This window comes from Tenrec ecaudatus, chromosome 10 (assembly GCF_050624435.1).
Source record: "Tenrec ecaudatus isolate mTenEca1 chromosome 10, mTenEca1.hap1, whole genome shotgun sequence".
NCBI lineage: Eukaryota > Metazoa > Chordata > Mammalia > Afrosoricida > Tenrecidae > Tenrec > Tenrec ecaudatus.
Window position 1 is genome coordinate 120,656,750 of NC_134539.1, and position 226,250 is coordinate 120,882,999.

The 226,250-nt window shown below is 39.5% G+C and overlaps 1 protein-coding gene, 1 non-coding gene and 4 pseudogenes across 4 annotated transcripts; 3 read left to right on the forward strand and 3 right to left on the reverse strand.

The window, feature by feature from the left end:
- Window positions 1–20,452: 20,452 nt before the first annotated feature.
- On the reverse strand, window positions 20,453–222,270 carry USP32 (ubiquitin specific peptidase 32). Of its 3 annotated transcripts, none has more exons than XM_075561475.1 (34): window positions 222,084–222,270; window positions 158,817–158,944; window positions 129,613–129,718; window positions 129,176–129,294; window positions 127,901–128,060; window positions 111,472–111,603; window positions 108,640–108,747; window positions 107,119–107,234; window positions 106,550–106,612; window positions 100,449–100,532; window positions 97,597–97,658; window positions 92,552–92,654; window positions 87,789–87,984; window positions 85,979–86,154; window positions 85,035–85,175; window positions 80,259–80,418; window positions 77,032–77,186; window positions 75,843–75,924; window positions 74,379–74,453; window positions 73,716–73,854; window positions 73,365–73,470; window positions 71,907–72,080; window positions 70,415–70,589; window positions 68,171–68,322; window positions 67,210–67,321; window positions 65,701–65,912; window positions 48,849–49,033; window positions 43,817–43,903; window positions 42,887–43,007; window positions 27,596–27,787; window positions 26,156–26,447; window positions 25,345–25,769; window positions 23,156–23,248; window positions 20,453–22,510 (listed from the first exon to the last, which is right to left on the reverse strand). In XM_075561475.1, exons 1-34 carry the CDS (start codon window positions 222,139–222,141, stop codon window positions 22,394–22,396), a joined length of 4,806 nt encoding a protein of 1,601 aa, XP_075417590.1. In that variant the 5' UTR covers window positions 222,142–222,270; the 3' UTR covers window positions 20,453–22,393. The 3 variants fall into 3 exon arrangements, with proteins under 3 accessions (XP_075417590.1, XP_075417587.1, XP_075417588.1); XM_075561472.1 differs by having other exon boundaries at window positions 20,453–22,567; XM_075561473.1 differs by having other exon boundaries at window positions 20,454–22,567; window positions 80,301–80,418; window positions 222,084–222,269.
- On the reverse strand, window positions 37,599–42,090 carry LOC142460218 (chromobox protein homolog 1 pseudogene; annotated as a pseudogene).
- LOC142460219 (small ribosomal subunit protein mS33 pseudogene) lies at window positions 92,817–95,588 on the forward strand (annotated as a pseudogene).
- On the forward strand, window positions 96,116–96,222 carry LOC142460368 (U6 spliceosomal RNA). The gene has a single exon (XR_012786580.1). It is a non-coding gene; the product is annotated as a U6 spliceosomal RNA (small nuclear RNA).
- LOC142458233 (cytochrome c oxidase subunit 7C, mitochondrial pseudogene) lies at window positions 101,514–101,704 on the reverse strand (annotated as a pseudogene).
- LOC142460220 (small ribosomal subunit protein eS8 pseudogene) lies at window positions 178,830–220,573 on the forward strand (annotated as a pseudogene).
- Window positions 222,271–226,250: the final 3,980 nt, after the last annotated feature.

Below are 226,250 nucleotides of genomic sequence, written 5' to 3' on the forward strand. Positions count from 1 at the left end.
CCCTGTTTAGATTTGGCATCCGGGTGGGAGCGGGGATTAACAATGCTCCCCGTGTGTTTAGATGAGCCTTGGAAAATAAACTTCCCCGTCTTGGCTCTAAGCTTGTACACTCACTGGCCCAGGGTCCGTCCGGTGGTGGCTCAGTGTGCACTGCGGGGGGAGGGGGGTGCGGAAGGAGAGGGCTAGACAGGGGCCAGAGTGGGGGGAGTGGGCCTGGCCAAGGAGCAGGGAGCGAGGGGGCCAGTGGGGTGTGTATAGACTGCGGGGCCCACAGAACTTCAGGGTGCGCCTGGCCAGAAGCCCCTGTGAATGGGGCTCAGGTGGGGTGCTACCAGGTGGGGTGTGTAGAAGGGGGGAGCCAGGGAACGCTGGAATCCGGGTCTGCTTATGCTCTTCAGCAGCAGGGGCTCCGCTCCCCTGTCCTGGGCCTGTAAGGGGGGTGGCGTGGCCCTCTGGCTGAGTGAAGCAGGCTCCTGCAGTGGCCCAGGGAGGAAGGAAGAGGAGCCATCTCTGTGGGTGCTGTCCTGCACCACACCCACGTGCGCACGTGTGCACGGCTCTGTTTGCTTATCTGAGTGGGGACAAAAGCAGGACCTCCTCTAGGGACCAGGACGCTGTCACAGACCCAGGCGGCCCTGGGGAGGGGCTTCCTCTGCAGAAGGACTCAGGCACAGAGGAGTCACTGGCAGGCAGTTCCTTCCTCAGAGGCCTGGCTTTGGCCCCGCTGGAAGTTAGGAGTGCTCTTGACTGCTGCCAGGAGGCCTGCAAGGGTTGGGCGCAGGGAAGGGCCACGGCCCCAGATTGAGGACCGAGATTTGGACTTTCAATCAACATGATTATTTTATCTGTGTCAGGGACAAAGGCTTCCTGAAAGAAAAGCCCAGTCTGGCCCTGAAAGACGTCCCACTGAAGGGCGCAGCCGCTGGACACAGAGCACAAGGTTCAGAAGGACAGGCAGCGAGGGCCCAGAGTGCCGCGGGCCTGGGTGTCAGGCCTCTGCCCGTGCACTTGGCAAGCTGCCCTTGGCTATTTAGTCCGCCCTCCCGAGCCTCAGTTTCTTCATCTGTAAGGTGGAGAGGAGGCCGGCAGTTAGCTCATAGGCTGCTGTAAAGATCAAACAACCCTTTGACCCATTTTAAAGTTGTTTTTGTTTAAAAAAACAAGTGAAGGGGAAGTGCATGTTGGACTGAGCCCCTGCCGATGGCCCTCTGACCATGGCCAGGGCTGGGAACAGCCCTGCTAGCCTGCAGAAAGCATGGGAAAGTGGGGCTGGCAGAAAGGCAGTCAGGTTGTAAGTTGATCTCCCTTATGACCCATTTACATTGTTCTCGATTGAGTATTTTCTGCTTTCTTTAAACTGAGGTTTTCATGTTTTACTTTGTTATTGCTGCTAGTTGTTTTTTTGTTTTACTGTTATTCTGTCTGTGAAATCCAGGATATAGGTATATCTATAGGGACAGTCACTGGAGTAATGGGTCCTCGGGGGTGTGGCAGGGGAGGCTGGAGGGAAACGGGCAGCTAATAACAATGAGTATAAGAAGGAAGAAAATGTTCTAAAACTGATTATGATAATGATTTTACAATTGTTTTTTTAAACAATTGCTCTCCATGTGCTTCATCTATTGAATTGTATGATATGTAAACTATATGCTGATAACACTGTTTAAAAAAGATAAAAACATCAAATAAGAGCCTGGGGCAAGAGGACAAGCTTCTAGAGTTTGTAGCTATTATGGTTCTTGATGGTTTTTCTCTTTAACTTTTATTTCCTTTTGTTGTGGTTGAGAATATACATGGACCACCTGTGGCAGTGACATCACCTCCTGTCAACTTGCGAAGGGGTGGAGTCTAGCCTGCCAATCAGGTCACAGCTTGATGACCTCCTTTTGGAGGTGCAAGGATATGAATAGCTCACTGGGGCCAGACCCACACTCAGTCTTTGCTCCTCTCCCTGTGAGACATTCCTGTTGACAAGTCTGATGGAGGTGAGCCCTGGAGCTGGAGGAGCCACATGGAGATCCACGCCAGCGCTCAGATGCTTCCACCACCTCTGGAGCCACAACTTCCCATGCACTGTCCTGCGATCTTCCTGCACTCGGCGTCATTGCATGCGTTTTGTGAGTCTGAAGAGGACTTTACAGATTGGTATCAGACATATGGGCTAATATTGGACTTGTGGACTTGATCTGGACTGGGCTGGGATGTTTTCTTGATATACAATTACTCTTTGATATAAAGTTCTCTCTTATACACATATGAGTGTCTCTGGGTTTGTTTCTCTAGTTAACCCGACTAACACACAACCCAATAGTTTCTACACGGACAATTTGCTATGGCACAGTCAAGAATGGGGAGGGCTTACAGGTTAGGGGAAGCTGGCTCCTGGCAGGGATATGGGCAGAGGACGTCGGGTGGGAGTTGGGATTTCAGAGCACGGGGCTTGCCCCTTCCCAAGCAGCAGCTGCGTCTTGCTCGGGTGGCATCCTGCTCCTGTCCAGAGGAAGAGTGGGGCGAGCCTGGGTGGAGCCCACTTCTCCCCTCTGAACACCCGGGACTCTGCCGCGTACACACACAGCAGCCCCTGGAGGCCGGCCTTCCAGACCCTCAGGGGCAGCACAAGGACCCTGTTGGGGGTGGTCAGGCTTGGGGCAGGCGCACCCCCTCCTGCTTCCTTGCTGTGAGAGGCGTCGGTTTCCTGTGTCACTTCTCTCTAGCCCTGGGCTCTGCTCCCCTTCCACAGAGCCACGGGACCAACCAACGTGGCCCACCCTAAGCTGTTAGCTGCTGCCAGCCAGCAGGCTAGTCCAGTCTATCTGCACCCACCTAGGGATGGCAGCGAACATACAGGATGCTCTGTTATATTTACATTTCAGAGAAACAACGCTTTTTCCGTTTACCTGGTACTTACAGTATGAAGAAAATCCTTGCTTATTTGAAACATTGGAATTGGCCCCTTGTACTTTTATTGATGAGATCTGGTGGCCCTCTCTTCTCACACCTACCTGAGGGCCACCGAGGCTCAGAGAGGAGCACAGACAAGAGCAGGAGACAGGGGCTGAGACGGCCACGGCGTCCTCTGCCATCGGCCACACCTTCCAGGAACTGCTAGTGGCTGGGTCAAGGGGCAGTGGTCCAGGGGTTTTCCCCGGGTGATCCTGGACTGGGCTTCCTCCAGGTGCCCTCAGAGGTTGCTCAGCAGGGCCTTCCACCTGGGGACCTTTTCCCACGGTCGTCCTGGGAAATCTCTGATTCCTGCTCCCTTGGCCTCAGCCTGGCTCTGGCCTCACTGAGTGGGAGGCTGTAGCCCCGCTCCCATCCCATGTCCCAGCCACTTTGCGGAAGGGGACTCTTGGTAGTGGCTGGCTGCCATTCCAGGATGGAGTTAGGAGGGCCTAAGGCCAGGGTTTTATTTACAAACTGAGGTGAGAGTCAAGAGGCTCAGTGGGCGGAGCGCTCTGTTCACGCCATAGCTGGGAGTGCAGGAAGGGTGTGATCCAGCCACTGGCGGGGAGCCATGCCTTATCTGTCCAGAGGAGACATCCTTCAGCCTGTCTCTTTTCCCTCCTCTCTCCCTGAGCTGTGTAACTCCTGCGTAACTCCTGTGGCTACTATTATTCAGTTATTTACCGGGCTGTGCCAGGCACTTGACAACTTGACAGTCCTGTGGCACCTCATCCTGACGGCACTCCTCAGAACCTAAGCCCCACTAGAGGACAGCAGGGGCTTCTCCAGCTTTGGACCCCAGATGCTCAGCTTGGACCCCCTGCAGGAGCCGCCTGCCCCTGATGCTTCAAGTGTTTTGGCGTGAGATGTCATCAGCCTGGGCCGCCCTAGAAAGACGGAGCCCCCCCTGGAGGCCACGCTCCTTTCTGGGGCTCCCCACAGGCAGCCTGTGAGGGATCAATGTGCCCTTCGGAATGGCAACTCTGAAGGCCCTTCCAGACTCAGCCCATCGCTGGACCTGTGTGGAATGAATTTGACTTTTCTTTCTTGTCCGTTCCGCTTCCTTCTCCACCTTTCACGGTGTTGGTCCTCAGGGCACTCCCGCCACACCCCGTGTCTGCTTCCTGGGGGCCCAGCCTGCGAGCCAGTGTGCAGCCCTGGCGGGAGGGGGGGGGCGCACTGAGGGCCTCTGTGGGTGTGGTTGAGGGGGGAGAGCGGGGGAGGGGCAGACATTGGCTCTCCAGGTGTAATAGTCCCTCATGATGACTCAGGCAGAGCCATCTGAAGTGCCTTTGGGTTCATTTAATCCTTAGAACAAACTTCTGGGAGAGGCGTTTTCCTCTGTGCTGGAAGAGGAAGCAAGCAGGAGAACCAGGGTTTGAACACAGCTTACACACGTTTATGGACTGTGGTTTAGGGGACTGTTTATAGAGCACATTCGGTTTCCATTCAACAGTTTATACACAGTTGGTTTTGCGACATAAGTTGCAATCCCCTCAGTGCGACTGCTCTCCTGCCAGCCTCTCCGTGGGTTCCCGGGTCACTTGGCCTGCGCTGTTTCTGGGCACACACTGCCCTGTTGGTGTCCAGTGGGCTGTCCTGGGAGCCTGTTCCTCACGCACGTGCCTGTTCACGTCACGGCTTGGCTGAAAGTTGATCTCTGGGCATGAGTCTCGTTCCAGGTTCAAAGGGTCTCTAAGGGTCGTCGTCCCGGGGATGCTTCTAGCAGACCCATTTTTTTTTAATCTTTAATTTTGTTCTACATTTGACCCCCTTGTCTAGGACCCTCCGTTGTGGTCCTGATCAGAGTGGTGAGAAATGATAGCCAGGCACCAGCTAGTTCCTCTGGTCTCAGGGAAATACACTTGCCCTCCAGTGAGGGAGCGACCCACCTGAGAACTAAACCCAGCTCTACCCACCTGACCAGTCTCACGAGCCCAGTGCTGCCGCCTGAGAGCATCTCTTGGGAGTCACCACTTAGAGACGCTTGGATGAAGAGAGCACCAAGCCAGCCCAGAGACACTGAGGACACACGTGGCCCAGGCGGCACACTCTCTCCAACACTCAGCTGTGACTCCCCTTGTCATGTCCACACACCAGCCAGACGCAGCGTAAACATGACCTCTTCTGGAAGGCTTTTCTGATTGATGCTCCCTGTTAACCATAACGCCCCTCCACCCCCTGAGGGACTGAAGGAACAGATCTTAGCCTGTAGGGCACAGAAGTCCCTACGCACAAGGGGACAGGCAGTAAATGTTTGCAGGATGAGTGAATCAAAAGAAGAACAATAGCGAAGGCTGACGTTTCCAGGCCTGGGACTAAATATTTACCTTACTCATTGGGCAAGCCCGAGAGCTAAGCCTGGCCTTCCAAGCCTTATTTATGCCGTTTGCCTCCGTTTGCCTCCAGTGACTGACACGGTCCTCCTGGTTTTGTTACAGATGAACAGCTGTTTCCACATGGGGGGCCTGGGTGTGTGAGGCGGCTGATCCTCTGTTTCCGCTGCTCGGCAGGCTCCAGAAGTCCTCTTCAAGGAAGCTGCTGCCAGACCCTGGGTGCCACTGTTGCCTCTCGAGCTCTGGGCCCGGCCAGGCCACACTTTCTGAGGCAGATCAAACTGGGCAGGCTGGCCCTATTGGGTTTGGAAGGGGCCGCGAGAACTTCCAGGTCAGTGGCTCCCCAGGAGCTGTGAGGTTTCTCAAGTGAGTCACATGCCAGGTCTTGACTTCGCATGATGAGCGAATTCACGCTGCAGCCCGTTTGTCATCCATGTGTTTTTATGAAAGACAGGACAAGTTTCAGGCTTTACGGTCTCAAAGGGTTCACAACTAGGCCTGAGCAACCTCGTGGAATAAAGCACTCACCTGTGCAGAACTGGGGGGCGGGGGGGAGGGATCCCAGGAGGCCAGAGAGCGCAGGGGCAAGAATGGCTGAGGTAAGAGTGTCTGAGCATACCCCATGCCTTGAGTGTAGCCCGGCCCCTGGCTGGGGGAAGCTGTGGTTGATGGCATTGTTGATCTCATTGGCTGAGTGAGGCCCACCTGGGTGAGGTCATGAGCCTGGGCCTAGTTTGGACCTTCCAGGTGTACCTTCCACTTGGCTTCAGGCTTGAACAGGAGCATGCTCAGTTTAGGGTCTTCACAGTAATCTAATGGTTGCCTGATTTTCTTCCAACCTCCTTTATGGGGGCCTTTGTAGGCATGGGAAGGACAACCCCCCTGCCCCTGAATCTAGCTACCTAGCAGAGTCTCCTCTCTTGGGCATGACCACTGGGTCCAAGCGAAGCTTCAGAACTGTAGGGGAGGGCCTCTGCAGCCAGAGTGGCATCTGTCATGGCCTCTGGGATTCACCTCTGGTCATGTGAATGGGCACAGAATGTGAACATGGGGAGAGCTGTGTCCCAGAAGATGTATGTGCCAGGGACAAACAGCTCGTTCTGGCCACCTTCTGGTGGAGCGCGCCAACTCTGCACCCTGGTGCCCAGCTGGTGGAGAGTCCGTTTCAGCCACCCTGAGGAGGCTGCCGTCAGCACTGAGAGGGAGAGGAAGGCTCAGCCACTGCTTGGAGTCCGCTGGGGCCAGTAGAGCTGGGAGTCGCTACTTGGGATTCAATGGCGGCTCTGGCCCTGCAAGGTTTTGTTGGTTCCTCTAGTGGGGAATACCTCGGCTCTGGCTTTGCAGGAGAGAGAATTCACACCGAAGCCTGGTTTGTGATCCCAGTGGGTTTTTATAAAGGACACGGCCAGTGGAAGGCAGAGGAGCAGTGGGGAAAGAGGGCGAAGGACCCCAGGTTCCTGTTTTCTGGGGCCTTCTGCTGGAAGGCATGGTCGATGGTGCTGGTTGACCCATTGGTTGAATTAAGCCCACCTAGCCTAGATTGGGCCAATCCAGGTGTACCACCCACCTAGGTGTATACATCCCCACTTGGGGCATGAATTATTGGCGCATGCCCTTTAGCCTTTATTGGCTTCCAACTTCCTGTAGGGGTCCCTAGGCTTGGAGAGGAACAGCCTCCTATCCGACAACCTAACATTTCCCCACTGTAGGAGTATGGACCCAAATCTTTGGGACACTGGGCAACAATATCTCTAGCTGCTTCCTGCTGGCAAAAGTGGCACGATGTGGGGCTTTGGTTCCACCCTCTTCCTGCTCTGTGGGTAGGGGCTGCCCACTCAAGGCCCATGATGGTGAGGTTGGGGTGGTCCCGGAACTGGTGGTCCTGGAGCTGGCACACTGGGCTCAGCGACCTTGGTGACCTGAGGACTTTGGAGGAAACAGAAAAGGTGGACAGTTTAGGTGAGACAGGGGTAAGGCTGTGAGACGGCAGTGCCATGTAGGTGGGGGTAAGTGTCACAGGAAGTTTAGAAAAGAGAAAATCTTAAGACTTTCAGGCACAGGTGCTAGTTCACTTTAAACTGGAATAATTTAAAAGCATTTACGGCTTAAGGACTGTTGTGGGTCTGAGGCAGGGTTTTCTGTGGAGTACTCTGTCCTGGGGTGGCAGTGAAACACCCCCCAACAGCTCTCAGGGGTGCTTGTCAGTTAGCTCTGCTTCTGAGGGATCTGGGTGCAACGTCTCCCATGTTTCACCCGTGAATGGTGCCCAGGGTCGGGAAAGAAGGTGAGGACAGGATAGGCAGCCCCAGTATCTAGGACATCCACTGACCTTGCTGACACATTGATTGTTCACCGGAGGTTCCAGACCCGCTACAGCTCTCTCCTGCTGCTTCCCTGGCTGGACGGGACCAATTCAGTGAGCAGCTGCCCCTGGCCTCGGGTACCTTCCCTCCTGGTTGTTGGCCATAGGAGGACGAAGGACAGCCTGGTGGCCAGACCCTCAGGGAGGCCTATTCCGGTTAGGGCAGCTCTGTGTCCAGTGGCCTGGTCACTGACACATGTAGCACACTTTGGTCATGCATCTGGGAGACCTGGAAGGCGGTTGATGGGCAGTTAGCAAGTGTGGCCAGTACCTGGGCAGCCTGGCGTCCTTCCTTCTCACCTTCTCCTGAGCCTGCCCCTCCCCCTCCCGTTCCCTATTGTAAAAGGCAGCATTAGCCTCAGCATCCATCTCTTCTTGGGTAGCCCCGTAAGCTTCAGCACTCACTGTTGGGGTGCAGCCTTCCGGGGGTGGGGGGAAAACTTGTCCCTGAGCAAGACTTGCCCTTGGTAGGAATCACTATCTATGGCAGTGTCATTCCTCAGGACCGCCTTTAGTTGCTCTGAGAAGCCCCTGGGGCTTTCCTCAGGCTCCTGGTGAATCGCAGTCACTTTGGCATAATTAATGGCCTCCTGCCTTCCTGACTTCCGTCCACTTGTGATACACACCAGAAAATGTTCCCTGCCCACCTGTCCTTGGGGTCATTGTGATCCCAAGCAGGGCCAGTAAAAGGCACATCTGTTTCCCCTGCTGGGTACTTCTCAGTCATCACAGGGAACTCCTCTGAACACTTCCTAGGGCCTCTGAGCACTCGAGCCTTCTCAAAGTCCATCCCAGTCTGTCCCAGTATGACCGTCACATCCTTCCAGGTGAAACCATAGGCTAGGGGGAGGTGCTGGAAGCTCTCTATGTACTGTTTGGGTTTGTCAGAGTAACTGCCCAGGTCGCTTTTAATCTGCTTGGGTTCAATCAGGGTGAAAGGCCTGTGGACTGCCTGGGGACCAAACTCCCCCACTGTCTCTGCTAAGGGTAGGTAGAAGGTTGGCAAGTTTGGCAAGTTCAGAGCTGGATGAATAGTAGCCTCTAGCTTCAGTGTCCCTTAGGGGGTACTGGGTGCACTGGAAACGAAGGTCTTTTCTGCTCCTCAAAAGGAAAAATGCTCTAACCTAAGGGAACTCCTTCCACAGAAATGTTCTAGCTGAACCAGCGTTGGAAGGGAAAGGGCGCCATTCTTTGGCCAGGATTCTCTTCCCCACCAGAATGTACTTTGACCAGATGGGATTGCAGAGAGAAACCAGCTTCTGTGGCTCCAGCCTCTCAGGGTCAAATCCATCCCAATTAGATAGAATACACCTGTGCCACCGAACTGCCGATCCCCATCTAGAAAAAACAGAAAAATTGCTGAGAGCTCAATGCCACAAGGTCAGGAGCTGCAGTTTCAGCTCACACCACTAGGGTGCAGTGAAACTGGGACCCAAGCAGGTACCCCTGTTCGAGGGAGTGCCAGGCACCCAGTCTTTTGCCTGCAGGCTAGGTTTCGACCGTGTTCTAGACAGCAAGCACTGGCCACCGGCTTGGGTGACCGTACAGGGCCTAGGGAGGGAGCTACTGGCACGAGTTGTCCATCGGACCTCCAAAGGCGAGACCCCTGCTTGGTGGGGGGGGGAGTGGCTTTCCCATAGCTTCAAAGGCGGCCACTGGCATGAGTGGCCTCCCAAGCCTATGGAGGGGAGGAGCGACCAACCAATTAGCTCAGGGAAATTTTTAGGGCAGTGGTTCTCAACCTTTCAAGTGCTGTGCCCCTTTAATACAGCTCCTCATGTGGTGGTGACCCCCCCCCCAAACCATAACATTATTTTTGTTGCTACTTCAACACTGTCATTTTGCTACTGCTATGAATTGGGTGACCCCTGTGAAAGAGCAATTGGGATCCTTAGCTGGACACAGACTTTCACAGTGCAGCTGTACCAGGCCGTTGGAGACGAAAGTCAGCAGTGACTTAGGGGCTTGGCTCCGGAATGCCTCTGGCCCAGGCTGCGGCAACGGAAAACCAGCTGGGGGGCGGGGGAAGAAACAACCCCCAGACTAACACACTGGTGGAACGCTAAACCAGCTGGCTTGTAGAAAAAACAGGAGAAAACCAAGGAAGGAGAGGGAGACAGCATGGCTCAAAGGCTTCTGGGCAGGGCTAGTCCTGGGTGGGTGGCAGCCCACTACGCCCCATTCCCCACCCCCTCCCACGCAGGGTTTGGCATCGTGGGCACATCTTGGCCAGCATTGCTTGCTCAGTTGTCCCACCACAAAGACGGCAGTGCACCACCTTGCCAGGAGCAGGGAGTGGTGTGGTCGGGAAAGTGGCGGCCACTTCATGCAACCACGTCGACCAGCCGGGCCAGGTGTGGGACCCAGAGTCATGCAGAGACCCACAGGGTTTGCGTGTGCATGTCTAGCTGGCCGGGACACAAAGCAGACCATGGAAATTCAAACCGGCTTTTAGGACTGAAATTGCCCAACACGCAGGCTGCAGTGTTTCACTCCCATCCCGGGAAGCAAGGCTGGGGCGAACCTGTAAGCCCCTGGAAGCACAGAGAGGCAGACCCTCGGCAGGGTGTACAAATAGGAAGACATGAGGGATGGGACTCCCCCGATTCATTCCGCGTGGCCCCAAAGGGCAGGTACTGGGGACATCACAGGCCTGTCTTAGCGGGAAAGGTCCAGGCTGGCGTCCTCTCTGCCAGTCCCGCTGAGCCACTGTTTCCTCAGCCTTGTGTATCCGAGTCACATGCACCAGAATGTGTTCAGTTCCTCTAGTGGGAAATGCCAGGAGAAAGAATTCACACTGAAGCCTGGTTTGTCATCCAAGTGGGTTTTTATAAAGGACAGAAGAAGTTTTCAGGTTTTACAGTCACGAACACAGGCAACCTCATGGAACCCTGAGACAAGAGAAAGAGAGAAAGAGAGAGAGAGAGAGAACCACAGCATGGCCAGTGGAAGGCAGAGAAGCAGGGGGAAAAGAGAGTGGTGGTCTCCAGGTTTCTGTTTTTTGGAGCCTTCCACTGGGAGGCATGGTCGATGGTACTGGCTGACCCCATTGGCTGAATTAAGCCCATCTGGCCTAGATTGGGCCAATCCAGGTGTACTACCCACCTAGATGTGTCCCCTCCGCCTCTGGGCTTGAATTGGCACATGCCCTTTATCCTTTATCTGCTTCCAACATCCTGTAGGGGTCACTTGGCATGGAGAACAGCCCCTATCCTGCTACCTCACAGTTTCTCCCCCGATGGCATGTGATTACACAGGAAATGTGGGGGTCTCCCAGCCTTTGTCCGCAGTGCTGGCCAGGCCACCACTTTCAGAAGTACTGTCTGGGCCTCATGGTCCACTCTTACATGTGAATGTTTTTGCTCAAATCAGCGAAGACTGGATTTTCCTCTTGAGTCTCACATTTTCCTCCTTCCTTCCTCTTCTCTTGGTGTTCTTGGCCGACTGGGATATCCATCCATTTTTCATGGAAACCTTGCATCTCCATGACCATTAGCCAAGCAAGGTAAGAAAACCAGAGGTGGGCTCTGCTCTGAAGCAGAGAGCAGAGGCAATGGACTGCCTCTTTGGGGCTCCCAGCAGTCAGGATGGACTGGGAGAAATGGGAGGGAAGCAGGCAGCTGGGGTCTGCCTGCCCGATCATGCTCTAGTCCCTGCGGCCGGATGGACATGTGGGATTTGGTTTAGCGCCCAGGCTGCTGAGCGCAAACACCTGGGACACAGTGGTCAGACTCAATTGTTCTCCCTCCCTTCCCAGGAAAGGCCAGGAAGGAAAAGGCTCAGGGAGCAGGCATTGTCCTTGGTGGATTAAACATCATCAGGTAGCCCGGGCTGGCAGGGGGCCTGCTGGGAGCATAGGAATCTCAGGGCTGCTGGGCCCAGTGGCTGCCTTCCAAGGACAGCTTGGAAGCCTTGCCTTTCAGATCCCACCTCCGGAACTGTCCGAGCTGGGCTTCCGGGACATCCCCTGAGAAGTTATTGTTAGGCACTCCACGTTCCATTTTGGAGCTACAGACTTTGACCTGTCCCAGAATCTTCTCTTTCTCCCTCTAAAGCCCCTCTTCCCTTCTGTTCCCCACTTCTTCCCTCTTTCTAGCACCTAAGATCCTTGGGCCACTGGAAGTGAGAACAAAGCAGGGGTATTGGTCTCCTCCATGCGTCTCCATCTTCCAGGAAGAGGAAGCCCGCCTCCTCTCCCCTGTGACAGTCATCATTTGCATGTACACACTTGTTACGGGTCGCTACGGGTCTCATTCTGCGCTTAGCTCAGCACTCTGAGTCAAGGCCAATCAGTCCCTCGTCAAAGGCAGACAATTCAGGGTGACGGCCTTGCCCCGAGTTGCTATGGGATGGACCACAGACTGCAGGCAGGCCGAGGGGAAAATGGAATATACTTGAGACATCAGACTAACTTGGGTTTGACATCCAGGACAAGTGCTTAACCTCCTGGAGGCTGGGGGCCATTAAGAAAAGAGAAGAGAACTCATCCCCCACAGAGCGGGGGGCAGACGAAATGATGAAGGGACATGCTGTCAGGTGGGCTCCATCGAACGATGGATGTCCTCTCCAACAACTTTCTGCTTCCAAGCTCAGGAACCCTTTACACCAAGTCGTAGGTGCTCAATGGACATCTGTTGAATGAGTAGCTGGCGCAACCCTTGCCTGTTTGCCACCTCTCCCAGAGGTCACCAGACAAAGCCAACAGACTCCTTCCGACTCACCGGGACCCTGTAGGACAGAGCAGGTTTCCAAGACTGCGACCCTTTGTGGAAGTAGCAAGCCTCCTCTCTAAGGAACTGATCTTGCGGTTAGCAGCCCCATGAGTAACCCACTACCTTCCCAGGGTTCTTCTCCCCACACTCTGGGGTGTGTTTGCAGCTCCAAGCCACGGAGCGCTCGGTAAACAAGGAGGGGCAGCACAAGGGCTTCCAGCTGGTGAAACAATAAAGTGCACTGGGAGGGAGCAGGCGGCCTGGCTGCTGGCTGCAGTCTCTTCCAGGGAAGGAGGGTGACCGGCCTTCACCTTGGTTGATTGCCTTTCCCTCCTGGCCCAGATAAATAAGAGGAGGAAAATGGCCTTTGGAAAGGCCCACCTGGCTGCCGCTCGCTGTGATTTCGGCAGACCAAACAGGCTCACCTGAAGCGCTGCTCGGTCCCTGAGCCAGCCCTACATGACTGACTTTCTGAAGGCTTCAAGGGGAAAGATGTCATAGAGGATCTCTGACCCCGAGCCCACAGAGGTTGCCCTGGCTGCAGCCTGCCTGCTACATCCCTTCAACCTGCGCAACTGCAGCCTCCTCATCTGCTTCAGCTGCTGTGTCCACTGGGGGGCCAGGATGCTCAGTAGTTAGGCAGTTCAGACAGTAATCCTCCGTGAGGTGATGTCTTTGGCGTGTGGCCTGCTTCTAATATAAGTGGACCTCGTGGAAAAGCTTGCTCGCGCTTTGCTGTCTCTGGATCCCGCATCTGTAAGGTTTCTGGGGGTGGTGGTGGTTCCTCAGTTCTTGCTTCTCAACGCTGAAAGAATTCACATGGCAGAAGCACTGTTGTAAATCCAAGTAACTTTTATGAGGGAAAGGGAAGTTTTGGAAAAAATATGTGAGAGAGACCTGAGAACGAGAGCTTGAGCCCAGAAGAGGGGTGGGTATGGGCGTGCACCCCCACCCTCCAAGAGAGCACCCGAACAAGAGGGCAAGCCTGCCCTCAGGCTGGTACTTAGCTCCTCTTATTCCCACTTGGGGGTGTGGGTGTGGCTGAGGATACTGGCTGACTTTATTGGCTGAGTTAGCATGGACCTGTGTGATATCATGTCACTGGTGCCTAGTCTGTGCACCCAGATGGCCCTCCCACCAGGGCCTAGGTGACCTGGGCCTCTGCATGCCCAGTTCTAGATTGTCCCCATAGGTGTCTAAGTATTGTCCTGACCTTTCCAACAACCCTTTTGTTGTGGCAGGGCCAGCTGGTCTTCATTTAGCATAGGCATTCGGTGGATCAACCCTCTTTATCCCTAATCTAGGGACCTGCCACAACTGGCAGGTTCTTTGGACTTGGCCCAACAGCCTGCTGTGTTGCCTGCTAATCTTGGGAATCATTTGCTGCTTGCAACCTTACCTGCAGACTGTGGAGTCCTAAGGCTCTGCAGCAAGAAGCCTGTTGTCTGACCGGCTGATCTTGACCTCAGGAGCCCCTGCAGGTCCGTGACTCAGAGAAGCCCTCAAGCCAGCTTCTTGGAACTCGCTCCTCTCTACAACGATGTGAGCAATTCCCTGGAAAGGAACCTCTCTGTGGATGTGTACATAGAGAAGCTGCTCTGGGTTTGCTTCTCGAGAGAACCTGGTCTAAGACAACCACTGACCTACTCACAAGGGAACTGCCCCTCAGAGCAGGCAAGTGACGGGCCCGGGATCACACAAGTCTGCAAAATGTAACACAAGCACTGCAGATGAGATCCCTGTCCCATGGTTTCAACTAAGATGACTACTCTGAGTTTGGGGTGATCGCATAATGTGAGAATGTCATAGGCATCTCCTACTTCATTCTGGGAGGCTCCCCATTGAATCCCCAAATGGGCGTCTCTCTCCCACCGTCCAGTCTATAACTCTACCTATGTTGGGATTAAACCAGCAGCCGCAGAGGGACCTGCTATGGAGAACTAAGGGGTGGGCCTAAAGACCCATCACAAGGACAGAGAAATTCCTCTGCTGGCTTTACATGCCACCACCAGTCAGGCTCTGTCCTCCCCTCCATTCCCTTGGCACCCCCCTCCGTGGTTGGGCTTCTCCCTCCAGCATGCGTCCCCCTTTTTCAGAGCCCTTGTCTCTTCCTTCACCTCTAGTGTGGCTGTTTTCTTTCTCGTTGCATGAAGATCTTTGATCTCCCATGAGCACAGTAAGCCTAGATTCAACTGTGAGTTCCCTTTGGGCTCCTGGTAATGCTCAGAGCTCAGTCCGGCAAATGTAGATGCTTGTGAAAATGGGCAAGTGAAATGGCAGATACGAAAGTTCACTTTGCAATAAAAATAAAATGTCTAACAAATGTGTGGACGTCTGCAAGCCATATGAAACTATCCTGCCACCATAACCAATGCGCCCTACGTCCTGTACCTGGGGCTGACCTTCAAATGCCTATAGCACATGGCTCCTGCCTGCTTATCATCCAGGATGCTCCCAGGCACCGGTCCACCTCAGCCCAAACAGATTCACCCCACCTGGAACCCTGTTTGTGCACCTGCCGGCCGGCTAGCTGTACTTCTGACAATGTGAGCCTGATCCTGCTTCCTGGTCCGACTCACTTCTCTCCTCCATCCATCTTTCCCAACAAGTCCTCGTCAGCAGCCCGCAGTTCAGGTCCTCAGGAGACAATTACGTTTGAGAGCTTTTGGATAATTATCCTTGCTCCTCCTCCTGTGCGTGCTTATGCATATCATCTTCCCCTAATTACTCTGGAAGTCGCACTGTCTCCTTGTATTCCTTGCCTGGAGCAGCCTTTTCCATAAGTGACCAATCTGCAGACCGGTGCAATCTGGCTGCTGCACAAGAATCCCAGAGAGGACTTATTAAAATGCATATTCTTGGACGCACAGGAGAGGGAAGCCCCTAGTTCTGGGTGACAATAAGCACTGGGCCAGGTACATTACAGGGACAAATAATAACATCCTTCCCCTATGTAGGAAAACCACACACAAGTAGAATGTGACAATGGTAGGTGGGACTCCTGGTTGGATGTGATGATGCTGATGAATTGCTGTGTTGGACACCACTGTCCCCAAGGAATCACGTCCAGGGATCTGGACACAGGGATCTCTTGCTGTCAAGCGGATTCTGACTCGAAGCGACGCTGTAGGATAGGGAACTGCTCCACAGGGTTTCCAAGGCTGTCCGTTACTTTCTAGAAGCAGATTGCAATGGTTCTCTCCCACGAGTAACTGGGGGTTGAACCATTAACCTTTTAGTTCTCAGTCGGTGTTTAACCACTGTACCAGCAGGACTACTTTTTCACAAAGTAGGTGCGCACCAAGTGTTAGCTGGATGGCTCTGGATTGGTGACGATCATGGCATGGTTGTTATCCTGTTTCTGCTTTTTAATTTCCCTAAATGGAATAAAGCGCCCTGATGGTGCAGCGGGTTACGAGTTGGGCTGCTAACCGCAAGGCCAGCAGTTCGAAATCACCGGCCACTCTCTGGAAAAAGATGGAACTTTCTACTCCTGTAAAGAGTGACAGCTTCGGAAACTCACAGGGGCAGTTCTACCCTGTCCCCTAGGGTCGCTGTGTGTCAGCACTGACTTAATGGCAGTGAGTTGAAGCAGGAACTGATTTTATTTTAAAAGTTTTTATTGTGAACCGATCACCAGTTTTACATTCGACTCAGTTGGTCTCAGCTTTTCTATCGCAATTCCCCCATGTGTCGCTCAGCTCACCTCCCCCCAGGTTTTCCATCCCAGGCCTCCTCCATCTTTCCTAGCCCTCTGGACTTTCTTTGGTAAATGCTGTCCTTTTGATCTTGAATGGTTGATTGACTCTTCTCATGGGAGAGAGTTCAGGTCCAGAGCTGCAGGTTAACTACAGGCCATTGTCTGGGCCTATCATAAGGAACTGATTTTAGTTACTGGCTGTCATAACAGCAGCACTAGAATCTGACCTCTGGTTTAATGGGTTCAGCGCCCATGACCTTTCTCTAAGCAGAGGGCATATTTAGTGAGTCATTTATAGAATTCAGTGGGGCCAGTGTAATGTGTAATTAAAAAAACATCACCCACATTTCAAAATTGGGTATTATGCATGCATATCTGAATTTTTGGCTTCTCTTGATGGAAAAGAAAAAGCAACCTCTGGTTAGCGCCGGAGTTCACAATCTAGTACGGCAGTGGTCGGGTGCGGCTGTTAGATGGGAGAGGGGCCCCTCCATTCCCCATTCATGCCTACCCCAGATTTGACTTGGGCTTCCAAACTAGGCCCTGAAAACCTTGGACTTTCTGGGTCCTGCCCCCTCACCTCCTTGGGCAGGAAGTCTGGCTGCTTTTTGCTGCCGCCCCCTGGACGTGTACACATTTCTGACCTTGTGAGTCTGTTCCAAGGAGCCTGCTGTACATTACCAAATGGCATCGCTACTTCCCAAGCTCTACCTGTCCTGGCCAAGTTGATTCTGACTCCTAGTCATCCTGCAGGACAGGACGGAAGTGCCCCACCGGCTTTCTGAGACCACAGATCTTTACGGCATCGGGTGGCCGGGTCTTTCTCAGCAGCTGCTGGGTTCAGAGTGCTTGCGGCCTTTTGGTTAGCAGCTGAGCATTCTAGTAACGTGCTAGGTCCAACTTTTAAACAGCAGGGAAAAAAATGGGACAAATGAGCTCCTCGCTCCATTTCCCCCTTTGGTGGTCTCTCCAAGTAATGAAGGTGTTGTCAGTGAGCAATGCCACCAAGTGGTGGAGAAACTCCAAAGGGAATCACCCCGCTAAGGTGTCAGAGGAAACCAGCCTCTAACAATATCGCAGGTCTGTAGGTCCAATTGTATGGTGATCATATATAAAGATTATAGTAAAGTCATAGAGAATAGGAGAGGTAGAAAATAAAATAAAGGAGTCACGTTTTATGGTAGCATGCTCACCTCAGGCCCTCTTGGTGGTCCATGTGGAGGTGGGAGACGAGAGGAGAAAGAATTTATTTCTACCCAAGGCTTATATATACTTAGGGGTGTGTGCAAGCCCCTCTGATGGCAACAACATGTTACAGGAAGGGGTTGTACTGTAGGCAATACAAGCAATGGGAGGGGGACAACCTGGGGGTGTACACCCAATAGGAAGGGGAGGGACTAGGTACACGACAAGATGGGCGAAAATCCTAGACTCAAGAGGGCAGCCTCACCTTGGCCTTCCTTGAGTGGGCTTGGCCTTTTCTCTGGACTCTCCAGGAAAACAATCACTATCCTTATCAGTAGAGTGTGAGCCCCACCTATGGTGGGGACAGACAGTATAGTCTGATTGCTCTAGATGGCTGAATGCCTTCCCGCAGCCGACTACACAATGAGCCTAGCAAGCAGGTGACAACCTGGGGAAAAACCTTCCTGCACCCCACACTAAGGGGCCTCTCGATTCACAGGGCCCTCAGAAAGGAAGCAAAGGCAAAGCACTGGCCACCTCTCCAAGCCGGTGGTTCTTTACAAAGTGCACGTAAAAAGGCAGGAGCACAGCCTGGAGTTTTATGATCGGCAACTTGGATGACTTACTGCTTTTTAAACAGAGTAACACCGCTGCTGTCTCTGCACATTTTATCCCCGAGTAGTCCTTGGTGGAAAATGGAAGCATACTCACAACGGAAAGCTTGATTGATTCAGACTCGTGACTCTACAGGGCATAGTAGGGCTGCCCTTCATCTTTACGAAGCAGACGCCCCATCTTTCTCCTTTAAAAGCAGCAGTGGGGGTCAAACTGCCACCCACATGGTTAGTAGCTGTGCCACCAAACAAGGAACAAATGGCACTGCCCCAAACCCTACCCATCTCAGCCTGAGTCGATTCTGACTCACAGCAAGCCTACAGAACAGGGTACAACTGCCCGTGTGGGGGTGTGTGAAAGAAATTCTTTACATGAGTAGAAAGTCTTCTTTCTCTAGCAGAGAAGTTGGTGGTTTCAAACTGCTGCCCTTAGTTAGCAGCCCAATACGGAAGCCACGATGCTGCCAGGGTGCCTCACAGTGCCACTAGGACTTCTGATCTTTAAGAACAGAATTTAAACATTCTCGTAGTGTATTTCAAGGAATTAAAAACACCACCACCCACAACAAACCTGTGTATGAAACAAGGCTGAAGCTCACTCACGGGCAGGATTGCTCTGCCTTGAACAGGTTGCAAAGGAGCAGGGCCAGGTCCCAGTAAACTTCACTGACTCCTGGTTCCAGCAAACCTGCTTAGCAGCTGAGCCAGGAAAAAAATGTGTCCTGACCTTTGTTCTAAGATCTATATGGGATCAGACTGTTAGCTCAGAAATATAGGGGGCAGTGAGTTTATGGTAATTGGACAATAACCCAGAAAAGCCTAGGGCTCAGACGTATAAGCTAAGAGGTGGGGATTACAACTTTGTAGACACACCAACAGGGGCTGAGGGTGAAGGACCTACCCCCCTAAACCCTAGTCTCTTTACAACACCCCAGTTGCCTCCTTGGCGGCTCTTGTAGAGAAAACTGGTGACACCCAGGTTTCTCATTAGGTACCCAGGGTCATCTCAAAGCATGATACCAAGGAAGGTCTTTTAAACTCTCTCTCAATCCGAGTAAAATATTGTAGGGCAGTTAGTTGTGATATACTTACAAGGACTCCCATTCTGCCCCCCACCCCCCCGCCACGGGATTTCCCTTGGAGGTTTAGGTCATGGTTTGGTTTCATCCCAACTGATCTATTGTTTGTTTAGTACCTCTGCTGCATGTTGCCTGTTGAAGGGCCATCCAAGCTACACAACTAGTCTCTTTGGAGCAACTGAGGAAGACAATTCAGGAACAGGAGGAGGATCTCGAGTCTCTGAGAGCTGGAACTGAATAGATGGAAGTTAGTGTGCTTTGGCAGTTAGTGCCTCCGTGAGTGGCCTCCCTTGCCAGAACAGCAGAGCTGGATGGTGGCCAGTGACCATTCGGATCAGCAATTCTATAGAAGTGTCCTGATCAAAAAAGCAGAACAGAATTTCAAATTCTCATGGAATCCAGGAACAGGAATGGGAGTAGCAATACCACCAGGAGGTAGGCAGGGGGAAGGTGGAGAGAGTCAGGGCAAACAGATGGAAATGATTGGCACATGCTTCCACCCTGCCTCCCAGGGGGATGAACAACAGAAACCATAGGGGAAGGGACAGAGCAGTCGGTGTAAGATATTAAGATAATAATTTATAATTTACCAAGGGATCATAAGGGTTGGAGGGAGGGAAACAAGAGGAGCTGATACCAAGGGCTCAAATAGAAAATAATGATGGTAACATATGCACAAATATGCTCGATACAATTGATGTATGGATTATTTTAAGAGGTGTAAGAGCCCCCAATAGAATGATCTTTGAATAAAAAACAAACGATAGTTTGACTAGCAAAACGCATGTGTCCTGACCTTTGTGCTCTTACAGTGTCTGTGTGGTGGGAAGAAACAGACAATCGCAAGTTGAATGCTGGCTAGGAAATGTAGGGCAGTGAGTTGATGGGACTTGGGGAAGGGAGAATAACTGACAAGGATAGGGAGAATGGCTTACACCTCAAAAGAACGCAACCAGTGTCATGACTTTCAGATGTAGAACAAGCTGCTTTGCTGTTTTTTGCTGTTTATATTCTCAACAACAAAAATTAAATAAATGAAAAACAAAAAAACAAAAAACAATTGTAGGATCTCTTCTCTAAGTCTTCATGTACCACCACCTCCCTTCTCCCCCTTCCTCTACCTGAATGCTTTCCAAACCATTCCCTTACAGCAGTGGTTCTCAGCCTGTGGGTAGCGACCCCTTTGGGGGTCCAACAATCCTTTCACAGGGGTTGCTCGATTCACAACAGTAGCAAAATGACAGTGATGAAGTAGCAATGAAAGTAATTTTATGACTGGGGGTCCCCACAGCACGAGGAACTGGATGAAGGGATCGTGGCATTGGGAAGGTGGAGACCCACTGCCTTACAGGGATCTGAGTCGGGCTTCAATCAGATCAGTATGTGCCACCCTCAGGGACGGAGTGCGCACTCTGAGAGGCAGACAGGCATTGTTCAGGTTGGAGGATGAGCCCGGGATCCACAGAGAAAGGCAGATGAGTTTGACTTTTGTGTTTACTTGTGGAGGGAGAAGACAAAGGACAAAGCATCCACAGTATTTAATTTGTTTGGATAATAGTTACAGATAAACAGGTACACTCCATATACAATTACCAATACTTTTTTTTATACAGTTCATATTTCGGTACATCAACACTATTTTATTTACACTCTATTTATGTACATTAACATCTTTCTAAAGTCAGTGCATTGTCAACAAGTTTTATACAGTAATTTACAAGGTGAATGTAGCTAATAGTTAATAGTTAATTTAATAAACTTTCTGCTAATTCATGAATAAAAAAATTACAACCAATATTACACAGATCAAACAACATTAGTAGATTGTGCTACCTGCTTAAATAAAACATATGATATGTAGGGATCATTTAGAATCTTTCGCTTTTTCTTGGGACTTAACCATGTAAGAATGGACAGATTTTGTATACTGAAAATCTCCCAAACACCGAAGTCTTGATTTTGTTGACTTGGTCACATTAAACTATCCTTCCTCTGAAAAAGGTTTTGACCTTAAGTAGCCATTTCAGACAATCTTCCCATCTGCTCTGAGAGCAGTAGAGCCACTGATGTCAGATATCAGAACGCAAATGCTTAATGATACTGGTACCGACTACCTCTGAACACAGAAGATTAGTGCAATCTAGCAATTAATGAGAATCAACTTCCAGGGTCCCAATGAATAAAAAAAGACCAACAAAACAAAACACAAAATGGTACGCTACACTATTTAAAATATATGTTAACAAAAGTTAAACCAAAAAAATGCCTTAAATAAATAACATTTTTATCTTTGTTCCAGTCTTGAATAATGAAAGGAAAATAAAAGCAAGCAATTAACTGGGAAATTAACAAAACAAAAAAAAGGGCACTTAAGCAAAATAGAACTAAAGTTTTTTCCTATATCCACCAATTTCATCAAAAATATCTATGAATAGTCAATGTTTGGGATGTGTTTTGTTTTTAAATGTAATGAGAGGGGAAAATACTCCGAGTTAGAGTTAATTTAGAGCCATCAAATTAGAACAAGTTTTTAAGAGTTCATTTGCATGTATTCTCTCCTTTTTTATAAAGTGCAAAAAAACCTCAATGAACAAAAAGCCACCGCTGACTGTGAACTGGAACCTGGCTCTGTGGCAGGTTTTCTGCTCAGCTCCTTGTGCAACACGTGCATGTGAATGAAGATGATGAAGATGGGACAAATGATGCCACCCTGAGGGGTTGGGGAAACACATTTGAGGACAAGCTAAGTATCCTGCTTGAAAGGATTTCCCAGGATGCTTTTCCTTTCTATAGGGTCTCCCAAACAAGGCGGCTGGAAGGGGGACCCAGCTCTAGAAGAGTCCTGCCCTTCCCGACTTTATAGGGTGTGTCTCAAACACAACATCACAAACAAAAAGCAAGACAAAGAGTGGGAAAAAAGGTCTGGAGAGTAAGTCTAAAAATCTGTGTCCACACCGTAAGAATTGTCGCACATCTTCATGGTCTTGCTTTCCTTGTCTTGTTAATAGAATGGAATAAAACTTCGGGAAAAAGGAGGTAGCATGTCATGTCGTCCCCAGACAACACTACAATTTTGTTTTTCTTTGACTCCAAGGAAATCCTTAGTATTCCATTATGATTACTGGCAAACGCTGTACTCGCTACATGTTTGTTCGAATCCGGACAAGCACAGTTAAGTTCTTATTTGGTCCCAGGTGGCTGCTGCCAAACCCTTTTGCTTACAGGCTAATGGTGGGCTCTGCCTGAGAGTTCTCTACCAGAGAGCTTGTGGGAGACAGCTCAGAAGAAGGGTATGACTATTGTTATGTGAAATGCTATTGTAAGTAGGATTTTTATTTTGTGCTTCAGGGTCACAGGATAAAATAACTACGTTTAGTTTGCGTCTCGGCGACACCTCTGCCAAAGGTCAGCTGCAGGAGCCCGTTCCCTTCGCCAGCAGCCCGCCGAGCAGCCGGCAGGGCCTTACTGCAGGACACAGTACTTTTTGTAGTCGGACTCGAAGTCTTCGTCCATGCTGCTGGTGTCTGCCATCTTTTTGCCATCGATCCTTGGCAGAAATTGTGCATAGTCTGTCCTCTGCTGCTCATAGAAAAGAATGTAGGCAGAGTCGGTGTCAATTTCATCGGGGTGAAGTTCCTGAAGGGCAAGAACAGTCTTGAACATGTGGGTTGTTAATCCTAGCCAGGGGACGGAGGGCCATCCTTGCTAGTTATGGAAGGTGGATGCTTCAATCCACACACCATTTTAGTGCTTCCCTCCACGACTCACTGCCACTGAGTTGAGGCCAACACTCACAGGCAGAGTGGAACTGCCTATTTGGGTCTGAGACAGTACAGTAACTCAGACTGTACTGTACGGGAGTAGAAAGGCTTGTCTTTCCCCACAGACATATCAAACAAATGACCAAAAAAAAACCCCCAACCACCCAAGCACTCTTATTAAATCCCTAAAGTTCAAAAGATGGCAACTTTTCCTCATTAATAAATTCCTTTTCCTCATAATTCATTAGTTTCATCTCCTACTGCACATATATGGTTGTTCCTTTAATATTAAAGTCATCTATAGCTTGATAGTAACAACAATGACAACAAAAAAATCAATTTCCTATTCAGGAAAAAGTCCTTTATTTCAAGCAATACCCCATTGGGCCCTCCTACCACCATCCCCCCTAGGTCTGCTGACATGACGGCTCCTAAATTGCATTCCATGATTGAGAAGACGTACCTTACAACTGCTGTCGTTGTAGCAGTACCACTTGCTGTTGGGGTTTTTGGCATACGTGACATAATGGCCTCCACCCAGAATTCCTGAATGGCACTACAAGAGAGGAGAAAGGGCAGGATGTCAGCAATACCCCACACCATGACCCGGCCACAGCACAAGCATCTTAGCAGAAGGATACAGATCACTGAAGTGGTAAAGAAAAAATGTTTGGAACCATCTATAAACAAACAAAATTCAACAGCCAGAAACTCCAAATCTTATGTAGGTAAGTAACCATTTTAAAATAATAATTAGCATATATATACACACACACACCATAGTGAATGAAGGGGGAAGTGCAGAGTGGAGACCCAAGGCCCAAATGTCGACCACTGGAGATCCCCTCATAGAGGGGTTTAGGAGAGGAGATGGGTCAGTCAGGGTACGATGTAGTACCGATGAAGAACACAGCTTTCCCCCAGATCCTGGATGCTTCCTCCCCCCAACTACCATGATCCGAATTCTACCTTGCAGGACTGTATAGGGCAGAGGTTGTACACTGGTGCATATGGGAGCTGGAGGCACAGGGAATCCAGGGTGGATGATACCTTCAGGACCAGGGGTGTGAGGGGCGATGCTGGGAGAGTAGAGGGTGAGTGGGTTGGAAAGGGGGAACTGATTACAAGGATCCACATGTGACCTCCTCCCTGGGAGATGGACGGCAGAGAAGGGGGAGGAAGGGAGACTCCCGATAGGGCATGATACGACAAAATAACAATCTATAAATTATCAAGGGCTCATGAGGGAGGAGGAAGCGGGGAGGGAGGGGGGAAAAAAAAAGAGGACCTGATACAGAGGGCTTAAGTGGAAAGCAAATGCTTTGAGAGTGATTAGGGCAAAGAATGTACGGATGTGCTTTATACAACTGATGTATGTATATGTGTGGATTGTGATAAGAGTTGTATGAGCCCCTAATAAAATGTATAAAAAGAAAAAAAATGATTAGGGCAAAGAATGTACAGATGTGCTTTATACAATTGATGTATGTATAAGCATGGATTGTGATAAGAGTTGTATGAGTCCCTAATAAAATGTTTAAAAAAATAAAAATAATAATTACTTTTTAGAAATAAAAAAACTCCTTAAAAAAGTTACTGTTGGGACAACAGAAAAGTGGGTGAAGAGAGATGTCAGACAGTGTAAGACATGACAAAATAATAATAATTAATAAATTATCAAGGGTTCTGACCTGATGCAAAAATTATCAAGGGTTCATGGGTGGGGAATGAGGAGCTCACACCAAGGGCTCAAGTAGAAAGCAAATGTTTTGAGAATGATGATGGCAACATATGTACTCATGTGCTTAACACGATATATGTTTGGATTGTGATAAGAGTTGTACAGGCCTCCAATAAAATGATTAAAAAAAAAAAGATCCTGTTATAAAAAAAAAGTTACTGTTGCTTCCAACATATGTGTCACCTGGGTTGGTTTTTTTTCCCCTCTCCCATGCCCCCGCCCCCCTCCACCTGGGGTTTTTAAAGGATGATTTTCCAGACATAGATCATCAGGCCTTTCCTTCCTAGGCACCTCTGGGAGGGCTCGAAGCCTCATGAATCTGCTTAGCAGAAGTGAGCATGTTAGCCTTTGTGTCCCCCAAGAACACACCAGTATGAGGTGGCTCAAGAAGTTTGGGGCAAAAGGAAATTTAAAAGATAATGGAATTTTGCTATGAACTTTTTGGAAGCTCCCTCATGTGAGTGACTTGAACTTGTGACTCCAGTTACAAAGAACTTAGGGTCTCTGCTTGAAATTGTTGTGCATTTTTGTACTTCCAGAAAAACCATGCTGTTATCTCTGGGCCCGTGTACCTTTCTCATCCCTTCGCTGACTGATTCCTTCAGAACGGAGCTTTGGGGTCTCCTCCTCTAGATTCATGTGCTCCTCTGGCTCCACATGAGACCGTGTCCTTCCTATGACCATGGCTCCAATCCAAGTGAACTCTGCCTGCTCACGTGACCATTCCCTCACCACTCTCCTTGGAGTCTACCCAGGCAACTAAGCTATCTCCTGCTAACATTATCTAGCACCAAGTTCACTGTCTAGAAATGACAGAGACCCTGAATAAATGCTTGCTGAATGAATGATGGAAAATGAACAAGCTACTGAAAAGCACAAACCACTTGGAAAGCCATCAATAAACCACTTACCGAAATTGCATATAGATTATAAATAGGTTTAACACGAATAGCTTCTCTTTGGTCATCAGTGCTGCCTTCCTCACTGTGGTTGTCAAGCTGACCATTGCTGTAGCCATTGCCACAAGCCTCGTGCTCATAAAGGAATCCATTGGCCAACGCTACCTCCTGGTCCTGAGGGGTGGCCAGTTCGGGCTGGCTGCCCCCCAGCATGTGCCCTCGGCTCAAGGTATCGGTCAGCTCACAAACCTGCCCGGCCCCATTTTCCTTGCTGGTGTCCAAGTTCTCTTTGCTGCTCGACAGTTTGTTTTTACTGCCAATCTGGGGTAGCCGGAGCCTCCCTTTGCTCCTCCCCAAAGTCCGGGGGCTGCTGTTAGGGCTGCTCGTTTTGCTGGAGGGGCAGCTGGTTCCACTTTTTCGTGATGAAGAAGGTGAACCTGTAAAAGGGAGAGAAGATTCATAAGACTAAAGGTCACAAGACAAACAAGGATTGAGAAATACAGATAGGCTGCTCCTTAGTTCTCACTTGGTAGCCAGTAAGTTACATTCCTGTGTCCCTCACGGCCAAGCCCCTACAGACTGCAGTGCCCTACAGATACAAAAGTACCTCAGACATAAGCAGAAGGCTAATTCATGGCAGAGTCTATTAGAAACATTATTATTAACACACTATGGAGCTTTATTAATAAACCTGCTTTTAGGGGGTCAAATTATTAGACTAAACTATAACCATAATTTATTAAGCACTGTCAAACTCCACTAAGCAAGAGCCAAAGACAGAGAAAATATACTCCCCCTGCCCCACAGCATACTCCCTCCTCACCTTTCGGGCTCCTGACGATGTTTGCGCTGAGCGAGGACGGGCTCTTGCTCAGGGACATCTCTTCATCCCCAGCTGAGGAGTTCTGGCCTTCACCTTTCTTCATCTCTCCCACTGGGGCCCGTGGGTCAGAGAGGCCATCCCCCTGGGGTGTGAGTGGTTTCCAGTGACAGAGAGTCGGGTCCCTTGGTACCAAAAAAGCACTAGGGTCAAAACATTCACGAGGAAATTTAACAATTTTCTGGGATTTTATCCACCGGCCATTCACAAATTGAAATCGTTTGAGGTGAATAATCTGGAGAAAAAGTAAAAAAAAAAAAATCTGTGTTAAAGGGTTGCCAGATATGAAGGGGCTTTAAAAAGTATATGGAAATGGAAATGAAAGAAAGTGGAATTCTCCATAAGCTTTGTAAAGCCCCTCCTACATTCATATTTTAAAAAATAGGCTTAATTTATTTGAATGTTCAACAATGTATAACATTTCCTCATTATTCTTTAAAACATGACTTTTATAAATGACTACGTTTTATGTTTTGAGTGGTAGGTATATGTTCAGTATTCATCAAATTGATCATTTAAAATCTATGCATTTTAACTGTATGCTAATTATATCTTACACTTATAGTAGTATTACATCTGATATGATACCCTCACACCTAACTGAATAAAGTGAAGGAGCTGTCTGAATGAAGGGACAGCTCAAGTATGCCTCCTTGTAAATGACTAGTATGAGGGCAGAATTCATATGTGGGCATGAAGGAAATCCCTAGGAACCTGTGTCAGGAATGAAAAGTGTACATTCACAGTCTCACTCACAGTCCAGTAGGATGAAGACATGCTCAAGTGTCAGTAAGCTGTGAGGATGAAGGGGAGGAGAACAGAATGGAACACGTGAAGGCGAATGATAGGGTTGAATGACCAAATTTCATATCTAGGCCTCTCAGAACAGGAAGATTAACACAAACTCTCTTGATAAGCAGAAGACAGAAGTGAAGTGAGTTGCACTTGTGTGCATGTGCACACACTTCACTCCTGAGTGTGCCAAGGGCCATGGGACCAAGTGGAATAGAAGTTCAGTTGCTGCCTATCAAAAGCACCTATCAAAAGCACCTACTGGTGTGGGTGAGAGGGTAAAGGGGTGCAGAGAAGGCCTTTCAATCTCTCCTGAAACGGAAATTCACCAGACTATGCCACTTCTCACATATTGTGCTGAATTAATTATTTGGTCTACAGGATTTCTCTCTTCTGGGATATAATCTCTTTAGAAACAGGAACTATCAAATGTCTGTAGAACAATTCATCTCTGTGTCCAACACAATTTTGTACAGAAAAATTGTCTTAAACAGTCCTGCCAGGTGGTGGGTCTTATTCTAAAAATAACAAAAGCTCCCATTGGTTGGATGCTTCATGGCTTTGTGCCAGAGTCAGTGGGCTATACCATACCAGAATAGGGGGAAGTCTCCAGAGATCCAGTTTCTTGGTTGCCAAGCAGTGGGTCTTACACTTGGAGCAGTAGTACATCTCGTTCTCCCCCAGCTCCTCCTCACTGGTGAAGGCACGGAGACAGCTGTCCAGGTTGATGGGTTCAGCTTGGGCTCGCCGACTCTGCTCCACACTCTCATGCTCATCCATGACCTGTAGGAGGCACAGGGACACACTTGAAATGGGCACCTGGCTAAGCTTCAACCTCTTACTCACCTTTATCATACTCTTCACTAGAAGAAGGGAGCCCTGGCAGTATAGTTGTTACACACCAGCTGCTAAACAGAAGGGTGGCAGCAGCCACTTCCAGGAGAAAGATGAGGCTTTCGACTTTCATAAAGAGCGACAGTCTCAGAAACCTAGAGGGGAAGGTCTGCTCGGTCCTGTCATTATGTGTAGAAATCGATTCAAGGGCACTGAATTTTTTTCTCTTCTCTCTCTCTCTCTCACACACACACACACAGTCTTTGAGTATGAATAGCATCCACACATTTATTCACAAATATTAAATAAATAACATCCTGGATGAAATGTTTATTTATATGACCAGTTTTTCTTTTTTTTTCCCCAGATGTAAAAGATTTATTTGTGTTAGTTATGCTAAAATCTTATTCCATGGGTATCCAGCCATCCAGCTATGACCAGTTTTTCTTAAAGAAAAACAAAACCCTCACTGACCCATAGCCCTACAGATGACAACATTGGAGACACAGTGTGGTAATTGCACCCGATCTGACCCTACCACACCGAGGCAAAACACTAAGGGAGTTTAACAGAAGAGCAAGGGGAACAGAGTAAGGAAGTCCTGAGGGAATACCAAAAATAGACTTTTGGGCCAGGGCATGGCACCCACCAGACTGGACCGGAAAACACTCCTAAAGGTTAACAAACAGACCTTGAACTATTTACAGGCTTTTCTTTTTTGGCTCATTGTTTTCTTTTCTTTTGTTGCTTTGTTTTGCTCTGTCTTGGTTTTGTGCATATTATTATCTCTGCAGGTCTAAGTAGATAAGACAGGTTGGATAAACAATCTGGAGGAGAAAACAATGGGACCTATGGTTCCAGGGGTACATGGGAGAAGAGAAGGCGGGGGAAAGGAAGTGGTGTTAATAAACCCAGGGGCAAGGGAACAACAAGTGACCCAAAATCGATAGTGAGGAGGGTGTAGGAGGCCTGGTAGGGCTTGATCAAAGGCAATGTAACCAAGAGAAATTACTGAAACCCAAATGAAGGCTGAGCATGATAGTGAGACAAGAGGAAAGTAAAAGGAAATAGAACGAAAGAACCAGGAGGCAAAGGGCATTTAAAGGGGTCTAAATATAGGCAAGCATATTATGAAAATATATGTATATATGATGATGGGGAAATAGATCTATGTGCATATATTTATAGGTTTAGTATTATGGTAGCAGATGGACATTGGGTCTCCACTCAAGTACTCCCTCAATGCAAGAACACTTTGTTCTATTAAACTGGCATTCCATGATGCTCACCTTCCTGACAGGATCGCTGAAGACAAATGGGTGCATAAGCAAATGTGGTGAAGAAAGCTGATCGTGCTTGGCTATCAAAAGATATAGCATCTGGGGTCTTAAAGGCTTGAAGGTAAACAAGTGGCCATCTAGCTCAGAAGCAACAAAGCCCACATGGAAGAACACACCAGCCTGTGTGATCACCAGGTGTCTTAAGGGATCAGGTATCAAAGAACAAAAATCATATCATTGTGAATGAGGGGGGAAGTGTGGAGTGGAGACCATCTGGAGGCAAATGGACATCCCCTACAGAAGGGTCATGGGGAGATGAGCCAGTCAAGGTGCAGTGTAGTAATGATGAAACATACAACTTTCCTGTTTTTTCTTCTTAATAAATCATTTTATTGGGGGCTTGTACAACTCTTACCACAATCCACACATACATACATTGGGTCAAGCACTTTTGTACATTTGTTTCCTTCATCATTCTCAAAACATTTGTTTTCTACTTGAGCCCTTGTTATCAGCTCATTTTCCCCATCCCTCCCTATTCCCCCCTCCCCTATGAACTCTTGATAATTTATAAATTATTATTGTTTTCCTCTAGTTCTTAAATGCTTCCCCTCCCGCCCCCACTATTATGATCCCAATTCTACCTTACAAATCTGGCTAGACCAGAGGATGTACACTGGTACAGATAGGAACTGGGAGCACAGGGAATCCAGGACAGATAAACCCTTAAGACCAGTGGTGAGAGTGGTGATACTGGGAGGGTGGAGGGAAGGTGGGGTAGAAAGGGGGAACCAATCACAAGAATCTACATATAACCCCCTCCCTGGCGGACGGACAACAGATAGGTGGGTGAAGGGAGAAGTCGGACAGTGTTAAGACATGATGAAATAATAATAATTTATAAGTTACCAAGGGTTCATGAGGAAGGGGGGCCAGGGAGGGAAGGGAAAAATGAGGAGCTGATACCAAGGGCTCAAGAGAATGATGATGGCAACAAATGTGCTTGACACAATGTATGTATGTATTGTGATAAGAGTTGTATGCTCCCCGCCAATTAAAATGATTAAAAAAAAACCCCTCTGAATGCATCCACATGACGAAAGTCAAGAAGAAAGAATTGCCTATCTCTTTTGAAATCCTGAAAACGTATGCCAGCTAATACGTGACCTGTAACCAGTGAGCCAGAGCATCATTACAATGCTGCAGACTCTACAGAGGCTCAGAGAAGTAATGTCACCGAGACACTGATGTTAGATCTGGACTAAAGAAGACAGGGAAGAGAAGAGCTCCTGAGAGGACAACGCACTAGAGCATCAATCCTTACAGAATACAACTCATTTGCACAAGGGCTCAACATAACAGTTATCAAATCACCATGTACATCACTGTCAGCCTCCTGCCTAATGGGCCCTTTTCATCTGAGATGACAATAGAGTGAGGTTTGGGAGCCAGAGGATGTAAGTGTAAAGGAGAGACAGCAGAAGGGAGCAACATTGGGGGCTGGGGGGTGGGGGAGGCTGTGTGTTAGGGCTGGCGGTGATGGGGAGAGCAAGAGGAGCAGGGACCTAGAATAAAAACGAACAGGGACAATTCCACCCTCCCCCAGTTGTGGCTGCCACCTAACAATAACAGGCCAGAGCCTGGCAGCTGGGACTCTTCTGCTTCATCACATGAGACAGAGGCACAGGATCAGGACGATGCATACCATCAGGTGACTAGGCAGGAGACTTCACTCCAGGGTGGAGTTTGGACTGTATAAGGCTTTAAAAAGTTCTTAGAAATATGGACTTAGAAGATTTTTCTATGAACTTTTTAAATTGTTGTTGCCAATTCAACAATAATTGGCAGTGCAACTCCACCCATAATCAATGTGATTTTCCCATCATTTTTAACTCCTTCAACCCACCTTGTGACACCGTTTTTGATGATGATGTTAATTACAATTTCTTTTTAAAAATATTTTCTTAGTTAAAAATTTATTTTTCTTTGGGATTTAATACATGTATCATATTCCATAGTTTTTTCTGCATGTATCATATTCCATAGACAGTTTTTTTCTGCATGGACTCCTTGCCCATCATCTCCCTTTTACACGGCCCCTCCCACTGTAACCCCCCCTGAAATCTTTATTCTACTTGCTGTTACTATAGGTTCAACTATCCTAGGTTTCATATACCAAGAAACAGAAAAACATATACTGTATATATTGGTATATAAGCCGAGTGTTTAAGCACATTTTTTAAAGCACATTTTTAATGTAGTTATTGTGATAAAATAAGTGCCTTGGCTGATATTCGGGTCGACTTATACTCGAGTATACACGGTACTACAACTTCAAGAGGGTGACCTCCGATGACATGACACCTCTGAGATATACCCCAATATGAACAAACACTAAACCAAACAACACAAACCAAAAATACAGAAACTTTTGGAAACCAGATCAGGTCCAGCCTGCATCATAGCAAAGATCTGTGGACAAAGTTTTAACTGATCAATTTAGATTTATGCCTTTGATCTTCTCTAGTCATCTCGCCCAAGCACACCCAAGCAACATATTCCTCCCATCCCTCAATTGTCGAGAGGAGAATTCCCTGGAGGCTTATTTCCCATGCAGTTCTACCAAGGAGCCTTGGGTTCCCACTGCCATCTATCGTCGTCTGCACACTGGATTCTCACAATTTAGGCTCTGATACTGATCCCTCCTTTGACTTCGGATTATATGGATTCCAATCCTTAGGTGCCTGATGATGGTGTGCTTCTTCCATGCGGACTCAGTCGACATCTCACTTAGATGGCTGCTTGTTTGGAGACAAGCCTTTTAGACAGACACCTGATGCTATTTTATCTGATAGCTGAGCATCATCTAAATTCTTCACCACATTTTGCTCTAGAACCTGTTTCTTCTGTGTTCCCTATGTAAGAACTAATAGTTTCTTAAATTGGAACTAGGATTTAGTGTGAGCCCAAACCCATTCTGGATCTAAGCTTTTAAAAAAATTTATTATTACTTGATAGTTAATATTTATGTCATATCATTTCATAGTTCAATCATGTCAAACAGAATTGTAAAATTGTACAATTGCTTCCATATTCAATCTCCAAACATTTCCTTTCCAGACTCCCGAACATTGTCTCCCTTTTATCTCCCATCCCTGTCTCCCCCCCTTTCCGTAGCTCACCCCCCATGCCCTTGTTCTATTTGCTGTCCCTATAGGCCCATCAATCATGGGTTCAATTTACGCTCAAACAGAAAAATAACACAACTTCAAGAGGGTGACCTCCAATGGCATAGCACCGCGGAGATACACCCTTAATATGAACAAACATAAACTAAACAAAAGAAAACAGAATGTCCCTCACAGGATTGCCGGAATATGAACCTTTTGAAGCCTCTTAAGTCCAACAATTGACTGACCTCTGTCTGGCAAAGGTCACAGACACCCTGTCCTCCCTTCCAGAAGAGCACCGTGGATCTTTGCGAGAGACCATTTCTTCATTTCCTTTACCAAACTGGTCAAAGGACAATCCATTTGGAATAAGCTTTTCTGGTGAGATTAACCCCACCCCCGGCCCCAAACACATAAGGATGCTGAGTCACGGGCGGTCGAGTGCTTCTGAAAGCGATCAGGCTTGCGGTGGATCATGCAAGCAGGTCCTAGGGTTGCATCACAGCCACTCTGAAGAATGTCTTAAAAGGGGGAACTTAGAGGAAAGCTTTAGAAAAGGAAGTTGGCTTGACCTTATGCTCTTTTTTCCTGAACATAAATTCTTCAGTTACAAGATACTAACTCCCATTCATCTTTGGTGAGCTAGACACCCAAGGGAAAAAACCCGACACACTCCTAGAGAAAACATGCCATAACAATCACTGGAATAGCTTTTTTTTTTTTTTTTAGTGGATACTTAAAAAAAAAAAAAGATGCCGCAAATAAGGCAGTGTCTCTTTTCTCACAGCCAGTTAAACATTATCTCCATTATCTCTCCTAGGTAGGTTTTATAGTCACCCACAAATTATAGTAAACTAGTAAAGAATGTTGGTTTTATTGACTATATTTTCTGTGGACACAGCTTATAGAGTTAGAGGGAGACAGGAAGGATGGAAGACAGATAAAACCTGTTTGTGAATTAACAATAATTTCTATGTATTAAAAAAATAAAATATATGATACAGATTTGCTTTACCTCTAGGGTCCACAGCCAGATTCTCCATTACTGTTCTAACAGTCTATATTATGTTTTAATTAAAAAAATCATTTTATAGGGGCTTGTATAACTCTTTGTTTTTAATCGTTTTATTAGGGGCTCATAAAACTCATAATCCAGACACACATCAATGGTGTAAAGCACATTTGTACATTCATCGCCCTCATCATTCTCAAAACATTTCCTCTCCACTTAAGTCTCTGGCATCATATCCTCATTTTTTCCCCATTCTCCCCGCTCCCCCCACCCTCAGTGTGGCGGGATCAGATCGGGTGCAATTCCCACACTGTGTCTCTGGTATTGTCCCCTATGTGTCAGTGAAGGGCGTCATGTCTCATAGTGGGGCCAGCAATGTGGTCCTCTCTATGGAGTGGCTGCTGTAATTGGGAACATCGTCCTCATCCATCCATTGTGTCAAGCACATTTGTAAGTTTGTTGCCATCATCATTCTCAAAACATTTTCTTTCTACTTGAGCCCTTAGTTTCAGTTCATTTTTGTCCCTTACCTCCTTCCCTCATGAACCCTTGGTAATTTATAAATTATTATTATTTTTTCATGTCTTACACTATCCGAAGTCTCCCTTCACCCACTTCTCTGTTGTCTGTCGCCCAAGGATTGAGTTATATGTAGATCATTGTGATCGGTTTCCCCTTTCTGCCCCCACCTTCCCTCAACTCTCCTGGTACTGCTACTCTCATTATTGGTCCTGAGGAGTTTATCTGTCCTGAATTTCCTGTGTCTCCAGCTCTGATCTGTACAGTGTACATTTTCTGGTGTAGCCAGATTTGTAAAGCAGAATTGGGATCATGATAGTGTGCGGGAGAAAGCATTAAAGAACTAGAGGACAGGAGAACAACAAGTCAAATAAAATCAATGGAGAGAGGGTTTAGGATGCCTTGTGGGGTTTAATCAAGTGCAATGTAGCATTGAGGAATTACTAAATTGGAATGAAGGCTGAACACGATGGTGAGATTAGAGGAAAGTAAAAGGAAACAGAGGAAAGAACCAGGAGGCAAAGGACATTTATAGAGGTCTAAATACAGGCATGTATATATGTATGTATGTGTGTGTGTATATATATATGAGGAGAACAGAACTATGTACTCTTATCTATATGTTAAGAATTAAGGTTGCAGATTGGACATTGGTCCTCTACTTAAGTACTCCCTGAACACAAGAACATTTTTCTAACAATATGGCATTTTGTGATACTCTCCTTCCTCACACAATCGCTAATCACAAAATGGGTGCATAAGCAAAATGTGGTAAACAAAGCTGATGGTGCCTGGCTATCAAAAGATATAGTATCTTTCGTCTTAAAGGTTTGACGATAAACAGCGGCCATCTGGCTAAGAAGCAACAAAGTCCACATGGAAGAAATACACTAGCCTGTGGGATCATGAGGTGTCAATGGGATCGGGTCTCAGGCAACTAAGACCCAGAACAAAATCATACCCAATGTGAAAGAGGAGGTGGTGGGGCATGGAGTGGAGACCCAGTGCCCATCTGTAGACAATTGGACATGCCCTCACAGAAGGGTCACAGGGAAGAGATGAGTCAGTCAGGGTGCAGTATATCACCAATGAAACACAACTTTCCTCTAGCTCTTTGGTGCTTCCTTCCCCCCACTATCATGACCTTAATTCTACCTCACACATTGGATTAGACCAGAACACGCACACTGCTACAGATAAGAGCCTGCAACACAGGCAATCCAGGATAGAGAAACCCCTCAGGGCCAACAAGGAGAGTAGAGATACCAGGAGGGTTAGGGGAGGGTGTGGGGAGAGAGGGGGAATTGATCACAAGGAGCAACCTATAACTCGCTCCCAGGGAGGGTAAACAAGGGAAAAGTGGGTGAGGGGCGATGAAAGACAATGTAAGATATGAAAATAATAATCTATAACTTATCAAGGGCTCTTGAGGGAGGGTGGATGGGGAAGAGAGGGGGAAAATGGGGAGCTGGTATCAGGGGCACAAGTGGGAAGAGAATGCTTTGTAAATGATGATGGCAGAATATGTGCAAATGTGCTTGACACACTGGATGAATGTATGGATTGTGGTGAGAGATGTAAGAGCTCCCAATAAAAGTATTTACCGTCTATACTTGTGTATAAGATGCGTTTTTCCAGCACATTTTTTGTCTATTTTAAAAAAATCATTTTATTGGGGGTCAGCTTTAGCCCAGTGGTTACTTCGCGATTTGAACGAATCATTTCCTGATTCTGCTCAACTAGCCCTTCGGGGATCGAGGCCCGCGGGCACTCCCTGACCCTTTAAAAAAAAATAAAAAGAAAAAAAAATCATTTTATTGGGAGATCATACAACTCATCACAATCCATACATACATCCATTGTGTCAAGCATATTTGTACATTTGTTGCCCTCATCATTCTCAAAATGTTTGTTTTCTACTTGAGCCCTTGGTATCAGCTCATTTTCCCATTCCTCCCTGCCCACTTCACGAACCCTGGATAATTTATAAATTATTATTTTTCATGTCTTACACTGTCTGATGTCTCCTTTGACCCAATTTTCTGTTGTCCATCCCCCAGGGAGGGGGTTATATGTAGATCTTTGTGATCGGTTCTCCGTTGTATCCCACCTTTCCTCCACCCTCCCCGTATCACCACTCTCACCACTGGTCCTAAAGGGATCATCCGTTCTGGATTCCCTGTATTTCCAGTTCCTATCTGTAAAAGTGTACATCCTCTGGTCTAGTTGGATTTGTAAGGTAGAATTGGGATCATGATAGTTGGGGGGAGGAAGCATTAAAGAATTAAAGGAAAGTTGTATGCTTCATCGGTGCTACACTGTACCCTGACTGGCTTGTCTCCTCCTTGTGACCCTTCTGTAAGGGGATGTCCAGTTACCTACAGATGGGCTTTGGGTCCCCAATCTATACTCCTCATTCAAAATGATATGATATTTTGCTTTTTGATGGCTGATACCTGATCCCATCGATACTTTGTGATCACACAGGCTTGTGTGCTTCCTTCCATGTGGGCTTTGTTGTTTCTCAGCTAGATGGCCACTTGTTTATCTTCAAGACTTTAAGACCCCAGATGCTTTATCTTTTGATAGGCGGGTACCATTAGCTTTCTTCATCACATTTGCTTATGTCCCCACTTTGTCTTCAGCGATCAAGTTGGGAAGGTGAGCATTATGGAATGCCAGCTTAATAGAACAAAATGTTCTTGTGTTGAGGTAGTACTTGCGTAGAGGCCCAATGTCCATATGGTACCTTAATACTAAGCCTATAAATATATGTACCATATATACTCGAGTATAAGCCAAGTTTGCCAGCACATTTAAATAAAAAGAAATCTATAGTTTTATTAAGACAAAAACTGACAGGGTAGTATGAAGTTTACATTTAAACAAAGTTTTCCCAGAAACCTAACACATACCTGAATGCAGCTCTAGATGCCAAAAACTGATGAATCTCATGATTCAAGACAAAGCATTTTGGGTATCAGTTAATTCTTAGGATTAAAAAACTTATTTTTTAAATTTAAAGTGAACCACTGCCCCAGTGTGAAAATTTACTCCTGGGACTAGGGCTTTCAAAATCTTTCAACCCGTGAGTTAATTCAGTGAAATATGTGCTGTTAGTGATTGAGCCTCTTTGACACGAGGGGTTTCAGAGTTCAAAAGCAGTGGCTCCCAGAGTGTTCTCCCTCCGAGCATGCACGAGCCCTTGCTCTCCCTCTTTGCCTCCTCTGCCTCCCCCAAAGAGCTCCCAGCCAGAAGCTTGGATGGAACAAGCTGTTATCTAGCACTTACTGGAACAGAAAAGGTCTTCTCGTCCATTTTAAGAATGAGCAGAACAATCTGCGTGTACAGACTTTCTGATGAAAAGTGTCCCTTCCCCACTCAGTCTGCACTCCGACAGTGTGGCTTTGGGCACATACCAGTCAAGTCCTTTGCAGGGGCGGCAGTAAGCTCAGCCAGGGAACACCTTGGTTTCTAGGTCCCAGTGCTTTCAACAAGTTTCGGGCCTCATTTATGTTGCCAATGACTTAAAAAAACTAACTTTTAAAGGGTATAACATTCTGGACAAAAAAAAAAAAAAATAAAAAATAAAAATAAAAAAACATTCTGGACATAAAACCAAATCAGTAGATGTTTGTTCTTTCTATTGTTTTCCCATTTCCCCAATCAGGCCCCAACTTTTAACAAAATTGATCCTACCCTTCTCCCTCTTCCCCATCCACCCTCCCAGCCCCAAATAACACAAATAGCCAAAAATTACACACATGCTACGCTGTAAAAATGGGAAGAAGGCTGTGGGTTGTGGAGATGCTCTTTGAAGATCTGCAGTTATTTCTTTGCTCCCCACACATACCCACTCTGCAAGATTTGTCCTTCATAGAAGGCCCTTTGCATTTCTCAGCAAAGTGCAGAATGGGCTGCCTTGAAACACTATCTGCCTCCCTGCACGGGGATGGGTGTGCCACCTCCACAGCACGGGGCAGCGGGAAAGCACTGGCTCTTCTAAGGACATTTTCTCAAGCCACTTCTATGGTGTCAAGACAAGTAGAGCTCCTCCCCTCCCCTCCCCTCTTTAAGCCCAGTCATCTGAGTTAGTTCTTGTCATCATCCTCTGAGGGGTAGGAATGCCACGTCAGCCTTTCCTCATAGAAGGACATGACAACCTGTGGGTACTTGACATTGGCTTCCTTGGCGGGGACTAGGTCGGCCTCATCAGAATTCTTCCATTTCATCAGGAGCATGAGTTCTCCACTGGAGTCTGTAGCTCCAATAATCCGCTCTGGCTCCAAACCCCGGGCAAAGCCTCGTGGCTTTTCTGACTTTTCTTTCTTCTTCGTTGGTTTACTCTCCTCTCCCTTATCTTCCGAGTCAGAGTCAGCTTTGCACTTGCCTCCCTCTGATTTATCTGTCTCATGAGCAGTTTTCTGTGACTGCAGAAACTCAGCAATAAGGTCGGGACAAATCCAGGTTCTCTTCGGGCTCCCATGTGTTGTCTTCATCTGAGAAGCCCTTCCACTTTAGAAGGTATTCTACTTTGCCCTTTACTACTTGGCGGTCGAGAACTCTTTCAACCACATATTCCTCTTCCTCTTCTTCTAGCACCTCCTCCACTTTCTTCTTGTTTTGTTTTTCCCCATAGTGACCGCCAGCTTTCTGGTGTGTAGGTGACGCTGCTCAGAACAGCTCCCAGGAGCTCGAGGGGAATCGATGCCACGACCGTGTCGTGTCAGGCCAGCCAGGGGGGAGTGGCACCCACAAAAGCAACGAGCCAAGTGGCCTCAAGCAAGCCCCTCACTCTCCAGCACATTTTTAATGCAGTTTTGTGGTAAAATTAGGTGCCTCATCGGATATTTGAGTTGGCTTATACTCAAGTATATATGGTACATAGATCTATTTTCCCATTGTCATATATAAATATATTTACATATGTACTTGCCTATATTTAGACTTTTATAAATGCCCCTTGCCTCCTAGTGCTTTCCTCTATTTCCTTTTATTTTCCTCTTGTCCCACTATCATACTCAGCCTTCATTTGGGTTTCAGTAATTCCTCTTGGTTACACTGCCCTTGATCAAATGCTACCAGGCCTCCTACACTCTTCTCACTATCGATTTTAGATCACTTGTTGTTCCCTTGTCCCCGGGTTTGTTAACTCCCACTTCCTTTCCCCTGCCTCCTCCTCTCATATGTCCCCCTGGAACTGTTGGTTCTGTTGATTTTTCCTCCAGATTATTTATCCTGTTTATCTTATCTAGACAGACCTGCAGAGATAATAATATACACAAAGAACAAGACAGCAAAACAAAGCAACAGAAAACAGCAACAAAAACCCAACAACTCCCCAAAAGAAAAGCTTATAAATACTTCAAGGTCTGTTCGTTGACCTTTAGGAGTGTTTCCTGGTCGAGTTTGATGGGGTGCCACATCCTGGCCCCAAAGTCTATTTTTGGTGTTCCCTGGGACTTGGTTGCTCTGTTCCCCTTGCTGTTCTGTTGCACGCCCATTAGTGTTTTGCCTTGGTGTGGTGGGGTCAGATCAGGTGCAGTTCCCACACTGTCTCTCCAGTATTGTCCCTCGTGTGGCTATGGGTCAGTGAGGGGTGTTGTGTCTCATAGTGGGGCCAGCCTTATGGTCCTCTTTATACATTGGCTGCTCTGAGCAGGAATATCATCCTCTGGCCTTGGTGGGCCAGGATGTGTGCCACTCTCTCTTCCTCCCTCTTCATTTGCTCCTGTGTGCTCTGATCAGACATGTCCCTCTCCCTCAGCTGTAGCTTCAGTGCTGTCCTCTGCAGTGAAGTCTTCTGCCAGGAGGAGGGGCGTCCATGTAGTTTGAGATTGGGGCTGGCAATTATTCACTTTTCTGTTGTTTTAATAGCCTTTTGTTTCACTCTCAATGGACAATTTTGGTGCATTTAGAAACCATGGTGTACTTCTTGATACCATTTTCTTTAAAAAAAATTTTTTTAAATAACATTTTCAAAAGAAGACTAATCACAGATAAGGTTACAACAGCTTCAACCCTCTAGGGACGGGAGACTGGATGTACCTGCCCTGAGTTGAAGTACATGCTGTTGTAAAGCACACTTTTTAGATAGATAGTACAGCACAGCAGATGTTTATCATGCATATCAAGGCATATATACTATAGGTTATAGATGTACAATGGGTTTCTATATGTTCATGGAAAAATGAAGTTAAAAGATAATAGAATTTCCCCGAGACCTTTTTGAGCTCCCTTTGTACTGAATTCCTGGGATGTCGATCACTCTGTAGAGAAGAGATAATGAGATAACACGGTATAGCACATGGGAAGCTGTTTTGTTTGCTTTGTCTTATTTATTTATTTTTCTTTGAGTGAGTGAATGAAAGTGAGTAAGATAGTGAGTGGTGAGAGAGTTAGTGAGAGTGACTTAGTGAGTGAGTGAGAGTGAGTCATTGAGAGAGTGAGTGAGAGTGAGAGTGAGTTAGTGAGTCAGTGAGAGAGTGAGTGAGTGAATGAGAGTGAGTGAGTGAGTGAGTGGTGAGAGTTACTAAGTGAGAGAGTGAGTGAGTGAGTTAGTGAGAGAGTGAGTGAGTAAGTAAATAAGAGAGAGTGGGTGAGAGTGAGAGAGTGAGTTAGTAAGAGAGTGAGAGAGTCAGTGAGAGAGTGAGTGAGTGAATGAGTGAGAGAGTAAGAGTGAATGAAGTGAGTCAGTGCGTGCGCTTTGTCTTATTTTCCCACCAGGATTTTCGAACTCTATTATAATCTTATGCAACTGAGGATGCAAGTGTGATTGATGTTGCCTGAATGGACATTCTATGGTGCATGACTGTGTATGTAATTTTCTATCTTGCTTTTTAAAAAACATAATGGAATGATCTTCTCTACGTCAGTAGAAGCACCATCATTTTCAATGATTATAATATTTTAGCCAATACATATATCAAGCTTTATTAAACCATTTCTCTAATATGGGGCAAACAAAATGTTTTTAATGTTTCACGAGCCTAGAAATGTTATGATGGAGATTGTCTGCACATTAAGTATTTTCCTAGGATGAATTCCTAGGAGGGGACTCTCTGGGGATTAATTCTCACTTGAATCCCAGTGTGTCTCCTTTGTATACGTGACTCACCAAGCACAAGCAAAAGCCACAAGGAGGGAGAGAACAAATTAGTCATGTGGCCTGCTCCCCAGGAAGGCAGGGTATCTCAGTAGTGCTTGGTTTCCATGGTATCTTAAGTGCATCACAGAAACTGAAGTGGGGCAAGATTGAATTGGTCACGTAGCAACTTCTGTCCTCAGACTGAACATAGGTCTTGTTGAAAAGGAAGAGTGAGTTACAGAGACAAATGATTTTTATATTTGACAGGCGTGTCTGGTCAGATTGTGTGCTGCCTGAGATCAGCTGATAAAAATTTATCCTATTCCCAAAGGAGGCATGGTAGATGTTACTGAATCACCTTGCTACAACAACTCACTGCCATCAAGTTAATTCCAACTCATAGTGGTCCTATAGAAAAGAGTTGAGGGCAAAGAGAGACATCAGGCAGGGTAAGAGATGAAAAAAAAAATTTATAAATTATCAAGGGTTTATGAGGGAGGGAGGGAGGGGAAAATGAGGAGCTGATACCAAGGGCTCACATAGAAAGCAAATGTTTTGATGATGGCAACAAATGTACAAATGTGCTTGACACGATGGATGTATGCATGGATTGTGATAAGAGTTGTACGAGCCTCCAATAAAATGATTATATAAAAAAAGAAAAGAGTTGAACTGACCCTTTGTGTTTCTCAGACTATATATCTACATGCACTAGCTAGTCTCGTCTTTTTCCAGAGGAAGGGCTGGTAAGGTTTGAAGCGCTGACCTTGCTGTTAGCATAATCCACCATGCTACTCACAAAGTGATCTTTTTGGCATCTATCCACAATTAATCTCATCCTTAGCTAGTGAAAGCTGCCAGGAGCCTCAAGGTGAGGGGGTCATATTTAGGGAGTGCAAGGTAATTCAGGGTCTTATTCCCTGTATTACTTCTTATTGGAGCAAGGATAGGTTAAAAAAAAGTTGGAAAAGGAACAAAGCTATTTTGACACAGTCACCGGCAGTTCAAGGAAGTTACTCCCACATGGATGGTGTAGTTTACAGCACTGAGTAGGTAAGGCAGGGAAGTTGGTAGTTTCCTCACCCCTAAACCGCACAGAAAGTCAACTGCTATCACTATGTCAGTTAAAAATTAAACAAAAAGCAGACCCACTGCTCACTGCGTTGATTCTGACCCACAGCCATCCTCATGGTTAGCAGCTCAGTGTTTAACAAATTGTGCAACCAGAGACGCTTAACTCAGCTGACGGGAATGCTTGAAGAAATAGTGAGGGTCATTCCCAACAACCAAAGCCCTAACAAACCCAAACCACTACAATTCCTCACGTAACTAAATCGCTTTGATTCCACTGAATTTATTAGTCCATCTCTACCCACTCTTCATACAGTATTTGGTTGATTTAACAACTGTTAGAGGCAAACATTTTTATATGGAGTTACTATTCTTTTTGAGGTAATATTTTCAAGATCAAAATTAACCTGGCCAGAGAATAGCAGAACGACAAGTTTAAAGAGCAGCCATTGAAACCCTAGTCTTTCACAGAGAGACTTGAAACATGTCAGTCTTTTGTCTCATTTCTCTGGATCACGAAACCCACTAGGAGTAGCACTACAGCTCTGCGGTGCCTTTGAACAAAGAAGCTGTGGTCACCAAATGCGGCTGCTTCACTGGCAGGCTTCCTCCTTGACGCGGCAGAGCCAGAGAACTGTATTAACTTTTTAATCACACATATGATTTTGTTTCTCGATTCACTTCAAGGCCTAATACAAGGAACCCTTGCAGTGGGAAAACTAAAATCCAAGCAGTTATGTCAATATATTAATTTAAGTGAAACAGATAATGCTAACGTAGATTTTCCTGGGTTGGGTATATTTAAATTGCTTAAAACAGAAATAGCATGACACATTTAAACTGGAGATTTTCATATAAAAAGTTTTTCATCTATAAAACCCCCATCTTACAGTGGCCCTGCATACTCACCCTCTCCTGTGACGTCTGATAGCGGAGGTGAAGAGCAGTGGGATCCCAGTCTACAGCAATGTAGGCATTGCCGATGAAAGCTCTGTCTTCCCCGCAGTCAATTTTACAGCCTCTGCAAAATCTAAAGGGGGACCAAAAAAGTTTCATTGGAAAAACAATTGTGAAAGGTTCCAGATTTTCTTTATCAAAACATAGTCCTTTCTTGGTTTTAAGTCTGAAAGATGCCCAACATTAACATTATTAATATTCCAGGGAACTATGTTTATCATTAATCAATTTTTTCACAGCACTCGTCAGCCATTTGTTAATTCACATGACGGCATGAGCGCTTATGGCCACACCATGATAAAGGGTCTTAGATGTTTAAGACAATGCAGTGCTAAGGAAGCCCTGACTTCAGTGGTTAATGCGCTAAGGCAGGTAATTTATCTGGTGTCATCAACGCTTATTTTCCTTGTTTAAAAGTGCAAAACAAATGAATGTACATAAAAATGTGTGGAGCTGAGGAGGTAGCTGGAATCCACGATAAAGCCTTGTTTCCAGTGCATATTTTAGACTAGGTTTCTAAGTCTCTTCTTACATTTCTCTAAAGGCTGGCTTTTGTAATGTCAGGCATTTTCCTGATTTGAACAGACTTACAGCAAGGTCTGTATATTTTACAGATTATATTCTACTGGGCTAGAATGGCCAGATTCATTTACAAGGAGTCAAAGGTATAGAATAATAATTATTGATCATAACTATGAATTTAGTGTGAACAGTCGGGTTTATAAACCAGCTAAGTCTCAAGTAAAATCTAGCTACTGACCTCACAAGGAAGAACTCACACTGCCTAAAATTTATTTCAAGCATCTTAGGATTCATATGCCTCAATTAAAAGGTACTTTATCTGAAGCTTCAATTTTTCCTTTTGCAAGAAGGTCACCTTACCTATACCATGGGCACCAAGCACAGGAATTTCCATCTTTCTGCACGACTCGTAGAGTGAATGGATACTGATAGCCCATACTGTCATCACTGAAACAGAGAGAACAGACGCCAAATAGAAGAGGTGCTTCTGGCTTGAGGCCTTTTACCTTGCTTTTCAGTCATTCTAGAAAGGGACTTCTGTCATGGCAGTATGCTACGGATGACTGTTCAAGGTGGCTTGTCCTAACCCATCAGCTGAAGTCCTGTAACAACCATACTTTGGACACTCATGTTATATATCCCTGTTCATAGCAGGGTAAACATACGAGGCTGCCAGATATCCCTAAAATGAGTCCAGGTGGTTCATGGAAAATTTCTAAGACAAGCAAATCATGTAGTCATTCATTATTTATTTCTTAAGAAATCAGGAGATTTAACTTACATCAAATGATAACAATCAGACTTTTCCTGGACAAGAACATTGATCTTCCACAGAAGGCTGAAAGGTCATGATGGTCTTTTTAAAAAAAATCGTTTTATTGGGGGTTCGTACAATTCCTATCACAATCCATACACATATCCATTGTGTCAAGAACAGATGTACATTTGTTGCCATCATCATTCTCAAAACATTTGCCTTCTACTTGAGCCCTTACTATCTGCTGCTCATTTTCCCTCTCCCTCCCCACTCCCTCCTACTTCATGAACCCTTCAACCCTTCATCATTCATAAATTATTATTATTTTGTCATATGTTACACTGTCCGACGTCTCCCCCTGCCTGCTTCTCTGCTGTCCATCCTCCAGGGAGGAGGCTATACATCGATTCTTGTAATCGGTTCCCCCTTTCTACCCCACATTCTCTCCACCCTCCAGGCATCGCCACTCTCACCACTGGTCCTGAAGGAGTCATCTGTCCTGGACTCCTTGTGTTTCCAGTTGCTATCTGTACCTATAAACAGCCTCTGGTTCTAGCCAGATTTGTAAGGTAGAATTGGGATCATGATAGTGGGGGGTGGGGGAGGAAGCATTTAAGAACTAGAGGAAAGTTATATGATTCATCACTGCTACCCTGCAACCCTGGCTGGCTCATCTCCACCCCACAACCCTTCAGTAAAGGGGTGTCCGGTTGGCTACCAATGTGCTTTGAGTCTCTACTCTGCACTCACCCACATTTTCAATGATAGGATTTTTTGTTCCTTGATGTTTGATACCTGATCCCTTCGACAGCTCTTAGTCACACAGGCTGGTGTGTTTCTTCCATGTGGGCTTTGTTGCTTCTGAACTAGTTGGCCACTTGTTTATCTTTGAGCCTTTAGGACCCAAGATGCTATATCTTTTGATAGCCAGGCAACATTAGCTTTCTTTACCACATTTGCTTATGCACACGTTTGCTTCAGTGGTCATGTCAGGAAGGTGGGCACCCACTGATATGGTTTTTAGTTCTTGCTGTCTGATAACTGGTCTCTTCTACACCTCGTGGTCAGCCAGGCTGGTGTGTGCTTCTTCCATGTGGACTTTGATGCTTCTCAGTTAGATGGCCGCTTATTTATCTTCAAGCCTTTAAGACCCCAGACGCTATATCTTTTGATAGTTGGGCACCGTCAGCTTTCTTCACCACATTTGCTTATGCATACATTTTTCTTTAGCAATTGTGTCGGGAAGGTGTGCATCCTGGAATGCCAATTTAATAGAATAACGTGTTCTTGCATTGAGTAAGTGCTTGAGTGGAGGCCCAATGTCCATCTGCTGCCTTAATACTAAATCTATAAATATATGAACATAGATCTATTTCCCTACAGTCATATAAATATATATGTACATTCCAGTCTTTGAACCTCTATAAATACCCTTTGTCACCTAGTTCTTTCCTCTATTTCCATTTATTTTCCTCTTGTCTCACTATCATGCTCAGCCTTCATTTGGGTTTCAGTAATTTCTTTTAGTTACCTTTCCCTTGTTGAATCCCTACCAGGCCACTCACACCCTCCTTGCTACTGATTTTGGATCACTTATTGCTCCCCTGTCCCTGGGTTGGTCAGCACCACCTCGTTACCCCCATCTCCCCCTCTCCCATGCCCCCCTGGAACCATTGGTCCCGTTGTTTTCTCCTCCAGACTATTCATCCAGTCTATCTTATCTAGATAGAGCTGTAGAGATAACAATATGCACCAAAAATCAAGTCATAGCAAGATAGGCGATGATTGAGAACATAGCTATGACAACAGAAAAGGAAACAATTACCCATAGAATAAATTAATTAAAAGAAAAAAATTTTTTTTAAAGAAAGAAAAACCTGTAAATAGATCAAAGTCTGATTTTTGATCTCTAGGTGTACCCTTCAATCAGGTCCAATGGGGTACCATGCTTTGGCCCCAGAGTCTGTCCTTTGTACTCCCTCAGGGACTCCCTGCTCTGCACACACAGTTGCTCTGTCGCACGCTTTTAGTGGTTTGCCTCAGCGTCACAGGGTCAGTTCGGGCCAGTCCCAGCCCAGAGTCTCCAGTGTTGTCCCCTTAGGGCCCTGGCCCATCAAGGGACGGTGTGTCTCGTAGTGGAATCAGCCATATTGTCCACTCTGTCCACTGGCTGTTCAGAGCGGGGATATCGTCCTCCAGGCCTGATGGGCCAGGATGTGCTCCACTCTCTCTTCTTCCCCCTTCTTTGCTCCCAGTCATGATGGTCTTTTAACAAGCTGGTGTGCTGTGTATATAGACGGCTTCCATCATCAGAATCCCTGATGTGGTACTTGATGGGTATATTTCTTTCCCATGACTTAACTACTGAAAGCTACATGTAACCTACATGCCATTCTGGGAATGATTTCCTTTAATTTCCAGAGATTGTTATTAAGACAGCCTTGACAATAACTCAACAACTTCCCCAACTTATTTTTATTGGTTTATGTAAACACTAAACTTTGTCCCAATAGAAGCAATGCAAGGAGTAGGGTGTAAGAGCAGTACACGTTAGTACTCATTTGGGGCCCAGCAGTGGCAATTCTATGGCTGCTGAAGGTAGTGACACCATGATTAAGGACTCACTGTAAAGGCCAAAAGTAACTACCAGAGTGAAACAGGAGTTCCCCTGTTTCGGTGCAGCTCACAGAGTAAATGGATCTTGAGAGTCCGTACTGCCCAGTGTCAGCCCCACAGCAGACACTGATAAGAGGAGAATCCAGATGAAAACAAAAGGGACAAAATGAATTGGTGGGACCCCTGCAGGGACGTTCTCTTCTAAACACATCCCTTTACTTTTTGATCTAACTAAGGCCTAGCTTTCCTGAAGACCTTTCTTCCCTCACAGCTTCTCTTTGTTGCTGTTGTTGGGTGGTGCCATCAAGTCAGTATTGACTCAGCAACTCTCTATATCACAGGAGGAAATAATGCTTGGTTCTGTATCATCCTTACAATCATTGGCATATCTGAATCTAATAAGTGATACTTATCCTCATCCTTCCATCCATCCCAGATCCTGGAAGTGACAAGGGCCACTTTCTTTGGCATGTAAAGGTGATTTTGACTTCTTTCATCCTAAAACCCATCGAGTTGTTTGTAGCATGACGTACCTGCTATTCCTTCATGGGAAAAAGATGAGATTTTCTACTCCTGTAAAGAGTCAGTTTTGGAAATTGATAGAAGCAGTTCTATTCTGTCCTATAGGGTGGCTATAAGCTGGCATTGACTCGAGGGCAGTGAGTTTGGTTTTCATGATTATTCTTTCTTTTTTGGAAGTGTATATTTTCCTTATTCGTGATCTTAAAGACTTTTCGGTACCTGGTTCATTATTTTCTGTGACTACTGTGTTTCCATCTCCTGAATTTTATCCTCGGGCAAATGATGCCCTTTTGATATCAAATGGCTGATGATTCTAAGGCAGCTGTTTCCATCACACATCTATCGTACAGTTGAAAATTGAGCAATGGAGGTGAGTTCAGTGCCTGACATGAAGGGTGCAAAGGGACATAGTCTCAGGGGTCCACCAGTCTCTGACTGTCAACTCTGGTCTCTCAGAATTTGGAGCTTCCCCTCACACTTACCTCCCTCTCTACAGGATCTTCTAATGAGATCCCTTTCAGAGCAGGTGGTGGTGGTACCCTGGTAGCACCATCTACTTTTTCTAGCCAGTGGCATGGAGGCCAACACTCCTGGGTCTGTAAGTCTTTCTTCCTCTTGTCCCTCAATTACTCCTTTGTACAGATTCTTAATTCAGCTGATCGCTCCTTCCTGGAAATACTCCTCTTCTTTAGTTTTCTGGAATAATATTCATTCCCGGTATTCTTTTTCATCACTGGCTGCTCCTACTCAGATTTTTTGCCTAGTCCTGTTTTGCCTCCACCTCCTCTTTCAACCTCTAAATGTTGGAACGCCACAGGAACTAGATCTTGGGCATCTTCTCTAATTCTGACTTTAAGTGACATCATCCGGTTTAATGGCTTTAAACATCAACTATTTATTGATGACAAGAATACTACATCTCCAGCAGAGAACACTCAAGTGTAAGAATGTCCTTCTCAAAATTTGTGGAAAATGGAATTAAAACATGTAGAAAAATTTCCATGAACTTTTAAAAGCCGCTTGTACAATCAATCTCCAAAACCAAACTCACCACCACTGAGTTGAGGCTGGCTCACAGTGACCTTACACGACAGGGTGATTTGGGTCCTGTGATTTTCTGAAACTGTAACTCTTTACAGGAGTAGAAAGCCCACCTTTCTTTCATGGAGAGGTTGGTAGTTTCGAACAGCTGACTTTGTGGATTGCAGCTCAACTCATAACCACTCATAACCTGCTCCTTCTTCAGGTTCCCTCATTTCATCAAATGGTACTACTTGAAGCATTAACAGGAGAGACTTAGGCAAGAAATTAAATAAAAAGACTGTTAGACTAGAGGATTGGGTGACTAATGGAGACAGTCTAGTCCCTCCTACTCAAATTAGCAAATCAAATGGGTTTTCTACTCAAAGAGTAATTAACTTGACCTAGAGTCACACAGAGTATTACAATTCTAAAACTTTGGACAACACAGGTCTAGGATGATACCCTTCAACTCACCAATCCTGAGCATGGTTACTAGCTTCCTGAGGTGGGAGTGGGCTGGCTAATCGAGACACCTGAATCCAAACAGCATCATAAAGATCTTTCTTCCGAGTATGCACAGTACATGGGACAATCAGTGGCATTCCAAAGAGGCTGGGGCGGTTCTTCTGAGATGACAGGAAATAAAGTTCTGTCCTCATCTAAATATACAAACAAAGAATAAATTGCTTAGGAGATTGGCAGTCTTAGAAACAAAGGAATCAGAAGCCTATCACATGCATCACTACCATTTTAAATTGATCAAAACTACATTATTTCTGACATCTTTATTAGCATGAAGAGAATAACTGAGTAGAATTATTGAAAGACTAAGCTATTGTCAATTTTAAAGTAGTTACCTATTAACAACCTTGGTTTTTGATTTAAAACATTTAGGATTTTCAAATTGTAGTTTTCTCTGATAAACATTTCATATAAATACTAAATCCCATATAAAAGGTTTTATAAATGAAGGCTCTTAAGTAACAAAAACCATTTCTCTAGAGAATATGCCAGTGTCATGAATTAAACTGTCTCCCCAAATCTGTCTTACATATCCTGACCTCTGTGCCTGTGGCTATAATCCCATTTGGGAATGGGATGTCTTCGTGATGTTTATAAGGTAGGAACAGTGTAGGGTGTATCTTGAGTTAATCTATTTTGAGATTAACACTAAAGTAGAAAGATGGTGTACGAGAGATTCCAAGACACAAAGAGTTTTCCAAGACATAAAGAGTTCCCTAAGGAGTCAGGAAGCAGAAGCTGAAGAGAGAAGGACATTCCTTCAGAGCTGACACAGATAGAAAAACCTTCCAAACCTTTCCCTACAGCTGACACTCAGAAGTCAGAATTTCAGTCAACTAAACTGTGAGGAAATAAATGTGTTTGTTAAATCTAACTACTTTGAGTGTTTTATATAACCCAAAAAGCAAAACAAAACAGCTCATTGCCATAGAGGCAATTCTGACTCATGGCGACGCTATAAGGTAAGGTAGTAGAACTGCCCTTGTAGGTTTCTGAGGGTGCAAATATCTATGGGAGCAGAAAATTTCATTTTTGTTCCACAGAATGGTTGGTAGGTTCAAACTGCTGACCTCACGGATACCAGTCCAATTCATAACCCACTATGCTACCAGGGCTCCTTTTTGATCTATTAGCAGTAGATAAAGGAGATTTTGGTATTGACAGAGTGGGGTGCTACTTTAATAGATACCTCAAATGTGGAAAGAGTTTTGAAATTGGGTCATAGGTAGAGGCTGGAAGAATTTTAAGATGTCTAATTGAAACAGCGTTGTAATTGAAACTTCTCTGCTCATATGGAACATGTACATGGTCTAAGAGGCAGTCGTTCGAACAAAACAAGGGTATACAATAATGGTTTAAAATAAAGAAAGTTGTGCAGCAGGGTTGTATATGAAAAAAAAAATGGAGGGGCACAGATATTGGTGTGAGGCTCATTAACAACCCGTGATATGTAGATAACACAACTTTGCTTGATGAAAGTAAGCAGGACTTTAAGCACTTGTAACTCAATGTGAAAACCCAAATCCTCACAACTGAACCAATAGAAAAGAGTGAAATTATAAGGATTTTGTTTTGCTTGGATCCACAATCCATACTCACAGAAATAGTAGCCAAGCCCGACAGGATCGCTGAAGACAAAGCAGGTACATAAGCAAATGTGGTGAAGAAAGCTGATGATGCCCAGCTATCAAAAGATAGAGCATCTGGGGTCTTAAAGGCTTGAAGGTAAACAAGTGGCCATCAAGCTCAGAAGCAACAAAGTCTGCAATGGAAGGACACCAGCCTGTGTGGTCACAAGGTGTCGATGGGATCAGATATCAGGCATCAAAAAACAAAAAATCATATAATTGTGAATGAGGGAGAGTGCAAATTGGGGACCCAAAGCCCATCTGTAGGCAACTGGAAATCCCCTTACAGAAGGGTCATGGGGAGGACACGAGCCAGTCAGGATACAATGTAGCACTGTTGAAACATACGACTTTCCTCTAGTCATTTAATGCTCCCCTTCCCCCACTATCATGATCCCAATTCTACCTTACAAATCTGGCTACACCAGAGGATGTACACTGATACAGATAAGAGCTGAAAACACAGGGAATCCAGGGCAGATGACCCACTCAGGACCAGTGGTGAGAGTGGCGATACCAGGAGGGTGGAGGGAAGGTGGGGTGGAAAGGGGGGAACCCATTCCAAGGATCTACATATAACTTCCTCCCTGGGGGACAGACAAGAGAAAAGTGGGTGAAGGGAGAAGTTGGACAGAGTAAGACATGACAAAATTATGATAATTTAAAAATTACCAAGGGTTCGTGAGGGAGGAGAAGTGGGGAGGGAGGGAAAAAAATGAGGAACTGATACCGAGGGCTCAAGTAGAAAGCAAATGTTTTGAGAATGTGCTTGACACAATGGATGGATGGATGGATTGTAATAAGAGTTGTATGAGCCCCCAATAAAATGATGAAGAAAAAAAATAGTAGCCAAGAAATCAAACAAAATATTGCATTGGGAAAATCTGCTGCACAAGACCTCTTTCAAGTGTTGGGGTAAAAGGACTAAGGTAAGCCTAGCCTAAACTACGGTATTTTCAATCAGCTCATATGTATGTGAAAGTTAGACAATGAGTAAGGAAGACCGAAGAACTGATGCATTTGAATAATGGTGAAGAATATTGACAGTACCAGATACTGCCAGAAAAAAATAAGTCTGTCTTGGAAGAAATACAGCCTGAAGAGAGGTAAATGGAAGATCAACATAAAAGAGAAAGGCCCTCAACAAGATGGACTGTCAGTGGTGGCAACAATGGGCTAAAACACAGCAACACTTGGAAGGATGGCATAGCAATGAGTAGAGTTTCATTCTATTGTACATAAGGTCACTATGAGACGGCCGTGGGGAAGAGATGAGCCAGTCAGGGTGCAGTGTAGCAACAATGAAACATCCTATTTCCTAAATGCTTCCTCCCCCCTCACTCTCATGATCCCAATTACAAATCCGGCTGGACCAGAGGATGTATACTGGTACAGAAAGGAACTGGAAACATAGGGAATCCAGGAGATAGATGATCCTTTCAGGACCAGTGGTGAGAGTGGTGATATCAGGAGGGTGGGGTGGAAAGGGGGAACTGATTATAAGGATCTACATATAATCTCCTCCCTGGGGGATGGACAACAGAAAAGTGGGTGAAGGGAGACGTAGGGCAGTGTAAGATATGACAAAATAATAATTTATAAATTATCAAGGGTTCATGAGGGGGGAGAATGGGAAGAGAGGGTAAAAAATGAGGAGCGGATACCAAGGGCTCAAATAGAAAGCAAATGTTTTGAGAATGATGATGGCAACAAATATACAAATGTGCTTGACACAATGGATGGAAGTATGGATTGTGACAAGAGTTGTACGAGCCCCCAATAAAATGGTTTAAAAAGAAAGTCTCATCTATACTTGATTTATAAGGTTAGATTTAGGACTTGCAGTTGTTTTTTGGGGTGATGTAACAAGGTGACTGTGTTTTCCATATGGGAAGGAAATTTTTTGGGGGGCATGGGGAGATGAGGAAAAAGATAGAATATATAGATTAAATTATGTGCCCTCAAAATAAGCATTGCAAATCTGAACCTCTTTGCCTGTGGTTATTATGTCATTTAAGAATGAGTTGTCAATGGGTGCATAAGCAGATGTGGTGAAGACAGTGAGCGGATGGTGCTCGGCTGTTAAAAGATATAATAGCGTCTGGGGTCTAAAAGGCTTGAAGTCAAACAAGCGGTCATCCAACAGTGAAACAACAAGCCCACATGGAAGAAGCATACCAGCCAGTGTGATCATGAGATGTTATTGGGACTGGGTTACAGGTATCAGAAGATTTATAACAAACAAACAAATACGGGTTGGTGGGAATGAGGACGGTCAGAGAAGAGAACCAAAACCCATCTGTAGACAATGGAACACCCCCCACAGAGGAGTTTCAGGGAAGGGATGAGTTAATCAGGGTGTAGTGGAGTACCGGTAGATCATGCAATATATCTCTGGTTCCTTTAGGCTTGCTCACCCCCAATTTATCATGACCCCAGTGTTGCTTCCCACTGTGGACTGGAGCATGTACATAGATATAGATAGGCAAGAGATAAAGCTCACGACGCACGGAACCCAGGAACAGGGGAAAGGGGGGGGAGAAGAGGAGAGGAATGTACAATGAATGGCACATAACCACACACCCCCTCCAGGGGAAAAACAACAGAAACCAGAGGGGAAGGGAGACAGCGGTCAGTGCAAGATATGAACATAATAACAATCTATAATCTATCAAAGGGCCATGAGAGTGGGGAGGGGAGGGAAAAAAAGAAGAGCTGATCCCAAGGGCTCAATAGAAAGTAAATGTCTAGAAAAGAATGATGGAAATTGTCTGATACAATTGATATATGGATTGTAACAAAAGTTGTAAGAGTCCCCAATAAAATGATCTTTAAAAAAAGAAAAAAGAAAAAAAAAAGAATGGGGTGTCTTTGACCTATTAATCTTGTCTTAGGTCAATCTCTTCTGAGATATAAAAAGATATTAAATACAAGCTAGAAAGAAGATATGAGCAATGAATGAACAAATGTGCCTTACACAACTGATATATGTATGATAAGAGTTGCATGAGGCCCTAATAAAACGATTAAAAAAAAGATGTGGGATAAGATCGGGGTCAAGACACATACTGGTCTCTAAGGACCAAAAAGCAGATGCTGAAGGGGCAAGGACTTCCCTCCAGAAACTAGAGAGAAAGCCTTCCTTTAGAACCAATACGATTAATTGGACTTCTAGTCTCCTAGAAAGAGTCCTTGTGGCAACACCAAGGTTAGTGCCTGCTTCTAACTGAATGGGTGGCAGTTTAAACCCACCAGCTGTTCTGCAGAAGAAAGACGTGGCAGTCTGTTTCCTTGAAGAATTATGGCCTTGGACACTCTATGGAGCAATTCTTCTCTGTACCACGAGTTCATTAAGAGTCAGGATTGTTGGTTTGATGGCAGAGGGTTTGGTTTAACTTCCTAAACTGAGAAAATAAGCTTGTATGTTAAAGCCACCTACTTGTGGTATTTCTGATGTAGCAGCACTACATAACTATGATAGCAAATAAAAAAACTTCCTCAAAATCCAATTTTCTCAGAATAAGCAGTTGACAGCTCTTGTTCTTCAAACTTGCCAAACTTTTGGGGACTTGTGAAATTCAGTTATTTTCATAACAAGTTAACTAAATTCCTAAAAGCAGCTAAGTGATTTTAGTATTTTAAAATTATATTTAGTAAAATGGTTAAAATATATTGTAGAAAATAAAAATTGAACTAATGGCAACTAAAAAATGATTGCAGCAGTATATTGGCAATGAACTGCCAGAAACTCAACTGGATTCAGAAGAGGATAGGAAGCCAGGAATAGCATTGCTGATATTAGATGGATGTTGGCTGAAAATAAAACACCAAAGGATGTATAGTTGTGTTTTATTGACTACGCAAAGGCTTCATTATGTGCATCATAGCAAATTATGGCTGACACTGGAAAGAATGGGAATTTCAGGATATTTAATTGTGCTCATGTGGAACCTGTATATACACCAAGAGGCAGCTGCTTGGATGAAACAAGGGGAAAATGTGTGGGTTAAAATCAGGAAAAATGTGCATCAGGGTTGTGTGTCCTTTCATCATTACCTATTCAGTCAGTATGCTGAGCAAATAATCTGAGGAGTGGACTGTATGAAGAAGAACTGGACTGCAACATCAGAACTGGAGGCAGGGTCACTAACCACCTTTAACATGTGGAGGACACAATCTTGCTGGCTCCAAGTGAAGAGGACTCGAAGCACTTACTGATGAAGATCAAAGACTACAGCCTTTGGTATGGATTTCCTCTCCAATAAAAAGAAAACCAAATTTCTACCCACTGAATCAGTAAGCTAGATCATGACAAATGGAGAAGACTGAAGTTGTTGAGCATGTCCACAGTCAGTATTCAAGGAAGAAGCAATAACAGAATATAAACAACAAGCACACTAGGCAAAACTGGGGCACCAGACCTCTTTAATGTGGTAAGAAGCAAAGACATTGTTTAGAGGACTAAGGTATGTCTGACTCGATCTGTAGTATTTTTAATTGGTTCATATATATCCAAAAGGTGGACAATGAATAAGTAAGACCAAAAAAGAATCAATGCCTTTGAATTACGGTGCTGGTGAAGAATACGGGACATAGCAGGGCCTACCAGAACAACAAATCCATTTTGGAAGAAGTACAGCCAGAATCATCCTTAAATGAGGACTTCAAGACTTCATCTCATGTACGTATGAGGGACCAGTCTTTGGAGAACGTTACGGTTGGTAAAGTTGAGGGTCAGCAAAAGAGATGATTTGCCACCATGGGGTCAACAATGGACTCAATCAGCGCAACAATTGAGGATGTTACAGAACTAGGCAATGTTTTGTTTTGTTGTTTATGTGTCAGAACTGATATGACAACACCTAATCACAACAACAAAAAATTTAACTATTACGGGGAGCAGCTGATGCCAGGGGCTTGAGTGGAAAGCAGATGTTTGAGAATGATGATGGCAACAAATGTGCAAGACATAATGGATGTATGTATGGATAGATGTACAAGCCCTCAATAAAATGATTAAAATTAAAAAATATATTTGCTTGGGAAAAATGGCTCTGAATGTTAAGGAGATTTTTCTGTTATTCTTTAATATAAAGACATTCTAATATAAAGATATTACAAAAAACTAGCTAGGAAATAGATGCTTCACAAAATGAAAGTTTAGAATAATAGAAAAGTTGGTGAGAGTCAGGACTCTGCAAAAAGTTCCTAAATACTTGGACATTTCTGTAAAAAGTTTGGTCTTATGTATTAGTTAGAAATGTAAAATAAAACTTGCATAAACACCCCCAAGGGATGGTTGATTTCTATGTTAAAAGATCCTTTATTGTTTCAGATGTTCTCAACCATTTTGAGTTTGCTATTACCCATCTATGAGCTCCAGAGGAACAATTGTGAGGCGGGCACAGGACCGAGCAGTGTTTCAGTTTGTTGTGTCTCCATGACACTAACCTACTAGGTGGCACATAACAACACACGATTTTAAAACCCCATTTCAGCACAACTTCAATGTCAGGTGGACCATACCTACTCAAAGGAGGATGCTTTCAAGTCTACCTCATCAGGGATTTTCTTTTCTCACACCCGAGAAAACGACCTAAATATACCAAATTTGTGTGCTATTTCTTTACTTGACGACAATGTCAAAGTTAATCAGTTTTCATTTTTTTCAATTTCTCTGACCCATGTAATCATTGTTTTTCTTTCTTGAAACTGACTTGTCATTTAACTGTTGTATGAATACACTGTTTCTCTCTTTACCTCTCTGAACATTTTACCCATATTGCCTTGCTTTTACTTTGCAGAAATAAGAGGAAGGAAAATAAAATGCTCTCAAAGTAACGGAAACAGAGGTTTGACGGGTCTGATGATGATGGAGGTGGGGCAAGACATTGGGAGATTTGCAAGAATTAAAGGCAATAGAGGCCTTTACATAAATCATAATCCTGCAATAATGGTGATCTGAGTAGACACTTAGACATGCAGGAAGAACAGGCAATAGGGAGGTTGAAGTAAGCTCACAAATATATGTAGATTTGACAGAGGATATATGCATATATATATATATTTAAATTTTGCTGCAAATATAACCATGAACGTGGTGGAGCACACAGAGTCAAAGTTTTGATAACATAGAAACCAAATTCCTTGAAGGAATGTGTTGCTGGGCCAGGGGAATCAGGGTCACAGTCTTATATGCTACTTAGTAAGTAATGACTGGGAACTTAAAATCTTGTGAGCAGCCATCTAAAATGCACTCATTGGTCTTACCCCTTCTAGAGGAAAGGAGAATGAATGAAATGGAAAGCCACAGGGAAACAATTCAATGGACTAATGAAGCATGCAAACATCAATCTTCACAGTCCTGACACCAGAACTAGATGATGTCCAGTGACCACCACCAAGTGCCCTGAAAAGGATCACATTGGAAGGTCCTGGAGAAAATGGGAGAAAAATGGGGGGGAATCATAAAAGAGACAAACTTATTGGTTGAGTAGATAGGTGCCCCCTGAAACTATGGTCCTTGGTGTCAGGTCTGGAATGGAGCCTACCATTGTAATGGAATAATCTATTTAAGATCTAAAGGCAGCTTTACCCAGTCACAAAGTTAAGAGTTACTAAGATAGGTAGGAAAGGAGGACGACTAGAAACAGGAACCACAGGGAGAGAGTTGACTAAGTGATGGTGTACTGAGGGAATGCAACGGACAAGTTGAAACTAAATGTGCATGAATTGGTGAATGTGAAACATAATCTATTCTGTAAACTTGCACATAATTCAAAATAAAAAGTTAAAAACAAAAAGGTAACAATGAAAATGAAGAAATTAGGAATTCAAGCAGTATTTTGAAAGAAGAAATTAAAGAGTATAGTGATATACTGAATATACTGGGTTTTTTAAGAAAAGGGAAAAAAATTAAGAACATTCTGTGTTTAGTCTTTGGCATAGAATGATGTTGCCTTTCACAGAAAATAATGGGGAAAGGAAGTTGGGTTGTGTAAAAATGGTGTGGGCGTAGCGTCTGGCCTCTTCTGACTTCACAGCAGGAAGGAGACTCAAATTTAACCAGCCCATAATTGATTCCTATGAAGTGGAGGTCAGCCCTGCCTCCTCCCTCCTCGAACCGTCAACAATCTGAAACCAATTGTCTCTCGATGGCTCGCTTTACTTCTCTGCTGGGCTTGATAATTCATTGCAATGGCCACAGAGAATTCACAGGCCACATTCAGGATTGTGCAGTTTATTCAGTAAGTTTAAAGGTTACAATTGAAAAGAGAAAAAAATGATTAGGGCAAAGACTGTACAGATGTGCTTTATACAATTGATGTATGTATATATATGAACTGTGAAAAGAATTGTATGAGCCCCAATAAATTGTTAAAATTAAAAAAAAAAGAAAAAAGGTTACAATTTAGGGTCAGATAGGCTCAAAATGCAGTTATTCAGTCAGGACAACACTTTCTCAGCTATGCCCACAAGCACCTATCTCTCTGTTCCAAGGTCTCTCAGCCATATGGTTTCCTGGCCACTGCTCCGCTGGGGCAATGTTACAAAGCTCCTTTAGTGTTGATGATAAATGCCCAAATGACACTCCACTCCATTCCACCATAAGCCTCAGCTCAAAGAGAATGAGCTCCAGCTCCATGGGTTACCACTCCACTCGAAATTAGCCTCCGGCCTCAAGGCATTCAGTTCTAGTTATTCCACAGGCCAAGAAGGCTACCACTGGGTCTTGTACTCTGGCTCTTCGTTCTGCTGTTGCGACTACTCCCTCTACTGTTCCTTTCGAGTCACAGCTTTCTGGTTCCAAAAGACTTGCTCCATTTCCGCTCTTCTTTCTTGATGGTGTGAGACCCACTCATTCCTGTTCCATGGATTAAACCCCCACCGCCATCAGATTATCAAACACCTTTCTTTGTATGATCCCACACCATTCTTTTGTGGAAGTTACAAAGACTACAGCTAGAAGAGCCATATCAAATAATTCACTACACTACAACTTGGGACAGATGGCAAAATAAATTTTATGCATTCTCAAATGCAACTGGCTAGATTATGAAGAAAACTGGAAATTGGTGAATGGTTAGAAAGTGAGAATTCAGGCTAGCAATATGGTTTTATGGTTCAATAATTAGAAAATTCTGTCTATAATGCTGGCAGAGTACTTATATACAATATGATATTTCATGTACATAATAACTGAAGTTGTTTTCTAATAAAGATTTCAAAAGTTCACTTGAGTGTGCTAATCACTGGTAAGAAAGATGGAGAAATGCATGACTCTCACAATTATTTCAGTTGATGAGATCAATTGGACCTGTGCTTAAGTATAATTCTAAATCACAGATGTATTCTTTGGTCCTCTAAGTTTCATCTCACACTATCTTGGCTTGAACCTGGTATATAGAGCACTGCCTATATATACGATCAGAAACTTACATTAAGCCACGAGTTACTAATTCATCAGTAACTGAATTTATTCATTCAGTTACTAATAATCAGGGAGATTATTCATCAAAGAATTATCATAAGGCAAATAATTATTACTCAGCTCAAGAAACAGGGAATCGATCACAAGGATAAACCTAGAGCCTTCTCCAAGGGGGACAAACAATGGAAAAGTGGGTGAGGGGCAATGGAGGATGCAAGATATGGAAATAACAATCTATAACTTATCAAGGGTTCGTGAGGGAGGGTGGGTGGGGAGAGAGGAGGAAGAAATGGGGAGGTGATATCAGGGGCTCAAATGGGAAGAGAATGCTTTGAAAATGATGATGGCAGCATATGTGCAAATGTGCTTGACACACTGGATGAATGTATGGATTATGATAAGAGATATAAGAGCCCCCAATAAAAGTATTTGAAAAAAACACACACAAAAAAATACAGAATATTGCCAGAACTCTTAGAAGTCTTCCAATAGCTTCTTCCCAGTCGTAAAGTCTCCTAAACTCTCAGAGGTAACTGTTATAACATTTCTTGCTGTTAGTTGTAGTTTTATATCCTATTGTAAATACCTGTGTCCAGTTTATAAAACATCATATACTTTAATGTTTTATTTTGTGCCTGCATCCTCAATATTATGAGATTAAATTCAAGTGTTAACTATAATTTCATTAATTTTCATTGCTTTATAATAGCCTATTACATGAATATAATTATTGCTTTATCCTTTTTTTTTTTCCTAATCATTTTTTTCTCTTTTCTTCTTTTACATTTTATTAGGGACTCCAACAGCTCTTACCACAATCCATACATATACATACATCAATTGTATAAAGCACATCCATACATTCCCTGCCCCAATCATGCTTTATCCTTTCTATCATAAAGAGTCACTTATATTTTCAGTTTTGGGCTATTACAGATAATGCTGCTAGGAAAGTTCTTTTACAGTCCTGGTGCATGTTATCTGTTGGGTGAACATTCACAAGTGAAAATGCTTACCTTTTGCTAGAAAACTATCTTCCCATTATAGTCTCATCAGCTACAGAGTTTCTGATGCTCCATAATCCTTTCCCCACACTACTATCAGTGTACTTAATGCTATACTGTGCTATTTGTTATTTTCAGTTTTTATACTGGTATCTTAAACTAAAAACAGGCCACTGTTGCTGAGTTGATACTCTAACAACCCCGTGGGGCAGGCTGCAAGGCTGCAGTCTTTACAGACGCAGACCGCCACAACCTTCTCCTGCAGAGCAGCTGGTGATCGGAAGCACCTTTCAGTTAACAGCCCAGCACGCAAAGCTGCCCTCTTTCTCACAGGTTAGGGTGATGGGAAACGTCTTTCTGTGAAGTGCCTATTTGAGTACTAGGCACCGAATTGTTTGTTTTTTCCTTAATGACTTACAGAAATTCTTCATATTTTCTGGATTCAGCTCTTTTTGTGGTTGTATGAGCAACAAAAATCTTCTACTCTATGAATTTCCTCTTCACTCTGATAATACTTCATTTTGATGAAATAAGTTTTAATTTTAAATGAAGTCCAATTTATCAATCTTTTCCTTCATAATTGGTGCCTTCCAAGACAATTTAGGCAGTCTTTCCTTTAGCTGAAGTCACAAATACATTCATTTTAATTATCTAACAGGGGCTTTTCATCTATGACTGCTTTTTCTATGGCAAGAGAAGATGTCAAGTTTCATACAGATATTCAATTACTGCAGCATCATCTACTGAGGTTACCTATCCTCACTGTTCGAAAATACTATTTTTAATATAAATCAAGTGCTCATACTTATTTCTATGATTTTAATTTTATTTTACTGGTCTCTGTCTACTGTGACATAAGTATCTATAATTGTAAAAACTATAGCTTGATACGATACAACTTGGTATATTTGCATATTCCAAATGCCTTGATGTAAGAGTAATCTATTTTTGGTGCTTGGTACTTTCATGTAATAGAATCAGCTTATCAAGTTACATACTCGCATCCACTCATGCATGATTGGCCTTTTTATTGGAACCGTCATTAAATCTATAGATCTACAGAGAATCATTGTCTTTAAAATATTGAATCTTCTAATGTACGAGCATGGTCTAGTTTTCAAAATATCTGAGTCTTCTTTAATTTCTACCATTGTTTCCTTGTTGCCAAGTTTAATCTTAGATACACGATTTTTTGCTACTATGATAAAATTGTGGGCCCTAAAAAGATGTCCACATCCTATCCCCAAAGCCTGTGAATATGTCTTTATTTGGTAAAAGATTCTTTGCAGACACAATTACATCAGGGATTCCAAGATGAGGCCATCCTGGATTATCTAGGTGAATCCTAAATCCAACCAGAAGTGTCCAGATAACCGAAAGGTAGAGAGAAAGAAGACTGTGCAGATTGGTGTTACTCAGCCTCAAGTCAAAGAGTATTTGGAGCCACCAGATGCTGAAGAGGAAAGGAAACATTTCCCCCTCGCTAGAGCCTTTAGAAGGAGCATAGCTCTGCCAACACCTTGAACTTCTAGTCTCAAGAAGTGCGAGAAAATAAATTTCTGTGACTGAAGCTAATACCAAATCCTATAAATGAATACAATCCCTTTTTCACAATTTCATTTGTCTTGTTGTAGTTATATCATTAATGCTATTTGGTTTTTGCATATTGATCTTGTATCCAGTAGCCTTCCTAATCTTACTTCATCTGTTTTTAAATAAGCAAGAAAGAATACATTTTACTGCAAAATTGTAATAAAGCAAATTGGGCTAATTAAAAAAATGTACACACAGAGAAAAATTCACTGACAAAATAAGGTAAGAAATAAGAGGCAAAGTAAATAAAATAAAAAGCAAGCAGAACTTAAAAAGGAAGGGGCCAGCCCCATTACTAACTAAGTGGACAGCACCATCCTCCCTACCAGAAGAATTCACTTCAGAGGACAGCACTGAAGCTACAGCTCAAGTAGAGGGACTTGTCTGATCAGAGCACACAGGAGCCAACAAGGGGGAAAGAGCAATAAAAAAAAGAGTGAAGCACAACTGGCTCACCAAGCCCTGAGGACAATGTTTCTGCTCAGAGCAGCAATGCACAGAGACAATTACAGGGTCGGTTCCACCAAGGGACACAGCTTTCCTCACTGACCCATAGCACCATGGGGGAACAACACTAGAGACACACAGCAGGAATTGTGCCTGCCCTGAGCCCACTACACTGCTGGGGGCATGCAGCAGAGCGAGGGTGGGGGTGGAGGATAGCAATGAAGGCCCCCAGGGATAGATGTGGGGCCATGATGGCACCCCATCAGAATCGACTGGAAAACACTAAAAAAGGACAACAAATAGACTCTGAACTATTTATAGGGTTTTTTGTTGTTGTTGTAGCCATTGTTTTATTTTCTATTGTTGCTTTGTTGTACTTGGTCTTGTGCATGTTGTTGTCACTGAATGTCTACCTGGAAGGGATAGGCGGGTTAAATAATCCAGAAGAGAGAACAACGAGATGACAGTTCCAGGGGGACAAGGGAGAGGGGGATGTTGGGGAAAGGAAGTGGGTGTTAACAAACCCAGGGACAAGGGAACAACAAGCGATCCAAAATCAGTGGCAAGGAGGGTGTAGGAGGTCTGGCAGGGGCTGGATCAAGGACAGTAACCGAGAGGAATTCCTGAAACTCAAAATGAAGGCTAAACATGATAGTGGGACAAGAGGAAAGTACAAAGAAATAGAAGAAATAACTAGGAGGCAAAGGGCACTTACAGAAATCTAAATACAGGCATATACAGATGTAAATATATTTATATACAACAAGGGGGAAATGGATCTATTATGAACATATATTTATAGGTTTAGTATTAAGGAAACTGGTAGATAGTGGGCCCCTACTCAAGTATTCCCTCAACACAAGAACACTTTGTTCTAACAATTCGGCAGTCTGAGATGCTCACCTTTCTGGTATGTTCGATGAAGACAATGAGGGAAATGTGGTGCACAGGAAATGTGGTGAAGAAAGGTGATGGTGCCCGGCTATAAAAAGATATAGCATCTGGGGTTTTAAAGGCTTGAAAATAAACAGGTAGCCATCAAGCTGAGAACCAACAAAGCCCACATGGAAGAAGCACAGCAGCCTATACCAACACGATTGCTGAAGACAAAGTGGTGGTGCGTAAGCAAATGTGGTGAAGAAAGCTGATGGTGCCTGGCTATCAAAAGAGATAGAGTCTGGGGTCCTATAGGCTATAAACAAGTGGCCATCTAACTGATAAACAACAAAGGCCACATGGAAGAAGCACACCAGCGTGTGAGATCACAAGGCGTTGAAGGGATCAGGTATCAGGCATCAAAGACCCCCCCCCAAATTATAGCATTGTGAATGAGGGGGAGTGTGGAGTGGGGATCCAGGGCCCATCTGTGGGCAATTGAACATCCCCTTACAGAAGGGCTGTGGGGAGGAGCTGAGCCAGTCAGGGTGCAGTGTAGCAATGATGAAACATACAATTTTCCTCTAGTTCTTGAATGCTTCCTGCCCCCCACTATCATGATCCCAATTCTACCTTACAAATCTGGCTGGACCAGAGGATGTACACTGGTCCAGATAGGAACTGGAAACATAGAGAATTCAGGACAGAAGAACCCCTCAGGGCCAGTGGCGATGCCGGAGGGTGGAGGGAAGGTGAGGGAGAAAGGGGCAACAGATTATAAGGATCTACATATAACCTCCTCCCTGGGGGTTGGACAGTGGAGAAGTGGGTACAGGGAGATGTCGGATGGTGTAAGATATGACGAAATAATAGTAATTTATAAATTATCAAGGGTTCATGGGGGAGGGGGGAGCAAGGGGAAAAAAGGAGGAGCTGATACCAAGGGCTCAAGTAGAAAGCAAATGTTTTGAGAATGATGAGGGAAACAAATGTACAAAAGTGCTTGACCCAATGGATAAGTGTACGGATTGTGATAAGAGTTGTACGAGTTCCCAATAAAATGATAACAAAAACCCCTCAAAAAAACCACCTTGAAAAGGAAAAAGAGATAGCCAAGCTTGGTAGATCTGTGCTGCTTAAGGTTGTGATATTTACTTGGCTTTAATTACCACTGAAAATTATAACCTGCTGCCCCTTAGAACAGAAAACTGCAGATAACTTTTGAACAGTGGGAGGAGTGACTAATGAATGTTAACTATTATCTAGGAGCCCAACTTTCTTAGTTTATAAAATTAGGAAACTGACGCTTAAAGAGCACAATCAGCTATTTAGTGGCAGATTAGAGCTATACCCCTGGCTGCGCAGTGCCTAGCCCAGTGCTAGTTCCACTCGACCCACTTCCTATTACATATGATTATTTAACAATTGTCCACTGATAGGGATCTCATCTCTCCCCTTATTAAAAATAAATAAACCAACAGTCTTTAATAGACTAGCTATTTGTATGTCTAGATTACGCACAGGAATTATGCAGTTTATCTTGTTCAAGAACATTCTTTATTTTAATCATGATGTTGTCTATTTGTCAGTATTTTTGTATTCTTTTAAAAAAATCATTTATTAGGGGCTCATACAACTCTTTATCACAATCCATACATACATTAATTGTGTAAAGCACATTTGTACATTCATTGCCCTCATCATTCTCAAAGTGCTCTCCACTTAAGTCACTGGCATCAGCTCCTCTCCCTCCCTGTTCTCCTCTCCCTCATGAACCCTTGATAATTTATAAATTATTATTTTGTCATATCTTACTGTCCAATGTCCAAGAACATTCTTGTGTCCTAAAAAGTACCTTCTCCATAGGCACCTACATTTACTTACATGGCAAAGAAGATATACATGTTTATACACACATATGTTGCTGTTACATCTTGTGAAGTTGTGTCAACTCATAGCGACCCCTTGTGACAGAGCACAACTGCTCCATAGGGCTTTCAAAGCTATAATCTTTTTTTAATAGTAATTTTATTGCTATATCTTACACATTCCAGTATGTCCATTCATATACAATTCTGGTGCTCACTGCTTCAGTACATATACACATATAATTCTGTTGTTCAATCCCATTGGGTGGGGTTATACAATCATCAATGTTAACAGCTCCTCTTCCCACCCCCTTCCGCACCCCTCCCCTCACTTCCTGTGCCCCCAGGGAACCATTACTACTGCCACTATCTCTTAAGGGTCATCTATCTTGATTACCATGTACCAGAGATCTTAAATATACAAATGAACATATGCAAATCTAACATGATTAATGAGGTAAAACACATTAAGACCTTAATAGTGATGGGAAGATATCTTAAAAGAATGAGTAGTTATGTGGTTCATAAGTGTCATACCACACCCTGGATTGATCATCTGTTCCATGTGACCCTTCTGAGAGGGCCTTTCCAATGATCTTGCAGGTGGACTTTGGGTCTCTCTCTTTCTCAATGATTTGGTTGCGCATTTTGAACTTCTGATACCCCTTCCCGTCAACACTTCATGATCACAGGCTGGTGTGCTTCTTCCAAGTGGGCTTTGTTGCTTCCCTGCTAGATCACTGGTTGTTTTATTATAAGCATTTTATTACAAGCATCATACTTCATACACAGGTCATCATGTGTGATACTAAAACCAACTGCAACCACTTATATTACCAAATTATAATTAATAATCACGTGAATTTAAATCCAATGAAGATGTTGGAAGACAGAATAAGACTACCTCACAAAAGAGACCGGCAAGACCGGCAGTAACTTCGCTTACGTGTAACTAACCATTTTGCGGTGGACTGCAATGATGTAGCCTGTAAAGGGGCTGTCAGGAAGAGGTGACATGTGACCATTCGCCATTCCATTTGCGAGCTTCTTCTCAGTTCCACATGGCACAACAGTGTTTGGCATTCCGTTGGGGATGAATATCGGTCGAGGCAGGTCTCCATTGGTGGTTAGGGCAAACATTCCATTTGTAGATGGGGAAGAGGAAAAATCTATACATTCAAAGATAAATACAGCACCATAAGTACTTGTGGTACCTGTATCTTGACTTTTTTACCAAGTGGAGTTCCAGACCATACAAGGTAGGCAGAAATTAAGGTTAAAATAATAATTCTAGCTCAACTCAAAGATTTTAATTTCAGGTTTACCTCAATTCATACTAAACAAGGACAAAAACCAAGAATGTTTGCTGGAAACTGCAAGCAGAATTCTGCAAAAACCTCTATCAGTACCATGTTGGGACATCTGAAGAGTTCTACTTTTAATTGACATATTTCACTCATTCCAATATATCCCTTCCCTTCCCATACAGTTCTGTTGTTCAATTCCATCAAGTGGAGCTATACAATCATCAATGCTATCAACTTCCCTGTTCGCCCTCTTTCTGTCCTTTCTCTACTCCATTATTTTTCCTCCATTCCCTTAAACCAGCTCTGTAAAATATGGCAGCTTTGAGCTTGATGTTGCTTTCTAAATTAAAAAGAAATTAAACTTAAAAATCATTTCCTCAGCCTCACTAGCCACATTTCAAGAGCTCAATAAATAGCCAGAGTTACTAGTGACTACCATATTTGGCAGTATAAATTATGGAAAATTTCCATCATTAATGTTCTATTGGACAGTGTTACTATAAATAAAAAGCAATAGAAGATCATCCACCAACCTACCATTAGTCCTACTAACAAAGTATCAATGAGCGGAGCCTCTGAAGAATGTAAGAGATGGTTGACTATCTAGAAACTCATTCTCTAAAGAAAACCTCTACAGTTGGGAATACACTTACCGTATATACTTGAGTATAAGCCACCTTGGATATCAGCTGAAGCACTCAATTTAACCACAAAACTACATAAAAATGTGCCGAAAAATAGGCATATATATGAGTATATATGGTAATTATCAGCAGTAGGAAGAGGAATCAAAAGAAAGGATATTAAAACCTGAAACACTAATTTAATTAGTGTATCAAATATATGCAATATTAGATAAACAAATTTGTTTAGCTTTATTTAGGCTTATGTTTTCTGATATCACGTTCCCTTCGTACCATCTATAACCCTGTTTTAGACAAGATTTAATTCAGAAATCTGTATCCCAGTCAAAGTTTATTTAATAACAAGGCACCTAATAGTCATTTAGGTTCTTTAGAGCCTAAGTTCCTATGTATACAATGATAAACTTGAGCCGAATCATCATTAAGGTTCCTTCTAGCTCCAGGATTCTTTTGCTCTAATATCCTTAGCTTAAACAAATGTGAGACTATAAGCAGCAGCTTTTGTTCTATCTTACCTGTCTGAACTGGACTAGATGCTGAAACAGGAGATCCAGGGATGGGAACCTCAAATGCACACAAAAATCCACTCACTGAGAGTCGGACTTTTTGGTTGTCCTGAGGGAAGTTCTGTAAAAAAAGAGGATAAGATGGAAGGGATGTGTCAGAGAAAATAGTTATTTGGGGCAAATGGTTTAGCCGCTCAGTAAAAGAAACAAAATGATTGAATAGTTTTTGCTCAAATACCTAAAAGATAAATGGTTGACAAAAATAACTGAAAAATAATCTCATTGTTCACCCCCCAAATCTGCATGATCCCTTTCCATCCGAAGCAAGTGAATAGTATATATTTTTGTCTTCTACTTTCATAACCCTCAGAGACTTTGCCTTTATATTTTATATGAAAAACAAAAAGAAACAAAAAAAAAATAGAAAAACACCTACATGACGGAAATTTTTTTCAGAAACTTCAAACAAATATACATAAACACTAAAGGTTAGAGGTCAGTTTAGGGTAGGCTATTATTAGAATATTCATGTGGATTTGTTTTTATTCATTAATTTCTTAGTGTGTCCAAAAGTATATATAATATTCACACATGAAAATAAATACTTAAAAAACATATTCACAACTACAGACAATATCTAGAAAGAATTCTACTATAACAGTAACACTGACGGCTCTCAAGAGCAGCAGCAGCAGCAGTCCTTGGGGAAAAGCCATCCTGGACTGACACAACTAAGTTATTCCATACAAGCAGCCGTGGGCTTAGGAATTTCCCTAATTAAAAAATACCACCTTTATTCTAGTAGACAACTGAAATTTCTGGCCTGGTACACTTGGTACGTCTTTTTTGTTCAATTTTTATTATATTTTATTAGCTCCATTTAAAACAAGTAATTCTACAAATGCTTCAAGCATTAAAGGGATGATCTTCTAAGGACAGAATCAGGCTTTCCTGGAGTCCTCAGAATTACCTTTATGTTGGAGCTATGTACTTCTGCAAGAAGGATCTGTTCTGATTTAAGTCCACAGAGATCGCTCAGCTGCTTCTTTAAACCTGTGTACTTTTCATCCATATTCAGTCTTAGACCATATCGTACAGGGGTTGTACCATCTAGCTTAATAACTGTGAAGAGAAAGAGCTTTTATCAGTAAAATGCTGGTCTGAATGAAAGCCATTGACTAGATATATTTCACTGAATTTTTATCTGGTATGTAAATGCTTCTACAGATGGTGATTGAAAAGATGACTGAGTAAAATCATTTTCCCTTATGTCATCCGATAAAGAAATGTGAGTGGCTTGGCAAGTATTTTTTTAAAATTTAGGTGAAATGTGTGTTGAGTATTTAAGCACATAATTAACCAAAGTGTACAATTCAGATGTATTTAGTATATTCTGAATGTTATACAGCCACTACTCTTTTTCTAGCTTTAGAACTTTTTACTTTATATTCAAGTATAAAAGTAATCAATCAACCATTAAGTAATCAATACCACTTTCCTCCTATTCTCTAGAAACCACTAATATGCTGTCTGCATGGAGTGGCCAATTTTGGATATTTCTTCTGAAAGGGGTCATATGACGTTTTGTATCTGACTTCTTTCACTTAGCATAATGTTTGTAAGGTTCATTTAAATTGTATCAGAACTCCATTCCTTTTTTCTGGCTGAGTAAAACTATTTCATTGTACCCACATATACCACAATTTGTATATCTAGTAACCTGCTGATGGGCATTTGGGCTGTTTCCACTTTTAACTGCTACACATTTATGGGTGGACATGCTTTCACTTTTCTTGTATTTTGGCTGTGCACGTGGGCATGGAATTGCTGAGCCATATGGTAATTAATTTTTAACTTTTGGAGTAATTACTACAGCAAGTGTTTTCCAGAAAGACTGTATCATTTTGATTCTGACAAGCAATGGACAAGTGTCCCTATTCCTCCACATCTTATTTTTCATTAAAAAAAACTTATAGTCAGCCTAGTTGGTACGAAAGGTGACTCACTGTGGTTTTAATACTTAAAAAAATCATTTTATTGGGGGCTCATACAACACTTCTCACAATCCATACACACATCCATTGTGCCCAGCACATTTGTTGCCATCATCATTCTCAAAACATTTCTTCTACTTGAGCCCTTGGTATCAGCTCATTTTCTCCCTCCCTCTCCACTTTTCCCTTGCTCATGAACCCTTCATAATTAATAAATTATTATTTTGTCATATCTTACACTGCCTGATGTCTCTCTTCATCTACTTTTCTGTTGTCATCCCCCAGAGAGGAGGTTATATGTAGATCCTTGTAATCGGTTCCCCCTTTCTAGCCCACACTCCTGGTATCGCCACTCCCGCCACTGGTTCTGAGGGGTTTATCTGTCCTGGATTCTCCTATGTTTCCCATTCCTATCTGTACCAGTGTACATCCTTCGGTCCAGCCAGATTTGTAAGGTAGAACTGGGATCATGATAGTGTGTGTGTGGGGGGGAGAAAGCATTTAAAAACTAGAGGAAAGTTGTATGTTTCATCGTTGCTATGCTGAACCTTGACTGGCTCATCTCTTCCCCACGACCCTTCTGTAAGGGGATGTCCAGTTGCCCACAGACAGGCTTTGGTTCCCCAATCTGTACTCCCCCTCATTCACAGTGACATGATTTTTTTTTTCCCCTTGATGCCTGATACTTGATTCCTTCGACTCCTTGTGATCACACAGGCTGGTGTCCTTCTTCCATGTGGGTTTTGTTGCTTCTCAGCTAGCTGGCTGCTTGTTTACCTAATACATTTTCTTAATGAGCAGTAATACTGCAAGGTTTTAAAGAACGCTTCTGACTTAAAGAGGAATCAGTGGGTACAGAAATGGGCCCATGTTTTAAAACTTCAAGAACACTTATGTCTATATCTGGGGTGTTTTCTCCTTAGATATTAAATTTTAATCACTTCCTATTTTCTTTGTATTACAGAAAAGGAGTTAGGTCAAAGGGTAAAATGCCAGTTCTCGTCTACTGAACCTTGGAGTGAATAATTTTGTCAGGTAGAGAATTGAGCAACCTAATCCTTTAGACTTCAAGCCGCGCTTGAAATTAGATTGCTAGATTGCAACATGTTGAATATGATTTTTCTTAAGAACTCACTGTACATACATATATATAACTGAAGTTGCTAGAGTAAAGTAGAAGTCAACAAAGTCAATTACTGTTTCAGAGCTCTGTGACCCACCTGTTATTTCTAAGTGCATATAACTGTCCATTGGGAGTGGTAAAGACAGGAAATTGAAAGGGTCAAATCGTACACTTATATGCCCACATGTCTTGCATTTGACTTGGGATCTTAGCTGTCCGTGGAACAAATCCACAACAATCGATCTATTCCTTCTCAGATGGTTGTCCCAGGCCTATCAGGAAAGAAGATTGGAGAATGTTTCCCCACTTCAAAAAATATAAATCATAAGCATTTCTACACAAATTCAAAGAACCTGGTTAAGTATATTGGATATTTATTAACAGTTTTATTGATAGTTCACATACAATACAATTCAATGGCTTAAGCATATTAATATAAATGTTAAGAATATAATCTTTATTTTTTCTAAAATATAAACTTTTAAGTTCTATTTTCACTTCATCCCTGTGTCATACAACAATAATTCAATCATCAAGAAGAGTTGTAAAATTATCACCAGAATCAAGTCTAGAACATTTTTTTCCTCCTTGTACTCATTATTATTTAAGCAATTATTTTTCTAATTGTGGCAAAAATATAAATAACAAAGCATTCTCCAATTTCTGAACTTCTACATGTATAATTCAGTGCCACTAAAATATGTAATTTTTGCCTACAAATTTATAATTCAGATGTGCCATTCATTTATTTATCATTTTATTGCAGGCTCTTACACCTCTTGTTACAAACCATACATCAATTGTATCCGACATATTCGTACATATATTCCATCGTTCTTTTCTAGACATTTACTTTCCATTGAGCCCTTGGATTCAGCTCTTCTTGTTTTCCCTCCCGTCCTCCCCCACCCTCATGGCCCCGATTGTATTTTGTTATCAGATGTGTTATTTAAAGTGTATTGTCTACTGAGATATAATAGAAAACTACTTCTAAAGTAGAATGTGAGTCTTTCTGGACAGTTGCTGCTAGCTGCCACTGAGGAGCCCCTCCTCCAGACTCACAGTGACCCCTAAGGCCCAATGGAACAAAACGCTGCAGTTTTTGTGGCAGTCCTAGGATTAGTTCTGTTCCAAATGAGGGCGTTTCAAAAAGGCCATGGGAAAATGACAGTATCTTTTAATGTCATTGTTTCTATGAACGTTTTAAAGCTTCCTCATATAGCAGCTATTAATATTTGAACATAAAAGCCCTATTTCTTCTTCTTTTTTACCCCCATGGTAACAATGATGAATAGAAAAGGTCTTTGTCTATAAAATGCATCCCAGCATTATTTTAGGAATTATGGGCACTCTGGAAGTTACACTGGCTCCCTGCATGCCCTCCAATAAAGTTTACAATGTGAAATGACAACATTTCAGAATTTTCATTAAAGGTATTTTTGTTTTGGCATTACTGAACAAAACTGAAGTAGGAGGATATAAATACCTTCACATTCACAATAACAGTCTGATCACAGGAGCACTGTTATATTCACTGTCGCTAGAAAAATCAATCTACTGCTTACAGTGGAAACTCAAAAATGACAAACCTCTGCAGCTACTTCCCAGTCTGGTCGGCCATCACTGTCCTTCAGCTCCACATATGGCTTCTCATGGACTCGGTTAAGATCTTCATGAAGACCATCCAAGAGAAAAGCCAGAAGTTCTTGGGAGTCTTGCTGCTGGAACCCATTAAATCTGGGAGCATACTTTGCTATGGTCCACTAGAAATAGGAGGAATCGAAATCATTATTCTTTAGCCAGAAAATTTGGAATGAACATGTTCCATAATTCAAGAAGAGACATTTAAAGAAAGCAAACACCGTATTAGAGTACTCAGGAGAAAGCTCAGAGGGTTAGGAAAGGAGTAGTAATGGAAACGGGAACACAGGCAGAAGTGGGATAAACGATGGTTCGCTGAGGGGACTGCAATGCATGCCTTGAAACAAAATGTGTATGAATAGTTGAAGATGAAGATCCGTTCTCTAAACCTTGACCTAATTTACAACAAAAAAATTAAAAAATAAAAGCAATATAAAGAGTGGTAGTATGTAGCCTGCTTCAATTTCAGCAAATATATTTTGCATGATTATGAAATCTTTCTAACCTTAATCTCATAACGACAAAAAAGTTTGGCCAATGCTAACAGTTTGATATCATGTAAGCAAAAAAGGAAATTCTACAGGATAACAAATATTATTTAAGACATAAATCATGAATAAAAATAGAATTTGGTTACAAGTAAGATTTCTTATCAAATGTAGTATTTTCCTTAATAGCTAACTTATCTGATCCTTTTTATATGTTAACTTTTATTATTACAGGTAGAAAAACCTAGTGTTTAAAGTGTAAGAAGTTGCTGACTAGCATATAACCCTAGCCACGCTCCCTAATCCTTGTGCTTTAGCTTCTTGAGCTGTAAAATGCAAATAATAGTACTGTTCTATACTATAGTACTATTTAGAGGGCTAAATGAGTTGATGCATATTACAGAAATTAGACTATTCACCTAACAAGTGGTCAAGTGTCAAATTGCTAGCTACTATGATTAAATTTTAACTTAAAATAAGCTTTTGCTTGATTTTAACAAAAATAATCTCTACTGAACTAAAATCTACTACATATGGTAATGATGTAAATATTGTATTCATTAATTACATTCTTTCTTCTGCTGCCTTTTTAACAGAACCTACAGAAGAACTAATTATCTTAGTAATATCAAAGATTTTGGGGGAATTATTAAACTCCAACAGTAAATTACTAACAAAGGTCTCCCAACACATATAATTAGGATCATTGGTAAATTAGTAAAATAAATGACACTTCTTATCCATTACATTGCATATATCTAAACAAGCAAAAATATCTGAGTTTGGTCTACTCTTGGTAAAGGATCCAAAAATATTAATCCAACTAAAATTAAAAAATTAGAAATCATGCAGTGAAATGTGATTACTTGAACAACTTTTTAGGAATTAAATACTTTTATATTATTGTAATCTTCTTACCCGAAGCTTTAATGGAGCAACATTCTTCTGAGTCCCACTCCAAAGTTCCTGTACTAAATCCCCATAGCACTTAGCCATATGCCCCTTCATGCCAATGGGGTTTATTCTACAAGTTTGAAAGGAAAATTTATTGTTAAAGATTATCATAAACCACAATCAAGCAGGCAGAGAAAGAACTACCATCTATTTTATCACATCAAAATAAAATTGGCCCTCATTTCATAGCAAAGAAGGCTGGAAAATAAAATTAGAAAAGATTTCTCTCCCCCAGGGTGAAGAAAGAGGAGTTAGGTGACACTCCACTCATTCCAAGGTCAAAGAAGGGTAAGAGGCCAATAGTAAAGCAGTTACCTGTTGAGTTCATACAGATGTCTCCCTGAGATAAAATACTGTGTCAGTGGCTGCGTGTTGCTGACACACTGGATGCTTGAGTTCATGAAGCATGTGTTTCCCAGGTTACTCAGACCTGTGGCTCCCTTTTCGGTGGGAACTGGAATAAACAACATGAGGAATGAAGCCTAGCTACAGTAATACTGCCTTAAAACCAAGTTACTTAAAAACAAACAAAACCAAATCAAGTTACTTGTAGTCAACACAGTGATTTTTATGATGATTTCAGTTCTTTAAGTGGGGCTAATCTTTCCCTCTGGTCTTGTAATGCCAGAGAAGGCTTCCATGGGGGGTATCCCTTGATAATGACTTGACAATGCAAGGGTATTTGTAATCTCAAAGCTGCACTGAATCACTGGAACTGCGAAAATATTTAGGATTCAAGTAATTCTTCTATGTTAGTGTTCTATTTTAAAAATATGTTAAATTAAAAAGTTAAAAGAAACTGATTTTCTAAGTCACTGATTCAAATCTTTAGGTTTATCAACATCAATTCTGATTAAAAGGGGGGGCATGGCTAATTATTTTTGAATGAAAAAAGATGGTAACACTTGAATAATTGATAGAAACACAAAATAAAATGAAAAATAATACATTACTGAAAATCATACACTGGAGACTTACCCTTGTGTCTGTCAATTTTACTACTATTTGCTATAAAGGACATCTCCTCAGGCCAACTCATATCTTTGTTGCGAACTAGGACAGAGAGAGGAATGTATTAATTCCTATCCACCCAATTAACACCTACTCAAGTGCTTCTGTTAAAAGAGAGGGAGATGCAAAGGGCTTAAGTGGAGAGCAAATGCTTTGAGAATGATTGGGGCAGGGAATGTGCGGATGTGCTTTATACAATTGATGTGTGTATATGTGTGGATTGTGATAAGAGTTGTATGAGCCCCTAATAAAATGTAAAAAAAGAAAAGAGTGAAAAAAAAGAAAATGATTAGGGCAAAGAATATACAGATGTGCTTTATACAATTGATGTATGTATATGTATGGATTGTGATAAGAGTTGTATGAGCCCCTAATAAAATGTTTAAAAAAAAAAGAGAGGGAGAATAAAAGTTTTAGAAACTTTAAGTTTATATTAGTAAATGGGCTCTGATACCATTCTGAGACTTTAATCACTTGATTAGAACTACCGACTTAAAGTACACTGAATGCTCACTAGAAATAAAGAATCATCATAACATTTCTTAAATTTTTTCCCCTTAAATTTGTTTTTTATTTTCATTTTAATAAATCATCTTATTGGGGGCTCCAAATTTCAAACATTACAAGTACAACAATTCTTTTTAAAATTGTATCCACTGTCAGAAATACAGATTTATCTGAATACAAAGGTAATTAGTAATGTTTACATGAATCTTGATAGGAAAAGACTCACTAATTTTGTAATAAGTTGGTCTCCTTAAACTCAGAGGCAGTTTGAAAAGAAACGCGTAAGTGCATACATGATTTTACCCACTGTTCTGCTCCTGGGAAGCTAATGAATGTAGACATGTTATTAAGACAACATGTTATATTATTCATGATAGAAAAAAATTTAAGCTTAAGTGGAGAGCAAATGCCTTGAGAATGATTGGGGCAGGGAATGTATGGATGTGCTTTATACAATTGATGTATGTATATGTATGGATTGTGGTAAGAGTTGTATGAGTCCCTAATAAAATGTAAAAGAAGAAAAGAGAAAAAAAATGATTAGGGCAAAGACTGTACAGATGTGCTTTATACAATTGATGTATGTATATGCATGAACTGTGAAAAGAATTGTATGAGCCCCAATAAATTGTTAAAATTAAAAAAAAAAAGAAAAAAATTTAAGTATATATATATATTAAAAAACAACATAAAACTCTTTTAAAGACAGTCTAAATAGGACACAGGAGTAATCAACATGATGAGCAACATGACCAAATAATTGCCTTGATTACTGATGCTGGCAAAAACCAATAATCAGCACTGATACCTAGTTGCCCACAGCTGGGCAACACTCAAGAACAAAATAAAACAAAACTATGTATGAGTGTAGAAGATAATGGTTAATCAGTGAAAGTTTAATGTAAGCACATTTCCAGTTTGTACCTTCAATTACCAAATGCTGCTCATCCTGGATTTTTAAATATTCCAACCGATGATCCTCATCATCCAAAAGAGTCAGGTAATTCTGTAAGGAGGGAGAACTGTCTGTGTAACTTTGATCAGCACACTTAAAACAAAAATCAATTGATTAAAAACATTTTTTTGCAGAAATATAACTTATGTCTCAGAAAACTGGGACCTTACTCACAATTTACGTAACAAAATGAGGTAAAGACAATCTATACACCTCAAACAGATATATTCTTTGACCCTCAACAAAAGCTATTAATCACTTATCAAATCAAAATTGAGATATAAATTTTATGAAGAACTTGCAGGAAAAAATTTTCTGTAGAGTTAAGTATCAAATTCAGTAAATATGCTGAATAAAACTTTATCACATACTAAGAATTGAGAATGCCATGCAGAAGTATAACCTTTTGGTTATATTTATCTTATCTAAAGTGATTACAAAATTAATATACTTCATTCTCACAAATATGTTGAAATAGAAACTATTATTTCCCTCATTTTATCCAAGAAGAAACCAAGGGAAGAAGTTAAATGACTTTCCCTGGTTTAAAGAGCTCCTAAGTATCAGGGTCAAGATTGGAATCCTGGCAGTGTGCTAGGAGCTCTGGTCTTAACCACTACGCCACACTGACACAGTGGTGGGTAAAGGAAACAAAGAACACAAGAAAGAAGAGAGAACTGAAGATAGAACTGGTTAAAATTACTCCTGTGATCAATCTAATCCAAGAGTATAACCCTTATCAGCAGACTAGATCAGTGATAGTATATATTAGGAATTTAATAGTACTGCCTCTGAAGACAATGGAAGAATTTGTCATTGTATAGTTTGAAATTTGTTAAAAAATTTTTTTAAACGTGGGCCCAAGTTATCTGAAAACAAATCTAAAATAAAATCTATTTAGAAAGAAAACTATTTATTTTACCTTAGAATATAATAAAAATCTTTATAAAGCTGTACTGTCCTTGATGACCAATTGTTATTATGGGTCTTAGGTGATATGCCTACATACAGTAATCCAGAAGTTAGAGGTTTTAATGAAATAATAGACAAAAGTATGGTTCTTACCATAATTACAGTAGATAAAACCCCATTATTCATGAGACATGGATTCAACACCTGATCAGTACAGGGCATGACTCTGAGATGTCTCTCACTTACCTCACTGTTGTATAACCACAGCCGCATATCTTCTTCTTTGATGCGCAGCCTCTGAGATAGATATTCGTGAATTTCCTTGATGGTCTGCATTCGACTAAAACAGCCTGTATAGGCTAACACCCGCTTTAAAGGTGCATTCGGAGAAGGTACATTTCCTATGGTTACAGTATTCACAGTAAGCAAAAAGGCAGATATAAAAAATAATGCATCTCTTCCAGCAACGAGGATCATATTATTTCAGGAAATAGTGAAGAGAAGTGAGAATAATAGGCTTAGTAATTTTATAAATTAGTAATGTAATAGTCTTAAAATGAAATCAGGAGACACAACCTTTTCTTAAGTAGATTCGAAGTCTAAACCTTGAAAGGAAAAGCAAAAAAAAATTTCAGAGTCCAAAAAACTTGCTGTATTTGTGTCTAAGACGAGTGGATATTGTTGCTAAATATCAATAATCAGCCTACAGTTGGGTTCCACTCAAGAGCAAAATGCAATATAACTCAGTGTAAGAGTAGAGGAGATAAAATAGGATTAGATTTGAATTCCAGTTTCCCATTATTCTCAGTTATTTGATGACCCTACTCAACAGAATAGCCTAATTAAACAAACAACCAAAAAAAAAACCCCACTTTAATTATAAGCAGGCCAAACAGAGCATTAAAGTGAAGCCAAATATCTTCCTATGACAAAAAAATCGCACTATTAAAAGAATGTAAGAGGAAAAGAAACATATGGCCTGTCTAATAAAATGACAACAGGCAGGACTGTACTTCTTAGATTCTTGAAGAGTTTGTAAATTCTAACCTTTGCGTCTGGTCAAAATTCCATTTGGGAATGGTTTGTCTTTATTATGTTAATGAGACATAGTACCTCATCCATTTGATGATCATATCAGCAAGCTTCCAGCTACTCAAAGTTGACAAATGTGTTGGTGTCATGTTTTTTTAAGGCTATCCGAAAAGAATTCACTCATCTAACACAGGCTCACAAATTGCCCGAGGAACAATGACTTATATAGCCTGTCTGTAAACAAGGCTAAATGTAAGTCACTAAAACTGTGGCAAAGTGTGTGTATTTGCCACTTTAGAATGAATTAGAGTTTTACAGTGAACAGTGGTAATAAATGGAGTAATATAATAAGAATGATACTATTATTATGGCAGAACAAATCCAAATCACAATCAATTTTTAAACATTGCAAAGCAAAATTTTTACTATCAGCAAGCAAAAAAAAAAAATAATAACCTAAGAGAAAACAGAAGAGCAAATTTCCCCAATTATAAATCAGAGGATTAGTTATAAGATTACAGCAAGAAAGCGTATTTTTATAAACTTCAAAATGATTAATGATTGATTTCACAACAAATTAGTAAGGAGTATAATTTCAAATTCAGAATAAGTTTGGCACACCAGAACCACCCAGTTCTAGGATTCAGAAGCATCTGCAAATGTAACATCCATGCCAATCATTATTGTCCTAAGCCATATAAGAAAATATATTTCAACTGTAGATGGTTTTTATAGCATAGCTCATTAAGCAGGCAGCCACTTATACATAATTTTATGTTTACAAAACAGCACCAACAAATCTAGAATTTAAGAGGCAGCAAAAATCTAGGATCAGCACAAGTTATAAAAAGTACTTAACTAAAAGCGCAACAACCTATCTTGCCATGCATGTTATCTTTCAAAAGAATTGAAGATGTGCTGTGGATGCCATGAGGCAAGGCTCATGTTTTCATTTAACAGAACATTAATTCAAGAATGTTTGATACTCTTTTATACTGATAGAATTTTATTTGTTTCTTTATTTGGACATTTACCCCCAAAACATTGTTTGGTTAGACAGAAGGTACTACTTTGCAAAAATTCTTACTGAACAACACCTGAAAAAATATGTAGTATTTGATTATAGTCTTTAAAGAAGATACAAAATTATACTAAATTTCAAAGGAGATATTGTACTTACAAGGCTGGCAAACTAAGTATTATTGCTGATAATAAAACACTGGCATTGGATAGTGGATGAACTCATTTATGAGAGGAAATAAAAAAGTTCATGGAAAACTTGAATGGTAATGTGATGTTTTTGTGAACTTTCTGAAGCACTCTGGCCAATTGTTTACTTGGGGAAAAAATTCAAATATTTGTAAGGCAAAAGCAGAGAGCAAGTCCTGACCACAAGTAACATTTACATCACAAATAAATTAAAGGGGAACTTTTTTGCATGTTACACAGTGGAAATGGGATCATAATAATATGCTGCTTGATAGACATGGTACTTTTCAAAGCAGATGTGCCAATTTTTGGAGACTATATTTCTGATATGTATTACCTGTCACTTATAAAACCTCTTTTGACCTAGCATTAGAAAAACGTTAGAAAAAAACAAAAACATACTGACTCCTTCCTCTCGAAACTTCACATCTATCTTTTGTCCTGAATTACACCTCTTCACCACCACCTAAATAGACATTAACATATTGATCAAGATAATGTATCTTATAACAAAACCTTTGCTATCATTAGATATTTACCAATCTAAAGGTCTATTGGAGACTAGAAGTACAATGATCTATTTGAACTGTGTTACATTCATGCAGTTCATCCTTTGCACTCCACTATGACACCGTCAAAATAATCCCTACTTATAAACGTTAAGTGGAGTTGAAAAGATCAGCCAACAACTAGCCAACTACTTCTAAGGTCTAACAAACAATTTATAATGGCTTGTCTTAAAGAGAGGGCACAGTGGGTCAGGTGCTGGGCTGCTAACCACCAGGTCAGCAGTTAGAAACCAGCAGCTGCTCCGAGGAAGAAAGACGAGGATTTCTACTCCTGTAGAGATTTAGTCTTGGAAACCCACCCGTGCAGCTCTACTCTGTCCTATCGGGTTGCATGAGTCAGAAATGATTCAATGGGAGTGAGGGTAGGTTTGTTGTTTGTTTTAAGAAAAAAAGTATGGAAAATCGGTTTCTACTGATTATCTCTGCACATTTAGAGACTAGAAAAAGAAACAACTCTCAAGAGCTTGCTCTTGCCTCTCCTAGCCAGTGTTGTGCATGACCATAGATCTAAGCCCACCAGTGCTTCCCGATTCCGCTGAAAAGCAGATGGTAATACGTCTTTAATACGGAGCACAGTGGCACCAGACTTGGAACAACTTGGTTTTCACGTTTTCTGTGTTTTAAAAGCAGAAGCATGGGATTCTTGCTGCATTCTTAAGTTACCTCTAGGTAAATGCTGAGGAAACATTCTCAGGCTCATCATACCCATATTCACCCAGATGTTAGACTGCTGTGTCCGAGTGGCAGGCTGCTGTCTCAGGAAAAGGAGGTAACGAGGAAATAATTCTAGTTCTGGGATGTCTGTCTTGCTATTCTTGATCACCTGGTGTTTTAAAAGATAAAAAATAATTATCCTAAAAGGGAGAACAAAAAGATAACTACTTTCTTTTTAAATTTCTGAAATTTATTTTAAAAATACCTGAGTATATTTCAGTAGATTATTTATATTCATAGATCTATGTTACATAGGTTTGAATACCTGCAGGTTCCTCATGATAGATTCATCTTTTAAGATTACAATTTATGGCCATTTTCTACCCTTTCAATTGGAAGTAACATCAAAAACAACAAAAATCTTACATATTACCTATAATTCTCCTGACTTCAAATAATTCTTTCCACTTTTATATATTCTTTTAAAAAAATCACTTTATTGGGGGCTCATACAACTCTTATCACAATCCATCCATACATCCACTGTCAATCGCATTTGTACATTTGTTGCCATCATGATTCTCAAAACATTTGATTTCTAATTGAGCCCTTGGTATCAGCTCATTTTGTTCCTTCCCCTACTCCCTCACGAACCCTTGATAATTTATACATTATTATTAGTCATATCTTACACTGTCCAATGTCTCCCTTCACCCACTTTTCTGTTGTCCGTCTCCCAAGGAAAGGGTTATATGTAGATCCTTGTGATCACTTCCCCCTCCCCCCCCCCACATTTCCCTTATCCTACTGGTATCGCTACTCTCATTATTGGTCCTGAGGGGTTTATCTGTCCTGGAATCCCTGTGTTTCCAGTTCTTATCTGTTACAGTGTACATCCTCTGGTCTAATTGAATTTGTAAAGTAGAGTTGGGATCATGATAGTTGGGGGGGGGGGGGCGAGGGGAAGCATTAAAGAACCAGAGGAAAGTTGTATGTTTCATCGTTGCTATGCTGTACCCTGACTGGCTTGTCTCCTCCCCACAACCATTCTGTAAGGGGATGTCCAGTTGCCTACAGATGGGCTTTGGGTCTCCACTCTGCACTTCCCCTCATTCACAATAAGATTTTTTGTTCTTTGATGCCTTATACCTGATCCCTTCGACACCTCGTGATTGCACAGGCTGGTATGCTTCTTCTATATGGGCTTTGTTGCTTCTAAGCTAGATGGCCACTTGTTTACCTTCATCCTTTTAGACCCCAGATGCTATATTGGCTTTTATACATTTCATGTACATACATGACTGTCATTTTTTTAAAGGATAAATTCCTAGATCTAGAATTTCAAGTCAAGAAGTATCATGTTTTTATACAAATAAGGCCCATATTAAATAGTTTTTCTGAACTGCATAAACTCCTTCACCTGTTAGTTTCCAATAAGGGCAGTATGCATTATCTGTGTGTGTGTGCTCATTCTGTGGGCAGGTCATATGTGAAAATATGGCATTTGTGTCTGTTTTCCACTTTAATTGTAACCATTTATAATATTCCCAGTTAATGTATGAGTGCATTACTTTCATAAAACATTATAAATTAACACCATTTTAAAAATCACCTTCTTTGAAATACACAGAGGCATATAAATTTGCTTAAACCTTATTATTTATGTATAGCTGACCAGTCTGTTTACACACACACAAGTACATGTGCAAATCTAGGGTTTTATTAGTGATTATTATTTATGATTAGAACAGAATTTTTCCCTGCAAATAACCTGCTGACAAGTCCCAAAAGATATTGCTTTATGGGTTGTAAAAGTATCATATTCTTGGGGAAGAGGGAGAGGAAAAAAAAAGGGATGGTGCCGAGGGCTCAAAAGAAAGTAAATGACTAGAAGAGAACGAGGGCAACATATGTACAAACATGACTGATTCAACTGATGTATGGATGTGATGAGTTGTACAAGACCCCAATAAAATGATTTTTTAAAAATAGCAATTCTTAATTTAGAATTTTAAATGGATTTCCTGGGTAACACTAAAACAGAACAAACCATTCCTCTTGCTGAGGTAAACAATATTTTTTCTTTTCTTATGTGTAAGAAAGAGCTTTTTATCAAGGTTTTTTGTTTTTCTTAATCATTTTATTAGGGGATCATACAACTCTTATCATAATCCATACATACATCAATTAGGTAAAGCACATTTGTACATTCATTGCCCTCATCATTCTCAAAACGTTTGCTCTCTACCTAAACCTCTGGCATCAACTCCCCATTTTTTCCCTCCCTCCCTGCTCACTACTCCCTCATGAATCCTTGATAATTCATAAATTATTATTTTGTCATATCTTGCACTGTCCGATGTCTCCCTTCCCCCACTTTTCTGTTTTCCGCCTCCCCAGAGAAGGGGTTATATGTAGATCCTTGTGATCGGTTCCCTCTTTCCAACCCACCCTCCTAGTATCGCCACTCCTGCCACTGGTCCTGAGGGGATCATCCGCCCTGGATTCCCTGTTTTCCCAGTTCCTATCTGTACCAGTGTACATTCTCTGGTTTATCCAGATTTGTAAGGTAGAATTTGGATCATAATAGTGGGGGGTGGGGTGGAGGAAGCATTTAGGAACTAGAGGAAAGTTGTATGTTTCATCATTGCTACACTGCACCCTGGCTGGCTCGTCTCCTCCCCGTGACCCTTCTATAAGGGGGTGTCCAATTGCCTACAGATGGGCTTTGGATCTCCACCCCACACTCCCCCTCGTTCACAGTGATATGAGTTTTTTGTTCTGATGATGCCTGATACCTCAACACCTCATGATCGTACAGGATGGTGTGCTTCTTCCATGTGGGCTTTGTTACTTCTGAGCTAGATGGCCGCTTGTTCACCTTCAAGCCTTTAAGACCCCAGACTATATCTTTTCATAGCCGGGCACCATCAGCTTTCTTTGCCACATTTGCTTATATACCCATTGGTCTTCAGCAATCGTATTAGGGAGAACAATATTTTTTCTAAGAGAACATTTTTTTAATTAACAGGTGCAGTAAAGCTACAAATTTAAATAATGCTACGAAACTTCAAGTGCTATCAGCAATTTGCTATTGTGGCACTCAAAAATTTCCACTTGGGAGTTTTCTCAATCCTGTATAACTGCTCAGCATTACAAGACGTGTGCCTTGATGCTCTCTTCTAGGACCCCTGGCAGGACCACCACAGGCCCACAGTTCCTAGAGAGGCACTGCCAGCTGCCAGCACTAGGTCTTTATGATTCTATTCTAAGTGTGAGTTGGGTAAGATGAATAATTATTATTCAGCATTTGTAGTTGTTGGACTAATTTATAACATACTTCTGGCAGCATCTGAATTGATAATCATATAGATTTTTCAATATACTGTACCTCGCTTTCCAAGGTAATCTGTGATCATAAGCAAAAATTTCAATTGGGGGTTGGCAATAAGTATAATTTCTTAAAATTGTCATTTACCATATATACTTGTGTATGAGCTGCTTTTCAGCACATTTTAAATCTAGTTTTTGTGGTAAAATTAGGTGCCTCAGCTGATATTCGGTTCAGCTGATACTCAAGTATATACGGTTATATGTATGTGTATGTTTAGGAACCTTTTGGAGCTAATATAACAACAAAATTCCTGATACTTTTTAAGATACAATTGTAAAGTAAGCACAGTTTTTAATAACTCAAATCAATATCAAACTTACACACTAAGGCTTTAATCGGATGTTTTATTTATTTATTTTTAACTTATCTCACCTAAGTTAATACCTTCCTAGTATATGAATATTATGGCTAGGAAAATGTCTTAGGTAAAGGAGAGTATTTCTTAATATACCAAAATAATTGTATTGACAAGGTAAAAAGTTTACTAAGTGCTGCTGTCTACTGTAGAAGCAAAACAAGCGACGTTGTTCAGTTCATTTACTAGCATTTTAATATTAGACACTCTAAGGCTAAGTCATTTTAAGAGCATCTTAATCTAAATGACTTACGTATCCAACTCATGGCAATGATCATAATTCATTAAATTTGAATTCCTATTGTCATATAGTATGATCTTCCACAAAAACCTCCTTCAAATTCATTACAAATAGCCAAAGTAATCTCTGCAGCTCTCTCACATTCACTGACCTTTTGGGCATTGACTTTAGAGCTTTCTCATCAGTCTTTATTATCCTAGTTGATGTTGGTATATATGTGGACAACTCATTTAACAGTTCAGCGTTATAATTCTTTGACTTTCTTTGGTCCAGTGACTTTTCCCTGCACATTGTGTTAGCCAACCACTCCTATACATATATCACTCCATAGCTGGCCCCTAATGTAATACTCAACAAGTGTCTAAGGAAGGAATGAACAAATGTGACCCACTGTTGCTGAGTCAGGTGTGACTCGTAACTACCCTGCTGGAGAGAGTAAACAGAACATTAGGTTTCCAGGCTGTAAATCTTTACAGAGCCAGAATGCCATATAGGGAGTGGCTAGCGGGTTGAACTTGCAGACTTCTGATATGCAGGTAAGTGCTTTAACCACTATGACATGGGGGCTCCCGAACAAATGCAAAACTCAAAACCAAACTCACTGGCCATCGAATTGAGTCCAATAGATAGCAACACTATAGGACAGAGTGGACTTACCCTTTGGAAATATGGGAAGGAGCATAACATAATTTTAACACAGTAAGCTGTGAGTTGTAGACAGTAAAATTCATAGATCCAGTTACTGATGGCTTTGTACATAACTGGAGAATATAAAGCATTATTGGATATACTTACAGGTCTAGGTAGGGCCAGGTTTGCACCATACCAGTGATAAAGTGCTCTCCACACGGGTTCTGGAACCATTTCATAATCTCTACCATGGATTAGCTGTGGAGTTCTCTTTAATCGTCCTCCTTCTAGTGTTAATGATGTAGCCTTAGAAAGAGTGGAATGGAAACATTAATTTTTAGTATTAGGGAGTTTCCTGTGTTTTAACAAAATCTATAAACATAATAGAGCAAATGCATATGTCACTGTCTACTTTCACACTATTGAGGAAAAAAAGGGAATTTTCTTAAAGAGATTTTTACTTTTGATCACCAAAGTAAATTATGTAAAATAGGTAATTTAAGACAAATCATTTGAAAAACAGCAACAACAACAACAAATTATTTAAAAATCAACCCTCTCCTCACTTATTGAGACGGCCAGTTCTAAAGATGAGATCAGTATGCAAAAATCAGCATTATGTGAGAAATGGAGGATGACGACATCACTATACAATTGCCAAATCAAATCATTACATAAGAACACTGAGAATAATGGTCCGTCCACACTGACACATAACTTTAAGCATCACAGCTAGTGTCACTCTCACCTCATACCTTGACAGTCATTACTGCCAAATACTGTTGATAATGTGAAAAATAATCAGACCGATTTTTACTAAAATGTGAAAGGCTATATAATGAAATAGATGATAAGTAAGGAAAGGGTGGAATAAGATTGGTTTGTACTCATGTCTCCCAAATAACAAAAAGATTACTCTGGAAAAAAATTATTTTCCATATACACTTGAAACCACATTTTTACACAGGTGTCCTAATAAAAGCGACAGTATTTCCAAGGGTCATCACCCCATTTCTATACATGTACTCAATCAGAAAGTATTCTCAAAGAGAAGTACTATGCAGAGATTATTGATAGATTAAGTTTAAGTTAGATGTCAAATTGCTTACCTTTACTGGTTCTTGAGTTACTAATGGCTGGTTATCAATAGCCCCTGGTTTCTGAGGATTAAGGTGCAATAAAATATTCCCATTGGATCCCAGCAAACACTGGTTGTTATTGTCAGAAGTGTTATGCTGTCGAGCAAAGCACATATCAGCTCCTGGTGTAGCAGAATACAGAAAACCTATAAAGAACAACAGGATGGAACCTCTTATTTTTAGTTAGTATACATCAATAGAAAGAGATAAACTCATTTTCTATGTATTGGATTAATTCTATTATTCTGGTGACACGTTACTACAATTTGACATATGTGTAGATGGTAGGAAATATAAAGTATTTCTTCCTTATTAATACTTAACATAGCATTAGAAAGAATAATTTTTTTATCTTGCCAACAAATCAGCATTTGGCCATCCTACTAGAACATTTAATAAATCTCCATATGAGCAATGATGTTCTCTGATAGAATGGGAAGAGGTGTGACTATGTAGCTGGGCTCTAATTGGTTTTCCTTAATTCTTCTGTCTATATGCAAACACATTTAAATGCTCTTGATAAGAGGTCTCTAACCAAAGCTAAGAAGCTTAATGAAGAACTCCAACAAAAGAGATCTAGGAAGAAGAAATTGTCTCCTAATATGTTTACTTGAAAGGCATACATACTCATCACAGTGGGAAAAGTCACACAGAAAAATAATTACTGATGGCTTAGAGTGGTGAATCTTGATGGTAATTTAAGCACTGACTTTCAACAACATATTTAGCTTATTAATCACTTTATAACTTTCACCTGTAGCATACTAAGCTTGTGGGTAACACTTGATTAGCATACAGCAAAATGACCATAGAGAAGGTTAAGAAATAATTCTGGTGTTAAAATTGAGCAAAGCATTTCTATGTCAGGTAGGGAAGCAGTAGGTTCTACCAAGAGAAGTCTCATAGAGAAAATGTTAGCTATTATGAATTCGTTTTCATTATTTTAATGAAATAATCCCAGTGGTGGCTAAAATGTCCCAAGCACCCATGCGAGGATACATTTAATCCAATAAAGCATGCTCACACTTAACAGTCTTTTAAAAAATTTTTTACTTAACAGTCCTGAAGGTGAGAAATTAATTATAAAAAATTGTCTCCCAATTTTTTGGAGAAAGAACAATAAAAAAGTGGGTGAAGGGAGACCGTGGTCAGTGTAAAACACGAAAAACATTTTTTATAAATTATCAGTTCATGCGTGAGGGTAAAAAATGAGCTGATTACCAAGGGCTCAAGTAGAAAGAAAATGTTTTGAAAATGATGATGGCAAATGATGATGTATAAATGTGCTCGACACAATGGATGGACGTATGGATTGTGGTAAGAGCTGTAAGAGCCCCCAATAAAATGATTTTTAAAAAAAGAAAAAAGAAAGCCATTTACATAAAAATCCATTCTGTCATTTAAAATTTAGTAGAAAAAATGGGGGAAAATTGTTTCACCCCCAAATAAACTGACAAAATAATTTAATGGCAACACAGAGAAACGTGGCTTGATCAATGATAAAAGTAAAAACATTAAAAAAAAAAGTAAAAACATTGCATATTGGAAGATCATTCAAAGAGAATATAGGCAAGAATTTCTATGTGTAAAGCTACTAGTACATTCAAGTAATTTTGTAACATATAGACAATATACAGGGGTGACTGTTTTCTGTGAATTTCTATTCCGTGAATGGAAATAAGTTCTGTTACTTGAGATTGCAGCCACCATCCTTCTGCCAAGTCAGACTGTGATAAGACTCGACATTGACTAAACTTCATGGGTAACAAGTCAAACTTACTGCTGCCAGCACTTTCTGAGGCTTCAGATGCAGTCGAAATGTTGTCGGAAAATTTCTCTTCTGTGGTGTTCACATATGTCAGGCTGCCACCTCCCAGTCTATCTTCATTTTGCTCTAACGTATGTATTGCTGCTCCAAATGAATATTTTCCTCCATTCAGAACAGATGATGGTTCAATTACAACAGGGCTGCTATCCTAAAAATCATGAAGCCAGGGAATAAATAGCCAGGGGAAAAACTACAATACAATACAATACAATTTTAAGTGTACTGTATAAGATTACACGGTCACTATAGAATATAGAGCAAAATATGAAGAAAATAAACATCACATGTATTCAGATTCTATTATTTAATAACTATAGATGAGCATGAATTACAGTTTCTTTTATGTGACTGGAAAGTACATAAAAATGTAAATGATACAGCGGAGTATACACTTAAGAACTGTGGGCAGGGCTAGTATCTGAACCCAAAATCACTTACCCATCATGTAACCTTGTACGAGAACTGAACTTCTAAGTCTCAGTTTCTTCATGGGTAAAAATAATAGGAGAAACTGTGCGTGAGGTGGGAGTGGGGAAGTTCCCTGTACTTTCTGTACAATATTTTATAAATGTAAAATATGGCGTATTGGGCTACATATTGCGCTTCTAACTACAAGGTTAGAGGTTTGAATTCACCAGTGGCTCCACAGGACAAAGGTAAGGCTGTCTAATCCTGTAAAGATTTAAAGTTTTGGACACCCAAATGGGCAGTTCTATTCTGTCCTACAGGTTTGGTGGCAAGTGAGAAAATAGTAAAAACAACAACAACAACAACAACAACAACAAAATATCTACTCAAAATAAATGAAAAAATATATAGAGAAATTATCAAGTATTAGAATAACATATCGAGTGTTAGATCAGTGTACTAGAGACTATGCTTGAAATAATCATAGGATTAAAAGAAACTGAATGGGGAATACCTTTTTCACTGTGAATTATGGTTACGCAATACCAAAACACGGTAATCAGGCACTTTCCCTACACTCTAAGAAAACAATTAACTAAAGAGGCTATGGTTTATAATAGTTTGATTTCTGAAGTCTTTGATATTTTAATACTATGTCTGAATTGCTATTTAAAAATTTAGACCTACTAAAGTTAACTGGTATGTGAAAAGAAACCGAGATTTTAATTCTTGGTGTTCTTTCAATGAAAGACATTGGAACTTGTTCAAAGATCATTTTTAAAGGACCCAGAGACAGATAGTAACCCATTGGTGGCACTGTGGGTTAGGCATTAAGCTGCTACTAACTGCAAGATCAGAGGGAGAAATCTACCACCAGCTACTCAGAAGGAAGAGGCCACCTGCCCCCCTGAAGATTTAACCTGGGAAATCCTATATAGAGTCACTATGCATGGGGATGGACCCCGCTGGCAGTGGTTTATTTTCATTTTATTTATTTTTATTTGTGAAAAATTTTAATTAATTAATTTATTTTAAAAACATTTTATTAGGGACTCATACAACTCTTATCACAATCCATACATACATCAATTATGTAAAGCACATCTGTACATTCTTTGCCCTCATCATTTTCAAAGCATTTGCTCTCCACCCAAGCCCTTTGCATCAGGTCCTCTTTTTTTCCCCCTCCTTCCTCACTCCCCCCTCCCTCGTGAGCCCTTGATAATTTATAAATTATTATTTTGTCATATCTTGCCTTGTCCTTATTTTCATTTTAACTAGGTTTATAGAGCAAGAGACGAAAACATCTAATAAAATGTTGATAGAGGTCAGACAGCAATTGGCAAGACCATGATTTCTATCTAGCATATTTGGCTTCAAAGTCCCGACTCAGTACTGCTACTCCAAAATGGCTCCTTAAACTAATAACTATTTGATAAGTTCTTACAACGTGCCAGATACAGCTCCCCAACACTGAAGATGGAGCAACCCCTCTAACCTGTAGAACACCCTGGGAGGGCGGGAGCTCACTGTCATGGCTCTCATTTTACAGGTCAAGAAAACCAGGCCTAGAATAAGAAACAAATTTGTTTGTACTCAAAAGGAAGCTACTTGTTATTTAGGAAAGAACCTTTTCAAAATTAACATGTATTTTCAGAAAGAATTGCTACTATCCCATCTTATATAAAAGACAGTAAGACTGACTGCCTTCTGATTCATATCAACTAGTACTTTCGTCCCAGATTTTTTCACAGCAGTCAGTCAGACTTCATTTTTAAGTATACTTTAAAGTCTCTATGTGCTAGACAATAATATGTGGAGGTTTCAATAAGTTTGTGGGAAAAATGCCATTACTTTTCAATTCCACTTTTGTAAGACGTTTTTTGAAGCCCCCTCAGCCCGTGTCACAACTTGGGGGAGAAATGTGACTCCATGTGGTAGGTGCTTCTTTCCCTCACCACTCTCTGACATCCAGTTATGTAGACACAGGGCAGCCTTCCAGGCAGAACAGAAATGCCCCTGTGTGTTTGCAAGGCTGCAAATCTTTATAGGAGCAAAAAGCCTTCTCTTTCTCCTGTGGAGTGGCAGGTGGTTTTGAACTGCTAATCGTATGATTAGCAGCCCAACTTGTAATCCTCTCTACCACCAGGGTTGCTCACTACTCTCCCCTAATTCCTTTAATACCCAGAAGGGTTAGAACAAAGTAATAAGTTCATGTTCTCTGAAGGCACTTGTATTAAAAAAGATGTGCTACCAAAGCATTATATCTATTATATTACTACAGGGGAATATGTGGGAGGGGGGTGGAGTAATACTCCAAAGAAAAGATTGATTTAAGTCATTGAGTCTATAATCAATAAGATATTAATAACAAATCATAAAAGTTTTCCAAAATAAAAGAGTATAACGTTACATCCAAATATCTTCATTTGCTACTTAAAAGTACTTGATTTGCCTACTTATATGCCTGAGTTATAATAAATTAATATGCCTGAGTTATAATGAATTAATATGGCTCTTCCAGCTATAACAATTCCTTATATGATATATAATTCTGCATTTCATACATCTGTGCTACCATTTTGAAGGGCATCTGCTATGAAACAAGAATGGGATGAGACGGAGTTCTGGCCTTAGTGGAGGGTGTGAACTAAACCACACTCTTTATTTAATGGTTATTTTAGTTACTAATGCTTACAATGGATATAAGAAATTATATACTACAGCTGAGAGGAGAAAGAAAACTGTTTCTCAAGTGGCTTGGAAAAAAACTTGGCTGATTAAGATTAGTATAAGACCAATGCCACTGGAAACATCTTCAAAGAGATCCCAGGTCATATGTGCATAAATAAGATCCAGATTATTTGGAGAATTTAAGTGAAAGTTGATTGCATTATGCACCTCCCACAAAACAAACTTTCTGGGCATGGGTCTGATAGGAAGGTGGGAGAAGATATTGATAGGATTTTCCCATGAATAATTGCAAACAAACTCCCCTGTAATGCCACCCTGCTGTGTATAAAATGAGTCCACTGAGAAACAGAGGGTATGAGCTCATCACTGGCAAGAGCCAGGCATGGAGTATGTCCTCTGGTCCTAGCATCTGGCTTACTCCGGTCTGATCTCAAGATTTGGACTGAACTGCATCCACCATTATGGGATACATTTCCTCCAACTTTCCTGGGTTCTGTGGGGCACTGAAGCAATTTGCAGAACCCAGAGACGTGAGGGAACGCACTCAAGGGAGAAGAGCAAAAACGGAGCAAATGATCTTGCAAGCGTTGGTCTTTTGGGACCTTTCCAATATCCAACTCGTGGGACTAGTTTGGTATCAATTCATAATTGGTATTAAAGCCTGAGTGACACTTCAGTCCATTTTTTCCAATTAACAAATTTTACATGTGAAAACACAATACTACACATTGCAAAAGGGAGAAAGACATAGGCCAAATGATGAGATCAAGCAGACAATGTAAACAGCCTATCTGAATACTAATATTTTGATAATAAATAATGACAGGAAGGACAAATAGGAAAACTATGAATCAAATGAGTAGAATTTTGGTAGAGGTCATTTGGCAGCTGACAACAAGCCGTACATCAATTGGCTTTCCAACCAAGAAGATGCTTACTTCCTGGTATTACTGTTTTTATTATGCTAAGTCTGAAAAAAATGTTCTTCTGAAAAAAGAATTCTTGGTCATGTTTTCAGACTATTCAGTGATGAGACTAACTCTTACCAGGGTAATGACATACTATCTTTAGACATTCTGAACTAATATGAGTTCTGAAATGTAGATTTGTTAGTTCTGAAATTAACTTTCTAAATAGGACATCAACACTTCTCACAAAGAGTTTCATATTTCTAACAGAAAAAGTTGAAGTAATGAAAGTTGTGAATGATGTAATGGAACATGGACTTTAGAGTCAGTCTTTAGATTTTAATCTGAGATTTTCCACCCTAAGAAAGGTATTTCAAGGTACCTTTTCTCTCAGCATCACGTGTAAAAATATTATCTTACAGGGATGCTCTGAGAAATAAATGAGCTGTGTAAGGTACATGACCTAAACAGGCACCACCATCCCAAACATTATCACCCAAACAAGGTTGTCACAAGAAAGTAAATTTATATATCAAAGTGTAATGATAGAGCCTGGTCCATAGTAAGTATCAAATAAGCATTCATTTCCTTTCTCTTCAACTAGTCTTTATCTATAGCGGTGCATTTTGTTAATGGTCACATGAAGTCTGATGGAGCTGAAAAATTCCATGGAGAAAACAGTAGATGAACAGCAATGTTACTTACATATTTAACATAGTCTTTCCACTGCTGCCACCACTGCATGGAGATGATGAACCAATTGTGGCCTGGTTGCAGACCATACCTGCTCTCTCGTTCTAACCATCCTCTGTACATACAAAAGAAAGACAATACGTCAAAGAAGTTGTGTGAAGTATTTCAGACATGAGACAAATAAGTTTATTAGAGGTCACCTGGGGTTTGAAAGGAAAAATTGGGACTTATGAAATAATGGGTGAGTTTCTATTTACGGGAATGGAAAACTCGGAAAATGGATAGTGGTAACGGTTGTTTAGTGTTGTGTTTCTATCTATCTATCTATCTATCTATCTATCTATCTATCTATCTATCTATCTATCTATCTTTGTGCGGGGGTGGGTATGTTGTGTTTTTAAACAGCTACTCTGGAGTCTGGTCATTTACTGGGTTATGCAGTCTTGCTAGCCCTCAGGTCAGCAGTTCAAAAGCACCAGCTGTTCCACAAGAGAAAGATAGGCTTTTCACTCCTGTAAAGATTTACAATCTCAGAAACTTACAGGGGCCGTTCTACTTTGTTCTGCAGGGTTACCGTGAGTTGGAATTGAATCAGTAATATTGAGTTTCTAAATTTTTTTGCCTAAGAGTAATGAAACGGACTTGTTTTAAGTGTACAATGTCAATGATTTTGGCAAATTCATAGATGGTGTGCCACCATCACAAAAGCTAGTGTTACAACATTTCCATTAGCCCCTGAGAGATTTTGTTCATGTCACCACCTTCAGTACTAGGAAACTATTACTGTCTTAGAAGACTGTGTCTCTATCAGATTTTCCTCACATGAATGATACAACATGTGGTCTTTTAGATCTCGTTTCTTTCACTTAGCATAATCCATTCATGATGTAGTTAAGTCAGCAGTTTGTACTTTTTAATTACTTCATTGTATGGTACCCAGCATTTTGTTTATTCATGCAAAAGTTGATCAACATTTGGACTGCTTCTATGTTTTTGGCTCTTCTGAATATTAATATGAACACTCATGTACAGGTTTTGTGTGTGTATGTTGACGTCTTCATGCCTTCTGAGTAGACTGCTAGAATGTGTGGTAAATTGCTATCACATGTGGTAGCTTATGTGTGGTTAGGATGTTGGAAGATATGCCATCAATACTTCAAACACAAGCAGGATCACCCGTGGTGGACAAGTTTCAGTAATGAATGATTCCAGAACAAGATAAACTAGGAAGAAAGGTCTGGTAATGTACTTCCAAAATAAACCAATGAGAATTTTAAAGAGTGCAATTTCTCAAGGAATTTGCTTCTTTGGTTTGGAGGTTTGAGGTTATCGTTTCATGGGACTTCTCGGCTAACTGGCCTAAGAACAAGTGTGGGGCTTCTATTAGACCCCTACTTTGATAGTGCTAGGGACCCATCTGCAAGCCACAATAATTCCTCTGGAGCTACAAGAGTCAGGAAGAGGACATGAACTGCGTGGTTGATTGTCTCCAGGAACAACTGCCTGCTTTCTCTGTAATGAAGAACAGGTTGGTGTTCAGCTATCATTCCTGACATTTGGAATCATTCTACAGAAGACTTCTGATCAAAATGGGGAAAATGTAGAATGGAAATTAAAGTTGTTTAGATTTTCTGAAGCTATGGAAACTAGATGAGCCCCTGAAGCCCTGAGATAATCTTTAAAACTTAAACAAAAAATATCTGAAGTCTTCTTAGAACCAAATAATAGCTTATCTTAAGTCGCAAGAAGTGTCTACCTTAAGTTTTATGCTCTTTTAAGAACTATCTATATGGGATAAACATGACAACAGACAGCAACTTGAAAAATTAGATAGGAATTCGGAAGGTGAGATCATGCTAATAGGGAGGAAAAACTCCGAAAAGCAGGGTGTAATTTCTGTACAACATTAACAACATAATTAATGCCACTGAATTAAACATGTAGAAACTGCAGAACTAGTGTATGTCTTGCAATGTACACATCCAACAATGATTAAAAATGCTAACATGAAGGGAGGAAAATATAAAATGTACTAAATTTCTTAGAGAATAAATCTATGAGAAATTTATGGCAAAATATTTCTAAGTAAGCAAAATTATGGTATAGGCAGCTTTTACTGCTATATACAATCATTCTAGAACAAAAAGTGTTGGAAACCCACAGGGGATCACTGAATCAGCACTGACTCCGTGGCAAAGGGTTTTTTTCTTTTAGAGATAGAAAAAACAAACAGAAATAAAATATTTCAGACTATCTCCAATTATAAAATTCCATTGTATGCCTACATTTATGTGTGAATATATAAAAATGTTTTAGCTGCTATTATCTGTAAATATGGGTATTTTTGAGATTAAGGATATTTTTTGCCTAACTCTTCTATCTAGTTTTTTTACAATACACAAGAATTATTTTTAGTAAGAGGTGCTACACCATTAGGGTAGAGGGAAGGTGAAGGGAGAAGGGGAACCAATTGCAATGATCAATGTACAACCCCCTCCCCCACCAAGGAGGATGAACAAGAGAAACGTGGGTGAAGGGAGACAATGGACAGTGTACAATAAGAAAATTAAAATAACTCATCAATTATTAAAATTTCAGAGTCGTGGTTGCAGTTGGTGTGGGCGCTCTGGAGACCTCGGAGAGTCGCAGAAATAGGACGGGGCCTCGCTTCAAGGGGCCCACACCATGCTGCTGGACAGTGACTGCCCTCCGAGTACACCCTGCGCATGAGTCGACAAGAGCGCCGGCTCTTCAGTGAGGCTGCCAGGCCCACTGACTCCAAGTCCATGAGGTGGTGAAGCTAGCTGTCAGTGAGCAATCATTGGCCTGGAGGAAGGAGACCTATGACTGGTACCCAAACTGCCACACGTACTTTGAGCTCATGGGCATTCTGTGCCACCTGGGTCTCTACAGGGACGAGCACCAGGATTTTAAGAAAGAGCAGCTGCGACTGAAGAAGCTCTGTGGGAAGGGGAAGTCGAGGAAAAGAGAAGGGAAGAGAGCTGCCAAGAAGAAATCATGCTGCTCCCGCCCCCACATGCAGCTGTAGCCACAGCCACAGCCACAGTCACAGGCTGCGTGTGGCTTTCAGGTGCCCCTGTAGGGCTGTGACCTGAACCTGCTGCTCATTTGGTGAAACCAGCTCCAGGTAGACCCGTGGAGTTCAGTCCTGCCTGGTGTCTGTACCGCATTTGAATTCTGCAACATGATTGGATCCTTGGGTTTGGAATTGGAGTTTTCCTGGATATGTAAAGAAGTGACCGCAGTCTAAAAATACAAATTATCAAGGGTTCATGGGGGTGGGGGCTGGGTTGATACCAAGGGCTCAAGTAGAAAGAAAATGTTGTTTTGGAAATGATGATGGCAACCTATGTACAAATATGCTTGATACAATTGATTTATGGATTGTTATAAGAGCTGTAAGAGCCCTCAATAAAAAATTTATTAAAATTAATGAAAAAGATAATTATTTTGTAGTACAGATCAATGACTATCCTTTATTTGAAAAAATCTTTATGCAGAAAAAATTGAGTACATAGTGCCATTTTAAAATTTTTTATTAAAAGATCATTTTATGTGCTCACTTCGGCAGCACATATACTAAAATTGGAACGATACAGAGAAGATTAGTATGGCCCCTGCGCAAGGATGACACGCAAATTCATGAAGCGTTCCATATTTTTCCTTTAACAAAATAAAATAAAATAAAAAAGATCATTTTATTGAGCCCTTGGAATCAGGTCCTCCTCTCCGCCCCTCCCCTCCTGCCCCCACACACACTCATGACCTCCTGATAAATTATAAATTATTATTTTCATATCTTACACTGACTGCTGTGTCCCTTCCCCCATGGTTTCTGTTGCTCATTCCCCTGGAGAGGGAGGGTGTGGTTATGTGTCAATCACTGCAATTGGTTTCCCCTTCCTCCCCTCCTCTCCCCATCTTCCTCCATCCTTCTGGTATCATTATTCCCATCCCTGTTCCTTAATTCTGTGTGTCGTGAGCTCATATCTCGTCTGTATATGTGCATTCGCCGGTTTAACCAGCAGTGAAAGGCAGTATACTGGGGTCATGATAGTGGGGGGGTAAGGAAGCCTCAGGGAAATAAGGAATAGTGTGTGTTTCATTGGTGCTTTACTGTGCCCTGGTTGGCTCATCCCGTCTCTGTGATCCCTCTCTGAGGGGATGTCTCACTGTCTACAGATGGGTTTTGGGTCTCTGCTGACCTCTCCTCATTCTTAACAATATGTTGGGTTTTTTTGTTTTTGATTATTTGTTTGTTTGCTATGGGTCTTCTGATGTCTGTTTACCCAGTCCAGATGACACCTCATGACTGCACAGGCTGGTGTGCTTCTTTTCATGTGGACTATTTGCTTCTCAACAGATAGTCGCTTGTTTAACTTCAACCTTTTAAGATGCCAACACTTATCTTTTGATAGCCGGGCATAAATCCACTTTCTTTACCACATTTGCTTATGCACCCATTTTGTATTCAGCAATTGTGCCGGGAGGGTGAGCATCACATAATGTCAGTTTGCTAGAACAGTGTTCTTGCATTGAGGGAGAGTTGGAGAAGAGGCCCAAAGTCCGACTACTACTACCTCAGTGTATTACCATATACCATATATACTAGTGTATAAGCTGAGTTTTTCAACACATTCTTTATGCAGTTTTTATGGTAAAATAAGGTGCCTCGGCTGATAGTCGGGTTGGCTTATACTTGAGTATATCTAGTAAATATATGCACATAGGCCAATACCTCTATTTTTATGAATTAATGTATTTACACATGTATACACCTATGCTCATACATCCAATGTAGTGCAATTTTAATGAACGGCAACTTAATTTCTAGATTCATTACTGCCCTTGGCTAAAAATATACTTTAACAAAAATATTTAAGCATGTAATTATTTTTCAGAAAAATGTTTACTATATCCATAATTATTACAATAAAATAAGATACACTATTACTTAGTATTGAATATATTTTAGGGACTAGACACTTCAAATATTTAATGAAAAATATGCAATTAGAGACACACTACACAGTTACCTAATAATTTGTCCTTCCTCTTCTGGAGTAGCCGGTCTTAACCCCAGAACAATATGACACACCTAGGGAAAGTACAGTAACATAAAATTTTACTGACTGGTGGCAATGACTAGACTGCATCATAATTCACTTTTCTGCATGAGATCTAATGTATAAATGGGAACCCATACAAGAAGTAGCCTCCAACTGATGTATTATCAATAATTACTTTCAATAATTGATGATTAAATTTTAACTTTAGTTTTTTATTTTTAAATCAATCACTACAATGGACCCTAAGAACCAAATCTCTATCTGGGATAGGAAAAAAAGAGTGATTATAAGAACACTCTAGTAACTGTGGTGATGACAGCACAACTCTTTAAATATATTTAAGCCACTGAATTACATATCAGGAATATGAATTATATGTCCATGAAATGGTTAAAATTACTAATAAATAATAATACATAAATAGAGGAAAAAGAATATATTAGTGTGTCTTTTGGTGCACATAGGTACAAGTTACACATGAAGCAGACATCTTGTGTCAGAGCACATGAATACATATCAGCTTGCATAAATTTTACTGAACAAATTTCCAAAGAGGTTTCTACCAAGTTATATGAGCCTGTTAGCAATGTTTAAGAGGTGCACTGCTCAGTATCCTCAACAATTCTTTGTATTATTTAATACATAATCATTTTGGTGGGTATCTAATAGCATTTTAAGTTGAATATCCCTGTTGACTAATGAGGTTATCACATTTTCAAAAACTGATTAGCTATTTGTTGATATATTATTTTGTGAAGTATCTGATCAAGTCTTTTGAATGCTTTTACATCTGGATTCCATCATGTTATTAGTAACTTGGTGTTTGCCCAGAAACAAGTCTTCCCATATATCTTCTCCCACTCTGTGGTTTTCCCTTCTCTTAATGGCATCTCTTGATTATGAAGAAGTCTAACTAAACAATCTTTCTTTCCTAACAGTGTCCTATTTCAGAACTCTCTGTAACCTCAATGACAGTAAGATCTTTTTCTACAGTTTTTTTAGAAGCTCCCTCAGTCAACCTTTCACACATTTAGATCTATAATGTACCTGGAATTAATCTTTGTGTATGTGTGAAGTAGGAATAATGATGATTTTTTTCTTCCCCATGTGGATACCAATTCCCCCCGCACCATTCAGTGAAGACTACCCCCTCCTTTCTGTACTGTTACCTTAATTATAAATCAAGTGATCATGCCTGCTTACTCTATTAAATGAGCATGTAGTTTTAAAATCCAATCTCAAAATGAAGTAAAACAAAATCATATGATGATAAACTCTAGATCATGGGCATATGAGGATTCACTATAAGATTCCTTCCACTTTTCGTAATAAAATATTGGAAACACACATAAGCCAAATATCACAAATGCCCACCCATCTTAAGAGTTAAACAAAAGTAGTGTTTCTCCAACTCCCTAATAAGAATAAGAAAATGGGGAAGGCAAATGGAAAACCAAAGTGCTATTCAATGTGAGAGCTAAAAGATGATTCAGAAATAAACTTCAGTGACGAAAATACAGATATAATTTAATATAAAAGACATAAATCAAACAAAAGTAACAAAAGATCCTATGGAATCTATTTGTCCTTACATGAGATGGAACCAGATACTCAATTTTCATTTACCACGCAAGTTGATTCAGCATATGGTGGTGATTCCTATTTTCATAAAGCGATCCACTTAAATCTCTGCTAGAAACTGACAGTAAACTATTGTCTTATTTAAATTAAAATTATATCCTTATCAGATAACATGTTTTAAATATGCAATAATTAGTAATTAGCTAAAGAGACTGATTTCTAAGTTATTTTAGTACAGCTGCTGCAGATGAGTTATTCTTTATTTAAAAGGGAAGAACTTAATAGATATCCGATTATTCTGAACTTTAAAAGAATGTTTTTCTATGGGAAGGAAAATAAAGTATGGAGACTCTAAATATCTATTAAATGTGACTTAAATATTTATGAAGAATCATGAAAAATTAAAATCATAAATTATTCTTTTAACATGGTGGAACAAAGGGACAACAGTAAAACAGTTAAAATTTGACAAGCTATATTACTCAATGTTTACTCCGGGCAGCTTTTCTTCCCCCTCTTCCTTTCAGTCTTTTTTAAATTTTCTAAACAAAATAACAAAAAATACTAAGAACGTAAGAAAGAAACATCTCTGGGGGAAGGAGGGAAAAAAGAGGAGCTGATATCAAGGGCTCAAATAGAAAGTAAATGTTTAGAAAATAATGATGGCAACATGTGTACAAATATGCTGGATACAATTGATGTATAGATTGTTATAAGAGCTATAAGAGCCCCAAATAAAATGATCTTTTAATAATAATAAAGAAACAGCTAAATCTCCTAACTGAAGAGGGCCTATACTTTGAAGAGTTTATAGTTGACTTTTATATTATCCTTCCATTCACACTGCCCAATTTGTTAAAAAATTAAAAAAGCCTTTCAAAAGATAGCAATGAAGACAAATAGTAAATTTGATAGCTTTTGCAATTTAAATTATATATGCTTAAATGCATCTCTACCATGACTTACAACATAGACAAATGTAATTAACCATATTCTTTTTATTTCTCATGTCATGATTCTGAGAAGCTTCAGTGTACACGTATGCTGTATCTTACCATCTTTCATATAGTATACAGAATAATGTTCTCTTTTAAATTATCTGTGATTTTGTAGCCTAATAATGAGCCAAATATAAGAAAATAAGAGATCAAGATAAGACATAGATATAATATCTCTAGCTCCTATATAATAGAAATGATATAGAAATACTGGGACCTGCCTTATACCCATAAACATACCTGGAAGAGGAGATTCAAAAATTCATTGGCAAGAGCATTTTTTACACTCCAGATCTGATAGTCTTCCAGAGTAAGATGGCCCATCTAAAAGAGAGAAAGCATCCATGAACATTTTGCATCAAAATGTCCTCATTTTTCGACCATTGGAATATATGTCTGTTGATTAAATGCATACTGGTCATTTTTCTAAAGTAGACCAATAGTTTTCAGTATATTTTGTATGTTTACCTGAAAAGTAGCTCAGCAAATACAAGCTTTAAAGTGACAAAGCTTACACAAATGCCATGGAGAACTCTGAGAGGCAATGGTAATGGGGACAATTAAAAATAATCATACATAATCTCCTTTCCTAACAAGAAATACAAAATGACTTACAATAGCTTTTGCTTGAGAGGATACCTCAGGAAAATCACTAAAGGCTCTGGGTGGACAAAAGGAAGCATTTAATGATGTTGAGGAACCCTTGGGTGGTGTAAATGGCTAACAGGTACTCAGCTGCTAAATGAAGGGCCGAGGTTAAAGTCCACGTAGGAGGTGCTTCAGAAGAGACACTCAAAAAGGTGTCTCAGAAGAAAGGCCTGGTGATTTAATTTTGAAAAATCAGCCACTGAAACTTTATACTAGAGCACACTTACACTTCAACTATATGAAGTTGCCATGTGTCAGTCAAATAGATGGCAATGAGTACTGGTTAATCATTTTGAAAACAAATACTAGAATCTTATATAAATAATGCAAATTAATATTGTTTGTCAAAAATACAATTGTATATTACTTTTATAAATGGAGTAGTCACATTTTTGTAATATCAAAGTGTACTGAAATATATCAAAGTGTATTTACATATAGAAGCCAAATAGTTTTTTATCTGGCAAAAACATTACCAAATGATTTCCTTCATGTGTCATTCTTAGATGAATAATGTTTTTTTGAAGCATTCGTGTATTAAGTTTATTTACAAACATAACCAGTATGCTATAAGTTTAACCGAGCTGGACCCAATTTTCAGAGGTCAAACTTCTTAAATACTCTTCTCATCTGTTTCACAGATGAACTTAAACATCCTTATTTATTAAGCAGTTGGTGTCTTACTATAAAGAAAGTACAGCAAATCTATACCCAAAGAACACGGTCATCATAAGCAGCAACAGTCACTTGTTTTCCACAGAAAATAGCAAATTCCTCCCAGGGCATTCCTCATGATGGCTCCTTTGGAGCACAGAGGTGGTCAGCCTCCACATGCTCTGCCCCAGCATGGAGATTTTGGAGGCTCCTGGAGAATCGCAGAGACCAACCACAGAAGAAATACTTATAAGAATGTTCTTAGCTGGTAGTATTTAATAAGATGTACTATTAACATTATTTCCCCCCACTTTTTAACAAAAGGTTTCATTGGTATATAACCCACGTACCATACAATTCAACTCATTTTATCTAAAATATTATGGCACTGTATACTATTAACAAGGAAAACAGCTGTCATATATTTTTTAGAAGATTAAAAAAAAGTTGACTTGTGGAATCCCTGAAGTACAGTTGAGCTTCCAATAGGCCATGAAAAATAGAAAGATAACTGAATTTTCAATAAATTTTTGAAGCATTCTTGTTACGTGCTTATTTTAATGTTTTATAATGAACAGAAATGTGAAACATGCAGGAGCGAAAAAAAAAATCTTCTAAATGCAAGTATGAAAAACAAACTATAAGGGAATGGAAGAGAAACTAAAGCTCTGTTTTCTTGTTTTTTCCTCACCCAAGTAAGTAACCTCACATAAAGTAGAACAGAGGAGTAGACAAACAACTTCAGAAAATGACTAACATTGGGGCTATGAAATCTTCTCATAATGATCACGCTTTTAAATCGTTTGGTTCACCTACACCAAACAAGTAGTACTTTGAAGAGTTTTTCAAATATGGTAAGAAAAATTGTAAAACTCTGGTTCTGTAATGCATGATGCTCAAAAGGTTCTCTGACTTAGAGGCATGTTCTTGCCTTTGCAAACAATTCTTTGATTATAGTAATATGGTTTTATAAGATAAAGGCATAAATCATACCATATTCATAATAGAATACTACAGAGGTTGAAAACATGGAAATTAAATTTCTATATGTCATTTTATACCTAACATATGAAAGATATTTAGTGAAATTTTGTGAGGTTCAGAAAAATATTGTTAAATAAAAAAGGTACAGAATGGTTTATATAATATTATTCAAATTTAGTATATAAAACACAGAAAAGCAAAATTTCCTACCATTGTATCCCTTTATTCCTCCAATATTTAAAGTATTTATTCCTACTTAAAGTCACTTATACCACATTTATTATATCTGCATGCTGAGCAAACAATCCAAGAAACTGGACTAGATAAAGAATACAGCATCAGGACTAGAGGAAGACTGGAGGCCACACTGAACTACTTCTAGACACCCAAGTAGAATAATCCAACTCCACATCTGTCCAAGGTGGATTCTTATGAGGCAGAGGTCAGACACTCATTCCTCTAGCCAACAACCTGCTTTACCCTATTCTGACATCAACCGTCCTTCCCACAGCATTCTACTTCTCTATTGGGGTCAACAATCTGTGACAATAGGCACACAGAAAGCTACTACTCACAGCTATGAGGTTAATTAGGGAAATGAATACAGTCAAAATATTAAAGATACAGTTCTTTGGTCAGCAGAGGTGCTTTTCAGCCATACTAGTTGGCATGTCTCTCAATGGTCCCGACTCTCGGTCACACAGTTCTGTGCTTTGTGTCTGCCCTGCTTGGGCAAGTGTTACAAAGCTCCTGCAGTGATGATAAATGCCCACTCTGCAAGCCACCCTCCTGCCCAAAGCACTCAGCTTTACTCCTTCAGGAGGTTGGGAAGACCACATTCTGCACTTCATTGTCTCTGCTACTACTGCTCCCTTCTCAGCACAGGGATCCCAGAATTGCTCTCATTTGTCATTCTTTCTACACTGTATTGGGATTCTCTGCTCCTAACTCTGGTAATGGACCCCTTGGGGAGTAGTAGGTTAAGTGTTGGATTAAGTACGAAATAAGTAGTTTTCACCTAGTAGCCACTCAGTGGTATAACACAAGGCTTTCTACTCCCGTAAAGTTTTATATCCTTAAAAACCCAAAGGGGCAGTTCTATTCTGGGTTACTGTGAGTCTATAGTTGCTATGAATCAAAATTGCCTTATAGTGTGTTTTTGGGGCTTCTGAAATGACTCACTTGATAGCTTAGTGGAATGCTAAACTTGACCAATCCCCAAGTTAGAGTCCTCTACACTTTACTTGCATATTTCCACTCAGTCACTTGGTGCGAGTCGCAAAGACTTACTTTCACTTCCTCACAAAGACTCATTAATATTCTGATATGCCGACGATACAACCTTGGAAGAGAACCTGAAGCACTTATTAATCATGATAAAAGATTACAGTCTTCTGTATGGATTATAACTCAGCCTAAATAAAACAAAGATCCTCATAACAACATAATGAAAATGAAGAAAGATGGAAATTGTTGAATTTTAATTGTCTTGGATTTATTGCCCATGGAAGCAGACAAAGAAATCAAATGAAGCAATGCAATGGCCAAAAATGTAGCAAAGGAAAATTTAACAGCAATAGTGTTAAAAGACAAAAACGTTATTTTAGGACCAAGGTGTGATTGATCTAATTCATGTTCTTTTCAATCACTTCATGTGCATGCAAATGGTAGATGAGAAATATAGAAGGCAAAGAGAAATGATGTCTTTAAATTATTATTTTGGCAAAGAATACTGATATATCACAGAATGCCAGATTTGACAAATAAATCTGTTTTGGAAGACGTACAGTCAGAATGCTTCTTGGAAGGGAAGATGGGGAGACCTGCCTCATGTGCTTTGGATATGTTATCAGGAGGGACCAGAACCTAGCGATGGACATCATGCTTGGTACAAGAGAGGGTCAGAGAAAGAGACAGACTATCAGCAAGATGGATTGAAAGAGTGGGAGAAACAGTAGGCTCAAACATGGTAACAAGCGTGAGGATGGTGAAGGACTAGGCAGTATTTGGTTCTGATGCATACAAGGTCACGGAGTTGAAATAGTCTTCACAGTACCTAATATCATCCCCTTCATACATTCATATGCAGAATAACACTTGATTCTAATATAATTTAATTCTTAAAACAAAAAACAGGGCATACAGCTAGCTCTACAACATCATATTTACACCTTGGACAATGTGGCAAAAAGGAATATGGACCAGATAGCTTAAATTACAGATAAACTCTGATCATGTTTATCTCATTATGAAATTTTAGCCCAAACAAACAAGGACTAGTACTGCAGGAGAGAATGTTAAACACATGTTTATGCTCCTTCCGGTTAATTCCTCAACTCCTGAAACCACTATTCTGTTATCTTTTGTTAGTTTTACTTGTTCTTGGTAGTCCAAATAAATGAAACAATATGCTAGGTTTGTGTGGCTTTTGTGCATTCTAATGCTAAGCTTAATAACAATTCATTCTAATAGGAAACAAAGATAATAAACTACAGATGTTCTAGTACTAAAGAGCCCTAGTGGTGCAGTGGTTACATGTTGGGCTGTGATCCACATGGTCAGCAGTTCGAAATCACTAGCAGTGCCTTCGGAGAAAGACTGTTTTCTTTACTCCTGTATATAATTACAGTAAAAAAATTATAGCCTTGGAAATCCACAGGGGTTCCTATGAGTCAGCATTCATTCGATAGCAGTTGAGTTTGGTTGAGGGTTCTATTATTATTGTTCAGTAGTGGATTCAAGTCAAATAAAATGCTGGACAATTGGAATCTTATCTCCATTTATTATGATGCTCCTTTTCGGTCTAAATGTGTGAATTATTTTCTTTCTGTTGAAGTGTAATTAATGCTGAAGGCTGTAGCCCTTGACATTCTTCAGTGATTGCTTTAAGTCCTCTTTGCTTTTGGTAAGAAAAGTTGCATTGTTTTTGTATCACAGGTTGTTAGTCATCCTTCAAATGTGATGGATGCTGTGTTCCTCTTCATATAATTCAGTTTCTCAGATTATTTAGCAAACACAATGAAAAAAAATCTATTGAAAGGATATAACACTGACTTATAGCATTGCTGATTTTAAAATACACAATATCCCCCTTTGTTCTATTTCAATGAGTGCCTCTTATTTATAGACAGGCTTTGCATGAGCACAATTCAGTGTTCTGGAATTCTCATTTTTCACAATTTTATCCATAATTTGTTATGATCCACCCATAATCAATATTGTACAGTCAATAAAACATGGGCAAACATCTTTCTGGTATTCTCTAATTCTAGTCAAGACCTGACAGCAGAAATGATACGTAATAATTTTTTTAAAAGATATTGTTCAATCCATGTCCTTTTCTAATCAAGCTTATTTTCTGGATCATCTTTCTTTGAAATGGGCACAAATATGGATTACATGCAGTCAGGTGAACAGAGAGCTATCTTCTAAATTTCTTGGCACAGAAAACTGAGTGCTTCTAGCACTGTATTTGTTTGTAGAAACATCTCAAGTGGTAATTTCACAATTTCTGGAACCTTGAATTTGAATAAGCCTCCTGGACTTATTCCATACCACTGTTTATTTTCTTTCTTTTTTTATTTGGAGTTAATACATACATCACATCATTCAATAGTTCAATCACATCAAGCAATATTGTACTACTACAATCAGTACCCAAACATCCTTTTATGCTCCTGGACTCCTTGATATCAGATCCCTTTTAGCAGCCCCCCTCACCACCACGCCCTGCCCCCGTACCAGTGGTTCTTGATAATATGCTATACCTTTTAAAATGTTCAAAGCATGTGTAATTCTTTTTGGTACAGTGACTCTGTTTACTACTTTCCTTTAATAGTATGCCCACTTCTTAAAAAGTGAATCGTGATGACTTACATGGCTTTTATATGTCACACATTTAATAGAATTGCTTATAGATGTGATTGGTGATTTAAGCAACATGTTCAAGGCATTTAATCACAGATGCAGACAAGTCACATTATATACAAGTATAGATTCCAACTCAGAGTGCATGGTATTCTTAGAGAGAATAAACTAGTCTTAGCTAAACTCACCTTTGTGGTGTCATGTGTATTCAATATGCCTTCTACAATGTCAGACAGATCCATGTGTAATTCCTTTTAGAAAAAAAAAAGAGCAAAAATAAATAAAATAAATAAAAAAAAAGAGTAGCCAAGAAATGTTATTAGAAAAGTGAATAACATTTTTAATATTCAGTGGTTAAAATGTACTGAATTTTAGTCTAGTTTCCTCTCCCAGTTTTAGCATATATATTTATATTTGCTTTAAAAAGGTAATTCTCCTGTTTTATTATTACTTTAAACAGTAAGTTTAGTTTATTAAGTTTTCTAAGCCAAAATGAACTCTTCCCTTGTATGAGCCCCTAATAAATTGTTTAAAAAAAAAAACAACAAAAAAAAAACCAAAATGAACTCTTCTTAACTCTGCATTAACAGTCACAAAATTTTAATTATTTATTGTAACTTAAGTAGGGAGTTCTGAAGATATTAAATAACACAATACAGTAATTGAAAGTAAAAATAAGTCTTTCTTTAAAATTTTTTTCAATCTATTTTCCTATTGGGAATTTACATGCAACAAGATGGATATATTCAGAACTTACAGGGATCTCATCAGTGCGGTTATCCTTCCAAACGTCTAAAAGTGCAACCACCATGTCTCTCAGCTCAACCCTGGAAAGAACTCCATCACGGTCAACATCAAACACCTTGAAGCAAACTAATGAAAACAAAACACAAACTCTTACAGAGTGAAATGACTTTATGTTCTGAAAGACAAAACATTTTGCTTGTGCAGTCTGGATTAAATTCTCATCTTGAGCAGGCTATCACGTGCCATTAAACTTTGAATTTACAAGACTTTCTGTACGTATTTCATAGTTCGATCTCTCTAAACCAGGATCCGGGCTAGGTACCTTATCCTTCAGCTAAATCTAGAGTTAAATTACTTGCTAGAAATATTCCACCATAGTACAAAGGAAAAAAAAAAATAACAACAAGCGGATCTAAATACAACCTGCTTTTGTTTCATCTGTGCAATGTAACTAATGTATATTTAATTGTCTGTATAGATCAATTCTTCAGTGAAGTTCACATACAGCATGCTAAGTGAGAAACTCACCATTTTGCTAGTTAACTCTAAGTGCATCATTCTAGTTTGCTAAGTTCTATTACTTCATCAGTTAGAAAAAAATTAAAGTTTGTAAAGGGGACTAATTAGCTTCAACTGAGGAACAGATATCAGCCTTCTATTTAACATCATAACTTTAATATTAAAAAATAATTTCTTTGGTTTAATATGGTTCAAGATTAAATGTGAGATAGTTTTATATCTAAGTTAATATTTTAAATAAGATTTATTAATTTATCAAAAAACAAAGTAGGAGTAATATATTTTTTAATTACCTATTTAATATACTCCCATAATAGAATAATTATACTACTTAATCAATTGAATAAATTATACAATATTATTAAATGAGGTCAAAATATCAAATACCACTTCTGAAATAGGTAACGTTTGTTAAGAAACATCTGAAAGGCATGAAGATAATAACACTAATAAATATTTTTGAGTTAGGTCCTAATTAAATGGAAATGGTTCCATTTTATCAAATATTGTTTAGATTTAGTATGTAATATACTTATGCTTATTAAATTATGTCACAATAACATTTTAGCTAGGTTAAAAACACCATGTTAGCATTTAAAATTGTCTTTTGATCATAAACTTTATTTTTCCAATAAAATATTAAAGTATGCAAGTGGTAAAAAATGAGTTACATTTCAAATTATGCAAGACACAAAATACCAAAAAAAAAATTTTTTTTTTACGTTTTATTTGGGGTTCATACAACTCTTATCACAATCCATACATACATCAATTGTGTAAAGCACATCTAGCAAAGATCCCAAATTACTCCCTGGTAAAAAGGAATAGATGGTTGATTCCTTAGACGACCTTAGCTAGTAAAATCTAAAAATAAGATACTCTGTGTCAACCTGGCAAAGTTAGGAAAATTCAAGATGTAATCTATAGATCATTTTATATATGTATAATGCTGTATGGTTTTCTTTTTCTCTGCATGGTTTGCAATTTGTGCAACAGGGTTTAACAAACTTACATTTTTGTCTTTCGGCTAGGGGTCCTCTGCAACAGGCAGATAACCCACAGGATATCTCCTTAAAATCTATGTGATTGTCACGATTTTCATCAAAAGCATTAAACAAACCTGTCAGATGAAAAAGAGGCAGCATAAGCCACAGTCAACAAACCTAATATTAACACTGACATGCTTACGTAAGGAAGCATAGCTTCTTCCCACACACTCCTTTCCCTTGTCTCAGGGAGTATGGGTTTCTTTCTCTTTTTTTTTGCATCATAACGGAAATGTTTTATCTTACATTGTCTCATGGCAAAAAACGACTATGTTGTTAAGGGTCTTCTAGTCGGTTTTAACTCATAGTGATCCTATGTATAAACAGAATGAAACACTACCTAGTCCTCACCATCCTTACAACTGTTCTTATACTTGAGACCAATGTTGCAGCCACTGTGTCAATCCATCTGGTCAAGGGCCTTCCTCAATTTTGCTGCTCCTCCACTTTCCGAAGCCTGCCTTTCTCCAGAGACTGGTCTCTCCTGAATAAAATATCCAAAGTATATGAGATGAAGTCTTGCCAACCTTGTCTCTAAGGAACATTCCAACAAGACTTCTTCCAAGACAGACGTTTGGTCATTTTGGCATCCACAGTACTTCAAATATTCTCCACCAACACCATAGTTCAAACACACCGATTTTTCGTTGTTCTTCCTTATTCAATGTCCAAATTTCATATGCATATGAGTCACTTGAAAATACTATGGCTTAGGTCAAGCACACCTAAGCCAAAGTAACTTCTTGCTTTTCAACACTTTAAAGAGGTCTGTCTTGTATAGCAGATTTACTCAAGGCAACCCACCTTCTTATCTCTCAACTGTTGCTTTCATAAGCATTGATTGTGGATCCAAGCAAGATAAAATCCTTGACAACTGCAATCTTGTCTCCACTTATCATATTACCAATTGGTTCAGTTGTGAGGATTTTTGATTTCTTCACATTGAGTTGCATGTAATTCATACTGAAGGCTGCAACCCTTGATCTTCATCAGTAAGTGTTTTATGTCCTCCTCACTTTTAGCAAGCAAAGTGGTGCTATCTGCTTATGCAGGTTGTTCATCCTTCCTCCTATCCTAATGCCACATTCTTCCTCATATAATCCAGCATCTCTGGTTACTTGCTCAGCACACAGACTGAGTGAGTACGGCGAGAGGAATAATCCCTTTCCTGATTTTAAACTATGTATTGTTTTCCTGTCCTGTTTGCACAAGTGCCTTTTGATCCATGTAAAGGTGCCTCATGAAAGCAAGAAAATGTTTTAGAAATCCCATTCTTCTTAAAGCTGTCCATAGTTTGCTATGATCCACAGTCAAATTCCTTGGCATAGTAGATAAAACACAAGTAAATATCTTTCTGATATACTCTGTTTTCAGCCAAGATCCATCTGACATTAGCAATGACAGCCCTTGTTCCACATCCTCTTCTGTATTGGCCTGAACTTATGGCAGTTTCCTGTCAATGCAACTGCTGTTGGATGATCTTCAGCCAAATTTTAGTTGCATATGATTATCAATGATATTGTTCTACAATTTGAGCATACTGTTGAGTCACCTTTCTTTGGAATGGATACAAATATGGATCTCTTCCAGTCAGTTGGCCAAGTCTTCCAAGTTTATTGGCAATAAGAGTGAGGACTTCCAGTGCTGCATCATCTTGTTGAGCCATTTCAAATGGTAGTGCATCAATTCCTGAAAACTTGTATTTGGCTAATGCTCTCAGTGCAGCTTGAACTTCTTCCTTCAGCACCATTGGCTCTTGCTCATATGCTACCTCCCAAAATGGTAGAATGCCAGCCAGTTCTTTTAGATACAGTGACTCTATGCACTCTTTTCATCTTCTTTTGATGCTTCCGGCATCGTTCAATATTTTGCCCCAGAATCTTATGTAAAATAGCCAACAGTAAAGAAATGGAGGGAGTCTAGCTGAGGAAAACTCACTCCCCTGGGCCAATTCTGCCTCAATGCAACCCTATAAGTCAGAGAAGATCTGCCTTTGTGGGTTTTCAAGACTTAACTCTTTACTGGCAGAGAAAGCTTCATCTTTCACTCTCAGAGTAGCCCATGGATTTGAAATGCTGGATAGTATAGTGGTTAGCATCCCAATGCGACTCACTATGCCAACAAGGTTCCTCAATAATGTTCTTTGCTAGTAGTATTTAAAAAGAAAGATGTACTATTAACAGTATGCCACCAAGGCTGAGGAAAAGTAAGGTTATATGTGGAAATCTAAAGCTCTGTCTGTTCAGAGTTTCAACCTCCACTCCAATCCTTGCATCAGCTACTGAAGCACCTTATTGGAGCATAAGTTTATAGCAAATTCATTTTGACAAAACTATTCAGGTACAGAAAACTAAACTGATTACCATAAGGTGGTGGTGGTAGTTGTGTGCTGTTGAGTCAATTCCAATTCACAGTGACCCTAAAGAAGAGTGAGACTCTCCCATAGGGTTTCCTATGCTGTGTTCTTTACAGGAGCTGGGCTCTTTTCTCACAAGTAGTTGGTGGGCATGAATTTGGAAACTTCAGTTAGAACTAAGTGTGCAACCACTGAGCCACCAGGGTTCTTTTAGGTAAGGTTACCCAGGTATAATATAACAGCCTGGAATATAATACAATCTCAGTCCCCATATTACTCACCCCCACCCCCATCTCCCACCATACTACATTATTGGCTAGTAAAAACTTGCAAACCCATACTAGAATTGTACCTTTAAAATGTTAGTGTGTTGATTATATATAAAAGATGAGTTCAGATGTGTTTACCAGTGAACATTTATAAAAAGTGGAAAAATTCCTACCTTCGCTCAGGGATAGACGAATAGGTGGTGAAACCAATGGACCAAATGTATCTAGATCAAATCTCCCAGTCCGGGATTGAGCCTTCAGTAACCAGTAGCGTTTCTCTAGATCAATGATGTCTGATTCCTCCACTGAGAATCAAATAAGATTATAAAACTTCAGTTTTTCTCTGGGAAACTAGTTCATCTTTGTAACTTCCAAGGATATATTTCCATTTCAAAATTCAATTGCTAAAAATAATCATGACTTAAGACAAAACTCTGAGAGACATAACACTTTTTATCTTCCCACACTATGTTATCTGTACTGTATTGGCCATGTACAATCTTTATTTTTTATTTAAAGCTTCTGCATACATCTTCTCTCCCGGGTAAACACATTGTAATGTAGGATCTATGTTTGATTCACCCTGTCAATATAATGATGACTGACTTATACATTCAATACACATTGAGTACATGAAAAAAATATATGGAAAGGATGTTTTAAGTAAGAAAGCCAATAAATGATATTAGAAGGTGTAGTAGGACTCAAAATGATAGGTAATAGGGAATTCTGTATTTAGTTACTAATTTCTCTGGAGGGCAGAAGGAGTTCTAGTGGTACAACAATTAAGCATTTAACTCTTAACAGAAAGTTTAGTGGTTTGAACCTGACCAGTGGCTCCATGGGAAAAAGATTTTGTGATTCGTTCCCAGTACAACTGCTACCTTGGGTTTCTGAGACAGGAATCAACAGCCTCATGTTTTTCGAAATGAGCAACTGATGGATTTAAACTGGTGATCTTCTGGTTAGCAGCCCTAGATATACCTCAGTATGCCACCAGTACTAAAAACCCAGGAATATATACTGGGAAATAAAAGACTCTTGACTCCACGCTGAGGACAGAAAGACTCCAGGGCTACAGAATCAAGAATGTTAACAATGGAGAATGGACAACTTTGGAAAAGGTGCTGTGAAGGAAAAGCCATGGATCAGCAGAAATACACCAAAGAGAAGCTCTACATACCAATGACTGGTCTGTGATCAAATGTGAAACAGCATGTATTCAAAGGTAATCTGTACCTTTGCAGGGTATTTTTTTATTTGGGTGGGAGGACCCCCCAACAAAATAATTTTGACACATCCATATCAATGTGTACATTTATGCTGCATTCATACAGCAAGTACGAGTCGTGAAAAGTGGCAGAAAAGAAAACATCACACCGACTTCCGTACACTTTAAGAAAAATTACACTCCTTTTGCTTACCCTTAGAAGCTCTCAACATTCAAAGGTAAAAATTTACTAAAACATGAAGTGAATCCTATTGAAAGCAAAAAATTAAAAATAAAATTTTAACGCCTATATTGGCAATGTAAAATTTTACATGTATTATTATAAATACAAAGATGCAGGTATGGATTTTTTTTGGAAGTATGGATTCTTAAAGAGGCATGGGACTTATTCTATAGAAGAAAGGTTCATGAGAAAAACATTTGACATAGCTGAAAACAAACAAAAACCTGGGTTAAGTACAAAGATTCCAACTTGACCCGATTTTACTTAGAATACCACCTGCCTGAAAAGTTTGTGGCTTAGACATTCCTAGAACAATTTTTCCATCACTTCTCTGTCAGTTTGCCAGACTGTGGTGGCTTGTCTGTTGCTGTGATGCTGGAGGTTTTTTTTAACTGGTGTTTTAAATACCAACAGGGTCACCCATGGTAGCAGATTTTAACACGATTTTTAAAAACAAACTAACAAACACCTGCCCACTGAAAACTTAATGAATCCCAGTGACACACAGTGGATTAGTACAATGGCTGTAACCTTGGGCTCAAAACACAGTAATGATAGTGAGGATGGTAAAGGATAAGGCAGTTTAATCTGAATTGAAACCCACCCGTTGACTTAGCAACAGCAACAAAACAGTCTCAGTGAGCCATAATACCTATGAAGAGAGTTGCTATAAACAATAACAAAATGACCCAAATTTTTGGTATCTAAAAGAAACGAAATATTTACTAATTATGACTAGGAATTATTAGAAATAACCAAGTAATCTACCTATAATCCCCTTCCAGGGGGATGGACAACTGGAAAGTGGATGAACGGAGACATCAGTCAGTGTAAGACATGAAAAAAATATCTATAAATTATCAAGGGTTCATGAGGGAGGGAGGGTGGGGATGGGGATGGGAGAGGAAAATTAGGAGCTGATACCAAGGGCTCAAGTAGAAAGAAAATGTTTTGAGAATGATGATGGCAACAAATGTACAAATGAGCTCGACACAATGGATGGATGGATGGATTGTGATAAGAGTTGTAAGAGCCCCTAATAAAATTATCATAAATAAATAAATAGCCAAGTAATAAAATACATTTTAAGAGGTGAAAACACATACACATATATATATACCATAAATTTAAAAGAGCAGGAAATTAGCTTTCATATTGTCTTTATTAAGCTTCTGCCTTAATTATCTATCTTAACCTTGGAAGGAGCAAGAGACAGTAAGCCCGTTAATGTATTAGTATTTAGTGCAACCACTACACCAAACATCTTTTCTCCATATTACAGACCACAGTTCCTCAATCTTAATGCTATAGACATTTTGGATTGAGTAACTCTTTTTATGGTGGGGCAAAGTCTGCGTAGTGCAGAATGCTTAGTAGCATCCCTGGTCTCTATCCACTAGATGTCAGTGGTAGTCTCCAAGCAGTGACAACCAAAAAATTGTCTCCAGACCTTGTCAAGTGTCCACTGGGAGAGTCGTTTTCACGGGCACATTTACAAACAATTCCTGGCAAGTGATTTGTAGGTTATTTTTACAGCGCCTATATATCCATTTGTATAGAATAGAATATAAATTAGCATTAGAAAATAAACTTTCCAAGGTATCAAAAGCTTGGTATTATGCTGAAATCTTTATCTGTTTTATCCATTTAAACCATATCACTATGAAAACAACTGAGACTTAATTCTAAAAGTCTGCGTGCTATTATTGGAAAAAGCAAACATTTTTCAGTAAACCATTAACAAAAGTACACCATTGATTAAAAAGCAAGACAATAAAATCTTAACAAAAGAAAAATTATTAACAAGAAAGATTTTTAGGCTTATACTATTTTCATTTCTAATGTAATTACGCAAGCAGTACTTGTATTAAAGATCTTGATAAACTCATATATAACTGACATATTTAAAAGTAACCTTTTATGTAAGACATTTTAAACATGTCTTTCACAATTATCCAAATAAGAGAAAAAAGTTAATACGTATTTAAAATGCTACTTTAATTCTAAATAGAAAGGAACCTAATCATGGGTAGTGAAAATTATTAAATCATTCCTAGAGCTTTTCATATGCTTTCCTGTACTTATAATTCTTTTATGTATTAACCTTAATTTACAGGTAACTTTATTACTAAATATCTAGAAGACATATAAAAGAGATCTATATCACAACTAATATTAATACCCCAAAACAACCAATAACATAATTTTTATTTTTTCCAGTCTTTTGGAATCTAGTATTAAAAATAAATTTACGTGTATATTCATTACATCAGAACTGTACTGCATGGAAAATATTGAAAATGTAGGTAACAAAAAAGAAAACACATAATTGTATGTTTTCATACTTGTTTAAGTATAATGACAGCATTGCTTATATTTAATTGAATATGATCTGGGTTGTTTCAACACTGACTCACTCTTATCTCTGAGCCACAGCATGATGCCTCCAAATGTTAGATCACAGTTCTAAATAACAGGTTAAATTAACTTCCTAAAATTTGCAACAAAATTATCAAAGACTATGATACTGAAGATGAAACTTTCATATATGAGTGCACACTATGCCATATGTATTTTCTTTTTTAACCAAATGACTCTTACACTACACCTCCCACTGAGTCGACATTTATGAAAGGCCCTATTACTTTGGAATTGATATTAATTTTTAAAGCTATGCAAAACTTCTACTTAAGCATGTTGCTTTCAAAACTGAATTATGTACTTAAGTCTACGGTACTACAGAGAGTATTCCTATATCTTAGTCCTATGAAAGATATCTGTCTGCTCCAGTTAGCATGTTTTTTAAAGGATAGAAGGAAAAGAGGAGAGAAAGAACCTCTTCTATTCCTTTACAGCAGGGGTGTCAAACTCAATTAAAATGCGGGCCATTTGGTGCAACAGGCAAGATTCACGCGGCCACATCACATTTACAAACTTTGTTAATATTTTGAAGTGAGGATTCAGGAATAGGGATAGGATAATTAAAACACTATATAATTCCTTTTATTTTAAACATTTATTTTATTTAATGTATTTATAAAATTAAAATTATTTTTTTACTCGAAACTTGCCAGTGCTTTCCTACTAGTTTTCACTTACCTTTTTATGTTGTGACCAGAAAATATAACAAAGTAACTAATAAAAAACACAAAATGTAGGACAGCTGACAAAAGTGATGCACAATTGTAATGGCTTCCCTCTAAAAATGTTAACTAGAGCTGCCGCTAGGTATGATTCATAACAGCACAATCTAGAGTGCTCTTTTTAAACTTTGACCCTTGGGATCTGTTTACATCATGTGACACTAAGAGTGGTAGACATAACACTTCCAAACATCACTGGAACTGAGTCAGCGCTTTTATACACGTCCACAGGCCCCAAGGAAAAGCACAGGGCCACGTGTAGACTCGTCTTCGGTAGTTAAAGGGCTAACGAGGGAATTGTGTGTAGGTATTGCCTCCTTTTTCCCTAAGCGCTGTTTTCTTCATAACAATTTTTCTATTTCATTTTATTTCAGAACATCATGAGCCACAAAAAATTACCTCGGAAGCACTAGCTTTCTCAAATTCTAAACTAACCCAAATAGGAGCATAATATATATAAAAATATCTAACCCGGAAACAAATGCACAGAAAGCATGTTCTTAGTTACATATTACTGTACTTTGAGCACATAATAGGTGCTCCGTGAGTACTTATTAATTGGAGTTTAGATAACACAGTAAATAAGAACACACAGAAAAGCCTGCTAATCACCTGCCATTTTGTTTTTAATGTTGAGAACTAACTAAATTATTAATCTCCTTAAAAATACAACATCTCTGCAGGAGCAGAAATGTGGAAACATTTGGAGCATAAGTGGAAGAAAAATCATCAGTTGGTCACGGTCATCAGTTGAACCGTCTTTGGAGCTGAGCGATCTATGTATTCTTTTTCTGGAGATGGACGGCAAATACCTTAACAGAACATTTGTCAAAAGCAAAATGAAATAAATTATCTACACTCTTATTATTACTACCCAGAATTTAATAATACAAAATTGAGTAGTTAATAAACATTATTACATGAACGGGTAGCTGAAATCCTGAGGAAAGGATATAGCAATTAACCTCATTTTTACTTAAAGAATTTAGAGGTAATTATTTCAGTAACTATTTCTATTTGCAAGTTTTAAACCAATACCAAAAAATCACTACTCTACAAGGGAAACAGAATTGAATTTATAACCTACCTGCAGGTGTAATTTTTTCAGGTTCACAACAGTAGCACACCATATTCCTGACATTCTAAACAGTTCGTGGTCTGTAATTTGCGCCATCCTAAGCAAATCCCACATCAGAGGCTTCAGCTACACAAATGGCCCTTTAACACCAAAGCTGGCACCTCATCAAAAAGCCAGGCACAATATATTTACACACACACACACAAATTATTTTAAGGAAACAGCTAGCCTCAAAAGCAATGACCTTCTGAAATCTACTTAAAATGGCCGTAAGCCTTACATTATTACTACCACATAAGAGGATAATGAAGGTGAGACATGGAGATTTACTAGGCGGTTTATGTTCTAAGACTCAATGAAGTAAGTTTTCCCCACTTACTGAAAGAAGGCCTTAACATTACACAGTGTGACAAGGGAAAAAAATAATAGTGATATTTTTAGTTGTGAAATAAATGCTAATACATACAGGGGATATATAAATCTCAACTTAGATAGGAAAAGAGAAATAAGAAAAATGAGACATATAGCCCTAAAAGTTTACCCACATTAATTATCTTAGGATCTAGAGAGTAGAATACTCACATCACTAAGCACCCTTATCCTTTTCTTTTAATCATTTTATTGGGGGCTCATATAACTCCTATCACAATCCAGACATACACCAATTGTGAAAAGCACATTTGTACATTCACTGCCCTCATCATTCTCAAAACATTTGCTCTCCACTTAAGCCCCTGGCATCAGCTACTCATTTTGCCCCTCCCTCCCCGCGCCCCTCCTTGATAAATTATAAATTATTATTTTGTCATATCTTATACTATCAGATGTCTCCCCTCACCCACATTTCTGTTGTCCATCCCCCAGGGAGGAGGTTATAGGTATTTCCTTGTAATTGGTTCTCCCTTTCTACCCCACTCTCCACATATCACCACTGGTCCTAAAGGGATCATCTGCCCTGGATTCCCTGTTTCCAGTTCCTATCTGTACCAGTGTACATCCTCTGATTCAGCCATATTTGTAAGGTAGAACTGGGATCATGATCGTGTGGGAGGAGGAAGCATTTAGGAACTAGAGGAAACTTGTATGTTTCATCATTGCTACATGGCACCCTGACTGGCTTGTCTCTTCCCCGCAACCCTTCCACAAAGGGATGTCCAACTGCCTACAGACAGGCTTTGGGTCTCCACTCTGCACTCCTCCTCATTCACAATGATATAATTTTTTTTGTTCTGGTAATGCCTGATACCTGATACCTTCGACACCTCGTGATCACACAGGTTGGTATGCTTCTTACATGTGGCCTGTGTTGCTTCTGAGCTAGATGGATGCTTGTTTACCTTCAAACCTTTAAGACCCCAGACTATATCTTTTGATAGCCGGGCACCATCAGCTTTCTTCACCCCATTTGCTTATGCACCCATTTGTCTTCAGTGATTGTATTGGGGAGGTGAGCACACAGTAATATGAATTTTTGTTCTTCGATGCCTGATAACTGATCCGTTCAGCACCTCGTGATCATGCAGACTGGTGTGCTTCTTCCAAAAACTATGAAAACCTTTCTTTAATTTATTCAAAACCATACAAGGGAGCCTCAAAAAATGTTCACTAACTTTTTGAAGCCTTCCCTCAGCCCATATTTACAAGAAATAGGCACATAGGCACGCAATTTTATTTCCAAAAAATATAGCTGAATTCTCTAAAATATAATCAAACTTTAAGAAAAATATTTCTCAATAACAGTTCTTTCATAAGATTTTAAAACTTAAAAAAAAAAAAGATTTTCAAACCTGACGTCATGGGTTTGGCTGCTAACATTGAAACCACCAGCTGTTGGGTGGAGAAAGATGAAACTTCAGAAGCCCACAGGGGCAGTTCTACTCTGTCCTACAGGCTTGCTATAGGTCAGAATCGACTCAATGGCAGTGAGAAATCCTACTTCACTGTTGGTAAATGGCAGTCATTTCATAATCAAAATAAATTAATTAATTTTGATTGTCATTTCACAATAAAAAATTAAAAGATGAGTAAAAATTATTTGTTATGTTTCCTAAGGAGAAAAACATAATAGAAAAAGTGAATCTGCAAGACTTAAGTATGTCTGAAGAAGATGGCTCACCACAACCACTACTACATGATTAACCCTATCACCTGCAATTATGAACTACTCATGAAAAGTCAATGAACAAAATCACTGTGTCTAAATCCCAAAATAAGCAAGTGTTTAGGTTTTACCACCTCTAAGTTATCTGATTTTAGAAAAACTTTTCGGACTCAGTTTCCTTATAAGTGCTTAATCTGTATGCAGTAAATTGAAACCTTTCACAGGGCAAAGTTTTTGTTGTTGTTTTAAAAGTATACTCATTACAGTAAAAAAAAAATCACAATGTTGTTAAAATTGAATAATAATACTATCTGCGTGAGGTTGAACTAAAATTTTAACTACAGATGTAATTACCATATGTACTTGAGTATGGTCCACCCAATTATCAGCTGAGGCACCTAATTTTACCACAAAAACTGCAATAAAAATGTGCTGAAAAACTCGGCATAAACATAATGGCATGAAGCAGGGAACCAGTAGAGAGGTCTGAGGGCCTGACTGGAATCCCAACTATGTGGACAGCTGCCCCCCACCCCCCAGAAGAATGTACTTCAGAGGACAGCACTGAAGCTACAGATCAGGGAGAGGGGCACGTCTGATCAGAGCACACAGGAGCAAATGAAGGGGGAGAAACAGAGAGTGGAGCACATCCTGGCCCACCAAGCCTTGAGGACAATATCCCTGCCCAGAGCAGCCAATGCACAGAGAGGACCATATGGCCGACCCCACTATGAGACACGACATCCCTCACTGACCAATTGTCCTACAGGAAACAACACTGGAGACACAGTATGAATATTGGGCCCGATCTGACCCCACCACACCAAGGCAAAACACTAAGAGCATGCAACAGAACAGCAAGGGGAGCAGAGCAAGGAATTCCAGAGGGAATAACAAAAATATACTTTAGGGCCAGGGCGAGGCAACCCATCAGACTCGATTGGAAAACACTCCTAAAGGTCAATAAACAGACTTTGAACTATTTACAGGCTTTTCTTTTCTTGTCATTGTTTTTTTTGTTGTTGTTTTCTTTTATTGCTTTGTTTTTCCATCTTGTTTTTTGTGCATATTATTATCTCTGCGGTCTATCCAGATAAGATAGGTGGGATAAGCAATCTGGAGGAGAAAACAATGGGACTAACTGTTAGGTGGGAACATAGGAAAGGAAAAAGCAGGGTGTTAACAAGCCCAGGGACAGGGAACAAGTGATCCAAAATGAGTGGCGAGGAGGGTGTAGAGCTTGATCAAGGGCAATGTAACCAAGATAAATTACTGAAACCCAAATGAAGGTGTTAGGCAGATAGGCAGGGATGGGATGTCCATTGACGCATGCCCAGGAGAGCCAGCATAGGACAAAGACCTGGGTTTTCCCGCCCGGTGGGCACGGATGGGCGTTAAACCTGGATCAGCCCACCTGGGCCAGGTGATTGCAATTCAGCCAATAGGATCGGCCTGGGGCCGTTCACCACGCCTCCCCTGGGGAATCCTTGAAAAGGCAGGAGCTAGGGGGGCGGGGGTTGGAGATGGAGAGAAACGAGAGGAACTGGGGAGAGAACTTGAGAAAGAACTTGAGACGGGTCTTTATCGGAGGAAAACTTGGGAGAGAGATCTTTGCGTGACCCCCAGCAGTCTTTGCCAGGCTGCATGGTCGAAAGGAATCCTATGGGTGCCGCGTAAAACCTGAAGCTTCTTGTAACTCTCATTAAATTCACTTGGATCACGAGCCAGGCTTCGGCGTGAATTCTTTCTCGTGTGGTGCCAAAGATCGAGGTTTGACTCTAGCCCGGAGAGAGAGATCTTACAAAGGCTGAACAGAACAATGGGACAAGAGAAAGTTAAAGGAAATAGAGGAAAGAATTAGGAGCCCAAGGCATATATAGAGGTCTAATACAGGCATGTACATATGTAAATATATTTATATATGATGAGGGGAAATAGATCTATGTGTATATATTTACAGATTTAGTATTAAGGTAGCAGGATGGACATTGAGTCTCCACTCAAGTACTCCCTCAATGCAAGAACACTTTGTTCTATTAAACTGGCATTCCATGATGCTCACCTTCCTGACAAGATTGCTGAAGACAAAGCGGGTGCATAGCAAATATGGTGAAGAAAGCAGACGGTGCCTGGCTATCAAAAGATAGGCTTGAAGATAAAGAAGCAGCCATCTAGCTCAGAAGCAACAAAGCCCACATGGAAGAAGCACACCAGCCTGTGTGATCACGAGGTGTCGATGGGATCAGGAATCAGGCATCAAAGAACAAAAATCATATCATTGTGAATGAGGGGAAGTGTGGAGTAGGGACCCAAAGCCCATCTGTAGGCAATTGGACATCCCCTCAAGGAAGGGTTGCGGGGAGTAGACAAACCAGTCAGAGTGCAGTGCAGCAAATACAACCTTCCTCTAGTTTTTAAATGCTTCCTTCCCCCAATCATGATCCCAATTCTACATTAAAAATCTGGCTAGACCAGAGGATGTACACTGGTACAGATAGGAACTGGAAACACAGGGAATCCAGAGCGGATGAACTCCTTAAGGACCAGTGGTGAGAATGGTGATACTTGAAGGGTGGAGGGAAGGTGAGGTAGAAAGGGGGAACCTATCACAGGGATCTACATATAATCTCCTCCCTGGGGGATGGACAACAAAAGAGTGGGTGAAGGGAGACCTTGGACAGTGTAATGTATGACAAAATAATAACAAATTATCAAGGGTTTGGGAGGGATGGGGAAAATGAGAAGCTGATACGAAGGGCAAAAGGCGAAAGAAAATGTTTTGAGAATGATCATGGCAACAAATGTACAAATGTGCTTTTCACAATGGATGGATGTTTGGATTATGTTAAAAGTTGTACGAGGCCCCAATAAAATGATTTTAAAAAACTCGGCTTATACTCAAGTATATACGTACGGTATGAACAAGACAACTTAGAGTCAAGTAGAAATAAAAACATGTTATTTTAATCCAGGGTAAAAAATATACTGAAGGAAAAAAAATACATACTGAAGAGATGGGCATAGGTTTTGCTGGGAATACACATGAGGTTAGATCCTGCTGTCTATTTATTTAAAGAGGAACATGGAGAGTATCTGAGTTTGTTGATGAGAAGGATCTTTAAAAGAGAGGCAAAGTAGTATATACAAATGTCTGGAGACAAGAAAGGTAGCAATTCTATAGAAGAGGGGGGAGGGGAAAAGCTATGTGCTACTCCATTTCAAAAAAAAGGAAAAAGATACCTGAGAAAATAATTTGTATCATGGGTAAAAGAGAAAACAGGAACAAGCTTAACTTTCTAGTGATTTTACGAAAAGTATGTTAAAGATGACTGTTCCCTCTAGAACTATTAGACAGTAAAGTTACAATGTACATATTTCAAAGAAGCCTTCAGATTGGAGCAGAGAGCTTTTGGGCTATCCTTGGCTAAAATGATTCATGTGCAGTAACTGAGAAGAGGCACACTGATTTAAATCTGTGAAAAGTTGCTTATAACGAACTGCATTGTGAGCTCAGTCTGTTGCTCCAAATTATAACACAATTTGGTACAAATTATCTATGGCTAAAACAGACCTTCCAGGAAAAAGTAAAAAAGAGTTAAATTTGGTCTTTGGAAGTAGAATCGCCTCCCAGACATCTTTCTTTACCTCTTTCTCTCTCTGACACACAGTAATAAACACCTGTCCCAACTTATTTCAAATATGTTTGTGATCTCTATATTTGGTCTATGAATACTGAACCAAAAGTGCATTATCATAAACATATTCTATCCTCCTCTTTCTGTATCATTAAGAACTGTTTATATCTAACAAAAATTGTAGAAATAAAAATTTAGGTATTTACTAGCAAATCAGTATATTAAAAATTTAACAGTCTTGATAAAAATTTGGTTAATATCTACTAAAGCACAAAAACTTGATCTCTGGGCTAAAATAATAATTCAATTTCTTCAATTTAAATAAGTGGTAAATTTAAATAATGGCTTGGATCTACAGTTCTAGAAGATATACTCACCATGACAAAATATAAATTCTTGTATAAATCAAAAGAGGTTAATTATTCTACTTCTGTATCGAATACAAATGGCCCCCTAGCCTTCATTTGTGATTTACATAAAAGAACAAAATTTGATTAAATATGGCAGTGCATTCAACTTACAGTGACTTCAAATTTTACTTTATAATTGTGTGTGAAAAAAGTAATTAAAGGCATCTGCACTCTAACATAAATGTTATTTACAAGTGAAAAATTGTAATCCTTTTTTGTTTCCTAGATACCTTGGCTCATTACACAAATTTAAGTGGAGTCACTGATGCTTTCAAACAATAAATATTTTGTCTACTTCTAAATCAGTTAATAACACTCCCTATTTTTATCACAGCAAGTTTCCACACTCCTGACACTTTATTTTAAAAGTTTAATGTACCAAATATTCTTTCAGGGGAGAAGCCTGCAAAACATATCAATTGGTTAGCCAGAAGTGAGCATTTGTACATAACCGATAAATCATAGCCACCAGAATGTAAACCTGCCTTTGCCAACATTTCTATGAACACATAGCAGAAATTCTGACCACGTGATTGTTCTTTCATGGTAAGGTTCATCTACAAATAAAGCAGCTGCAGGCCTAAGCCAGTAGCAATTCGGTTCCAGTAATTCTGCTGGTTGTTTCAGTTCTATACACTGTAAAATAAAAGTAAATTGAGTGGTACGAAAAACTGTCTTCCCATACATTTGGGCAAGTTACGTTTTGTACCGACGCACAGTCTTCTATTCAAAAAGTTCTTCACCTAGCAACAATTATTCTCTGGACACCAGAGGATGTATATTCATTGGAAAGCACAAACTCTATCCTAGACATAGGGGTAAATCCTTGGAAAAACGTTATTCTCACTTAATCCTTTTAACAGTAACCCTTTACAGTAAGTTTTGTCATTGTCCCTGGTTTACAGAAGAAGAAAAAAGTTAAGGAAGATTAAATTGTCCACAGCCCCATGAACAGTTAGTTGACTCTGAATTCCTCAAAATGCAGCTCATGGCCCATCTCTATTTGAATTACTCAGGACCCCTACTCCTAAAAACAGTTACAAACTCCGTCCAACAGGATCGTTATGAGTCAAAATTAACTCAATGACAGTGGTTTAAATTTGAGTTTTGTGTTTAAAAGACCTAAGGCCTATCAAATAAATCAATGTAGACAAAGCTGGTGACCTGTACTTTTAATATCCTCTTCAAATCAAATGCTGACAAACACTAGTAACCATACTATAGAGGTCTTAGAGTTGATTAATTTTTTATTTGAGTAGCACTCTTACATTGAAATTACAATGACATGAAACAATGAAATGACAAGATTCAACTAAGATGCTAGCAATAAAAATGTTACAAATAATTGAGAAAATATAAATAGTAGTAGGATTTCTTCAGGCTTTTATAACACTTTATTGATTTATTTCTGGACAGCAAGGAAATCACTAACTGCACTTTGTGGAGTAGATGAAATAATTAGCCCAAATGGATAATTCTTTAGTATTTTAAGTAAGCTGATGCTCCATATGCTATAACTTACACTTTTATACCGAACAATTTAATTAACCAAAACATTTAAAACAGCCAAAAAGCTTTAAAACTAACCTTGAAATTTTCAGTTCTTTAAATGTATAAAAATTATAATTTATTATTCCCCCTTAAAACATGGTCTATCTTTATATAAACATTTATACACTGGACTATGAAGTTGTTAAACCTTATTCTAACAATAATGACTTTTTCCTTGGTATAGATTGAATAGATTCTATATTCCTAAAACAAGCCATCTCTGCAAAGACTTTTCTCTATAGACAATGAAAACTCTCAAAGGTTTTTGAGCAGAGGTGAAGCAATTCGGCACATACAGACAGAGGCATAAACCATACAGAAACTATTGCAACACTCACTGCAGGAAAGAAATTAAGATGCCAAAACATGGCTGGCTTAAGATGGAAAGGATCTAGATAAAGATAAAAAAAAAGAACAGTCAAAGGTAACCTCAAATTGGACAACTGGAATTATAAATACTAACAATCAAGATAGAAAACACTGGAGATAAAAATATTTACCTTTCTCCCCATCATATGCAAGGGGATTGAAACAGGGAAAGATAAATTTGGTTTTCGATATGATGAAATAAGGTGTTAGAATATACATTTTTAACACTCTGAAATCCATTGAGTGGATTAAATTTATATCTGTAATTTTTTGTTTTATAAATCATTTTTATTGGAGGCTCTTACAGCTCTTATAACAATCCTTACATCAATTGTATCAAACACAATGTACATATGTTGCCATCATCATTTTCAAAACATTTTCTTTCTACTTGAGCCCTTGGAATCAGCTCCTCTTTTTCCCTCCCTCCCTGCCCTCCCGCCTTTATGAACCCTTGATAAGTTATGAAATATTATTTTCATATCTTACACTATCCGCTGTCTTCCTTCACCCATGTTTCTGTTGTTCATCCCCCCTTGGGGATGGGGGCGTTATATGTCCATCATGGAAATGGGTTCCCCCTTTCTCGCCCCACCTTCCTCCTACCCTCATGGCATCACTACTCTCATTATTGGGTTTTTTGTTTGTTTGTTTTTTTGGTACTCAATGTTTATCTGTCCTGGATTCCATAGCATCTGGGGTCTTAAAGCCTTGAAATTAAACAAGCACCCACCTAGCAGGGAAGCAACAGAGCCCACACAGAAGAAGCACGCTAGTCTGTGTGATCATGAGGTGTCAACGGGATCAGGTATTAGAAGAACAAAGACAATAATATCGATGCAAACGAGGGGGGCCAGAGTGGAGACCCAAAGCCTATCTGTAGACAGCTGGACATCCCCTCACAGAAGGGACACAAGGAAGAGAAGAGCCAGCCAGGGTGCAGTATAGCACCGATGAAACATACAATATTCCTCTAGTTCTTTAATGCTTCCTCCTCCCCACTATTATGACCCCAATTCAACCTTACAAATCTGGCTAGACCGGAGCATGTACACTTGTACAGATTAGAGCTCCTGACACAGGGAATCCAGGACAAATCTGTAAATTTTAATACAGTTCCCTCAAAACTAAGCAATAAGAAGCATTTTCAACTATAGACTATATCAGAATTAAGTAACAAGTCATTCAAGGAAAGTGGCTGATATTAGCAAAAAAATAATTCACCATGCAAACACAAAGGAAAGCAACAGTTTAACAGAATCTCTATCACTGTCCATTTAATATTGAGTTAAGGTAAGGTAGAAAGAGCTTACAGGGAGTAAAACCTGGTTTCCTTTATTTTGTATGTAAAAGAACAAAAGGAAAAGTTGTCATGTAAAATGATGACACGGGCACTGCAAAGTGAAAGAATCAAGTTTGCTGCCAGAATATATTAGTCAGAACTTCTAGTAACAATGGAATAAAAATGAGGATGGTGGGAGGGGTGAGAGAGATAATTAACTGTAATTCATAGCCAAGTTATAGTCATACAGAGCAATAAATATAAATAATATGTGATACCTGAAGTCTGAAAATAATTAAGCTCTGGCATAAAAATAAGAATAAAAGATACTTTTTGAAAGGATATTATGATTTGGGAGAGATCATCAGTTATACAAATAAATATAAAAATTCAAGTGATGAGCTCATTCAAGAAGGGTACAAATAAGGTGCTATGAGAGGTCAGGAAAAGGAGAGGTGATTTTTAATGGGAAAGCAAGATAAGTTTGGGGATGGAGGAGGGACAAGTTTAACCCTGTAGGGATAAGAAGGATTTAACAGGTAGAATCAAAAGGAAGCTTATTCCAGTAATAGGAAGGTTAGAAGCATAAGCAAGAGTATAGGCAGTTTTTCATAACCATATGCAAGATGAACTGTACACATTAACACTGAGGCTTGTGAAGTATATCTGGAATCTCAGAATGTGGTCTTATTTGAAAATATGGTCTTTGCAAATACAGTAATTAAAGATCTTGAGATTTAGAGAAGACTCTAATAGCTGGTATCATTATAAGAAGAGATGACAAAGAGACACAGAGTGAATAAAGGGCAGGGCAGAGAAGATAAAGGCCCAATCTGAAATTATGCTGCCACAGTGAAGACCACCAGATGCTAGAAAAGAGCAAGGAAGACTTCCCTAGAGCATTCAGATGGAGCTGGGCCTTTTACACTTTGATAACATATTTTTAGATTTGAGTGAATAAAATTCTGTTCCTTCTGAGGACCATATTTGAGGTAAATTGTTACAACAGTCCGATGAAGCTTGATTAAAGGCAATTAGTAGAGGGTTCTGTATTAGATCAATGATTTAGTGCTTGGTTGCTAGAAGGTCAGTGATTCAAGCCTATCAGTCACTCTGCAGGAAAATGACGCTTCCATAAAGATGATAGCCTGAGAAATATTAAAGGGCCATCTATCCCATCACCAAGGGTTCCTATTAGCTGGAACCGCACACAACACTAGCAACATGGATCCATGAAATCCCTGGAAGGGGCCAATGCTTAAGGTGCTCAGCTACTAACTGAAAGGCTGGACATTTCAACTCACCCAGAAGCACCTCAGAAGAGAGGCCTATTGATCCATTTCTAAAATAATCAGTCCTTGAAAACCTCAAGGAGCGTAATTATACTGTGACATGGAAGGGGTCACCAAGAGTTAAAAACAACTCCGTGGTAACTACTCTGCTTTTAAAAATATGGTCCATGCTAAAGTATTTCACTACACTTTAGAAGGGGAAAATAAAAATCATTTACATGCATATTTCAATTTACTAGAAAACTGCATTAAAAGGTAAATAGAAAAAACAACATGTCATTACTTACAGTGTGTGACTCCGGCTAGAGTTTGGTAGAAAGTAGGGGTATCACTATCATCAGTGAGAGTAACATATACACCTCCAGATAACAGCCAACGAGAGAAGGTAAAAGCATCTTTGTTTAGAAGAAGCCAGTTTCTAAACTTTTCATAGTTAACCTTTTCACCCTAAAAGCAAATAGAGAAAACACAAGTTTGATCAATTCTTAAGGAATTTTCCTTAGAATCTAGACAACTAGACAACTTAAAATTGGCAATTAGTTGACAGTTACCTTTATGTTACCTAGATTATATAAGTAACCTTAGATGGCATACACTTAGAAATAATATTGTTTTCAAGAACAAATGCACTTCAGAATTCTCAATTGTATAAATTATATATGATAATAGAAACTTATTTAATCAATCTATTAAAACAGTTCATTACCACTAGTCAGTCACACTCTACTTGGAAGGTAGGTTTTGAAATCAATATACTATATTTCTTTCAATATTTAATAAATCTAATTTTTCACTGCTTCTTCCTCACCATGCCCCAATTTGTCTAAATGAGCATGTGGTAATTAAATCTGCATGAGCTTACAATACGTTTACATTTCACTGTCAAATTAATTTTTTGACAATGACGAGTTGAGATTTCAGTTGTACCCTGACAACTTCTCACCCATGGCAAGTGTTAAGATAATAACTGCTTTGAGCGATTTAGTTCCGGATTCATAGCAATTTGTTACATAAGAAATGAATACAAATAGTCTGTCTTCAGGAAATACATATATTTTATGTGATTTAATTTTTTAAAGATGTTGTACTCTTAGACCAACTCAGAGAAAATTAGTTAACACAGCTGAACAAAAGCATTAATTACAGTCTTCAAGTTCCCCAAACCTCTTGAGCCCGAGTCTTAAGATGTTTTGTGGCTAGAACTTGAAGGAACTTAGGAGATGGAGGACTAAGGTAGAAAGTTACTATCTGGGCAACTGACATGACAGTTCTTTAAGGAATACTCTGCTAGAAGCAGCTGTATGTGTTTTGGTTGAGATTTTGAGACTATGTTGTCTTTACAATTGAATTGAAAAATTTCAGATTCACAAATAAAGCAGCAGTGAGAATCATTGGATCCCTGAGCACAGCACATTTTTAAATAGTTGCTGCAAATACTAAAGAGAAAAATGCCAAAAATAGACTGCACATAAACATCTATTCATTAGAGCTAAACTCATTAGAAAACTAAGACTTCCTGCTCTGTCCAAAGGAAAATAATGAGATGTAAATTGAAAATATACCTCTGAGAAACACTTCCTGAGTGTATCTGGAACTTTACCATCCACCACGTGCAGCATCCTCTCCATTTCTTCCCGAACAACATAGCTCCCAGATTCACTCGAAAAAAGACTAAAAATGTCTAGGAAAAAGAGAGACAGAAGAAATCAATCTTACCATAGATTAAATATCCCCTAGTAGAAATAGTTCATTCAAATTTCTCCATATCCTTGCCAACATTTATTATTATCTTTTTAATTTTAGCTATCCTAGTTGGTGTAAAGTAGTATCCATCATCCAATTCCATGACTAATTATGTTGTACATTTTCAAGCACTTATTAGTCACTTAATATCTTCTTTGGAGAAATACTACTCAAATCCCTCACCTGTTATCAGAACTTTATAGTTAATGATTTTGTATGGAGCTCTGGTATCCTTTTGAGATACAAAAGTACTCACATTTTGCTTTTTCTTCATCTCGGCCACGTGTAAGGAGGACAAGTCCAACTATTAAGTTATTGAAGTGTAGCCCTTTGGCTGTTCCACCAAAAGAACAGTAAATCACCTAGGGAGGGTGGTAAAGGAAACCTTAGAATCACAACTGGTGAAGCACTTAACAAAGCTTGTAAATCTGTAGACAAAGTCCCAGTAAACTGGTGAAATGATGCTAGCTTTATTGTTCCTTTTCACTTTTTGTACCCGCATATATCAGTAGATGTAGAACTATCTCATAAAAAGAAGTATTTATTCTTTCTCTCTAGAATCTTTATCAGGTCCAAGGGGATAAGATAAAGGTTTTCTTCAATAGTCCCCATATTGGGATTAGGATTTTGTGCACTAACACTTTTCTTCAACCTAATAAAACTTATATGCATTAATTTGATTGAAAGTAAAGACATTTACAAATTGAATGCCCAAGAATACTAAAGATTCCAGAGGTATTTTATTACACTCTCTGAGGTGAGTAAGAATGATAGCAATGAAAGAACAATAGATTAGCACAGGAAAGGTACATCATCAGAAATCACACCCACATTCAAACAATTGACAATTCCTTATTGAGTGCCTGGCAGATTTTACTATCATAAAACTTGGGGTTAAAGAATATTTCAAGAAATAAAAATTACATGATTAGTATGAAAACTGAAAAGATATTCACTAAATAATATTTTTAATGATATTTAATAACACTACCAGGTGATACTAACAACTATGTATCTTTAGTGCCACTGAAAGCTCAATCTAGCAAAACTAGCAAAGAAAGATGGCTTCAGATAATACCTATCTTGTACAGAGCAGAAAAATATACTTTGTGGAGTAACTGGCTTGGGTTTTTCTCTCGCTGGAAGAAGGTAATGAAAATACGCTCTAGCTCATGGAGCGGGACGGTGTGACGGAAAGCTATAGTCATGGACCCTCAAAGACATTAGACTGCTGGGAAAGTTTTACTCTTCCACCAGCCCAAAGAAAACCTAAAACTGAAGAAGAAATAGGGGAACAGATTCTCCTCCTTAGTTTTCCCTCCTCCTGGCAAGCACTGAGAATAAATAACAGCAGTTTACTGCTGGGGAAGAGGACCGCGCATGGAGACAGACCTTCTAGGAGGCACAGCAACACCAAAAGTTGATGGTTCAGCAGGCTGGAATGTGCAGCCTGTGGCCCACGAGGGTAACCTCAGCAATGATAAGACACAAATACAGCTCAACTACGGAATACAATGGCTCAATCCCACATGTTAAATAAACGACCTACCTAGACATTCTATTTAGCACAATCTCTACTACCCTAAACAAAAGCCACTATCATGATCCGAAATCTCCCTTGCAAGTCTGGCTAGACCAGAGGATGTACACTGGTACAGATAGGAACTGGAAACACAGGGAATCCAGGGCAGATGACCCCTTCAGGACCAGTATGTGAGTGGCGATACTGGGAGGGTATAGGGAGGATGGGTTAGAAAGGGGGAAAAGATTACAAGGATCTACATGTGACTTCCTCCCTGCGGGACGGACAACAGAAAAGTGGATGAAGGGAGGCGTAGGACAGGGCAAGATATGACAAAATAATAATTTATAAATTATCAAGGGCTCACGAAGGAGGGGGAAGCGGGGAAGGAAGGGGCAAAATGAGGAGCTGATTCCCGGGGCTTAAGTGGAGAGCATATGTTTTGAGAATGAGGAGGGCAATGAATGTACAAATGTGCTTTACACAATTGATGTATGTGTGGATTGTGATAAGAATTGTATGAGCCCCTAATAAAACGATTAAAAAATAAATAAAATTCCAGGAAGTTTGGGCCTGGATGTAACTATGATGCTAACATAAAAAAAAGTCACTTAACATCTGAAGAGGAATTCATGGGCTAATATTGAACTTATGAACTTGATATGGCCTGGCCTTGGGTGTTTTATTGATGCTTAATTACTTCTTGATATAAAATTCTCTCTTACATATATATGCGTATCAATGAATTTGTTTTGCTAGTCTATCCAGACTAACACAACATCTTTTTCTTTTATTTATTTTTATACCTTTTAGTTACTTGATTACCTGCTTATAGCACCAAATAAACATTTTAAGATTTACACAATTTCCCAGAGGATCAATATTTTTTCATTTAAATTTTTAATAAAGATTTAATCCATTTTTTTTATCTATGTCAATAGTTTTCTATGTTTTTGTAGATGCTATTTCTAGCAATTGAATTTTCTCAGATCAAATTTGGCAGGTTTAAATTTTGTAACAGATTGATTTTGTGAATGTTTAGATTATAACAAATTCTTACTCTGTGCCATTTTAGAGAATTGCTGTAACAGCTTATTTTAAATTTTAGAGTTTAGTAGTCATTATGCATCACTACAACTATCCTACTGTTCTTTCCTTTTTAAATCATTTTACTGGGGTTCCTACAACTATACTAATTTTAAGGCATAACCATAATACAATTTTTACTAAAACATAAATTAAAACCACAATAAAAATTGTTATCATTGGCTGAAGGTAAATAAGCAGTCATCTAGCTCAGATGCAACAAAGCCACATGAAGAAGCACACCAGCCTGTGTGATCACAAGGTGTCGAAGGGATCAGTATCAAAGAACAAAAAACCATATCATTGTGAATAAGAGGGAGTGCGGAGTGGAGACCCAAAGTTCATTTGGAGGGAACTGAGATGGGCCAGTCAAGGAGCAGTGTAGCTAATGATGAAACATAAAACTTTGCTCTAGTTGTTAATGATGAAACATACAATTTCCCCATCACTATCACGACCCCAATTCTACTTTCAAATCTGGCTAGACCAGAAGATTCACAGTGGTCCAGATAAGAACTGGAAACACTGGGAATCCAGGGTGGATGATCCCTTCAGGACCAGTGGTGAGAGTGGTGATATCGGGAGGGTGGAGGGAAGGCAGGTTAGAAAGGGGGAACAGATTACAAAGTTCTACATATAACCCCCTCCATGGGGGACGGACACCAAAAAAAGTGGGTGAAGGGAAACTTCAGACAATGTAATACATAACAATATAATAATAATTTATAAATTATCAAGGGTTCATGAAGGAGGGAGGCTGGGGAGGCAGGGGGAAAATGAAGAACTGATACCAAGGGCAAAAGGAGAAAGCAAATGTTTTAAGAATGATGATGGCAACAAATGCACAAATGCACTTGACACAATTGATGTGTGTATGGATTGTGATAAGAGTTGTACGAGACCCCCAATAAAATGATTTTTTAATTATCATCAAATACCTAGTCAAAGATATCTACAATTCATGTTTTAAAATTTTGCTTCCATTCATTCAAATCAAGGTCTACAATAAGAAGGTACTTCAAAAGGGGCATATGAAAACAGAAAGAAAACAAATCTTTTCTTACTACTTTTTTTTCTACTTTTTAGGTCCACTCAAGTAACTGGTCGATGGAACTCATAAATCTCTTAATCTGTAGGTTCTCTTTGTCTTCTCTCATTCTCTTTTTCATTATAATTTATTTGATTAAAAAATGTCAAGATGTTTGTTCAGTGGAGTTTTCTAAAAGCTTGCATTTTGATCACGGTTTCTAGACAGTTTCTCTTTTTAAGGGCCAGGGTTATATTCTAATCAGAGCAGGCAGTATTATGAGACTCCTATCTTCCGTGATCCTTTACAACCGCCTATTACCTAAGAGACATGAGTGATTCTCTGTTCCCAGGAACCTAAAGTGAGCCCCCCACATATGTGAGTGTTTACACACAAATATATTTGTGCACATATCTAAATTACTTCAGTAATATTAATTAATGTTATCTTGAAGGAAAACTGATAGAGTTAAATTACACAAATTACATTTGGGAGTTTTAAGTGGCAAGTACTTCTAAAACTTTTGTTTGTTTTCTTATCTGTCTTTCCTCACCTTCAAATAATTGATTTCATTGTTTACTGCTATATGTGTATGTACATAAATGGTATTAGAAAAACAGATAGATATTCAAAGATAATTATAATACACAAGTCATTTGTTTATTCCTTAAGGAGGACATTTAAGGGAAAATATTTATATATACACACACACATTGCTTTTACTTCAAATGTCTTTAAAGCTTAGGTTTTAGGAAAATTAATTTTAGACTTAGATTAACTTTATTATATCACATTCTCTTCTAATGGGTCTTATTTTTAGAAGAATAGTCTAGAGAACTGGCAAAAGGTCAACTTGATAAATCCTTTGATTTATCACAATATAAGGAATAACTTTAATTCCAAATGAAAACAATCTCCTAATCTTTGATTAACACCTTCTTTTCTCTACTCCTTTGACAGAGGGCTCAGTTCAAAGCTTCATACAAATAAGCATTCTATTCAAATACGTGTTTTTCTCCTCTAAGAGCTGACATGTAATTAGAAGATTAAACCCAAAACTTGCTTGGAAGTTGCCAAAAAGAAGATTGATTCCATGTTACAAATACCATGTTTTCTGAATTTTAAAACATATAACCACAAGTCAATGATTTAAAGTACATATACTCTGATCTTGATTTTAGGCAAGCATTGGACCAAGTCTCTAGAATACTCTATTTTAAATAATATGAAATGCCATCGAATAATTACAGAAAGGGTCATGCCAATCAAATTGAAAAAGCACTGATTAAAAATCTTATAGTCAAATAAATAAATATTTACAAACCTTAGTTTATTCAATATTTACAAAGCTTAGTTTATTCAGAGAAAGTTGTAAGAGAATGCCAAATGGAATCTGTTTTTGATCACAACATTAGAAACTGTTTTCCAGAGATTGCCATAAAAGGCATGCACATCAGTTTTGTAAGTAAAGCTGGGAGGGATGAATAATGAAACGAGGAACACAACGAGGAGTTAAATTTATCTTACGTGGACACGAAGGCAAACACAATGACATGACTGATATGTAATATAGTTAAGTTGTAATTTTTTAAGATGTCCAATTATGAGGGGCCTTCATAAAGTTTGGGAAAACTGGAATTAAAAGATAATAGAAACTTTTCTAAGCTTTTTGAAGCCCTCCTTCTATATATGAATATGGGAGGGGGGAGTAAAAAAAATAAAGAATATGAGAACAAGACCAAACTATTTTAGTCAGTAGAACTATGAGCTTTTTGCTTAACACAATTTCAGGCTTTAGGGTAGTGATTAAGAATTAAATATTCTCCTGCTGTTTGCTAATCTAATTCTATCTAGAGAACAGCATGGGATTAACCAGTACACATGTTAACTATGGCTAAGAAGCAGCAGGGGTTGGGGGAGGGTAAAGACCTGCTAATGTCCTCAGGAGGAAAGGATCCAGTTCCCCAATCTAAGCAGCTGAATTCCATCTGTCAGAGAGTGGATTTTCAGAGAGCTGTCTAGTTGAAGCAAAGAAACTTTGGAAAACCCAGTAGCTTCCAGTTCCACCACCATCTCCAACATCAGTACACAAAACTGGGGGCCTTCTAATGCCTCTGTACTGTCTCAAACAACACTCTTCTACTTTTACATCTTGGTTCTGTAATTCACTGCAATGGCCACACAGAACTCAAAGATAACTGAAGGTTTATTAACATGTTGCAATTCAAGTGAGAAATGTTTAGGATACAGTTATTCAGTCGGGACATGGTACAAAGTTCTTCCAGGGCCTCAAATAAATGCCCAAGGCAGCATTTGTAAGCCATAACCTGAATTAAGTACACAAAGGCACCCCACTCCAGTAAGCCTAAACCTGAAGGCACTCAACTCTATCTGCATGGGTCAGTAAATCCAACTCTCTCAATTAAGTGCTCAGAGGCATGTCACTGCACAAGCTAGCCTCCCCCCCCACCCCAAAGCATTCAGCTTTACATGCTGTAGGAGTTGGTAAATCTTATAAAGCTGTCTGCTTTGACTTCTGGTTCTGCTGAGGCTCCTCTGATGTTACAGCTGTTTTCTGGATCAAGGAGGTTCACTGCACAAGGAGCTTGGGGTCCAGCAGACACACTTCACTCCTAGCTCTTGCTGGTAGTGATATTCACCTTGTCTACTTCTCAGAGGGCTCATTTTACATACAGCAGGAAGGTAATCACATTGTAGCCGGTTTAACAATTACTCATATATTTGAATGCTATCAGTGTGCTCCTCTACATTTTCCACATAGGAAAAGGTTGTTTAGTGGGAGTTTAAAAATGGGCTAGAAATTCACTGGCCCTGTAGTTTTAAAAACCAAATGAAACAGAACATCAAAAACAAACAGTTCATCAAATTCATGAAGCCCTAAATTTTTTCAAGGTGATTTGCTCTAGCAATCTACAATATCTAATAAAACTGATTTGCTTTATAAACATTCACCTATATCACAATAGTTAAAGAAAAACAAAAACTATTAAAAGTCAAAGTAAGCCCCCTCCCTTTGTTTAGCTTTTTAGAATAACTGCAATGGTATTTATGTATGCCACAAACGGTTTAAGTGACAAATAAGACTCTAGCACCACAACCTGTAATGAATTGGTATCATGAATTCACACTGCAGCTAAATCTTAATGGTGCATTAAATAGTTCGGTGGTAGTTCTACATGGCCTCACACATTGGGCTTTCAAAAAGGTCAGAGGCAATTACTTAAGTCAAAAATATTTACTAATTTCAAATATAATTGAACCATCAAAAGAAATCATTAAAAGACCCTATAATAAAACCAAATATATAAAATTCAAAGGTGATTGTGTTAGTCTATGTTAACTAGAGAAACAAATCCAGAGACACTCATATGAGTGTGAGAGAACTTTACATCAAAGAGCAATTGTACATTAAGAAAACATCCCAGCCCAGTCCAGATCTAGCCCATATGTCCGATATTATCTCATACTAGTCGATAAATTCCTCTTCACACTCATGCAACACATGCAATGACACCGAATGCAGAAAGATCACAGGCCAGTGGGTGTTCAGTCTTGTGTAACCAGTGGTGAAGGGAACATCTCAGTGCTGGTGGGGTCTCCATGTGGCTCCTCCAGCTCTAGCGCTGTGTCTTGTCATGAGGAAGATGAAATAGAGAGTGTCTCCCTCCTGCAAGGAGGAAGATCGGAGTTCCCAGATTCCCCAAGGTGGCCATGCCCACACAGCTGCCTCAGTGGCCATGACCTGATTGACAGACCAGACCACCCTTTCGCAAGGTGACAGATTATGTAGCTGCCACAGGGGTATTCATTCTGAATAAGCTCATTTCTACAAAGATCATTTTAAGGGACCAACTGGTATTGCAGTACAGGTTTAGAAAAAAAAGAATAGTCTTTGGAGGCAACTGATTTTTTTTTCTTTTACATTTTATTAGGGACTCATACAACTCTTACCACAATCCATACATATACATACATCAATTGTATAAAGCACATCCATACATTCCCTGCCCCAATCATTCTCAAGGCATTTGCTCTCCACTTAAGCCCCTTGCATCAGGTCCTCTTTTTTTTCCCCTCCTCCCTCCCCATTCCCCCCTCCCTCATATGCCCTTGGTAATTTATACATCGTTGTTTTGTCATATCTTGCCCTATCCGGAGTCTCCCTTCCCCCCTTCTCTGCTGTCCCTCTCCCAGGGAAGAGGTCACATGTGGATCCTTGTAATCAGTTCCCCCTTTCCAACCCACTCACCCTCCACTCTCCCAGCATCGTCCCTCACACCCTTGGTCCTGAAGGTATCATCCACCCTGGATTCCCTGTACCTCCAACCCTCATATGCACCAGTGTACAGCCTCTGTCCTATCCAGCCCTGCAAGGTAGAATTCGGATCATGGTAGTTGGGGGGAGGAAGCATCCAGGATCCGGGGGAAAGCTGTGTTCTTCATCGATACTACCTCACACCCTAATTAACCCATCTCCTCTCCTAAACCCCTCTATGAGGGGATCTCCATTGGTCGACACTTGGGCCTTGGGTCTCCACTCTGCACTTCCCCCTTCATTTAATATGATATATATACATATATATACATACATATATACATATACACATATATACACACACTTATATCTTTTTTTTTTTTGCATGATGCCTTATACCTGGTCCCTTGGGCACCTCGTGATCGCACTGGCCGGTGTGCTTCTTCCATGTGGGCTTATTTGCTTCTGAGCAGATGGCCGCTTGTTCACCTTCAAGCCTTTAAGACCCCAGACACTATCTCTTTTGATAGCCGGGCACCATCAGCTTTCTTCACCACATTTGCTTATGCACCCATTTGTCTTCAGCGATCCTATCATGGAGGTGTGCAGTCAATGATATGATTTTTTGTTCTTTGATGCCTGGTAACTGATCCCTTTGGGACCACTCGCTCACTCAGGCTGGTGTGTTCTTCCATGTGGACTTTGTTGCTTCTGAGCTAGATGGCCGCTTGTTTATCTTCAAGCCTTTAAGACCCCAGTTGGAGGCAACTGATTTAACAGCTCTAAATTTCACTTTTATCATCTGTAACACTGCAATAACACCATATGGCATTTATGAGAATTAACTGGAGTAACATCTGTAAATTTCATTTCTTAGAATCTTGTATATGTTAGTTGCTAAATAAATCCAGATCTCTACCCATTCATGAAAAAGTCTCTTATTTCAATGAGTGAATAATCTTTATATTCTAATGAGTTAAATACAGCTAATATTTATTTTAAAGTAAAAAAAGGTAATTACATACCATAACTCTAAACAAAATAAAATTTTTGCTATAGACTCACTAAATTACCTTAGGCACAGCAAACCAATTTCCTGGGCTGGTTTCCTCAGCAGTAAAATGGAGTTACTTTAGAAAAAGCAATAACTAAAGCCTTCTGAATATATACATTATAGGTTTATAAACATTTAGAGTAGCATGGTGTTTAAGAGTCTGAAATGCATTTTGATCTGAGCATCAAGCAACTTGCTCTGAGTTAGAGAGTACCCAGTGGCATCACCTCGGAAGATTTTCTCTGGTCTAGTCAATTTTTTTGTAAAAGCAGTTTCACTCGTGTCTCGTGATGGCTGATTTAAGAGAACAGCATGCAGCTGTGAAATTTTGTTTCCTGCTCAGTAAAAATGCTGCAAACGCTGTTGTGATGCTCTACAGAGCTCACAACGACAGCATTATAGGAAAACTCAAGTACACGAGTGGTTTTCTTGTTTCAAAAAAGGTGAAATGTCGATTGATGACAAACCTCGCTCTGGACGTCCATCAATTTCTGAAAGGATGAAAATGTTGACTTGTAGTGCATTTGGAGTTTGTTCCACCAGGTCATACTGTTAATCAAGCTTTCTAGTTAGAGGTTCTGAAAAGACTGCACAACATTGTGCAACAAATAAGGCCTGATTTGTGCCAGATGGGGGGTTGATTTTGCCACAACAAAAATGCACCTCTTCATGCAGCTATCCCAGGGTACCAGTTTTGGGGCAAAAAACAGCATGCCCCTCTTGCCCCACACCACCTTAATCACTTGACTTCACTCTGTGAGACTATTTTTGTTTCCGCAAATGAAGAGGGACATGAAAGGACAGTGATTTGACAACTTAGAAGAGGTGAAGAAAAAAATGAGGGAGGTGCTGCCAACCATCTCCAGAGATGAGTTTGAAAAATGTTTCCAAGAATGGAATTGCAAATTTGACAAATGTATTATCTGTAATGCAGACAACTTGCCCTCATCAACTGCCAGGAAGAGATTCATTAAGCTTATTTCAAAGATAGGTGATCTAATGAAATGAGGAAATTAATAAACAAATCAAATGCAGGTAAAATTATGCTTAAAATATATATTTTTAAACCTTTGCAACAGCACAATGATGAGGAATTGTCAGAAATCTAAGCTAAATTCAGAAGAGGACATGGAATTAGGGATATAATTGCTGATGCATCTTGGCTGAGAGCAGAGACTATCAGAAAGGATGTGTGCCTGTGTTTTATTGACTATGCAAACGTACTTAAGTGTGGGTATCATAACAAATTATGGGCAGTACTACAGAACCAAATTTCCAAGCATTTAATTGTACAGATGTGGAGCCTGTATACAGACCATAATATCCTGCATGGTTTAAAATCTGGAAAGGTGTACATCAAGGTTGTGGCTTTTCACCATATTTAATCAGTCTACTGAGCAAATAATCTGAGAAACTTGACTATATGAAGAAGAATGAGGAGCAGGGCTGGAGAAAGACTTTCAACAATCAGTGGTATGAAAATGACAATCATTATAATTTTCAAAATGGTTTATATATCTCAATATAAAAAATCTTCATAACTGGACAAATAAGTAAGACCATAGTAAACAGCAAAAGATTGAAGTTGTCAATTATTTCATTTTACTTGGACCTAACAGCAGTCAAGATATCAAACAGCATGGGGCACTGGGCAAATCTTCTGCACAAGATGTCTTTGAATGATTAAGCAGCAAAAATGTCACTTTGAGAAATACGGAGCACCCAACACAAGCCATTGTATGTTCAATTACCTCATAAACATGTAAGAATTGGATAATGAATACGGAAGACCAAAGAAGAAGTGGTGCCTTTAAAGTAAGGTGCTGGCAAAGAATATTCAATACACTGTCTTGGAAGAAACACCAGGCAGAATGCCCCTGAGGAGGGAGGATGACTAGAGATCATCTTATGCCCTTTGGACATGTCATCAGGAGGTACTGGTCCCTCACATTTGGTAAACTAGAGGGTCAGTGAAAAAGAGAAAGCCCTCAAATACATGCACTGACACAGTGGTAGCAGCAATGGGCTCAAACACAGCAAGAACTGTGAGGACCAGGAAATGTTTTGTTCTACTGTACAAAGGGCCACAACAAGACAGTATTTAACAACAACACACTGGGCAATAAAAAATAAATCCGTGAAATTGATTTATATAAAGAGCACGGCATTAGGACTGGAGGAAGCCTCAGACACTGCGCTATGCAAATGACAGACAGTGCTTGCAAACGAAGACAAGTTGAAGCACTTATGATAAAAGTCTGTATGAATTACACCTGAACATGAAGAAAGCAAAAACCCTAGCAACTGGAGAAATAAACATCACGATAAATTGTGACAAAAAAGCTTTCCAAAATTCTACTGGGATCAAATACCAATATCCATGAAGCTTCAGTGAAGAAACCAAACAATGTACTGCACTGGAAAATTTGCAGCAAAAGACCTACTTAGGGTTCTAGAAAGCCAAGATGTCACTTTGATCACAGTCCTATTACTCAGTAGCAAACTATGTACAAGCTTTAAACTTAATGCACAACAGTTTATCTGGTCTTGCCACTTGTGTTTGTCTGGGTAACCTAGAAAAACAAATCCACAGAAACATATGTATAAGAGAGAGTTTAATATAAAGGGTAAGCATCCCAACCCAGTGCTGTCTATGCTCTTAAATCCAACACCAATCTACAAAGTCCTCCTCAATCTCACAAAACACACACAATGATGCTGACTGCAGGAGGAAAGCCGCATCAGTGAGTGTGCAAGCATCTCAGCACTGGCAGGGGTTTCCAGACGGCTGCTCCAGCACCCAGGGCTGCATTGGGGTAGATCCATATGGAATCTCCTCAGAGATATCTTGCAAGAAGTGAGCCTTGCCAGCTGAAACAGGGAACTGGCTAAGGCAGGTGCACCCTGGTCCAACCATCAGATAGCAAGAGACCTGAGAACTAGAAAGGCGAGGCTCACCAAGCCACTTCTCTTTCCATCCTCCAATTAATCCCATGTGTTTCTCGACCAGGTTTGCACTATACATAGTAACTATCTCACCACTTATGTTTTTAAATAAATAAAAGCATTAAAAAGACAGATGATTGGTTACATGAATACGTAGCTTAATTTACTGAAATACTTTTTTGAAAAATTACATTTGTCAATAATTTCCAACCCTGAACCTATTAAATAGCATCATGCTATGCATTCCTTTCAATTTTTTCTATGAATTCAGTCTTTGATTTAGAAAGAAATATAAGCATTTTCTTAGTTTTCAAATACAAAGCCACTGCGTGGTACACTTCTATGCTCTCTGACAGCAAAGTGGTATTTTGCCAACAAAGTTACTCAGGCCTGACTCATCACGTGAGCTCACTTATCGAGTTCAAATCTGTGACCTCACAAACTACCTAGAGAACTCAAAGACTGACTGCAGAGCAAAGCCAAAGGAAACCTAAGCCAAAGTCAACCCTTAAAGTAGCTCACATTATTTTATTTATTTTTAGTTCTCATTATTAAGGAACAGGGAAATCATTCCCAATTTATAAACTACATGTGTCTATATTTTATTAAGTATTAGAGTACAGATTGTATTTTACTCAAAAATGGATGGCCAGATTTCCCTTCCCAGGCCATAGAATTTTACTTAAATTGTAATGTGGTTAAAATCATTAAAATTTTATAATAATTATAAAAGGATTTTAAAAGTAACTGTTAATATGATACAAGCTTGCTTACTGAAAGTGAAGCAGACTTGACGCACTTACTGATGAAGAACAGGGACTGCAGCCTTCACTATGAATCCATTCTGACTCAATGAGAAGAAAAGAAAAACCCTCACAACGGAACCAATAGGTGACATCATGATAAATGGAGAAAAGACTGAAGTTGTCAAGAATTTTGTCCTGCTTGGATCCACAATCAATGTTCATGGAAGCAGTAGCCACGAGATCAAACAAAGCCTTACCTGGTGTAAATATACTGAACAAGACCTCTTTAAAGTGCTGAGAAGCAAGGATGTTACTTTGAGAACTAAGGTGTGCCTGACCCAAGCCATGGTATTTCAATCACCTCATATAGAAGTGAAAGTTGGACAATGAATAAGACCAAAAAAGAACCAATGCACTTGAATTACGGTGCTAATGAAGAATACCGAAAGTACCACGAATTACTGAAAGAACAGACAGGTGAGAAGTACAACCAGAATGCTCCTTAGAGACAAGGGCGGTAAGACTTCATCTCACATACTTTGGCTGTTGTCAGGAGAAACCAGTCCCTGGAGGACATCATGCTTGGTAAATTGGAAGGGCAGTGAAAAAGAGGAAGGCCTTCAACAGGCCGACTGACAATGGCTTCAACAAAACTCAAACATAAAAACAACGGTGAGGATGGTGCAGGGCTGGGTAGTGTTGCATTCTGTCAGACATGAGATCATTGTGAGCTGGAACTGATTAGAGGCACCTAAAAATATCAACAATAAATAAACTGGGGGTTTAACATAGGAATGCAGTCATCATTTACTGAATATTGTTTCCAGGGGGAAAGGTCTACACTACATGGTAAATGGTAAAAAAAGACAATGTGAATACGGCTCTGCCTGTCTCCCCCTTCCCTTGTTGGTCCTTGCCCAGTCCCCTTGATTACTGGGCAAACAGAAGTAAAGACAAGGAATGACCACACAGTGGAATGGATGGGGTTCTAAATATCAGACTATAAATCTACCTCAAGTCATATTGCCAGAGCATGGACCATCACTCTTTCACTATTTTACTTCCAAGAAAGGATTAAGCAAGCAAGCTAGAAATCTGACTGGCCACCCTCTATCCTATTCCTTCCCCTCATTTCCAGTAACTCAGTTCAAATCAAGAAGGAAGTAGGCAGCCAACTTTCTGTACATATATAGCGGACTACCCACCGTAACACATCGGGAGGGGGAAAGTAACAGTGTTACCTGGAATGCCAGGGAGGTGCTGTGTGCAGAAGATACTGAGGCTACCTTTAATAGAATGTGGATTCTAAAAAGTTATTTTGATACATATTAGTAACTTTGTACCAAGACAGTCTTCTCTTATTTGTTCTCCCATAACCAAAGGTGCAACACAGATTGCCAACTCAACAACATCCCTGAGGTACCTTATCATCAAGCATGTTTGAGAAACATGACTCTGCCAATTACACACTCAAGCTCGAAAGAAATCCCCCAGAATTAAAGAGAGTTTTAAACTCCAGGGTAGTAAAGTGTTTTAGAAACCAAAAGAAACTGCTAGAAGGTCAATTTTTTTAAAAATACAGTAAATTTTTTAGTTCATATTTTTTTTTTAAGTAAATAAAGAGAGAAAGTGAAACAAAATGCACTTCCTAGTTCTCCTCACAAGCCATATCATACTGACAGAGGTCTAACTCAGGCACAGGCTGACTAAGGACAATGCTATGCAAGGCATTCAAAAGACAAAAGAACCAGCAGGACAAATCAACTCGGAGCCAGCCAAAACAGATGAGTTTTCAATGGAACAGGGTAATCAATAATAGCAGAACCAAAAAGGTCTTGGTTCCAGTCCTGCCTGTTATTTAAGGGTCTTATGTTTTTGGATAAATTATGTAACCTCAGGTTGTTCAATTCAAAAATGAGATTATCTAGAACTTTCATTTCACGAGAGATGGTAGAATAAAATTATATAATTTACATAAAATGTTTTGCAATTAGGCACATGGTAAATAACTACATAAATGTTTCACTGCTATCCTCATCAAAGAGAAGCAACACAGAACAGAACTGAATATGGATTTGGATACTTGGATGTAGATCATAGATCTGCAAATGAGCTTTAAGTCTTGGGAGCAAGTAACCTAATGTCCTTAAGTCTCAATTTCCTTTCTTTATTAATAGAATTCAGATAATAGCACTTGTATCTGCCTAACTTAAATGAGTTATGTCAGGTAGAAATCCATGAATTCATCTGGCAACCAGAACCATAACCTAGTGCTCAAAGTTAACTGATGTGACGAACCAACTACATATGGTCGTTCAAAAGGACTAAATGACATACTTGCATAGTATCTAATAAAGTGACTAGCATATAATACTAATAATAACCAAAGCCCTCACAGTGACACATTGCTTCTGAGGCAAAGGTTTGATTTCACATAAATCGCTTTTATTTGCACTCCCTATAAGAGGATTGCTTTGAGTCAAAACTGACCAATGGCAGTAAGCTTTATAACATTTACAAACTATGTAGAGATTATTGCTAGATTTAGGTTCAGTTGTATTCACAGAGGACAAAACTAACAACCGTGATCATTGTAGCAAGATGCTCTAAAATGATCTAATGAGAAGCATACAAATGATAATTAAACACTTCAAAAGTATCTCTTTGGTGTTCAAGTATGTCTTTAAAAAATATTCTATCATCCGTCAAATAAATACACTGATAAAACCTTAATGTGGCTCCCAGGGATTACTTAAAAGACAATCCTGACCCGATAGGTGAATAAACCAAGAAAAAAGACAACCAAAGTTCAAGTAATAGAAAACTCTTCAAAACGTAGCTTTCAAACTATCAGGAAAAATAACTGCTCATCCCTTTTCACAACTATCTGGAAAAATAAATGGAGTCTCAAACACATCTTGAAGAGAAACTCCAAATCCAGGAACTAAAGGGTATGGTGAAAGATGACCTTTTATGGACTGAATTGTGTCCTGAAGAAAATGTGTCAACTTGGCTGAGCCAGGAATCTCTGTAATATATTATTATCCTCCATTTTGCAACTGGATGCAATTATCCTACATACTATAAACCTTCACCTCCATCATGTTAATGAGGCTGGAGTAGAGGCAGTTAAATAGGCAGGATGAACCTATAGGATAAAGTTGTATCTTAAGTCAATGTCTTTTGAAATATAAAAAGAATGTAAAAATCGAGCAGAGATCAGAAGGACCTACTACCAAGAAAGAAGATCCATGAACAGAGATTCTCCTAATTCCAGAAAAAGAACGATGGCAAGGCCCACAGATGTTGAAAGGAGACAAGACCTTCCTCCGGATCTGACAAAGAAAGCCTTCCCCTAGAACTAGTGTCCTAATCTTGAACTTCGCTCTCTGTAAGAGAACACATTTTGTTCCTTAGAGTCATACACTTGTATTTGTACAGCAGCACTTTAACTAGGATACGGCTTACACCAAACCCAGTCAGAATCGGGAAACAAACATGTTTTGCTGGAAGAATAGTCATAAATGGGTAGCAGAGAGCCGCTGTGCACGCAAGTTCTGTCCTGTGATGTCTACTGAGAAGGAAAGCTTTGTGACTTTACCATCTAAATACAATTTCCATTATTCTATCATCTTACTACTTCCTAGAGAAAAGATCTGGGAGGGAAACAGACAAACAAATCTTTCACACATTTTTCCACTAAAAGGCTTTAACCTTACAAAGAAAATAAAGATTAGAGACAATTTTATCTCTTTTCCCAAGGTTCTCATCTTTATTTTGAACAATGAAGCTGAACTATTTCTACCCTAGTAAATGTCAAATCTAATTACAAATAATGTTATAATCAAAGGTATGAAAAGGTAAGTTTTAAAGAAAAATTTAACTAAAATTTTTAACAGTTTGTACCAGATCACAGGATAGTAGGATCAGATGAAAATAGTCTGATTATCACAAAGTTATAAAAATTAATTTTAAAGGCCAGAAAGATCAAGTGAAGAGGGAAAACAAGTTTTACTGCTTAATTTCCTCAACTTTTTCTATTTTGAGATATTTATCATCTCATAAGAAGTTGAAGCAGAAAAGTTGCTCTCAGTATTTATAATAGTATAACTACAGTTTTTTTTTAAATGGACTTTGGTACAATACAATTAATTGAACTAAGATTGTACTCACATAACATTCCAACTCTGGCAGGTTCCTTACCACCATATAACAAGGACCACCTTTCGGCCCACGTGTAATAACATTGTTCATTATTTCTTTTGAAAGCCTCACTAGAAACAAATATACTGTCCACATATGGAATTCCATTCTCGTTAAGATAGTAACTTTTCCTAACAACTTTCAGTTTTTTACAGGCCCTCATCAGAACTGTTTTTAAACCCTCACACATCTACCAACAGTCTTGAAGGCAATCTAGACTTTCAATATCAAAGACATCAAAATTCCTAAACTATTTTTAAGCATTTGTTAGAATGGTATCCTTTTTTTGCCTTTCTTTTTAGTATCTTAAGATACCAAATTCTTTTAGTTAGCTAGTGATGCTTGTAGACAAATACTACAAGTGGGTGGCTTAAAGGATAAAAATGAACTTGTCACATATCTGAAGGGTAAAGTTCAAAACATCCAGACTGATTCTTTCCTCAAAAGTAGCTCCTGACATTCCTTGATTTCTTGGCAATTCTTGGCTTGTAAACAATTGTCACATGATGTCTGAATTCCCATTATGTGTGTATCTCTGTGTTTACGCTAGTCTTTTTATCACTTATAACCAACTATGGGCTTCACCCTTCAAAGGTACCGTCTCATTAACATAACAAAGCAGCCTAAATGGAGCTGTACCCACAGGTATACAGGCCAGAAATTCAAGAATATCTTGAATATCTTGGTGGGCACAATTCAATTCATAACAGCTTTAAATTAGGAAAACAAAACATAAAAGCCTTCCCAGTAATTTTTTTAATCAGGGAAAATAAACAATAAGAACAGCATATATAGATACTGTTGAAGTTTCTGAGGAGGAGGTATGATTTTAACTGCCAAACATTTTTTTTCACTTTCACTTACATGATGTAATGACTTATTTGAGCTAAAATTAAAATGTAAGTTTATTTCACCTATATGATAAAATGGATTTAATGTATTTATCCAAGAAAAAATTTAACTGTTCCAAGTACTATTAATCTTAAATGCCAATTAAAGTGAAAACAAAGCAAAATTTCCCCACCACCAGGGTTATTTGGTAATCTAGCAGACTCAAGTTTTTAGTTAACCTTGACAAATTACTATTGGCATATCACACTCTCAGATGTTCTTTTAAACTCACCTTTAGAGGTCATTTCTTTTTTTGTTTGTTTTTAATCATTTTATTGCGGGCTCGTAAAACTCTTATCACAATCCATCCATCCATTCATCCATCGTGTCAAGCACATTTGTTGACATCATCATAGTCAAAACATTTTCTTGGTATCAGCTCATTTTTCCCCTCCCTCCCTCCCTAACCTCCTTCCCTCACGCACCATTGATAATTTATAAATTATTATTATATTTTTCATGTCTTACACTGACCGATGTCTCTCTTCACCCACTTTTCTGTTGTCATTCTCGTGAATTTTATGGAAAACTTTTTTTAAAGAAGTTCTATGAGATGGAGACTTACTCGATCCAGTGGTACTAAGCATTCTTATTTCTTAAACGAGAAAGATGCAGTAAGGAAGCATCGTTCCTCTGGGAACGATCATCAAGGCAAGGAACTTACAAACCAGGGCTATTAGTTTGATTTGCCTTTCCAAACTTAACAACCAGGCATGCTCAGGCAGAACTTCCTAAAGTCACCATCTCATGTCCTTTTACCCATGACATCTAGTACTTCATATTGACCTAGCCACTATACTACTCACATGTAAGTGAATATTACATAACTTTAATTAGGACAAATGGGAAAGCCAAAATCTAACTCAATGACTTGTGAGAGAGAGTGATAATATTGTCAATTTAACAGCTGAATTTTATTACATTAAATTACAAAGATAACTAAAATACACATTACAAAACAAAAGAAAGCACAAATTGTCAGCATTAGAACAATGTCATCCATATAAGTTTTTAGTGTAATCACTTCTGGAAGTCTCAAAAGGAGACAAGCTAAAATTACGTTATATAAATTTATTTCCAGTAACCAAAGAAAAAATTGCTGTAATTAAAACATTTTCAGACAGAGGAATAATAAACCTGGAATCTTAGAACATGTATACCGATTGCTATAATTCCCCAGAGGCATACCCCAAGCAAGTTTTTTTTAATCATTTTATTAGGGGCACATACAATTCTTATAACAATCCATACATATATCAATTGTGTAAAGCACATTTGTACATTCATTGCCCTCATCATTCTCAAAACATTTGCTCTCCACTTAAGCCCCAAGCAAGTTTCTTTAAAACTCAGAGCATCTCTGCAATTAGAAAATGAGCCAACACTCCTATGACAGAATACGATGGCATGAACCCCTGGTAGAAAAGACTTTTGTCAGCATCTACGCGGATTCATAAAAAAGTTGATTGTCCTCTGACTCAGTCATTATACTCTCCATATTTTTAAAAAATCTTTAATAGAAAAGGCTAAATAAGCAAAAACGTGTTAATCACAACAAATACTAAGAAACAATCCTGTTATGTACATTATAGTATATTCTTCTAGTACTCAGCAGTATGTTTAGTGTTCTTTATTCAAATGCATGATTTAATCTTTAGTCTTCCATATTTATTGCCCAAATTTCACATGCATATGTGCACCTTAGTCTTCAAAAGACAGCTTTACTTTTTAAGTTTAAAGATTTTTTTTTTTTGAAGCAAGGATGGCAAGACTTGATCTCATGTACTTTGGACATGTTATCAAGAGGGACCAATCCCTGCAGAGAAACATTACACTTAGTAAAGTCAGTGAAAATGAGGAAGACCCTTGAGATGGAATGACACACTGGCTGCAACAATTAATTGAAACACTGCAACAACTGTGAGCATGATACAGGCCTGGGTAATGTTTTGTTGTTTTATTCACATATTTATGCCTGTGCTTTTCCCTATGAGTTGCAATTGGATCAAAGCACCTGGCAACAACAAAAACAAACCTAAATGAAGATGTGATGCATGCCACGATATGGATGAACCTTGACCACATGTTGAGTGAAATCAGTTAGCCACAAAAGGACAATCACAGGCTGATCTCATTATAGATGAAAGTAAATCTATTTGTGGGACCCAGCCCCACAGCCAATGGTTCCTAAGGGGCAACTGTATAATTAAAGAGACATAGGACAAGGCATGCGAGGGATCAGCCCTTCCATGGTGACCAGAACCAGAATGAGGCAGTAATGTATTCACTCACGAGGTTGTATTAGAGGCATACAGGTAACAGGAGGGGGACAAGCTATGGATACACACTCGATAGGAAGGGAGGTACTATAGGCATACGTGTGACAGGAAAGTACAGACATAACAAGATGGGAGAGCTCTAGAGTTAAGATATCGGCCTATTCCTAGTCCTCTCTAAGCTGACTTGACCTTGGGTGTCTCTGAGCTCCTCCTCCAGGGGAATAATGTATGATCCTTATCGGAAGGAAGTAGACCCTACTTAGGGTGCGGACAGACAACAGGATCTGATTGTTCTCAATGGCAGGCATTCAAGCAGTTGACCTTCAGGCATATATAGTAGCAACCATGTGCTTGCAAGTAGCACCTTAAAATTGGCATTATTTCCGGGGACATCGTGGGGAATAACTTTTACTTAGGAGAATGTGAGCGGGACACACCTCCAACCCACGAACATGAAGGTCTCCTTCCATGGGAGCCCAGGTCTCTGAGATCCCTTAACATATGAACATAGAGAATTTGTCCATATATACTAATTTAAAGGTTCTGTTTCCCACACCTATCTATAGAAACAAAGACTATTGGGGTAGGGTGGGGTGGGGGGGTTAGGGGTAGTTTTTGTGTAGGGGACATTACATTTGTGTTAATAGTGGTAAAATGTTTTGGATGAAGCAAAATATAATAGTGGCCCAGCTTGAAAAAATATAGAGTATGTAATTATTAAGTTGTCTACAGACATCATAAAGTTTGAAGCTGGGTAACTTATGACTTATAATAATAAATACAGGAACTAGAAGCGATAACTGCATTCCCTACACATGGAAACACACTTTCTCTTCTTCCCTCTTTCCTTTCATAGAATCCTACTAAACCATCATCTTTCATCACCCAGTTATTCTCCCTGATTATTCTCCTGCAAGTACCCATCCCTCAAGCCTCTGAGCCCAAATTTCTACATCACCCCTTTTGGAGCACCAAGTATTTGATTTCATTATCTTTCATATGTTCTCCATAATTCCCTAATTTGATAATACTACTAAATAAAGCCAGAACCAACAACTCTGTCTTGGGAGTTCAGAGAGAAAACTCCTTAGATGCGAGGATGCCTAGACTTTGCCCCCTGTACTTTGGATATGGTATCAAGAGGGATCAGTCTATGGAGAAGAACATCATGCTTGGTACAGTGTCCAAGAAAAAGAGAAAGTCCCTCGGAGAGATGGATTAACACAGTGACTGCAGTTTTTATGTCAAAGGTGTAATACTCATAAAAATATATTTATTATATATTTCCACTTTTTCAAAACTTAACAAATTCGTTACATTCGTCTTTTTTTTTTAACATTCGTCTTTTGAATCAACGGTGACAAAATTTACCACAGCATGGATTGTGATTTATTTTATGGAAAACGGCGAATTTATGACCTAGATGGAAGCGGTACAGACTCATACAAGGAACCAGATGCTAATATGGATGGAATTGGTAAATTAAAAATGTGTACTATATATAAAATTTTTGATTTTGCAATATAAAATTTTAATTATATTGCTATTTAAACTATTCTACCATTATTCTGAGGTTACAGAGGAAGATGCAAAAATGTAAATTGCAAGAGTGCACCAGTCTTTTTCTGCTACAAATGCAAAGTTCATCTTTGTATCACAAAAGAAAAAAATTGGTTTGTTCAATTTCACACTAAAATTATAAACAAATAAATTTTGTATTATATTTTATAAATAAAATTAGTTTTCAGTTTGTTTTTAGTTAATAAAATAAGATGAAAAATAATATAGAAATGAAGGTGCACTTTTTATTCGTGTATTATAAATCCATGAACGAATGTAACGATTTGGTTACATTTAAAAACATTGCAAATTTTATATTTTTAAATATATTTTGGTTGTTATATTCATTGATAATTATGAAAGTAAAGAATAAAAACAAAATTTTTTCCCTTAAATTAAAAATTCAGGCATTATAGGGCTAAGAACTTTATTACATGTAGGAAGTAACTCATGTAATCCTAGTAACAACCTTTTGCCGGTAGTAAACACAGACAAACATACAAAAGACTCCGACATCACCCACCCAAGGGAACACAGTGATAGTGAAGATGTGAACCAAGGCAGAAAGGCTTTAGTTTGTACTGTTGGTCACAGGGCAACATTCTACAATTTCCAGTATGTATATTCTGTCTTAGGCTGGGGTCTCTAGAGAAGCAAAACAAAGTGAAGTCTTTATGTGTATGGGAAGATTTGTCTCAAAGAAATGGCCAATGCAGTAGTAGTGGCTGGAATGTTCCAAGTCCATGGGTCACTCGTCAGGTAGGAGGCTTCTTCTGACTCTTGTATGCTGCAGGTCAGGCTGCAAAAGTGAATGAATCCAAAGAAAGATATTGACTCACAGGCTGTGGAAACTGATGACTTCCAAGATCAGCAAGCAATATGGCAGGCTGCTGATCCAACAAAAAGGGAGCAAGCATTGCTAGAGCTTCCACATTTGTTTTTCCAAGGAAATCCCTTTTCAAATGACTGGTTGTTCGCAGCAGATCTCATCATGAATATGATCACATTATATCAACTCTCATCATGGGATGACTGCATCCTAAATGCCAAACCACTGAGAACCAGGGCCCGGCCAAGCTGCTGCACAATTAATCATAACTATTCAAATGCACATCATTTCTCAATCACATTTCTAACTCTTCTAATTTCAGTCAAACTGGTGATATGTTTGAATTTCTACAACACTTCTAATAAAAGGTTTAGAACTTCTTTTGCCTCAAACATTATGGCTCACTTTTCCAAATGGCTTAAGGATTCCTCAAGTACTAAAGAAGTTTATCTACTTTAATATTATATAAAGGTTTGAAAATAACTGAAATACTATGAACACATATTTACAGAGTAATTTTACTTGTTTTGTCATATGTACATACTGAAGCAAATATGAGATGAAAAAGAGGCAAGGAACCTGGAGTACTAAAAAGGGAAGAGAACACAGAGAGAATATTGATATAGTGTGATAAATAAAATTATTACCAAGTGATTTGTGTGGAAATTCAGATGAAAATCTAACTCGTTGTGTAAATTTTTGCCAAAAACTCATTTTATCTCTCTTAACACACACACACACACACACACACACACTAAATTCTTTCACATCTGGCATACCACTTAAAACATTCACTATTTATGTAATGTATTTGATGTAATGTTTTATAAAGGAATCCACTATTTCCCATTATGCTTAATGACATGCCTGTTCTATAATAAACTGTTTTCCAATAATTAAAAAACTGTTTAAAAATCACTCTAGGCTAAAATTTGGCAGCTAAGAACCATAAAGACAATAATGTACATTTTTAAAAGTCAACAGTTTTACAAGAAAACAATGACTGCATTCTATTGTATCATCTCTAGAATCCTTTGAATTATTTTTCGCCTGTCTTACAAAGAGAAACATAAAGACAGTAAATTTTAAACATTAACATTAATGTTACATAAAGGTAGCATAAACAAAAGGAGATGCTATTAAGACAAAGAATACGACCCCCACCAGGGGATGAACTGAAATGTGGGTGAAGCGTGACAGGACAATGTAAGATATTAAAACAATTATTTATAAATTACCAAGGGTTCATGAGGGATGGAGGATGGTGGAGGAAGGGAAAAAAAGCTAAAAAGCAAAGGAATGTATGAATATCCTTACAGGATGGGGAGGGAGGGAAAAATATAAGGAGCTGACACCAAGGGCTCAAGTAGAAAGAAAATGTTTTGAAAAGGATGGTAACATACGTATAAATGTGCTTGACACAATGGATGTATGGATTGTTGTAAGAGCTGTACAAGCCCCAATAAAATTATTTTTTAAAGACAAAGAATAGTGAATATTCTACAGATTACAATTACAGAAAAAATGTCCAACCAGTATTTTGTTGGGTTTTCTATCAGCTATAATGTTAAATTCAGAGTTTACTATAATAAATGAAAATGTAGCTTTTTTTACTGTTTAATATGAACAATTTCATTATATTAGCATATTGCAACAGTCAATGATCAATAGCATAATAGGCTAACAATCAATGACTGACATCTAGAAAGTTGTTACCCAATGATGCTAGTAAATCCAATGTACAGGGATTTAATCAATAATACAAATCAACTCACCTTGAAAAAGGGAAAATTAGCATAAATCACTATTCTATGGTCAGAGAGTCAGTAAATGCATCTAGTAAATGCATACCCCGATTTCTAATGGGCATCTGAATGCAGTGTGAATAGTTCAGTATAAATTCACCAGGGCTAACAGGAAAATATCCTACTAATCAGCTTGTTTGTTTTCTCATGCTGATCAATGTCTGGAAACACTCTAGGTCAGCGGTTCTCAGCCTTCCTAATGCCTCAAACCTTTAATACAGTTCCTCATGTTGTGGTGACCCTCCCAAACAAAGAATTATTTTCGTTGCTACTTCATAACTGTCATTTGCTACTGTTATGAATCGGGCGACCCCTGTGAAAGGGTTGTTCAACCCCCAAAGGAGTCGTGACCCACAGGTTTAGAATTGCTTGCTGCTCTAGGCCTAAGATAGTTTTTGCTTGAAATGTACATTTTCATTTAACTTGGAAACAGATTTAGTGTTCTAAGATTGCAAAGTTAGCAAAGCTAAATGAATTCAGAGTGTGAGCTACTGGTCACTGTTCTGGTTATCCTTTTAATAGCATTTTTCAGAATAATACAATAACTAAAAATAGTTAATAAATCAAATACTCTCTATGTTTACACTGTATGCACAGTACTCTGGAGTATATTTTTAAAAGTCTGCCTACCAAAGGTCATAACTTAGAAATAAGATTTATATGAAACAATCAGTGAAGAAGCCATTATATAACAATGCTGTGCTATGTGGTACACATGCAAATTTTAGTGCATGTAAGAATTAAAGATGGTAGAAAAACAGGAACAACTCCTAATAGCCTAAAGGACAGAAAGTAAGATTCTTGAAGTTTTGGGTGAAATAAAATGTATAAAACATTGACATAAATATGATGCTGCAGAGCTCTACTTCTACTTATAGGAAGAGCTATATAAAGTATCATATCCAAGTTTTCCTAAGGCAACCAAGTATCGTATATACTTGAGTATAAGCCAACCCAAACATTAACCAAGGCATCTAATTTTACTACAAAAATTGCATTAAAAATGTGCTGGAAAACTCAACTTACACATGAGTATAAACGGTAATTTGAACAGAAGGAAACAGTAGATCTTGCTAAAAAGTGAAGGAATGTATAAATGGCCTTAGAGCTAAAAGCACAGGAGAACAGGGACCATATAAGCAACAGTTATATGAGCCCTAATAAAATGATTTAAAGAAAGAGCTGTGAGAACCTCAAATAAAATAATTTTTTTAAAGGGGTGAAAGGGTGAAGTTTAGCCGTCAATCAGGCCAAAACTTGATGACTTCATTTGGAGGCACTAAAGAGATAAATAGCTCACTGGAGGTAGGACACGTACTCACTCCCTGAGACACATGCTTGCTGACAAGACACATGAAGCTACATTAGAACCCGGGAGCTGACATAGCCAGTGAGACCCTGTCAGTGCTGAGATGCCTCTACCACCACTAGATCCACAAAACTTTCCAACTGTGATCTTTCTGCATTCGGCGTCATTGCATGTGTTTTGTGAGTCTGAAGAGGAATTTATAGACTGGTGTCGGACATAGGGGCTAATATCGAACTTATGGATTTGATCTGGACTGGACTGTTTTCTCAATATCCAATTACTCTTATATATAAAGTTCTTTCTTATACACAAATAAAAGAAAAAATCCTCTAAAATTTTAATAACGAGAAAATGCCAAAAACAGGCTGGCTAGTAGATAGCCCCAGATACAAAGCATTTATACTCAAACTCTTTTCCATGGACCTAAACAAACTGCTCACTGATAAGACTGGAAATAAGGCCAAACCAAAACAAACTCATTGCCATCACATTATTGCCAACTAATAACGACCCTACAGAACAGGGTAGAACTGCCCTTAGAGTTTTCAGTACTGTCATTGTTAATAGAAGTAAAAAGCCCCATCTTTCCCCTGGGGAAACGGAGGGTGGTTTCAAACTGTTAAGAGTCTGCCTTGGTGTTGCAAAACTATGGATGAAAGACTAATGTGGAAAAGTCTCTAGCAAGACTACTCTCATATAAGAAACACCCCTTAAGCCAATGGTGGAGAACACCACACCTTATCACCCCCAACATATAGATAAAGACTAATTGTCACTGAGGAAAGGGATGGAATGGAGTGGGGTAAGGGTGGGGGTTAGGGGGAAGCCCTCTTTCTCTGGTACAAAGAAAGAAAATTGTCCTGAGCCTATAGGCCGAAAACAATAACTGCAAGAAAGTAGAAAACTTTCCACTGAAGATCTGGCAGAGAAACAAGTCAGAATTTGACTGCCAAAAGGGGAAAGACCAGGAATATTAAGAAAACTCCATCTCTAAAAACCAAGCAAACAGAGCCTTCTGAAGTAACTCTGGATCAGTGGTTCTCAACCTGTGGGTCGCAATCCCTTTGGGGGTCGAATGGCCCTTTCAAAGGGGTCCCATGTTTCATAACAGTAGCAAAATTAGTTACGAAGTAGCAACGAAATAATTTTATGGTTGGGGGTCACCACAACATGAGGAACTGTATTAAAGCGTAGCGGCATTAGGAAGGGTGAGAACCACTGGTCTGAATCAACAAAACAGATTAAAACACCCCCTTACTACAACTACTATCCTAGCAAACACCATGCAGCAAAAGCAGAGCAAAACTGGATATGGGGCAAGAATATACAGAAAAGTCTTCTCTATGAATAAAACCTAATAGGAAGATTGGAGGTTGAGGGTGAAGGACAAACCTTGCAAACACTCTCATCACTGAGCATTCTACAAGAAAGCACTGGAAAAATTTGAGGTCTATAGTACAGTGAAAATAACAATATAGTAGAACCCCCCCACCTCTAACCTTTTATCCACAGAGAATAAGTTCCAAGACTCCCAGTGGATGCCTAAACCGTGAATAGTATCAAAACATATATACATGTGCTTTCACAGTAAGCAGCACTAACCTATCAGGCGTCAACAGAGTGCAGCACAGTCACTCACCCACTGTGGTTCAACTGGTGCCATGCAGAGGAAGAGGAAGCCAGTTCTGGGTAACAGTGGGATAGCAGGAGATTTCTACCACGTTACTTAAAATAGTGTGCAATTTAAATATTTTCAGACCACAGTTGACTAAAACCACAGAAAGTGAAACCTCAGATAAAGTGGACTATTGTAATAATAAAAGACAAACCGAATTTATCTTACTATGGACTCAAGTTACTAGATGAACAGTAATTGCTTGATAGAGAAAAGGGGACCCCCCAATTCCAGTTGTATGTACAATCTATTTCCATCAGTACTCATCTGTACATCTCTAGCATATAATCAAAAATTATAAAGCACACAAGAAACAAACAACTAGGAAGGGGAACAAATTTCATAATTAAAGACACTGAAATAACCAAACTAAAACCACATCCATTACCATCAAGTCGATTCGGACTCATATTGACTCTACAGGATAGAGTAGAATTGTTCCCTAAGGTTTCCAAGGCTATTTATCGGTTTGTTTGAATTACTTGCCTAATAATGCCACAGACTCCAGAATAATCAAATAGGGAATTTAAAAGAGCTATGTTAAAGATCTAGATGAAAAGGTGGAAAAATATATGAACAGATGATGAATATAAGCAGAGACAGAAAACTATAAAAGACAAATGAAAACACTTGAAATATTATTTAAAAGGAGGCAGATTATGAATTGTCCTGACTGAATTATCACTTGATTCACCTGGCCAAGGACAGACTCAATTAATTTGAAAATGAATCAATACAAATTACCTAAACTGAAAGACAGAAACAGGAGAGAGGATTGATGGAAAAACAAGCCCTAGTACTCCAACTACAAAGCTAGAATAATCAAAATAGAGTGGTCTTGGCACAAAGGGAAGCATAGATCAATGAAATAAAACTGACAGTACAGAACTAAGCCTTTATGTTTAAGTGCAATTGATTTTTGTCAAAGGTGTTAAATCAATGGAGAAAGAATGGTCTTTTCAACAAATGGTGGTGGAACATCTTGAGATCCGTACTCAAAAGGTAGAATTTTGCCCTTCACATGTACTGAAATTAACTCTAAATGGATGAGATATAAAAATTAGAGGAAAAACTATAAAGCTCTAATAGGAAAGCAAAGGTAAATCTTTGTGATCCTACATTAGACAATGGTTTTTAGACCCAACACCAGAAACCATATGCCATTAAAAAAAAAGATAAGTGAACATCAAAGTTTTAAATTTTCATGCTTCAAATGACACCATCAAGAAACTTAAAAACAACAAAATAAGAGAAAATATTTGCATATTATACATCTTACATGGCTAATACATAAATTACTCTCATAGCTCTGTAATAAAAAGATAACCCAATTGAAAAATACCAGGGATCTGAATGGATATATGTTAATAGGTGGACATACAAAAAGATAAGGATCAATGGATGCTGTGAAGTTCAGTAGGAAACTTCTTGGCTACCATGAGACCCAGTTTTAACACCTGGCCAATGCACCTCAAGCAACAAATATTATTGTATACTTGAAAGTTCTGGGTAACAAAGAAGTTGAAGGGGAGAGGAGTTGAATGAAGGTGGGATATCTGAATTTGGAAAAAATCTTCATAAATTAGTATAGACTTAAGTCCTTTCTCTAATTGGAAACTTACTTATATACATACTATATTTATTACATTAATAGCTATAACCTAAAATCTTAAATTCTCTAAATAGCAAATTTTACACTATACTAATATTTAAAGACAGGAAGAAACAAGACAACAAAAAGACTAATTGCAACTGAAATAAGGAATTCAATAAACAATCTGGAAAAGTGCTACTCTTGTAAAAATGTTAAAGAATACAACATGAAAGTACATAATTCTACATATGTAATACATGTTAAGAAATAACAATATATATATCCCACCTCCTCTGCCCCATTTTAATACGAAACAATTTTGGTATGTAGAAATATTTTTGAACCAAAATTTACCAAATATACTCAATAAAAAAATGATAGCCAGAGATAGCATTTGTAAAAACTAGTCATACAAACAGTCCTGTAATTACAATCATTAGCTATCAAAGCTCAGAAACACAAAAGAATTACAGCTCTGCAGTACTACACTTTGACTTCTACAGACATAGCCATATTGACATCTACAACAAAACCTGTTTACCTCCTCCATAAAAAAAATAGCTGTGGGGGAGATGAAATCTGCTAAGGCCAAGCGGACCTTCAAACATTCAGGCTGGTGGATAGCTATCTCAAAGAAAAGCTGAGTTATAAAGATTACCTCAGCAACTTTTGGAGGCACTCCATCCCCAAGCACTTCCCTGATGAAGCAGTGCTGGCCCATGTAACATGACAGTCCACAGGTTCTCTTGAAGGCATCTTTCAGTCGTTTCAGCTCTACATCTGTAACTGTAAAAGAATGTGGGTCAAAAAACAGGAGGGAAACTAAGATGCTAACAATCTTTCAATTTAATATTTTTCAACCAAATTCCTAAGAGAAATTAAAAAATACTATTCTATTTCCAGATAAGTTAAAAGCAAAACAAAATTTAAAAACCACAGGTATCCTCTTGTTAAAACCTAGTATTTTTAAATCTAGTGCAGTAAAGATGAAAATTCTTAACTTGTTATTTTCAAAAGATAGATCTATAAGTCACACAGAAAATTTTAACAGAGAACAAATGCTTCAAATTAGCAAACAACCTAAATGGCATTTTATTCTGGCATTAATATTTTTCAGCAGCAATATGTTCATTTCTTTCCAAATAAATTTATATTTTGTAACCCTTAGGTTACATGTCCATCCATGTAGAGATAGCTCCAAGTTAAATTTAAGAGTTTGGCATCATTTAAAAGCAGTGACCGAAGGACTGTAAAACTTATAATCCATAGCCAAAGAAGGGAATAGTATCAGCGCCTAAATTGAGAGATTCTGGTTTGCAGTAGGCTATCGATGACATTGGAAGCCCGTAAGAAAGGGATGGGAAGAAACTGGTTACCACACAGAGTGCATTGGAAAGATGACTATCATCTATCAAAGTGACAAACCTGATTTGACCTTTGAAAACCTTGTCACCTGATGCTCTCCCCCACTCCCACTCCCATCCCTGTGCACATTGAGCCTGATCTGGTTTTCAACATTTTCTGTTTGTTTGTTTCATATTGGGGTTTATGTCTGATATATTCTGTCATTGTGGGTAACCAACCTCTTGAATTTTTGTTATATGTTTTTCTGTTTTGGGATATATGAAACCCAGGATTGATGAATCTAATAGAGACAGCAAGTAGAATAAGGTTCCTTGGGGGTATATGGGGGATGGGGTAAAGAGGAGTTGATATCAAGGAGTTCAAGAAGGAAGAGAATGTTTTAAAACTGATCGTGGTAGCAATTGTACTATACTGCTTGATGTGACTGAATGATGTAATGAATGACATCTGCATTAGTTCCCAATAAAATGGTGTGTTTTTTTAAATAAATTAAAAGGAGGATCATCTATAAATAGATTATACTAACAATCTAGATAGTTTAGACACCTATCACAATAGAAAGTCAGAAAGAATTATTGAACAATAACTTATTTTAGACATGGATTGAAAACTACAAGAAAACAGTCTCTTTCTATAAAGGTAGAGAAATAAATACCATAGTGGGAATGCATTTGAGGGCAGTGAGTTTTGTAGTATTTTTAGAGTACAGTGATTAGAATGGAGGCACAGAAATGGGCCCATGGTGAGAAATACAGAAACCTCTGGAAGGAGCGGGTAATTACATTAAATTTGAAAGGATAAACTAAGCAAAATATAAAGACAAAGACATGCCAGGTGATGAAAATACTGTTTTTAAAACTCAATGGTGTACGGAATATATATGGATAACTGCTTATTACTCACTCACTGTCATCAAGTCGATGCTGACTCATAGTGACCCAATAGGACAGGGTAGGACACCTGTCAGTTTCCAAGACTGTAACTCTTTACTGGAGTAGAAAGCCTGTCTTTCTCCCATGGAGTGGGATGGTGGTTTAGAACTGTTGACCTTGTAGAACTAGTAACCACTATGCCACCAGAGGACCTTGCATGTTACTAGAACCAAATAAATATGACAGGGAATAGTACATACAAGCAGACTTCCTAGATACTGTGGGGTTGGTTTCAGATAACAACATTAAAATAAGTATCACAATAAAGCAAATCATATTTTTTTGGTCTACCAGGACATATAAAAGTTATGTTTATCATTGTGGAGGAGAAAACAATGGGACTGATGGTTCTGGGAGGACATGAGAGAGGGTAAGGTGGGGGAAAGGAAGTTGTGTTAACCAACACAAGTGATCGAAAATCAGTGGCAAGGAGGGTGTAAGAAGCCTGGTATGGATTGATCAAGGACAATGTAACCGAGAGAAATTCCTGAAACCCACATGAAGGTTGACCATGACAGTGGGACAAGAGCAAAGTAAAATGAAATAGAAAAAAGAACTAGGAAGTAAAGGGCATTTATAGAGGTCTAAATCCAGGCATGTACATATGTAAATATATTTATATATGATGATGATTTGCTAAGACACAGGTTAACTTCCTAGACCATCATTGTAAAAAAAAAAAAGCATTTATCTGCAGAATTTAGTGAAGCAAGTTATGCCAGTAAATGATAAATCTAGAGAGGCAGCAATATCTACTCAAAGAGGTTTATTTTTCTGTTGTAATGAGTTCGGGCTTAATGTTAGGAGGGACACACACACAGGCAGATATAATTCACATAGCTCATTCTCCCAGCAGTGTAAAGAACAGATTTTAGGTGGGACAAAAAAAAGTCTAGATACAGTAAGTAGAAATGCTACAAGTAGAGACAAACTGGAAAAGATCTAAGAGGGGGAAAGTCAATAGAACTTCATGTTTGACTAGAAATAAAAGCAATAGAGAATATTCAGGTTATCTTGAGGGGAGATAAGTGTTTTAGCTTGAACAGGGAGAGAGAGAGAGAGAGAGAGAGAGAGAGAGAGAGAGAGAGAGAGAGAGAGAGAGAGAGAGAGAGAGAGAGAGAGAGAGAGAGAGAGAGAGAGAGAGAAGAAAAGGAGGAGGAGGAGGAGGAGGAGGAGGAGGAGGAGGAGGAGGAGGAGGAGGAGGAAAATAGGTCAGTCAGTCAAGCGCAAAATGATGATAAATTCCATTTGGACATCTTGAATATGAGAAACTTTAGGTGCCCATTGGGTTTTACGAATTGCAGGTGTAAAGCTGATGGAGGTTTAATGGGTGTCAACAATCTGAAAGTGGCAAATAAAACCATGAGTAGGAAACACAGTAAGACACAGACAAAAGAAACCAATGGTTCCAGTGTGTGGAGAGGAAGGACATAACTGTAGAAAGGACTGAAAAGTAAGAGAAGGATAAAAGGAGCAAAGGTGAGAGTGTAGCCTCTAAAAGCCAGAGTGTGAAGGAGTGAGATAAAGTCTGAAATGTGCCTGGCATATAGCTAATCACTCAATAAGTGTCTGTAGTAGGGAGGGAGGGTTGATGGGCTCTACTACATGCAGGGAAATGATAAAAAGAAAAAGATCCAGTGTGTTAATAAGGAGCTAGAGAAAAGTGTAACCAGGAGGTACTTAATTCATTAAAAAGTAGAACCATAGCATTAATATCTTCAATACAATAACTTGATGTTTGTCTTATTTTTTAGAATGCAAAAGTGAAAAATAGAACAATCTTACGTCATAAATTATAGTAATGGAAAAGATATGACTTCAACTACTGGAAAACCTATTTCTTTAAGATTTCTAATTTTCATTAATGGTTTTTCTAATAAATTAGTTTGCTCATAGTCTAGTGGAGAGAAGAAAAAACAACCATTAGAATACAGCATAAGTGTCTAATGCATTATTGGTTACAGATTATTTGAGACTGTTTTGATAGTATGTTTAAAATATGCAATCTCATGACCATGGAATTTATTCATTTATAATGGAAGGAAAATGTATTTAACAAGCTTTCAAAAACATTTATAAAAAGTCCATTAAGGTAAACAAGTGGCCATCTAGTTCGGAAGCAACAAAACCCACAGCCTGTGCGATCATGAGGTGTTGAAGGGATGAGGCATCAACAGAACAAAAAATCATATCATTGTGAATAAAGGGAGTGCAGGGTGGAGACCCAAAGCCCATCTGTAGGCAAGGGTACATCCCCTTATGGAAGGGTCGCGGAGAAGAGACAAACCAGTTAGGGTGTGATGTAGCAAGGATGACATACAACTTTCCTATTTCCTAAATGCTTCCTCCTCCCCCACTATCACGATCTCAATTCTACCTTACAAATCTGCCTAGACCAGAGGATGTACACAGATAGGAACTGGAAAAACAGGGAATCCAGGGTGGATGATCCCTTCTGGACCAGTGGTGAGAGTGCTGATACCAGGAGGGTGGAGGGAAGGTGGGGTTGAAAGTGAGAACCGATTACAAGGATCTACATGTACCCTCCTCCCTGGGGGACGGACAACAGAAAAATAGGTGAAGGGAGATGTCGGACAGGGCAAGATATGACAAAATAATTAATAAATTATCAAGGGTTCATGAGGGAGAGGGGAGCGGGGAGGGAGAGGAAAAAACGAGGAGCTGATGCCAGGGGCTTAATTGGAGAGCAAATGTTTTGAGAGTGATGAGGGTAATGAATGTACAAATGTGCTTTACACAATTGATATATATATGGATTGTGATAAGAGTTGTATGAGCCCCTAATAAAATGATTTTTTTAAAGTCCATTAACAGAAGATAGGTTGAATATGCTATAGTATACTCTCAAATACCAGACCAAGACGGAAATGTTCTGTAGACCCACATTTTTTTTTAATAAATCTTTTTATTGGGGCTCATACAACTCCATACATACATCAATTGAGCAAAGCACCCTTATACATTCGTTGCCCTCGTCATTCTCAAAATTTGCCTTCCACTTGGGTTCCTGGAATCAGCTAGGTTTCCTTTTTTTCCCCCACTCCCTCCTTCCCTGCTCTCCCCTTCCCACTGCACCCTTAATAGTTTATAAATAATTATTTTATCTTATCTTACACTGCCCGGCGTCTCCCCTCACCCACCTTCCAGAGAGGAGGTTACACATAGATCCTCAAGATCGGTTCTCCCTTTCTACACCCCCTTCCCTTACAGTGTCGCCACTCCCACCGCTGATCCTGAGGGGTTCATCCATCCTAGATTCCCTGTGTTTCCAGATCCCTGCTGCACCACTGTACATCCTCTGGTCCGCAAGGTAGAATTGGGAGGAGAGGAAGGGTTCAAGAACTAGAGGAAGGTTTTGAGTTTCACTGTTGCTACACTGAACTCTGAGTGACTCATCTCCTCCCCACTACCCCTCTGCAAGGGATGTCCAGCTGTCTACAGATCGGCATTGGGTCCCCATCACGCATTCCCCCTCATTCACGGTGATGTGATTCCCCACCCCACCCCCGCCTTTGTTGTTTGAGACCTGGCCTCCTCTGCCCTTCACGATCACCCATGTTGGTGTGCTGCTTCCGTGTGGGCTTTGTTGCTTCTGGGCTAGATGGCCGCTTCTTTGCTTTGAAACCTTTACGTCCCCAGATGCTATATCTCTCAATAGCCGGGCACCAATCAGCCTTCTTCACCACACTTGCTTATGCATACATTCGTCTTCAGCATTTATGTGAGGAAGGTGATCACACAATGATTGTTTTTGTTCCTTGGTGTCTGCTACCTGGTCCATTCAACACCTTGTATTTGCTTAGGCTGTGTGCTTCTTCTCTGTGGGCTTTGTTGCTTCCGAGCTAGATGACCGCTTGTTCACCTTCAAGCCTTTAAGATCCCAGACGCTATATCTTTTTGAAAGCCGGGCACCATCAGCTTTCTTCACCACATTTGCTTACACACATGTCTGTCTTCAGTGATCATGTCGGGAAGGTGGGTATCATGCAATGACCGTTTAGCTGGGCAAGGTGCTATTATATTGACGAAGTGTGCGTGAGGAGGCCCAATGTCCACCTGCTACCCTACTACTGAACCCATAAATATATGCACATAGGTCTATTTCCCCCATAATCATAAATATATTTACATATGTACATGACTGTATTTAGGTTTCTCTGTATGCACTTTGCCTCCTACTCCTTTCCTCTATTTCCTTATGCTTTCCTCCTGTCCCATTACCATGTTCAGCCTTCATTCTGGTTTCAGTAATTCCTCTCAGTTACCTTGCCCTTGGTCACTCCTACCAGTCCTCCCATCCCCTCCCTCCACTGGTTTTGAACCACTCATTGTTCCCTTGTCCCTGTGTTGGCCAACACCTCCTCCCTTCCCCTACCTCCCACACTCTCATGTCCCTCTGGGCCCGTTGGGCCCATTATTTTCTTCTCTCATTGTTTGTCCAGCCTATCTTGTCTAGGCCATAGACCCAACTTTACTGAAAATTGGGAGTATCTTTATTTACCTTTTTTAAAAAAAACCTAACATTTAGATAAGTTTACATAAAAGAATATAGAAAAGTGTTCATTTGTAAATGTTGAAGTGGGAAGGTGAATGAACTTCACCTACAAATATAAATAGGTTTGACAATGGCTATTTCTACATATGTACTTATATATACTACAAATATATTCATGATGTCATATAACAGACAAGGGACAAAGTTATAAAAATGTATTAGTCTCTTGACCAAACATATTGTGAGAAGGAGTCATGGACTTGGAATCGATTTCAGGACCATAATCTCAGGGAACATTCAAGGTCAATTGGTGGTAGAACATAGTCCACAAAGACCGTATTCTACATCCTATTCTGATCATTATCCAGTGGTAATTTAGAAAGATTTTTTAGCAGTCATCCAAGGTGAAACTAGTGATTTCCCCACATCCAGAGCAAAAAGCGTGAAGAAAATTAAAGATGTATGGAAACAATTAGTCCAAAGGACTAACAGACCATATGTATCCCAACCTCTAAATGGGAGAAAATGTAGAACAAAACTCAAGAGACCAGACTTACTGGACTGAAAAAAGACTGATGAAACCCCTGAGGCTAAAGCCCTTAGATGCCCTTCATGTCTGGAGATGAATCCACCACATGGCACAACTTTCAGTCAAACAAGACAGGCTTATAATATGAACAGTAACAACAGGGAGGTACGTACTACGTAGATCAAAGGGCAGCATTTGTCCAGAGATAAAGCTCAGAATGTAGGAATGAACAGGAAAGAAAGAAGACTGGAAATGGGAACCACAAGGGAAACGTATGAAGAATCCTGCTACATTGTGGGGATGGCAATCAATGTCATGAATCAAAATGTGCAGGAATTGTTGAATGGAAAACCAATTTGTTCTGTGAACTTTCATCCAAATCACAAAAAAAAAGTTTATTAAAAAAAAAAGAAGACAGAGAGTAAGCAATGGCATAGAAACCAGAAGATATAAGAGGAATTAGTGAAACTCAAATGAAGGCCGAACATGACAGTGAGATAAGAGGCAAGTAAAAGGAAATAGAGGAAAGAACCAGGAGGCAAAGAGCATTTATAGAGGTCTAAATACAGGCATGTACATATGCAAATATATTTATATATAACTATAAGGAAATAGATCTATGTACATATATCTATATGTTAAGTGTAAGGTAGCAGACAGACATTGGGCCTTTACTCAGGCACTCCCTCAATGCAAGAACACTTTGTTCTAATAACCTGGCATTCCATGATGCTCATCTTCTCTACTTGATCACTAAAGACAAAATGGGTGCATAACAAATGTGGTGAAGAAAGCTGATGGTGCCTGGCTATCAAAAGATATAAGCATCTGGGGTTTTAAAGGCTTGAAGATAAACAAGTGGCCATCTAGCTTAGAAGCAACAAAGTCCACGTGGAAGAAGCACACCAGTCTATGTGATCATGAGGTGTCAATGGGATCAGCTATCAGGCATCAAACAAAAACCCGGAAAACTCCTATCAATGTGAATGAGAAGAAGTGCAGAGTGGAGAACCAAAGCCCATCTGTATACAATTGGACATCCTCTTACAGGAGGGTCACAAGAAAGAGATCAGTCAGTCAGGGTACAGTATAGCACTGATGAAACATACAACTTTCCTCTAGTTCTTTGAAGCTTCCTCCCCTCAACTATCATGACCCCAATTCTACCTTACAAATCCAGCTAGACCAGAGCTCAAAACACAGGGAATCTAGGACAGATAAACCCCTAAGGATCAATAATGAGAGTAGCAATACCAGGAGGGTAAGGGGAAGGTGAGGGAAGAAAGGGAGAACCAATCTCAAGGATCTACAAATAACCCCTTCCCTGGGGGATGGACAACAGAAGAGTGGGTGAAGGGAGTGGGTGAAGGGTCAGTATAAGACATGACAAAATAATAAAAATTTATAAATTATCGTAGGTGAGAGAAGTAGGGAGGGTGGGGGGAAAGAGGGGAAAAATAAGAAGCTGACAGCAAGGGCTCAAGCAGAAAGAAAATGTTTTGGAAATGATGATGGCAACAAATGTACAAATGTGTTTGACACAGTGGATGCATGTATGGATTGTGATAAGAGCTGTATGAGCCCTCAATAAAATGATTGGGAAAAAAAAGGAAACAGAGAAAAAAGAAAACTAATCTGCCTGTGGAACTTAACCAAATTGAAAATAAAGCATTTTTATTAAAAAGAAAGAAATCAGAAGATGCAAGGAATGCTTATGGGGGATGATTTGAGAAACTGTAAACATAGAGAATGCACCAAAGTTAAGTACAAAAAGTAGAGTGAAGGACTTTAAGAAGGTGATAAATATGCTAATTAATGAGTCTAGACTTTTTCAGAAGTTATTCTTAGACTTATTCTGGTGACTATGTGAAAGAAATATAGTAAGGTGTAAAAAATTTTAAATGAGTGTTCAAATCGAAAGCTAGAGAAAAAGCAAGCCGATTTAAGAGTTCTATTTATGAGTAATCGAATGGACGGCAGTGTTGCTGTTTTTAAAAAAATCATTTTGTTACTGTTTTGTTTTTATTTACTTACTGTTATTTAAAGATAATTTTCTTGGGGGCTCTTACAGCTCTAATAACCTTCCATACATCAACTGTATCAAGTACATTTGTACATATGTTGCCATCATTTTCTAAATCTATGTGAGCACTTGATTTCAGCTTTTTTCCCTCCTTCCTTCACCCTCCAACCCTTGTGAACCCTTTATAAATTGTAAATTATTATTTTCCTATCTTACCCTGACTGCTGTCTCCTTTCATTTAAGTTTCTGTTGTTTGTCCCCCTGGAGGTAGGGGTTTGTGTGTTAATGAGCCGATCATTTGATCAGCTGTGTGTTTCATTAAAAGCTCTAGAGAGGAGTACTGGTGGTGGTATGAGTTAGGTTACTAGCTGTAGGTAAGTAGCTTAAATTCATCAGCCCCTCTGTGGAAGAAAGATCAGATTGTTTTGTCCTGTAAAGTTTTATAGTCCTGGTAACCAGATACAAGAGATGCTATGTGTCAAAACAAACTGAGTGACAGTGAGTGTTGTTTTGCCTTTTTGAACTCAGAGCTCTGGAGGCGCAGTGGTTACGTGCGCTATTGCTAACTGAAAGGTCAGCAGATGGAACCCACCAGCTACTCAGCAGGACAAAGATGAGGCAGTCTGTTTCTATAACATTACAGCCTGGAAACTCTATGGGGTGGATCTGCTCTGTCCTACAGGGTTGCTACCAAACTGGAAACAACTTGAGGACAACAGGTTTGGCTTTGTTTGGGATTTTGTTTTGGTTATTAAATGCTCAATGTTAATAGACACAATATATTCCACATGGGGAAAAGTTTACATTCTAAAGAGCATAGGGAGACACATAATTCTTCCTTTATACAAATCCACTCTTCTATTTTATTTAATTTTCTGGTAATAGAGGAGAAAAAGTAAGGTATCAGGCCTTCTGTTTGAGGTCAGCAGCACTAAGGAAAGATTCTGACCAAAGTGGCCACCATCTGCTACTTGGCCAAATGAAATAGTGATGCAGGGCTCACTCAACATTCACAAAAGAAGAGAGAAAAGGAAACAGATGACAAAATTGAGAAATATAAGTAATGGCATAAAAAAGGTTAACAGTTCATTTCTTCTGCTTTTGTTTTGTTTTGCTTTCATTAGAAAATATTGACAAAAGAAGAAAAGAATTAACATGTATTTAATTTATATCTCTAAAAAGAAAAGAGCTCTAGTAGCACAGTGAGCTAACCACTATGCCAGTGGTTTGAACCCACCAGCTGCTCTGCAGGAAAAAGATGAGGTTATCTTCTCCCATAAAGATTTTAAAACCTCGAAAGCCAAAAGGGGAGTTCTACTCTGTCCTAGAAGGTCACCATGAATCAGAAATGATTTGATGGCACTGAGTATTCCTAAAGACAAAAAGAGAAAAAAATTGGAATTAACAGGGGTATGACTTATCCTACAGTCATACGCCTGCCCAAATTCAAGGAGGTGGGATCATTCACACCACTTTTCAATGGGAAAAGTGCAAAAGCCACATTGTGAAGAAGCAGGCCTAAGGAAGATACTGTAAGTTCAAAATATAACTGCTAAGTATTGTTTTTATTTGGTTTTCTTTCGTCCCTATGCACCTGAAGAAGTAAACATCATACACATACATTTATACCCCAAATTTTAAATATTTACAAATCCCAGAAAGACAACTTGGATAAACAGTACTGATGAAAATGGAACACATCTGCCAAAAGGAGTGCTACTGAAGGAGGTGACTTTAAAAGTGACATGGAACTATCCTTCTATCCTTCAGGAATAAACCACAGATTACCTCTAACTAAAGCTTGAGCTGAACAAAAGATTTACATTTCCAACCTAACAACCTTATGAAAGGTACAAAATCAACTGGGAGGAAAGACATAGGACAAAACCAATGAGAACTTCTATCTAATTGGAGAGAGATCAAAATCCTCTATGTACTGTAACTCAGGATACCATTTTAAAATTTGAATAGCCTAGTAAACTTGAGGGACTCCCTGATGTGAGGCCCTAAAGTCAATTCATAGCTTTTTTACTGAGGTTTAATTTTTTTAATTCTTTTCCCATTAGCTTGACTTCTATAATGAAGTTTTACACACTAAGGAAATGACCATGCTGCCCCTAGAAAAGCAAAGCAAGGACAAAACAAATCTAATGAGAAATTTAACTATTTTGCTTTGTAATACTTTTCTAAAGGGGGTGTGGGTAGGCATAATTAACAAAACAAACATGCAAAAACAACAACAAAACCCTCTTTACAAGGCAAAGCCATAAAGACATATTCATTGTCTGTAGTTCCTAATGGGGATAGTTCCTTTTTTCCAAGGGGTCTATAAAGAAAACATTCCTCCCAGCTGCTTTAAATTTGTTTTTGTTTTTTTAGATTTTCTTCAATGTTTATTAAATGTCTACTATATAGGTGGTGAAGAGACATAATGGCATAGTGGTTACACATTAGGCTGCTAATAACAAGGTCAGCAGTTCAAAATCACCAGTGGCTCCACATTAGAAAGATGAGGCTTTCTACATCTTATAAACCAGAGGGCAGTTCTGCCCTGTCTAAAAGAGTTAGCATTGACTCAAAGGCAGTGAGTTTGGGTGTTTGTTTTTTAATACAGGTAGTGTTTCAATTGATAGTACATAGGGTTACTATCAGTCAGGACCAGCTTGAGAGCACTAACATGTGGTAGTTACATAATCTGGTGTCAACTTGAGGCTATTAAGAGTGAAGGGGTGGAGTTCAGACTGTCAATCGGGTTGCAGTTTGATGACCTCATCTGGAAGTGCTATGGAAATAAATAGCTTGCTGGAGGCAGAACACACACACACTCTGCTTTTGTATTCCTGCTGGCAAGACACATGGAGCTACACTAGAGCCCTGGAGCTGGAGGAACACATGGAGACCCCTGCCAGTGCTGAGATGGTTCCACTGTCACTGGACCCACAAGACTTTCCACCCACTAGCCTGTGATCTTCCTGCATTCGGAGTCATTGCATGTTTTGCATGAGTCTGAAGAGGAATTTATCGACTGGTATTGAATACATGGGCTAATATTGGACTTATGGACTTGCTCTGGACTGGGCTGTTTTCTCAATATAAAATTGCTTTTTTATATAAAGCTCTTTCTTGTGTCTATGAATTTGTTTCTCTCATCAACCCAGACTAACACAAATAACATGTCAGTTGGAGTCAAGATTAGTAAGACATAATTCTAATATTTCAAAACTTAACAGGAAAGGTAAGTATATAATAAAGTAACTACAATATCATATAGAAATTGTTAAAGTAGAGGTAGTATAGAGGAGCAGAACTCGGGTGCTGTAGTGAGGTATATGTTGAGCTGCTAACTGCAAGGACAGCAGTTCAAACCCACTAGCTCTGTGAGAGACAATGAAGCTTTCTGCTCCCATAAAGATTTACAACCTAAGGAGCAGTTATACTATGCCCCATAAGGTTGCAATGAGTCAGAATCAATTTTACGGCAATGAGTTGGTGGAATAATGGAGGCCTAAAAGCCACTGATTCATTCCACCTCAGTTGCTGATCAAGAAAGGCTTCTAGGACGTAGTGACGCTTAGCCTAGGATTTAAAGAAGGCATAAAGTTTGAGGGATGCCAATGTTTAATGTGGTCGACTACTTGTCAAAGAGTTAGAACAGGGGTCCTCAAACTACGGTCCACGGGCCACATGCGGCCTGCCAAGGACATTTATCCAGCCCGCTGGGTGTTTTTGCAGTTTGTTTTTTTTTTACTTCAAAATAAGGTATGTGCGGTGAGCATAGGAATTTGTTCATAGTTTAAAAAAAAACAACAACTATAGTCCGACCCTCCAACGGGTCTGAGGGACAGTGAACTGGCCTCCTGTTTAAAAAATCTGAGGACCCCTGAGTTAGAGGTTCAAGTCCACCCAGATGTACCTAGGGAAAAGGCCTAGCAATCTACTCCTGAAAATTCAGGTCTTGAAAAGCCTATGGAGCATTGTTCTACTCTGCCGCACCTGCAGTCACCATGAGTCAAAATAGACTGGATGGCAACTAAGAGTGGTTTGCCTGGCAAGAAAGGGCAGAAAGGCATTCCATGTGGAGAAAGCAGGTACTGATGCATAAATTAGCATGGATAATCAGGGAACTGTAATAAGTTTAATATAAATAGAGTGCAAGGCACAAGCAGAAGGGCTGCAGGAAATGAAGCTGGCGTGATAATTAGCAGCCACAATAGCCTCTTGATTTTTTTTTTAAAGGTGTTAATATTCCCAGCTACAAGACAAACTTCCCAGCTTCCCTTACAACTAGCACTAGCCCAGTGGTTCTCAACCTTCCTAATGTTGCGACCCTTTATTACAGTTCCTCATGTTGTGGTGACCCCCCCCCAACCATAAAATTATTTCCTTTACTACTTCATAAGTGTAATTTTGCTACTGTTATAAATCGGGTAACCCCTGTGAAAGGGTCATTTGACAACCCCCCCCCAATGGGGTCACAACCCACAGGTTGAGAACCTCTGCACTAGCCAATGTAACAGAAGTTGTAGAAGTGTAATGCAAGTTGTTAAGAATTTTCAAGAAGGCTCTTTAAAAGGTAATTAAGCAGGTAAATTATGTCCTCTTGCCCTTGCCTCCTCTTCCCATCTAGAACAGAGAAACAATGCTTCCAGCAGCCACTTCACTATGAGTTTGAAGTTAGAAGTCACTAAGGATGATAAACAAGCCTATCTGGCTATGAACTGCCATACAATTGGATAGCCTATCTCCAGATTCATGTGTGAGAAAATTACACTCCTTTATCTTATTTAAGAGGCACCCTGACGGCAAAGTTGTTAAGCACGTGGCTACTAATCTGAAAGTCAGAAACTCAAACCTGGCAGCCACTCTGTGGTAGAAATATGGCAGTCTGCACTTCATAATGACTACTGCCTGGGAACCCTATAGAGCAGTTCGACTCTGTCCTATAAGGTTTGATACAAGGCAGAATTAACTTGACAGCAACAGGTCTGGGTTTTATTTGTTTGGGGTTTATTTTTCTCTCTCTCTTATATATAAGCTGGTGCTGTCTGTTTAATATCTAAATTTAGCTCTGACAGTCATCAGGAAAATCCTGACAGAGGTTTAAAAAAGAGTACTCTGAAACACACGCAAAAAAATTCATTCTCAGGTTTAAGACACAGAACAATCAAAAAGAAGAAGTAACCATCAGTTTTATATACACCTGGGTCTCAGTGTGTTAAACAGATTGAAAAAGAGGTAGACTGAGGCAATAGATATTAGCTGAGAGGTTACTGAAAAATTCAATGGAGAGAAGATGGAAGAAAGAAATCGATTCAAGAGAAGGAATAATAAAGATGACTGCTTTCAATGAATAATAAGCTGTGAAAAGACAACAAAGGAGTTATGCAGTGGTTCTCAACCTTCCTAATGCCATGACCCTTTAATAGTTCCTAATGTTGTGGTGACCCCCCAACCATAGAAGTATTTTCCTTGCTACTTCATAACTGTAATTTTGCTACTGTTGTGAATCAGGCGACCCCTGTGAAAGGGTTGTTCGACCTCCAAAGGGGTCACGATCCACAGGTGTGAACCACTGGAGTTATGGTTCTAGGCATCTCTGTCCTAAAATGTCATTTGATGAAAACAGAGTTTAAATGATTTTGAAAATTTATACTATATTTTTATGTTTCTAGTACCAATGATAAATAGGTCCAGTTCTCCTTCTGAATTGCGCAGACAAGCTAAACAGTTTGTACAGGGTCATATGAAGAGGTGAGAACTCACTGTTCCTGTAAGGAACTAAAAGCACACACTTTAAAAAACAAACACATGGTAAGCGGAGGAAGGGAAGAAAGCAAGCCAGCATGAAGCTCTCTGCCATCTCTAAATTCGCACCTAGCTTCTCTTCTGTGGACTAGGAGTTCTCAGCACTGCATGGCTGGAGGCATTCTCCAGACTTTGGCTCTAACTACACCCTTTTCACTTCCATGCAAGAAATCATACGTAAGAAAGTGAAATACAAGAGCACCATTTCACATAGTTTTTTTTTAATTTTTGGCAAGGGCTATGTTTTATATTAATACACACTGCTTTATACTGTAACTTTTATCAAATGAAACAAGTAAGTCTTCCCTCTCCAGTACATAGTAAGTTTATCAAGTGTGTCAATATTGTATTTCTTCATTTCTCCCACAGAACCAAGGTAGTGCCAGATTTTTTTTTTCAATTGCTGGTTTTAATAGTTTGGTTCCAAAGACATTAATGAGAATTTAATAACATGTGAATCAGAAGATAACAATGGAGGTAAATAAATCCTGGGAACTAGGTTTTTGCTGCCAAAGAAAACTAAGAATTTACAAACATGTGGCAAGAAGCAAAGTGACAGAGCAAAGGAACTACAACAATTTATAAATGTGCTTGATGTGGCTGAACTGAAGTAAATGTACATACACCAAACTCCTGCAGCACGTTCCCTACAGAATGGCTTCCGGTAGATGATAAAGGGCAGCCTAGACCAACCACTACAGGCAGTAAGTTATTTGCCGCTGGTCACGATGAAGAGAACATACTACCAGACTTTCAGAAAATAACTCGGACATATGTGACTTCAGTGGGAGAAAGACAGGGCTTTCTATTCCCATAAAACGTTATGGTCTCAGAAACACACAAGGACAGTCCTACCCTGTCCCATATGGTAGACACTATAAATTGGCATGAACTCCATGGTAGTGAATTGAATGGGTGAGCTAGAGTCATAGATTTTTTTCTTTCTCTGATAAAAAAAGGGACAAAATTGAAGGTTCATACTTTAATGCAGTCATAATTTTTAAGAATTCTGAAACGGGCCTAAAATTTGTTTGATAAACTAGAATCTCTAATAATACAAAAGGTTTTGATTCCTTCAAAGTAGACTATTATGCAATATGAACTTGATGAACATGTATTTTAAGAGTTAACAAAAAATAAACGAGAAGACTTCAAAAAGTTTATGGGAAAATTTATTATCTTTTTTTACCCCACTATTTTTGTTCCATTTTTTCCACAAACTTTTTCAAGCCTCTCATATGAGGAAAGCAACTCTAAGTAAAATAATGAAAAAAATTTTGTGATTATGTATTTATTCTATTTTAAGGATTAAAGGATTCTGATAACTGCAATTTTATAGAGTACCTTCATGAGGCAGAAAAGATGCTAATTTTCTTAACTGAGGCAGAAAAAAATTGACTTACTAATCAAGGACAATGCTAAACCATAACTACTTAGTCTGACCTTTATAAAATACTATTCAAGAAAAGTAATAGTTCATAGTACATCAAATAACCATATAAACTGACTCAGTGTTAGATAATTAATTTTTTTAAATTGGGGGCTTGTACAACTCTTATCACAATCTACATATACATCTATGTATCAAGCACATTTGTACATTTGTTGCCATCATCATTCTCAAAACATTTGCTTTCTACTTGAACCCTTGGTATCAGCTCCTCTTTTAAAATCATTTCATGAGGGGTTCATATAACTCCTATCACAATCCATACATACATCAATTGTGTAAAGCACATTTGAACATTCGTTGCCCTCATCATTCTCAAAACATTTGCTCTCTACCCAAGTCCCTGACATCAGGTCTTTTTTTCCCCTCCCTCATGGACCCTTGATAATTTATAAATTATTTTGTCATATCTTACTCGGTCCCATGTCTCCCTTCCCCCACTTTTCTGTTGTATGTCCCCCAGGGAGGAGGTCACATGTAGATCCTTGAAATAGGTTCCCCTTTTCCAACCCACCCTCCCTATGCCCTCCCAGTCGCGCCACTCACACCAATGGTCCTGAGGGGATCATCCACTCTGGCTTCCTGTGTTTCCAGTTCCCATCCAGTTCCCATCTGTACCAGTGTACATCCTCTGCTCTAGTCAGACTTGCAAGATACGATTTGTATAATGACAGTGTGTGTGGGGGGGGGGGGGGAGGAAGCATTTAGGAACTAGAGTAAAATTGTGTTTTCAATTGTTGCTACATCCCACCCTGACTGTATTGTCTCCTCCCCAAGATCCTTCTCTTCTGTAAGGGGATGTCCATACATACATACAATGTGTCAAGAACATATGTACATTTGTTGCCATCATCAGTCTCAAAACATTTGCCATCTACTTGAACCCTTAATATCTGCTGCTCATTTCCCCCCTCCCTCTCCACTCCCCCCTACCTCATGAACCCTTCATCATTCATAAATTATTTTGTCATATATTACACTGTCTGACGCCTTCTTCTCTGCTGTCCCTCCCCCAGGGAGGAGGCTACACATAAATTCTTGTAATCAGTTCCCCCTTTCTACCCCACATTCTCTCCACCCTCCAGGCATCACCATTCTCACCACTGGTCCTGAAGAAGTCATCTGTCCTAGATTCCCTGTGTTTCTAGTTACTATCTGTACCTATGTATATTCTCTGGTCTAGCCAGATTTGTAAGGTGGAATTGGGATCCTGATAGTGGAGGGGAGGAAGCATTTAAGAACTATTGGAAAGTTATATGTTTCGTCGTTGCTACCCTGCAACTCTGACTTGATCATCTCCTCCCCACAACCCTTCAGTAAGGGGGTGTCCAATTGCCAACTGATGGGCTTTGAGTCTCTACTCTGCACTCACCCACATTTTCAATGATACGATTTTTTTGTTCCTTGATGTTTGATACCTGATTCCTTCGACAGCTCTTAGTCACACAGGCTGGTTTGTTTCTTCCATGTGGGCTTTGTTGCTTCTGATCTAGATGGCCACTTGTTTTTCTTCGAGCCTTTTAAGACCCCAGACGCTATATCTTTTGATAGCCAGGTACCATCAGCTTTCTTCACCATCTTTGCTTATGCACACATTTGTCTTCATTGATCGTATCAGGGAGGTAGGCACCCATTGATATGATTTTTAATTCTTTGATGTCTGATAACTGGTCCCTTCTGCACCTTGTGGTCAGACAGGCTGGTTTGCTTCTTCCATGTGGGCTTGGATGCTTCTGAACTAGTTGGCCACTTGTTTATCTTGAAGCCTTTAAGACCCCAGACGCTATATCTTTTGATAGCCGGGCACCGTCAGCTTTCTTCACCACATTTGCTTATGCACACATTTTTCTTCAGCAATCGTGTCAGGAAGGTGTGCACCCTGGAATGCTAATTTAATAGAACAAAATGTTCTTGCATTGCATAAGTGCTTGAGTGGAGGCCCAATGTCCATCTGCTGCCTTAATACTAAACCTATGAATATATGCACATAGAGCTGTTTCCCCACACTCATATAAATATATTTACATATGTACATTCCAGTCTTTGGACCTCTATAAATATATTCTGTCACCTAGGAAAGAACTAGATAATCGATTTTTAATGAAAGATATATACTTATGGTTCACTCTGAACTCAAAATATAAGTCATGTTATTATAACTTAAATTTAAATAAGTTTTCTACTTGTTCTAAATTCAGTCCATAAAAAATAAATTTGATCATTCCATTCTAAGATCTCTGATGAAAGAAAAAAAATCAATGCCAGATTTAAGAGTATCCATTTATTTCATTGTTACTGAACATTTTCAATGATCCCAATTATACACGTCTCCTTTCTTACCTTCCTTTACAACATATATTATAAAGATAGACAACCTAATATTGTGACCATATAGGGCAAGAGAAAACTGCCCCTGTGGGATTCTGAGACTGTAACTCTACAAGAGTAGAAAGCCTCATCTTTTTCTCCCGGAGCAGCTAAGGTTTGAACTGTTGACTTTACAGTTAGCAGCCCAACATGCAACCACTATGCCACCAAGGCTCCTACAGATAATTATTAGAATGGCTAAAATTAAATAGCATAAGACTTTATCAACAAAATAAAAAGAATATACATATTGAGAGAATTTGAGAACCATCTGTCAGATAAGGACTTAATATACAAAATACATATAAAAGTTCTACAACTTAACATTTAAAAACAGGCAAAGGATTTGAGCAAACACTTCAACATATTCAAATGAACAACAAGCACATGAAAAAGTACTCAACCTCAACACACCATTGCCCTACCCCGGTGATGTAATTTCAGGTTGAACCCACTTCCTCTGATTGAGAAGGCTCAGTGAGCACGCTACGAAAAAATGGATCCAAATACTTCTAATCCTGAAGCAAAACAAAAACGCAGGTTATATGAAGCTGGTTTCAAACTTAAGTTTGTGTCAAGAGCAGAAGAAAGCAATAACAGTATTACAAGTAAGGAATTTTATATTGACAGAAAAACAAGTGAGGGAGTGACAGATAATGAAAGCTGACTTGGAAAAGATTCCAAAGGCCAAAAAAAGCTTGACATGGTTTAATGACTTCATATGGGGCTCTAGAGACTGAATTGCATAAATGGGTTATGGAGTATCAAAATGGTTACTGCACAACACACTTGGGAATTCGCTTATGTGCCCCTTAAATGACTAAAGACAACAAATTAAAAGCACCAGGCATTGAAAATCTTGTTACATCAGCAGGATGGTATACCCGCTTCATGAATAGGTTTGCCCTCTTTGTGGCAAAGAACAAAGATTTCACAGAAGTTGCCAAAAGACCTTGATGAAAAAGTGATGTCATTCCATTCATTCATCATAAAACAAAGAAGGAACCATAACTATGACCTGGGAGATATTGGGAATATGGATGAAACATCTATGACCTTTGATCTTCCAACCAACAGAACTGTGGCAAGTTTCGGAGATAAAACTAAGTATTTTACTCAGAACCACAGGAAATGGAAAAAAACATTTCACAGTCATTCTGTCATGTTTGGTTAATGGAACTAAGCTGCGGCCTGTCATTATTTTTGAAAGAAAGACCTTGCCTAAGAGGATCAAATTCCCACTCCGAACTTCAGTGCATGCACATATTACAGGCTGGCTGGCTGAAGACGGAACAAAAAAATGGCTGGAAGAAATGTGGAACGGATGACCAGGAGCAGCCTTAAAGAAAAACCCATCATTGCAAGTTTGGGATATGTTCAGTGTTCCACACATCTGATGATGTAAAAAAATTGGCTAAGTCTTCTCAAGTTACTTTAGCTATTAGTCCAGGTGGGCTTACATCTGTACTGCAGCTCCTAGATGTGTGTTTAAGAAAACCTTTCAAAGACCAGGTGCAAAAGATGTGGCATGAATGGATCTCATCTGGTCAAGCCCGACTGACAAAAGTTGGAAATCTGATGAAGCCTAACAGACTTGATAGCAAAGTGGGTTTGTGTTGCATGGGAAGAGATTCCAGATGACATTGTGCAACACGCCTTCAAGAAATGTGGCATTAGTAATGCTATGGATGGCAGTGAAGACTGCACTTTGTATGAGAACAACAGCAGTGATGGTAATGACTGCAAACTCAGTCATGACGATGTCTATGGGGATAACCACACTCCAGCTAAAGTTGAAGCTCTGTTAGGACACACGGATGATGATGATGAATCTAGTTTTGAAGGATTTTAACTCTTGTGTTTTGGGTTGGTTGCCGAGCGAGCTAAGGTTTTGTACTTTTAAAGTTATTGTTTATACCGTAAAAAACAAGAAAGAAAAAGTACACAACCTCATTAGCTGTTAGTGAGATACAATGCGAAACCACAAGCTATCACCTTACCCTCATTAAAATGGCAATAATCAAAAATAAAACAAAAAAGGAGTAAAGCTATGGAAAAATCCAGAACCCTTAACAATTGCTGGAGAGAATGTAAACTGGTGTCACCTCCCCACTGTGAATAAGTTTGGCAGTTCCTCAGAAAGTTGAACACAGAACGACATATGCCCAGCAATCCCAATCCTATGTATTTACTCAGATAAAGCAAAGGTAAAAATGCAACAGAAACATGTACACACACCAAGGCTCATGGAAATGTTTGCACAGAAGTGAAAAGATGGGAAAAAGCAAAATGTCCACATATTGAATGGATAAATAAAATGTGGTACATTCACACAATGGACTATTACGAAGCCAGTAAGAGAAATGAGGTTCTTTTGCATGTCACAATAGCCTGTAGAAAAGAGTACTTACTACTACATGATCTTACTTACATGAACTGCACAAATATATAGAAACCAAAGCTATTTATTAATCATTATGAGAGATGGGAGAGAAATGATTAGGAGAGTTTTTATTTGTGGAGCAGTGAGTTTGTGTTAATGGTGGTGGAAGGGCAATGACAACATGAAAAATGTAATCTGCATGTCTAACTGGACAAGATAGGCAGAAGAACAATCTGGAAGAGAGAACAATGGGACTGACGGTTGTGGGGAGACATGGAAGAGTGGGAAGTGGGGGAAAGGAAAGAGGGTGCCAACAAACCCAGGGACAAGGGAAGAACAAGTGATCTAAAATTGATGGCGAGGAGGGCATAGGATGCTTGTGTGGGGCTTGATCAAGGGCAATGTAACCGAGAGGAATCACTGAAACTTGAACAAAAGCCAAACATGATAGTGGGACAAGAGGAAAGTAAAAGGAAATAGAGGAAAGAACTGGCAGGACATTTAGAAAAGTCTAAATACTGGCATGCATATATGTAGATATACATATATAATGATAGGGGAATCAATCTATGTATATATATTTATTTATAAAATATTACAGCAGTAGATAGACATTGGGCCTCCACTCAAGTACTCCCCCAACGCAAGGACACTATGTTTTACTAACCCAGCACTCTGTGATGCTCACCTTCCCTAACACAATAGCTGAAGACAAAATGGGTACATAGCAAATGTGGTGAAGAAAGCTGATGTTGCCTGGTTATCAAAAGATATAGCATCTGGGGTTTCAAAGGTTTGAAGGTAAACAAGCAGTCATCTAGCTGAGAAGCAACAAAGCCCACATGGAAGAAGCACACCAGCCTGTGTGATCATGAGGTGCCGATGGGATCAGGTATCAGGCATCAAAGACTCAAAACAAAACAAAATCATATTAATGTGAATTAGGGGGAAAGCAGAGTTGAGATCCAAAGCCCATCAGTAGTTAATTGGACATTTCCTGTCAGAAGGGCCACAAGGAAAACATGAGCTAGTCAGGGTGCAGTATAGCACCAATGAAACATACAACTTTCCTCTAGTTTTTTAATGCTTTCCCTCAACCCCCACTATTATGACCCCAATTCTACTTTACAAATCTGGCTAGACCAGAATATGTACACTGGTACAGATAAGAGCTCGCAACAAGGAAATCCAGGACAGATAATCCCTCCCGACCAATAAGGGGAGTAGTGAAGCTAGAAGAGTAAGGGGAAACTGATCACAATGATTGACGTATGGCCCAGGGGGATGGACAACAGAAAAATGGGTGAAGGAATACAGTGTACAGTATAAAACATAAAAAAAATACTTCATAAATTATCAAGGGTTCATGGGAGAGGGAGGGTAGGAGAGGGAGGGGAAAAACAATAAAGAGATGACCACAAGGGCTGAAGTAGAAAGAAAATGTTTTGAAAAGGATAAATGGCAACCTATGTACAGATGTGCTTTACACAATGGATATATGTATGGATTGTGATAAGAGTTGTAAGAGCCCCCAATAAAATTTAATTAAAAAATAAAAGAAATTCAATAAAGAAATGATGATCAGATATATATAACCCCACCTAATCAAAATAAAATGTTTAAAAATTCATAAAAAAGAAAATTGTAATCAATACCAGTGTTAGCCCAGGTTGAATAAAAAAACAAACACAAACACTTAAGTATGTAACAGAGAGCTTGATATCAAAGAGCAATTATATATTGAGAAAAATCCCAGCCCAGTTCAGATCAAGTCCTTTAGTCCAATATTAGCCCATATGTCCAATACTAGTCTATAAATCTCTCTTGAGACTCACACAGCCACAATCAATGTTGCAGAATGCAGGAATATCACAGGCTGGTGGGTAAAATGTCTTATGGCTCCAGTGGTGGTGGAAGCATCTCCAGGGCTCTTGCAGGTATTGTGGCTCCAGCAGCTCTCTGAGTGACTAAACAGCAGTTAGGTGAAGCAGAGAGGAAGTGGAAGTTCCCAGAATCCTCATGATAAGGCCACACCCACAAGGAGGCATCACCAGGCTGTGACCTGATTGACAGTGTGGACTCCACCCCTATACTTATTTAACGAGTTGACATGAAATTATGTAACTACCACAATGTTGTTGAATTGTAAAGGTGGAAGTTGCTTAGTAAATGTTTTGGTGAGTATATTTTTGCTACAATTTAAAAACAAAACAAAATATGGCTGAGAAAACTAAAAGCTGGCAATGATATAGAACCAAAACTTTTATTCATTGCTAATGGGAATATAATATAGTAATCTGCTTTGGAAAAAGAGTTCAATGATTTCTTATAAAGTTACACATACAACTTAACTTGCCCTATGAACTAGCAATTTCACATCTCAGCATTTTATAAAACAATGAAAACATATGCTCATGAAAAGACTGGTATAAAGATACTCAGAGTGAGGCATTCCTAACAGCCAAAACCAGACAATGCCCAAATGTCCATAAAGATGTGGGCAAAGTGTTAATATTCACAGTATAGACTATTATTTACCATGTAAAAGCTAGAATGAATAAAGAATGTCAGATAAGAATTGATGCATGTGAATTATGGTGTTGGCAGAGAATACTGAAATTATTATGGACTGCCAGAACAACAAACAAATCTGTCTAGGAAGAAATATGGTCAGAATGCTCCTTACAGGCAAGTATGGCAAGATCTCATCTCACACAGTTTAGACATAGTATCATGAGAGACCAGTCCCTGGAAAAAGGCCTCATGCTGGTAAAGTAGGTCTGGAAAAAAAGATGAAGTTCTTCAATTAGATGGATTAACAGGATGACTCCAACAACCACCTCAATCATAACAACAATTGTGAAGATGGTGCAGTGTTTTGTTCCACATAGGTAGCTGAGCATCAGAAAACAACATCTAACATTGAACAATATGGAAAGAGCTCCATATATATAAAAAGCAATATGCACAAAGCTCAGACATTACAGTGAGCAAAAGAAAGCTGATAAAAAGAGTAAATAAAATGGCGGAAGGACCTTGGACCTTTACTCAAGCACTCCCTCAATGCATGAATACTTTCTTCTATTAAATTGGCATTCTATGATGCTTACCCTCCCGATACAATCGCTGAAGCCAAAGCGGGTGAACAAGCAAATGTGGTGAAGAAAGCTGATGGTGCACGGCTATCAAAAGAGACAGAGTCTGGGGACTTAAAGGCTTGAAGATAAACTAGCGGCCATCTAGCTCAGAAGCAACAAAGCCCACATGGAAGAACACACCAGGCTGTGTGATTACGTGGTTCCAAAGGGATCAGTTATCAGGCATCAAAGAACAAAAAAATCTTATCATTGGCTGCACACCTCCATGATACGATCACTGAGGACAAACGGGTACATAGGCAAATGTGGTGAAGAAAGCTGATGGTGCCTGGCTATCAAAAGAGATAGTGTCTGGGATCTTAAAGGCTTGAAGGTGAACAAGCAGCCATCTAGCACAGAAGCAACAAAGCCCTCATGGAAGAAGCACACCAGCCTGTGCAATCACCAGGTGTCGAAGGGATCAGGTATAAGACATCATCACAAACAAAAAAAAATCTTACCATAGTGAATGAAGGGGGAAGTGCAGACTGGAGACCCAAAGCCCATTTGTCGGCCACTGGACATCCCCTCACAGAGGGGTATAGGGGAGGAGATGAGTCAGTCAGAGTGCGACGTAACACAGATGAAGAATACAGCTTTCTTCCAGTTCCTAAATGCTTCCTCCCCCACTACCATGATCCGAATTCTACCTTGCAAGTCTGAATACAGCAGAGGTTGTACACTGGTGCAGATACGAGCTGGAGGCACAGGGAATCCAGGGTGGTTGATACCTTCAGGACCAGGGGTGTGAGGGGTAATACTGGGGTGTAGAGGATGAGTGGTTTGGAAAGGGGGAACCGATTACAAGGATCTACATGTGAGCTCCTCCCTGGGAGATGGGCTTAAGTGGAGAGCAAATGCTATGAAAATGATTAGGGCAAAGAATGTACAATTGATGTATGTATATGTATGGATTGTGATAAGAGTTGTATGAGTCTCTAATAAAATGTTAAAATAAAAAGAAAAAAAGGAGTAAATAAAATGCCGTGGAATTCCATGTTAAGTAGAACATGCAAAATTTATCAATGGAAACAAACAAGTAATGGATGCCTCTGAGGGTAGGTGAGATTGATTGGGCAGATTTATTTTCTTGGATGGTAGAAATGTTTACATGTCAAAACACATTGACCTTAAGATATGTATATTTCAAATTGTATAAAAATTTCTCCCAAAATAAAAACTCTAAGGATGTTAATTTCTGGATTGGTAGAATAAAGATAACGGAAAATACATTCCTCCATAAAAGCAATGTAAATTCAGACCAAAAAAAGATGAAATTAAACTTTTTGTCAACACTAGAAATTAAAGGCTTAAAATAAATCAAGGAGCTTTATAATAAAGTTTGGATCTGTTACAAACTGTAGTAATAATTTCTTTTTAAAAAATTAATACCAAGCTACGCTACATCTGTGGGTTCTGAAAATCACTGCAGTGTCACACAGTAATTCACAAAGTTTGAGGAAATATCTCACGTATTAGTTCAAATTTTTAAAGTCAGGCCAGGGGTATGCCAGATGCTACGGCCATAGGACCCATTCCATTTCTGGTCCCTGCTCACACCCAGTGCCTCTCAGTGGACTCATTTGATAAGCAGTAGGGTGGCATTGTAGGGAATCCTATTCACAATTACTCCAAGTAAATCCTATCAGTGTTTTCAATGCCTTCTTACCAGACCCATGCAGGGAAGAATAGTTTGGTAGGAATTACATGGTGCAATCAAATTTCACCCAAATCTAATAATGTATACTCCACCCCTGGAGTTTATCTTATCTATGCATATATAACCTGAGGCCTCTAACAGGATTTTCAGAGTAGGCATTGGCTTTCTACTGATCTTGTGGTTAGGAGCCAACATCTAACCCATAGCAATACCCAGGGTTCTTTATGTACTATACATGTCACCAGTCGACTCACTCATAGTGACTCTCTAAGAGTAGAACTGCCCCCTGTAGATTTCTAAGACTGTACTTCTGTATGGGAGTAGAAAGCCTAACAATGTTTATCCCACAGAGAAGCTGGTGATTTCAAACTGCTGCCCTTGTGGTAACAGCCCAAAGCATGACCCAATACACTGCCAGGGCTCCTGTATGTGCTATACACTAGTCCACTACATGAATGTAAGTCAAAAGTACTGCTATAAAATCAGGCACCTTTATGAAACGAAACTATCAAAATGTGAAGCTACTGTTTCTCAACATATTATCCATTTAGATCTATAGACTTCTGAAGGCAGTTTTTCCACCTCCCTAACCCTTTTCCAAAGAATCTTGAGCTTTACAATTTAGTCCACACTAAAACAACAGATATGGCAGCCTTGAGGGGCTCAATCTGTGTTTCTTTTCAATGTTCAGTTTTGTGGGGAAAACGTCATCTGAAAGGGCAAAATCAGAGTTGTAGGGTATGAGGTAAGTTTCCCAACAAATGCTGGTTACCACTAGTTTCCCTTGAAAAAGTAAAGTGGATCATTATGATGAAAAAAAGTCCTCAGTGCAAATTTCCTAACTTTGTTCTCATCAATGCAGTTTTCAATTTTCTTGAAACTTCTTCCGAATTAGTACTGAGGATCAATCACTCTGTTTTTGTAGTCCCAAAAGAGCAGTCACTATAGCCTTCTGAGTTATCCTTACTACCTCGAATTCATCGTCCCAACTTTCCTTAAAATGCTTGATCCATCTAAAAACTGTCGTTTTCTGTGAGACAGTAAGTAACCTCATAAAGTTGCATAGCTTCACAATGATTTGGGAATATGTCCACTTGAGTTTCGTAAAAATTTTATATTAGCATGGCATCAAAATTTTGGGGGGTTGGGGTTGGCACAAAACGTTTTCCTCTTTGGAAGGCACCCTAACAAGACTAAGACAGATGTACTGAGAGAATTTATCTACAGCCATCCATAGACCATAGAGTTATGTTGTAAACACCTTTTGTTTGGAACAGACTAGAATATATTAACTGGCACCTTAGCAGCAGTGCTTTTTGACTTGCCCTTATCTATTGCTAGGCATTTTTTAAACTATTAATTTTTTTCTGTCACACAAACACTTGCAATAAAAGAAAATCAATATATGTTCCTCCTTGGAAACATACATGTGAATGGTTTTCTAGTAAACACTACTAGGTCATGCACATTTTTTTGTTTTAATGGATATTGCCAAACTCTTTCCAAGTGGCTCTACTAACTTATTTTCCCAGATGTTGATTTTTCCTAACCTTTTATTCACTATTGTTTATTTAGTCTGTGAAATTTAAACAAACCCATTCTAAAAGACTATGCTGTATAGCTCAACAAAGAGTAGTTGCCTAAATAATGAAGAAAATAAGTCTACTTCTATTTCTGAGATGTTATCGATGTAGGCTCTCAGATATTGGATCCTATATCCTAGCTTATTATCTCTGAGCAGATACCTGTAATTCAAAGGAGAAAATAGTGTGGCATTATAAATATCATTTTTCTTAGTGCTCAAATATATGAAGATACTTCAAAAAATTTGAGAAAATGGAATTAAAAGACAATAGGATATTCCCATGGATTTTTTCAAGTCCCTTTACATAGTGTTGACAGTGTTGCCATCCATATGTAGGTATGTGCCAAGAAATTAAAAATGGATCTTGCCAGCTCTTCTACTATGTCCAAACAAAGTTGTTCTTGGCTTTACCACAACCCACGTGGTTACTGCAGCCTGTAGAATGGATTGTGGCTCCCTATCTCCACTTCACAGGCTGCCAGAGTCTATAATCAAAAAGAACCACCCCATCTTTGCAGAGCATCAGGTTGGCCCATCTGCCACAACTTCTGCTCACCAGCATCCCTGAATATTGCTGCAATGCATAAAAAATTGAAGTGGTCTAAGAGAAAATTCTTCCTTCCTATTAAATAGTGCTAAAAATAAAAAACTATGGAGCACAGGGGGGTGTAGAATGGAATTTGTTTGCTGGACAACAAAGCCATTTTGTCACTGAATGAGTCAGTAACAACTTATCAATTCCCACTACAAATGATGAGACAAACAAGTCTTTTATTAAGCATGAGAGCTGAATATGCCACTATAAGTTAACATTTCAAATGATTTGTGGAAAATAATGTTTTTGAAAGATACCCCTAAGAATAGAACATAAATCAAACACTATACACTTACAATCACAGGAAATTTGTTGTATAATTGAATGCTGCAAAAGTCTTAAACATATCACAGAGTATTCATTAGCTTTTTTGTCCCCCACTATTATAAGAAGGCAGGAGCCCTGGTGACATAGTGGTTCCATGTTGGGCTGCTAATCTGAAAGGTCAGCAGTTCGAAACCACCACAGCTCTAACAAGGCTTTCTACTCCTGGAAAGAGTTACAGTCTTGGATATATACAGGAGTTCTACCCTGTCCTAAAGGGTCACTATGGGTCAGATCTGACCCAATGGCAGTGAGTTGTTGTTTTATATTATAACAAAATGAATATTTAACACGTTAATGACAGGTTTTCTACTTCATTCACTTGCTTCCATCAATATCTCAAATCAAACATACAATTTATCATTCTCCTGGTTCATAAACTTCTGAAGCTACTGGCAACATGGCAGTCATCAGTTCAACTACATTAAAATATTTTCCCCAAATCCTCTTTTCCATCAAAGAAAAAAAATCTGACTAAAAGATAACTAGGATCCCCAATTCCCTTTGCTATCAAACCACAAAGTAATGGCAGGCTGTCATCACTGCCATTATCTAATTAAACAAAGTAAAATTAATAATAAATATATCTAGCCTAGAATTTTACTCTTTGACAAGCACTTTCACAGAAAACAGATGTCAACAAGCACTAATGCATCTAGCTGCTAACCAAAAGATGAGTAGTGGTTCAAACCCACCAGTTTCTTTACAGGAGAGAAATGTGGCAGTGTATACTATTAGGGTTTACGGTCTATAGGATCTTGGAAGTACAACAGCCCGAATGTTCCTTAGAAGTAACAATGGCAAGACTTTGTCTCATCTATTTGGACATGTTCACAAGAGAGATCAGTTCCTGGAAAAGGACAACATGCCTAGTAAAGTAGAAAGTCAGTGAGAAAGAGGAAGACCCTCCAGGAGATGGATTGACATAATAACTTCATCAACAGGCTCAAACATAACAATTGTGAGGATGGCACAGGAGAAGGCTGTGTTTCATTCTGTTGTATATGAGATCGCTATGAGTCAGCAATGACTAGACGGAACGTAACACCACCACCACCACCTATAAAGGTGGAGAACCTTTTTTCTGCCAAGTGCTATTTGGATATTATTAACATCATTAGAGAGTCATGCTGGTCAAACATTTAATCAAACCCCTAATGTGATTGGCTGTGGGTAAAAGACATGCCGTACTTCTTCTGTTAAGTGTTAGTCTCAAAAAAAAAAAAAAAAAGTTACAGTCTCTGGGAGGGTGGAGGAAGGGAGAAAAGAGGAGCTGATACCAAGGGCTCAAATAGAAAGTAAATGTTTATAAAACAATGAAGGCTCAACGTCCCTCAGTGACCCATAGCCTGGAGACACAGTGTGGGAATTGCGCCCGATCTGATCCCGCCACACCAAAGCAAATCACTAAGGGGGTGCAACAGAACAGCAAAGGAATGGAGCAGCGAGATCCCCAGAGAATGCCGAAGGTGGACTTTGGGGCCAGGGCTTGATGCCCCAACAGACTGGACTGTAAAACACTCCTAAAGGCCAACAAATAGTCCTTGAACTAACTACAAGCTTTTCTTTCTTGTGTTTGGTTTTTTTTCCTGTCATTGGTTTGTTGTTGTTGTTGTTTTGTTGTATATTGTTGCTTGGTTTTGCTCTGTCTTGTTTTGTTATTATCTCCGCGGGTCTGTCTAAATAAGATAGGCTGGAAGAACAATCTGGAAGAGAAAACAACGGGACCGACAGTTTCAGGGGCACATGGGAGAGGGGGAGGTGGGAGAAAAGGTAGTGGTGTTAACAAACCTAGGGACAAGGGAACATCAAGTGATCCAAATCTGCAGTGAGGAGAGTGTGGGAGGGCTGGTAGGGCGAGATCAAGGGTAATGTAACCAAGAAGAATTACTGAAACCCAAATGAAGACTGAGCATGATAGGGACAAGAGAAAAGTCAAAGGAAATAGAGGAAAGAGCTAGGAGGCTAGGGGCATTTATAGAGGTCTAAATAAAGGCATGTATATATGCAAATATATTTATATATGAGGATGGAGAAATGGATCTATGTGCATATATTTACAGGTTTAGTATTAAGGTAGCAGATGGACATTGGGCCTCCACTCAAGTACTCCCTCAATGCAAGAATACTTTCTTCTATTAAATTGGCATTCTATGATGCTCACCTTCCAGACAAAATCACTGAAGACAAAGCAGGTGCATAAGCAAATGTGGTGAAGAAAGCTGATGGTCCCTGGATATCAAAAGATATAGTGCCTGGGGCCTTAAAGGCTTGAATGTAAACAAGCGACCATCTAGCTCAGAAGCAACAAAGCCCACATGGAAGAAGCACACCAGCCTGTGCGATCATGAGGTGTTGAAGGGATCAGGTATCTGGCATCATCAGCACAAAAAATCTTATCATTGTGAATGAGGGGGAGTGGGGAATGGAGACCCAAAACCCATTTGTAGGCCACTGGACATCCCCTTACAGAAGGGTCTCGGGGAGGAGACATCAGGGTGCAATGTAGCAACGATGAAACATACAACTTTCCTCTAGTTCCTAAATGCTTCCTTCCCCACCCATTATCATGATCCCAATTCTACCTTACAAATCGGGCGAGACCAGAGGATGTATACTGGTACAGAGATAGGAACTGGAAACACAGAGCATCTAGGGCGGATGATCCCTTAGGACCAGTGGTGTGAGTGGAGATACTGGGAGGATAGAGGAAGGGTAGGTTGAAAAGGGGAACCGATTACAAGGATCTACACATAACCTCCTCGCTGGGGGGTGGACAACAGAAAAGTGGGTGGAGGGAGATGTCAGACAGTGCAAGATATGACAAAATAATAATTTTTAAATTATCAAGGGGTCATGAGGGAGCAGGGAGGGAGGAGAAAAAATGAGGAACTGATTCCAGGGGCTTGGGTGGAGAGTGGATGTTTTGAGGGCAATGAATGTACAAATATCCTTTACACACTTGATGCATGTATGAATTGTGATACGAGTTGTATGAGCACCTAATAAAACGATTACAATAATAATGGCAACACATGTACAAATTTGCTTGATACAATTGATGGGTGGATTTTTTAAGAGATGTAAGAGCCCCCAATAAAATGATCTTTTAAAAAAATTACAATTTCCTGCCATGTCCCCACAGATATGGATCCATGAGACACTGAACCCAACAGCCTATAATCTTTCTAATTCCTAGTTCACCATCCTATATCATCACTGACAGATGGCTATGTGAATCTGAAGAGGAATGTATGGATTAATATCTGACTTAGGGACTTCAGTTGGACTGGGTTGGGATGCCTTCTTGATAAATAATTACTTCTTGTTATAAAGCTCCTTCTTATACGTTAGGGAGAGAGAATTACAATCTCAGAAACTCACAAGAGCGAGTTCTACCCTGTCCTATGAATCGGAATCAACTCGACATCAGTGAGTGAAGGTGACTGCTAGAACTGTTTCTCTTGGTGAGGTGTGTGGTGTTCGCCGGTACTGATGATCTCATGGACCTTAAATATCCCTAGTGCCAGACGTTCCCTACCCCTGTGGTTATGAGTTGGAATCAACTGAATAGCAATATGATTTTTCTTGTTGGTTTGGTTTTGACAGATACTATCTTCTAAGATTTTTAAGAAATAAAGGCAGTTTTATAAGATAAGGACCAAATATCTGTGATGGTGTTTTGTTTTTATATATAAGTATGCATCTATTGATGTTGGACCACATATACATCTGTTTCTATATTATTATAGAGTTCAAAAATACTGATTACAGAATGGGAGGTAGGAGATATATTTTGCTAAGTATAAATATAATAAAGACTAACATATTTCCAAAGGACCAACATTTTTCTTAAACTCTTCCTTTCCAGAAACTTCATTGTACATTAATTTATGTTTTCAAATAAAGTTCATTTATGTTTTCAAATAAAGTTCATTTCAAATAAAGTTCATTGGCAACAAATGTGGTTGATACAACTGATGTACGGATTGTTATAAGGCGGGAAGAGCCCTCAATAAAATGATTTTTTTAAGTTGATTTCTCCAATGAGATTCATCTTCTATATAAGCCACTTATTATTTTAGGTTGTTATTTATCAAAAAACAATAATGACATATATTTATATCATCACTAGATGACCGCAGAGTTAGTTAAATCAAGTCTTCTGCTCTCCAGTTAGCAGTTGAGTCCATAATATTTCCAAGTTGAAAGCAATTCCATGTGTCTTCTATTTAAGACACCAAGAAAATACTTTCTATAATTCTGAAAATCTACACATCTTTGTCTTATTAAGATCCTTGTTTATAGAAGAAAAATTAGAAAATATAGAAGAAAAATTAATAAAACTTGGAATTGTTCTGTTTTCTATGTAGAATGAAAATACCTAAGATTTTTAATGTAGTTTTTAGTAAACTAGTGAAAAAGATGATATGTCTCTCTTCTCAAGTGCTGTCATTTAGGACAAAATACTAGTGGGAAAAAATTGATGGCTTATCAATCTAAGAAATGACAAGAAAAATGCCATCTTTAATAATATTAATATATAACTTCTGACAAGCCTTCATAACATTTTTCAACTGATACTAAAAGCAATTCTGAAAAAAAATTATACAAATGTGTAGGAGTCAGTTGTGAGAAATTTCAAAATTTTTTTTATTTCACATATGTACTGAGTCTGACACATATGTCAAACTGAGTATTTATAAGTAAGTTTGTTATTAAAAAGTACATACGAACCCTGGTAATGACAACTGTTTTGATATGAAATTTTTACAATTAAAATAATAATAGCATTTCGAAGTATCAAAATTTTTATAGGTACACTTATAATTGGGGTGAATTTGTTGTACTATAGATGTTTAATTTTCATTATTATATCAGGCATTATTATACCCTGGATTTAACAGCATCTAACAGTTTCCTAATAACCTTAGTTTTTCCAACAGCAATTATATAAATTATTTTTCTATATTCTCAATCACAACTTTCAGCCAGGTGCCTAACTACAAAACTACTGGCATTGATGGCATTAAGAGTTCACTCACCAGCATGGGAAAAAGTCATAAAAACTCTACTAACATATCAGGTAGAGGAATAGACCCCACCTTATGCTTCAGCTTATGGTGTGAAGAAAAATGAAAGTAATTTCAAGAGCTAATTTTGTTTAAGTGAAGATGTTCATTGCTCTTATAAACCAAGCTCTAATTATTCAGTTAATCTAATTTTATAAAAAAATTATCTCTTCAAAAACAATTGAGTCTTTAAAAGCATTGAGTCTTAATGGTGAATTTAACTTTCAAGACAATTAATCTGTAACTAAAAAATTGCCTTCTCTGTAATCATTCACTCAGTATTCCTCCAAGGAGTTCTTGTCCTAGTTATGTACAAAAACTTTATTACTTTTTCATTGCAGAGTGACTTCATGGTAATAGTTAAGTCATCAGAAATAAAAGTAATTACTGAAAGCATTTATTCATAGACAGCCATTCTTATAAGTACAATTCTACATATAATTTTATTAAAATACTGAAATAATGCCACAGAACAAATATGTAAAAGGTAAGCTAGAACACAGTTATGAAAAGAAGTTTGGTCTTGAAACTGGTTTTCCTTAATGATATGAGGAATTAATCTGTTTTTAAAATAGCAATAGCTCTAATAACTGACATTTGAAACTAAAATGAAATGTATTTTAAAGAAAAAGAAATAAAATTTAGTTAGACTTGTTAAGAGTTGTCTACTCATTATTTCTGATTCTAAAACTCTTTTTCATTTAAATTGATTAAAAAGGAAACACAATGCTCTTATTAAGGTGGATAACAATCAAGCCTATTTTTTAAAAGAATCCCATATACTGTATATTCTCAAGTATAAGCCGACCTGAACATCAACAGAGGCACCTAATTTTACCACAAAAATTGCATTAAAAATGTGCTGGAATGACAAAATAACGAGGTATAAATTACCAAGGGCACATGAGGGAGGGGGGAAAGGGGAGGGAGGGGAAAAAAAAAAGAGGACCTGATGCAAGGGGCTTAAGTGGAGAGCAAATGCTTTGAGAATGATTGGGGCAGGGAATGTATGGATGTGCTTTATACAATTGATGTATGTATATGTATGGATGGTGATAAGAGTTGTATGGGTCCCTAATAAAATGTAAAAAAAGAAAAGAGGAGAAAAAAATGATTAGGGCAGGGACTGTACAGATGTGCTTTATACAATTGATGTATGTATATGTATGAACTGTGATAAGAATTGTATGAGCCCCTAATAAATTGTTAAAATTTAAAAAAATGTGCTGGAAAAGTCAGCTTATACACGAGTATATATGGTAATTCTAAGAACTGTGTAAGGAAAAAGAAAGAAAACAAACTCAAGAGTTGCCAATAAGTAAAAAGCAACCAAGCTAATTTACTCTAATTCATAAAGCACAATTCCATCTTTTCTGCTGTGGAAGAAATACAGTATTTAAGGATACTTAAGTATTCCCCTACTAACCTCACAATGTTGTTTACTGAAAGTAAATAAAGTAAAATTAAAAACTTGACAGAAGATATATAAACATTTGACAGCTTTTCATTCTGACAAACAGAAAAACAGAGGAAAAAGAATTCTAGTAATCTGCCACCATTGAGTCCATTCTGTTTCACCACACCCCCTGGGAGCAGCGTAGAAGTGCTCCATTGGGTTCTCAAAGGTCTTTGCTTTTCAGAAACAGATCACCAGGCCTGTCTTCCATGAAGCTTCTTGGTGGGCCTGAACCACCAACCTTTTGGTGAGCACGTAACCTGCTGCTTTAGTTAGTAAGAAACCTTGACATAAAATCTACAGAAGAGCTCTACTACAGAAAAACAATTTTTGGAAAAGGTCTGAGTTCAGAAGAAACCAAGCTACTATAATTATAAGAGCAGAAAGGGAGGGAGGGATAGAGTAAAAGGAAAATAGACTTTACAATGAGGTTCTAGTTAAAAAACAAGAAAAAAAGGGCTAGAGTCAAGAACTGAATCTGATCACAGAAAATAATAAACATTAAGACTAAAACTTTATTCTTTATTATACATAGCAAGCACTTCAAAATTGTCAACAATTTCCTGATAACCATACAAAGGTTCTATATAAACAACCTCAAGATGCAACATTCTGAAGTTTTACTACATAAAAGCAAAAGTGTGCAACCACTTCCCAAACAACCAAAACAAAACAAAGATAATTAAAAATAAGGAAGTTAAGGCTCCGAGTGATGCAATGAAACTTTCTATGAGAAAATACACATGTTTCTAAAGCAGGCTATGCAGAGAAATCAGTGAAATTATGAGGTAGGCAGAAGAGGTGCTATTCATAAAAACGTCTTTGAAAATATTTTTTAAAACTAAGAATGGAAATGATCTCCTGGCTCATTATAGATTAACTACTTAACATATAAAAAACATCCAGATGGAAAAACAAAAGTAAATATACATTTAGATTCTAACTCTTTATCACACTCCAAAATATGCTGAATACTGAAAAAAGAAGTAATAAATTAGAGCCCATTATTTTTCTGGTAAGCATCAGAGTAAAAATGTGACACTTCAGGATATCAAAAAAAAAGTTTACAGATTTGACTACACAAATATAATTCATAAAACAAAAAAACAAATATAATTCATAAACATTAAAAACAATAACAATCACAAGGTAAATTGGAAACATTTGTAATAAATATATCAAATGTCTAATATCCAAGCTATCTTGGATAATGATATTGAGCTCTACAAACTTTTTTTTCTTTTAAATGAAGGGGAAGGATGAGGCTTTCTACTCCTGTAGAGATATGCAGCCTCAGAGACTCACTGGGGCAGTTCTACTCTGCTCTATATGGTTGCTGAGTCAGCAATGACTTGATGGCTGTGGAAATGATGCTCCAGGGGGATGAATGATAATGTTCTCTAACATAAATGAAAATGATGTCTCCAAGGTGAATCAGAGACATATATAAACCACAGAGACTTGAATGGGTTTGGGACTTGGACTTAATTCTAACCCCAATCTAATAACAATTGATTCTCAGGACATGGCCCTGCTTGATGTTCAACCTCCTTTAGAGCTCATTGAAGATAAGGGTGTTTTAACAAAGTGTGGTGAAGAAACTAGATGGTGCCCAGCTATCTGAAGGAATAGCAGTCTTAGCTCTTTCCAGCCAGTGCCTAGCATCTTGGGACAACTGGCACAAGCACCACAAGCCTGGGGAGAAGAGAAAGCCCTACCACAAGAATCAGAAGTATGAACTGGGACACCCAGCTGCTAACACTAAAGAATGGTCTCCTGCAGCATCCACACATTTCGTGTGAGGAGGCAACAAGAAGTACAGGGTCCTGAGGCTGGATGTGGGGAACTTCTTTTAGGGCTCTGAATGTTGTACCCCCAAAACAAGAATCATCGATGTTGTCTATAATACATCCAACAATGAGCTAGTTCCCACCAAGACCTTGGTGAAGAACTGCATTGTGCTCATTGACAGCACACTCAGCACACCATACCCCCAGTGGTACAAGTCCTACTATGCACTGCTCCTGGGCTGAAAGAAGGGGGCTAAACTTACTCCTGAAGAAGAGATTGTAAATAAAAAGTGATCAAAGAAAATTCAGAAAAAAATATGATGCAAGGAAAAAGAATGCAAAGAGCAGTATTCTGGAGGAGTTCTAGCAGGGCAAGCTTCTTGCCTACATTGACTCAAGGCCAGGCCAGTGTGGCCAACCAGATGGCTATGTGTTAGAGGGGAAAGAGCTGGAATTCTTATCTGAGGAAAATCAAAGCTCAAAAAGAAATAAATCTTCCCATCCTGGCACATGTATTAAAGGTGTTTACTTATATAAAAAAAAAGAAGAGCGATCTTAAAGGTTAGTTCTCAAACAAGCAGCCATCTTAAGTGAGGTATAAACCAAGTGTGCCACATGGAAGAAGCACACCAACCTGTGTGATCCAAGAATTGTAAATAATATAATCAAAATCTAAAGGAGGGACTAGCACCAGAGCTTAAATTGTGAATACCTTATCTGCAGAAGGCTATGGATGAAAAGTGGAAACCCAAAATCCATTTTCAGGATCTACACAAACCCCTCTGATCAGTTAAAGGATGTAAATAGCCCTGTTATCAGAGAGAGTACTATAAAGTCCATTATGATAGACATAATTAGGTCAAAATATAATATCATTTGATCTCCCTTTTGACCCATTTAACCCAAAGCTGTTTGGGTTTAAAAAAAAAAAGATGAGGGAGGGAGGGGGGGGATGAGAAGCTGATACCAAGGGCTCAAGTAGAAAGAAAATGTTTTGAAAATGATGATGGCAACATACGTACAAATGCGCTTGACACATGGATATATGTATGAATTATGATAAGAACTATATGAGGCCCCAATAAAATAATTTTTTTAAAAAAAGATGAAGACCCTGGTGAATACCCTCTGGCATGGATGGGAACAGCCTTGCTAATGCACTGGAAAGTAGATTGCTGCAGATGCAGTTAGGTTAAAATTTAGCACCCTTATCATTTGATCTTCCTTATGATTCATTTAAATTTGTTCTATTTTTTAATTATGTTCTGCTGGTTTTTATGTTTTACTTTGTTACTCGTGTCTAGTTTTGTTTTTAATGTTTTTCTGTATATGAAATCCAAGATAGGTAAATCTGTAGCGATAGTAACTGGATTAATTCCTTGAGGGCATGGCAGGGAAGGCTAGAGGGAAATGGGGAGCTAATAATGATTAGTATAAGAAGGAGGGAAATGTTTTAAAACAGATTTTGATGATTGTCCAACTCTTCTTGCTGTAATTGGACTACTGAATTGTACAATGTACCAGTAAAACTGCTAAAAATTAATGCTAAAAAATACTAAGTTTAATAACTAAATATGGTGACAAATACAAGATGCCAAAAAGACAATAGGAAACATAAATACCAAAAATATGAGGAAATGTCCTACTTGACACTAATCAAAAAAAGTCTACATTAAAACGGGTTGTAGACTTCAACCAGCAAATTAAAAAGTTTACATATTATAATAGCAAATGCTAAGTTTAGCAAAAATCCATAGGCATATACAACTTTCAAAACCGATTTTAATCAAAAGATTTTTATTCATGGGAATCTATTCCAAGAAATGAGATTAAATTTAACAATTGTCAGGATGGCGCAGGGCCAGCAGTGTTTCATTCTGTTGCACACAGGGTCCTTATGAGTCAGAGCAGACGAGGTGGCAACTAACAACAACAACTTTCTAAAAAAAGCAATCTTTAAGAGGAGGGGTAGGGATTTTTAGTCATAAACCAAAGTAGAAAGAAAGTAGGGCAGCAGATCAAACTAGGAAATTTTAGAAGTTTAGAAAGTGGATGATCACATATTCATTAAAGACTTAGTGGATCCAAGTAACCTGAATCCCAAACTCCAAAAAAACACCAAAGTCACTGCCAATGAGTCCATGCCAATTCATAGAGACGCGATAGGGGAGGGTAGAACTGTCCCTATGGATTCCCAATGCTTAGTAACCAGGAAATAAGAGTTTAATAGATGTTAGAATCCATAAATGTTCAAGAATCAGTATGACCAGAGTTCTTCTAAAGGGGTAAAAGAGTTGCCTGGAATTGACTCCTTGGCATTGGTTTCTTGGTGCTATGGGATGAAAGCTGTTTAAGAAGAAGTAGGATCTCCTCAACCCCTGCACACAGCCTGGCTACCAATCTGGCAACAGAATACGAGTTTGTTGTCTGGAACATGTAAAACACTTCTCTGGTCATGAAGTTAACTGAGCACCTCTAAAAACAGGTCATTTAAAAGCAAAAGCATAGAGGATGATATGGAGACAGCCCTCTCTTCCTCCCCTGAGCTTCCAGACTCTGGCAGCCAGACTTTTATTCTCCAAACAAAAGATGTAAGATTTCTCTGCAAAACATCTTTGTATGTAGACTCTCTTCTCTCTGCGCCCCTCAACATTCAAAGAGTTACCTTTAGGTCTTTCCTCGTGGACTAGTCAGAACACATGGTCTGCTGGGAACAAAAGATCTAATATAGAAGAATCTCCATGGTAAGGCAAACAGGAGTTTCCAGAATCTTCACTGTATACCAAATGAGACCAAGAGTGAGGAATCGGTCCAGTTAGGAGAAAGTGAGGAAGCTACAAGAGTCATTAAAAGAAACTGGTAATCGTGAGAAGAGAGTTAAACAAGTGACAGTTTAGGGTTGAATTAATACTAAATGCTTAGAATACTAAAGAAACAAAATGAGGACAATCATTAACTGCAGGGAAGCAAAAAAATCGTGCTAGAAAAGTAATCACAGCTTAACTTTGGCTATGACTCATATGTACATGGTTATAATAAAGCAATCATGGAATATTTATCTAAATAAAATTAGCATATAATCAGTATGTGGTAATAACTTCATGTCTGTTAGGGCTATATCTGTGGTTCCATAAGGTTATGCCAGTTATTTGAAATCCTAATGAGAGGATACCAACAGTACTTCGCTAAGTACAAGGGGGTATTAAAAGGTTCATGGAAAATTTTCACTTCTTTTAAATCCATTTTTAATCACGATTTTTGAAGCCCCATCATATGGAGACTAGATCTGTCTCCCACTAGCCCTCTGGATCCTGCATCCTCCCCAGTCCTGGGGCAGCAGGGCAAACACCCATGACTGCCTGCCCCACTATCCCCACATCAGGCAGGATGACACGGGTACCAAGAGAACTATTGAGGGTAATACACCATGGAGGGCACGGTCTAGTCAGCCAGGGCATCCCTGGGATTTCTCCTGCCAGCTGTGGAGTTGGGAGGAAAGGTGGTGCGAAGGAGCAAAAAGGCAGCTGGCAAAGGAAGTGCAGGCAAAGGAGAGAAGGAAAAAGCTAATGAGTTTAAATTAAAGCCCACTGTGGGGTTCTGGGAAAGTATGAAAGTAAGAGAGATGGTGACGGTGGGCCAAGAGATGAGGCTGAATGACAAATGTGCACCAAGGCAGATTGACACGTGTGGCTCTTAGAAAACCAGGTGGCAGCCATGCAAGACAAATGCGAACAGAACCAGTTCCACACAGTCCTTCAGTACAGCTGTAGCATCACAGATATTGCTTGCATCTTTACTATATATAATAATATGGTGTTCACATAATGTCCAAACCATATAGCATCTTATTTCACATAAAGTATCACAGGAGTTAATCGAGACATGCCTATACAGGCATAGAATGAGGTAATAAGGAAAGGGGAAGTGGTGGCTACAGGGAACAAAAGGAGAAGAAAATTAAATTCTCATGCTCTAAAGTGGGAAGTCAACAGATGTCTAAAACTGAAATATCAATATCAAATAATGAAAGATGATCAACTAACAGGACTTCAAAGGAGTTCAAACCAATTCTGTTATAGCCAATGAAACAAAACCAGAACAAGTTAGAATTTTTTTAATTGGGAGAATGTGGAAAAATAATTAGATGGAAGAAAATCATGGGTCAAAGATCTAGAATGAGACTTGGAAGATATGTAATTAAGTCTCCTTTCAGGAGTCTGATGGATGAGACTGAATTATTGGTAAGACTTTGGAAAGCAACATACTTTTGCAGCTGTACAGTTAGCCAGATGAGGCACTGCTGCTTCACATTCTGCTCAAAATCTGTTGGGCAAGACATCTGATTACTAAGCAACACACACCCTGTCCTTGTTTTCTTTCTTTTTTGTTTTTTAATCCTTGTTTTCTAAGAGGAAGATTAAATTTCTGGCATGGCTTCAATCTGTAATTTTTCCCATTCCAGCCATCAATCCAGCTTACTTAGTGCAGTCCCTAGGCAGAGACTGAACCAGAAAGAACTGGCTCAAAATCTTGATATAAAGTTGTCTCTTCTTGGGAAGAAAACAGACCAGGGAAAATTCGAGAACTGCCTCTTCGGTAACAGATCTTGTACAAACTATTAAACACATTTAAACTGTATGCACATATAACGATAAAAGTAGACGGAGCAGGAATAAAAAAACAAGATTCTCAATTGCAAGTACACAAGAATCCCACAACCATCAAGAAACGGGTAAATAAACTGCATCTCCACTATGATTAAAACAATATAAAAATGCTGAAGAAAAAAGCAGATAATTAGTTCTTGATATGGTACTGGAACCACATTAGTGATATCTTCTCGCATGGTTTTCTAATTTCTTGGTAATGTTATTATATTGCTTTAATGATTTTCAAACAACTTTACAAAAGTGCTATTGCTTGGTAGTCGACAGTCCTATATGCCTTTGCTAAAAAATGACCCATCTTCTCTGTGAATGTCAACCTACTTCTTATCAAAGTCACCTTTTAAGATTTGGTTAAAATGTCACCTCCTCTTTCCTTCCAGCTACAGATCTTAAATAACTGCTCTCTTCTTCATGCTCTCTTCTTGATGCTCTGCTGTATCTTACCTGGATAATAATCGCCTTGGAGGCAGTACTATGTTTATGTGTCTTGGGTCCCCAAACACATAACAGGGTTTAAGGCATAAATACTTCATTAATTAATCCTTCAATTATTTATTCATTCCAATAACCAAAAGAAATCTAAGTTTTGTTTGTTTGGTTGTTTTTTGGGGTGGTTTTGCAGCAGCGGCGGCCAAATTGTTTTTTGTTGAATCAAAGCATAACCCAATTTTAATGGGGAGAAAAAGCAAAGGAACTAATATACTCACACGACTTCTAAAAAGGATTCATTATTAAATTTCATCTTTTTCACTTGAACATTTTAAAAATAATCTACATTTAACTTTACAGAACTCAGATTTGCAAAGCATTATTCAAATCTTTACTAGAAATTTCTCCAGATTACTTTAAGGATACATACACTCTCAAGACCAAACCCACTGCCAACCAGCTGATTCTGACTTATACCAACCTACCAAGAACATTGCACCATGAAGTACAAGACAAAAATTGAGGTTAGATCACAAAAACAAACAAAAAAATCTTCATCGCCGTTAATTCCAATTCATTGCAAGCCTATAGAAGAGAACAGAAGTACCCCTGTGAGTTTCCAAGACTGTAACACTCTCTTTTTTTAAAAGACTGTTCCTCTTGACAGGTACAGAAAGCCCCTTCTTTCTCCCGTGGAGTGCCTTGTAGATTTGAACTTCTGATCTTGAGGTTAGCAGCCCAACATGTAACCACAGCTCCTTCACAAAGCCTATTTTATTTTCTCTACAAAGCACAAATCACTCCTTTCCTGAGAAATCATCTTCTTGCCAAAACATGTATCTGATGAAGAATCAGACACTAAGCTTAATTGTTTTAAAGGGCAGTCCTCACTTTACATGGTCATATGCACAAATTTCAGTTATCACAGTTCAATTAATAGTGTGCAATACCCGTTGCCACCTCCAGGAGAGAATTCCCCTACCCCACCCCTGCCTCTCCCAAACCCAGAAGGCAGGAAGGAGCACCTTAATTCCTATGCATGTGAAAATACCATAGGTAGATTTTTACACTTTTCAAAATTTCCCCACTAACTGTTTAAAATTATCTTCTAATTTTTTTAAATCTATCTTCCATAAACCCCTCTCTAAAAGCTTTCAATAAAGCTTATAAAAATATATAGAGAAGAAATATTAAATTATTTGATTTAGAAGGAATATTGACTACTCATAATCAATATTTTCAGTTACAAGTCTATTAGGATCATTGTAAGGTACTTCTGAAACTTTTCATGTGAATTCTGATAAATATCACAAACTCAAATAAACAAATTTAAACTTAATGTTAAAGATTGTGCAGAAAACAAATGCCATAAAGACTGACCTTATAACACTTAAAAACAACAGTAGAATGAACACTCCCTAAACCCAGAAAATCTTTCAAAAGAGAACTGTGTGACAATATTTTCCAAATGATTCATAAAACCTGTGTGCCCATCAAAAGTTGGTGGTGCTTTGTAAGGGAATCTGCCTTTGGTGAAATTCAGGACCACCGATTAACTTTATTATTAAATCATAGCCAACTAGAAAGTCAGGATATTGATTGGGGAACATAAAAAAGGTGTCTCTCCTACTGCAAAAATCTACATTAAAGATGGCAGAAGTCTTTTTCCTAAATATGAGAAATGTATGTATCTTCATGAAATGTTAAAACAACTTGTTATCAATCCAATTGTTGTAAGGACCTGTAGTTTATGTACTACCAGCATAAACACCCCATAAGTGTCCAGTAATGTGAATGGGATTAATATGCTCTAAATTTCTTGCACTAAGGCACCTTTTTTAAAATCCCAGTTTTTTTCACTTTCTATCTGGAGTCAAAAGTTCTCAAAAGTCCTATCTGACTGGACAGATATAGGTGATTTTTAGGGGGTGGTAAATAATGGCTATAAAAGATTTCTTTTAGGTATGTAATTTCTCAAATGTAACCCATGATGTATCAAAATTTTATTGTGGCAATGCTCTTTGTGCATGTTTATTAGTTCTTACCAGTCGTTTATCTAACCCTCTGCTTTTAGACATTTTTATCTCTCGGCAGTTTTTTTATAACTTCATATACTGGAAAAAAACTGTTATTCTACACTAATGACTGATACTTTAATACATTCATCTGAATTTCCCCCCATGCCAATTTGATAAATTGTCTAATTAATGGCTTTGAGGATTGTTATAACACTGTGGTTGGGACTATTGAACAATCCAAAATGGCCTCAAAATTCATCAAGGCACACATTTCCTGTGTTCCTTAAGTCCGTCCACCTAGAAGACACTTGCCCACCCGATAGGTAGCCTGAGCAGAGCACAGCCAGAGGCACTAGGAATGCTTTCTCCTTCTCCCTCATCACAAAAATGACCTAACAAGAGGTTTCAAATCAGTTGAGAAGCCTAGCAGACTCGAAGTTGTTTTCCTGGTATGAGAAGAGCCCCAATGCAGATCTTTCCTGCCCAGCAAGCTACCACAGAAAGCAGTCCTGTAAGTACAACAAGCAGGTCTGTCTATAAGACCTCAGGGCAAGACCCAGGGCAAATCTAAGGCAGCTCAGATTGGCTCCAGGTCAGTTTTCTAGGTTCCCAGTCTCTAAAGGAGTGCCTCTCCCTCTTAGAGGTTTGAAGCCAAAACAAAACAAAAAAAAAAAGTGCTACATATTAATCTTTAGTATTAAGCTCAGTGGCATTACAATAAAGTACTTCATGAAAGAAAATAGGTTTTATTTATCTTTTAGAAGTTACTACTTTTCAGGTGGGGTAGAAAGGGGGGTTACAAGGATCTACATATAACCCCCTCCCTGGGGGATGGACAACAGAAAAGTAGGTGACGTCAGATAGTGTAAGACATGACAAAATAATAATAATTTGTAAATTATCAAGAGTTCAGGAGGGAGCGTATGTGGGGAGGGAGGGTAAAAAATGAGGAGCTGATACCAAGGGCTCAAGTAGAAAAAAAATGTTTTGAGAATGATGATGGCAACAAATGTACCAATGTGCTTGACACAATCAATGGATTCTGTATGGATTGTGCTAAGAGTTGTATGAGCCCCCAATAAAATGATTAAAAAAAAGAAGTTACTACTTTTCATCAAATAAAAGAACAATTGTGAAAATTTTGAAATAGTAAAAAATCTTATATTTACTGCTTTTTTATTATATACATTAAATATATTAACTATCTTGGCTTTCCAGATTTGTTTAGAAGTTAAAGATTGGTTGGAAAAATTCTAAATGGCAGTCAACATTAGTATTTCTTCTTTTTCATTTCTGTTCTGCTGTCATTTTGTGCTTCAATTTCACATCTCTGACTTGTACTATAAGAGGTATTCCCGCAGCTCTCTGCCACACTGCCTCTATCAGACTTAATAGGATAAAATTAAAACCAAATTTATAACTTTGATTTTATCTATAGATTCTACTGTATTATCTGTACATCCTATTACATTACAAAGGGGGAGGGGTTAACCAATGAGTTGTCTGTGTTATTTGCCCATTTCATGTATGTGCATGTTTGGTTTTGGTCAAGAACACAAATTCTAACTTTGTGACAGAAGATATATGGTGTGTGGTAGATAATCCTGTAAATGTTCAATAGTTTTTTAAAAGGAAAAAAATTACTAAGATGGAAAACAAATTTACATTCTACAGACATTTCTTTATTTGCACAGTAGTGTGGGGCTATAAAAAATTATCAAAGTGAGGTTCTGTCAGGAGTCTTTAATAATCAAGGGAGGAAATTCCAAGTATTCTTTGACCGTTTAAAAAAAAGCTGTTGTCAAATTAAAAATTCTTACTGTTGGTTTTAAGCATACAAGTCAGTTTGCTTAAGTAGTGAAACTAACATATGCAGTAAGTTGTTGTTAGGTGCAGTCAGTAGTTTCCGACTCATAGTACCTAACGTACGACAGAATGTAGCACTGCCTGGTCCTCAGGTTTACGTAACTGACAATGTTTCAATGCTATTCATAGGATTTTCAGTGGCAAATTCCTCTGAAGTGGACAGTTTATTCTTTCTTTCTAGTCTGTTCTTAGTCTGGAAGCTGATGAAACCTGTTCACTTTGGGTGGCCCTGCTGGTATCTGAAACACAATGACAGTTCTCAGCATCACAACAATATACAAGCTACCTCAGTATGACAAACTGACAGACAAGTGGTATACTGTACTTCAGTACACTGTACTTTTAACTCAAGTGTTTTCTTTCATTGCAAAATATTTGCAAGAATAGCTTGCATAGCAACAATGAAACATACAACTTTCCTCTAGTTCTCCCTCGCCCACTATCATGATCCCAATTCTACCTTACAAATCTAGCTACTAGACCAGAGGATGTACACTGGTACAGATAGGAACGGGAAACACAGGGAATCCAGGACAGATGATCCCTTCAGGACGAGTGGTGTGAATGGTGATACCGGAGGGTGGAGGGAGGATGAGGTGGAAAGGGGGAGCCGGTTACAGGGATCTACATATAACCTCCTCCCTGGGGGATGGACAACAGAAAAGTGGGTAAAGGGAGACATCAGATAGTGTTAATAATAATTTAAAATTATCAAGGGTTCACGCGGGAAGGGGGAGTGGGGAGGGAGGGGAAAGGAAATGAGCTGATATCAAGGGCTCAAGCAGAAAGCAAATGTTTTGAGAATGATGGTGGCAACAGATGTGCAAATGTGCTTGACACAATGGATGTATGTATGGATTGTGATAAGAGTTGTACGAGCCCCCAATAAAACAATTTTTTAAAAAAAGAATATCTTGAATAATGCTTGTCTTCTTCCTGTTTTAAGTTTATGACACAGACTGAGTGTATTTTCTATGCCCTGGTAAATGGTCATATTCCTTTCTAAATTTGAATCAGCTGCCAACATTCTCTCCCTTATGCTCTCAATGTTGTGAAATGCCGGAGAGTTCCTTTGACAAAGTTTTTTGCAGGCTTCACATCCTCTGGGAGCACAGTCTTCTGCTGAGTTCTTCACCTTTCATAAGTCCTCTGGATGCAGATCTACAGTCACATGAACAGTAGCAGTCTACCCTCCCAGCGTAGACTATCCCTGAACAGTGCACAAGTGAAGGATGGAGGTCTCTAGTATATTTCTTTAATCTTCACAGTAACTCAAATACACAAAACGGTTAAGTACAAAATCTTCCAAATTTCAGTGCAACATACAATGGCCCATATTCTATTAAAATTCTTCTAATATGCATAGAACTGTGATACAATGCAGTTCCTTATAAACATTCAAAAGGCATAAAGAGGTATCTTCTAAGAAAATTAAATAAGAGCCAATGATTAAGAAAAGCAGCATATCATAATCATAAAGAGAGAAGAATGATTCTAACCATATGGTTCTCTCAATCAGCTAGCATATGCTGAACACCTACATTGCCACTGAGTGATTGCGACTCATCGTGACCGAGGAGAGCTGCTCCAGTGTTCCAAAGCTCTAAATCTTTGCAGAAGCAGAAGGCCACATCTCTTTCCAGTGGAGCAACTGGGTAGATTCAAACCACTGACCTTTGGTTAGCAGCAGAGCAGTTAACCATTGTGCCTCCAGGGCTCCATCACTGAACACCTAGTTTATACTTAAAACAGTTACAAAGTGGCTAACAAATAGTCATTCTCTGGAGAAGCTTGCAATCTAGTAGGGTAAGGGCAAAGAATAAACCTTTTAAAAGCACCTGAAGACTAGGCTGAGTAAGGAAGATAGTCCAAAGGGAAAGATGCATCAAAATTCACTAATGACTAAGTACTGCATACCAAGCACTATGACAACTTCTAGAAATAAAAACACCGTGATCCTAATTTCAAAACACTAGTAATCTCGTCAAGAATTTGCTGAGAGAAAGATGTTTACATTTTGGTGTTTAAAAAATGAGTTGCCACACTTGCATACAATAATAGTTTTGCATGACGTGCTTTACGGTTTGAGTAAGAGATGGTGAGGGAAGACACTGATAACCAATTCACTTGATGGAGTCAATTCTGACTCACTGTGACTCTATAGGACAGGGCAGAAGTGCCTCCATGCGTTTCAGCAAGTGAACTTTCCAGAAATAGAAAGCCTAGTCTTTCTCCAGAAAGATACTGATAAGAAAGGACTCAATTGTGAGGGACTGTTAATGGGTTAATTGTGATTGTACAAGCTTGGAAATCTAACAAGTTTTGCCACCCAGCTATAAAAGCAGGTAGGTATAATACAATCAAGAACGAAGAGCAAGGGTGGAGTACATCCTTTGGACTCTGCGATACCTGCATGTTGAAACTCCTGAATCCTGGGACAGAAAGCTGTGACACCAGAGAAGCAGCAGAGGAATGGCATTACCAGAACCAAGAGCCAGAGCACTAGACAGAGTGGTAGGCTTTCCAAAATACAGACTGAGTAAAGCTGAGTGCCTTTACACACGTTTCTATGTGGAATTAAGTGCTTCCAAGAACTTAACCAGGGGAGCTAGGTTTGCTGACCCACTGAAATAGAGCTGAGGCTTATGGTGGAGTGGTGTGCCCTGTGGGCACTGATAAGCAGTCCTGTAAGAACTTCATAATATGGTCAGAGCAGGACTAATAAGCAAGCCAAGAGGTTGAAGGCCAGAGAGAGATTTGCCTGTAGGCATGAGTAAGAAGAAGCTGTCTGTTCTGACCAAAAAGAACTAATACTAAACATTAGTGATGCTGAATTGTAAAGTGTTAACTTCCCTAGCAACCCCTTAATTGTGAGTATGTAGCTATTGCAATGAATTATCAATCCCAACTGAGAGTGCTATGGAAGTGGCAGTCCCCTTGAGAATTGTTAAGAAGGGAAATATATGACCCTTACCTCACTGAAATCGGTCTTGGATAGCTCATGCTGCTTCTCCTTATTCTCCTCTCCCCAAGTTAAAGTAAGAACAGGCACAACGCCAAGCCGCCTCCATGCCCATCTTTTTCCAGTGATATAGGGCCAAAGAGTGTTTATTCTTGAAGAACAATATTGAGTGCAAGGGGAAAGTCAGAGAAGACAGCCTGTGTGAGACCTAAAATGTTCTACACCTTCATTTGTGTGGTGGTTCCTTGGAAGCACATCTAAAAAGTCAACAAGCTATACACTAAAATGTGTGTTTTACTCTGTTATACCTTAGTAAAAGAAATATACATGTGTATACAATAAATCCTTCATATACCACCTTCCCACCCCCCATTACCACCCCCCAAAAAGAGTGATCAGTTCCCATTAACTTCCTGCCTTGGGGAAAGTGGCAAGTTACAGGAGTAGAGCACCCCAAGAGAGACAAAAGAGCACTTGCAAAGACAGAATATTCAGGCACAGACTCACTTCAAACCATAGGGTATGGGCTTCTTCTACTGAAGAACATCTGCATAGAAAGATCCTCTGAAATGCTCACACAGAAAGAATATGAAGAATGAATTGAAGGTTAAGAAACTATAATAGTCCAAGGGACAGATGAATGTCTAAGGATGTGACTGTGAAGATGAATCAACAGAAGATAGCCCCAAAGGGGCACTGTGATCAATTAAAAGTGAACAAAGTTAAGAAGGGAAGAGTCTCAACTGATGACCAGCGTCTGGTTTAGACCAGTGGGTGAGTCACAGATACGCAATAGATAAGCAGATCTGTTGAAAAGAAGTTGCATTTAAGTTTGCACTCTACTAAAATGACATAAAAAAATATGCTCCATGAAAATAGAACATTTTTGAAACTTAATTTACTGCTAAGTATTCATCAGTTAATGTCCTATTTCATTATTTAAATATATGTGCTTGGCAATCTTCTGTCAACTTCAATTTAATATCTATGGTAGCAGTGACCCGACAATATAAAATGTTTCCACCATTAAATAAATGCTCCTTACACACTCTAAGACTAAAAGGAATAAGCACTTTTTGTTGCTGCTATAATAAGTTGTAAATTCAGCATCTCTAACAAAGAATAACTTCTGCTGTACAGACAAAACTTCATTCAGTTCACAATTTCATATAGGGATGCTTTCATAAACTAAAGAATCTCTAAATTTATTAATTAAACATCTGTTACAAACCCATCAGAGCTTCCTACCACAGTTGCTCACTAATAACATGCAAAATCATGTTTAAAGCAAAGATAAAATTGGCATAATGACACCTTTAATACAACTAAGCTTTTTTTTTAAAGAGACATGCGCATTAAAATATAAAAGAGGGATTTTTAAAAGTTCATGGGGGGGGGGGATTCGTGGGAATTGAATTAAAAGGTAATGAAATTTTTCCGTAAATTTTCTGAAGCCCTCCTCATACATTAAATTTAAATGTGGGCATATACACATCACAAATTAAATTTCCTTGAAAGGCTCAATTTGGTTTTAGAAAAGATTGCTCTGATACATAACTCTTCACTTAACAAATAATTATTGAGTAGCTAACAACTGGCAAGCCTTGTGCAGGTGTAGGGAAATATAGCAATAACAAAACAGTTTTATAATGTAGTGGTACATGATCATGAAAACTACGTGATTAATGTCTTATTCCTACCACACACATACCCGTCTCCAATAATCCCTGCAATGAATCTGCCCTGAAGTTTAAATCAGAATCTGTAAGACAGAGATCAAACATAAAATCCATTGCTGTGGAGTTAAGTCTGACTCATAGCAACACTATTCAGGTTTTCCAAGACTGTAAATCTTTACAGGAGCAAAGTCTCATCTTTCTCCTTCAGTACATAGCCCAATGACTAAACTACCATGCCACAACAATATTCAAAAAGAGCTTTTAGAATAAAGAGCCCTGGGGGTGCTGTCAGGTAAGTATTGGGCTGCTAACCAAGAACAGCAGTTCAAACCCAAGAACCTCTCCTTGAGAGAAAAATGAGGCGATCTGTTCCTATAAAGATTGCACCCTCTGAAGCCCTACAGAGGGTTGCAATAAATCTGAATCAACTTGAGGGCAATGAGTCTTCATTTCTTCCATAATAATTACTTAGTAAAAGAAACAATCTCTTAGAAACTGAAGAGTGGAAGGAAAGAGTAGGGAAAACATTTTTAAATAAGCGAAGATGAAATAAGACAACACAGAAGAGAAGAAAATCTTTGGAATAATGATGAAGGAAGACCCCAGGACTGCAGTTTATAAACAAGTAAACAAGTAGACAAGTCAGTCGACTGGAGCTAACCAGTTTTCTCAGGAAACAAGTTCTCTAAGATGGTGACATGAGTAAGCATCTGAAGCGTCTGAACACATGGAGTAGAATAAACAACTGGTGGGAGTGCTTGGGGATGAATTACAGTGCACAGAAACCTAAACAAACAGAAGGCTTTCTTTCTTTCTTTTTTAATTAGAGTAAGTCAAAGGGAAAGTCATCCCAGTAATATTAAATGGCTTATCTGTGACACAGCATTCAGAAGGCCTAAGAAAAGATGTCCCTTTGATGACTAAAGCGCCCCTGACTGAAGGTGTTGTCTTTTCAATCACTTCATATGCATGTGAAAGCTAGAAAAGGAATAGAGAACAGATATATTCTAATGGGAGTGCTGGCCAAGAATAATGAATATTGACTACTGATCAGGACACATAATGGGGAAAGACCAACCACTAAAAAGAACATCCTATTGGGTAAGCTAGAGAGAGGGTAGTGAAAACCAGGGAAACCCTCTATACAGGTTAGATCAACACAATATTCACAACAATGACCTCAAGTATACTTAGGATTGTGAAGGTAGGCAGGACCACACACTATTTTGGTTGTAATAACGTTATCCTGAGGCAGAGGCAACTCAACAGCATGAATACAAATTACATGTACAATAAACACAAATGCCAAAATATACATACATGTTTATATATCCGAGGGTAAATAAAAGAGTATTGCTACTAGGGTTATATTCCATACAAGCACACAGGTTTATTCCATACAAATCGCCTTTAAACCTAGGTGATCTACATCTGAAAATTAGCCACTGAAAACCTTATGGGTCACAACAGAACACAGCTTGCATGACTCTTGCTTTCGACATCATGTCTCACTGTCATCAATTCAATGCTGACTCACAGCCACCCTATAAAACAGGGTAAGCTGCCCTGGGACTTTCCCACACTGTAACTCTACAAAAGTAGAAAGCCCAGTCTTTCTCCCACTAAGTGCATACCTGGTGGTTTCGAACTGCTGGCCTTGAAGTTAACAGTGCAACATGTAAGCACTATGCCACCAAGACTCCTCGAGACATCATCACAGGCACAGGAAAGCATGTTTGGTGAAGGTACAGGACCAGCAAGCACAAAGGAGATCCTTGGTAAAATGGACTGAAATAGCTCCAACAACAGCCTCAAAACACCCTGGCAACATTGAGAATGACATAGGACTAGATCATCTTTTCTTTATTATTCTGTTGTGCATGAGGTTGCCTTAAGTCAGTCAATTTGTTGACATTACACTATCTGTATTTGCACACAAACCTATGTCTACCTACCCTACTTCAATAAAAACAAAAGACTAAGAGGGAAGTAAAAAAAGCATTAATATAAGAATATAATGGTCCCCCCAAAATAGTTCACTTCAGTGCAGAGCACTGAAGCTACAGCTTGGGAAGAGGGACATGTCTAATCTGAGCACACAAGAGCAAACGAAGGGGGAGGGAGAGAGAGTGGAGCACATCCTGGCCCACCAATCCTAAAGGACTATATTCCTGCTCAGAGCAGCCAATGCACAGAGAGGGCTATAGGGCCAGGCCCACCACAAGATAAGACATCCCTCATTGACCCATAGCACTACAAGGGACAACACTGAAGTCTTAGTACGGTAATTATGCCCATCTGACCCCACCACACGGTGACAAAACACTAAGGGCAAAACACTAAGGGCGTGTAACAGAATAGCAAGGGGAGCAGAGCAATGAAGTCCCCATGGAATACCAAAAATAGACTGTGGGGCCAGGGTATGGCACCCCATCAGACTTGTCAAAAAAAAAAAAAACACTCCTAAAGGTCAACAAGCAGGCCTTGAACTATTTATAAGCGTTTCTTTATTTGTTGTCATTGATTTTTGTTGTTGTTCTTATTTTCTTTTGTTGTTTTGATCTGTCTTGTGTTTGTGCATATTATTGCCTCTGCATGTCTATTTAGATAATGTAGGTTGGATAAACAATTGGGAAGAGAAAGCAGTGGGACTGATGGTTGGGGGGACATGGGAAAGGGGGAGGGGGAGGAAAGGAAGTGGGTGTTAACAGACCCAGGGTCAAGGGAACAAGAAGTGATAGTAAATTGATGGTGACGAGAGTGTAGGAGGACTGGTAGGGCTTGATCAAGGACAATGTAACCGAGAGGAATTACTGAAACCAAAATGAAGGCTGAACATGATAGTGGGACAAGAGGAAGGTAAAAGGAACTAGAAGAAAGAACTAGGAGGCAAAGGACATTTATAGAAGTCCAAACACAGACATGTACATATGTGTACATGTAAAGACATGTAAACATGCACACATGTACATATTTATATATGATGGTGGGGAAAAGATCTATGTACATATATTTATAGGTTTAGTATTAAGGTAGCAGATGGACATTGGGCCTCTACTCAAGTACTACCTCAATGCAAAAACACTGTTCTATTAAACTGGCATTCCTTGATGTTCACCTTTCTGACACAATCACAGATGACAAAGTGGTTGCATAAGCAAATGTGGTGAAGAAAGCTGATGGTCCCCGGATATAAAAAAATATAGCATCTGGGGTCTTAAAGGCTTGAAGGTAAACAAGCAGACATCTAGCTCAGAAGCAACAAAGCCCACATGAAAGAAGCACACCAGCCTGTGTGATCACGAAGTGCTGAAGGGACTCTCAGTTATCAGGCATCAAAGACCCAGAACAAAAAATCATATCACTGTGAATGAAGGGGAGTGCAGATTGGAGACCCAAAGCTCATCTGTAGGCAATTGGACATCCCCTTACAGAATGGTTGGGGGGAGGACATAAGCCAGTCAGGGTGCAGTGTAGCACTGAAGAAACATACAACTTTCTTCAAGTTCCTAAATGCTTCCTTTTCCCCACTCTATCATGACCCAAATTCTACCTTACAGATCCGGCTAGACCAGAACATGTACCCAGGTACAGATAAGAGTTGGAAACACAGGGAATCCAGGAAAGATAAACCCCTCAGGACCAATATTGAAAGTAGCCATACCAGGAAGGGAAGGGGAAGGTGGGAGGAAAAGGGGGAACTGATCACATATAACTCCCTCCCAGGGGGATGGACAACAAAAGTGGGTGAAGGGAGACATTGGACAGTGTAAGACTGAAAAAATAATAATTTATAAATTATCAAGGGGTCATGAGGGAGGGAGAGTAAAAAATGAAGAACTGATTACCAAGGGTTCAGGTAGAAAGAAAATGTTTTTAAATGCTGATGGCAACAAATGTACAAATGTGCTTGACACAATGGATGGATATATGGATTCTGATAAGAGTTGTATGAGCGCCCAATAAAATGATTTTTTAAAAGCAAGAAAACAATATAATGGAATGTAAGAAAAAGACTCAAAACTAAAGATATTGATAAATTTCATCTTAAAATCACCTAGATTATTTAGAACCACTGAGAAAGCTTGATACATATTGATAGAAATTTTATTTTCAATTTTCAATCCAACTCCATAGAATATTTGGAGTAAATATTATCAAATCTAACCTCACATATGGCAATAGGATACCACCATGAATAAAAAGTACATGAAGATCACTGTAAAAAAAAACCAGTCATTTCATGAGAAAAGTTATTCAATTTAACTTTTTACTAATAACTATTCTAAGTATTCTTAAACACAACACTAAGAGTCACAATACTCACAAAGATTTACATTATTAGGTATCAACTCTATTTAGACTAAGCAAATAAAACTATGAATTTAAAGTCATCAAAGTTGCTGAAAGGAAAATAAATTTTGAGATGTATACTTAGATTCAATCCTGGTCAGAACTTCCCCTTGACCCTATTCTTGCAAAACTAAGATTTTTTCCATCATCTCCCCAGCAAGTGAAAGTAGTTTTCTTTAATCTATCCATACACCTTGCCAGCCAACAATCATTGAGCACTTAAAATAGACCAGATACAGCATCTATCCTGGCACTGGTAAGTAAAGATGTGGCAGTCAGCTTCCACATCTAAGTAATAAAGACGACGAACAAACTATTCAGAAAATGCAATAGTGATGGAGGATCACTTCATGTAAAGTAGTAGGAGACTGCCTCTCAGAGGCCATATGATCTAACAGGGGTCCTCAAACTTTGTAAACAGGGCGCCAGTTCACTGTCCTTCAAACCCATTGGAGAGCTGGACTATAAAAAAGGCTAATATGGCTAGTCTGGGAAGAAAGACAGGGCTTTCTACTCCCGTAAAGTCTTGAAAGCCAATGGGGTCATTATGAGTCAGCATTGACTAGATGGCAGTGAGTTTTTGAGTGAGTGGCTAGTTTATACGGCAGAGATTTAAAAAAAAGATGGAGATTATTATGAGAAAGGTTGGAGTCTTTAAGCAGAAGCCAAATTATGGTGGGTTTTGTAAACAATCATAAGGAAACCCTGATGGTATAGCAGCAGCTAAGCATCTGTAGCAAAATAAAAGGTCAACAGTTTGTACCCACCAGCTTTTCCATAGGAGGCAGATGAGGCAGTCAGCATCTATAAAAATTTAGAGTATTGGAAATCCTATGGGGCAGTTCTCTCTGTCCTATAAGGTCACTATGAAACAAAATTTGACTGCAAGACAAAAGATTTGGTTTAGGCTTAGGTCATTATATAAGTAGCCCTGGTGAAACAGTAGTTAAGTGCTAGGCTGCTACCAACAGATTTATGGTTTGAACCCGTAAGTCACTCTCCAAGAGATGTCGCAGCAGTCTGCTTCAGTAAAGATTCCAAAGCCCTATGCCAAAGTTCTACTCTTGACTCAATGGCAGTTGGGCTTAGTTTAGGGGTGGGGGGTGAGGAGGGTGGCATTATATGAACTATATAGTAGTTTATTCTACTAAAGTAATTATAAGATTTTAAGGAAAGGGGAAGTCCTGGTGTTGCAATGGATAAACACTCCTCTGCTACCTGAAAGATTGTTCAAACCCAACCATCAGCTCAATGGAAGAAAGATCTGGCAACCTGCTTCTGGGCCAGGAAACCTTCTGAGATAGTCAAGGTTGATTGTGCCAACCTGGCTGATAAACACATGTGGGATTAATTGAAGGGTGGCGAGATAAATAGCTCAGTGAGCCTCGCCTTTCTAGTTCTCATGTCTCTTGCTTTCTGATGGTCAGACCAGGATGCAGCTGCCTTAGCCAGTTCCCTGCTTCAGTTGACAAGGCTCACTTCCTGCAAAACATCCCTGAAAAGAAGCCATATGAACCTACCCTGATGCAGCCCTGGGTGCTAGAGCAGCCACATGGAGAACCCTGCCAGCACTGAGATGCTTACATGCTCACTGATTGGGCTTTCCTCCTGCAGTCAGTGTCACTGCTTGTTTTGTGAGATTGAAGAGGACTTTGTAGATTAGTGTCAGACATATGGGCTTACTGTTATACTTACGGGCTTGGACAGCACTGGGTTGGTATGTTTTCTTATTGTATGCTTACCTTTTATATAAAACTCTCTCTTATATACATAAGAGTTTCTGTGGATTTGTTTCTCTAGTCTACCCAGATGAACACACCTTCTGAGGTAGTTCTACTTTGCCACATGTTGTTAGTTACTATAAGTCTATATAAACTCTATGATACACAACAATAAGAAAAGGAGTGACAAGATCTGTCTTAATCTTTATGACACTCACTCTGGTTGCTGTGTGAAACTATTAAGGGAAAAAAAGAAAAGAAACTATTTAGGGACCATTGCATGGTATCTGGATAAGAGATGTCAGAAGCTTGGAATAGCATCAAGGCAGAAGTTAACAGATGAGAATGAATACCACCCTCACAAGTCTTGGCAATAGATTCAAACAAGGAATGAGGGAAGAAGTCAGATGGTGAGAAAGGGAGGAATTGAGACTGCCTCTAGATTTCTGGTTTGCCAACTGAGTAAAGAGTGATACCACACACTACTAAGGGAAAGCTAGGGAAAGCCTATCTTGACAGAAGGGTTGGGTTGTGTTGTTGTTCTTTTCATAATGGAATCTCTCGAGACCCTTTCATGAGGGAAAGTTATTACTAAAAGGCATGAAACCATAGCAATTCTTAAAAGGCTTTTCCACAAGGGTAAGACCCTGGAAAAATCTAACTTCTTTATAGAAATGAAAAGAGAAAATACAGAACTTCCTCAGTAAAACCATATTTTAGCAGTTTTACTTCTTAATGCAGTCCACTAAGAACCATGTTATAGCAAGAGTCCAAAATAAGTTTTCCTGAAACTCCTTCATGAGATGCTGATGAATTTAGAATTTCTATCAAATGAAGAGGGCTTTATATTAATGAATATCAAATCTCTAACAAAAAGGGTTATGAAGAAATGTCTTTGAATACTGGTCATCTTTGAAGAGCAAGGCGTCTGCCTATGATTAAGAGTAAATACCCGAAAAGCTAGTTTCATCAGACTTATGTATATTAACAATTCACCTCTGATCTTCAAAAGCTGTTTATTATTAAATTAAACAAGTAAACTTAACAGCACTCAGAAAGAGAAGGGTGGCTCAATTTAAACAAAAGTATCATGTAACCCAAAGGTAAAAGCAGAAGCATAAACAATGACATGCCCTGAAAAGAGAAGTCAGGCTTCCTGGAGACAACATGAAAAGAGATGTCAATGTCACCTCAGCCTTTTCATTACCACTTTCAATCTACCAACTTTTAACTCAAAAAACTTAAAAAGAGGAGGGGGGAAGGTCCCTCTACCACTCCAGCTGTTTACATAGTACAGCTTCTAACCAAAATTCTCAGGATTAATCGCCAGTCCATGAAAAACAGCAAATTTTTCCTTAATCACAACAAAAACAATCACTTCCCTTTTCCTGTGACCTATCATATAAATCAAGCACCAAACATCTTGCCTTTGTGCTAAGAAAACACCTGATTATTTATTGGTCACGATATTCGCAACTCTACGCATTTTTTTCTGGGAAGCAATCCTAAGTGCTGTTATTGTGATGGCCCAATCTCCAAGCCCAAAGAGAGACAATGAACAAGGAAAAGGCAAACAACAGCTGTCCAGTTCCGGCAATGGGGAGGTCCCTGATCATCAAGTGAGATCACCTCATTCTGTTCAGCCTCCCCCCAAAATCCAGAGCTAATTGGTGTATTTATCTCCCCTGTGTTATTGACACTCCAAAAGTATGAAATGGAAAGTATGAGGAACAAGCACCTTTGTAACTACTTAGTGCTTCAAAAAGGAATTAAAAAATAATTGAATTTTTCTACAAACTTTTTGAAGGTCCCGCATATATAAGGAGACTAATTTAAAACTGCCTCTATTTTTCTTTGTAAAAAGTAAGAGATAACTAGGTATACTTGCAAAAGATTTCATGAAAAACTACCATTCCTCACTATTGCTAGAGAGCTCACTGATATATTTAACAAATTCAGATGAAGAAAAATAAATGTTCTAATAAGGGAAAATAGTGCATCCCAGAAAATAGCCTGACTATGAAATCCTGTCTACAGTTATACAGTTATATATTATGCTTAAACTGCTAACATCAAATCACATGTAGTACAATATTAATGAAGGTTTAATACAATGAAACTTGGTAAACATAATCATGGTTAGGGAGTCAAGGTAGTAGAGTATCTTAAGAGTTGATGAAAAAAAATTTTCTAAAAAGAGTTGGTGGATAAGCAAAATTAAAAGTACTCTATTTGCAACTATTACAATCTTAATTAATGCACTAGCCGACACAGCAACCTAATAGTGACTAGGAAATTAAATTTTAACACAGTTATTAAACATACACTACAAAATGAATACAGTGCTAAAGGCATATGGAGTTGTGATTACAAGTATGGGCTCTGGAGTCAAACTCTCTAGATTAAAAAGTCAGTTCTTACATCTGTGAGCTGTGCAACAGCTTAGAAAACTTTTTCTCCAAAAAGCTATTACAGATCCATCAGATTCCTATAAGGAGTCCTAGTGGCACAGTGGTTAAGTGCTCAGCTGCTAACCAAAAGTTGGTGGCTCAAACCCACAGGCTGCTCTGTGAAAGAAAGACCTTCTGATCTGTGAAAATTACAGAAACCCTGGAGGGCAGTTCTACACTATTACATAGGTTGTTATGATTAGAAAATCAATTCAATGGCACCTAATATCAACAAGATTTCTATAAGTTAATTCAAAGTATGCAAGAGATAATATCTGTGGTACAAAAAAAATCATATAGTATACATTGACATTATCTAGTAGGGCTAGTTTTTTTTAAAGTTAATTTCTGTAAGCATCAGTATCTTATTCTGTAACTTCAATGACTATTGGAATGACTTAAAATGTGACATGAAGTAAAAATTCAAATATTAACTACATCAGAATGACAGAACTCCTTGCCGTCAGTTACTCCCTTTCTCATTCAACTTTCAGTGAGTTATTCTAAAAAGGAAATCATGTTTTCCCACTTAAAACTTTCCATGGTTTTCCACATACTTGATTAAGTTCTAACACCAAAATTTAGCATCAATTCTTTTCACATGTGGGACCCAATCTACCAATTTACCTTCAAATCCTACCACTACTTACAGCAGCAGCTCCCAGATACAATTTTTTTTCTAAAATATATCTTTGACTTCCCGCACATTCAAGCATTGGTAGACACTACTCTTTCTGCCTAAATCCTGCTTCACCTTTCAAATCCAATTCAAAGGACACCTCTTCCACGATACTTTCCATCACACACACTTTGCATGCCAACAGCACTTCCTTTTATGCATCACAGAACAAAATATAAACTCAAAACTAAAACCTTACTGACTGCTTTCAAGTTGATTTCAACTCATAACAACCCTAGTTAAGATTTCTGAAGCTGTAAATCTTTAAGGGAACAGATAGCCTCATCTTTTCCCCTCAGAGTAGCTTGTGGATTTGAACCTTTGACCTTGCAGTTAGCAGTCCAATGTTTACCACCATACCACCACCACCAGGGCTCCTTAGTACATAAACTCACTGCCATCAAATTGATCCTGACTCACAGCAACTCTGTAAGACAGAGTAGAACTGCCCCAGTGGGCTTCCCAGGTATAAATCTTTACAAGGGTATAATGCCTCCTCTTCCTCCTGCAGAACAGCTGGGAGATTCCAAGAGCTGACCTTGTAATTAACAGCAGCCTAATGAATGTATAATCCACTACCCTACCAGGACGAATTGTAAATTATGTTTTAACATATTATGAAAATTATCAAACATATCCCAAGCAGGACTATAAACAGAAGTTCTAATAGTCTATTGGAGGAGCATTGGTTATGCGCTCGGATGCCAAGCAAAAAGTTGGCAGTTCAAAAGCACTAGCTGCTCTGCAAGATAAAGATGTGACTACTTCCCTAAAAGATTACACCCTTGGGAACCCTACAGGATAATTCTACTCTTTCCTATAAGTTCCCTATGAGTCAGAATACACTCAGCAGCAAAAGATAATATTCTATCATCCCATCTATGGTCTTCCATACCCTTTAAGCTGTTGCACATCAGTGAGAACACTGACTCAGGCTAGTGAGAGTCTTAATCATCTTTGTTTCCTTCAAGTCTAACTCAGCCAACAAGCATTAAGAATTTCCTGAATGAACATTCAAAAAGGTTAACCCACACAGCTAAGTTCATCACTTAGCTATTTAGTGGAATGTAAGTAGCAAAGCCTACTTAAAGAGACTAGAAGAAATCTACCCACTATATAACAACAATTTAAAGGTAAGAACAATTTTAATTCAGCCAATCCTTTGGGGACAGGGCAGACTCAGTTTCCAGAATGAAAGGAAAGAAAGAGAAACAGAGAAGGGAAGAGAGAAGAATTTAAAAACTAGAGCTTTTTAAGGTTACTTAGGATTCTGAAATACTCTAAACTGCAACTCATTTTTCACTTAATGCTCTTTGAATGATAAACTGTATTCCAAAGATTTAAGACACATATTTTAGAAATACACAAGCCACAACTTTAAATGCAATAAGAAACAGAGATGAAAAATTGACAGCTAACAGTAGCTAAACTTCCTTAGAAAACACATGCAATCTAAATAGTCTTCTAAGGAAGGCTTACTGGTGTTGTACTCAAAATGTTTAAGAAAGAAAAATAAAAGGTACCAGTAATACATCTCCTTAAATTTTTTAAAGATAAACTTTCAAAAATATTTTAATATAAATGGCACACATACACACACACACACACAAAAAACCCTCCAAACTCACTGCCACTGAGTTGAGAATCACATAATAGTGTTAAAATAGAATGCATAGCCAATCTGGCTGAGTTCTGGACCTTCTGTAATGTAAGTGAGAAGTCACTATTCTGCCCTTTCACTCAGCACTATTAAATGTTATCTTTCATTAACGTAACACTTCATTCCCAGGCCCAACTCTCCAAGATAAACTTCAGACATTTCCACATTTGTATATGGTCATGTATACTTGACTTTAAAAAAAACACCTAATTATGGCTAGGCATTATTTAATGCTCAATAATTTTAAGAAAAACCAATACTGAAATATTTCAGTAGTTTTCAAGCTTGTTCAATGATTCACATAGCACATATTAGAGGACTGTGTGTTTTCAAATCTTGCCTTTTCTTTTCCATCATTTACCTGAGTCACTATAAACAAACAAGTGAGAATAATGGAGGATGGTTTAGTAAATATGTAGATTACTCACGATACAAAGAAAAAGATCCCTTTAAAAGTTCTCAAACCTTTCATTGTTAGCTTTATCAAGCTTTATAAACTCCTTCTATAACTTTACTGAAAGAAATTCTATATGAAAGTTTGACATTTACAAAAGTACCATATTTTAAAGAATACATCATTCCTGGTTTACAGGTAGAAATGTTAACTGATCAACTCGGTTCCCAATTTTGTTTTAATTTTCCTCTACAGCAAAACTGGCAAAATATAAATTTACTCAAGCAATAATTACAAATAAAGTTTTAACATTTTCCTCTTTCCAAATACATGTGCATTAAAAAACACTTCATAAAAATTTAACAAAATCTGTCTAAAATGCACAATTAACTTCACTCAGATTTACAAAGGTGCAATCCATTGTTATTCCATTAAGCAGGCTAAAATTGGATAAATGTTTAATTTTAGGATTCCTTAGTGCCAGCTACATCACTGATGTTCACAATCTCCAACTTCGGAACCTTGAAGCTGTCCATCAGTTTGACTGATGTTCTCTTTCATGCCATGTAAGTCATTGCCTAATTGAGGCCAGACCTGTCAGGCTCCAAAAGCATCCCGGAAATGACTACTGGGGTTGGAAACACATCAAGAATTCGGAATATTTCTCATATTGAGGCAGGGGAAAAAAACTCAACTCAAGTGAGATTGATCCATAAGAACAATCACTGTAGTGTTCCTGGGGTGGGGGTGGAGGTGAGAGGATGACACATAAAAAGCATATTTCTGTTATTCTGATTAAGTCCTAAACCAACCCTTCTGCACTGATTTTCAAGTGATGCTGGCCCACAGATTTCTCTCTTCTTCTTCCTACATATGCACAGAAGTTCCCTATAACACTGTCACTTTGAATGCTGCCTTTCAATCTAATTTTGATAGCCTTATATCCAAACCCATCACCTAAAGAGCTTGGCTGCTTTCTTGATCGAAACCTGTTACAGTTAATGCCAAGCACCTAACCTGCTTCGTTGTCTTCACGTCTTACCAAGAAAACCCACTACACAATCGAGAACACGGCGCAAACAAATGCAAGCACACACACACACACACACAAATCCCAGTTATGAGCACATCCAGGCCATAAACTGCAATAGACACTTCCAGTTAGCATGTGCTTTAGCGATCTTGGACAGCGCTTTCAGAGTAAGTGGTAGGGGGTTGGGGCTGTTAGCAACAGACAGTGCCTCAGAGCCAATAACCAGCCGGCAAGGGCTGGCAGCAAAGGCAGTCTCAAAGGGAGCGACCGCACAATATCAGAATGCTGGGTTTTCGAATACCATTTTATAGGGAGGCGGGGGCGAGAACTGGGAATCAAGTGCAATTAAAAGGCTATGGCCAGCGTCTCAGATGAAATCTAAGACAAGGTCTTGTGGCAACACCAGCTGTCGTGCCTCATCTCATCGCAAACACAACTTAATTTCAGATCGTTCTCATCAAACTCCGTCGCTCAAAGGCTGAGGGGCGGCAGAAGTGGATGGCAAAGGCCCTCGGCATAGACAGAGACTTCCCAAAAGGAAAAAAGGGGGCTTCTACTAGCAGAGAAAAGAGCTTGCAGCTGCCGCCGCTCTCCCTTCCAGCCAAGGCTGTTAGTGTGACTGGGGGTTACATGAAGGAGTGATATGGAGAAAATGGCAGTAAACGATGGGGGTGGGGGGCTGGAAGGGCTGGAGCCACCCAAGACAAGGCGGGGAAGACTTCCCTGGACACACCGAGGACAGCAACGCCACCAGACAGCACGAGCCTTGCCCTGCCAGCGCCTGATACCATTCCTCTCTGAGAACGCTTCGCCCCCTTCCAAACGATCCCAATTTCCAAACACCGCTTTCCATTGCCACCACCGCCCCCCTCCCCCTCGTAATATCCCCCACCGCTGGCCTCTTTCCCTTCCGCCTCAGGGACCCCTACGCTCGCAACCTCCCCTCCCCTTCCCGGGTCACCCACCCTCTGGACAGCCAGTCGCCCGCCTCCCCGGCAGCTCGCCCAAACCCCTCCCCCCCTCACCTCTCCTCAGCGCCTCCTCGTAGCTGAGGAATCCAATCCGTGACTCCTTGGCGCCCATGCTCCCCTCATCCCCTCGGCCGGGGGTCGGAGCCTGGTCTCGCCCCCACCCCCCTCTCGCCTTCTCGGCGTCCCTGGGTGACGGTGTCGACGTCCCCCGGCCCCTTCCTCCTCCCCCTACACTAACAAGTGCGGCTTCTGCCCCGGCAGCTCCTCCCGGCCGCCGCCACCGCCTCCATGCCGAATCACGTGACCCGCTCCCACCCCGCCCCTTTCCCCTCCCTCCTACTCCGCCCTTGTCCCTCCCCCCTCCTCCCCTCCCTTCCCTTCCCCGTTCACGCCCTCGCCCCTCCCCCACCCTTCCCCGACTCCTGCCAAGGGTCACCTGACCCGAGGCCCGGGATTGTTCCGGGTAATGGCCGCCAGGGGCCAAACGCTCCGCCCCTCCCGACGCTTCCGCGCGCAGGAGCGTAGGGGCGGGGCCCGGTCGCGGCACGTAACGCATCATCTCCAGCCTCCCGCCAATGCAAAGGCTCGAGGCCCGGAGCCTCCTCCCGCGAGGGGCACTTCCGGGACGCGCGAGGACTCCTTTAGCGCTCGGTGGGCGGGGCCCGAGCTTCGTCGGTTGACCGGGCAGCTCCCGGGAGTCTAGCCGGGGAGAGAGAGAGCTCCGGTGTATTATGCTTCTGAGTGATAGGGGTCGTGAGCATGGACGCGCGGGAACTTTTAGCGCTCTGGAAATCTTTGACCAGGGAAGAGTTGTTAAAGCTGAATTCCCAAGGGTTTCCTTGACCAGCAAACACTTTCCTACTTTTGTATTCGTCTTTTCCCCAGGCTCGCTGCTGGGTTTTCCTTTACCATGGCAGGCCCAACTCTGAGGCATATTCTTGGAAAAGTCTTTGCAAAAGACAGCCTTGGCTCACTCCAAGAGTTGTCCCCCACCTTAAATAGGGGGTCGCAAGATGTCCCCCACCTTAAATAAGGGGTCGCAAAGGTCCTTGGTTTTTAACGAGTTTGCTTTCTAAACTCAAAACTCACTGCCATGAGGAATTAGAGTTGGCTGCTACCTATAAGGCCACAGTTCGAAACCACCAGGTGCTCCCGCAACGCTTTGCAGCCTCGGAGACCCCCAGTGGCAGTTCTCCTCTGCGCCGTAGGATTGCTATAGGTTGATTTCTTTAGTACCCTGAAAGTCACGGTGTAAAACTTGCTGATAAGGAAACAGCTGAACCTTAGTGTTTGGATTAAATTAGTTTTAAGGCTCCAGTTGGATAATTTAGATACAAGGGATGTCGCTTCTAAAACCAACAGATTCTAATAAGCTCTGTTAGACAAAGAATGCAATACGCTGTTTCACTGCTCACCTTTCCTGGCCAACCAGATTAACAGCGTGGCATTAGTCACACGCTCTGCCCTTTCCTGTTCACCACGAGGCAGTTAATTTTAAAACCTCAGATTAGCTCCATTACTAAAAAGGCAAGGACTTGGGAATGTACTTCAAAGCTTTTTCATTTCTAGGTCACTAGTTTCATGTAGACTACATCTCCAGACAAAACAACTCAGTCATCTTCAACCAGCAAAGTACGAGTTGAGTTCAATTATTATAATTGCTAAGAAGTGGAGAGAAGAACCTGAAGAGTTTGATTCCAATATACCCTTGGCATTATTTCTGTCCTAAACAATCAGTACCTGACGGTGACCTTGTTGTAAAACAGGTATGCTTTGTTGTACTGTCTACATGTTCGCTTGATGTACAGAGTAACAATTAGACGCAGATTACTTCATGTTTCAGGTGGAACACTTGAAAAACCTGGACTAGATTTATATTCAGGGAAAATATAAGAACATAAACTTTACACTGTAAAATTTAGAGCTGTGTTTAACACTAGAGACTTCTGAAATCTTTGCCTTAGCTTCAGGCCTGGCTTCCCCTGTGGCCATAAAAATGTTCACCCTGTCGTAGAGTTTATCATGGATGAGGCATTTCTTTAAAAAATGGATGTGATAGCAAACTAAGAACTACAAAGGGGTTTCATAAAATTCATGGAAAAAATTTAATTAAAAGAATGGAATTTTTCTATGAAATTTTGAAACTCCCTCATACTGTTTATCCTCTGAGTTGAATAAAGCACATTATTGAAGACAATGAAACAGGTAGTAATATCTGATGGGAGTTATAAATGTTCAGCTGGGATTAAAACCTGCCTCTCAGTTTGTACTACACAGTAGCAGGCAGTCAAATATTAAGTAGCCCTTTCTAGCTTGAAATTGATATAGTACTTAAATTTGATGATGTAGAAAATCTAAAACCTACTTGTCATGGTGAAAAGAATTCTATTAATCATTTCATTTGTTCAGTTTCATTATCTTTCCCCTAATCCATTGAAGAGTTGGTCAGCCACTAGACTAAAAACATTAGGTTCTATTAAGGAAACCATTCCTTTAACGATAATTACGTTCCCGTGAAAGGTTGTGCAGATGAAGAATTGAAACATGGAAGATTGCTTTGTAATCTCTCCTCTGAGTTGGGCAACCTGCATTCCAGTCTTCCTCTGTACTCCCAGAGAAATGGGACAGTCATTTAGTACTTGCCAAAGAGGCTCAGGGAAGTAAATAGAACAAAGAGTGGTTCGGCACCTGATTTACATATAACTTTGCCAAGAGCGAGGCCAAGACAGTGTGAAGTATGACTATAAAATAACAATTGATTTTCTGGATTCTAGGAAAGTTATTATAGACTAATCTTATTGCCATACAGTGACACTATGTGAGGATATGGTCAGTTCTACTTTTATTTACATTACAGCATCTTCATTTTTTTAATGAAGTAATACATGTTTATTGTAAAATATTTCCCATTAGTATAAAATTATATATAATATATTTTTTTTAATCACACTTTCTGCTTAACCCAATATTACCCCCTGGAAGTAAGGCTTCATAACCTCAGGTGCATCCTTCCAATTTTCTGTAACTGTACCCACCGCATTTTCCATCCATACTAATTTTGTAATCTATTGTACTTTAGTACAGTATTTCCCAAAGTGAATCATACCACACTGCCAGGGGGCAATGGAACAAAAGCGGATGACTACACTTTATCCTGTATTATGGGCTATAGTATAAAAATATTTAATTGTCAGGAGGGCACGGAGTAACTTTTTTCCTGAAAAAAAAAACAATAGACCAAATAAGTGTGGGAACCTATGCAGTCGTCAATCTCAAACAGCTCTTTATATAGTCTATCTTACTCTTCTTAATACCTGTATAGTATTCCACTGTGTAAAATTACCAAGAGAAAAGACAGCAAGTATAGAGCAATGCTAATATCATAAGCATAGCTAAAATTATAAAGTTTATAAAATTCAGCAAGATGCATGGAATTAATGTTGCATAAACTAGAGATTAGCTACTGTGTATACTCAAGTATAAGCTGACCCAAATATCAGCTGAGGCACCTAATTTTACCACAAAAACTGCATTAAAATGCTGAGAAGCTTGGCCTACATATGAGTGTATACAGTATATTACCTTATGCATCATCTGTATCTGGCCATTAAGGCGTGTGAAAGTGATTTTCAGTTCTCCAGAGGGTTGACAAATCTATAGTAGTGACGTGGCCTTCTATACTTGTGCTTAATGAACTCAGATCTTACCTCCACATGATTATTAAAGAGAATTAGATCTAGCCCTTTCCAATGAGATTCTAATAAGTTTTATTTGATGCCTTTTCCAATATACATATTGTATCCTGGAAAACATTAGGCAGATTTGGGGATTCTATTTCTGTCACCAAAGCCTGTTTTAAACTTTAAAATTTCTCTAGAATATTGAATAACAACTTTTATTTTTATTTATTTATTTTACCTTTTTTTTTTTTAATAGCGACTTTTAAACACCCGTGGTTGGAGAAAGGAGGGCATAAAGGGGAGCTGATATCAAAGAGTTCAAGAAAAAATAAAATGTTTTGAAAATGATGGTGGCAGCAATTGTACAATTATGCTTGATGTGATTGAATTATGAATTGCTATGATATCTGTAAAAACTCCCAATTAAAAAAAGCTTTGTCTTTTTATGGTTTTAAGTTTTATTGTACATTTCAGCCCACTCTCTCCAGGATCTTCTAATGTGATTCCTGTCAGAGCAGGTAGTGGTAGCTGGGCTCCGTCT

Excerpts from the sequence above, each read along its gene's own strand:
- USP32 (XM_075561472.1), bottom strand. The coding sequence starts at position 222,141 with ATGGGCGCCAAGGAGTCACGGATTGGATTCCTCAGCTACGAGGAGGCG. Across the intron at positions 129,295-129,612 it reads AGATGAAGAAAAAGCAAAAT|ACATTTTTAGTCTTTTTTCG; the intron begins GTGAGTACTTTT and ends TCTTTTTCCTAG. Across the intron at positions 106,613-107,118 it reads ACCGCACTGATGAGATCCCT|GAATTACACATGGATCTGTC; the intron begins GTAAGTTCTGAA and ends TTTTTCTAAAAG.